This window comes from Xiphias gladius, chromosome 19 (genome assembly GCF_016859285.1).
Source record: "Xiphias gladius isolate SHS-SW01 ecotype Sanya breed wild chromosome 19, ASM1685928v1, whole genome shotgun sequence".
NCBI lineage: Eukaryota > Metazoa > Chordata > Actinopteri > Istiophoriformes > Xiphiidae > Xiphias > Xiphias gladius.
The window spans coordinates 15,461,826-15,674,648 of record NC_053418.1 but is presented as its reverse complement, the minus strand read 5'-3'; the positions used below and the strand labels follow the sequence as shown (position 1 = coordinate 15,674,648).

Genomic DNA, 212,823 nt, shown 5'->3' with positions numbered 1-212,823 from the left:
GTCTGCAGTCTCTGGGTGTGGGCCGGCCCCTCTTCCACTTCTTCTGCCGGTGAATTCTTGGCTGCCGTGCCTCCATTTTTGTTTTATTATCTGAGGACGTATCCTGTTTTGGATGTTACTATAGAGACCAAGAGAAACAAAAGAAAAAAGTCAGAGCTATTTTTCAGATAATTTCCCACACTCCTGGACATACCCAGGTTGGCTACAATTACTCACCATTTATCCCAGACACAAGCATTCTTTTACCATCTACTCGTTATCTTAACTAGGTTCCTGGAGTGAAATAGTATGAACTGTGTAGCCCTTGCCACCGGTATGGAAATAGTGTTGGGTAAGGGAAACACTCGCGATCCGCACTGGCCATGCACCATTTAACATTCAGCTGTGTTCCCATGTCTTTCAATTGGATACAGTGAAAAGTTTACCATTTATGTATCTAAAGTCTCACACTCATTCTCCATGTACCTGAATCATAACCTGCAAACAAAGAGATTGAGATATGAAAGATAATTACTCCAAGGTTACTCAAAACAGCAAAAAAGTAAAGCGATAAGTCCGAGTTTGCCCTGATTGTATTAGTCAAATGTGCTGTGACATCACATGGATGTAATATAAGGCTCCCATTGCTTGTGCATTTGAGGGAGGACTGAACATCACCAAACAACCAACAAAGAGCGCTCTGTCAGTCCTGAGAGAGAGCCATCGACTCGGCTACAACATCTAACTGGTAAGTGTAAGCCGCAACATATGATAAGAGATCAATATCATATCCATCACACTGTAAGAGTAGTGAGCTGTCCTGAGCGGGGCCTGTGACAGGCAGGTTGTGTTGTACCAATTAGAGCTGATAGAAAAGATATTTTCTGGATTTTCCAGAGGCTGAAACTTTGGTTTGTGAGAGGTTCCTGGTTCACTGGTTTGAATTCCTGTATGTCTGAGTATGTTGAGGGAGCAGGGCACATGGTCATCAAGTGATCAGCTTTGGGCATTCAGGGAGGATGAGACAGGATAATGGACCGGCTGTTAACAGGGATGGACTGCCTTAAGGGAAGGGGTTCCCAACACTGACTGATAGAGAAGGTGGAGGATAATCAATGAGTGCAAATTCCACTGAGCTCTGACAGTGGCTTTACCCTGACGAGTTCACAGGATCTGAAGAACTAGTTTTACTGATGTCTTCACACATTATCTCTTTGTGTCTTATGTCTTATTCTATCATGTATTTCTGCTCTCTCTCAATATCCCGGCATGAAAGACAACATGTTTGTATCTCCGCCACACAGCTATGCCACCATTGTATTGTGATAACATTAGCTCCCTTAGCCATGTGTCTGGCCTGTGAGCAGGCCTGTCAGATGATAAGACAACAGCAGTCATATGTTGTCACACAGACAGCGGGATGAGGCCATGGACAGGAAGCAGACTCATGGTCCAGATCATTGTTCATTGTGCTTTGCCATCATCTCTGCTTACTGCTGCAGTTTAGTGGGTGAAATCCTATTAAACAATTAGACAATTAGACAATCTCATGGAAAAGTTTGTTTCTGCCACATGTTTACTTAGGTTTTCCTTTTTTCTCCGCTTTTTCCCTTTTTTTTAACAATAACTTGTAACATCCATCCTCCTCCTGCTGCTGCTACTAATACCTCTGTATTCGCTGACTATTATTCATCCTCATTCACCATAACCATCAAGATAATTGTCATAAGAGCCACGACTGCAGTCAGCAGCACAAGATAATGCTGCTCAGAGAAGCCTTAATGAATACAAAACCAAACTTAGATTCAGGGCTCCCTAGATTCATTTTTTTTTAATCAGTGACTGGAATACTTACATTAATAGAGTTGCATGTCTTCCTCACAAAAAATGTGGGAACATGAAGACTGGACTGACTGGTGCCTAATCAATTAATTGGGTCACATGAAGCCAAAACAGCAAAAAAATCTGAAGTGTGAGAAAACAAGTTGGGTTTTAAGAAAAAGATTTGCTGACAGACTGTCATAAGACTTTGTGAACCGTCAATAATAACAGAGAGGGGTCAAGTTCTCCCCAACTGCTATGATGCTGATTATCCCAAAACACTGATCAGAGATTTTACATATCAACACCGTTCTGTCTTAAATTCAAATAATCAATTCAATTTGCATGAACAATGACAGTGAAAAAATATTACATTACGTAAAGTGTATTAGAAAAATAATGCTGCTGAATCACTTATCAGGCCAAAAAGAAGGATTAAAACTCGCACTTCAGATTTTAGCAATATCCTGTGACTGTAATTTGTCTTAAAGTTGAGCTGGTGTGGACATTACAAGAGCATGAGTAACCCAACAGAGGGTATACTATAGCAGTTAAAGTCGTAAGATACTTCGATTCACCACTTCCAGGAAAATGGCTCCCGTGTGACTACAAATTTTTTGCCCCATGCTACATGGTCTTCTCCTAAGACTAAAACCATTTCTAATGTATAGACTGTGATGTTAATCCCAGGTGTCTGCTCCTTTTTCCTCCTCTTCTGTTTCAGCAGCTTTCAGTTTTCAGTGTATTATTCAAACAGGGAATATTAGTGGGGACGCTCAGAATTACAGAGGCAGAGATCAATCATGGTCTGCAAGCAAAGGAAAATACTTCTGTGCTGGCATTCCTAACACGAGGCATGATTTGGGGGGATTTGGTCTTTTGTTGTGAGGTTAACACCATGCCGTTCTCCGCAGACCAGTATGGGACAGAATCAGGACAAACTGGAAGGGGGACAACAGGCCCTCGGTGAAGGATCGGAGAAGGCGAGGCCGTGCCCTGACTCTGGAGGTGCAGGCAGTCATGCAGGTGATGTAATGGAGGGAGGAAGCTCCTGTGAGGGGGAGGCTGGTAACACCGGGGAAAATTCAGTGGAGCCAGACGCTCAGGATCTGGATGAGAGCCCCGGACAGGAGCCAAGAACACCTTTTAGTGAGAAGTACACAAATCTGTGGGGGAGTCCATTCACTGCAAGGGAGGTGAGACAGGGAGGGGCTGCAGGAAAGGAGGGAGGGGGAGGAGACGGAGGCAGGACCGTTCCAGAGGTTCCACAGGAGACAGACAAGAACAAAAAGAGTAGTGCAAGGACTGAGGAAAGAGTCCCAGCATACAAGCTGTTCAATCAAATCAAGAGAGAGAAAAGGAAGACTGAGGAGGAGCTTCAAACATCCTCAAAGATCAAGATGGAGTATCATGATGAGGGAGGCGTCCCACATGAGGAGAAATCAGATGGAGTTTCACATGAAAAGCATGGCCTTGCTGTTGCCTCAGAGGATGCAAACTCCTCTGACAATACTGAGGAGGGCTCTGAAATGACGAACATCAGCAGATGTGGAGCTCATGCAGGAAGTGAGTTGCTGTCTGTTCAAGATCAGAATGAGACCATGATGGCTGAAGTGGAAGATATTAAGGTCGGTGCAGGAACAGTGAGCTGTTTGAGCGAAAGGAAGGAACCGCCTCCAGCTCAACCCCAACATCCTTTGAAAAACAGTCTGCAGAAAAAGTCTCTATTAGACATGAGTGATACCATTCACTGTAGACCTCCAAAAGAGAGAACGAAGAATAATACAAAAGAGGAAAAACTAACACGTGAAGCGAAGCCAGTCTTGAATGACTACTCTTCAAGAAAACCAAAGGTCATTGACAGTAATGATCAAAGAGAGTCAGTCAGGCCTTATCAACAAATGGAAACAACTGAAAAGATAGACTTAGATTCAGCATCAAATCCTGTCTCACCGATTGAACCCAGCTCTATTTTGGAGAAGCTACTGAAGAGAAACAGAAAAGAGGCAGGTCTTTCTAAAATAAAAGCGGTTGATTTTGACAACAAGGACACCATGGATGTTCCTGTGGAGATGAATCCAAAGAGGATCCTTGACAGTGCAGCAACAGAGATATCCAGTGATAGGATTGATCAGTCAGAATGTGACGTAAGGGAGATTTTACCCTCCTCTGCAGATTCAAAAAAGAAATCACCTAAACCAAACCTTGCAACAAAGGATCACCACATTAAGGTGTACGACGTGAAAAAGACAGACACTGCTTACAGTGTGGCCTCAGATGGACTTTGTTTCCAGCCAGGAGTAACTGGAAATACTATCAGTGAGAGCGCACTCACAAAATCACATTATTCCAAACCTGACTGTCACAGTTCAGAGGGGACCATCGACCCAACAGATACTTCTTCAGATATGGGCCCCTCTAAAAACCTGTCCTCAGACAACTTACAATCAGCTGTTTCACATGACAGAAGGTCATGTGAAGTGATTGGTGTGATTACTAAGGAAACTGCACCTTCCTCAGTGTCTGATTCAAAGTCTCCACCAACAAAAAGTGATGGGCAAATTGCAGAGTTATGCCATCATTTACTTTCTGCTGAGAAGACAAACACCAGTATGGTAAGAACACCACTACAAGTAAAGGGTGACAGTGAGAGCAACACTGATCAGCAGTTGTCTGGCTCTGAGAGGGAATATACTCAGTCTGTGAGGACAAAGAAGGTAAAGAACTCCACTGAGGACACTGTTGCACCAGCTGTTGATGCTCGCTCAGTTATGGTTGCAGGTGGGACAGCTATTTCAGAGGTCACAACCAACATGAAGCAGGATCTCCATATGGCACTTAACACAGAAAATATAATACCAGACCAACTTGATAAAAAGCCCGGCAAAGAGAGAGATGACAGTTTCTTAGAGAGATATAAATCCCAGAGCTCTCCCAAATCTAGGCCTGTCTCAGAACTCATAAAGGAGACAATTCAACTGCATGAAAAGCTGCAACACCAGGATTGGCCAAAGCCAGTTGAAGTCAAGTCTGATGAGCAGGGCCAGTTTGTGAAGGTGGCACAGATGAAGGCGGCTTTCGATGCAGCCCAGAAATCCCCAGACAGGGCAATCGAGAGGAAGCCATCAGTCAGAAAAGGTAAGGACATTTAAATGTATCTAAATGCAATATATATATACTGCTGTATGAAATAAGTAGAAACTGCAGGTGGTGCAGGACACGCTGGAATGAACAGAATTGCAGGTAAATTAATCAGTGAGTCATTTGTGATTGAAAAAACAATCAACCAATTAAGTGTGCTCTCCTGATGCATGGACCCTGAGATGTTGGGCTGCCAGAGCCAGGACAAACACTTGCATCAACGCTAATCTACAAGACCGAAGGAGATTGAAGAAAAATAGATTAAATGATGGGATACAGTTGTTTACTGCTGTCAGAAGTCTGTATCAGTGTGTATTTGTGAAATAACGCCATCTTGTGGTGCTGTAATACAATGGTGGTACATTGTGTTCTTCAGGAGAATTGAAATATATTTTTAATATTGTAAAATGATATCTAGAACAGTAATATTGTAAAAGCATGTTTTATTGTTTCACTGCCTATAAATACACAAACTGTATAGAATAGCTTATAGTCATGGACATTAGAAGCAGCCTGTATAAGAAGTAAAATCTAGGATTTAATTTCTAACAGAACCATTCAGCCTTATACACTTGTGTTTATATCCCTATATCTAATTTACCCCCATCACTCACAACTGCACTCACATACTTAAAGCCCCACTTTAATAATCCAATTATTGTTGCTTCATCCTGATTTATATGTTATATTATGGATCCTTCTGACTCATTAAATGTGCTGTCACGAGTTAGTGAGATGCATTTGTCTATCCCTCAAAGAAGGAACTACATGACTCATATTAATTGATAAAGAAATTGCTAAGTGTTGCTTTTGTAAATTATATGACCTTAATATAATAGTAGCAGATAATAATAGACAGACGGTAAACAGATATTAGGAATTTCACAGAAGATTAAAAAGCCACAATAAAACACAAAATTGAAGGTGATTTTCTGACTGGGAACCTGAAGACAGGAGGAGTGAGTCCTGCTCCCTGGTTATCCAAAAGTCACTCTGATTGGCTATTGGAGCTGTCCATCAGAGGCCGCCGATTCACTCAGGGCTCGCCAAACCAATGGACGGGGCGGGGTTAGTGTTGGAGTGGGGCAAGAGCACAGAGAGCGAGTGGTGTCAGCACAGCGGCGGCTCCGGCACAGGGAGGAATCAATTGGGATACGCGTTGGGCTGTGTTATATCATTCGGCTTTCGGGAATACTTTCATTTTCCTCTCAGAAGGTAGGTTACAGATTTCGTGGATTGTTTAGAGTGTCTGAAGTTGTTTTTCTCCCTTAAATTGGTTGCAGCGGTCTTCGTTTGTCCACCTACAGCAGCACAGACAGGAAAGTGCATGCGCTAGCTAAAATGAATCAGGATATAATGTGAACTGTTTTTTTAAGCTAGCACTAGCCTTCAACGGCGGTTTACTAACTGACAATGCGAGAAAAGTTTCTGACCGATAAGCAAATAAATTCCTGTTTTCAAGCAAGAGTTTTGTTCCTTTTGGTATTCGGTGGGTTTCGTGGACAATTCACGGTATGAAATTTGCTATTGTACGTTGCTGAGCGGGGTGGGGTAGCTCACCATAGTGCGGCAGGAAAACTTATCTCCCATATATCCGAACAGACGGAGGCGCAGGCAGCACAACCGCGCCCTGGCCTCTGGCATCCTGTACAGGCGTTAACGTGGTCTCTTCAAACTGAATAATTAGCTCCATACATTTATTTTTAAATCCAAGAATTAACTCTTCCATTTCCACAGAGAATTATGTATTATTAAATTGCCCCTTTTGATGTAAATTCGGTATCCGCAATATTCATCCAGATGCCAGGCTCAGATTTGACCCACTAACACACTGGTATGGAAGATAAATGGAAAAGGGTCATAGCACAAAAGTGGTCGCTGCCTCCATGCTGGCAACTACAAATGTTGTCCAGTTGCATAGATTACTGTGTCCTTCACCAGCTCTGCTTGTTTGGTTATATGTAACACGTGGGGAATTGCTGGTATGAAATTATGCAGAATCTGTGCATGTACTGCCAAAGCCTTCTCTAGTAATTAGTTATTGTCATTGAGGCCAGACAGAGAAATATCATGTTGCTGCACCTGAGTGTGTTTCTGTTTATAAATGGCGGAGTCCACCAGCACTATGTTGACAGCTGTTTTTAATTACTGTCCATTCCCCCCAAAAAAGGTTTTGGTTTAATTATGTTCAAGTCAAATTAAGAGAGGGTACATTATTTACTAATATGTGCTGCTTTTATTCAAATGCATATAATTGCCTGATCAGTTTGATCCGCCTAAATATTTTATATTTAAAGTTTCCACAACTGGACCATGTGTTGTAATTAATATGGGTTCGCACATTAATGAGTGTGTCACAAGTAGGGCTGCAATAAAGAGGGAATATTATTTTCATTACTGACTGATCTGTTATTTTTTGATTCATTATATAGCTTATTAAAAGTAAAAAACAAAAAAAATTATAATGATGAAGACGATTCCTTCAGATGTCCTTATTTGTCTATCAGTCTACAGCCTTTACATATCAAATACACAATGACATTAAACAAACAAAAGCAGCAAATCTTCAAATTTGGGTGGCCGGAACCAGAGAGGACTTGGTATTTTTGGTCGATAAGATGACTGAAACAATCAGTCAGCTAATTTTCTTCCTCTCAGCTAATCAATGAAGTGACTAATTGTTTCAGCCCTACTCACAAGTATTGTGAATGAGCCTCATCCAAAACTGAAGGTTGTAGGGAGGTCACTGAAGACTTGATGGTGCTCCCCTTCTCACTTTGCAGTCATAAATAGTCTCTGAAGTAGAGCCCTAATGGCTGGGTGATGATCCCAGTAGTCCTCTGTGTGACCCCTCTCTCTGTACTCTACTGCCACCTCATTTGCTTGCTCATGACAATAGGACAGTTAGATTTGTAATCACCATGGTCATTGCGCCAAAAGGGCAGCATGATTTGCATATTTGGCCCCTGTCTTGAACTACGTTACTTAAGTCCCATGTGTAATCAGCTTTGAAGTTGAAGGAATTTCCCTCGCCGAGTCTCGCTGTGGGATGCAGAGTAGTTGAAGGCTGAGAGAGCGACCCCAGGGTTGACAGTCAGCAGTATTACAACTGTGTTTGGACTTGTTAACCATTCAAGACGCATAAACCTCTGCTGGTTGTGTTGCAGTACAAGGTCTTTAGAAGTGTGTAGCCTGCCTTCCTATGGCTGGGTTGAGAGAGGAAGTGGGTCAGGAAGCAGAGGGAAACTAAGCATGAGATGTGAGGGAGTTTTTTGTTCCTATCAGCTGTGGCAAGTCGCTCTTGTGTGGGCTGTGCTGATGTCTTGAGTGCATTTTTAACATTTTGAATTGGTTTCAGGAAGATCACGAAGATTTATATCCATTATCCAGCATATCCGTTACATTTATTTCATCAGTGATGAGTGAGGTCGGGCTAAGTCCAGCTGTTCTCTGCTGGCCATCTAAAATCACTGTTCATTATTGTGCTGAAATTGTTTGGAAGTAGCAGTTCAGGCTTTGGCTTTGTTTTGTGGACTAAGGAATGTGTACATTAGATAGAAAGTAGCTTATTAGTAGTTTGATATCTCTCCACAGTTAGTTCTCATATCACTCTACTGGAATATTCAGCATCCTGTGGAAAGTAGCTAAATATTTAGTCAAAAGCTTGGCCCCTGCATCTCAGTTGGACTCAAAGATTGCATTCTTTGAACATGTCTGACATACCTCAGTTTGTGTCTAGTCCTGTCTGTGCAAGATGTTATCTCCCTGCACTCTTTCAAGAGGACTTTCTGCCAGAAACTTTCAGAATGGAGTACCATAACTTCTATATTTAAATGACCTTTGATTCACATTTTGGGTTTGTTTTACTTCAGATTTATTTTTTTCCACATCTAATGTCCAGTGGGTTTTTTTCTAAGGACAGGTGGGATAAACATTTCATTATCTAACCACCTCATTGGCTTATTAGTGTGTTTGCTCATTTGGACCAGCCTGCAAGATGAAGAGGATCACATGCCTAAATATGTATCGCTATTGGTTTACACAGTGGAAAACAGAGACTGACTCAACCCACTGACTGTACCACTAGACTGATTGCGGTTTTTTATGAAGATACACCAATAAATAAGGGAACAATAAAATTCTAACTAAAAAGTGACCCAGAGAGCAAGACAGACCTCTTCATATAATAAGCAACAATTATGTTAAATACATATGAATATAGTCTCAGCATGTTACTTGATTGAGTTGTCTTTGTTTAATTATCTAAGTTATCTATTGATATTTAGAGATCATTGTGCTAGTTTTGCTTGGAACCTCATTCATAGATGAAGTTCAGATACCCTCTTTGTTTTGTTGAACCTCCTCTTTTAGCTTTGTAATGCTTTTAAGCTTAGCAATTCCAGCAGATGCACGCAGACTTATACTATTTCTTCCCCTGGTCATTCCCACTACAGCTGACAACATCTGTTGAAATAGAGTGTTGGTTTGTGCCTTGCTCACTGGGGGAGGGGGAAGTAGCTGATCAGGAAGAGGAAGGATTGTGCATGGTATTCTCAGGCTGTAATATTTAGGATTTTAGTTTATTTTTTTATTTTTTGTTTTTTTCATTTGTTTGTTTTTAATTACAGAAATAAGCAGATTTGGCCATTTGTCGTCTTTTCTTTAGGTCTGTTTTTTCAATCCTGCAATAGGAAAGGTGCTTAAAAAAACCTAGGCAGATGTTATGTTTGTTTTGCATGACTACATATATAAAAGTAACCCTACACACAAACACTCACAAAAACTAGAGCTTTTCCTGTTGTGAGTAATTTTATAGGATTTTAAAGTGGTCTCTTTTTAAACCTTGACTTTTAAGTAGGATAAGAAGTTTAGGATTTAGCCTTTTAAGTCTCACAGCACAGAAAGTGATAGAGTTGGAAAGGAGGTTAGTGCTCAACTACAGTTCAAGGCATGCTCAGCGTCACACTAAACAGACATTTTCTGACATGTTTATGTTTGCTAAGTGTGAATCTAAGGGGTCTGTTTTTCCTGTTTTGGAATGAGGAAGTTGGCAAAGCCTAATCATTTGACTTTTGTTGTTGAAATCTTTTCGTCTGTAAATGTCTGACACACTACATGCTATTGATACGTGTATATAACCTTTACCTAGCTGGAGGAATTTAATTGGAGCTGGTAATGGTTTTGTCTGCGTTTTACCAAACACGGACTTGGACCTTTAGCCACATTGCTCTTGTGCCTGCAAATCTCATTCCCTCTACAAAGTATAAAAGAATACAATAAAATTCCTTGAAACATTGGTGCATAATGTATGGCGTTCCAGCTGCATTTAAACTGTGCAGACCACAGACTGAATGGTCACTTGGGGTTGGAGAGAGGTGAAAAAACAGAACCTTATCTCATTGTTGCAAAAAGCACAAGAATGTAGCTGGAATCTGATTACAATGGTGGTCCGTGGCCTTGGTTACAGGAAGGGGATTTAGGTGGCGTCTCATGCGGTCTTGATGACAAAAGGCAAAAGGCAGCCAGTGTATGGAGAGCACTGAGGCGACATCACTGGTGTGTGTGTAGTGAGGGCGAGGGGTGACATGGTTAGCAAAGTGTGGGAAAGAAAAATCTGTGACCAATAATGGCTGCTGTGTCTCTGAAGATACAATATGAAACCTTCTGACAATAAAATATCAATAATGTAGAGTGTGTATACATTTATCACATGACATAGCCACCCCCGTATAGTAGACATATTAGCTTACCATTAATTGTAGGGATATATCTTTTATGCATGGCCAGATATGACCTGGTCTGTGGATACCAAGATGACGCTAGTAGCCACGTTGCAGGGAAGTCGGCAATAACAACAAAGATGAAAAGCATCAACAAACAAAGGAACTGCAAAACTAAACATGTAGCAAGATAGGACCTGTTGAGAGACATGGTTGAGCCTTGTTTTATTTGCGGACCGTGTGTATCTGCAGTGGGCTTTATGCATGCCACTGACCTTGGGTTCAGACTACATGCCAATTTCAAGATGAATGGCTCTAGATGAGACAAATGTTGGGTTGTGATGAATTTTATAAATGAGATAACAGACAGATAACACAGGAATACACTTTTGATGCTTATTGTAGTGTTAAGTGTTACTGCACATGCAGCAGCCTCTATGTTTTTGTATTTCCTAGTCCCGAAACAGTCAGTTGATTAATCATTTAGTTAAACAGTTATTCAGAATAACAGTGGTTTTTAGTTGGTTACCAACAGCCTCAAAGTTCTTTCTTGTTTTTTACTTAATTTCTGGCTGCAAGAGTTGATGTCTCTGGCCGCACGTTAAGGCTCTGGGAGGACTAGTGGGCTTTTGCTGCCTAGTCAAGCTCAACCTGTTGTGAGAAACAGCTCTATTTTCTGTCAACATTACAGTCAGTACGCCTTCAGGTTAACAACTTTAGGAAGAACCATTTCAGAAATATAAATACTGAGCACGTTTGATAATAGAAGCTCAAGGAGTAGGAATAGAGATACTTTCAAGCAAATATACAGTAGTAGACACTAGTACAAAGTATGCAGTAGTTATTTAAAATAACTGTGCTGTGCAGACTGTTTAGCCTTTGTCATAATTCTGCTCTAATTCTGCTGCCCCTCCCTCTCCTACATCAGCTCATCCTGATTTGTGGCTGGGATTTTCATGTTATGTCACATCTCACTCACCAAGCACACTACAAACACACCCCAACAACAAGGTGGTGAGAATATACAAAGGCTATCTATTGCGATTGCACTGACAAACATTGTTCACTCTTGTTTTGCATTTCCCATTGTCCAGAATAAGCCATCATCTTATGGTTTCACAGAGCTGTAATAGGCAATGAGTTATAATCCAGGTTAGGCTGGTTACCTGCGACAGCAGGAATCTGATTGTCCAAGTGTTATAGGTAAGCAGTTTTAGTAAATCCCATCTCACAAAGTTTTGTCTTCTCACATCCCTCTAAACAACTTTTTTTTTTTACCATCGCTGTGTCTTTATTATCAGGTAGGACACAATAATATGTAATATTATTGTTCAAGAGCCCTGTCAATGAGAAACCAGTTGGAGTACCAATAGCTTTTGACAGAATGGGGTGGCCCCATGTTTTAATTGGAATGTGTGACCATAATTCAGTGAGGCAGGGATAGGCAGCATTAAATGTCTCCTGTGTGTGAGGACATACCGTAATCTTTCATGTTTATGCACATGCTCTAAAATGTATACAAATTCGCTTTCCAAATGGTGGATGCCCCAGTTTTTAATTACCTCTGATGACTCTGTAACACGAAGTCAGGGGATAAATTTAGATTATCCTGGAAAATGGTCACCTTCAAGCACTTCATTGATCTTAGTGTTCAGTTACTGAGATGCATCTTGGACCAAGTGACAGAAAAGGTGTTTGTTCTTCCAGTAATAAGAAATGATGTAGGAATTACATTCTGGCACAGTGGCAAAACATGAGCCCTCACTAGGCTTTCTTTTTTTTACTTGTTTCCTCTCTGTAGTTCTTTTGCACTCTTATGTCAGAGCAAAACAATGACCCTTTGGTTTAATGGAGGGAAGCAATCTACAATGTAACTCTGAGGTAGAGATGAGAGGGAAACCCTCCATAGTGAGCTCAAACACAAGCATGAGGGGCCAAAATTCTTCTAATATCACCTTAATTTTCATGCTGTTTCGTAAAGGGTAGGATTGTCTATCATTTGATGCTACTAACACATGACAAAACCACTATTTCGTGAGATTACAAGGAGAAGCACAACCACATAATTTGTGTTTGTATTCTTAAAATGTGGTCAGAATAACCAGTGAAAGTGAGGCACATCACTCAGTTTGCTATAGGACCCACGTTTCCTCGACAGAACTGTCAGATGTGAGTGGAGTAGAAGAATACAGAGAAGGATGCTAAAAACTGTGTCACACTGGTCCCACTTCCTGTTGGTCATTTCCTCAGGCTGTGGGGTCCTCGTTCTGTCTCTGCACATCAGGGTCAGCTCTGCTGGCTCAGGAGGCAATAAAGGTACATAGCTTTCTTTTCATCTGATTTGCCGAACAGATACCTGAGGTAATTTTGCTGGAATTAGGGCTGGATCAGTGGAGCTGTAAATCTCAAGAGAGTTTCACAGAGTAGCATAGCATTCCTGCAAGGTGTGTTTCTTAAACGCTGGTTTATGTCTGAGGCTGTCAGACTGGTGCCAATCCTTCACCGCCTCAACACAGCCCCTGTTGACATGGTTACATGCAGATGTAATGATCATCATGACGTTGATATTTGGGAGTGGGGATGGAAAACTGAAAATGAAATAAGTGATTTGCAGCATTTATTACTGAGTCCTCAGTTTAGCTCCTGTACATATTTTGAGGTCTTTTTGTTGTCATATAAATTTGGCTTTTCTAATTTTGAAAGATAAAAATGTTACTTTATCATTCCGTTTTAATTTTAACTTGTTCAATACAGTGTGCTCCACTGGATGAGGGAAAAATTGTGCGGTAATGGTTGTTCTTCATAGATATTGTACCCTTTTGTGATGGGAGTGACTGTGTTTACTATTAGTTCCTGGGATTTCTGTGGTAGCCACAGGAGACTAAAGGAAGTGGGCCATTTGGATAAGGCCTCTGCTAGTTTTGAGCACAATGACCCTACCTTTCTCGTTCCTGTGTGCTCTCCTCCAAGACCTGCCTGTTTCTGCAAAAACTATTACCAAGTTTTTCAACTGCTGAAGTATGTTTAGGATAGTATTGAGGTTTTAGAACCACACAGAACCATGTAGATGCAACATTTTAAAATAGAACTGACAATCCGATACCTGTGCCTGGTCCTAACTTGCTTCAGTATGATCCTTGAAATTAATTTCATGTGGTAAATTATGACAGACTTAATAACTTAATTGAAGCTGTAGTTATGACCATGTACCCAGGCTCGACAAGCATTCACCGTCATTTTCTGCTGCCTACGGGCTCTTTTTAGGCTTACTTGTTTCAGGCTCAGCTCATCAGGTGCGAGTAAGGGATAATGATGTTCTTACATAAGAGTCCTGTTGGATAAGGGAGTTATTGGTTTGGCATTTGCCCATGGCGGGGTTAGGATCTACCTTTCCCTGGGAAGGAGGTGAGATTTGTCTGAAACCACGGAGGAAGTTCTGCATGGGAGGCTCAAAACAAGTCCTGTCATGTGTAGTTCTAAAGTCTGAGGTGATTGAATCCTGAGTTTTAAAAATGATTTCAGGTCTGTGTTGACACTGAAGTTATCAGGATTTAAACTTGAGCCTGATTTGAGTCCTAGTCCAGGACTTGAACAGTACATTAATTGTTTTATGTGCACCTGCAATGCTGCCGACATAAATGTAGTCATTTACATATGGGAAATTCCCAATTTTGTCAAAATTAATGATTGCCGTGCAAAAGTGAACCCATGATGTTAGTTTTTGCTCTTCTGTCCTACCAAATGTATCAATGGGAATGGCTTTTAAATCTAACCACAGAAAGCCTCCAGTGACTAAGAAATGTTGATATGGTCCTGAAAAGGATTGTCAGGATACACTACCACCACACAAAGCTTACTCACCAAGACCCAGAATTGCATAATAAGCTGCAACCCCACCCAGTCTGCTCTGACCTGCAGCGTCTACACTGATACAGCCCAACCTTCTCCGTATAGGTTTCATATCCGGTTTCTGCAATCTAGTTGATCCAAGATGACTTCTGCATGTTCTACAAAAACCAAAGAGAATGAATGATGAGTTAGTCTGGTGAACACTGATTCCACTTTGGTAGTGTCATTTTTCTGAAAATACTTTCAACTTTTGGGGAAACTCGGTGTTAGCGATAATGCATAGGACTAATTGACGTCTCTTTTTTTGGGGGATTACATCATAAGTCACTTTTAGGTATTCTTTTGAGCATACGGGGACAAAGGTAGCCCTGATTTGTTATCTTCAGAGTGGTGCATTGTTACAACAGTAACATATGATATTGAACATTTCCTGCTGTTTGTAGAGCTAAAGGATAGTCTGACTGTGGAGTTTCGTACAAGCCCAGACTGACCTCAAGAATGCAGTGATGTTGTATAGGCTTGTCACACTATTGTGGTGATAAAACAACACATCTTATAAAGCTGTCTTGCATAAAACAATGTACTATTCTGCTGCACATAAACAGAGCCAAGAGCAGCAGGATAGTTACACTGCTCGTTATGTATTAAGAATGCCGAAGGCTCAAGAGCATTTATGTGGGTTAGGGGTGTCATCAGTTTCAAAGGGTTTTATCCCATATTTACTAAATCAAATCATGACAAGAATTCTGAGATCAGGGAGGTTAGCCGAACAGTCCCCATCATGGTACCAGTATTTTGATTTAAAAAAAATTGACCCAAAAATCTTTTTAAGGTGAATTTCCACTGCGAAATTTCTGCCCCTGATTGGAACTAAAAATTTGCCTTATTGTGGAAAAATACAGTAGAGACTGTTTCATCTCAGGTCAGACCTGGAGTGTTAAGCTGTGAAGAAGTTCCTAAGGTGCATTCATTGCTCTCTGATGACCACAGAATTATATAATCATATATAGAAGTTGTTCTTTGACAATGCATTGTTTATAACAATATCAGCAGAATGGGAAAATTGGGGTAATCGAGCAAGCTGCTCAGCACTTCCTGAAATCGCAAGAAGCCAAATTTCTACTCTTCTGAGTGGTGTCTAACAAGGTTATGTGGCAAGCTGGCTGAAGTCCCTATTTGCTCTGTCTCACTAACTGCAGTAGAGTTATACATTTGGCAGGAGAATCAGTAGATTGTTCAAATAGCCTAGGGCCTTTCACCACTGCATTAGTTTATATAGCACACAAGCACACCAGCATCAGCATATTGTTTAGAGGGAAATATCTGCCTTAGGGTAGAGACACCATCACGTCCAACTAGCCTAATGCGTATTGTACACACACAACACCTAATTTAGTATTGCTGGTATTTTATACATATACAGTACATATGTGGGAAAGCTGTCTTGTGTATGTCAGCAGGACAGTCATGTCAGAGGAAAGGCTTAAAAATATTATTTTTATATTTAAATAAAAGAATCATGATAGGTTGACAGAGGAAAAAAAACTGCAAACCTCCTATAAAAGAAGGCACTGGCAGTAGTTTCTGCTCACATCATAACAAAAAGGTTTTTTTTGACAGTTATTTAGTCTCCCACTAGACAGGTAGATGATTTAGATGTCTGTTCACACGTAGCTTCTTTTCCAACCAAGCTATGTGACAAATCTACAGCTCTAAAGGTAGCACGCAAACTTCACCCCTGCAAGACAAAGTTGTCCTTGTTGAGTGTTGCCCCAGACTACCATTACATTACTGTAGGGAAGAACGACTCTTCTTTTCCCATTTTTGACATACTTGAAAAGTAGTTGTAACTGATTTATGTAAGGTTTTCTCAGCTGTGACACAAGACTGATTCTAGGCTGCCAATGACATGCATCTTTGTCAGAGTATCCATTTCTTGTATTCAAAATGAATTTAACTTTTTTAAAACTAGAATATATTCACCAGGATTTCTGGACACTGCTCATAATTGAATGTCAGTCAGCTGCACTTGGTCTACGTCAGCCTTTCCCGGAGTAACCAAATGTAGTTTCCCAGACAAATGCACTCTTGATCTAGATAAGTTTTAGGGAGGATTTACCGAATCTGATGTAACTCCCCCTCAGTTTAAGGAAAACTTAAGTGTCATTAACTGTTTGATATAAGTTTGTTTAATTAGCCCACCAGGTTCGGAGATCTCAAAAATGTAATGACTGACGTGCTTTATAGATGAGTTGAGCTGAGACACTCCCATATCCCTACAGGAAGAACTTCCTGCTTGTGTTGCGATCCTTGTCCTGTCGGAAACGTGCCATACGAGCCTTTCTCACTTGTGCTTATTCTTTCCCTCTCTTTTGCACATACACACACACACACACACAATGGAAAAACATGTCCAAAACATGTCCCACATCCTGTGCTGTGCTTTGGTCATGATGGTGATTCATGCTGGGAAACTGTTACCATGTGCTGTGTCAAAAAATAAAAAAAAAATTGAGGAGGTTCACAAAACCACTAAAGAGCCTTTGTCTTTCTCTAGGTTGTAGGTCAGATTGGACCTTGGATCTGGTCGTTTATCTGAAACCGGCCAGCTTTCCATTATCTTTGGAAGTGGTCTGTTATTGTAAGCAGAGCAGTGGGACTTGTTGCTTTTGAATGGACTTGTTTTCCAAAGCTCTTTTGTCTGCCAGCAGATTCTTGTCTTGGTGAAGATTTTAGTTGAACCAGCTACAAAGTCTGTTTTTTGTTTGTATTGGGTATGTCCTATCTTCCTTTGGAAGTAGCTCTTTCTAAATGTGCCACAGATAAAGCATCTTAGTATTTCAGATGTTTAATATTTGGCACAATGGAAGATGAAAAGTAAAATTTTGTAGTCATTTGAAATATCATCAAGCATGTTTGTTTTGCTGTTATTTATACGGTGTATGTTTATGAAATCTGGAAATTTTAAACTCCCTTTGACTATTACACAATTTTTTTCAGATTTTAAGGATAGTAGTTAATCAATTTGTAACACTTGGAGATCAGTACCTTTTTTTTTTTTTTGGAGGTGTTTACCAAAAATATTGTGTCAAACACAGTAATAAATGTTGCTAGTGGACTCTGGTGTAATGCTGCGTGGAGTTGAGTTTTGTGAATCAAAATGTAGAATGTGAAACAAAATATGGAAAGGTTTGTAGTAGAAAGTAGCAGGTGTTTTCTTAAAGAAACCATGAAGCTGTGCCCTCATAGTCCACTGTAGCATCATCATCTCTCACTTCCGAAATAGTAAATAAATGTTCATTTATATTCACAGGCTACAACATGTGTTTGTAAAACTCTCCATTGAAATTGTCCCCACCACGATGCCCAGAATTCCCAGGGAGACACATGAAGTAGCAAATAATAGTGGTTTGTTACAAAACAACCTTAGAGTCACACATCTGCAAAGGGAATGTGTTATGGAAAAAAGCTCCCACACGATCATAATTTGTTCCAACAGCTTCTCTGTTGTGTGTGGATGCGATGTTTAGTGTTCTCAAGTCTTTCAAGTAGCTCAAAACGTTTGTACATGTGTTGGTTCATTTTGCAGGCTTCTATCCTGTATACCTGTTATCTTGTGACTGTTGGTGATTTTAATCCTAATGTCGGCTCTTTCCACAGATATGAGACGAGTTGTACGGCAGAGCAAATTCCGTCACGTCTTTGGCCAGGCGGTAAAGAATGACCAATGCTACGATGATATCCGGGTTTCAAGGGTCACATGGGACAGCGCTTTCTGTGCAGTCAATCCCAAATTTGTTGCCATAATCATTGAGGCCAGTGGTGGCGGAGCTTTCCTTGTTCTCCCTTTACACAAGGTAGGTTTATGGTGTATCATATAGTAATTAATGCCAAAGTGAATAAACCCTGTATTGTGTAAAGAGCACATCAGTCAGAGCTGGCCTCAGAAAACAACCAGATGGCGATAAAATGGATGTGTAAGCATGTTTGCATTTAATGGTTCTTTGTTATTTCAGTAGTGCACACTGAATACTTAACAGTGCATCGGTTAATCAGTGTTTTTAGGTAGTTCTTAATCACTTGTTCTGTGGTGGAGTAAGCTACTTTGTGTGGTTTACTTTGGTGCACATTATGTTCTTTCATAACACTTTTTTTCGGTCACCAGCTGGGTAAAAAGGTGAACAGCAGACTTCTATGATATTTAAAGTGCATGTTAAGGCCCTTTTTAATTTTAATGACCAGTAGCAGGGCAGATTGCATATTTAAAACCACTACTGGTACAGCCCTAGAATGATGAAATTCTCAGTGAGGAGTCTTTTCTGTCTGAAACTTGTGGTTTTGGATAGAACAGACAGTTATTATTGATCATCTATATTTAATGACTAGATTTTGAGATTACATTCTTCACGTACATAAAAAAAGAATAGAAAACTGACCGTAAGGGTAGCATGCTTTGTCTTCAATCCGAGAAAAATGGTGCATTGAATGGTATAATTTTAACCTTTAAAGGCATTGTGTGCCTTTTTCAGTGCTGTTATGCATGTTATGTTTTTGTCACAGATGATTTTAGGGGATCACTTTACATCAGAATATTTATAGATGGGGTGGGGGGAAATCTTTATATTTTCTACATGTCATTGATGACATAAAGAGAAGGAAAACCACACTATCTTAGGGATCATATATGAATGGACATGAATATAAACGTAAGGCACATAAAAGGTAGAGAGTATCGAACGAAAGATCCCGATTGCTCTTTTTTGGGGGAGAGAGAGTAACCAGCCTATTTCCGATGTTTTGTGTACCAAATCATCATTTGCATTGAAGACTGTATCTCTTACAAGCAGGACTGCTGCTTCTACATGTCAGTGTACTTTGGAATTCATGTTTACCAGCAGGCTGTTTCACACACCCTCATGTATACAACAGAAACTACTGCAAAGCCCTGGAGTGAACAGTCTCCTGATTCTAGCCTCCATATAAGGAAACCCTCCACTTCAACTAGAATTACTCTTTGGTTGGGCAAGACGGCATTTGAAGAGTGTTTGGCTATAAACAAGTTAGCTGGGTGTTTACATCCTTTCTTTTGTTTTAACCCTGCTGTCATAATTGGTCTAATTAAGGTGCAATAGAGGTGAGACTGAATCCAACAGGGGGGTCCGGCATATCCCCCAGAGAGCCCTTGGGTGCGGTTATGGTTGATCGTGGTGTATTGCTGGCTGCTGTTTCTGTTTGACAGCTCCAAGCAATGGCCAAGTGGCAGGTTCTGGCACTGAGTAAGTGACATAAGTACTCCAATACTGTTGACAGTTCTAACCTGGGCCTGTAATTAGTGTAAACCAGTACACAGCCATGTCATCTGAGAAGGCTCTGGCATAGGGGACCGATCCTTAGACCTGTCATCACACAGCTTACACCTCTCAGCACCTCATTCAATACAGAGCTTGTACTGGAGGTGGGCTGCAAGCTCGACTAGTTTAACACTCCTCCTGCCCTCCTCTCTGTGTCTGTGTTTGATTGAGCTGCCCTCTGCATGCCATGTCCCAGTACAGTAATGGTGTGTCTGCTGAACAAAGTCCACTTTCACGACTGAATTAAAAAGTGGTGGGAGACTGAGGTCTTTATGTGCAAACCTCGGGCAATTTCCTCAAGTAAGAGATTTAAAAAAGCTCTCTAGATTTTTAGATCTTCCCACATTCAAGCTGGCAGGCGTGATACAGACTAATCCTTCAGATATAGTGTTTTCCTCATTTCTTCAGGCCATGCAGTAGGAAGCTGGAGCTGAAAGGAAAATACCATGTTATTTAAGAATTCTAGTGTGCTGTATATGTATGTTATGACTTCGGACAGTGTGACCAGTATGTTTTGCCACCAAACCAGTGTTATAGCTTAGCATAAAGAAGCAAGTCAGCTACTGGGACATATGAACAATATTAATTTCAGAACTTAAATTAATGGGCAATCCTTTTTTAACTTGTTTGTGATTTTTTTTTTTTTTTTTTTTCTTTTAACATCTATTTTTGGAATTTATCACCATGCTATTCTCAAATGATTTTTTTTCTAACAAAGCAGGTCCATATGGAAATCTCAGTATAGCCTCAGCTGGCAATGCAGGTCTCAAAAGTGGGGCGAGTCTGTTCTTGCAAACGGAATGACTACACTGCACTGCAGTGGATCTGTATTACAGAGCTGGTCTCAGCACCTGAGATCATTTTTAATAAACGGAATAAAAAAGATTATGATGTTGCCGCTTAATTAGAAATTGATTTAAACTAATTTGTAACTGAATCAGCATGCTTTTCCTTGTGATCTTGTGGCGGCTGTACAAAGTATCTGTTTTACTTCATGAGCTTTTAACAGACTCAGCTCTGCCTTGTGGGAGAAGAAAAAAAAAACTTTCTGCTTGATTGAAGCACAGTTACAAGTTGTATCACTTGGGTCTCATTTCATTTTGTTGCAATGACACACATCCCCTAAACACCCCCACCCTCCAACCCCTTCCCGTCTCTAATGTGAGGGTGCATCTGTACGGCTAACCCATCTGCCTATGCTGTGTTGCTCCCGGTTTCTGTGGGCAGCCAGCTGCTCACAGGGCCTTTGTCCTACGCTTACTCCCTGCACGGCCCTTTGTCATTTCCACACTTCGACTGGGGGGAGGCAGAAGTGTGATGATCCTCCTTCCCCCTTCACAATTAAACCATATGCAACTGTGTACTATCTTTGTTGTAGTCATGCAGTAACGGTAGGAGAATGAATGATTGCAATTATGAGTCAAAAAGCATTGTGCTTCCTTTACTTATATTCAGGAAAATCAACTTTGTCATAACTATATGTGTCTGGAAATGGATGGAAAAGCATCTTCTGGAGTTCAGAGGTTGATGTTTTGGATCTGTGACCTGACCTGAGGTCTGAGCCTCATTTTTGAGCAGTCAACCGATGGAGCTGGCTCTTTGTGTGACTCACTAGGGTGAGGTTAGTGTGGCAGGCCGCCGTGACTCAGCACAGCCATGAGTATTGTTGCTTCCTCCTGTCAGAACACAGGGATTTATAGAGAGGGCATCAGATGTCCAGCTCAACACATGTCATTCCCTTCCCTCATGCTTTCAATCTCGCCCTTTCTCTTTCTTAGCTGGATGCCTGCTAATTTATTCCCTGATTTCCATATGAAGGAAGTTGTGGGAGTGAATGCAGCAGCTAGCAAGTGTTCAGTAAAAAAATCCTTATAATTCCTCTTTGTCTGCTCAACAGAAGAGATGGGAAGCCTCAGTAAACCATTAGTTGTTTTTATTTATATCCCTTAATTATAAATTCCTAATTTGATCTATCAAAGCATGCCATTGTTAAGTTCCTTGCTTTCTATCCCGTTTCAGCCATCAACATCTTTATTTTCCATGTGTGTTAGTCATTTTGTCCTTTGTTAGCATCTTTAATTTCCTCTTTTGGCTATTCCTTTGTAAGTGTGACCTAGACTCCAGCCTTAACACCACATAGTGTATTGCCTAATGTAGAAGGCATGTTCCACATTAGTGCTTCAAACACTGCCTCTGTGCAGAAAGGACGATCAGATGTGGAGTGTGTGTTTGATTTGGGTTCAATCCCTCAATGCACCATTCATCCAGTGCTCAACCTTTGCTGTTAGTAATCCCTGGGTGTGTGCACAGTGACACATTATTTCTGTTCTGTCTCTGATACACCAGTTTGGTGGCTAACTGAGCAGCACTCTGTGTCTTTACACAAAAATACTCTGCGTGTGCATGATTTCTAGGGTCTTTCCCCATACTTTGGTCAGTTTGTGTTCCAAGACCTCTATACTGCTCAGTCGCCTCTGCCTTTGCCGCTTCTGCCGCTTAGTCCTGCTGACTGCAGATTTTACCATATATGGTCATTCACTGCTCCCTGTCTGACAGCCTTCCAAGACCATTTCCTCCCTGCCTTGCTATTGGCTGCTTCATGCAGTGTCAGTACACATGTGAATTCTGGGATAGGCCGAAATATGAAGAGCGGCCAAGATGAGAGAACTAGGTTGAAGTCAGATGTTGTCTCTGTCACAGTCATTCACTGTATCCAAGTGTCATATTTGAATAATTATTTTAATTTAATAATCAGTATGACAGTTAGATTATTAAATAATATTTATGAACTCTTAAGATAGAGCTGTGAGCCCTGATAGCTTTGTTAAAAAAGGCACTTTTTTCCAGCTGTGAACCTAAGAACAAAGATACTTTTTGATTTGTACAATTCTATTTTCAGCCATTTGATGCATTAAATGTTGACTGCAAAAGAGAAATTAATTAACAAACAGACTATGTTTGCACACAAATCACTGTTCTGGCAAACAAAATCGCAAAATAATCTTTTCGGGTGGGCTGCCTTTTGATATGTTCCAAGTTCTTTCTAAAAATATCTCTTCTTTCAGACGCTGTCTGTTTCTCCAGTTGATCATTTTTTCACGCCACAGGTGCTGGACTGTATCACAGCATGCACAGGGGAGACAGTAGGAAGATGTGGAGACACTATGATCAGAGGCCATCCTTCACAGGGATTACAATATCTATTCAGAGCAGTCTCATCAAAGAGATGACAGATGTCAATGACCCTCCTGATTCTTTTTAGACTTCCTTTGATAGTGCATAAAAGTACTTTCTTGAACCTAATTGCTATGACCCTCTGCATACTGGAAATACATTATTCTGCGTTTCTCATCAGTGACCACCAACTAACTAATCATGCCTTTTGACAATTAGGAAACCGATTTTTGTACAGTTACCTGTGGGTACTGATAACAGATGTGGTTCAAAGTTTCAGCTGCCCCAAATACTTCCTAACTGACAACACAGCAACCGGTCTCAAATGTTTGGTGGACTTCGATGCTATTTGGAATTAATCTTATGACCAAAATAGTTTCACTAGCCATCTACAAGAAATTTACTTTACTACAGTGTATCTACAGTATATCTCTGTATAGGTATGGCTACTTAATCTCTTCAGTTATATATAGCTCAGGTTTCCACTCAGTCTGTAGTGTATTGTTCCTGCCCTATCATTCAGAGGTTGTAAATCTTATGAAAAAGTTCCGGGTGTGATGGTACTGCTGCTGCTACTGGCTCAGCTGTTTGTCTCACGCATACAAACGCAGAGACTTGTAAAAGTGGAAATTTCCATGGAGCTCTGAGCAGCACTGGATAGCAGGCATGGAAGACCCTTTAGTGGTGTGCATGTGTGAATCACATGTTGAGCTGCAAGGCAGTGAAGTGTGGAGGCCTCTTATGTGAATGAAAAGAATGTCCTCTCTTGCCTTGAGGGAATGTTGTTCATCCCCTTTTTTTGTTTCAGTGTTGTGCTTTGTATCTATGGCTGTGTGATTCACTCTCATTTTCTGCAGTCTTACTTGTTGCTATGCAACTGGGTATTTTCTACGCGTCAGACATTCCTCTTGAAGGATTCAAATGTCTGTAGTGTAGTTCTGGACACGTTAGGTATTCAGCTGCTGAGTTCAGCCCCTTACTGTTGGTGTGGGTGTCGTCCCCCCCCCCCCATTCTTGATAAAATGATGCTTGCTTCTACATTGCTTGTCTTGCTAAGCATGTTTCCTGTACCTGTAGGCTTGTTGCCTTAGAGATGATTTTCTTGCTTGGCTGGTTTAGTCTGTTATTTTTTTTAGTGGTGTCAGAAAGTGTGATATTACCGACAGTCCTACATAACTGTTCACCTATCTGACTGCTGAGGTGGTCTTGATATAATTTGAAAACCTTATATCTGATTACAAAACTGGAGGAATCTTCTGCAATGGGTTAATCAAAGCGCAAAGTAAAAATTTATTGCAGGGTAAATCTGCTGAATATAATGGTTGTTTTCCTTTTAAACTACTATTTTGTTTTTGTTTGTTTTTTTTGGCTTGACCACAACAGTTGGGCCAGCCCTATAGGCATAAACGTTGCTGATTTACTGAGTGAGTGAGTGAAGTTACACCATTGGTCAGCCGGCCAAGTGTTGGTGTCCCCATTGGTCGTTGCTCTTTCAAAATGAATTGGTGCAAACATTTTCTTTTTCCAGCAGGTTTTTAGCTACTTTCCATTGAAAGTAGTTATTAACGGTGGTTCCACAACAGTTTTCAACTATGTCCTCAATTTGGCACAGCCATATACTAGGTTTTGACCTAGTCTTGTTAGTCAAATAATTTGACAAGAATTGACACCTGGGTTTGAAAAAACTTTAGGAAGAATCATATATATGTTGACATATGTCCAACATTCTGGTTAGTGGACAACCCGCTGTACCTCCTGAGCCACAGCTGCCCCTGTAGGTAGCTCTTTTATAATCATAGTTTTCATACAACATAAGGTTGCTTTTTGTCAGTTTTATCTCGCACTTAATATAAACCACATTTGATTGCATATTGACTCCTTTTACAAGTTAATCCCTGGTCATCATTTTCAGAGTTTGAGTCTGCAACTTTTCCTTTTATATCACTGCTAAAACCACTGAATTACATTGAACTGCATTGCCTATAATAAATATCAAATTAAGTTTTAGTTTTAGTTTGGTTTGACACCTCTCTTGTGCTGTCTCTTTCTTTCTCATTTCACAAATTTCTTTAGTCTGAGTAAGCGGGTACATAAATTTACTTAGAAATTCTGTTTACTGTTACTGAGATTTTAGTCTTAACTGGCTCAACTGTTCATTCCTTTGTGATAAATTACTGTCAGATTTATTACTCCGTATCAGCCACTCCTGAGTGACATCTAATAAGGTTGTGGTCTGTACATGACATTCTGGTAGATGTCTTACTCAATAAGTCAAATTTTAAGACAATTACAGACTTGAAAATTAGCCTGAAGCTCTGCTTTTCCACCACAAGGAAGGGGTGAATGCAACAAGTTGCCACAGGTAAACCTATCTGCACTGATGTACACAGGTAATCCCACTGCAGTGAGCATGTGTTATGAGCTACCTTGTGTGCATATTTGGTTGTTGTTTTCAGTTAAACTGTTAATTGACAGTGCTAGCAATTACAGTGATCTCACTCCATACAAACAGCATTCCTGCCTTGTGTATCATGTTATCAGACCTTTTATACAGGCTTGAGACAAGAACCACTTGTGTTTGCTCTTCAGACCCTGGAATTCCTAATTATGTATATCAGACACAAACACCATTAACACCTCAAAGGGTGCTATATTTGACACCCTAGCGGCCCTCTTGCTCTCATTAGTCATACACACACCAGAGCTCCCCGGGGCCGAGGTGTGGAATGTAAAGAACGTGTCTCTCTGGTCGAACTGTCGTCTCCTCAGCCATGCCCGGGTTGATCAGGAGGTTGAGCTCCACAGCTTAACTCACATGTGTTACCGGGTTTTCGTGGTACATTGCTACAAGTCAATCGTAGCAGCTACGATTTATTCTTAAAGTATAGAGCTCTTCTTTTTTTCAGCTTATTTTGGTGATTAAAAAGTATTGATTGGAAAATTGTGAAATACTGAAGCTAATGTAATATGTCATGTTGGAGTCTTTGTATCATGTCTGGAGTTAACGTGTGAGATGTGCTGAGAAGTGTTAGTCTCTGAATGTTGAGTTCCAACTGCTCTTTGTTCCTGTAGGTGGTCTTAATGTTTGTGGGCTCTGACAATCAGGCTTCTGCAAGTACAGACATAAAATATGAGTATATGCTTATCAGATATATATATATTTTTTTACACACTTCTAATTACATTCAAGAAAAGTCTAAACTCTTCCTTGATAATGAAGCCAAAATGTTCACAGCACTGTCTTATACATAAACTTTTTGTCTTATACATAAACTATAACATCTGCAATTCTTCAGCACAGTTGTGGATGTCAGTTTAAAGCATAAAAGCAGCCATGTGGACATAAAATCAGTGTTTCATCAAGTGTTAATGCATAGTATTACATCCACCCCTATGGATAATGTACCATAATAGTACACAGACACGTTCTGCTCCTAAAGTACTTGGTATCAGAAAAGATAAAAAAGCACAGCACCAGTTGATGTTGAGTAATTGCTTTACATGACAGAACTGATTTAACAATGGTATTACTGAGTGATGCTTGTGTGTTTTTTGTGGATGTGCAAAATGTTGAACTTGACTGTACATGATTCATAATGCCTTGGATCTATTAATCTTGTGAAAATTGTTTGTAGGAATGTAGTCTCTTGGTCGCCTGGACATTCGGCTCTTCAATATGCTCTCGTCCGAACATATTCTTACCGGTTGGACAATCGCTGGTGTTACTTTAATAAGTAGAAAAGCGCTACATCAGTAGCCTTCCAGGATTAATTATTTTTGGCAGAGGGTGGGACAGACTACCTGTGAACAACTTTGAACTTACCCAACCTAATGAAGTCTGCTAGGTCTAACTTATTTACTGTTTACTGAATGTTTAATTGGAGTTGGCTCCAAAATAATTGACACCATGGAAAAGAAGATGAAATTATTATGCACAGATGTCATCTCTGCCTGGTAATGCAAATTATTTGTAGGCTGTGATTTACTAAATGAAATTGGGATTTTAAGAATAGACTCAGCTGCATAGGAGAGGTCACCAGTCTCATTCAGTGGTAATGTTATCTAATACCTGATGGTGGTTCATAGATCCTTATTGACAGCAGTGTCAAAGTCTGCGTTCTTTACACTCTGCTTCAGGGTGGATTTCAGGGTGTGTTCAGCAGTCAGGGTGAGGTTTAGACAAGATCTTGTGATTTTCACATAATACACATACACACACGGAGTTCATTCTCACATACACTGGACTTTGATCACTAAACTTGGAGCTGGAGTATGTGTCACAGCCCAACTCTGTGTCAGTCAGGTGACTGCATGGTTACAGGTCTAATACTTGCATGTAGCTCAGTGTCACCTACTGTGATTTGTATGGATGTACAGCCACTGTAGTCACTTTACTCACATCAGCAGCCCTTCATTTTGTAGCCAGCACTCACTGCCTAAAGTAACATGCAGTTCTTCTTAGTTCACCGCACATCTGTTTTTAAAGAAGCAATTCGGTTTGTCTTGTCGTTAAACTGCTGTTGAATACAACGCTGCAAGTAAATACTAGTATACTCAAGATCTCTGACGTCAGGATTGTTTGAAGTCCACACCAGGTGGAGGTTCTGTAAGTTGCAGTAGGAGAAGACATGATTCAGAATTACCTTTTTTTTTTAAACAAGAAGTAGACAGAAAAAAATGGGTCACCGGGGCCACTAAAGAAACACAAACCATTACATAACCGAAGTTGCCGGTAACAGCCTGTTGTGGGTGGTTGGAAAAAAGCTGGGTAAAAATTTAAAACTCTCCTGGCTAGTCTGAACACACTGTACTAACTGATGTCAAATGCAGTGCTTCTTATTGGTCAGAAAATGCCATTTTGCTTGTGTGAACTCCAGATGTTTTTGGAGTATACGGTAATTGTAAATGCCTTTGAGCATAGTACAGGAGCTTACATAAATTGTTTGGATTAAAATTAGTGACTGCTTCAAGTTATGTTTTCATTAGGGTTTATTTTAGTTTTGGTTGTACCTCTTACTCATTGCTGAATATGCAGTTCTTAGAGTTAGTAGTTCTCGAGCAATTATTGATGCTATTCCCAGTATAATGAAAGAATAGCTGTGGGCAGTGAGTGATTATTTTCTTTTTTTTCTTTTTTTCTTTTTTTTTTTTTTTTTTGCATTAGGGAAGCCATCATACTGTAAATAGGGCTGCAGCAGCACAAGTCTTTCCACACAAAGTGACATCATTTCTTGGGCCCTGCAGTGGTACTTGGACTAGGGTGTGTCTCAGACACCCCCTCCATGACAGCATGGGTTTTGCTAAGTCACCTCACCATCTAGAGAGAGCACCTGTATTTCCTGGCTGATAGAGTTCACAGGTCGAATTAAGCTACAGGCTTGTTTTAGGAGGATACAGGAGGATGCACAGTTAAACTGGAGGTCCTCTGTGTGTATGCATATGTGTTTGTGTGCATTAGAAATTAATTTGTAACCTTGTCTAAGTTGTATAAATAGGTTATGTAAAGGGCACAGTTTTAGTGTTTGATTCAGGGTTAGCATTGGTTTTGCAAACTAATCATCTGTTGGCATGTGTCTACTGTATAATGACGTTGTCGCTGATAACTTTCTTTAATTACTGTGGGTGGTCCAATAGGAGCTAAATGTAATCTCACTTTGCTTCTGTGTAGCACCAATAAAACCCAAGCCTCTTTTTTGGCTGAGTGATGCCGTGACAAACCAAGGGTAATGATTCTCTGGCTTTCGACAGTAAGGTTCGTTTTTATCTGTGCCCGTCATTTATCAGTGAGCCGTGTAAAAAGAAATTTGGAATTTAAAATTTAATTTCAGAATGCATGCTAGGCTTCAGCATCTGTCGGAGTTTTGTAGGACTGGGATTTCCCCTCTAAGCGGAAGATGTTTGACTCCACACAGTTGATCTTATTCGAACAATAAACAAACACCCCAGCTGTGGGTAAATATTGGCAAACATGCATTGTGTGTATGTTAATCATCCCCCCCCCCCAAACACACACACACATACCCAAAAAACTCACCTTCATTATACTATATCTGAGTCTGCCTCCTTTATGATCCTTGCTAACGTTCAAAATGTAGTAGTGCCTCTCAGTCTGCGACATGTAAGTTAATTTTCCCTGTAGCATAAATCAGTTTAAGCGCCTTTTCTTAGATGTAATTTGATTGTGTGTTTGAGCTTCATTTTGCAGGTGGGATTTATGGTTTTTACTGTAATCTTACTGTTTCAAAACATGCTCAGTCATCCAGCATGAACGGTGTTCTCTAAGGAGGACCAGACTAAGACTAATCTCATTACTCTGTGTTGTTTATCTTTGTCTTACAGACGGGACGCATTGACAAATCCTACCCCACAGTGTGTGGTCACACAGGCCCGGTGTTAGACATTGAGTGGTGCCCCCACAATGATCAGGTCATTGCCAGCGGCTCTGAGGACTGCACAGTGATGGTAAGGTTTGCCTGTACACCTGAACTCAGATCTCTTAATTGAGGGAAAACGGCATCACGCATTCTTGGACTAATAAGTGACAAGAGACTACATGCTTTTATTGCGAAAGGCTGGACTGCTGTAACTCAGGGATGGGTGCAGACCTCACCCTCTGGATTAGATTAGGTTCAAATATGTGTTGTAGGAATCAGAGCTGGGGAATGATTTAGCTGTTTATTGAGCTGAGGTCACTGACTCTTTTTGAGCCTGTAGTTGTACTTTCCTCCATATGTCCTTATTTGGCCCGTAATGGCTGAGATTACTGTGCTGCCTGTTTAGGTGGCTACCACTTCCTCACCTGAAAGTCCTGACTTCCTGTTAAACTCACCCTGAATCAATGCTATATTTGTTTCATGTTTACAGAAGTAGAAGTCATGTAAAGGATGCACGAACTATGAATGGTTCTGCTCTTAATAACATTTGATCTCTAAGGGAAAGTTCACAGCCTAGACACAGACTGGTAGAGTTATGCACCCCGATGTGTACATAGCTATACCATTTTTTTTTTTTTTTTTTTTTTAATTTATTTTTACAATAAAAAATGGATTTTAATTGTGACATTACATCACTGATAGGCCATTTAAAACATTCTAACAAACACTTTCCTTTTTACCTGTACATGAAAACATAGTAGCATGCTAAGAAAAAGTGGTTGATTAAATGAAGACATATCCTACAAAGGTACCAATTATAATAGTATTGGCATTATTAGTATGGCATAGTTTGGAAAATGGGTTGTTTTTTAAGAATTGTGATGGGTTGAGCCAAAACTGTTTATCAGTAATATGTGCAAGGTGAGAGTTGATGCCGGACACAGTAATATAAGCAACAATTTTATTATTTTTTTTCCCACCAAAAAAGATGGCATTTTTGCAAATATGAAGGATTTTTCAGAATTCTCTTAAGCAAAGTTAGCACAGTGTCAGCTTTTTGGTGAGATAGATAATCACTTAAACTTCAAGCAATCAGTAATTACCACCCCAAAGTATTATACTGCATTTAAATAACTTTTTAATGAAATCATGAGGGAAAATTATACATATTGTCAGGTTTATAATTATGTCACATGCTGTAACAGTGCAGTGATATATATTTTCGGTCTTATCTGCTAGCCTTATGATCAGACCTTTCCACATAACCCCTACACGTGTCAGAAGGAGACCTCCAAGTTAACTCATTCATTATCAAAAGTTTCGGGTTGTCAGTTATCTGCAGCCAGCATACTTGTTATATTATTGTGAGAAGGACCAGTACTGTATCAGTTGTTCCGATAATAACAATCCTTACGGTGTTCTTTTAAATTTGACTATGTCCCATCTGTCACTGAATCCTGTTGTTGGTCACTGAATTCTTAGATGCTGCTGCCCCCTGCAGGTTTATTTCAGTCATAACAGTTTATTGATGTCTGTTGTGCACTAAGAGTTGATATGTCGGGCTTGACAATGAAACTTTGTTAAACACAAGGGTGAAAATGAAAGGCTCCTTCATTTCTGTCTGTTATTTGTTCCTGACTTCTTTCCTGTTGACGTTCTCCACAGGTGTGGCAGATTCCTGAGAATGGCCTCGTCACTTCCATGTCTGAGCCAGTGGTTGTATTGGAGGGCCATTCCAAGCGTGTTGGCATCATCACATGGCATCCGACAGCACGCAATGTCCTTCTTAGTGCAGGCAAGAACTCTTTCTGTGTCCTTGAACCTGTGAATAAAAAATGCTGCTGAAAACTAGCTGTCCTCAGAGTTAAAATTCAGTTTGAAAACTAATCTTCAAGCTATAACATCATCATCATGGTGTCAAAGACAAAATACTGTGTATGACTTTGATGCACTACTCACCTTTGCTTCACTCTGTTGCCAGGTTGTGACAACCAGGTTATCATCTGGAATGTGGGTACAGGTGAGGCCATGATCACCCTGGAGGACATGCATCCTGATGTAATTTACAACGTGTGTTGGAACCGCAACGGTAGCCTCATCTGCACCGCCTGCAAGGACAAGTCCATCCGTGTCATCGACCCCCGCAAGGAGACAATTGTTGCTGTAGGCAGTTTTCAAAGATTTTCTTTGTCATAACATTTTCTCTTTTATGTTTGTTTGTATCTGTATTATGTGAGAGATAAATACATATCTAGGTGCGGTGAAATGGGGTTGCAAGTAGGGAAGCAGCTTCAGCTGGAACGCTTGGGTTCAGCGCCCTATCGAAAAGTATAGTCTACACTGTGATTTTCAAGAGGACAACAAAACAAGAATAGTCATGTCTAAAGAAATTAACACAGGAATTACAATAAAATACAAATTGGCCAGGAATGTAACATAAGCAATAAGAAACAAAACTACAGTAAAAGTGGACATAATAAACTGCTCAGGAACCTATGACTTTTGGCACTTTTGACCTATACACGATATTTCACAGGAGAAGGAAAAGGCCCATGAGGGCGCTCGACCCATGAGGGCCATTTTCCTGGCTGATGGCAACGTCCTCACTACAGGTTTCAGTCGTATGAGTGAGAGACAGCTAGCTCTCTGGAACATGGTAAACTGCTTCATGAATACTGAATGCACTACATCTGTTAATTGATTATGGGTTCTCTGCAGCTGCCTCAGTCTTTAGATTGTTCATAGCGCAAGTCTTTAATTTACGTACATACGTTAAAATTAACATCATATTCACAACCACTGTTTTTTGAAGGCCATTACCTTTTCCTAAGTCTTAAATTTCTCTATTTTTAGTCTCTTCAAAAGAACTCTGATTTCTGCTTTTTCATCATGCTTTTTTCTCCAGCAAAACATGGAGGAGCCCATGACTGTTAATGAGATGGACACCAGCAACGGAGTGCTCTTGCCGTTCTATGACCCAGACACCAACGTTGTTTACCTCTGTGGGAAGGTAAGTTCCCCTCTAAGCAGTCAATAATTAAATCATGCATTCATATAACAGCACAAAGTTGGATGTCTTATTTCCACAAAACTGAATGCAGAAATAAAACACTTTATTTATTGACAGGGTGACAGCAGCATCCGTTACTTTGAAATCACAGATGAGGCTCCATATGTTCACTTCCTCAACACCTTTGCCACTAAGGAGCCCCAGAGAGGGATGGGCTACATGCCCAAGAGGGGCCTTGATGTAAATAAGTGCGAAATTGCGAGGTAAACTAAGCTAAGATGGATGGCTTATCACAATCTCTGACAGCAGAATTTGTTTTGAGTTCAGATTTTTAGTTAACCACATCTAATATGGAATTCCCAGCTTCACCACTAGGAGGCAGAACATAATCACTTATCTCAATGGGGAGAGTTGTTTATTTTTGTTTAATAATACACTGGCTTGTGGGTAATTAGTTTGAATTTGTGTGCTTCCAGGTTCTATAAACTGCATGAAAGGAAGTGTGAGCCTATTGTGATGACCGTACCTAGAAAGGTGAGTTCTCATCCCAAGTGACCATTTTGTACACAGCTACTACACCACTAATCATCTTCTTGAATCACAGGCAGTGTAGTGAGGCTCTGTCTTATAATTTGCTTATTATAGACTTTTCCTCACAGCTTGTAACTCTTTCCTTCTCCTTCAGTCGGACTTGTTTCAGGATGACTTGTACCCAGACACAGCTGGACCAGACCCTGCCCTGGAGGCTGAGGAGTGGTTTGAGGGTAAGAATGGAGACCCCATACTCATCTCCCTCAAGAACGGCTACGTCCCAGGCAAGAACCGTGAATTCAAAGTGGTCAAAAAGAACATTTTGGACAACAAGCTGACCAAGAACACAGACAACTCAAGCCCTGCCAACAAGTCTGCCTCCCCGACTCCATCGATTGTGAGTATTTGCTTTTTCTAAGCTCTCCAGAGTGTCTGATAAATGTAGCCCAGGACAATTTTCCCAAAGCCCAAGGTGACATATTGATATAGTTTGTTTTCTCTGGCCCAGCGTCCAGAACCAAAGATATTGGTTTTACTATCACATAAGACAAAGTAAAGCAGCAAATCCCTACAATTGAGAAGTTGGAACCTGGAAATGTTTGTTATTGCTTCAAAAAATTACTTCAAAAATATTGATCGAATCATTGCCGTTTAATTTTTTTGTTGATTAATTGTTTCACCTCTAGACTGCATGCTAACAGGAGGTCTAAGTGAACATGTCGTGTTTTCAGCTATCTTTATGATCTACATTGTAGTATTTATTTAGATGAATAATTTTCTAAGAACAAGTTTTGCCTCACGACTCCCCACCAAAAAACCCCTTAGGTGATAAGGATGATGGACATTAAACAGTTTAGTTTCAGACATTATCAGCAATTAGAGTCTGTCCTGACTCCCACCTCCATCATTAATGCCCCTCACTGCTTGCCTCATCTCCTTGTCTCTCTGGAGCTCGTAGTGTCAGGCAGACAAATTGTATGTGCATGTGGAAGAAGCTGCGCAGATTGCTGGCTGTCTTCATGAGGTGGTTTGTAGATGTTGTTCAACCCACTCTCTGACCCACAAACTGAGGGGGCTACTGCTGCTGCTGCTGCGGGCGCCTGCTGCTGGGCATCTTGCCGCACCTCACCCACAACACAGCCACTCGCCTGGGACCCACCCCATGTGTCTTTCTGCAGTTCTGCTCTGTAATCACAGCCCGCTTGGCTCCAGTGCTGGCATAACATGTTAACCCTCAGAGTACCAGGCCCTGCCGCTTGGCAGTTCAAGATTGTAGGGAGTGCTTTTGACATAGGTGGTCACAGCAGGGTGACTGCAGGAGCACTGTAATAGAAATGTGTACAAACATGCCAAAAAGTCTCACTTGTCTCTTGTGTCTCTCACAGAAATCTGAAGCCAAGCTGGAGGAGATCTTGAAAGAAATTAAATCCCTCAAGGACCTGGTCAGCAGTCAGGAGAAGCGAATCATCAACCTTGAAGAGCAAATGTCCAAAATTGCCATTTAAAGACCCTTTACCCAACCCGCTACAATTCAGGACGTACCATTGGCTGGGGGATGGGCGGGACCGGTCACTGCCTATCTCAACGACAGTGTTTCGTCTGAGTCCTGGCCAGCAACGATCCCTAGCAACATTCCAGATGAACTTTTTCTTAGCCAGCCCCCGACCCTCAGTTTAACACAGATGGAATAAGAAGGACGTGTGGCAAATTTAGCAGAAAATACTCTTGCTTTTTGGTGACAAAGGACTCTACTCCTTTTATTCTGTGGCAGTCTTTTTTTTCTTTTCTTTTTTTAAATTTTGTCTACTTGTATAAAAAGGTCTTACATAAATCTTTTTGTTTTAGAATAAAGAACAAGAAATTTCCAATATCAGTGGTTCCCATTTACTATTGTATACCCAAATATTTTTTTAAGTAGGTATCAGTGTTTCATGTTACCTCACCCCAAAATTATAATGTTGCCAAAATTGAAATTTTGTTTACACCTCCTTAACAGTATTTCTTCCTCTCTCTTGTGGGAATCATCAAAATGCCAGCAGGGAAGCTCAGTGCGGTAGACTGGTTATACAAGGAGAAGAATTTCTCAATAATTTACTATGAAATTAAAATGATTTGAATAGTTAGGAAAGGAAGCTTGACAGGCCAATACTCTTTAAGGAGAGAATTTCTGATTTAATAAACATTTAGCTGCCACAGTCTACACCAAGCACTCTGAAAAATCATATCTGACAAATTCTTGCTGCTGTGTTGAAGCTGCACAAATCAAAGCCTGCTTTCTGCTGTTTCTTTTCATACCTTTTGCTTTCCATCATCCTGACTGTGGACAGAATAGTCCATGTAAACATGCATTCCTTTTTATCTTGCTTCATTAACATGCACTGTGTGCTTTTTGGAGGATATTACAAATACATTCCACAAATTTGATTGATTGGCACTTCTTGGTGTGTGTGTGTGTGGGGGGGGTACTCCTATAATGTTCCTCTTTCTGAGAACACACTACCGTGGTGACTCAGCTAAACTGGTGGGTTGTAAATGTGACTTTTTTGTGCTGCCCATGGAAAGACCATCTTTGTGGATTTTCAGTCTCTTTGAAGAAAGACGTGTGTCACTCCTGGCTTTGTCTTTGTGAGAGGTTCAGATACCAACCTCGGTGTTGAGTATTCACAGGTTAGCTCAACACACACAAGTGTAGTCTAGTGTAGTGAGATTATTTTTTGTCACTGTTCCTTTGCATTATATGCCATTTCATATCTGTATTTTCTATACAAACCAAACAGGAATTGATAGGAAATGACACCAAGTAATCACACATCGACTTGACTATTTAAAACCATCTAGTGATAAAACTGGAGATTGCTACAGAAACTTTTCATGATCGACCTCTAAGGCCTAGATTGTGTGTGAATATGTGCCTCATGTCTTTGGCCTTTTTGGTACCTGTCACTATGGATGTTCCTGCTTTGTTTCCTCTGGTGGTGGTGGGGGGGTGTTACAAAATGGACTCACAGTAGATCGTTCGAGACTTGCCTCTAACCTGGATGAATTGAATAGTTGACTGTTAATTTTAGCCTGTTTCTTGTTCCAGCTGTGCTTATATCCCTCTTAGCACTTCCACTTCTTGGTTTTTTTTAATGGTTATTTCTCAGATGCCCCCATTCAGTATAGTTGTTACAAAAATAATGAACAGTTGAATTGTCCAATCTGAGCTGTTTTGCTATGATAAAAGCTCTATTTTCTTGATGTTGTAGATTTGTTTCCCAGTTGGAAGCTGTGATGGGTAATGGTTGAGTCTGTTATTTGCCTTCAATAATTGTTACCACTGTAAAGACCTGAAAGTGCCATAGAGGTGACCATGGAAGTGTTTGTAGGAGACTGTTGTGTGAGTAGATTTGTGTAGTAAATGGAAGAGTTGATAGGTGCCCGGATTTAAAACCACTTTGAGTTGCTACACTTTGTGCAAACACTATGTTCGAAGGACCCTGTTGCTAAAGTACTGTATGCCAGCCACCTTGATGACATCATGAAGTCTTGCCAACCCATCCCACAATACACCAGGCAGCATTACTGGTCGGGGTTTGTCAGAAGCATTGTGCACCTGACATTTTGACACTTTTCACCTCGGTACGGGTATTCTAAACATCGTTTAAAAAAAAAAAAAAAAAAAAATGATGTCAAACCAAGAAGCTGTCGGCTGATCGCACAGCTTTTTCAGATGCAATTTGAGCAGTGAGTCTTAGAATATTAGTGACAGGAAATCTACAGAGTGCTACAGAGATGTGGATCTGACACTAAACATACTGCCCTATCTTGTATATCAGATTGCTACTCTATGGATTCTTTAGAGCACTGTTGGCACGAGAGCTAAGTTTTGAGGAGTAGTAGTGAATAGCGATCCAAAGGGACACTGTAGGTTGGAGAAATGTGCAGTTGAGAGATAGATGTATGTTTGTAATTAAGGTCTAGAAAAATGAGTGAAAGCTTTGTAAATAACATGACCATATTTTCTGTATTTTTTTTTTATTTCATTTTTGTTTTGTGGTTGTGCTGAAGAGGGTATTTGTAAGGGAGGTGGGTTATTAATGTTTCCCCTTGTCTGTGTTCCCTGCACCTTGCCATAATGCATCATGAAACAACAGAACCTCTGTTATATTGGAGGTCATATGAATATCAAGGAAGAAAATCAGGCAAAAACAAACCAGGATAAAACCTCATGTGGAGGTCTGCTCAGCATTTTTGTTCATTATTCTTGCTTCAAGTATCAAACATTGATTATAAGAAAAATTAATAAAGAATTTTTAAAATGGGCTCATTGTGCAGTTTTGAATTTGCAAATGTATTGATTTGTTGGTGTATTTTTTGCATTCAGGCATGACTGTGTTTGGATATGTTGTCTTTACTAAAAAACTCAGTAAAGGACAAGGCTGGCTTTATCCCATATTTTTCTTGTCAACAAACCCCATAAAAGGCCCACACTAACATGTTAGTCAGTCTCTCGATTCTTCAAATCTTTGTCAGTCTGTCTGTGGCCCAGTTGTTCATCGGAAGACAAAAATCTTTAAAAAGGGTTCGCAAAATTTACATTAAAGTGTAATTTTTTAAATGGGCTCAGTAATCTCCCAACACTGGGTACTTGCGGACTATTTTAAACTGCGGATTAATACACATTCTCTTGAGTATTTTACGGCAGCAGAACATTGTATGTGAGATTGATTCAAAATAAAGTACAGTGTCCATTTTCATCATGTGGAAGGAACATGTCAGCCAGTGCATCAGTGAGGTTCATTGTGTCTTTAAAAAATTTAAAAAAAACTTTTTTTTAAATTTTTTTTGACGACTATGGAGCTCTATGGCACAGAGGAATACAATATATCCAGTTTTTGCTTCACAGAAAATATCAATTCATGTTTGGTTTGTGTTTTCATGGGATTTACTGACAATAAGAACCATATTGAATATTGCCATCCTTATCAATATAATGGTCAAATTACAATCTGTATCCCGAAAACTAGATGTGTATTTTTGTTTTACATATTTTAATCTTCTTGTATTGACCAACCCCAACTGTTTACGTATTAATACCCTCCAAAGGCAGATCATTAAAAAGCAAGGTATGAGTAGTCTTGTGTGGATAGATTTGTCTACAGTCTGCGCTGAATCAACGAATCAGGTGTAAATAGATGGCTAGAAACAGATAATGAATGGAAATTATAGTTGCCTAAATCGAAGCTAAAGTTATATAGAAGTGAAATGAATTGTTTTCTGTATTTTCAGTACATTAACATGACCCGTAGTATAAATGGGAACAGAGATGATACTTTGAACGGTATGGTTTTGCCTTTGTTGATTTATTGCATTTGTGTCTGAGCCACCAAAAATAACCTAACGCACTATTTCAGTATGTGCTCCATAGGTTGTGATATTCGATGACAAGTCTCTGTCACAGCATCAGTTAGAAACACTGAAGTATTGTGAGTCACAAAGCTGTTTGATGTGCTGCAATGGCAGATACAACAATGTTTGAAGCATAGAAACAGCACATCGGTATGAAGAATCTCTCCCTCTACAGTTCAGTATTGCCGCCACAACCTGGAAAAACTAGAACATTTTACAAATAAAATGTGTGAAAACATTGATCAAATTCCCTCAAACCTTTTGAAGACATACTTTTAGGTCATCTAGTGTTATAAATTGTCACCTTCTTGACAGCTGACCAGCTATGATATCAACCTATCACACCAACTGTCAGAATAACTGAATAAAATGAGAAAGGAGGCATGGGCAGCCTTAAATAGATCTCCTGCATATTTACAGACGTACCCAGAGATAAGTGCTCCTAAAAGACCATGAAGTTTATATGATCGCCCTGTACATGTGTTTTGGGATGAAAGGGGTGCTTTCTCGCTGCGCTGGTTTTTTATGCCCTGTAGAGACAGGCTGTAATCAACATGGAGTTAATTAGAGAGGACTCAGTGGGAGGCACAGAAGTCTTGGGACTCGCCCCGCCAAGTACAGAAATACCCATTTCCTTAAAACATGGGACCTCTGTACCATCTGCAGGGTCTTCGCGGGTTGTTTTTGCAATTAGTTTTAAAGCCGAAAGCTCAGGTTGAGATGAGCCTGTCACTTTAATGAGTCAAGCTTTGAATGAATCAACACATATTCTGGTACATTACACTTTTATTTGAAATAAAGACCATTTCTAGACACAGAAGATTTTCATGTATCCATGTACTATAAAATGTCATCATGCACAGTGTCTCCTCTGCCTGACTGTTCTCTTCTCCGCTATAATAATTCACTGTAAATGTAAAATAAAAATGTCCACTCCCAGATGGCTGTTCCATAAGTGCAGGAGGATGAAGACGAGGGTGGGTGGTTGAGAAAGAGGGAGGAGATGCTGAAAATAGAGGGCTGGACATCAATTTACAGTAACAAGACTTTTTAGAGCTCAGTAAAAAAAAAAACCCTCAGTATAACATAGCAGGGAGGGCTCTCTTTCACTCTTACTTCCCTCTCGTTACTCTGTCTCCCCCCTTTTTTCCTATCTGTCTACTGCGTTGCATTGTGCTGTCTAGTTGATAAACCAAGGATAACAGATTCTGTAAGTATTTACTAATATTTGTCACGAATTTAAAGTGGATGTTAGCAAGAAAGAACGGAGGAATAGCGTAAGATCTCAGTCATTTCGGGGCAGTCTGTGTATCCAAACTGACAATATGTTGCGCTGAGTGTCAGATTTTATGATCCATTTGGTTCATATTTAAAGATTTTTACCTCTTTTTGTTACCAACATCCAGCGATGGTAGGTAACAAATTACATTTACTCAATTACTGCACTTGGGTACAGTGCAGTTTTGGGGAATTTATATTTCACTTGGTAATTCCAATTTCTTCGATTTTATACTTCTACTCCACCATATTTTAGCTGGAAGTATTGTACTTTTTACACAGTTACATTTATTTAATAGCAAGAGTCAATTTGCAGATAAGGATTTGACATGCAGATGATGTGATCAGTTAATAAAATATGTAAGTAGGTAAAATTTTCCTCACCTACAGAACTGTAATAATAAAATAAAATAAAATAATCAAATCAAACCATATAATTTTTTGCATAATAAGTACTTTTTCTTTTGATACGTTAGTACATTGGGCTGATAATATGTCTACTTTTACTTGTGTAAGATTTTTAATGCTGAACTTTTACTTGATGTACTGTATATTTTACATTGCAGTATTACTCCTTTGACTTAAGTAAAAAATGTGACCACTTATTCCTCCATCGCTAACTTTAGATGTCTTTCTTAATCTATATTATCAATGACATGACTGACTTTTAATCTATACTAATCCTCAGGTCTTTTTTTTTTTTTAACTCTCAGTGCCATGATCTGTAGTTTAGAGTATTGAAAGTGATGAAGTTTTATGTAAGAATCTCTGCCAGTGGCTCCGTATTTGTAAATATGTGTTGTGTGGCCAAGCATTGTTAAAACTTGCTAACTTTCATTTTATTTTAAGTTGAGACCCCGATATTATTAAAAGTACCACATATGTCAGACGGAATTTTGGGTAAACGTTATAAATGATGGCCAATACATCCAAGACATTTCCATTGGAATGATGCAGCCATAAAAACCTTGTGTTTGAATATGTCACTCAGTGTAAGCTTTACTGAACAGGCACACATACTGTATGATACTATTATACAGTGTGGTAAAAGCTTTTTGTAAACTTACCCTCACTCAAGGGCGATTAATTGCATATCTGTGTCTGGATGGCCTTCAGTCGAAGGTAATGTCGACCCTCCTGTAAAATACAGGCAATGTAATTATGGCTTTAATTATGGGGATTCAAGGGGCAGTGCTGTCCTATAGCTGTACATCCAAGGATGACGACCCAGCCTGCCATCTGGGCCAGCAGAGTACACTGCGTAGTTTTGACCACACCACAGAGCAGCAGCAGGTTCACTATGGCATGAGGCTGATTAGAAGCTTATCTTTACAGCTTAGCACTGTGTAATTACACACTGTATTAAGAGTTAAACAGGTTTCAATTGGTGACAGAATGAACTCAGCGCTAAAAGTTTTCTTTGTTAAAGCTTGACTTCACGTTGAGACGGAGAGAAAGATTGTTAGGTTGTACTGTATGTAAATGCAGGTTTCCTTGGAGGCAGAAATATCTTCATCGGGTCTGTGCTGCTGTGGGCTGGTGTACAGCAGCTGCTGCCCAGTGTAAATATAGAGGCCAGAGCCGCAGGTCTCCCACGCCTCTGTGCTCCTTCTGGAATATAGCTTCCTCCTGGCTTTGGTGTGGTGGATGGGTGGCCTCCCTCTTCTTCACAAATTATAAGGCCTCCAGCACCAAACTCACTGTCTCCACCCCAAATAAGTAGTGACTGCTCTGCTGGCTGCTAAAATAGATCTGGTGCAAGACGGAGAACGGCAGAAAACCTAGAAAAACCTGAGTCAAGATGGATACTGACTTACATTTCAGATGGAAACTGCCCTTAAAGCATTGTGTTGTTTTATCAGTATGTGTCTACTGCACGGAGAGACTGCTTGACACTGGTTATTTTAGTGATTCAGCAGGTTGCAAGAAAAATCTGAGGGGCTGCAAGATGAGTAAAAAGATAGGAAATAAGTAAAACATATCTGCAACACAAATTAGGCTTCCTTCTTTTGACTTTTCTCTAATCTTTGCTTATTACAGTCGTGAAATACAGGATAGCTTTACCTCTCCTGGCCTTTAAAAACTGTTCAAATTAAAAAATAGAGGAACAACCTCTTCAGCTGAACTGCTAAAACTCAATTACAGTACGTGACTTGGCCTCAGTTTTAAAGAATTAGTCGGACATTTAGGGAATTATGTTTGTTTGTTTTCTTGGTGAGAGTTAGATGATACCACTCTCAGGCCTGTCCCTTTAGTATGAAACTCGAGCTAGGAGGCAATTAGCTTAGCTTAGCATAAAGACTAGAAGTAGGGGGAAACATCTAGCCTGGCTCTTTCCATTGTTCAAAAATCCACCTGTCAGCACCTCTAAAGCTGGAGTCTTGTCTGTACTTTGAGGTTGTTGCCAAGAAATAGTTACAACATGTACCTTCCCATATAACCATGACTTGTTATGTTTACTTTTTTTTTCATGTGTGGATTAGACAAACAAGACGCAAAGTGTTAATCAGTGAGCTTTAGAGGTGCTGGCAGGCAGATTTAGTTACCTTTGGACAGAACCAGGCTAGCTGTTTCCCTGTTTCCAGTCTTTATGCTAAGCTAAGCTAATTACCTCCGGATTTTATCTTCATAATTACTGCACAGAATTTTTTCATGTAACTTTCCGCATCAAGCCACTGTGTTACTGGATCCCTACAAGATCAGGTTTGAAGTTATTCCTTTTTCCGGTCCTAAATTTAAAAACAGCCTTTTGTTGTTATTGCAGGACTCAGAAGATAAGATGAAGTCTCCTTTGGTTTTTCACGTCACCTGTGTGACCCTGCTCTCACTGTGGTGTAGTGTGTGTCACTCCACTCCTCTGTTCTACAACATATCCATGGACGGCAGTGGTGACGAAGCAGGGCTGGAGCTGCTTTTCCCAACCTCTTTCTCCACTCGAACACCTGTTAACATTACCGCTGCAACTGGAGCTCCCACCCTCACCAACACCATCACCACCACCATGATCCGCCTGAAGGACTTCGTCCTGAGCCGAGTTGTGGACTTCCTGCAGGAGAATTTGCTCATTATCATCGTTGTGACCTCTCTTCTCATCGTGATGGTCTTCATCATCTGCTGTGCCTCTGCCATGAGTCACAAGCGCAAGTTGGAGGCCTACAAGCCCCCTCCTCATCCACCCAGGAAGTATATGGCAGATAAAACTGGTGGACGCAAGAATTCAAGCGAGCTCCAGGACAGGCCGTATGCCGTCGACCACGTCATGAGGGTCCAGACTCAGAGCATGGCCTCCCCGAAGAACCTGCGCATGCCCTCCAAGGCTCTGGTGGGAGAGAGAGGGAGAGACGTCAGGTCGTCACCTCGCCAGGAGGTCAGAAAGGTCAGGGAGGCAGAGGAGGTGGAAAAGCAGAGAGAGGAACCCAAGCACAAGGAGCAGTCGAAGCACAGGGAGGAGGTGAAGCAGAGCTCCAGCCCCAGCACCAGCTCCAGTCAGCCGGTCTGCACATGCCACCTGAAAAAGGCCCACCACTAGGCATTGATCAAGGATTTTGATGGCAAAAGAGGAGAAATGTTTCCACCGTGACATATAACTTAGAAAGAAGAAAAATTGAGAGAGGTTGGCTATTCCACACGCATAGGCAAAATGTGTCAAAAATGTTCTAATTAGAAGGGCTTTTTAACGGAGGGAAATATACTATATTTAAGTGAGGCAAATCATCCACCGTTGAAACATTAAATCAAAATACTTAGAAATATGAAGTACTACATTCAAAAGAAAAAGAAAGCACAACGGAAGATATGTGGCCGCAAAGCAAACACTCAAATGTGTTTGCACAAGTCTACAAATGTCACATCAACAAGTTTCTGATTCATTTTGTGATTAAACGGCCAACAACTGATACCAGGAGATGTGGGCAAAGATTGTTGATTTGGTGAAGCGGTCAGCACCTGGGTTTTATCATTGATTGCAGTACCACCAATTCCAACAGCCTAATATTAAACTGTTGTGCTATTAAGGTTGCATCACTTCATGAAAGAAAAGTTTTCTTATGGATTTTTTTAAGAGGAGAAAGACAGGAAAAAGGTAATATTTTAAAAATAAAAAAGAATGGATTTGAATTTCCCATGTTTGCCACATAGAAATGACAAAAATAGCAAGTATTCATGTGTTTTTAATACAGAGATGTATTACACCATATGCCTGATAAGAGACAGAGGAATCTCCTCAGTATGTCCTGCTGTACGCCACAACATATTTTTAGCAGCTAAGAGCCTTGGCTGAATCAGTCTGTCATTTAGAGAAAAATCTTTGGTGCTGTAAATAAAGCAAAGTGAGACGCCAGTAAACTCGTTGGACTTGAGAAGAAAAAACATTCTCTTTATATTTACATTCATATTTACCTTACTTTTGTTAGTATAATGTTATTTTTTTGTCATATCATATTGTATTTTACTTTAAGAACCTATTTCACAAAGCTTCATACCAAAAGCACGATATATAACTGTGTAGCTGAAGTAAAAACATACATCTATCTACTGTTTGTCTACATATTTATTTGGTTGATAATTTTGATCTGCCTTCAAATGGCATGCACATTAAAAGCAGGCTTTTTTTTTTTTTTGGTATAAAAACTTTGCGAGTAAGGGTTTGAGTTTTCTCAATAAGTAATACTTCTGTATAAGATAAATTATGGTTTTTATTTTTAATGTAATAATTTGGAATGAGTCACAAACTTGAGTACAGGGAGAGATAGTTGGCCTGTTTTGCTGGTGTAAAAGATTTAACTTTGACCCATGGTGGCTGATAAAGTATTTATGTGTGTATGATTTTATTTGATCAAGATTCCAGATTGCACTGGAGAAGATAATTTGAAAAAAACTCCAACTCACTGTCCCATTACTCAAGTAAATGATTCTGATAATTAGTGTGTGATACACATTTTGTATGACTTATGGGCCAGAACTTTGTCATGTTTAAATACTCTTTTCCACTGAACCTCAGATTTGATTTTTGTCCTCAGACGTTTCCAGACAGATGCTTCCTCTGTAAGTGACAGTTTATTGTTTACAAAATGACAATTTTTTGTTTTGCTTATGTTTAATAAAAGTGTTGGTAATGATGTGTCTGTCATTATTGCATTATGTACGGGTGGAAATGGGAAAAGCGGTGCCATGATGAAACACAAATACAGCCCTGAAGAAACCTAAGATTAGAAAAGGCGAGGAAGGTCTGAAAAAAAGAGGATGCTCGCCACATGCACATTATGTTCAACTTGGAAACCTGTAATTTTGAGCTGTATCCACTCAAGAATGTCAGATTTGTGATATCCGCTCTGTGGAAACTCAAACTGTACATTTCAAGCCAAAGATGTGCACACGCAACACAGTATCACCAACTCTTCCGCAGTTTTCTGATTTGCCTTGGTGAGGCAGCTGGCACCATCACACCCAAACTCAAGGACTTCAGAAGGTATTAGAGCCTGGAGACGACGAGAGACCCCTTTTGTCCTTCGCTGGCTACTGTACAAGATTGTTTAAATATTTTAACAGCAGTAAACCAGATACATACAGAGCCCTTTGCTACAAAACAGCTCATGTATTGTCTATACAAATCTTGGAGACACTGATTTGTTCCTGTGAACATCAAACGAAAAGTCAAATAACTTTGCACAAGCAATGATATACTCCCCTCATGTTAACAGTGCAAATATTGATTTATCAGTTATGCATATTCTTTTTCATATCATATCCACCACCTCTATCTTCATATGGCTACACTCAGACCATAACCAAAATTAAAAGCATACTGAAGCAGAAGCAATTTTTCAATAAAAGTGTCAGAAGTGGGCCAACTTGGCATCGATCAAACATCAAAAATGACAGAACAGCAACTAAAAAGCAGGCGTAACCCTGTGGCGGCTGAAACGTGAGCCCTGACAGAGCCTTGCGCTAGGGTCAGATTCCCAGTTCTTTTGTCAATGAAGTGCTAAATAATTCGAGAAAATACTACCCCTTCACTTTCACTCTTCCCATCAGGTGATAGGAAGACACATGGCCGCGGAACAACTCAGCACCGCTCTCTCAAAGGCCACGTTCACCAGCCTCACTTTCTGTTTGACGTTAGGAACTTCAACCTTTGGTAACTTCAGATGAGGGAATATTTGGGACACCTGTGTTGATTCCTTTTTTTCCACAATATATGCTCCTGCATTTTTTGCTGTGTGTATTTTGACCGTCACCACTGTCTGACACTGATAAACAATAAGGCCACTCAATCAATTTGAACGGTGAAGAGGATCCAGAATAGGTAATACAGCACCGTAAGGCTGTCGTTAAACTTTGATGAGCATCCGCCTGGAATTCTCAACAGCTGCAGAGGTTATCTTTAGAGAGACGGTGGTTCATGTAAGGACCATGTGGAAACCTGCCTGCTCATCTCTTCGGAGGAACAGATAATACAGGAATAGAAGAATGGTAAGCACTCAGGCCTTTATTTATTTATTTTTTGGTACCACTTTCTAATAAGTCACCCTTTATAAGTTGTTTATAAGCTATTAATGATGGCTTCATAAATTGTTAATAAATCTATTTAATGATGAGAACAACTTGGGTTTCCAGGTTGTGGGAAAATCTTTCTGGATGGTAAGTCATTAATAGTCAAGCCCCCAAGTCATTAATAAATGCTCAATAATTCCACTTTCTAGTAAGCCAACAACTCAGTTATAAATGTTAACTCTTTGTAAATTGATAAATAAAGGGTAAATAACCATCAGTTCTGCAGCTACAAATTAAGTCAAGTTAGATTAAGTTACATTATGAATGTTAATAAATCATTAAATAATCCGTCAGGTCTGCAGTTGTAAATGTGAGCTTGCTAATAAATGGATTTTGGTCCAGATGTCCTGCAGCTCTCTTTCAAAAAGTCAGAGGTCAAACAGTCCATGTGTAATGTCTCATATCTGATCCAAAAAGCATTAGTAAATTATTTATTAACTAATAATAAAGCCATTAACAACAACTTATAAACCCTTTATAAAGGTTTCCTTACTGTAAAGTGGTACACTTTTTTTAGTTAAAGTAAGTGAGACATCATATTATTCCAATTCAGTTTGAAGAGCCTAATGTGGTCGTCTCTCCTTCGTTATTCCTCGTAGTGAGTCATGCTTTGGTGCAGATGTGGTGTCCTACTGGTTCTCTGCATCTGTCCTCTAGCCAGCCCCGCATTGTCTCGCTGTCCTCCTGGCTGCTGTTGCCCCCGCCCAGGACTTTTGGTTCTGTGCGAGTCCCTGGGTCTCAGGTCACTTCCTCGCTCTGTCCCTCTCAGCACCTCTGCTCTATCTGTAGCCAGAAACCAGCTCTGTAACGTGGACCATCTGCTCCAGCCCTTCTCCAGCCTCCAGGAGCTCAGTCTCAGTCATAACCTGCTGGCCCGCTTTCCTCGTGGCCTGCCACCCAGCCTGGAGTCCCTGCTGCTGCAAGAGAACCGTATCACTTACATCACCACAGGTGCCCTGAGGCAGCTGGGAAACCTCACTCGTCTGGATCTGGAGGACAACCGCATCCGTGCCATCCAGTCTGGGGCACTTCAGGGTCTTAACAAGCTGCAGGTCCTGACACTGAAGGGGAACAACCTTACAAGCCTCCCTCTGGATCTCCCTCCATCACTTACTCATTTGGACCTCTCAGCTAACTGCATCTCTGCCCTGGACCTGCGCTCGCTGTCCGCCCTGGTCAACCTGCAGGTCCTGAAGATCAACAGCAACTGCCTGCGCTCTGTCCCAGACAGAGCCCTCGACAGCCTGCCACGTCTCAGATCCGTGGACCTCACCAACAACCCGTGGCTGTGCGAGTGTGACATTTTGTATCTTTACCGCTGGCTGTTGAGCGGTAGGCTGAAGATGGCCACAGACTTGGTGTGCACCGAGCCTGTCCATCTGGCTCACCGTCTGCTTCTGAACCTCTCTGTCATGGCTATCTGTCCCCGTGTCCTGGAGCCAAACCAGAGAACGCACCAACTGGACCTTGACTCCGCACTGGAGAGAAAGCTGGAAATGCTGACACTGAAGCCAACAGCGCTAAGCTCCTTTGAAAACAAGAGGAATTTGGGAGACATGCCAGAGCAAATATCAAGTGAAACCACTGTTGCACTCCTTTCAGAAGATGTTCCCAAGACTCGTGCATTACTTGAACACTACACTTTAGAGGCCCTCACCTATGAGGAGTGTTTATTCCTAAATAAAACACAATCTGTGAGCCCATCCCATTTAAAAACTACTACTTCCCTTTCTGACGAGCAACAGAAATGCCGATACAACATCACAGGTCAGTACCCTCATAGTAATGCAACCTCTGCTGAAGGGACATGGTCTGTGCTTTCCACAAAAAGAGATGCACCCCGGCCAACTCCCGACCCACGACGATTCACACACCAAGACTCTGCAGTGGTTATCTCTCTGCTCGCTGTGTTGTGTGTATTAGTAGCTCTTCTAATGCTGGCATTGCTGCTTGTATTGAAAGAGGTACTTCGGCGCCAACAGAGGGTGGCTCCGCTTGAAGCCGGATCTAGTGGATGAAATCAGCACAGACACACTGAAAAGTTTTTTAATCATTTAATTCACAATAAGCACATTCTCATACAATAGTCTGTATTATAGTGTCGTATGTGTACTTCAGCTGTTGCCCTGTAGTGTGTTCTCATACCGGATCCTCCACGAGGGAGCAGAGGTTTTATACAAGCCAAATTAAAGTCTAAATGCCAAAAAAATATACAAAACAAAAACCGACCTCAATTTATACTTTCTGATTTATGATGTAACTCTTGTGTTCTGTGTAGAAGAACTCATTTGCTTAAAATTAAGGATCAGAGTTGTCCTTAAATATTCACCATGAACTTTCAACAACCAAAATCAGCAACAATTAATACACATTTCTGATCATCTGATGAAATATATCCATAGACACCATAAACACCTGGCACTTGAACATATGGGTATCCTGGCTTAAATTCAAGAGACTGACCCCACAGCCATGTAGATTTTTAAAAGGCTATAAAACTCCCAAAAAGAGGGGTGCAAGACCTGATGTAGTATTATGGCAACTCATCCTCCACACAGCACTGCACTGTTGCAAGACATTAGCTGGTGCTGAAATATCGATGGGACACCCCATACTGGCCACTTAATAACAACATATTAACTGCTGGCTTTGACACGTTCCTCCTCCTTGTCCTGTTGTTTTAGTCTGTAGTCTGACAGCGCTGCTTTTATGGCATCTTCTGCAAGCACTAAAAGAAATGGAGTGAGGAGGTTTTAAAAACATTAGGAGCATGAATTTAACTGCAGAAAAAGCTTTGGTTTCACTGAAAAGTACGCATAGGGATGTGTGATAAGAATAAAATCTTCTATCGTGGTGTATGTCCTTTTATAATAGAATAACGATATTTATTTTGACATAGTACATTTTCTGAAAAATCAATTATGATATTATCAAGAATCAGTTTTTTGCCAATCTAATTAATTAAATACCTGACTAATCAAAGTATTTCATTTCATTGTTGCACAAATTAGATAAAAATATAGTAATTCTCAATGATTTGTAACATTGCATAATGTACAATTAACACAGAGATGTTACAGGAATAGATACCATTGTGTCATCTGTAAATTTCTGATTGTTACCACATTCATATTGTGTCCGTATAGAAGAGGAATATAAACGGGGGATAAATTATCGCAAAAAACGAAGAAATTAGTGGAAAAGACATAAAAATGCAGATACTTTCATTCAAGACACGAGGGGTTACTGAATATTTTGATGCGTATTAAAACTGGAAGACTTGGACTGGATGTGTCAGGTGGAAAAAGCTCTCCATCATCATCATCATCATCAAAACACTCCTTTTGTGAGGAATGATGTTTCATCCCTACAGTGGAGCTCAAAAATCTATGACAAGGAGCATTAAGGCTGTTATGGAGGCTTGTGATGGCCCAGCGCCTTACTGAGACAATTTAGTTGTGGATTTTCCTTTCATTTGTCACCGATTTCATTGCCTTGAACTTACTAGAGCAATGAAGCTTGACTGGAGGAAGGCAGAGTTCTTTGGCAATATCTGTGTTCTTTATCTTCAGAGCTTCGTCAACCTGCGAGGTGAGAGGAGATTAACCAGATCACCCACAAACTTACCAAAAGAAAAAAGAACAACTTAAAAAGCCTCTCTTTTTCATCCGTGTTGTACCAACTTACCGACTTCCCCTTCACCCACTCTGTTGCTAGAGAACTGGAGGCAATGGCTGATCCACAGCCAAATGTCTTGAATTTTGCATCCACAATCTTGCCATTTTCATCCACCTGGATCTGCAAACAACATAGCGTCAAACACCTCGTAATACTGTGGGAAGCTGAGAGTCATGGCAGCGGTAGCTGGGCTGCGACTCCTGCTCTTGGCTCTCCAACTTACCTGAAGTTTCATGACATCGCCACAGGCAGGTGCTCCCACCAACCCAGTCCCCACATTCTTGGAGTTTTTGTCTAGAGAACCCACATTTCTTGGGTTTTCATAGTGGTCCACCACCTTCAGGAAAGTCACAGACACAGAAAACAATGTGGTACTGCTCTGTTGTTTTAGGTAATGAGCTAAAAAAAGATAGGACGCTGCTGGTAAAGCTAGCTGCACTCACTGACGGACAGGCAACACACATGTGACGCTAGCTAACTGTCAGTGGGTTGGTTACAATTACAGTTTGAAAACATCGTTTTTAGTCGGTTACCTTCTTGTGATATGAACAGAGAACATTCAGCCCCGGTCTCAATAATCTCCTGCTAAATAACAACAGCGAGTTCGCAGAGTTTCGTAAGGTGACTGTCGCCATGTTCAGAGACCGATGTGAACGGAAATCGACGAGTGTGCGCGAGTGAGGAGGACGGGATTTTGTTGACAAACAAGCGAAGAAGAGAGCTTTCACCGACGAAGGAGCCCCTACTAGCGGCTAACAGTAGCCGTTACACGTTAGGGATCCTCGGTGAGTTCAGCGACGGGCTCCACCTCTCACTGTACTGCTGCTGGTTTGTTAGGTTGTTACCAGGCAGACAGCACTTTCCAACATGGCAGCGTCAAGCAACGCAGAGCAAACGCAGTTGCAAGATATGGAGGAGGAAGATGCAGGGATGGAGGAGAGAGAGATGGAATCGGACGAAGAGGAGGCCGAGGAGGGCATGGGAGTAGAAAATTCAGACGACGACGAGGACGATTCGTCTGAAGATGAGAAGGAAAATGAAGCCGAAATCCAGCGTTTGGAGGAGCAGGTAATTAGCCAACAACCAAGCCAAGCTTAGTTAACTAACGTTAGCCGACGAGCTAAGGGGAATGAATGGGCGGTAAACACAGTCAGCTACAACAAGCAGCTTTAAAACTGTTAGCTGCTCTGTCCTGCTCCGGTATAGCAAAAACTAAAAATGCTGCAATGTTAGCTGCTATTATCCAAAACAATTAAATGGGCGCGTTTGATATGACGCCATTCACATAGCTGTCGTGATTAGCTGTCCTGCTAATCTGTGATGCTAATGGCTCGTCTGGTGCCACATGCGTCTTTTCACCATCTCAGTCCAGTGTGACATTACAGCTTCCAAGGTGGTCAAAGTACACAAGTAAATAGAAAGAACACTTTGCCCTAACTTTATCGGCTGTCAGGTTTAAGGTATTAAATCTGTCGTATTGGTAACGACTCGTTAAATACTGTAAAGGCTTTAGTCTGCTTTCGTTCAAACTGTTTCGGAGAAGTGTTGATTCAACCTTATGGTCATTTTGGAGGCTGTAGTTTGTGCTGCTGTTACTTAATATTCAGTCTAGCCTCACTGCTATAAATAAAGGGGACAAAACATTGGAAACACATCTCAGAATAACACAATACAAATCAACCGTACCATAAACTACAGCCTCCAAAATGACCGAAATGAAACAGTTTCAACAAAGAGAGCCTGGAAGTCATGAAGGTAGAATTTAGGGCTGAGACTAACGATTATCTTCAGTATTGATTAATCTGCAGTTATTTTCTTCATTAAGCGATTAACATGTCAGAAAATAGTGAAGAACGCCTGTTAGAATCTCCTCAAGCCGAAGGTGATATCTAACAAAATAGCTTGTTTTGTCCAATAAACCGTAAAGATACCCAAAAATGATTGCTTTCCACAAAAACAGCAAATCCTCAAAATCGAGAGGTTGGAACTAGGGATTTGGTATTTTTACTTATAAAATCACTTGCCTAATCCATTAATCAATGGATTGTTTCAGCTCTAGTAGAATTTATAGCAGGACTCTTGTATTAAACTGCATTCATTTTAACTAGGCATACCTAATAAACTGGCAACTGAATGTATCGGCATCTGTGGTACCCAAGAGCATGAGTTAATTAGGATATTTTTGATTGAGTTATTCAACATCTTACCACCCTTTCATCTTTGTATGATTTTTTTTTCAGCTGTCAATCAATGCTTTCGACTACAACTGCCATGTGGATCTCATCAAACTACTGAAGCAGGAGGGAGAACTTTTCCGACTGCGAAAAGCAAGGCAGAAGATGAGTGAACTTTTCCCTCTCACTGAAGGTTGGTGTATGTCTAATACGCTTTTGGGGTCAGAGGACTCAGTTGACAGCAGCCCTGCATTATTTGTGCAGCTGAAATCTCGTTTTGCTTAATCCTGCAGAGATCTGGCTGGATTGGCTCAAGGATGAGATCCGTCTGACTGAGGAGGAGCCAAACCGGGAGAAAGTATATGAACTTTTTGAGAGAGCTGTAAAAGATTATATCTGTGAGTGCATCGCACCATTGTTACTGCCTTTGATCTGATTTGAGATTCAAATATTACATGATCTTAACATTTAACCCCGTGTCTTCATACCCAGGTCCAGATATGTGGCTTGAATATGCTCAGTATTCAATTGGTGGGATGGGCTCACCAGGTGGGATAGACAAGGTGAGATCTATCTTCGAGAGAGGCGTGACAGCTGTGGGGCTTCACATGACAAAGGGACAGACTGTGTGGGAGGCGTACAGAGAGTTTGAGAACGCCATTCTATCTACAGTACAGGTTTGTGATTCCATCACTAGGCGAGATCTTATTAGTGATCAGACATACTCTGTTTTTGTTGCTGTTTGATTACGTATATATGCCAGAGACAGATTTCTTTTTTATTGATGCAGTCTCAAAAATGGTGTTTAAAAACTCAAGATAGACACTGTTAGATTAAAAACACTTTAATGTTGTAAGATAGTTAAGTATAGTATAGTGGCAGATAATATCAATCTGTCTTTGTCAGGTTATCAAATCATGCTTTTGAATGATAATCCACTCATGTAACTCAGAATTAATAAAAACTACTTTAAATGTTGAATTCCTCTGATGTTAGACTAAATGGGCCTTTGCTAAATTTTGACACAGTTCTCTATGCTGCCTTTCCTCTCAGCCTCCCCCTGGCAGGATTCCCAGCAGTGAGGAGCAGGAGCTGCTGAACACTCAGCTTGAGCGAATCCATACGCTGTTTCGCCGCCAGCTGGCCGTCCCCTTAATGGGTAAGCACGACGACGCCTCTGTCCAGACGGGTTGCTGTAAAATGGGCAGGATTCCTGTTGAGAGGGCTGTGTGTTTTACCACATTTAAAAAGATAACAAAGGATTGTGAGATAAGTTGAAAGTGGCACTGTTGTCATGTGGCTTTGAAATACGTACAGATTTAGAAGGAGAGCACTCCTTTTCAGGCCCTGACCATGCTTCAGTTTGTTTCAGGAGTGGACGAGAGTCAGCCAGATGGTCTTGTATTGTGTTACTTTTTTATTCTGGCCCAGCTGATTGGAGACCAGAAGAATTTCTGTAATGTTTGAAGCCCATTCTTATCTGAAATTCTCACTTGTTGAGTTGTACACCAAAGTATGGGACAGAGATTAAGCAGTGTACTTTAAAATATTTGCGACTTTACACTAACTTGAAATGAATACATTTTGAAAATACTGTATGTCGTGTGTGTTTCTTTTATTGATAATGTTGAGAAAAGGAAAAGTGACTTCAAAATTTGAGATAATTTTGCTCCGTTGCTTTGTAGACATGGAAACTACATATGCAGAATATGAGGAGTGGTCTGAACATGGGGTGCCTGAGACGGTCATACATCAGTACAAAAAGGCTTTGCAGCAGATGGAGAAGTGCAAATCTTTTGAAGAGTCACTGGTAACATACTTGCGTTGATAATTTTTAGTGAAACATTATCTTTCACAGTTATCCTCCTCGAAGACTTTAAATAATGTTTTCCTTTCTGCAGCTGGTAGCAGAACCCCCTAAGCTGGCAGAGTATCAGGCCTACATCGACTTTGAACTTAAGGAGGGTGACCCAGCACGGATTCAAATAACCTATGAGCGGGCTCTGGCAGAGAACTGCCTGGTACCAGACATGTGGGCAAAATACACCACCTATCTTGTGAGTATTGGTCAGCGTTTGGTGTGGTGCTGTCTTTTAACGGGCTCCCAGTCAGACTGTGATGTTTGCTGTGTAGAGTTTGGACTCGTTTCATGCACCATTACCTCCCAGTTTGACTGATCTTATTTGGCGCCTAAACTTGCCAATTCCATCGTCTGCTAGCAAGGGCTAAACAACTATGATCAAAGTATTGCAGCTCGTGTTAAGCTTATCTCAGTAAAATGCAGATAGTGATTTTGCCGACAGCTTCTCCTGAAATGGATTCATGGGTCTTCTAACCGTTATAATGATGCTTTAAACACTAAACTTGGAAAATAACCAGTGACATATTAGGTTGATGATCATTTTACTCATCTGAAAAGGGTAAAACGATTCAATTAAAAAAACAGGCTATTTTTGTTGTTTTGGATTTTTCTTGTGGCCGCAGTGTCATTAGAGTAGCCACTATTTATATGGAGAAAGATTTTTTTTTTTCTTTTTTTTAAATTAGTGGCTAAGGTGTCCAGATCCCTTTTGGGTTAAATGTGATTCTGTACTAGTCATATTTCAATGTTAAGGGTTTGGCTGGTTTCCTCAGTGTTTAGCAGTGTGTAAACTTTTGCGATTGCACAAAGAAGCAGTTTATATCAGTATACTTTTCCGGAGGAAAATGTGGTTTCCGATAAAAGTGGCTCTTGACGTTTTCAGTAATAAATCTTTCAGCTTGTTCAAGATTATTTTAACCGCTTTGTTATTTGTCCTCTCCGGGCTCTTTAGGATCGTCAGCTGAAGATCAAAGACTTGGTTCTTTCTAGTCATGAACGTGCCGTCAGGAACTGCCCCTGGACCATGGGTCTGTGGAAGAGCTACCTGCTAGCCCTGGAGAGGCATGGAGCTGATCATCTGATTGTCTCAGGTAACAACTAGGGTGCAGCATGAAGCTGTTCAGATGATAACCCAGTTGCTGTTTTCAAGTATTTTGTGTGTGTATAATTTAAGTGTTGTCGCTATGTATTAGTGACAAACATTACTGAAATAGAGCCTATATATTTTGTAACACTAGGATATGAAAGATATTAGAGTCGTACCTATTTTGAATATGGGGGAATATCCTATGCCCTTTAGTGGTATGTTGGTTTTTGTTTCGTATTATCAGGCCATTTCGTTTTCTTCCACAGATGTTTTTGAGAAGGCGCTGAATGCAGGTTTCATTCAAGCTACAGATTATGTGGAAATTTGGCAGGCGTACCTTGACTACCTGAGGAGACGTGTGGATTTCAGTAAAGGTGAGATCAGTTGTGTGTCAAAAATAGTTAGAAAAAAATCTACTTCGGATCGTTCTTTTGCTGACAGCGTTGACCTCTTTTTTTGTGCAGACTCAAGTAAAGAGTTAGAGGAGTTACGAGGAACTTTCTCTCGATCTCTAGACTACATGAAACAAGATGTGGAAGAAAGTAAGTGGATTTCACTGAGAATTATTTTTGCGTTGTACTTGGTTTGGCTTTCATATAACTCATTGCGTTGTGGCTCTGTAGGATTCGGTGAAAGTGGAGATCCTTCTTGTGTCATAATGCAGATCTGGGCAAGAATAGAGGTAGGCATTGTTACTATGACGACCATTTTCAGGAGTTGGATTTCTGTTATGTTCAGTTGGGTTTAAAACAGTATTTAATCTGTTTTTGTTTGTTTGTGCTCTTTTGACTTACTTTATTTAGTAATGTCTTATTTTTCTGTGTGTTTACAATTTAGTAAAAAGTCCTGTGTGTACAACTACTCTGACATACTTGGCCTACTAAATTATAATCACTACTTTTCATTACTCATCATTACTTTTTTTTTTTGTCACAGAATGTGACAGTTTAAGTTTATTATACTGTTAAAGTTAATAATTTATGATTTAATCTTTATGTGTGTTTTAAAGTTCTAGAGGGGCAAAAAAACATCATTGTCACGTGTAATATGGCAACAGTCTGCACGAATGAACATTTCATAATTTTCTTTTTTTCTCGCTACCAGGCCCTCCACTGCAAGAACATGCAAAAAGCCAGAGAACTGTGGGACAGTATCATGACAAAAGGGAACGCCAAATATGCCAACATGTGGCTGGAGTACTATAACCTCGAAAGGTCTGTCAACCCATGTCTGAAAGGAGAAAAAGGTTATTTGAAGTGAAGTGCTGATGGCTTGATAACTGATCTGCCAAAATGTATAAATGTTTTTACTTAATCCGTAGGTCTTATGGCGACGCTGTTCACTGTCGGAAAGCTCTTCATAGAGCAGTTCAATGCACCTCAGACTACCCAGAGCATGTGTGTGAAGTCCTGCTCACCTTCGAGAGGGTGGAAGGTGAGCCCCAATATAAAAACCAAACTTAACTTGAAAATAAATGAGCTTTTCATGAATTACAGTGTGTCTTTATATTTTGCGTCCTCGCCTGCAGGTTCTCTAGAGGACTGGGACGTGGCAGTGCAGAAGACAGAGACCCGGCTGAACAGGATTAATGAGCAACGAGCAAAGGTAGGAGCGCATATCAGCTCTGTACTGTGCAGGAGTATCATTTAGCTGCTTTTGGCTAATGTTACTATGCTGTGCCCGTCTGTTAGGTGGCCGAGAAAGAAGCCAACCTGGCTCGCCAGGAGGAGGAGAGAGCTGAGCAGCGGCGGAAAGCCAAGTCAGACAAGAAGGCTCAGAAGAAGGTCCAGAAGGGAGCTCGATTCGGGGAGAAGAGGAAAGCAGAGCAGGATGATTATCAGGACGAATGGAATGAAGACTCAGGCAAGATAAACTACTTGGTTTGAATGATAGAAGTTTTTATTTTTGAGCAATACTAAGTGTGATGTTATTCATTATGTGTCTCCTAATTTTCCTATTTCTCTGTGGCAGAACAAGCCCCTAAAAGGCACAGAGGAAATGCGGACCAAAACACAGAGGAGTACATGGAGACCGAGACAGGACTATTTGGTAGAAATGCTCCCCCCGGCTACAAGCCTGCTCCACCTGGCGCTAAAAAAGCCCAGCAGGGAGCGGCGACTGCTGCCCAGAGGCAGAACGATGACAAGCCAGAGCTTCGAAATGACAACAGCAGTGTGTTTATTAGCAACCTGGCGTACACCCTGGAGGAGCCAGAGGCAAAGCTCAGGACGCTGTTTGAGACCTGCGGTCCCATCAAACAGATTCGCCCGGTCTTCAGCAACAGAGGGAGCTTCAAAGGCTACTGCTATGTACAGTTCGAATCCCTAGTGTCAGTCCCTGAAGCCCTGAAGCTGGACAGACGGGAGGTGGAGGGCAGGCCCATGTTTGTGTCACCTTGTGTGGATAAAAACAAAAACCCTGATTTTAAGGTGAATATGAACACAAGTGGGCATGGTTGTGTTTTTTATTATGGCCAGGGTATCTGCAGGTCTTGAACAGTCTTAAAAATTACTGAATGAGTTTCGTCAAAACAAAAGGTTTTAGAAGGTTAAATAATATAACATTTAATTTATAAATTCTTAAATATTTTCTTATGCCTTGAATTTAATTGAATTAATTATTTTTAATTGGTTAAATCATCAATTTTATGCCACTTATCAGGGTCCAAGTCATACTGCTGGGTGTTTTTAAAAAAAAAATAATTCATAAATCTGGGCCATATTGTCCCTGCTGGGTTTCCATCGTACTTTGTCCAATGTGATTGTGAAACAGGTATTAAATTCAATTCTATTTGGTATTAAAAAAAGGATTTAAAAAGTGTCTTAAATTTAAGTTGGGGAGCCCTGCATAAACCCTAAAATCGTGCAACAGACGTGACATGTTAACATTAATGTCCTTGTAGGTGTTTAAATACAACACATCGATGGAGAAACACAAAATCTTCATCTCTGGGCTGCCCTTCTCGTGCACGAAAGAGCAACTGGAGGAAATCTGCAAAGGTCATGGCACCATCAAAGATGTTCGTCTGGTCACGTATCGCTCAGGAAAACCCAAGGTGAGGCATAAAGAGGAGGACCATGTCCAGATGTTTGCATAAAAGCGGTGTTCTTGATGAAGCTAATGATTACCACCTTTGACCATGCAGATGCTGCGCAAAGTGCTGCTGATGTTAACTAACCCTCTCTTGCTGTGTGTCCCTGCAGGGTCTGGCATATGTTGAGTTTGCAGATGAAACCCAGGCATCTCAGGCAGTTCTGAAAATGGACGGCATGGACGTAGAGGGAAACCAAATCTGTGTTGCTATAAGTAACCCTCCTCGCAGAAACATGATGGATAAACCTGGTTCCAGTCGACCCACATCAGACATGATGCCTCGCCAGGTCTATGGATCGTAAGTTTACGACCACATTTATGAAAGTCTGTCATCCTCGGGTTTGTGACTGTACAGACACAGAGCGTTTTTTTTTTTTTTTTTCCTTTTTCCAGGAGAGGAAGAGGACGCACCCAGCTGTCACTGCTCCCTCGTTCCCTGCACCGACAAAGTGGGCCTGTAAGCAAAGTTGAGAATGGGACCGCAGCTGAGCAAGTGCCAGCAACAGCCAGCGAATCAGCAAGCGCAACTGCAGAGACGAAACCTATGTCAAATTCAGACTTTGCCAGGATGCTTCTGAATAAGTGAGAAGATGAGCGAGAGAAGTACGACCGCCTTCACACTGAAAGCCATCTTGTGTCCTTACAAATTAGTGTTGGTGATTTTTCTGTAATTGTTTACCTGACTTCCCTTTAATCTCAGTCTTGTTCTCATCATCCGTTCTGCGAGATTGCCTTAATCGCCAAGCATACGCCCTCCATCACAAACCCTTTTCAACTAAGACTTTTCACCAGTGTGATGGATTGTTTTTGTTTGGTGTGTGCTTGAAGGTGGCTGGCAGGCTATTTTATAAAAAAAGTGTATCATATTTGTGTGTAAATATACTGTATCTAAAATTGTAAGCCGTATGTTGCAAGGTGTTTTCTTTTGATGTGTAATGTGAAGGGGATCTGACAGAAGCATATGGGAGAGTATTTTTTTAAATATTCAAAACTGCCGAACTTGTGAATGTTGTTTTAAAAAAGGGTATATGCAAAAGTTTGACAGTTCAGGTGTGTATTATATGGTGTGTGTGTGTACATAAGTTGGATGTGCTACAGTGATGAAAAGACATTCTCCAGTGTTTTTAAGGAACCTACGACTTTTGTTGTGTAACTTATTTTGACCTCTGAGGGCACAGCTAACAAGGCTGTCAAAGTTTTTTTTTTTTTTTTTTTTCCCCTGACTATACTACAACTTAAATCATTATTTTTGCATAATACCACCTCTGAGTTACCATCTGCTAGTAATCATCAGCATTATGATGCTATGGAGTACCCTAGAGGGTCCAGCAAATTAGTATAATTTAATTGGCTTTATTTTGGCCTGAGAGTATGTTATTCCAGTATGAGAACTGCCCTCATGGCATGTAACACTGCTACCGCTTGATATCGCGTCACGATACAGAGTATACTGTCTTATGATTTATCTGTTTTCATACATCACTTTCATCACTGATAATGTGGCCTGTCTGTTCAGGGTAAAAACATCCATCATCAAATCACCTCACTTTGTTCTACACATCAGTCTGATTTATGTGCTGTGGAATGAAAGCGATGCGGAGGGAAATGAACCACATTCCCTTCATCTTTTTGAAATTCAAGGACTGCACATGTAAGCAGGGTGTTAATGAAGCTGAGGAAATGTGTCTGATCGACTGCTTTGGTGGCTGGACACATCCCCAACCACTGTGTCTGTGCTTTAGTTTGGCTTCTACAAAGTGTTTCCAGTGGTTTTGATCTTAAACTTCACACACACAATAATCAGCCGAATGGTGTTGAGCTACAAGGATTAGTCGGTTGACAGAAAATTAATTGGCAACTATTTTGATAATGAATCCTTTAAATCAATTTTTAAGGAAAATTTCAAACATATTCAATTTTCAGGGTCTCAAATGTGAGACTCATTTGCGTTTCCTTTTCTTACATTATGATGAATTAAATGATTCAGGATTGAGACTATTAATGTAACAAAAAAAGACATCTGGTGACCTGGGGCTCTAGGAGACTGATAGGCATTTTTCAGAGTTTTCTCAAGTTTTGTAGACCAAACAATTAAGTAATTGAGAAAATAACCATTATTTTCAGCCCTGTAACAGTTCATTGATATAAGAAAAAAAAAAAAACAATTTTAGGTGTTTAAAAGAGTTAGATTATAGCCATAAATGTTAGAAAGTACATGTGGACAGTAGTCGTACAGTTTTATAAATGTGGTCTGCACCTGGTTTTTCTCCATGTGTTCAGTAGAGTTGATTTCACCCTCTGAATGACCTTGGTGTTAGATGAGCCATAGTTTGCTGACAGCTCAGATGCTACAGTCGCATCTTCACATATTTTTTTGGTCTGCAGCTCCTTTCCACACAAGAGAAGAGAATCTATGCAGTTTTTCCATTTCTGTTTTCCTGTGTTAGGAGTCGACCATTTGTCCACTGTTCCACTTGCCTTGTTTGGATAGTAACGACTGTGTATGTAATGTTCAGTATGCTAATTTCAAAAAGGTCACCATAGTTTGTAATAAATATGAATCTAAGTTTTCAAAACAGAAGGAATACAAGCTATATGTATTGCTCTCACCAAAGTGGCCTAATCTTAAAAAAACAAAAACAAAAAAAAACAAACAAAAAAACAAAATATGTTGGTCTCTAGAAGTCACCTTCCACCTTCCTAAAGGAGGTATGTGTGCATTGCTGTTGTTTTGTATAATTTCTATAGTCAATGTTTTGAATTTGGTATAGAGGTGAATAATAAATGGCATTTTTTTTTGTTTTGTTCAATCACTATTTATTTTCCTGCTTGTTTCGTTATCTAGCCTTTTCTACCCTTGTGTTTTTGGTTCCTGTAAAAAAAAAAAAAAAAAAAAGTGATGTCTCTTTTTTCTGGTCTAAAACTTGTTTTAATAAAGTCATGTAAATCATCTTGCATCCCAGTATGACACTTGCAGCTTTGTTCATTCTAAAAGTTTATAACCTAAAGACATAATTAAAATTAATACAACACTTTTATTGTAAAATAAAATAAATAATCAAATACAGGAAAGTGCATTACAGTGTTACGAGACAACTTTATGCCAAAGATGGTGAATGAAATGTTGACAAACTGCACACATCTGCAGTGGAAATCACTGAAGCATCTCAAGTCAAATGACATAAGAAAGCTGTATTTCCTCCTCACACCACATCACATTTATTTTCATTGTGCAGGAAAAAGACTTGTATGTAAGCAAACCTAAACCAAAGCAAAATCAGATTTCAATTCAACACCCTGCAGCAGTTTCTATGAATCCAGCAGGTACAGAACTCAAACCGAGGCCCAGGGACAGTAAGGTAGGATACAGCCCATGGACAAGGCAATTCAACACATTTTCTGATAGGATTGTTATTACAAGAGATTTTAAATGAATCAAAACCTATCTCTCCATGCTAGTGTCTCATGCTTCAGTTGTGGATCGGGATGGTCTGTTTGCAGTCAGGACAGGCCTGGTCCTGGCCAGCTCCCGGCAGCCCCACAGCGTGCTCTGTTGTAGAAATCAACAATGTGTCCAACGTTATCTCTGTACATTTGGCTATAAAGCGAATGAAAGGCCGTACATCACCCTCATTGGCTGTGTCGAGGGCTGCATAATATTCAGCTCTTTGTTCTTTGCGAATTGTGATCGGTGGGTATCGTGCTTGCATGAGCACAAGGTTCATGAGCAGGCGTGATGTGCGTCCGTTGCCGTCTACAAATGGATGCACATACACGAGTTTGTAGTGGGCGAGAGCTGCGTGCTCCACAGGGTGCAGCTGCAGGGCCTCATCAGAGTTGAGCCACTGAACCAGCTCCTGCATGTGTCTCTGCAGGTCCTGGGGGTGGGGTGGGATGTGGTGGCCCACAAAGACCTGGCTGGTGCGCAGCCTCCCTCCTTCCACAGGATCCACATAGCCGAGCACGCGCTGGTGAATCTCCAGGATGTTACTGACAGTGATGGCTCCTGATCTGGACAACAGCGTGGTGTTGATGAACTTCATGGCTGCATCCACACCGATGGCCTCATTCTGCTCCTGCAGGCTCTTCCCAGGGACGGCGTAACGCGTCTCGATGATGTGACGGATTTCAGACAGAGTGAGCGTGCTGCCTTCAATGGCCACTGTGTGGTAGATGTGGTGGTAGTAGGTTTCCTCCATCACTCGGCGGAGTGCAGAGTTGCCCTTAGGAATGGACATCAGCCTGCGCACTTTACTGTCAATGATGCCAAAGTAACGCTGGTCAATCTCTTCCACCAAGGGAAGAGTACGGTCTCGGCTGACCAGAGCCCGCTCATTACATGGAGAGATGGCCAATGCTTTGGTGTAGAGGTGGTCTGCCTGGACGACATCCTTCTCCTCCTCCAGAATAGTCCCAAGCTCCGTCAGGGCATCCACAAAGTCGGGGTTCATACTCAGTGCATGCACCAGCAGCTTGTGAGCCTTCTCCCTCTTCCCCAGTCGCTTCATCTCCAGAGCCTGCTGCAAAGCCGCTTTGGCCTCCAGCTCCATCTCTGCAAACAGAACGTGATAGACACTGTCAACTTCCAGGTGAAACAAAACAGATGTTATAACACAACAGGTCTTTTCAAGAACAGCTGGGCAATATTGAAAGTAAATATTATGATATCCAGAGGACCATATATATATATATATATATAAAAACACACACACACACACACACACACACACACACACACACACACACACACACACACACACACACAAAATCACCTGTTATTTTACACTAAATCACAATGCAAGACAAACTAGAACTGGCCTTTCATCTGGCATTTCAAGAACCAATAATCATTCATAAAAATAATATTTAATTACTAATTACTATGACAGAGGGTAATGCTGCAACTTATTTCTTACTTGCGATTAATTGATAAGTCATTTGTACTGCAAAAGGTCAGAAAATTGTGTGAAAAGAGCCATCACAATTTCCAGGAGCCCAAGGACAGGTCTTCAAATTGCTTGTTGACCACACATCGAGAAATCGCAAAATAGAAAGAAAAGCAGAAAATCCTCATATTCATACATAAACTTATATATAACCTGGAAATTGTGAATGTGGGGATTTTTTCCTTGAATAGTGACTTACATGACTAATTAAATCTTTTTCAAGACGCCATAACATATGGTACTGAATTGAACTGTGAATCTAGTGGATCAGTACACCTGTTCTTGTTTGTACCTTTGCTAGGCTTGGACCTCTGAGGCAGCAGATCAAGGGCGGTGAAGGGGACGGTGAGGCTGGTGGACTGCACAGCTGGAGGCTGCTGAGAGCTTCCCCATAGCTGGCAGCGGAGCTGAGCGATGCCCTTCAGGGCGGCGCAGCACTCGTCCTCCACCCCGACCAGGGGCATCAGGAGGGCCACCAACGAGCCGAGGAGGACACACAGCAGCGGGCCCCAACCTCCGAGGACACGGCCGCTGGTGTAACGCCACACCGTCACAGCAGCCATAATGATCCCGGGTTAAATCGTCCATCCTCTGGTGAGGAGAACCTCCATGTATATCCACACCAGCTAGGAGAACCGGAGTGCGGCTTTCACGACGGAGAGCACGGCCAACATGACTGCGGAGAGGCACCGACACTGCCGAGGAAATTCAGCTGAACTTTTACAGCTCGTGACTTGACTCCCTTTCGCCTGTGTGTGGCTCTAAACAGAAACTAAAGACTAAATTAACGTTTAGTTCATTCAGATAACGACTTGTTCTCGGCGTCAGTTCCGTTGTGTACAAAATATACACATCATCGACTTCCTCGGGCTGAGCGTGTGAACATTCTCGAATATCATTGGTTAGAAGTTTATTAAAGAACGGTGCCGATTGGCTGAAAACGCAGCAATACAACAAATGGTTCGTAACCGTCTCTGATTGGGTGATTACGGGGAGAATTTTCCCAAAGTTTAGCCTTTCAGGAAATACAGGGTTCCACGGCAGCAAAGCACCATAATGTACCCAATGAAAAACATCCAACACATCTAATTTTTACATTCGAAAAGTATGTTTTTTTATGTTTATTTTTTTTCTATTTAAATTGTATTTCCCTGTTTTTAATGCAGTTTAAAGCATTCCCACTGTTTTTATCCACTTGCTGTGCTTATTTCTGTTTATATGTAAGTCGTTTTTTTTTTCTATTTTCAGCTGATATGGTGTCTTTTTTAAAAGATTTTTTTAGTATCTCCACACGCTTGTGTGTTGGTGTTGTTGTAATTTTCATATTTTTTGTATTGTGATCTGTTTCAGTGAAGTAAATTGAAAAAAGAAAGCATGCTCTTTAGCAAACAAATGGTTATGTTTGGTTCAAGGTTATAGTTGGTTGGGCCTGAGGTTGTGTCAATAGTCTGTTGGAAGCCTTCATAATATTTATCACCAGAAGGGAACGAGTTTGTTAGCCCATGCACAATAACAAAAGATACATAAATCAGACAACAATAGTTGTGACCCTAAAGACAAGGCGAAATTTGTGCATAGTTTAATTTGTTATAAAGAGGTGATGAAAATACACTTGGAGCTTCCGTGTTCTGATATTTTGGGGCCAATATTTACTTAAAAGCTACCGTTCTTGTAGGTTAGCCAAGGGTTTAGTCATTTCAATCAGAAAACCTACCAAGCAGACACTCCTTGCATTGGAATTGTTTATCACAGGTAGCTGCTGTCGATCCCATCTCCCATGACCAAAAGTAGGAATTAACTGGCTATAGAAAATAAATATATCAGTCTTGGATTTAGCCTATCACAGTTTTTCCTGTAATTCAGTATTAAAGGAAAGGAGAAAATACATATCAGAATAGTTACTGTGCCTTAATGGCGTTGTCCACCAACACTATTCACTTTCTGGGAGAGGGAAGTTAAAAAAATAAAATGTTTGATCTACTTATACATAATTTGCGCGAAGGAACTGAAAACACAGTTGTTTTGCCATGACACCTTTAATTGCTCAGTATTTTTTTTTTTTTGACTATGCAGACTATTGCTACCACTTGTTCTTCTTCTATAATTTTAATGTGGAAGAAACAGGAGGGGGCAGCATTGTTCTGTTATCCAAATATCACATTCATAGTGCAGCAAATCCTCTGAAGACAGCAGTAGCACTCAAAATCAGTATAATCAAGATTTATTCTAATACCATCCAGTTTTTGAATGCAATAAAGATGAATCTGTATTTGTATGAGTCAAGATTGATATCGGCCTACCCAGCCATTTGTTCTACCTCATTCTAGTAACATTTTGTAATCTTTCAGTTCTATATATGCTTGTCCTTCATGTCCTTGGTATTAAGTTTAGTTAGGCTTTATGGATTTTTCAAAAGCTTTAATAGCTTTAAAGCTTTAATTACTTCAATATGCGTCATCTATGTCTAGTGAAACAGCCTTTATAGAAATTACCACCAGCTGTGAACAGCCTGTGGGGAGGAGGACTGATTCCTGGCTGTGCGCCAAAGCCAACACTATTAGACATTATCAGCTCTAAATAGCCCATATTCACCCACAGACTGAAACTGCAGCAACCCACTATCGCCACAAACAGTGTGGGGAAAGTTATGTGTGAACAACCACGTAGATGATTGGGGGTGTAGTCTGAGATTCGGTAGGTCTGTCTGAAATTTGGGCTTTTGAATTTGTTTAGTCATATTGCACACTGTACTCACAGCGAGACCTGGAGCTGCACACTAACATCATTTACCATCACAGAGTCCCTCTGTGCTCCTCCGATCCACAGCAATTTCACCTTGGATTATAATGGAGCAGCCTGTTTGAGTGTGCTTGAGCTGCACTAACTCTTTATTCCTGTAATTCATGTGCTCTGTCACATACTTCTCAAAGCAAAGAGGGAGCTGTAGCAGTAGTAAGGAAAGAAAGAAAGAAAAAGAAAAAAGAAAGAAAGCTTGGGGGAATATTTAATCAACACGCTGCCAATGATTAACTGTGATGGCTGGAAAGAAGACTGCTGCCTGTGGGACACAGGCTCTGCATTCTGTGTATTCATGGCTCAAATCAGACTCGGTGCTGTATAATGTGCCACTGAACCAAGATATTTTTATTACTACGCTTTGGCTTTTACTTCATGATGCATGAAAGAAGAAAGAAGAAGACAGAGCCTTCACAAGTTTTTATTATTACATAGAGCTTCTTGCTTTTATTTTTCCCTTCGGACAAAAATGAACGTAAGATGATCGTCTTAAGATATCCCATATCCTGTAATGTATATCTTCATCTTTGATGGCTCAATACCCACTCACAGCATCAAATTGTGGATTATTTTTCCACTTAAAATATCAATTAATATGCACCACAAAAATACCATGATATGTGCAACATAATAAATTAGAGGAAAATAAGAGTAAAAGTCATTTGAAGAATAAAGATGACAGAAGCTCCATTGATGATTTTCCATATTTAGATCCTAAAGGAAGAATATATAGCTCTCAATTAGTTGAGACAAACAACAGACATGTGAATGGTGACATCACAAACCAAAAGTGTTCTGTTAAGTTTTTAATTTGTCAGCAGCGAACAGCATGTGGACGTGGACGTGCACTTAAAACAAAACCATACATCCTTATGAATGATGAAAGATTTTTTTTTTTTTTGCCTCATGTTGCTAATTGACATTTGGCTAACTAAGGTTTTCTGTGAAGCTGACTTTGTGATTGTGATTCAGAGCCTTGAAAGTGAAAGCCTTTTTTACTGGTTTACTGCTGTTCAGAAAACAGTATTGAGGAGGAAATTAATTAGAATGTTTTTTTCCTTAAATTGAGGATTAACAGAATAAATACATGCTGAACTACTGAGAGACATCAATTTTGCTCCTTTCTTGGATTCTGTTATCTGTCTGCAATCCAGTTGCTTACACTACAAACAAGTATTAAGGCAGTGCCATCCTGGCCACTTTTCCACGTAAGGCTCAACAAATATCGAGTTTAGATTCAGCTTTAGTTGAAAAGCAAGAACAAATATGGCAGAATGAGTGATCAAGAGAAATGATGGCATGAAATAAATGGCCCTCCGGTCACATTGTGGACTAATTCTATGCCCATCTGGCATATGCTCAGATGAACTAAAACCCCCTCAGCTGTGGAAACAGATAAAACTGCATGAGTCTGCAGTTAAAATTATTGATGATTACTAATTCTATTTTTTTTGGGTTGATGCAAATAAATGCCTCACGTCACATAGGGATTATTATCAGAATGGAACAGTCTCCTGAAAAGTATGCTTTTTTATCTCCTGTATCAGTGTTTTTAAATGACTGTGATGCGTGCAACATGAATAACAAGCTTTCTAATTAACCCATGTGAAAAAAACCCGTTATTTTCGCTGAATATTTTGCAGATTTTGTAAAGTAATAGGTTGCTACATGCAACAGTATGATCCTCACACCAGCTGACATGTTAACTTGAAGCACTCTCCAGAGATGACCTGTCAGAGACTATTAAAATAACACCCTGTCTTTTCACTACTTGCTGGAACTGTGCTTCAAGAGGTAAAAAAATCCATCTGCCCATCTGGAAAAAAAAGCGACCTGTCAGGGCAGGAAATAAATCCCTCTGGCACAGGCGCCCTGCCTCCTCCCCTACCAGCTCTCCTCTCTCCAGCCTCTGTGGAGCCGTCAGTCTGCTTGCCTTTCTGTCTGAGAAGAGGCTTTGTTCTGGGTGACAGAGCTGTGTGTCAGCGATAGAGGATCTCGTTAGACAGTCAGAGAGAGAGGGATGGTGGCTCTCTTTCCACTCTCTGAGTATGGATGGCTCAGAGATTAGGGATGAGGGGGGCCGTAAAATGGATGACAGAGTGAAGGAGAGCTACACTGGGAGCAACAACTGTCCTCAACTGTCAGCATCCAAAATACCTATCTAAATGGATGGTTTGCTCCAAGATGCAAGATCCACACACTCTCTGGCAGACTGACAAATGCTGTTAAAAGACGATTTGGGAGGTCAAGATGTCTTGTTTACTCTGGTGCCAAGACAGAGGGTTGTCTTTGGTTGCCCTCAGCCCGTTCAGGAGCTCCTCCATGAAATCAGAGAGATTAAAACACCTGCAACAATATAACTAGTTTACAAGCTCTAAACTAAAATGTTTAAACAACAACAGTAATCTGATGTTTCCCCTGTCTCCCTCCGATCCAGCAGCCCGGTGAGCCTCACAAAGCAGCTCTTTTTAAAGGAGCTCTGAGTAGGTCAGAGGAAAGTGAAGAGATGCAGCTCACCTGTGGCGGCCTCCCCAGTTGCCAAACAGGTGGCTCGTTACCGGAGCTCTGACCCTGCAGTTTTCACTGTACTGGGAGAGGGGCCACTGTCCATGGTACTGTCACATTGAGATGATAAAGTTTCCTCTGTTGGCTCTTGAGTAAGGCATAAAACAAATGATGGTGATTGATAAAACTCTGCAGTTAACTGGTCTGCTGTTTATTTGGTCGCCCATCCAGATGTTACCTTGGCAACAACCACCATTCTGGTCAATACTGATATACAGTATACACTATAATGAACAAATATTTATACATGCACTGCGTACAGTATAGAAAACAGTTACAGTGTCACTATTACACCCAAAATACATATAACACACCAACAATAAATACAATCAAGGAGAGCAAAATTAAAAACTATCATTTATAAATTAAGTTAAATAATACTAATTTTACAAATTTATTTTTGAAGCTCGTCCTCCAAAATAAATACTTTAGTTAATTCTTAAAACCAGGTACAGACCTTTTACCAGATTTTTACTTTATGGCTCCATACTTAACAACCAACATAGTTACAAATATAAGGGTTATTTTTAATACCTGGATGAAAATCCTTTGCAGTCAATGATCTGTCTGAAGTCTGGAACCCATGGACATCACTAAGAGTTTCCTCCCTCGAGATGCTTTACTGCAGCCGCCTTCAGTTGCTGCTTGTTTTCAGGTCTTTCTGCCCCTATGTCTTCAGTAAGTGAAAAGCCTACTCAACTGGGTTGAGGTCAGCTGACTGACTTGGCCATTGAAGAATAATTCATTTCTTTGCCTCGAGAAGCTCTCGGGTTGCTTTCGCAGTATGTTTTAGGTCATTATCCATCTGTACAGTGAAGCACCGTCCTATCAGTTTTGCAACATTTGGCTGAATCTGAGCAGATAGTACAGCCCTATACACTTCAGAATTCATCTACTACTTCTATCAGCAGTCACATCATCAATAAACAGCAGTGACCCAGTTCCATTGGCAGCCATACATGCCCATGCCATAACACTGCCTCCACCATGTTAGACAGAAGATGAGGTATGCTTTGGATCATGAGCCGTTCGTTTCCTTCTCCATACTCTTCTCTTCCCATGATTCTGATACAAGTTAATCTTGGTTTCATCGCTCGAGAGAATCTTGTTCCAGAGCCGGGCAGGCTTTTTTATTTGTTTTCTGGCAAATTCTAATCTTGCCTTTCTGTTCTTGGGCGTTACCAGTGGTTTGCACCTTGTGGTAAACCCTCTATATTTAGAGTTATGAAGGCGTCTCTTGATTGTAGACTTTGACAATGATACGCCTGCCCGCTCTAGAGTGTTCTTGACCTGGCTAGATGTTGTGAAGGGTTTTTCTTCACCAAGGAAAGAATTCTGCGATCATCCACTTAGTTACTTCTTTTTCTTTTTTGAGAATGTACCATATTGTTGATTTGGCCAATCCTAAAGTTTCTGCAATGTGTCTGATAAGTTTATTTTGTTATTTCAACCTAACGATGGCCTCCTTCATTTCCACCTACACCTCTTTGGACCGTATATTCAGAGTTCCCATGGACAGCTACCAAACGCAAATCAACACTTTGAATCCACTCCAGAGCTTTTGTCTGCTTAATTTGTCTTGAAATAATGAGGGAACAGGTGACACCTGGTCATCAAAATGACTGTCGGTAAATTAACCAATTACTTTTGAGCCTCTGAGAATGAGGGACTATGTATAAAAATGGCTGTAATTCCTGAACGCTTAATGCAATATTTTTGTTAAACCCCTTGAATTAAACCTGAAAGTCTACACTTCAACCAAATCTTGATGGCTTTGTTTCAAATCCACTGTGGCGGTGTACAGGGACAAAATTATGAAAATTTTGTCACTGTCCAAATTCTTATATACCTAACTATATATGTAACTTTGGCAAAAGAAAATAGTTAGTGTATTTAGATGCCTTCTATATTGACCAAATACTTGCTATCACTATTGGAAGGTTAAGTTTCCAACCCTTTGCAAGCTAAATACCTGGACTGTAAAATGGTTGAAAAATGTAGTTTGGTTCAGGCAAAGTTTTTTAGTTACATTGTGATTATTATTGCATGATGTTATTCTGATATCTGAGCTTCTGATGTTCCTCTGTTACTATTCTTGATAATTGGTTCTTTCTGTAACATGGCACCACCTGTGATGTAGTTCAGGCAGTAAATGTGGGTTGGGCTGCTACACTCACACATAAGAGTTCTCTTGTGGCTACAACATATCGTATGTCCTGCACACCCTTTACAGTAAGGTTGTCTATTCAAGCTGTTAGTTCTCCACCCTCGCTTTTTCTCTGGTTCTTTGTGAACTCTGCTGCAAACAATTTAAACACTTGCTGCTGCCACTACTGTTGCTCATCTGGCATTTCCTAAATAAGCTGTCCTACCCACAGTCTGTCATGCCCACGAGCTTCATTAAGACTTTGTGCACGAATGTTCATATTCATGACTGTGAGTTCATTCGTGAACATGAAAGACGGAATTGAAATTATATTTTACAGAGTATATAAAATGCAGCAATACATGAACCAAGGGAATCGTGGATAATTAATTTTAGTGAATGATTATGCAGTTAAAACCTCAACAGTGAGGAAAGCAGCATGGATGCTTTTTGCTCCTGATTTCTTACCTAAAAAGACTTGGTGTGATTTATTCAATCCATGCTTCTATCTCTGTCCTCTTTCTCAATGTCACAGTCCCCTAAAGAGCGTCATTTAACATAGTATCGTTCTTAATGAACGCATGTACAAAGAAGATGATTTGTATTTGTGTATGGGGCAGTACAACAGACAGGCAGCTTTTTTGCATCTGATCTTTGGTCTTGGTGAGAGGCTTAATATGTTCATCACTGTCATATTTGTTTGTCAGCTGTAGCATATAACCTCAGATTATAGACGTTGTCCCTCAGGCTCTGTCTCCTGTGCTTTGTCAGGTCCTGCAGGCCGGTCACCTGCTTGAGAGCCTCAGCAGGGCCAACAGGTGAGTAAATGATCTCGTGGAAAGACAGGGGACAGAAATAATTAGCTCTCCACTGAGAGGCAGCCATTACCAGGGACCTCCTTCAGGCGCCTCTTGCTGTTTCACTTATTATCTCACTTCCACACTGGCCTGTGCCATTCAGAGGAGTGGGTTTGAAAGCCTCCAGTTCTGTGAGATATACCAGTTTCAGCACTAACAGGCACATCTTACAACACACAGCGATGAATCAGCAACTGTGGGTGGCTCATTATTTTCTTCACCCACCAAGAGATGACAGGCTTGTGACTTTCTTTGGTTTCTTTGGTAACGCACAGGGGGAGTACAAAATAAAATTATAGCAGCTCATAATACGATTGAATACAACACAGTACTACTGGTTTGCTCATGCGTCCTCCCCTGAAATTGCTTGCCTTTGCTGATAATTTTCTGGCAAAGGAAAAGCAAATCACACTGTCTGAATATAATTGCTCCCACAGCCTCTGGCTGCATTGCCTTTTAAATGGGCCTGTCAGCAGTCAACCACTAGACACACACATACAATACTGTAAATATAACATAATTTCTGTTTGAAATGAATCCTGACTTTAACTTACAAATCAATGATTAATTGCCATTGTAGTTTTTATAGTGAAGTAGTTTGGGTGTTACCAATGAGTGATACCTTGAACTGAAATCTGAACTATATAATGATGATTTTATCTTATATACAGAATAATCCACAAGTGAATTCACAACACCTGTGTTTCTTGACCACGTGTTGTTTGTATCCAGGCTAGCCATGTGGCTCTAGCCTGGCTAATGGCATCAGTCCGCTTATGTCCAGGCTGAAATATTTCAACAGATTGGCCAGATTGCCATGAAGGTTTGTACAGATATTCATGGTCCCAAGAGGATAAATCCCAATGATTTTGATGGTCCCCTGACTTTTCTTCTAGTGACACCATAGCTCAAATGTTTATTTTGTCCAACTTTAATTTGTACCTGTATGTATGGTTTGTGTCCAGATACCCACAAAACTAATGTCATGCATCGTTGTAGTGCTAATTTGCAAATGTTAGCATGCTAACACGCTGTATGGTGAACATGGTAAACATTATTCCTGCTAAATATAAGCATGTTAGCACTGTTGTAAGCCTGCTGACGTCAGCATGTAGTTCACATCACGACTGTTTAAGTATAGCCTCTCAGAGTTGCTAGCATGGCTGTGGACTTTTGTTGCTGAACTTCAATGTTCCCATTTGAAAGAAAGGTAAGAATACCAAATGAAAAAAAACTTTTATATGAAAATGAACATGCCTCTTCTCATGACAGAATGATCAGTGTTGCTGCAGTATGTGTTTTTGCTCCAGAGGCATGTAACCCAAGCGGCAGCTAATTAATTATTGTGGACCCATATGGTTATCATACAAGGATCCCATCTGGAGGCTGACTTCAATATATTAAACAAAAACAAATAGCTAGCGGCACCTTCCTTTCAACTCTCAGCTTTCACATTTGCTAGTCCTGCATGTCAAGATTTTGGTTTCCAGAGCTTTGCTATCTGCTCTCAAAGTCCTGCACACTTCAGAGGACAGAGAGGCCTCAACCCAGCTACAAACTCTGGAAAGTTTCTCTTCTTATATAAAAATTCTACCAGACTTTTTATTTTAAACACACTAGTGTTTAAGAGTCTTGTTATTACTGTAATTTACAAGATGTCACTGTTTATTATCAACTAGCTAATATACAAATTGAGAACCACAACCTAATGCTGTGACACTGTGATTACAAGCAGAAATCCCATGATTATGAGCCAGGGTCACTTTGAGGATTAGAGTTCTTAATTGACTTTTTCAGTGGCATAGGATCTGTCTGATCACTGTAACAGGATTTAGATTGTTAAAAGCGGAACAGATGATCACATAAAACCACAGATCCAGGTCCATATTGGATTATCATAGCTGCATAATTTATGATATTTCTGTTCCATCCCATTAGATGGAATAGATTCTTAATCTTAAGCTTCTTTTCTAACAAATGCTTAAATGTAGAATATTTATTTTGGGGCACATGATAATCTGCAATAATATCAATAACAGATAAATGTTTAGTAAAGTCAAAGCTTATCTTTTGAATTTACTATGAGTACAACTGCAGTTGAAGAAAATCTTCCATTTGGTGTACCCAATAAGATAAAATATACTAGTATTATGGTGCAAACACATTCATAGGCTAATGTTCCAACAAGAGTAAGATGCCAACTGTGCAACATGAACAGTAGATCTGATATTCATTAGTTGCAAGAGTCATGACAGCTTGGGTTTTTTTTAGGTGCCTGTGCCCATTGTATTCATAGAGTGATGAAACAAGATACAGTACACATTGACTTGGTAACATGATAGAAGATATATAACCTCCCGATACATTTTTCCTTTTTAACGGAACAAAGGCAGTGTTAATAAATTAACAAGCCACTTTTACATTTTTCGTAAGAAAAGAAAGGTTATGTGGCACTGTTATTCATACATTGTTGTCGTGATTAACAATAAAAAACATCTAACAAGAAAGAGAAGGTAAAATGAGGGGGAAAAAAAGGACAAAAGGCAATAACATTTATATCTGCAGTATAAAAGAGTTTTCTTATCGGCAATGTATACAAAGCTGGCTTAGTAGACACATGCAAAATGAATGCAAAGGCATTTTCTGTGTTTTCCACACATAGACTTGTGCGGGCTGCCCAGGTAAATTTGTGACTACAAAAATATAATCCGTGACCCATTTTAGCTCTCTCTCTCTCTCTCTCTCAAAAACACATTGACAATGAACCCATCTTTCATAGTCGGACATTGTCTGGAGCACAAGGAGAAATCCTGCTTGATCGGTGGGCCTGTGCAGAGTCAAAAAATCCATAAAGTTTTTACTGTCCCTGTCTGTCTCTTCACCGGCCGTCTCTGTGTGCCTGTCATTCGGGGTGTGCATGAGAGCGTGCTGTGTACATGTGCCAGGACTGGGCTCACTGGCCAATTACAACACACAATCAACCGTCACCGAATCGACTGAACCCCCCCTATTTTGTTCCAGCCTCAACCTGCCTTTATTTTGCACTCCACTTTCCCTGCTGCTTTTCTCCGGACTTTCAATCTCTGAAGTGTTTTCTCTTCAGCTACTCCTGTGTCACATGACCTCCCCTCCTGCAGTAGAGTTCACAGACAGCTGAGCTCTGTTAGCTTCTTCTAGTATCCACCTCAATTTCTACTTCGTCATGATGACAGAACAGTGGAAAAAACATATTATAATATATCAAATATCAAATATCAATATCAATATCATATCAAATATTCTTACCTTTCTTTCAAACACAAAAATGCTTCTAATTTTAATAGAGAGTTATACTGTATGTATGTGGAGTTTTGTATATCAGCATGTTTAGCAGGTGTAATGTTTACCTTGTTCACCATCTTTGATTAGTGTGCTAGCATGCTAACATTTGCTAATCAGCACTAAACACAAAGTACAGCTGAGGCTGATGGTAAAGCCATTAGTTTTGGTTTTAGGTATTTGATCCTAAACTGGACAAAGTACCAAACAAATTTAAATTTTAGACTGATGATGGTGCTAGATGAAAGGTCAGGGGATCAAAGTTATTGCAATTCATCCTCTGTGGACCATGAACTACTTTTCCAAACTTCATGACAATCCATCCAAAAGTTGTGGATATCTTTCAATAACAACCAAAAATGTCAACCAGCTGGTGGCACTAGAGACAAAGTTAGGAGTTTTACCCAAAGACATAAGTTTCATGGCAGTTCATCCATTAGTTGTTGAGATATTTCAATCTGGGCCAAAGTAGTGCACCGATCAACCAGCAGGGGCAACATTAACCCTAGTGTCACGTTGCTAGCACAGCTAAAAATAATCCTATTTTTCCCACTGCAAACAAAAGCTAATAAGAGTTGCCAAAGCTTTAGAGGCTGACATTTTTCCACTCAACATCCAACTCTTGGCCTATTTCCAAGAAGGATGACTACTGTCAATGATACTCATGTTACATTCGGAGGAAATCAATAATTCTGCGGTCAGTACTAAACCGGGATTTGGTGATGACTTGCCTACTTAACTTGCAGCTGTATTAATGACACTGGGGAGGTTAGTCAGACATGAGCGCAATAATAAATAGAAGCACATAAATCTTGACATTTGTTTGTCGCTGCTCGGTGCAAAGGAGAGGTGGTGAAGAGTTTACTACATCAGGGAAATTCAGATACCGTTAATCACGAACAGATGACTTTTAGAAAATTTTCTGAAAGTCTCTAAACTCTCAATCATTGTCAATCAATTTTGCTGCTATGAGGATGGTAAAACAAACAATATTATTTGAAAAGATTGTTTCAGCCACACGTGTGTTTAATATACATGGAGGAATTTTACACCCAGAATTTAGCCATTACTGTTTTAGCAGATAATTGGGCCTTTTTTATATGAACATGTGTGGAGATTAGTGACTGTGAGAAATCTGTGTATGTGTAATGTTTGACTTTGAAATTTTGAGCTCTAAAGTACCTCATTTTAGTTTTTTGTCATCAATTTTTATTGTTTTTTCTATCCCAAAACAAAATAAAAGATGGGTAAATAACATATCTCCTTTGGTCCGCTACAGTAATTAATATCCATTTCCAATGTTTGTTCACAACTTGTGCAGGTTAGCACACACATAGTACCTACAAATTCCAGGTGAAAAAATACAAAATGAAAAAAAAAAATTCCACAAAGCAAAATTCCTTTAACTTTGCAAGAAAGTGCTACATGCTGTATCTAATTTCATGTTATTTTATTCCTCCCCTAGGAAACAGGACAGTATGCTGCTGCTGCAACCATCACAAAAATGCTGAAAAAAACAAATGTAGTTCTAATAATGACAGGCAGAATTGAGAAGTATGAAGTTACAATATCACTTCCTGAGGTTAATGCATTTGTTCTACAGATCATATCAACCCTTGATTACTATCTGTTTCTGATACCGTAAATTCAAAAACTCGGCCCATTTTAATCTGCGTTGTGGAGGTGGATTTTGGGTAAGAAGATTTATGCTGTTGACTGTTGCATCGCTGCTACACTCTAATCTATACAGTGGGTTTCAAGGAGACAACACTAACGTTGGGATGATGCTCAAGTTACTTTAAAATACCATTCAAATGGCACACTGGCAGGAAGGAGTGGAACCTGATACACTACAGCAGAGGACCCTGCATCAAACTGCAGGGGAGGAGGGGGAGACCATTCCTGGTTGCAGGAATAAATATACTGTAAGTGTTATGTGGCTCGCTGCAGTGTCTGAGAGCTTGAAAAACAGACAGGCTGATAGGTATTCAGAGGTATTTCACACAGGCAAGTTTCAAAAATGAGGACAGGTCTCTGCTGTTATTCTTCTACATGCTGTGACTCTCATGACCAAGTATAAAATCAGCCTATAGATTAGTAATACACTGTGAACTGTATACATTCATGGGTGGAGCAGAGTAAATGGATTAGTATTAGTATTATTGTAAACTATGATCAAGGGGTCACCATGGAAACAGCAGAGTTTAAGTCATGATGTCAGACGTTATAACAATAGTCACTCTGGTAATTTACGGAAACTGGACTTGTATTTTATAAAGAAACACTGGATGAAAATGAACATAATCTGTGAAAGACTGATAGGATTATTGATAAGCGCATTTGTTTTAGTTACATTTCACTGACGAAATTTCCTGCCGTTGGGTTCTGAGTGGCTGACGCTGAGAATAAACTTTTTTCCCATGTCAGCCATAGGCATTTCCTGTCAAAATGACAGTGAGTTATGCAGTTATTGCTCAGTGGAAGCATCTCTGGAAAACCTCACTTGAAAGCCTGAAAACGTAAATTCTCAGTGTCTAAAGATCACGTTCGACCAAAAAATGTTTTTGAAAAATGCACGTATTTCACAAAACACGAGAGGCTATAATTACAGTGACTTATAAAAAATAAAATTATGTTTACATCTGCCTATGAACTTCTATTTTGGCATGCAGCTCGTTAAATTCCTGTATCATAAAATGACAAGTGCAAAATCGTTAGTACCACCGTTATCTTCATGGGAGAGTTGAAAAAATTAAAAAATTATTTTTTTAATTAAAGAGCCAGTAGATGTTGCAAAAAAAGTGACATCACAAGAAAAAGTCAAAATAAAGCATTTCTATAAATGACAAGTCCATTTAAGTTTTTACAGTACTGTAGTTAGAGCTTGAATACATAAATAAATATGTGGTGTATATTGGACTGTATGTGCTGTTAAATACTTGTTACTCTGTTTAACAAAATGCGCTGTAAAAATACACTAAAGATTTGTTATTCAAGGGTTTGCAGCTGTAAAATTTGACTTAAGGTTTTAAGTTAAACTGAAACTGGGCTTTCGGTTTAACAGTATATGTTTGAATTCGCTTAAGATACACATTTGTTAAGCACATCCCCAGACCCTGCAAATGTGCTCATGGAAAGGGGAATTGAAAATAGACAGATTCTGTATTCTGAATCTTCATCTTTGTGTATTTCTCATTTTAAGTTAGAAAAATGTTACAGTACATTATGGCCCAGCAACACTCAATAGTAACAAGGTCATTCTTATTGCAGTACAGTGCTTTTCCCTCTTTACACTAACACTCTGCAGGAGTTATTGTGCAAAATATAAAATTAAAAATAATGTAGTGCTTTATTTTTCCTCATAGGGAAATTTTCTTTTCAGCATCCCTCCCCTATAGAGAGGTCAGAGTGCAGCACAGCTTGAGTTTTAGGACGCTCCATCAGGACACCTGAGGGTGCTTGAACTGAAGTCGTCTGTTGAAGGATAGCCTCCTTACTTTTACTGTGCCACCCCTGCTGAACCGAGAGTGTCACTGTGGTGCATTCATCTTAGATGCACTGGACAAAAGGTTTTCTCTGTGGCTATGTTACAGTGCAGAATGGATGAAGCATAAATGTGAATTTAATGCTAGTAGAGATTGCTCCAAACTCCACTGAACCTTGGGTATTATATTTATTAAACCAACAACATGTGTAGTGCTGAAAATTCATTATAAGACTCCTTAAATCACTTAAATCAACCATATTTGAATTACCTTTTAACTCCTTAAAATTTTTTCCTACATTTTGTGTGGAAGTAGGGAGCAAAATCCCCCATAGTTCTTTATCAAAGTGTGAAGCCTCTTCTGAAATATAAAGGATCCTCAGAGTTTCCTTAGAGAGCTTGGTATGCATTTCAAAGAGAAAGCCTATAACTTGCTATCGTGCATGTGTTTGATTATTTATTACCTCTGTCTTTAATAGGAAATTCAATCTGCAGGGCACCGACAGGTCTGTGTGCCCTCCGTGGTGAAAGTGATTTAGCTGAAATGCATCTAAAATAGGTCAGGTAGGCATGCTGCCTGCAAATAAATATCTCCTCATTTGCCAGAGAGCTGCACACAGATAAGGTTTACATGCATAAGCCCACTTCTCGAACATGCTGGGAAATTTTGAAACAGAGGTTCAAATTTCTCTGTTAATGTGCGTTTTTATGTGTAGAAATTCAGTCTCATGAGCATTGAGGTCACTGAATTTTGAACGTTAAAATACTGAGGGATATGGTTGATTCAAGGGATTTAAGGAATCTTATAAAGAAAAGTGGATGTCAAGTGGATGTCAATCAAGCGCAGTCTTCACAGGCCCACGCAGACGTGAGAAGAGGTCTATCAGCCTAATTAGATAAATTGACATGTAGGGTTTACCATGAGTGTGCAGGACCTTTAAAACAATTCTTTGGGAAACACAGCCAGATATATCTGCATTTACAGACACTGTATCACCGACCTGCATCAGCGTCATAACACAATGTCACAATCAGAGACTAGAGGACTTTTAGTGCTGTAGTACTATTATGAAGCAGACGAGAGCTTGGGGTTTCGTTTCTAGTTAGAATTCATCTGTTTTTGTGCTTTTCTGTCTCCTTTTTAAAAAAAAAAAAAAAAACATAATTAAGGTAGGGATGATGGTGAGGCATCTAGTTTTCAAATATTACATTTTCGTTTAAGTTATACACATTGTATCTCAATCTGGAATTTAATATACTATAAATGCAAGTCCACAAACTGATCCATAATAAGATGTATGTATCACAATTACTGTAAAAACAATCTAAATTATTATTATATACTACTATATTATTTTAGAAATACCTTTCAGGTCTTGTTCAACTTTTTTCAAGGGCTAATGTCTGTTGTCACAAAGACTTTTGTATTGTTGTACCACGAGTGTAGCCTCACATCCACCTCAAAGCATAACTAGTCAGAATGTGTCAAGTGGATGTGAACAGCAAAGTGACAAAAACATATAACAGTCCTGTTTTCAGTTTCACTGCCAACACTAAAATGGATTTTTTTTTCACACCTCAGGGTATGTCTGTCCTTTTTTAAAAATAATTTCATCCATTTTTTATCTTCTAGAAAAGAGAGAGTTTCAGGGAGGATCGGGAATCCGGTGTTGTGTTTAGGATTGATGCTGTTCTCCTCACTCATGATAACCTCTTCAAAACAAAATAGCTTAACTAAGTAACGTCTGTGTTTCTTCTTCCTGCAGCAGTTCTTGCTCCTGCTTCCTCATGGTCAGGAGAAACACAACGATTATGACTCCATGAAGCAGGACAACCATGGGGAACTGATTTAATGTCAGTATTGATGGCAGTGTTGTTCTCTCGCCTGAGTTTACAGCAGCTGTTGCTTTTTCTGCGTGTCATTAGAAACATCTGCATCATAAACTGGGGTCTAATTATCGAATCAGTGTGTGTGCCTTATAGTTTGATGACCACTCTGGCCTATCATGCTGCATGCAATTAAATATTTCCTCATTTGCCAGAGAGCTGCAGACAGTTCAGGTTTACATGCATAAGCCCGTTTCTCGAACATGCTGGGAAACAGAGGTGCAAATTTCTCTGTTAAAGTGCATTTTTATGTGTAGAAATTCAGATGCTGTAGAATCTAATGCAGCATTTCTCCTCTGACAGATTTGAACAGATACATCTGGCCAATAACATGCATCTGGCAGGGAAAAGAGGAACATCAGAGCTATATCACAAAACTCTGACACAGGGGTATATATGCATATGTGGTGATTAACATACTTCTCTTTTTCACAGGCCAGAGGACGATTGTAATGGGCCAAAACTACGTTACAAATATGATTTAAAGCTTAACTTGTAACCAAAAACAGTATGAGAATTGAAGAAAATGATTTTAATAACACAATTGCTGGGACCATGGTCAAGTAGAGAGTATCATTAGAAAGTAAGAGCTTTCTCTCAATGTATTCCAGTTATCATTGTAACTGAAATCATCAGTCTGCTACAAATGATTTGCCACATGGGAGTTACAAACACTGCCTAAAATTATTTAAAACATCGTCCACAAATACAAATAAGATGTCTCAAGAGTCACGTAAAGTCAAAATGCAGAACTGAAAGTATTAATGGCATGAAAGTGTTGGGAAAGCACTCAGTCAGCTGATGTTGGTTTTTGTCTGGTGTCAAATACATCTAGAGCAAACAGCTCAGCTCTGTGCACACTCAGCTCTGGACACCATCAAGCCAACAGCAGCAGAAGAAGTAACCTGCAGGTATTTTTTAATGATCTGAATATTATACAGGAATTCATTTAGATTCCAAAACATTTTATATTAATAAACTTTGTTGAAAAATTATGTTGGTCATTAAAAATGTTTTCCTTTTTTCCCCCCACATGAATCTGTAAGACAGCTCTGCTCCTTAAGGAAGAATGGATTATTCAGATGATTATCAGTATCCAGAGTATAACTACAGTTACGAAGACAATTTCACTTTACCGAACAAGCTGGTTTTTCAGCACAAACCAAAGTGTTTACAGGAAGTCCTGTGTGTGTCTTTGCTGGTGGTCAGTGTGATCATTTTTCTGCTGGGCTTCTGCGGAAATGCATTGGTCATCTGGATTTCTGGTTTCAAGATGAAGAAGACGGTCAACACCACGTGGTACCTGAGCCTTGCGATCTCTGACTTTATCTTCTGCGCGTTCCTCCCTTTCAGCATCACCAACATGGCGATGGAGGAGTGGTTCTTTGGCCGCTTCATGTGCAAGTTCACCTCCTCCGTTATGTTCCTCAACATGTTCAGCAGCATCTTCCTCCTGGTCATCATCAGTGTCGACCGCTGTATCTCCGTGATGTTTCCAGTTTGGGCCCAGAACCAGCGCACTGTCAAGAAGGCTACCATTGTTGTTGTCCTGGCCTGGTTTCTTGCTATCACTCTGAGCATTCCCTCTTTGATCTTTCGGGATGTTGGTAGTCACCTGGGTAGGACTATTTGCTTCAACAATTATACATTAAACCAACACAGTCACAAGATAGTTGCATTGAGCCGCTTCCTTGCAGGGTTTATTGTTCCTTTCATCATCATCATTATTTGCTACTCTGTCATCATCCTCAAACTTCGCACCAGCAGGATGACCAAGTCCTCCAAACCCTTCAAAGTGATGTCTGCATTAGTGGCTGCTTTCTTCGTCTGTTGGCTGCCTTACCACGTGTTTGTCCTACTTGAGATGAACTACCGAAACTATGACCACAGTATTTTAATCATTGGGCTCAAAATAGGTACTTTTATGGCAGCAGCAAACAGCTTCTTCAACCCAGTGCTGTACGTGTTCATGGGCAATGACTTCAAGCAGAAGTTCAAGAGCTCTGTGCTCTCAAAGATGGAGAATGCGATGGGAGAGGAAGGCCGCACCACCAGCCGATACCTTTCCAGGTCCAGCTCTATGGACGGCAGAGCTTCTACACACATCTAGAGGTGAAAAACTGCTTCATTCAGTGCAATCATTTGACAACAAAAATGAAATTAAATAACAGAAGCTATAAAATAGGACTTTGCTTGCGATAACACACTCATGAATCAAATTTTTACTGATTCATTCTGTAAATGAACATTTTTGTTGCACTTCTCTGCTCTTGGCAGGATAGAGACTCCTGCTCCCAAATTGTCCTCACAAACACATAATGTAGTTTAAAAATCTTCAATCTTGAGCCGAAATGTAAACATGTATTTAACTCATGTTGCAATGCAGGGTGGGTGCAATCAGTCTCATTCAGCAGAAGGACTGATTTCAGAACAGTATTTGTGCAAAAATTTTGCAGGCAATTTGATAGCAGCACATAGAGGAATTCTAGTTTTAAATAAAAAGACTATAAAATGTGAGGTATATCTCCTGGAACTAAATACATAATAAACATATTAGCATTATTTTGCTCATTTGACAGAGAATTGTTGTAAAGTCATCATTTACTTCCTTGACCTCTGAACTAAAATGTGAAGCTTAAGGCTAAACTGAAGATAACAGTAAAGCCAAGAACTGATGACTGGTATTTCTTTTTCATGCCGTGAAACCTCAGCTGGTCTTCTGGTTTACTGATGTCACAGTACATTTCTGTGTTGCAGAATATACTGTATGTGAGTTATATTAGACTGACCGAAATACAATGTGCAAATGGTTGGAGGTCTGTTGTTGAAGTATGTGCAGTTAAGATAGCTCTCTTATGAATTAGAAAAGTAGAGAAATAGCTGGACTTCTCTACTGCTAATCATACTATATGTGTATTTTTCTTATTTCATGTATAAGAACTGTACAGTGAATGTGATTTGTGCAATAAATATTTGAAAGTTTTTTTCCTAGTTACTGTTTCAGAAATTAAGTTGTAACTATTACAATCAGCTCTTTGATGTATTCTCTCATCTCTCAACATGTGGGCATTATCTGTATTTTGAAGCTAGTTTTTACAAATAAATTAACTAATCCCTTCTTGTGAAAAGTATTTATTTGTAATTTATCCATAGTCGTGATTGGAAAACTGTGGTAGAGACACTCAGAACTTTAACATTAGTTAAAAGAGTTAAGTCAGATTTCGAAGAATTAGATTTAGATTTTTTTTAAATTTGTAGTTATTTGCAGTCAGAAAGTATCACCAAGCACCAACATTTCATGGACAGCATCAATTATTTAATTTACTATTTCTCACTTGGAGTAATAAACATGCATGTACTGTATACAGTGTGATGATATCACCCCTATCACTGTACACCAGTGGTCAGTAGAGTAGGGTGACGTCTTTACACAACATGTTTTCAGGCTCAATTTTTCTCAATCAGAAATATGAGCTCATCATGCCATCTTTTGAAAAAGTAAAATGGTGCATCATCTCCAGGGCCAAAATTATTCTTCCCCTGGAGGTGTAAACTGCACACAGAGATAAAATGAATTTGTATCTGATGTGAACCGTGAACCTTTGAAAAGAATCTCTGTAAAGTAACTTACTTCCTGCTCAGCAACAATAGAGGAATAAGAATGCCAAGAACTAAGGTGACTGGTGATTTTTTTGATGTTGAAAGAGTGGAGCGCACAGAAAAGATGCAGACTCCAAAGGTTACATGAAACACTAGCGGCGAGTCACAATTAAACTTTGTTCAACTTTAACGTGCATAAACCACTGTTTTTACCGTAACAACTGGGCCATGTGCTAACATGAAAGGGCTCACTCAAAATTAACAACGCACAAGAATAATGATTCGACTCTGTGGTTCCCCTCAGCTCTAAAAAGCGCTTTCAACTCATTGTTTTGGTTTTACAGCACAAAACTTTGTTGTTATGGTTCAGACTCTCAACCATGTGTTGAGCTGCAGGAGGCAGTTGTGTCACCAAATGGCAGACACACAGTTAGAGACTAGCTGTTGAACATAGTAGAGAGGTTAGCAGCTAAAGAGCCAGATGTTGGTAGAGACCAAAACAGAGCTAAAAGGAACACTAGACGTACATTCATCAGGTCGTCAGAAACACATTTCTAACTTCTTAGCTTAACATCTTGTGCCATTATCAGGTTATAATATTAATTTGTCCAATTCTTTGGTTCACAGTCCATAATGACAGTCCCTCTGTTGGCCTCTGCTGCTTTGTTTCTAGTGGTAATTAGCATATGTCAGTATGCTAACATGTTAAACTAAGATGTTGAACATGGTAAACATTATACCTGCCAAACATCATCTTGTTAGCATTGTAACTGTGAAATGTTAGCATGCAGATTTTAGCATTTAGCCCTGACCATCACAGAGCTACTAGCATGGCTGTAGACTTGTGTTCATTTTTATTTCTTGGCCACCCAACCTTCTGTGTTTTTTACAAGAAATCCGAGCCATGCACATTGGACAATAACACAACTGCATGTAGTGGTAAATTACTTTTAATTTAGTGTATTTAAAAATGTTAGGGTATATCATATATTAATTAGAGAATAGTAAGTACTGCTTTTATTCATTCTATGGCTTAATGCGTTTAATGGAGGGGCCTGGGGGTTCCAGATATTCTTTGATCTCCAAAAACACGACACCTTTTTACTAGTCATTTCAGTTCCAACATTTCCTCTGAAAGCATGTGTAAAAAGAGTGGGCCATAGTAACTTATTTAATGTCCTCATTTATTGGGCTTTATCACATTACATTCATTCCATAGAAAATACATTCAAACAAGACACCTATGTTCAGAAAGTGCCTGCTTGTCAATGAAAGAGAGAGCCAATAAAATTTAAAGCATGTGTTAAAATAGAAACAATTTCTCCTGTTTGCTTGTTGCAATACAAATATTTTTGATGTGTCAGCATACACTATAAAAATATATTTATATTATACTGAAAATGGAAGTCAGTTAATGTTTTCTGTCTCTCAGTCACTGGTGTTTTTATGTATGTATATATTCATATATTTATTTATTTATTTGTATGTTTTTAAGCATATGGCATAGCACAATGAGTACCATTATAAGACGTGCTGCTTATAAAATCTGAGCAGAATTTTTCACTCTTTTGTGAAGATTTTTTTCTAATTATGAAGAGTAAAATTATCACCAGCTTTAACTTTCATAGCTCTTCTTACAACAAAGAAATAAAAATAAACAACAGTTTTACCATTCAGTATGATTAGCTAAAAATAAATCTATAACGATCACTACTACTAAAAGTATCCTCTAATCTATAACATGAGTGTAATGCCTAATTCCTCAGTGATCTTTGGGGCAAGTGTTGCACAGCAAAGTGCTTTTTGGATTTCTGCATCGAGTCCAGTGTTAAGAAAACATATTCACAACCAATTTAGTCACGTGTGCACTGCACACCAGAGATAAATAAATGCTGTAGAGATAAATCCTCTTCTCTCCTTGAGTCAGTGCCTTCAAGAGGGATTATTCAACTTCTTGAATATGAGGAGCTGAGAATTGAGTTTCTTTACCTCTAAGACATCAAAAACATGTTTTCTCTTACGTACAGTAAGTTGAATAACTTACAAAAACTCGGAAACACGCAGTATCAGCATCAGGTAGTTAAAGCCTGCATATTACGTTTTTCCCTCTAAAAAAGGGCTCAAAGTTTTTAAGTGTTCAGCGAAGTTCATGTATAAAATAGTAGTATTCTGTAACTGTGATAGCAGCGGAAAATTTTATGTTTTGATTACTGGTAATAGTTATTTCTCTTTTGCACAAAATAAGCTCACTTTGCAGTATTGTATCATAATTTGGGTCAGATGTTTTTTCACTGGCAACGCATCACCCAGCACAGTCAGATCTCTGTAGTCACAGCTATTGTACCTTCTACATGTTAAGGCATGTGCACATGCCTACACAGCACATGTGCATAGAGCAGGAAAATAAGTGCTTTCCATTCTTTTCATTCAGCCAAAGAGAAAAACAAACCCCCCCACTTAAAATGGTCTTCTGGTCTTCTATTAATGCATGAAAAAAAAGAAAAGAAAATAAGAGGGTAAATACACTGATTTCTTCTCACTACAGCTTCAACCTATAAGACTTCACAGAAAAATAATTGAAAAAAGTATTTAAGTCATGTAATCCTACAAAACACGGTGCAGAACTTTTTGACAGAACAGTCCAATTAAGTGAGAAAAAAGAGGAAACATGGGGATCACATACTGTGTATCATCTTGGCATATATTCCTCTGGAACTCCAGACATGTTCCTTTTCTTCAATGCAGCGTCTACCGTTGCGATCAGTTCGTTAATGTTTGCTCGCATTTTGCTCGTATACGGGTCATATTCAAGTTTTCGCAGCCCTGATCGCTTGAAGTTCCCATCTTTCTGGCCCTCAACACAGAGCAGGCGGTCCTCAGAAACCTTCAAACCCAGAAACTGTACCATCCCCTTGAGCTGGGAGAACAGGTCCCTCTTCAGGTCCTCAAAGTGGACCACATGGACGTTCTTCCCATAATTCAACCAGTCCAACGTGTGGGACGCCCACCAAGGGGCATAGTTCTTCACAAACTCGGGCCACTCTGCAGGACAAATGAGAGCACACAAAATAATTTTAACAAGGACTTACAGGTGCCAGTCCTCTCAACAAAGGCCATGATATTTTGTAAATTGAAAAAAGGGAGACAACTACTCAACCACTCAGTTTGTCTGAATAAATCTGAAGGGCCTGTGTGTTACTTTTAAGAATTACACTTGAAAATACTCTAAAGAACCAGTAAAAAGTACATTTATCAATCCACCTACTCCTAAGTAGAATGAAGTGTAGGAGTAACGTTTAAGAACCGTTGTCAAGTGTTCACATGATTGATTGGATGTATGCTCAGAGCAGGGATAGCCAATCCAACACAAGGATTTACTGTCATTTCTGCCTGATTGTTCACTCCTAAAATTCTTTTAGTGGTTATTCTTTTATTTGTGTGAAAACTTTGATATTATCTAGCAATTGATGTGTGAAATTAACAACAACCCAACAGCTACTGGAGCAGCAAAGAAATTTTACTGCTGGCAGAGGAGGTACATCAGGGAAATCATATAACAATGAGAATTTAGAACCCCATGACAAAATCCAGAGAATGAAATTGTGTGGAAAGTGATTGCAAACAAAATGAATGGCAGATCTATTCTTGTTGTCTGCTACTCTAATGAATGAAAAAAGTGGTTTATCATTTGGAGATAACAGCTTACAAAAGAAAGCAGAGGCTATAAGATGAGTGTTTTTAAGTTGCGAGAAATTTGATCAGTAGCTTTAACTTTTAGATTTTCCTTAAAGTCTGAAATTTCATTTTTTTTCAGATTGATAAATACAGGCCCTGATCTCTAAACAAAACAACAAAACAACAAAACGCAATAACTAAATAGGGAAATAAAATAAATAACAAGCTAAAACCACCAATGTGGGAACTGAATGAAGGGGAAGTGAAAGACATGATATTCTTCACTGATGTAATTTAGGTTGAGAGATCCGGTGCAAGTCAGGGCAGGCTACATTAAGTCACTTCTGAAATGTTTGCACATTTAAATGGACATTCTTGGTTGCCAAAAAGACTGCAGAGGTTTACTCATTGATAATCTACTGTCCTACAAAAGCAGCAGCTGGCAGGAGCTGTGCTTCATTAGCATGCATCTTTACTGTTAGGAGAGGTTGTCGTTAAAGTTTAAAGCCTGCTGAGTTTGCAGTGCTGTCTCAGAAACCAATGAGAGAGGCAACTTTAGTACCAGAGTTGACAGAATATTATATACTGCATCTAAAAGCACAACCGGCTATATAGAAACACTGCAGAACTGCATCTCTGGCCACACTGGATCTTTTCCCCTTCTTTATCAGGCTTTCAACAGACATATGAAAAGATACAAAAATAAACTGTAACATGAACATACTGTTCTGCTGATGTTTGACTGAATATCAAATTTAGTTAAGAGACTTATGTTCTTATTATCAGAGGTTTGACTTCAGAAACGCAAATAAAGGGGTTTATGTAAGAGCATTTAACTAAATTCACCAGATAACTCTGGAAAATAGCAGACTGTGCTTGGTTTTGTGACGTGCCCTCCAAAATAAGTTACACTAGTCCCATGATTTCACTTTATGCGGCCACACTGGAAGGCATCAGTGTCTGTAACATCATCGGAGCCCCACAGTGTCCCTCCACAGAGATGAGTGTATCTAATTGTACATGTGGGGCCCTGTACACAATGTCACACTGACTCTCAGACGGGGGCCTCTCTCTGTATTCGAAGTGGCAGCTGTCAAAAAGCTTTTCTCTTTACTGATGTGACTGCATTATTTCCCCAGCCGCACAAGGAATAAACATTCATTGGTAATGGCAGGCCGAATGTGCTGATGTTTCCACAAAGAGAGGCAACCGCTGGGTCAGCAACTCTCCAGCCTTTGGAAATTCAATGAAACCTCACAGCAAGTCAGAGATATGACAGTCTGGTACAAAACCAGTTGCCATGGCTACCAAGGCACACTTAGGTGGTTGGATGTAGTGAGATAGGAAATATAAAGATTTATTGGCATGGGGTATAAAATGTGTCTTTAATTTTATAAACAAAGAGTTACTGGACCCAAAAGGTTAATTTCCTTAATTAAGTCACCAACAATGATTTTTTTAATAACCACTTTTAATCATCAAGTAGGAGCAAGAGGAAATCATCTTGAATTAATTGTGCTGACAAATCATTAAATGCTTCCACATTGGAGGGTGACACACTGTATGTAAGACAAAATGTCCAAATAAGTCACACAACAAATCGATAAAATTGACAAATTAAATCATTAAAATTGTCAAATCACTGCATTCAGCACTTTCTTAATATAATATATTAATTTCAACTACAATATAAATGAAGCAGCTAATTATCTCAGAAACCTTAGGATTATTTTTTTTTACTTCTTGAGCATTATCTTAAAAGGAAGTTACTTGGATACACATCCAGTCACTGTAACATAAAGGATCTATGCACAAAGCTAAAAAATGTTCTTTTCCCACATGCCAACAGCTTTCTTAAGTGCTTTTCCTTCACTCAGATCAATTAAGCCGCCCAGTTGGCGGTGGTTTACTTGTACCTGCAGAATCAGTGGGTAATTATCAGAATATTCTCCTAAAAATAAGTTAAAAGGAAGTAAAGGAAGTAAACAAAGGACCCTACTGTCCTAGTGCTCTTTGTAGGAAAGATGCATGTACATTATTTATCATTAACTATGAAACCTCTATTTACAAAAACCAAATGTGATGTTAATTGGCGTTAGTTTATTAATAATACCACAACAAACATAGCATTTCTACTTTGTTGTTTTTTGTGTATAGTATTAGACTACCATTTGTTTGGAAAGCCTCAACACCAGTTTGATAATAATGTTTATTTGCTAGATTGATGATGGGTGGAGGAATTATTGACCCAATGAAGTTTTAGCTGGTGACACAACTCATGATCCCACCAGATTGACTGCAGCTTTGGTTGGCTGGTTAATAGTTTCATTTTTTATTTCTCCGAACAGATACTTAGATTGTGCCTGCTATCATTTAAATGAATTTGCAATGTCTTCACACTGAAAACTTTGTGCTTAAACACATTGGTTTATACGGTCAAAACCACTTCAGCAACCATGGGTTTGCTTCCTCCATTTCCTTACCATTGTAGGCCACTGTAGATAATTATCCAGTACTTTGAACATGTTTTTAAACATTTGCTATTTTCACATTCTGTGTTTTTTAGTCAAGATTTAAAATTAATCTTATTATTACCTTCCCACTGAAGACGTTGATGGAAAATTTCGTTTTCCATGTAATTTTATTAACTAGAGCTGCAGTTTTTTTTTTCTTTGGTATTGCATAGGTTGTGTTCAAAGGTCCATCTGTGAAATTTCAATGTATTGTTTTGGCTATATGTTCACAGATTCTTGCATTTTGCCATGTAAAAAACAAAACAAAACTGTCTTACCTTACCTATAGTTTTCGTATGAAAGCTTTTAATAGCATGCTTGCACGTCAAAATCTCATCAGTCAGTTTGAAATGAAACGTCCTCAGTGGTTTAGTTTGATCAAGGTCTTTATGTTTGTATACCTCATGATTACAGTGTGTTCTTAAAAACACTGTAAATAAAGTAGTTACTTTCTTTATTTCCTCACCTTTCCCTCTCCAGTGAGCCTGGGAGGCAAATCCAATGTGACCGCCATATTTTCTGTTAAATTCTGCCATGAGGGCTTTGTAGGGGTTTCGGATCATGAGGATGCTGGAGTCAAAGGCTTCGATCTCCTTCCTGCCACTCTCATGTGTCTTAATGCAGATCGTCCTCCCACTCCGCCAGTGGTCCCGCTCCCCTTTAAATCCTGCGAAACAATGATGTCCCACAGTGAATATTCTTAATCCACAGAGGTTTATTCATGAATTAATGCGTTTGTGAATCATGTCAGATAAATATTTAGGGCCTGCCTTTATTGTAAAGAGAGCCATCAAAGTAATAGCTGCCGGTGTAGAAGCCAGTGGCGAGCTCTATGAGGTGGCGAGCCCAGGTGTTGCCGGCTCCAGGGAAACTGGCGAGGGCTACCAGCTGCTTAGCACGACTTGGGAGGAAGTGTCTGTCCATGCAACGGTTATCTGACAAGACACAAAGACCAACGGGCTATATTACTGATTTGTTGTATGTACAGAGTTACAAAAAATTCTGCAATGATAAACGTGGGCCTGATCTTTGCCAGTTTTTCGAAAATGTGGGGTTAAGGATAGTGACTCTGCAAAATACAAATTGCTCAACACAATGAAGATTCAAACAGATAATGAAACTTTCATTTCAGTCATTTTCCTGCTTCTTAACACTATTTTTTCTAATAAAAGGGAATAAGAATCAAGATTTTTTTTTATGTGGAAACATTGGAAATTGGTGGCAAAGACATTTGACATCATTAGAAAAAGAGGAAATGTCAAATATAGAGGTAACGACATGCTATGGTTTTATTTTTTCTTGTGTGTGGGTTAGCTTGACTTATTCCTGTTGCTCAATAATTGCATAATAGTGCCCTCATACTGACATTAAGGTGTTGGTAAAGATGTTTACTCAGTTAAAAAAAAAAAAGATAGATACATTATAGATTTCCAATTTCAAGAATATGCTTTATGTATGAAGATCACTTCCCACTGCAGCTTGTTTTTGTCTTTTTTGTTTCACAGCTTTAAACTTCCCTTTTTGTTTACCGGACTCTGTGGTTCTGCTGAACTCGAGGAAAAACTGCTCACAAAAATACATAAACCAGAAACTGACTAACACTGGCTAATGATATTGAGAAAAATAAAAATCTAATAGCGACATATCAGCTAATATCTGTTTTTTTTTTTTTACTTAACATATACCAAATATTTTTTGGTAAGGATCCCTCAAATTTGGGTATGAAAGAGTTACTGTGATAAAAATACACAGTAATGGTTGAAATTATTGGCACCCATGAATTTTATGTGAAGAATTTAGAATAGCTTCAGAAATAAATGCAAATTGACCAATTTTGTATAATCAGAATATTTTAATAAAATGTTCAAAGTTACTGAATGACAAAAAAAATGCTTTTATATGGTTAAAAATAAAAAAATACAGATATAAAATGTACGCTTCACTTAATTATTGGCACCATTTTGATGAATTTAAATTAGTTCCTCAAACAAAATAAAAAACTAATAAAACTCATCTGTGCTTAGTTTTCAGTGTCCACATGACCTGAATTAACCAATGAATGATGGTTTTACGGCATTAAAAAGGGGCTGACTGTTTCCGGTTTCTTTTTCAAAGTGGCGAAGACAAGAGAGCTGTCTGAGAGCATCAGAAATGTTATTATCAAAAAACATAATAATTCCAAAGGCTACAAGGAAATGATGAAATCAGAGGATTACCAAGGCATTTTAGAGCGAAATGTGTTACCCAGTGCCAGAAAACTAGGTTTCAGGCAAATGTCTTGGATCTTTCAGCAGGACAACGACCCAAGGCAGACATCAGGCAGCACAAAGGACTGATTGAAAAGTAAAAGATGGACTGTTTTAAACTGAACAGCAGTGAGTCTTGACCTAAATCCCATTGAACAGCTTTGGAGAGAGCTGAAATCTGCCGTTGCAAAAAGGTCTCCTGCAAGCTTAAAAGAGCTTGAACACAAAGCAATGGAAGCGTGGCAGAAACTACCAGTAGACAGGTGCAAGAAGCTTCTAGATGGCTACAAGAAACATTTAGAGGTTGCCATTGTTGCCAGAGGTTCTGCAGCCAAATACTAGTGAAGGGTGCCAATAATTGTGTCTGGGGTAGATTTTGTGTTTGTATTATTTCACTATTATTTTTTTCGTTTTTTATTTTGACTTTTTTCAGTAACCTTAGACATTTTATTCAAATATTTAGATTATAAAGAATTGGTCCATTTGCATTTATTTTTGAAGATGTTCTAAATTCTGCCCTTAAAATTCAGGGGCACCAGTAATTTCAGCCTGGACTGAAGCTGAGGAAAAACATTTTTCAGCTTAATAATAAAAACTCAAATCTCAAAGAACAGAACAGTAAATATAAGATGACAGTTTTGAACAGCTATCGCCATTGTAGGGTTTAATTAGTTTAATGAGTTTCTCAGTTGACTATATAACAAAATATATCAATACTTTTGATAATTATAGAACTACATATATGGTGATGGAGGATTTTATACAAAATATATTATGAGAAATAATTAAAGAACATAAAATATGTTAAACTTGAACTAAGAAAAAATCAAGGTGAAATGTAAATCAAAATGTAGCCTATATAACATTATTATATTATTATAATATTTTTATTATTGACATATACCAGTCATGTACACATAGAGAAAAATGGGTTAAAGTCACCTACTTAATAATGTATGACTGTGTTGTTAGTGTGCATGTATATATGTATTTACAACAAAGAGGAAGTGGCTTGAGCTTCCTGACATGCCTCTGGTTCAAATGTGCCTGTGAGTGCGGTGGCCCATGTGAGCTGCCAAACTCTACCTTGAACCTGCGTCTGGTACACCACAAAGTACTCGTGATTCCCGCAGCTCTCGAACTCTTCCCCGTGGCAGCGGTGGAGACACATGTCCTCGTCCTCCAGCTCATGAAGGGAGAAAAGGGATGTCGGGAAGCCGCAGTAACAGCGATCTCCAGCCAGGACGGCCAGCGATTTCTCCTGAAAATTCAGCTGCCATTATTCACTGCAGAAACACTCACATGTACAACAGTACAATGCATGAACACACGTATCCAAAATTCCCTCACCCTCTCTGTGCACATGTCCACACACTTGTCCACAGACATGTTTTGGATGACTGTGCTGAAGGGAAGTGCCAATGTGACATTGTCCGGCCGGTGGAAACACCCCTTGAAAATGGCACTGCCATCTGAAAAAGACAGAACAAACCAAACTGTTATTCACCAAGAGGGAAAAAAAACAAAACAAAACACAATGTACTCTCCAATTTCATAGTTACTGAGCACAGGTTCCATCAGCTTGGCCTCTATCCACTGACCCCTGATGAAGAGATCCCACTGGACTCTCCTCCAGTCTACTGAGGCCCTGACCTGCCAGCAGACTGAACCAATAGCAGCACTCATATATCCCTGCAGTGTGATGATGACCTTTAACCTCGGCTTCTCCCTCTGGTCTGATGGATAGTCCAAAAATCACAACAGCAGAGAAGACCCTCTTTCACTGAAGGTTGTATTGTTTCATACTTTGATTGTTGTTGTTATCTTAGCTGCTTTGTATTTGCTATTACGGCAGGTACATTACAGCGTAATTACAATACTACTGGACAATAATTCGTTCTCAGCCTCCAGGCTTCTTAAAAGCATTAATCAAACAAAACCGACTGGAAAGAGAAAGTGATTTTCCTTCATGGTTGGAAGTGTTTCTCACAGTGCGGCACATCTTTAAGGGGTTGAGAACCTAAAAAAATCTTAACACCTATTTCACATTTATTTCAGGCTGTCAAGATGTCACCTGTGCTGATATACAAATGAGGCTGTCTCGCTGTCAACAGACTGTTATTAATAACAGGGGAAAGAAACCAAACACTTAGAGCTTTTTACTGTGACAGATACCATGATGAAGACAGCTTGCTTGCTCATACATAGCTGAATAAAATATGCAAATGGAGCTGTGTGTCTGCTTTATTCCTTCCTATTTAAGTTCACGCTGTCAATACCAGCACCTCAACAGGACTGTTGTCTGAAAGTATTAACTGTCAACGATGTTTTTGAAACACTCCTTGTAAATTAGCTCTTGCAATGTGTACGTGTCTAATGTTTTATTTATTTTTTGACCTTTTTTTCTGACTAAAAGTTACATTTTCAATGTTGTGTCCATGTTTTTTACTTCCCTGCAGTATATCTTCAATGGATCCACTTTCTGTAACGCTTCTTTGCCCTCACATGCAGCAGAGCTTTTCAAATCAAACTGAAACGCTGTATTTTGTGCGCCACTGACTTGCACATGTGCAGCATCCAAAAATATATCATATATCACTAACGAGTTCTTGAGAAGCAAATAATAAATCGTTGATGCAATCGCACAGCTGAGTGAAATCCGGAGGATTAAACAATCTTCAGGGCTGATAGCAACAGTGAGGCACATGAATAAAAAATGCAGGACAACATCCACGTTGGATTATCATAGCAGTAAACTTAGCAAAACAGTCTCTAAGTGGAAAAAAACCACAAAACAGCCAATTCAACACATTTCCTGCATTTCCTCTTTGATATTCTGAGAAGGGCTCACATGACGGAGATCAGGGTTAGAGGTGAAGACACAAACGTGGAGAGCGGACTCAGCAGTCTGATAGATGGCGAACAAGAAAAAAAGCAGAAATGACAATAATAATAAACAAACAGTACTGAACTGAACTAGGAAAGTAAGACCATTTTAGATTGAAGAGTTGCTTAAATATTCGCCATAGATGTGTAAACTAACTGGATCCTTTCATGTTAACAGATTATTTCTAAGAAGTGGTTGGGAGATGAGAAAAGAGAAGCAGGAAAAGGTGTAACAAGTTACATCACCTCGTGAACGGGAGTTTTTGAAATCTGACAGCAAAAAAAGTACCAAAGGAAACTACGACCTCTTTCAAAAATTTTTAAAAGACAACCTCAACACACAGATCTTTTTCACTTCTGATAATCCGGCCCTCCTTCTTCCTTTCACTTCAGTTTTCCTGCTGGCAGGCAGGGAGTGTTTAGAATGCAGCCCACGGCTGGCTGGGCTACGTAGGTAGCACAGCTCTCCAGGGAAAGAGGTAAACACAACACATCAGCCTGCTCCCAACTGTGGCACTAACCCAAAATAAAACAAATATTTTCCCTCAAAAAAGCCAGGCTAGTTACATTGTTACATCTGAGTCAAAATTGTATCTATGTGTCTCAGTGTTAGTATACTGTTAGTTACCCAGTATTCTCAGGTCTTTCTCAGTACATGGACATAAATTCAAATTTTCCCATTTTTACAATATAACTTACAATTTTTATGAACAAATTTTGTTGAAGTTCGAACAAATTGTTAAAATATTAAAAATGCCCGTCGCATCTCTTCCGTTCACTTGATAGCACTGAGATCTTGTGAGGCTGTTGCTGAGTGTCAGACTCACAGCGGCGCGCTGACTCCTGGCTCAGCTCCAGCCTATAGATGGAGAGTCTGTTGGCTCCTCCACACAGGTTGCTCTTCTCTCCTTTACACTCCATGCTGCATTCGCTCTCTGAAGCGTTGGGCGCCTGGATCTTGTGACCACAGTAGCACTCGGCTCCAAACTCCAGGCCTGCGTACATGTATCCTCTGGAGGAGAGAGAAAGAAAAAAACATTAGCATCAATACTGAAGGAAGACAGGGAGGATCAAGTGATTTTTCCTAGCCTTCATTATGTGTCTTAATCCCTCAAAAGCCAATACAGCTTACCATTCTGAACAACTGGATAAGATGTAATCAATAAAAATAAACAAATGATGCACAGAGGATGCTGAGGCAAAGATGAAAACAAAAGCAAACATTACTCTAAAATAACATCTCTCTCTTTGGTGATTGAAGATGAGAGAAGTTACACATGCTGCAAGGCTCTAAGGCAAAGCCAGTTATAAATGAGTTTGGTACTGAATCCATCACACAAGGCCTCTTCTCTCCTTTCTATTGCTTCATGGAGGACTTTACTCCCAAGATGCCTTTCGGATGCAATTAGAAATCTAACACACCCCTCGCACAGGACAAATCCCCCGGGCTGTCAATCAAACCCAAACCTCTGTGTGCTGCTATGTGCTGTTGCCCTTCATTTGTTTGTCTGTTTTCATTAACCCGCTGCTCTGGCAGAGGAGACTGGCAGGCTCTAAGAGGCAAGAAGCAAGAGGAGGAAGGGGATGAAAACAAGCATCTCTCCCTGCTCCTATTCCTCGCTCTGCAAATCAGTGATGGGTGTAATTCAATGCATTCGATAGAGCTGTCTCTGGTAGTCCTCGGGGAGAAAAAAGAGGTGAGAGGAAGATGACGAGGTCGCAGAGAAAGGGAGTCAGGATATGAGGAAACAGGAGACAAATGGAGGAGAGGAGCAGAGAGATAACGCTTTGAAAACTGGCACATACATAACTGTTTTTTATGTTTTTCAACCCCATACAAATACCAGGAACTGACGAACAATTCAGTTACAAAAGTGATATGAGAGTGTACTATAAGACCAAATGTATGCAGACACTTGAACATTAAACCCTTATGTGACTGTTGAGCATGTCATCTCAAAACCACACATACATAGTAGGCTGATACAACATCCTCTGCTCTTCTGGGAAAGCTTTCCACAAGATTGTTGGAACCTGGCTGCAGGCATTTGGTCCCATCTAGGCACAGGACCACGAGTGATGTCGGGTGATAAGACTTGGCTCGCAGTTGGTGCTCCAAAAGCGAACCCAAAACACCCAAAATGTGTTAGAATCCAGGCTTACCATGCGTCAACTGGTTTATCCGAAATTTAATTGAAAATTTGTTTGTGACTATGCAGCGCTAAACCTAAAAATCGGCTGACATGATACGGGCCTTAAAGTGGGTCCTGTTTTATAATGTAATCTCAAGGCCCTGTCTTGAAGAGATAGTTGGAGAGTGTAAAAATCTAGCTGTAAAACCTTCATTATTTTGGATTTGTGCGTTGCATATTTCCAAATTAATGTGTTTAATTAAATTACAACACAGAAAATCTGCGACCACGTAGTATTTGAGCGTAGAAAAACCATTCACAGTACACAGAGATTAGGAGGAATCTGTGGTTAATAGGGGCCCAGCAGTTTGTCTCTGCCCTGGGGCCCCGTATCAGGTTAATCTGTCCATGGTTGGCTGGGGTTCAGGCAGGGCCTCTGCAGGCCAGTCAGGTTCCTCCCCAACAAGCACAAAAAACTATCTTTTTATGGACCATGGGGGCATTGTCGTGTTGAATCACGAATAGGGCTTTCGCCAAACTGTTGACATAAAGCTGGTAGCACTCTTTTGTCTAAAATGTCATTTTACCCTGTGGCATTAAGATTTGCTGTCATTGGAAATAAGGGGCCTAGCCTAGACTTTGCAAAACAGCCGCAGACCAAAAGTAGACTAAAATACGTGAACGGGGGTGCCAGCATACTTTTGGCCATATAATGTGTTTTAGTTGGACAGAAATCTTATTCTTCAGTGAAGTGTTTTAAACTAGGATAATACAATGTAATTGAAGTAAACTTTTGTCAAATGCTGTTTCCTAGTTCAGAAATGAACTCTGAAACTCAAAGGATTTGAGATGAGATTATTTGCACAACTTCAAGTGTTGTTTTTTATATAGTCTTTTTTTTTATTATCATAATTTTGCACATCAAGATAATGGCTGATGTTAATAACTGTGACAACGCTACTGATAATTAACTGGTGATTAGATCTATAGTATCATTCTGGCTCTATAAAACATCACAAATGAGGAAGTACCTCCCAACAACCATCAAGTTTTTTATTTCCATATCAGCTCTTCTGCAGTTCTACTTCACTTTCAGTCGTAATTTATATCTAAGCCTGTCAGTGAGCGTAAAAAAGAAGAAAGAAAAAGGGATATCTAATGGAGGAGTGTTTTTGTTGTCTGCTGCCATCATACCTTTCTGCACAGTTGTCCTGGCAACGGAATACAGACATTTTTTTGTAGTCAAAAAAGGAAACTCCTCTCAGCGCTCTTTTCTGTGTGTCATCAACATAGCAGCCAATGTACTTTGCTGAAAAAAAGAAAAAATATGTTAGTCATGTACACAACACAAAAAAAAATAAAATAGGATAAAATACATATAAAATACATAAAATACATAGATATATATAGTATATGGATAGGTGTCTAGCATAATAATGCACATAACTCATTATACAAGAGTCAAAATAATTTTTGAAAAAGTTGTCTGATCATAAAAGTCTCTAAAGTGAATATTATCTGCAACGGTATCTTCTTCACAAGGACACACAGTGTAGTAACAGAGCACATGAGGAGTCCTAACTGGGGCAGAATCTTTATTTATTTATAAAGACACACATCTCCTTCTAGTGGCCTGTAACTGTAGTAGCAGTCATCTCTGCATTTGTCAGTTTGTGTGTGGGGGTTGGGCATCAGGGAGCCTCTGCAGAGGGATATAGCAACCCTTCAATGGCTTCTTGCCTCTCATTAAAACATTATTCCTCTGTTTAACCAAGCTGACCAGGCTCTACTGTACCTTTAACAAACAAACCTCCCGCCATCTGTGCTGTGCCATTACCCCTCTGAGCCTCTGTTAATAGCTAAATCGGGGAGGCATAGAGTCCTAGTCCCCTGCATTACTTTAATTGTTACGGTCTAAAGGTCTGCATTTGAACTGCGTGTGGTGGGCTGCAGGCCTCAGCTATAATCTTCATCCAAACTATTGTTGAGCTGGAAAATAATCTGCTTTATGATGAAGGGAAATGCTGGTTTAAATGACGCTGCAGCTCAATTTCCGGCAGTATATATTTGCTTAGCAAGACATGAGGGTAAAGGATGAAACGGCAGACACAACTGATGTGTCCATACAATTATTAGCTTGTCCAGTTTTATTTTCTTAACATTCAACCTTCCAAAATGACCTCATTGTACCTGGTGGATCATAGAAACTAATGTCAACAGTGTTTCAGCAATATTCTTTCTCCTGTCCACCCGTTTTCCCTTCAGTACAGTATGCTTCTGTGCTCCAGCACCACACAGTACAAATCTGTTTATGTGTTGCTGTTTGCATCTTATGCTTCAATATTCCCTCCGAGTGAAATTTGAGCCAGAGAGAATGGGTGCATTTGTGGTGAGAGGAGGGCGGAAAAAAAGTCTCTCAACCGGTGCTGAAGATGAGTGGTGATAGATGCATGAGAGCTAGCGAATGCTTTGAAGCTGGTAATTACTCATTATCACGTTTAGCTGCAGTCCTGTGAGGTTAGCATTTCAGAGAAGGGAAGGGTGGTAGGGGAGGAGGAGGACTGAGCCAGACTGAGAGACCGTCGTTTGATAAGATAACCCAAAGCTCAAATGCACATTGTAAACATGTTTGTCTTCCTGGCCGTGAATAGAAAAAAAAAAAAAAACAGCTCATCTCTGTAGTAGTTAGAAAAACATTGTTCTTTAAAATTTTACACCCTAATGTGCAGCAGGGTACCATACTGTACTGGGACTCCGAGTTTTGTGATAGAATCACTTATTTTCTTTCTCTGTAGGTTCAATTCTCTTCAAACTCAGAGGCTGGAGTCTGTTTCAGAGAAGAGTGAGTTAAAATCAGGCAACCAGCCCCCACATTTCGTCATCGCACAGACGGAGCAGCAGTTACTCGCACTTGGAGCATGTTTCATATTTAGTACAGGCAGTTTAGATTCCCCACCTGCCTGTACTGCACTCTGGAGGGAAACCGGCGACCCACATAATCACAGTGGAGCTATAGTAAAATCATTCAGTGTCTATTTTAAGATGTGATGGATGAATAAACAGAAACTCCCAAACCAGTCGAGGACTATCCGGACCAGATGTTACTGTCGAATGTTTCTTACCGGTGGAATAATAACTAAAAACATTTGCTCAAGCACTGTACTACAGTTTTGAGGTATTTGTCCCTTATTTGAATATTTCCATTTTATGCTACTTTATACTTCTACTACACCGCATGCCAGGGAACAAATACTCCAGGGGACTCCACTACATTTATATGACAGCCATACTTACCAGTTACTTTAAAGATACAAATTTTTCATACAAAACATATGCTTAAGTTTTGCGATATGATGGATTGTTAAACTTCCCAACAGCACATGAAGTAGTTAATTTAGCTCCACATCCACCAGCTACAGCAAGTAAATGCTGCTAAATTGCAGAATCATGAGTGATAATATTAAGTGAGTAATGATGAATGCTGATTTATACGATACATATAAAGTAGTTAAAAACTAGATCCACCTCAACCACCTGAATTATTATTATTATGATGATTAAATGTGAATCCATCAATTTAATCTGTATCTTATTTAAAGCTCTGTAAGGAGCCATTTTGCACCACTGCTAAAGAGAGGGACAGTGGAACTGCTGTGGCAAAATGACTTTGGTTGAACATGGGGTGTCTTCTGAAACACATGTGGGAAACATCCACTGTTGACTTTGTTTTTAATAATTTATACTTTATCCAATAGTGCAGAAAGTGTTTGACAGGGAAAGAAAAGCAGAGAGGCAGAAGAGAGAAGTGAGTCAGGAGACAATTACATCTTCAAATCTTCTTATTTGATCATTATTCATTTGTAAAGGAAAAAGTAGAAACACCGGCTATAGACAGACACTTGTTGTCGTCCTCCCGCTGGTGCTTTCAAAACATTTTGTGATTTGAAAAAGACATCACATGCTAGTGAGGGAGTTTATATGTAAACCTTTTCTGACGGGATTATGTAGTTAAATAGTTTTTGAAAAGACAGATAAAACCGTAAATCCTGCAGTCATGAAGTCTGCAGCTCCAGCCTGGCTGAGCATGTGCCAGGTGGCGCAAAGCGAAGCTACAGCTGAAGCATGAAGGGTGAGATCCTTGAAGGATTCACTCTGAGAAAAGGCAGAGGACTTAATCATAATCATCATCTTACTCTACTCTCGAGGGAGTTCCTGCGTGACCAATTACAAGCAGAAGTTCTCGGTCATTAAAATGGTGCAGTTTGTAATCAGAGACTACTTTGGATCACTTTCATATTAAAATGGCGTGTCAGAGGAACAAAAGCTGCTTGTATGTTTGCCAGAGGATGTGCATGATAAATCAGCCTGGCCTAAAAGGTTTTAAATTCTTATAATTTGTTGAATATTCTAATTGGCACCTATGACGAAAACATTGGGATATTATTATTATTAGCCTATAACAACTGTTATAATAATAATTTACCCAGGAACTCAGTATTACACACTGAGTTCTCGTTAATGTTACAACACTACAATTATTTTTGCAATTGTTGGCATTCTTGTCATTATTCTCTCAGTTTCAACTGAGAGAATAATGTATACCATTGCTGATCTGTGCAAATCTGCAATTTTATTTATTATTACTTGATTTTTTTAAATAGATTTCATGTGTGGGAGAAGCCCACGGCAAATTTAAACCACTGTGGGCATAAAACAAATCTTATCTTTTCTAGTTTCCTAACTCATTTTGAATTTTGAGATGTGTGAGAAGATCTGACAAGGCTCAGATGTTGAATTTGGAAATCTGCAAGACTGAAAACAATACCACTGGAACAGTATAATAGAGCACGTAGTCTCGGTTTAACCCACCTCTTCCATCGTCCACGTCTTTGGCATTGCGTCCTTTAAGTGCACGGTTCCAGTTGCTGGTGTAGTCTCCCCCACGGCCCTCTGTCTCTGGGCCCTCCTGTGCGGTCTTTTTCATCCACGGAGGGCCATACCTCCGGCCAGACCTGCGTGTCTCCTTGAACACTCTACTCATGATGCCATGCCCCCGAGTGTCTGACGATGACGTCCGGCTGCCCGTCTCTGCAGCTGCCACAGAGTCTCGGCCCCCTCGGCCTCCAGGGCCACTGTCGCCGACAAAGCCAGAGTGCAGGAAGACAAGGCTCCCGGCGGTCAGGTAGAGGAGGATGAGGGAAAAGAAACGGACAGGTTTCCTGCGGAAATAGCGCTGTATCTTTAGCAGAGCCTTGGCCATGCTGGCTCCCCCTGCCACTCAGACACACTCTCCCAGTAATGAAAAGTCATAAAGCAGAAGAGTCAAAACCAACTCCCCTTGCTCCCACCAAACAGCCCCACTGGGCAGCAACTAAAATGAAGAAAAAGTTAAGTGTCTTAATCCTGTATGAAGGTCATCCGAACAATAGCATTTTTTTTCTCTAGTATGCCTCTTCAGTCTCATGAAAGATGCTTTAAACCTGTGTACTGTGCAGCTCTGCAGATCATGGCCACGTGAGAGTCTCTCTGCATTCCCACTGACAGTCCAGACGTGAGCGCTGGCTCCACGGCCACGGCATGAAAGCCGAGTGGCTCAGAGTGAAAGATGATCGCACAACATTGCTTTCACTCCACTTATCAGCCCACAGAGATGCCGCACCGGCACCGCTGTGGCACTTTCTCCCACGCTGTGCAGAAGGGAGAGGGTTTTATTTATCAGCTGAGCTGCGATCCTTTCACCTTTGTGCGGCCAGCTATTCACTGAGACGATCCGAGAGAGAGAGGGCGTGACTCACCATCTGCAGTAGAGACATGCACAAAGAAAGGAAGAATAAATGCACACCTGAGTAAGCTTTATCACATGTGGGAAAGAAGAAATTAAGTCATCTCCTGCAAGGAAATACATCTCAGAAACTCACCATTTAAACAATATGACTGTTTTCTATTATAGTATTGTTGTTACACGGAACTTTCTTGTGAAGCACAAGCGAAACCGTCCTCATTTTTTTGTCTTCTTTCAAACTCACATTATTGGGAATACAGATGGATAAGCAAAGAAAAATAAGCAATGAAGTATCTGGAAAACTTATTTCTGTTGTCATGCACTAAACAGTCAGAAATGCTTAACTTCACAAAGCTCAGAGTTCCACATTATATGTAATAAATTAGGTTAAGCTGAGAGGGCGAAAACAGAAACAAAATTTTTCCTTGCAGCATTTTCACTGATGTTTGTGGGAATTAATGTGTGTGAGAGTTGAAGGAAATTAAAAACATTATTCAAGATGATCTAAGGTGATGATAAGCTGCCCATTACATTTTGAGAATATGCTGTAATGGAATGTCTTTTTCTCATCATAATTCAGTTTAATATTTTATTCAGATTACTGCCTTTTTTTGGGATGATTAAATCCTGACTTCCCAAATTGTCAGCAGCCTCTCTCAAAAAAGTCTCTGTTCGGGGACAAGCCCAGGAGGCTACAATTGGAAGGTAACACAACATTCCTCAGGGTCAGGGAGCTTTCAAGAACATTCAAGGGGACACTCGCCCTTGTGGCTTTCTGTCTGCCCCGGGACAGAACCGGGACAGAGTACTTGTCATCTGAAACCTGAATGGCACCGCAGACCCCCCATGGCTTTCCGCCCCTCTACTTTTCCCTCCGGTAGTCTGGGAAGAGTCTGGGACTCTCAAGGAGAAATGGATCACATTCCACAGCATGTGGGCACAAAGACAATCCTCATCCTGTCTGATGTCTCAAAATTTAGTCTCTGTATCCTGTTCAGTGTATTTTAAATATCTGCAGGAGGGTTTTCATTACTGGCGTCTTTGTCTGCAGTTTAGTTATTCAGTGTTTTGTTTATTTTACAATCAAATGTCTTTTTCCAAGTCAAATTAAGTTCCAAAATGACAAAGACTAAATGTTCTGAGGTATAAATGACAGGTGTTGCTGCTGATAAATCAAAGTTAATAAGAAAAAAAAGTAAATCAGATTAGTGAGGTTCACACTCTGAACATAAAATAGTCTCATTTATCCAGGCAACACAGTTTCAAAATATGGAGGAAAACACTGTCCTAGAAATAAATCTGTTACAGTCTCTAATTGCTGGAATAGTGTTAAACCTTATGAATTACCTACCAGAGCCAACAGCCGGTTAGCTTAGTACAAAGACTGGAAACAGGGAAACAGCGAGTCTGGCTCTGTCCAGTTCAAAAATACCTCGGTTATCCTGGTTGCTTAATCCCTACAAAAGCAGAAATGTAAAAATGAATGGACATAAGATTGGTATCGATCTTCTCATCAAACTCTCAGCAAGAAAGCAAATAAGTGTATTTTGTAAAATTTTCCTTTAAACATTTGTATCTGAAATGTGAATGAATCTCTGCTCTTTTCATTCTCATGAAATGCCTCTAATCCACGGGGATTCATAGAAATGCAGTTACGCAGTATAATAATTCCCTATATTTGCTTCTGCAGCACAACAGCTGTATAAACAATATTGAAATGTGACTCCTACACTCTATCTGTAACCATGACAATTTTTCAGCCTTGTGTATTTTGCTCCCTGTCGATTCATATTTCAGTACAAATGAAATACAGTAACTCTCGAACAAGCTAGTCTTTGTTTCAAAATGAATAATTTGTTTTCTTTAGAGAAATATCATATCTAGGTTAGGTTCCCTACAGAGTTACAAGGTCTAAATAGAAAAATAAAACTGAACAGTTCAACATGCCTCTTACTCCTAATACACTGGAAGGAAACAATATCCTGTAAATGTGTAGTGGTCCCCACTATGATTTAGATCCTTGAAGGTCATGAGCAAAGACGCACAGGAGAGCATTGTTTTAGTCTATGTGTGCACAGGTCATATGATGGTAGCCGTGCGGTTCTCCTGTTCTGAAAATGCAGTATATAGGTTTATGAGGGTTAACAGATGGAGACATAAGGTTACAGGACATGTGACACCTACCATTCTGCCTCTCACAAATGCAACAGGGTTAATTACTGGTGTTAATAATTCATATCCCCCCCAGTTACGGAGAAGAAATCGAACTATACTCATGGCTAATTTGCAGGTTCAAATGACAGTAACAAGAGCATGGACGGACTCTTGTCGCAACTGCACGGATCCCTTATGTTGTATGGGTTAAAAAGGAACGACTTTCTTTTTAACACTCTGCACTCATGGTACGTACCCATACGTCGGCTGTGCTGTTAGTTACTGGTTCACATACTGTAAGTTTGTTCTCCAAGGGGCCAACACGGGTGAGTTTCATTAAAGGCAGTGGATAAAAATCCGGAAGGACTCTTGTAAACAGACGGTTGGAGGAAGAGGAGGAAATGCAACGGACAAGAGACCATGGCAGTTACTCAGGTGGAGTGGACATGCACACAACTGACTGACCATTAATTCACAGTCATACTAAATGAGCCAGCAAATATCTTATCAGAGTGGATTTAAGGGAGGAAACGTCAGAGTTAATCTTTGGTGAGCAGGCGGACAGCCAGCTCTGCTTGTGCTGCAGGCAAATAGCTCCACAAGTCAATCCATAAATATTCTTCATATCTGTCATGGGACTCATTGACCAGGGACGGGGTTGAGCACGAATGAGCTGTGGTCAACTCTGTGACACCTCTTCTGGCGTGAGGTTTCAGAGAGGGAAACAACAGTTAAGTGTGGCCATTTAACCGTATGATTATGTATCATTGGTTCAATTTTGAAGGAAAGCCACTGCCAAGAAACAGACAAAACTGACAACGTGGTATGAGATAAAAAAGGAAACTTTATGCAAGATAGAAAAATATAATAGATACATGTTTCTGATATTCATTTTAATCTCCTAAAAAATGTCAACAAGATCTAGAATCTAGAGGGTGGATGTAGAGGTGCTGGATATTTTGGCATGATAGAAGCAGATAAAATGTTCACTTTTGTTACTTGTTTCTGCAGATGTGATCAATTTCCATTCCCCTGTCTTTCTATTGCCAAAAAACTTTCTTTTCACTAGAACGTGGGTGAGGTATTTTAATGGCTAGACCTCCGGATCCCCAGCGCAAATCAGACCAGCTGAAATAAATTAGTTGTGATATCCTCCCATGGTTTTGACTGCTGTGTTTTCACAGTGGTATAAATTAGAAAAATACAGGAAAACAACTGTATCGTGAAATGTCAGCGAGGTTATGTTTGGTCCACAGTAAAAGCAGCACTGATAGTCATTAACAGTGGGCTTCTGGAGGGAAGAAACAAACATTATTGTGATAGAAACAGTCAGCAACAGTGGCAGGAAGGAGAGGTTATCTGGTACACCAGTGCTGTTTGTGGGAAAGGAAACCACTTGAATCATCTCTCTTTGTCCTTGTTTCTACCTCCCTGTTTGTGTTATGTGTACACACCGTCAACCTTTAGTCCCGTCCTGTAAAAGTACCGTACTGCAACATGTAGGATGCCTGTGGTTGTTCAGCAGCAAAAGGGTTAACAGCATTAGCTGCAGCAGCCTTGACCCTCCCCTCACCCTGGGGCCTGTCTTTCCGCTCTCCTGGTGTGTTTTGCCTGCCAGTGCGCATTAGCCATGTTTGTCAAATCAAATCAAACTAAAGATCACATTCCTCCCCAGGTGATAACTCTGCCCATGCTTGCATTCAAGTTTACACAGATTGTTACATGGCCTTGTTGTCTGATGCCTCATTACAGGTCCATCAGAAATTGCAAGACCACCAGAAGGCAGCCAGGCTGTTTTCTAGGCATCTCTGAATGAGGATTTAATGCATAAAATATCTTTAATATGTAAACATAAAAACAATAAAAATTCATTGTACCAACAGATTAAGCAGTGTAGCAGGTTTAACATAAGAAAAAAGGTTTAGAAGACATTTGCAGTCTAGAAAAAGACAGCAGTTCACATGTAACACTGAGAAAGCTCAAATAAACCAGTTAGATGCCAAACTTTTGCTGCTCAGCAGAACAGATTCAAGTGGCTCGCTCAGTGCAGACGCCAACTCTTAGGAGTGCATGACCCCTGAAAACAGGAGTGCGAACATGACTGCCTCCAATAACATCATCAACACACTGCCAAAGCAGTTTTCTTTGCTTCACGTTTGGCAAAAGTTACCACAGTATGCTCCACAGTTCTGGGTTCCCGTTTTCATGTCAGCCATTTTAATTAAATCTGTGTTTGATCTCTGTGTGTGCCAGCATTAGTGATTGGCTCATTGCCCAATAAACTTAATTACTGGTGGCCACTCAAATGGAAGCTCATCAGCAAAGACTTTTGCAAGAATGTCTGAACAGTGACAGATTACATAAAGCTAGGGAAGCAGTTTTAAAACTCCTGATGAGCTTTTTGCTGCAAATTGCTCCTTATTATACTTTCTCCCAACCCAACAAACCATTTATTACAGACAACATCCATCTCTGCCTCAGGGTTGACACTTAAAAGTGCCAATTCACATACCCTGTGATTAAGTTTCTAAAAACTGTTTTCCATTATACGCATTATTGCTTACTGTATTTGTTACTAGATCTTTCTGTCTGTAATATGTCAGGGAGTCTTGAAAATGTGCAACATGTGATAAAAGTAAACAAATATATGCTGTAATGACTGTGGACAAGCTGGAGCTTGGTGGCAAATAATATATCCAGTGCCCTCACTCTTCTTTCATTAACCTCTCATTAATGGCCTGCTGGGAGGTCGATGATACAATGAAAATGTTTAACTTTTCATTTTTGATTTATTGTAGATTACCTGTGTGGTTTCATTTTATGAGATCCCTCAAGTTTGGCCACAAAGCTGTTGATCAAAATTTTGTATAATTTAAATATACATAATACAACTAAACAGTAGCTTTTATCCACATTGGCAAACACAGTTACACTGTGAAGTTCTATTTTAACTGCCTAACTACAAATCCCACCAGTTATGGCAAAATAGCCCTAGTGCCAGCTGTAATTCCAATGTACACAGATATATTTTCCACAACCAAATGATCTGACAGCAGAGGTTTTTTCGTAAATTGTAAAATAAGGCATTTGAAACTCCCAAGCTATCAAAGCACAGCACCACTATGCAGTCAAAACATTGTTGGGTCTACATATTTTTAATTCCTTCAGCAGCTGGGGAGCCTATCATTCTCTAGGATGGGATGGGAATGAGAAAGGATTGGAGAACTTGAATTATATACACTGCAGGAATCCTACGTACAATATCAGTGTCAGCGTATGCGTCGGCTAATAAGTAATTATGAATTGCAGTACAGACACTGCAAAGATATGATCGAGTTCATTTACTAGTACAGTCCGAAATACAGTATTAACACATGTAAAATGTCTCGCTGTAAACTTGGCATACAGAAGAAATAGAAAATGCACCTTAAAAAACGTATTTGCTTTTGCAGTTCAGTTGTATAAAAACGTAGTTTTCCAGGAGACAGGGTTAATGTTGTTGCGGTCATGAAATGATTGTAGTGTTTAGCCGTGTTGGTTACACCCTCCCAAAGCCTGGGGGTAATTACAAATAGCGATGCATTTGCCATTGGAGAGGCTGAACAGACCAATCACAGGCAGAGTTTTAAGCACAAACTATGAAGCTTAAAAATTAAGCCCAGGATGGCAGGGAAAAAGCTCATTGTAATCCTGATAATACTCCATGGTCCATTAAGATCAATGGTGACCTCTTACTCTGAAAGAGAAGAGGTAAATTAAAGGGTCTAAAAATAATGTAATCCTCTTCTTTTAATGGTGCACAGTAGTGTTAAGCCGCAGCATTGTAATGGAGTGACTGATCATGAAGGTTTCCACCAGTATACAGTGATAAGCAACTGAGACAGTCAAAAAGAAAATGGGAGTGAAGGAATAATAGCTCCATTGTGATTGAGGACACAAAGCAGCAGAGTTCAATTAGGCACGAGCAAAAAGACAAAGACTGCATAAATCATTTGCACAAAATCTGGATTAGCACCAATTCTACTACTTGTATAACACAGTATGGAGTTTCTTTGTCAATCTGAAGGACTGGGGAAGAGAATGAAATGGAAAAGAAAGACATTTGACTATTGTTGGGGAGAGAAATGCTGAAGAAAATCTTTAATGCCAACACAGTCCTGGCACTAATGATGAATTACTAGGCTCCAAACAGAGAGAAATATCCCTGATTCCTGTTGTGTAAGTTTCAGACCCACAATCAGGAGCTGCCACTCCCAGATCCCAGTTGGCCCGAAGATGGACATTTAAGAAACAATCACTTGAATCGGTCCTCTCTAGTGGCTACATAAAAGAAGCAATTATTCTGTAGCGGGGAGATGCTGTCAAAGGGAGATCGAAAGATGTCTTACACTATCCAACCTTGACAAAGCTCTTCATTCAGGGCCTTACAGAATATCTGCTGTTCCGTTTTTTTCAAAGAGGAAAGGAACTTTTTCTCCTTCTCCTCTCCTGCCTTCACTAAGCACAGAGGATCCTTCGCTTTAATTAAAAGCGAATTCTCCCAGCTCAATTCTGCTGTGAATCTCAGTCCTCTCTGCTTGAATACACTTTAGAGGGGTTTGCCAAGGGTTTCAGCAAATGTTTAGTTGGTGATGAGGAGGAAGGATGAGGGGACATAAGAAAGCCTTCATATGGAACTTGAGGCAATTTTCAACAGCACATCATTAAGTTAAACTGCACAACACAAGCAGACACATCTTAACAACATGCAGCTAAGAAATACAGTTATTTATTAACTGAGAACAAGGCACTTTCTTTTTCCATGTTGGACAATGAGAAAACCTTCATTTCACCAACGCAGTACACTCAGCAGCACCAAAGAGTGGGTGTTTGGCTCAGATATATTTGGAACCACTTACTATTAAAGATATTTAATATTAATGTGACTCAGTATTTACTATTTGTACACTTGAACCACTCTTATGTAAAACAAGAGGCCAGAAAAAGATTCTGTGATATTCATGTGAGACCTGATTATGTCAGTAAATTTGCGGATGCCAAGTATTAGCTCATGTATCCAAATCTGAAAATGGGAAATTGTGCGCAATGACCATGAAGCATACTTTATCAGTGACCTTCTATATTTTCCAGGTAAAAAAATAGTTTAACATTTTGGTAAATGCACTTATCTGCTTACCAAGACCTCTCAAGCTACCTGATTAACACATACTGTCTCATCTGTTCAATCCATACACAAACAGAAATGTGTGAATGACAATTAGTGGTTTTAAGGTGAGTAAATTGCTTTGTGACGTTACTATTTCCTGTTTCCATCTGTCCAGTGCGAAACTCCCTATAAAACCACAGATTGCTGGTTGGTGTACTTTTGAACTTTGGATGGAGCCAAGCTGGAAGTTTCCCCCTGTCTCATGTATTTTTGCTAAGCTAGGCTAATCATGCCCTGATTCCATCTCAACACTCAAAGCTGCTCTAACCAGTATTTTTGTATTAACAATGGAATAACTGACTATGTGTAATGTTAAAGGGCTAACCTGTAATGACAACCCACAGAGTATTTTCACCTAATGGAGTTCCCATCAGCTCCACAGAGCATTTTAGCATCTTTCTGCTCATTATTTTTATTTTACAATCCACAACTTTACTGTTTGGTTTAGTACCATTTCCAGCAGCGGCCGCTGTTTCCACTGAAAAAGTTCTGATAAACCCATTTAACAGGTGACAGGAAAAACTAGCAATATTGTCTCAGGAATTTGGTGTATACCAAAAACGAAGCTAAAAGAGAGTTAATATTGGCCACATGGCCAGAAAGACGAACTGAATGCATAAATGCGCAACCCTTTGCTAATATGTTCTCATGTTATAAGGTGTATAATAATATGTCAGTGTTTTGTTTGTAGCTTGTTGTGCTGCCCCCAAGTGGCCAAACAAATCAATTAAAGCTGATTTAATGCACAGACATAAGAGTGGTGTCAATCTTTTCATCTCATTCTCAGAAAGATGTAAATAAGCTTACTTCCCAAAATGTTGAACTACTCTTTTAAATCCTGATGCACAGATCAGGAGGCCACGAATATTTTTTATTTTGCACTTAATAGAGTAATATCCTCTCATAATCATGTAGACTCACTGTTTTTGTTTTGGGGAACTTATTCTCCGATAAGATGTTGACACAGCTGTCCCTCAGTATCCCACAGCTTCCTCTGGTCTGTTCGGTAGAGGAAGAACAGAAAAACAGCAAAGTGTTCGACGGTGCAGTGAGAGGGGAGACAGACCCACTACTGTAGGAAATGCATTCAGGCTCCTGTGTCAACGAGTATCCACTCAGCTCAAGTGTCCTCAAGCAAGAAGCTTAATCCTCCAGCGCTATTGTTCTGCAGCTAACCCTTCTGTCTGACCTCCAACAGTGGGAGAGGAAGAAAAGAGCATTTTGTCTTTATTTTAAAACAATATAATGAATTGTGGGTCAGTCTGGAATTACTTTGCGAAAAGAACCAGCCACTATAGTACATGTGTGCTTCAGAAGCACTGAAGACATGGTTGCATTTGAAGTGACCAACACTGACAAAATCTCACTTCCCTCTTGCTAAAATCCCTTCTCCTTTTAGACACCATGGTGTGGTCTCACAGGTGAATCCCATACAGCTGAACCAATGTTCAGTAGAAAAATCATTGCACTTGCCCTTTGCCTTGTCAATGTCCTTATGGTTTAACATTTACGATTTTAACCAATGTATATCTTTTGGGGCTCGGTGAGTCTGCAACAAAGCTGGGAAAAGAGAGTATTAGAAAGTCTACTAAAGATGTTATCTGGAGTAAAGGAGTGACCCTACTCACGGCACAACATGCTGGGATCAGTTCAGACAATACCAGACCCTCAAACTGCAAGCTGTTGTCTCAGCATGAACCACAGTTAACAGTAGGTATTCAGTAAAACAGTCACGTCTTTTGTATATTCCAGAAAAACAGAAAGGTAATCCAATGTATCCAGCTGATATTATCATTGCATGTGATTTTGTGTGGAAAAAAAAATTCCAACAGAATGAAAAGTACAGAGTTGTTGGTTTAGGTTTAAGATGCGTACCATATAAATTCAGCATCCCTTTTCAGTTTCAGCCAAGATAGTAAAAGTACAGAGGTATTGACAGAAAAATGTACTGAAAGTATCATAGGTAAAAGGGCTTATAATGCATTATGTTGTATTATCATATAGATCATATTTTTTAATAATTATTATTTATGCATTAAAGTGTAAGCAGTATTTAAATGTTGCAGCTGGTTAATATGGAGCTAATTTTAACTACTTGACATTCTGTTATATAGTTTAATCTATAAAAATGAATTATATTGCATCTGTTGATACAATATAACTCATTTAATTCATCATACTTGGTTTTTTTTCCCTCACTGACTATAGATTACACTGTATCCAAATGGAATCCATATGACAAAGGGTTAGCTGTCCTCAGAAATCTGAAGTGTACTGGTAGTTTTGGATTGAATGCAGATTTGAATACGGAGTGATCCAACTTCAGACACTTTTACAGTTTTATAAATACTTAGTGCAAATGTGAAGTGCATCTTTGGTCCTTTTTTTTTTTTTTTTTTGGTTGAGATAGAGATGCTGAGAGATGATTGGAGATAATAGTGGAACTACAGCATTTAATAACGAACATTTTCAGCGTATTTCTTCGCCAGAGTGCAATCAAAGTTGACAGCTATGTGAGGAGAAATCAGCCGCAACAACAGCAGGTGTTTTCAATTTTTCCACAGGCCGTGGCCTCAACCAGGATAATACAGCCAAAACATGTGTTCTGAGTCATGACATAAATCTTATTTTTTTTCTACTTGAAAAATATTCTCTTGCTATTAGTATGCAATCTATGTTGCTGTCACCACCTACACATACAACCCACAGTGGAATCTTAAGCATTTGGTGCTCTTGTTTGAGGAGTTTTTCAAAGTCTGTCAGGGAGATTAACGCTGACTGAAGCGAAGGAAGACGGCAAGTACAACAGAAAGAACTTTATCACAAAAGAGCATCTGAATTGCACTAAACAACATCACAGACCTTCTGACTTTATTTTCCTTTAATAATAAGAGAACAAAAGGATCACAGGAGAACAGTCGGCTCGATTGTTACTTGGAGTGTGGATGTACACAAGCTATTTAGCTCTTTTTGATGAGCTGTTCGATGTGCACAATCACGCAGGGCAGCGAGTTGGGCGCAGTGGTCTGGACACATTCATCTGAGGAACATGAAGTGTGTATGTAGCAGGGTGCTCTGTAAGCATGCCTTGCAAAATGTGTAGTGAACCGTGGGCATCATCAGCATCACGCAAATCTGCCTGTAAAGGTCGAGCAGCACCAGAGGCCTGCCAACTTATCCTTTCCAATTAAATATGAACATCATTACAGGCCTTGTTGCTCACACATGCTATTTTTACTCAAATGTTGCTGCTGTTGATAAGTTGTTGATGCCATTTTGTCCTCACTGGTGGTCCCGTCAGCTCGTTATGAAATGACAGGACCATGACTGACAATAAACTAACACATTTAAATCTGCACTGCTCTACTTGTAGCTTAAGATGGATTCTTATCGACCCCTGTAATAATTTATTTATTAAATTCACATGTATTTTAAACTTTAATGTATTAAATGTATGTTTGAGCCAAATCTTGAAGTGGTAAGAGTAGAATATACTAGTACCTCTTTCCTTTGTCTGCATTTTTTTGGGGGTGAGTTACTCATGTATAAGTGTATGTACTGTACTTTATGTATTCGTATATACGGATACCTGTATATTTGGAATATGTAGGTATGTTTGTGTCTATTTCAGGGAATGTAGGGGTATGCAATTTTTTTCCTTATTTTCTTATTTCTTATTTTAATGTTCTTATTTTATAAAAATAATGTATTATCGCATACATTATTTTAAAATTCTCACTTGATTAACTTATAAATTAGTTTATACATTGCCACTACTTCCTTCTTCAAGTTATTTTCTTTGTATAGAAGACAAATAAGAGAGCAGAATGTCAGACAAAGTTCAGGACAAAGACTCCGTCTGTCTGTAAATTTACACTACTCTAAATTTGCTCAAATACTTTCTTTTGTAATACTTTCTACAGTAATCGTATTATTTTCGAGAATCTGACCATACAGCGTTAAAGCTGTTGTCGTCAGTCACAAATTGAACCTAAAAAGGAAATTGAGAAAATGTCACTTCTGCAATAATGGAAAGGTTACACGTCTACGCAGGGGAGCAATGCAGTTAAATGTGCCTACAAGTATGTGTGTGCACGTGTGTGTGTGGTGTTTGTGTGTGCATGTGTGTGTGTGTGTGTGTGTGTATGATTGTGTGTGTAGAAGTAGAAATAGGCAAAGTATCTGGGGATTCAGGCTTTCTGACAGCTGCCTGCTTTGGGCTCACAGGAAGGAGTGAGCCTCAGTGCCGCAGCCTCTCCTAAGATGAATAAAATATGACGAGCGCATATACTAGCGTTTCACTTTTGCTCTGATGCAACCTAGAATAACATCTCCAAAGCAAAAGAAAAAAGAGGAGGACTGTGTGTGCTTGGGTTTTGTGTTTATGACTCTGTGTGTGTATGTGTGTGTGTGTGTGTGTGTGTGTGTGAGAGATGCAGACAAAAATCTCTGAAATAACAGAACAAGATGACTGATGTGCTCAATTATTTTCTTAAAAGAATACATGCACCTCGGTCCAGTATGGATGTGGTTACATTTATTTACATGGTTACTTCACCCAGTTATCCAGAACATATTTTCTCACTTCCCTCACGCATCTTGCCATGCAGATAGTTTTGATTTGATGTTCCTGGGTTTTAAATTTCTGCCCCTGTTCTCGGTAGAAAGAGGCGCCAAAGAAAACTGTTCTCAGTGAGGCCTCTGGATTTTCCTGAGGAACTGGGACATTGTTTATGGAAAGACATGTTACTGCTGAATTTTCCAAACGTTATTTTTCAACACTGTGAGCACAACAAACAAATCAAACAAAGTTTTATTGGGGTGAAAGGCAGAAATCACAGAGGCAGATATCTAAAAATGCCAAAAGAGAAAACTAAGACTATCTGCATGGATAGCCAGCAGTTATTGTAAGTGGAAAACTTATTTAACATAGAATGCACTCACAGAAGGAAACAGAGTTTAGCCCCTCAGCACGAAGTGACTCTAGTAGATTGGCATTAAACATCAGAGCAGTGACTTCAAACTACTGAGTATGTGGAAAGATGGAGAGGAGATGCTTATTTAATTTTAAAAACAGAAATTATTTGATAAAAACATACATCCACATGTAGAAAATGTAGAAAATAAACAAACAGATGCTGATCCTCAGTATATTTATTGTCACAGTAAGCAGTGAATGTACAGTTATGATAGGCAGACTGTACGGGACACAATTCCCACCAACCACAGTCAGTATTCAAACACCTTGACAAACTCCAAATTGAGAGTGTGTGTAAACTATTTAACAAGCCAGCAGAAAAATCTAAATGAACAGCTACAAGTAATGGATAAACGGTTAAAATGCCATGGTACGAACGCAAACTTGACAGAAAAAAATGGAAAAAAAAGAGACCGAGTTTAATCATTAACAATTCCAGGATGTAACAGATCCACAACAGCCTATCTGTGTTTTCTTTGTGGTGAAATATTATTGAACAATTGCATGAAGCCATCCTAATCCATGAAGGGATGCCCGATGGTGCTGCGGTGGAATGAGAGAGAGAAAAAAAAAGGGTTGGGAGCCACTACACTGTGAATACTGAAAGCTGTGCTTGGGCCTCAGTCTAACAGTGCAGCCAGATAGTGTTTAAGTTGTTGCGGTTGACTGAGGAGAGGGCTGAACCGGGAGTCAGCAAAGAGCTGAGTGGGAGCTGGAGCTGAGTCATCCTGCCCCTAAGCAACCTGGGAAAGACATCTGCACAGTCACCAAGAGAGCGGAGTCGATGAGGGCTGACGCGGTGTGGCGATGGGCTCGTGGCTGACCAGGTGTTCTCTATTTACTGTATGTAATAGTTCCTAACATCAGAGCCAACCTGGTCGGCTTTACTGACAGATGGAGGATATTAGCTCGGCGGAGGAGCTCATGTAGTGTATGTGTTCTGCTTACCGCCAGATACAGAAAATAGCTGATAAGGGGATAGACTTAGGCACTCATCCTGCTTGCTGCTGGAAATGAATGGAACAACATGTAAGGCTGGGTGTAAGAATAATAAGCCCTTACTTTAAGTGTGTATAAATAGACGTGGCTTGGTTACTGTTGCACATCTTTCCGATGAAATCCCAGTAGGTGCAATTACTGAGCCTAAAACTATCATGAGAATCTTCTGCCATTTACCCTTTAATGGCATATTCCCAGAAGGAAATAAATATCCATTTAAAAGCTCGAGGATCCTGTTATTCCATGATAATCACAGCGGTAGATGGGTGGTTGGGGGAGGAACAGAGGGATGTACATCTTCATTTGGCCAAGTAGTTCATTTCACAGAAACCTGACAAATTTCTCTTGCAAGTGTGACAGCCCAATTAGGGCCTAGCATGCTGAAAGGAGATCTGAAGCTGCTGCTGACACTGACTGCATGGGCTGACAGACCCAGAGAGAGGGCTCCACTACCTTCTGATTCTTTATCACACCGGGGCCCCTGCTGCTGTACTGCAGTATTGTTAGGAAAGGGTTTATCAAACTCTCCTGACATCCTCTTTAAAGAAGAGGCCTGTCTAATTCTTCACAGTGCAGTTTGGATGTGAATGGATGTGTTTTCATAGATCGACTAACGCTGTTCGAAGTGATGTTCACAACACCACAGGGCTGCTCACTAACAGGGTTGTAATATCTACTTTATTGACCTGATAGTGCTTAAAAAAGAAATCCTTTATATGTTTGCTGTCAATAAATAATGCTTCCCAGCCAAAATCGTTAAAATCACTGGAAACACATTATGACTTGACATCTTTATTCCAACATTATTCAGTTTTCTTTGACCTATTAGAGTATAAATACCTTTAGTGTGGGAACTCATTTAGGAGTATAAATGGACTTCAGTTTAAGGTCAAGAGCATTACCCAAAGATAAAAGCTTCTCAGACTGACACACAGGCAGCACTCAGTTCATTTCCTCCTCCAGTTTCCTAAAAGTGGAGTTGTTAAACTACATTTCTCTGTTTAAAGGCTCGGCTGTTGCCAGGTTAGAGCTCTGTTGGTGAAGCAGGTACAGAAAACCGAGCCCAGCAGTTTTTACGCCAACAAAGGGCTTTTTATGAAGCAGGGACCAAGCTGAAGAAAGGACAAGGGGGTCTGCTAGCCGAGGTGAGCAATTACAGTGGTGATGTGCTAATCTTGGCGATTGGCACCGTCTCAAGGTCAGCCGTGAGCCACGGAGAATGTGGCTCTTATATTCAGTGTTTCCTCCTTATCTTCTGCTCCTCATCATTTTTTCATTTTCCCAGCCGCTTTCCTTCTCCTCTCCTCTCGTCATTCTCTCTCTCACACACTCATACGCTGTCAAGCCTTCTGTCTCCCCTGCGCGGATAGTTTGGGACATTCAAACAGTCGCGAGTCAGTCTCACAGTCAGACTGAGGGGAGCCAGAGTTGATGCCACAACCGGGAACCGGACCTGCAGCTGAATGCTGACTGTGATAATCAATGTTTGGGGACGAAATCATAGAGGGAGAGAGATGTTTTTCTACATGTCGCAGCTTGATTGCAGTAATTAGTGTAATTGTGTTGGGAGAGCGTTGTGCCTTTTGGGTATAAAAACTCAGTTTTTAAGTTTCATTTTACATTCCCGTCACTTACCTAATGACTAAGTAGCAATAGTTTTAGTGTCCATATGTCCAAGGAAAACTCACTTGGGCTAGCCTTGCGTTTGCATCCCAGCATTTGGAGATAGACAAGATGTAAGCACACGACCTTGCGCTCTGACGCCAACAGATACACACACACACACGCACAAACACGCACCATCTCATGCCTCCTATTAGACTGGGTTAGATTAAACAACACCCAGTTGCTCAGCAGGGTGCCTGTTTCTGTCTGAGAGAAAAGTAGAGCAGCAGATCTGAGTTCAAAAACATAATTGGCCATTTACCTTTCCTTCAGTCATTGCTAACTGCATCTACTGTAAGCAGCCTGAAAAGTTTTCTTTACAAACTGCGCATCAGGATGGAAAACAAAGGACAATAAGAAAACTTAACACATGGCATCCAGTTCATACAGCAGATGGACTACCATCTAATATATGTTGTCGGCTGTGTTGTGTCCACTCTGAATCTGAGTTTGAGTCATGTAACATTTTTGAAATAAATGCAAACCTACAGTTACTATCTATGAACAAAAACCGTAAGACTTGAGTTTAAGTTTTGGTTTTGGGCTACCCCAGCTTTGTCTGATGTCTGCCTCCCTGTATTATCTTACCACCTGTCTAGGCAGTGATTATCTGGCATGCGTCTTACGGAAGAGGTCCAGTGTTGAGAATAATCCCCCTTTAAGCTGAAAATCTGGCTGAGATGTGCATGCGGCAAGGCTGACCCACTCCTTGGATCTGTGTAACCATAACACAGTTTTAAAGATGATCCTCTTTCTAAAATCATCTTCTCATTCGAGGAAATGGAAAATGAGTCATTGCAAAATATAATAAATTAAGGAATACCCTTTGTGTTTTGAATTCGCACCAACAAAAACAGAAGTTGATGCCACTGAATGTGAAACTACTACTCCGCTTCTCGGCATCAGACGCTATAAACAGGCTGAAACTTTCCACACGTCTGTGGACAGCAGAGCATTTAATGCCAAGCTATTTTTGTAAGAGCTCTAATGAGGATCTTGACATCCTTTCTTGATGGTGATATATCAGGAAGGAGTACACCATCCAACCTACAAACAGCTCCCACTGCACCACTGTTATCACACTGTAATGGCTTGCACGAGCATGCAAACTGTAACTCCTGTCAGTTCCTTGGGCGATCTTCAAAGCCCCCAGCCATTGGATATGATCCACAGCCCGTCCCTGAGAGATTGCCCAGAGGATGAAGAGATAAGCTCTGGAGGAATTCAAAGCCTTCTCACTCTACTGTCGGCCACCCCATGACTAAACAAAGGACTTCATATCTGAGCCACTTTCAAGTTCTCCTCTGAACCCCCAGCTGAGCTTGCGTGTGAAAAGCGCCTCTGAAATTCAACATCAAATTTACAAAAACACTGCTCTCTCTCATGTTTCAATCTTTATGGTGCAATCATTGAGGCTGATTCTCCGCTTAAGTACCAGGGCGCTCCAGCGGATGCAAAACGCTGTGACTTTGACCATGATTATTCATTAAAAGAACAGCAGCAGCCAGGACAACGTCCACTCATTTTTGAGTGTACAAATATAAACTTCAGTTGTTGGCATATTTCTCTGATGTCTGGTCACTTCTGCCTTTAGGGAGGACTGCGCTCACAGGAGACAGCCACTTTTAGCAACAATAAAATCTATGTTATTTCATTTTTTTATGCCAGTGTCCACCAATTCCTGCCCTGCACAGCTGAAACAGCATCGCTATAATAATGTCATAGAAACTCCTATCACCAGAGGCTTAACTAAGAATCGGGAGGAAGGGGGGCTTTGGTTTTTATTTCACAGTGACGTTAATGGTATTGATCAATTCAGCCTGGTCTAGATTCAGGCGCTATGAACTGCGTTCCGTGTTCCTGCTGCCATAACAAGGGGTCTGTCATGCTCTATGCCTTTTATTTACTGTCATACCAAGTGCTGAAATAGCAGCAGCATGACCAATTACTGCCATTCATCAATTGATTTTAACGGTATTGTGATCAATCTTAACAACCATTATGTTCTTCTTCTACTTCAACACTTCACTATGAACAGCTCAATACAGCGATCTACAGTACACTGAGGTCATCAGAAACAATGAGGGGGAGTGGAGGCTGCTGAATTGACATAATTTCATTAAAATCATTAGACGTTACCTTGTAAAAAATGCAAAATGAAAAATAAATAAAAAATTAACATGATCCCAATTATTGATTCATCTGCCCACTATGTTCCCGATTAACTGTTTGCTTTTGTTAAATGTCAGAAAATAATGAAACATGCCCTTTCTAATTTCTCAAAGACCAAGGTGGCATCTTCAGATGTCTTGTTTTATCTGACCAAAAGTCCAAAACCCAAAGACATTTAGGTTTTACAATTATATAAAACAGAGTAAAGCAACAAATCCTCACATTTGACAATCTGGATATGGGTGTGTTGGCTTAAAAATGACTGAAACAATTAATCGATTGCAAAAATAACTGGCAGAAACAAAAGACAAATACTCTGAGCTCTTGTTCTAAGACCTTAAAAAATAAATGGGCTCAGAGATTTTTATTTCTTTATTGCCTACAGGATAAAATGAGGGAAGGAAGTGCAGGTTAGGTTCTGCCTGTTGTCTGCGTCTGATTTACAGCTCTGGTTAAAAATAAGCAGGAGGGCTCTAATGAAAGTCCAGCGACTTAGAGAGGGCGTTCAGCCTGCGGACCACCAACCATGCACCTGGTTGCAGACATCTTTTCCGCTTACTGACCATGACAGTGAACTGTGCAGAGGAGCAGGGACACCTAAACATCTGTCACACGAACAGCACACAAACATTGTAGGTCAAAATACTACAGAAAAATGTTAGGATGAACCTCTGCATCGGCTTAGCCAACCTGGAGTCAAATAGATAAAATACTAAAATGGAAACAGACTGGGCAGATTAGAGCGCTACCTCTACTTCACTCAGGTATTTTTGTCACCTGAGGGTCAGTCTAATCAAAACATATGGCCTTTCAGTAGACAAAGCCTACAGCAGCTACAGCACATTCTCTAATTTAATAAGTGACAGCTTTTTTTTTTTACTCTATTCCTTTTCAAAGGCCAGTGATCATTTAAAAATAATAAATAGATCAAATAAATCCTTGAAAACTGTTTTCTAGGCTTGTGGGTTTTGGTCTACTTCAGTGATGTAAACAAGCAGTGTTCATGTCAGTGCAGCTGCGTAGCTTAAACTGTGCGACCGTCCCGACTTGTGCAACGCCAACTCACGCATAAGCAACCTCTGTAGAAATTTTACAGGAGCGATCTTAAGCTGCTGCGCTGAAGACAGATTTCCCTCTCGTTTTTCACCACATCGGAGATAATATGCGGGAAGTCCTCGCCTTACCTCAAATTTGAGTAAAGCTACGGCTCAGGCAGACGGTTCCGATGTTGCGGTTCTCGGGACGCAACTCAGCTCCGGATGGTCATCTCGCAGGCGCATGCAGGTTTCATCTCCACGACCGCTCAGCCCGACGCGGGCAGCAGCGTGCTCTCTGAAAAGCCGCTTTTCAGCCGCGCTCAACAGACGCTGGTCTGTCGGTCCCGTTAGCTCGCACAGTCCTTCGGCGCCGTTCAATAACACCGGAGGCTACTGCGCCGCAGATGAACCTCTACTCGCTTCTCGCTCTCAGTCGGAGGAGGAGGGAGCAATGTCGATGGCCCGGCGGGCTCGCCGCTTCGCATCAGACAGTCCCATCTTCGTTTCCCCCCCCCCTTCCCAGTCCTCTGCTCGGGTCAGAGCTCGGGCGTGAAGCGGGCGGGTGGGTCGACCTGTCCGGTCTGTCGCCCGTCCGACGTGAGGGAAGCCTGTTCTGACGCTGCGGAGAGGCAGCGCCGCACCGTGCGCCCTGCGCTCCCACGCGGACCAACAGCACTGCCTGCTGTACTTAAAGAGACACAGCAGGGCGAGCAGAGGCGCAGTGTCCGCCGCACTCCGCGCCGCGCTCCGCTGCTCTCTGGGGCCACAGGGGAGAGGTTTGGCGCAGGTGACTCACTCCCCTGCGCAGAGTGTGTTTTCGTGTGAGGAACTCAGTCGGGACCAAATTCAGGGCCGGGAGTCATTTGCCTGGGTTGTTTGCTGCCGTGCAGTTTTGAAAAATGATATATATACACATATATATTGATCCCTTTAAACTAAACTATAAATCACAAAATGTGTGTAAAGTATGCAGACACTGTTGATTTGAAATGGAAAGTTGAACCATCAAGACTTACAATGCTCTATCCAATTGGCCTACGCACTAGTTTTTATTTATTTATGTTTTATATACCTCGTTTATATTGACCTAATTTGGGTCAGTATAGCACCAATGTGCTAACTTGGCTAACTTTGCCCAGCACCCATGGGTAGAGAAAAAAATCCAAGACAATGACTTGTTTTGACCCAGTCTTAGTTATTTTCTATAGTACCATTTCGCTGCAGTTTTGAATTTCATATGCACGTTATTTTGAAAAACTAAAAATATATATTTGTGACAGGTTTATGGTGAAACCTGAGTTTGTTGTGTTTAAAAGTGGGCCAATATAACCATATTAAGTCTGGGCAAATAGCCCAATAGTAATATGAAAAGAAATACTAATACTAGGTCAAAGCAACCCACTGGGTAAAGTTCATTGGGTCAAGTCTCTCTCTCTTTGTGTTAGTGTGTGTGTTTGTGTGTGTGTGTGTGTGTGTAAATAGTATCCAGGATTGTTCCATCAGAGGATGAATACAAGAGCTTTGAGAAAACAGCACATAAGTAAATACATGGACAAAAACTCACTGTTTTCGGCCTCTCTATGAGTCAAACATTACACATTAATGTACCACTCTCATTTCAATTAACACTGAGAGGTTTTTTTTTTTGTTTTGTTTTTTTTGCCCACTTTGCATGATTTTAATCCTGACTTCCGTTTCCGGTTTCACCCCTCTCAAACCCACCTCATGATGTTTCACCTGCTGTGTGTTTCCCTGATGCACACAGGATTTCTAGCGTCAGATTGGGGTGATCATCCATTCTGTTTAACTGCAAATCTCCTTGTGTGTAAACTCTGCTCTTCAATCAGTTTTATCGTTCTGTCCCTGACAGTCACAGCTGTTAAATCAATGGCTTAAAGCAACTGCATTACACAGGTCTCTAAAGGGCATGTACACAAATAGACATTCATGTGCAAGCAGGGTGCCCTTTAGAGCACAGACGGATAGTATAGAGGGAGTATAGAGTATCCAAACCCCCTGGCCATTGTGTTTCTAAAATATAAGGGGATGTCTAATTAAAACATTAACTGTTAATGAAAGAATACTTTGGGTTTGTCCCACCTGACAAGTTAGTCAAACCCTACTTAGTCTCCTGTAGCTCTGAATAAGCCACTCAGTAAGTTAGTCAGTTACAAGCTTAACTTTGGTCTATCCTTAAGGGATAGTGTGCTGACACGACAGGGATGACTCTGCATATTTCAGCAGCGTCAATTCATGGATTGGTTGCTGTCTGTGCTGTTGCCTGTAGCGCTGTCACCTACAATTACTCTCTTCTACATGGTGACTCAGCGACGGACTCCAACTTAGAGGGGCATTCTTGAAATCACTATTGTGCCACGGTGGTATTACTCATGCTGAATCAGGCAGAAAGGATGGGACAGTGGAAGATTCCTAAAACTCTCAGGCAAGGAGGGCAAATGGATTTTGTGGGTTTGTTTAGATATATTGTACTTCAGGGTGTTGCAGATAGATGCAAAACATCTTTCCTATTTTTATGTCTTTTTCAAGGATATACATGCATGCACTGTTAGAGGTCAGAAATGGGGAATGATCATGTGTTGCAAGAGATAAAACTCCAGGCCAGCCAACACAGCGTCAAACTGTCGTAAATCTGCATCACAAGCCAGCAGTCGCTGCATTGTGCTCATGTTGTGGTGGCTTGTGTGTGACCACCACTGGTTTCTCTCCCCCTCAGATGCAGAAGACAGAAGTAAATAGACGACAGTGGGCTCATTGTTTAAAATCTCTGCTCTCTCAATGGGTTACACTGGCACTGGTATGAAGGAGGATGCAAAGAATGTTCCTCCATTTTCAGATTGTGACCAAATTGTCCTTTTGATGGTCGTGCTTCATGTCAAGAGCTGACGAATTGTGGGCACAGAGTCCAACAGAGTCCAACAAATAACTCATGTGAAATTGTGCTGCTGAATCTCTCCCTGTTTCACTGGAATATTCATTCATACACTGTAGTACAACACCACATATTGCAAGCAAAAAGGACAAAGTCTGTTAAAGATAATTTTATGCATAAAACCTCACATCACCTGTTTATATTCAAAGGGAGGTTTCACCCAAAGGACCAGTCTGTTTTTGTGCTGTAAGCAGAGCCTCATGAGAAATCTGGAGCTACAGCATGGGAAGATCTTAAATATTGTGAGTTTTGTTATGAGAAATAGGGTTACTACTCATTTGTCACATCGTGGCAATGTGACAGGGATAGAAAGAAAGATGTCCAACCCCTTATATGCTGCAAAAAGAATGAAAGCTATTCCCTTTAGGTTAGCTGTCAATGTCACATCACGTGCAAGAAACAGGGACCTCATACTGATGTAAGAAGTCAACATGCGCCTCACTGTCACTGACTATTATTCAAGTTTCTTGTTTCTTAATGGAAACTCTAACATAACGAAAATCGAAAAAACCATTTTCAGGGAGCCATTGTGGCTGTTTTTATGTGCTAAACCCTTATTAATTGTAACATGAATTCCGAAACAGGTAAAATGCACTTGGGAATGTCAGTGTTGCCTCCAGAGCATTGGGAACAAAGTGCTGCAACTTGAGCAATGTTGTTGACAGTAGCAACGCATGTAAACATCTTTTTGGCGATGATGTTTAAATATCCCGTGAATGTAGCGGAGAGGCTGAGGAAGAAGTATGACGTTGTGAGGAAGAGGCAATTATTTCCCACATCTAAACTGTGTTGTCTGATCATAACTACCTGTGAGTAGGTTATCATCTTTTCACTGTCATAATCTACTTTTCTTGAGTAATCAGTTATTTGTTTGGTGTATAAAATGTCAGAAAATATTTTAAAAGATGTGCACTGCAATTGCACATCTTTGAAAATATTGCACATCTTTGTCCATTGGACAATTGCAATTGTCCAATGGACACATCTTTAAATTCCAAATTCCAAGTTTTATCCCACCAAAACCTCAAAGTACCAAATTTTATAGCAATCACAAGAGGAAAAGTCAGAGAATCCCCAAAAGGATTAGGATTAGGATTCATCCTCTGGGGAACATAAATGCAAAACTTAATAAAACAATTAATAGATTATCAAAATAGATGCAGATTGCAGTACTTTTCTGTCAACTAATGGATTAATCAACGAATTCAATCAGGTCTACACCACTGTAAACATAAGCATATTTACAGTATTACAAATGTATTTATTTTGAGTGCTGCATCTAAAAAGTCTTTGGTATGAGGCAAGGCAAAATGCGCTCTCTGTTTATGTGAAAATTCTGCCAGATAAAAAGCCCGCAACTGCACACACTCATTTTCCTGTACATTTGTTCCGTATAATTAGAGAAATTATACATACTAAAGTAACTAATATTGTTGTTTTAGTTTAATGTAGCAGTCTAAAATAATCATCCAGTTAACACTATGTAGGCCCTTATCAATACAGTCAGAGCTAACTGCCACAAACAACAAACCTAATTGATTCAGTCATCCTTTTCTCATTTTCTACTGTGATATTGCTGATTGTGCTAGTTTCTCATATCAGTCAGCTGATAATTATGTGTCATGTTTATAGATCCGCATAGTGATTTATTATCTGCCTGCTAGCCACTTTCCTATGGGACCAATCAGTGATTTTCAGTGGGATTGAGAGTGAAACCTCCCCCGTCTGACACATTTAAGGAGGACTGTGCTTAACTGTGTTTAAGTTTTTCTGCACCGCAGTAATCATTTCTAGCTGATGAGAAATCTTGCAGTTCCTTTCTGGAATAGTTCTCATTGATTTGACACAGGAACAACACGATCAATAAGTGCAGTTGCTGTGCACTCTGTTTGACCTTTAAACCAGTAAACACTCACTTCCCACTCTACAGGCAGCTTTTTTTGCAACTTCCGCAATTACATAAGAATGTTTCATAGCTTTATATTGTGGGTAATTCTTTTGTTTGGGTGTTGGGTAAAGTTCAGTTAAATCTGCTGTGATTCAACAACACCCATGAACATTTTCCTTGTATAACACTGGAAGGATTTTCAGATCTTACTGCTGAAAAACCACCATGCTGTCACACATGCACAGCTCAATCACATAGCACGAACAACTTGAAATCTTACTTTATGAAACTAAAAATGTTTTTTTAAATGTTATTTATTTTTATTCCACTTTCTTCTGACAGTGATAAAGATGTATGGCTGCAACATGCTCCTGTTCCAAAATTTTTTTCCAGATGACCTTATCATTGCACAGCAATTCTGCTCATAAACCGCACGATGAGTGATTGAAGAGCAGTGTTGCTGCTGTTGTTGCTGCAAACAACTGTGCTCTTATGACGGAGAAGATGGTTTCAACGGTTTCACACATAAACATCCTCTGGCTTCCCATCTCCAGCATGTAAATCTCTAGGGTCGGCTGCACCCACAAAAACCTAGATGCAGTTCAAGTCAGTAAATACATGTCATGTAGGCAAGTGAGGAGCTGTTTGCATGACAATTTGATCCATCTGCACTACTAGATCACTGTCTCTCTATATTCTGTGTGTTGATAGTGACAGTCTGGATAAACTGCTGTGACTGCCTGGAAATCGTACATCAAGTATCCGTGACACTGACTTATTTTCTGACAAACTGTGCCCTTCAGAGAAGCCTTGTGGGCCAGGGCTAGACTGATAACCCTTCCTTGGTTCCATAAACACAAACAAAAGTCCTTATGTTTGTTGCATTAAGATTTTATCTTAATCATGACCATGTTTTTGTGAGTGCGTCCTGTTCAGAAGGATGTGCACTGTCCCATCTGAGAAAGATGTCTGTTTTAAACACTAGCCCCCATTTAACATATGCAGCACTGTGAAACCTGATTATGGCTCTTTCAGACAGCACATGGCAGCAGCATGACATATTGGGTTGTAGTATGACGATTGGTGCTGAAATGTCCTCAGGTACAGTTAATGTAGTAGACAAGGGTGTAAAATAAAGCAGGTTGTGGCAGAGAGGTAGGAGCAGGTGGAGCAGGCTGTGAAATCAACCACATTGTAATTGCTATTCAGGAAGCGTCTCAATGTCTTTGCTGCAGCCCAGGGTTGGATTACTGGAGACCTACATCTTTCAGTCACCATAAAAAAATAATGATTCTTTCACTGATTTTCATTTGATCCTTTTGACTCTGCTGTCTGTCGTATCTCATTAGCGACAGTTTGGTCAGTAGTCTCCTTTCCTTGTGTCACACACAGTGCTTTAAATTAAACCCCATCACACTCTTAGGAAAAACACGTTCTTACATGTGTTTTTGATTACCATTGATTCATAAGAGGTGTGAAACGTCTTGCCTGCCAATAAGCCTCTATATTCAGTACAGATGTTTTAAGTAAGGCTCCAATTTCACATTCCTGTACGCTATTAAAGGCAGGGTATGCAGATGTTAAGAACAACAGCCATCCCATCTAAGCTACTTTCACCAGCTAGTAAAATACAATGATACTTCCTTCAGTTCATAGACCAAAACCATAAAAACGGGGAACAACTGCAGACATTTATAAATGACTAGGATATCACACATGCTTTCAAGTAGCTTGGTTGCAGTCCTTCATATCTGCCAAACTGTCTGAAAGCTCCACCTCTTCTCTGGCTGCAGTGTGGATGATGAGTGACAACTCAGACAAGGAATAGTTGTTGTGTATTTGTATGAGAAATGACAGGGGATGTTCAATGTAGTAGATCTCTTTTAAACATTTTACGCTTAGAAAGCTGAGGCATATGTTACTAAGACTACTCAGTAAATGGGTTGAATTTGTTTAGATACCCATGCTTTTAGGAATTCATCTGAGTCTGTTTGTTGTTACTGGATGAATTCCGATGTTAAAATACTTTCTAAATTTCCTTTGGGGATAGCAAGTAAAAATAAGTAACCATCTTCCTGAGTAAAGTTGAGCAATAGTGTCAAATCCACTTAAGTGAACACTATTACAAAACACTGCTTTACATTATATTAACCCTGACTGGGAAAACATAATGAAGTTACCAAAATCTAATTACTTCATGTGTTGTGAAAACTAATTGTGATCATGCTTCCTGATCCAAAACCAATTTGTTGACTTTACACATTTGTTATTCCCAGACACACAGTGCATCAAATTACTTAGCGGAGAAGGATTTTCTTTCTGCGCTCATTGGAGCGTTTGTTTGTTTTTGAACGCCATGTAACGAAAACTCACTCTGGTAATTGGAGGTTGTGTCTCTTCAGGAAATTGCAGGGTGTCAAATTGTTTAGTCAGGCCCAGAACACCAGACCTTTACTGATAATTACAGATCACTGAAAATAATTCAAACACAATCACCCACATACAGGCATGCGCAAACAAACTCAATGCAATACACACAACACATAATGATCTCGGGTGTCCAACTTTCAATTTGTCACCTTAATTTTTAAAAATTGCTTTTACTGACTGGCAAAGTCAGTGTTTTTGTTCTGAGCACTCACATTCCACTTTATGTGTGTGTCTGCTGTTTATTTACACTGACTGAAAAAAAAAAAGGAAAATATAGATTTTATAGGACCTGTCAAATGGCTGCTCAGTTGTGTCGCCATCATCCATTCTGAGCGTACCCAGGAGAGTTGACCCACTTCATGGTGCAATTCGTCTCAGTGACATCCTCCTTCACTTCTGTCTTTTACTGCCACCATTAATATTTTCAGATGACCCCAAAAAGAAAGTTAACTTCTGTTCTTTTTTTTTGTCCATTGTCCATGCTGACACTGTTCTAACATCTGTAAAAATCGATAACAATCAACAGGAAATGTTTGACACAGTTCATGGTTAACACATCACTGACTCTTTCAGATGTCGGACTAACTGCACCACTCAACTTCAAGACTGGGTTGTTATTAATGTTGATGCTCTTAAATTATTTCTTTCCATAGGACTCCATAGTGAGTGTGGTGCTGAGCTTTATGCCGATGTTTATGGACAAATAAGAATCTCTCTGTAGGAAGAACATTACAAATAATAAATACATTGAAAAAATCCAAACATGTTTATTGTTTACGTGTTAGTTTGCATGCTCAGTAGCAATCTAGCTATTCTTACTACCGATAATGCAAGTGAGCTTGCTGTTTAGCTGGGTAACGTATGTTGAGAAAAAAGTAACCCTTGTTTACAGACTTCCATGCGCGGTGGCAAGATGAGCAGCAGGCTAGCTAGCTGCTAGTCTTTGGTCTTTCAAGATAGAAAGTACTGGGGGCATGTGCAAACTCACGCATGAAGAAGGCAAAGCACAACAACCCATTTACTACCTTGTCATCCTGGTCATACAACATCTACAAATATATATATATATATATATATATATATATATTAAAATCAACAGGACACACTTTTAAGTCATCCTAGTGGCTTCAGTAGTTTCTTGCGATGTTCCCCATGGATCAATGCTCAGACCCTAGCTGGTTTTACCTTTTATGTTACCCTGGCTTCAGAGTTGTGTGAAATCTGCAACAATATAAAGCAGGCTTTACTTTTAAAAGCCCAATGCAAACCAGCATCTGCATGGTGCCTTAACAAGTTCTGTGGTGTGTGAGGATCAGCAATCAATTCCAAAAGTGGAGAATACAAGTAGCAGATGACAGTCAGGTTCACACTGAGTGGAGGCAGAGCAACAATGTGGAACAACGTGGTCATTGTTGTAAGATTAGATGTCCTTGCATATCACAAGTCAGGAGAATGATTTATAAAAATTAAAAAATAGATAATCTCAGTTACAAGCATAATGTTGATGACTAATCAAGTCACCCAGTATAGAAATATTCATGAAAAACAGTCATTATGTGAGGGATCCAAATGAGTTGGGTTGGGTAAGCATTTTTCAGTATAGTACCTTCCGATTGAAGCAAAATAAATCACAACAAAGAAGTTACTAATAGTCTTGGGACCAAGGGGATCATATATTGGGAAATTGTAGAAGAAAAAAGTGCAAAATAGATTGAACAAGGATGGTGTTTTACAAAAATCCATTTAAATTGGATAAAGGCACACACAACAGCAAGCCTAAAGGGGTGCAAATGTAGGAAGGCATACAGAAGCTTAATAAACCTCAGGGCCAAATTCAATTCGCTGCCAGCTTTATGAAAGCAGACCAGGCATATTGAAATTTCTGTGCGACCTTATTACATTAGCATTGGAAGAAGCAGTTTATTCCTGCATCCAAAGAGACAAAGAAAAAAGATTTTCTTTATTGTTGTAAAACACAAAAAAAACATCAGACATTTTGGGAGATAAAAGACAGACTTTCGTCATACGCATCCCTATCTACTCCAGCCTCATCCAAAATCGAATGAAATTCTTCACCGGAAGTTCCTTTGAATGAGCAGAAGCTCTGCAGCTTTTTATGCCATTCTCCAGGATGCACAAAGCAAGACATCCTGTCTATACAGAAGCCATTATTTTGTAAGCAGTTCTGAGCTGTGGAGTCCATGCATATTATGTGAGATCTGCACGGACACCACACAACTCCAAACTCGTGTCACATTCAGCCTCGAGCTCAAGCTCAATCGTTGGACTTTATTTTTAAGACATTATTATTATCTATAATGTCTGTATGTGTGTAAAAAAGCGAACCTCACAAACCCAAAATGGATGTTACAAAACATCATCTACCACAGGTCAAATATTATGATTGGAACAACATGTTTCAAAATATTCCTGTCAAATATTTTCATTTCAAATCATGTCTGATAATCATCAGTAATTAGACTGTGAGACTGATGTACAGATTAGGTAGCCCTCAATTCAGGGAAATCTTGATTTACCAGTTCTTTTGCAAGTACAATTTGGTGAAACTGTGAGCAAACCTTTGGAAAGTGAAAGTATATTGCCAGGAAGCAATTTGAAATGCCGTCCTCACTCTTCCTGGAAAACTGACTCTCTATAAGCATCTAACAGCATTTCTTATTTGGGAGAAAGGCCAACTAATGCCGTGAGCTGTGGCCTCATTACCAGCAGGAGGTGAGCTCTATTGAGGGACAAACTTGTTATATATGCACATCCCAAACAGCCTGAATGAAAACTCCAAAAAAATCCTCATTAAACAAAGGCAACTGCAGCAGGGGCACACTGTAGAATCCGGCTTTAAAAGCTCTTATCTGCATATGAATAGTTGGCAAGATATACTCATTAGCATTTTAATGGGTTGAAATTGAAAATATACAAATATGCTTATTCAGGCATACTGGACAAATCCTATATGTATTAAATATAAAGACTGCCTTGTTAAACCCCTAAATAGGCTGAGCATATGAGGTTGAAAATCAGTTTACGTCCACGTCCTCTGCAATGTAAATACAAACCTCTGAACCTTTGTTTTTCATGTTTTTCTATGCTGACTCCGCTGCCTCTCTATATGTTACTACCACCACACTCTTCAGATGTACCAGTTCTGCCTGGAGACTGCACAGCTAATTGCACATCAAAAAAACCACAAAAGAGAGCAACACTATAATGAGCGCTGCAGGTGCAGTCAAATGTCTACAAACTGAAAACCTGTTTCATGTCAGCAACCTCAAGAAAATAGCACAGTAGATGTCTCATCTATGACATAGATTCCCCTTGCTGAAAAAATGGCTAACCACCACTGAGGTCACAGGAAAAAGTTTACAAGAGAAAAAAGATCAACAATTCTATGTATTTTTTCGTGGTGTACACATGACAGCTGCAGTGCAAAATATGTTTTCAAATTTGCTATCTCAATGATTTTTTTAATACTTTTAAAAATAATTTTTATACTTATTTGAACATTTCCTAAATTCATTGACTACGTACATACTGGATTCATAGCCCCTAAATTAATCATGTTTTAAATGATACAGGTACTATAGTGAAAAGCCTAATAATCAAAAAGTAGTAGTAGTAGACTTAACTTTTGGCATTTTGGTCCCAGATGTCCAGAGGAACTATGGCAGTTTATCTGATCTTTCACCCATTATGTTTTCCACCTCACTCCACTCCCAGACTCCGAAAACCGGTCTGCCAGGAAACAATTTCAGGTCAATTACCCCTCTCTTTGCCAGGCAGTTCTCGGATGCCTTCTTCTTACCTGTTTCCTAAGATTCTTTATTAGCAAAATTGACACTATATGATCTCAGATCTCACCGCCCTCCTACGATCCATCAGAGTTAAGCTCCTGCTCCTCAGTTCTCATAAACTTTGAACCAATTTGTCTCTCCTCTTTGACACCTACAATCTCACATACAGTATGAACCCTAGTACATGTCCCTTAGAAATTATTCCCTCGCACCTACTTAGGGAAGTGCTGAACTGTGTTGGGCCTAGTATTTTATCAATAATTAATAACTCCCTGGTCAATGGTTATGTCCCAGCTTGCTTTAAAAATGCAGTCATTCACCCTCTGATCAAAAAACCTACCTTAAATCCGTACGTTTTTTAAAATTTCCGACCAATCTCAAAGCTCTAGTTTTTATCCAAAATTCTTGAAAAAGTAGTCCTCTCTCAACTCAAATTCAGCATACTGGACAACCAGTATGGTTGGTTACCTCACTCACATCCTATCTTGCAGACAAAGATCCTGGATGTCAAGTAACTTTCTGAAGTTGAATGACAATAAAACTGAAGTACTGGTGTTTGGACCTAAAGCATACAGGGACTGTATAAATCAACTATAGTTTCACTATGCAAATGAGGCCAGAAATCTCGGAGCGGTCTCTGAGTCAGATCTGACCTTCTCTAAACATTTTAGCAATATCACAAAGTCAGCTATCTGTCAAATCAGGAACATTGTTAGGATTAACTTGTTTCTTTCATTTAGAGATGCACAAGCTCTCATATATGGTTTTGTCTCTAGCCATCTAGATTACTGTACTGCCCCAAGAATTGATCAACTGTCTCCAGGTTGTAAAAAAACACAGCAGCTGCGGTTCTTACAAGGACCAGAAAATGTGAGCACATTATCCCCATTCTCGCCTCCTAGTGTTGGTTATCAGTAGTGTTCAGAACTGATTTTAAAATTCTACTGCTTGTCTGTAAGTCACTGGTCGGCCTTGCCCCATCCTACACTGTTGACCGTCTGCCCTTTTACATCCCTGCTCGTAGTCTCAGATCTGCTGACCTGCTACTGCTGTCTGTCCCCAGGGTGAGGTTTGAGACAGAGGGTAGCAGGGTATTTGACATAAGAGCTCCACAACTCTGGAGTAGCCTTCAACTGGAAATTAGGCAAGCAAACTCAGTGTCTTCTTTTAAACCTCTTTTAATATTGGGCCAATTTAGAATACATTTTGGTCTTAATAACATTGATAGCTTTTTTCCATTAATGTTTAATCTGTTTTCACTAGAACAACTAGACTTAGTGATTGCCATCTGTCACAGAAATGGTTTGGTTTTCTTTTAATTAATTCTTTAGACATAGTTGGGGTCGTCTGAACAAGCTTATTCTTGACCTCAGTGGGCTCGGAGAAAGTCTATCGCAGCTGCCGTGGCTTCCTCAGATGAAGAACCAAAGGCTGCAGTCGCATCATCACAATAAAGTGGAGTGGTTAGTGATGAGGTAAAACTCCCCCTTGTGGATGTGGCACTTCATATTACTACCAGCACCACACCCATGACCAGTGGCAGTATGTAATCAACCTTGATCTCTGCTTCCTTTACTTAATCTTCTTCACACACAAACACATGCATGCTCTCTCAAATTAAAACAGACAGGATGTTCATGCAAACTGCAAGTAAAAGCACATCATGGCACATGGTTGCCCAACTCTTTTTTTTGGTAATAACCAGGACTTTTACATTTCCAAACAAGATTATCACTGTGGACTTATCACTCAAAATTGCATCAATAGCCCATTACAATTTGTATTTAGTTCATCTTAAATTTTCAATTAGTAAAAAGCATTAACAATGACCTATTATGTCATAAAAGTGCTTCTAGATCATCCCTGTACATTCAAAAACAGCTAATACACTTAATGACAAAGTAGAATAATGCAGTTTAAAACCACAACATATACAGTATGCAACTTTTTAAATAAAAGTTTTGGTTGTCTGATTAAATACATATTATATGAACTTTAAAAAAAAATAATGAAAGGCACTTGAGGCAGGTAACATTAATTACTATGAGACAGATGCTTTTCTTGTGTAATCTTCAAAAATTATTTTCTCAACCTACAGGTTAGTTTCTTGAACAAATATGAAACAAATGCAAAAACTGGAGTGACAGCATGTTTACCTCTAAGTAGGTCATTTAGTAACTTGAATTGTTCCTTACATGAATTTAAAACAATATTTTCATGTTTTGACAGAAGAGGCCATGAACATACTGTGCGATCGGGCACAACTTTTTAGACAGTCTCGCATCAAAGTGTGACCTTGCTATTTACACATACTCTATCTCCTCTGGTCATTGCCAGGTGAGGTAGTTCATCTACAAAATATATTACCCCAAAGCCTCTAGTTTCAACACTGACTGAACCCTTTTCTCCGAGTGCTGGACAGAATTCGTCCTCAGAGACATGAGGTCAATCTTTAAAAAAAGCATTACTTAACACTACTGTACAATTTCAAAGTTAAAGCTTCAGTTACAATGAATTCTACCAAAGTGAACTTTTTGTTTTCTTTCTCTAAGTGTGAGATAAAACAGTCAGTGATTAACTAGAGGTTTTGGGTCAATGGAATATAAAGCAGAGCTGAATGGCGAGTTAACCAGATTACCAGATAAATGTTGTTCTCTTGAAGATTATCTACCCTCATTAGCCAAATTCAGCTTTATGGCAGTAGATTAAAGGCACTACTTATAATCTCTAAAACTCTTGCGAGTTACCTGCTCCAAGATAGTTGAAAAATAATGTCAAATGCATTACTGAAGGACAACATGAGGTCATTCCTCAACTGCAGTGAGCAGACAAAAATCCAAGCACTGATTCACACATTCATGTTTGCGCTCAGTGCACATGGGTATAACATTAACGTGCTGCCCTGATCACATCACTCAATAACTCAAGGGAAGTGAACACAAGTGATGGTCAAATGATTCTTTCTGAAGTTTTGGAACAAATTGTACTGAAAAAATATGTCTGTAATTTGAACAAAAAAATGCATATTTGTCTTTATTTTTGAACACCTCTGCTTTTGTGCGTTCCAGTGTTTTCACTTTAAGTGAATGGTGTTCATGACAGGCTAAAATATTTCTGAACACAAACACTAAAGTGTCATTGTTTGCAGCTCCCTTCTACTCAGACTCAGACACAAACTGTGTCCCAGTTCAGTGGCTAAACATTTCCTGAATCTGCTCTTCCTACCGAAAATTAGACGGTCAGACTCTCAGAGATCAAAACTAATGACGCATTCAGGCAGTTCACGCAACTCGTAAAGTCAAACATTTCCAGGTTTGAAGCCAAGCATCTCCCTCAAAAGGCAAATGATATGTATATACCAGCGACAAACTAAAACAAACTTCATAATGCCTGAGTTTAGATTGGCTTCAGCTCAACACAAGAGGGTAAACTAGCAGTGTTAAAGTGTAATCGCAAATAAATAATATGGTAAATTTTAACCTTTATTTTTCTGTTATGTCTTGGGATTTACAACACGTCCAGGCTGCTATAAGTAACAAGCAGTGGAGAGGTTATGTCTAGCCCTTATCGTTTACATACTGCAGTGGTTTTTATTGGTCTACTCCAGGTGATGATCACTACAACACATAGGAAATGTGATAAGGTAATTTCATGTTTCTCAACATTACAAGTAGAGGACTGCCTGAATGCTACATTAAACAACAGAACAGAACAATGTAATATGGGTTTGAGGGCCACAAAGAGTTTGATCACAAAATGTGGCATTTAAAGGATTTAAACCATAGATGTATGAAGCTAAAAGTTAATAAGCCTCTGATTGCCATAGAAGCAAAATATACTCTTACACTACACAAACTCACTGACATGTAACACAATTTGCAAGAGAAAGCATCACTGTATACACCTAGACTTCATCATTTAAATTTCAATCTTTGGTTGGAAGAAAAACCTGCATAGTCTAGTGGGTGAACATGATCATGATACCCAAGTTAAATTATATTAAATTAACCTTTAGTTGATGGACAAAATCTCAGATTTTCAATATACACTTTGTTCAAGGTGCAAGGGATATTTTCATGCTGTTGAAGTAAACTGCAAAGAACAAGTGGCTTGAGTATTAAAGTACTACAGTGGGCTTAAGACACATTAAAGACTCCGTTCTTTGGTAGAACAAATTGGAAAAAAATATAATTTTATAACCATAACCTAAAGACTCTGTATCTCAAAGCAAATACATCACTAAACAGCAACTTTCATTAAAAATCAAACTGTATCACTGGGTTTGATATGTACAGATGCACAGATGTTGTTTCGGCTTAATCTCCGGTCATGCCACTGAAGTAATCAAAGTTTCAGATGCCGGGTTGTCTAGGTTCTGTTTTTCCTGCCAGGGATCCTCAGCATCCAGGTCTATTGTAGGAGTCATAGCTGTTTTAAGTCTCTGAAGGTTAAAGAGGGCAAAGTTTTGGAGAAGCATCCTTTTAGAAAACTATGTTCAAGCACGTCCGTTCTGCTCAAGCAGTAATACAGAGAGGTAAAGACACAATCAGTAAAAAGAACACCTAGTTTTATCCAACGAGTATAAAGTACAACCTATTTAATTTATTTCTCGTTCAAAAGTCTCAGCCATTAACCCAGCTCTGCCCATAACACTCTACCCTCTCCTGTTAGGAATTTTATCCACAGTAGCAGCGTGTTGGTCTCTTGGTTGGTCGGTCCACCACTTTGGTTCAGACTGAATTACCTCAACAGTTATTGAATCGATTGCCATTCAACTTTGTACAGACATTGTCCCCAGAGGAAGAAGCAAACTGACTTTAGTGATCCCTTAACATTTCACCTGGTGGGATGATGACAACTATCAAATGCACTTCCATTAATTTAGGTGCAGCTATCCATTGTGCCCAGATGATGAATCCTATTGTCTCTGGTGATCCTCTGACTCTACCTCTAGCTCCACCAGCAGGTTTAAGTTTTCACCTATCCAGGAAAATATCTTAACAACCACGAGATTCACTAGCGCAAAATTTTGTAGGTTTCGACAACCATTGGATGGATTGATATGGTACAGATATCAATGTTCCCCTCAGAATGAAGCACTACCATCAAATCCAAATTTCAATTTTTCCGACTGCTGGTTTATAACCAAATACCTGATAGGGTAATGACATTCCTGTCAGCTGCACTTTGTATTTAGTGCCAATTGGCAAATGTTAGCATGCTAATACACTAAACTAACATGGTGAAAATGGTAAACATTATACCGGCTAAACATCATCTTTTTAGCATTGTCTTTGAATGCATTTTTGCATGCTAATGTTAGCAGTCTGAATAATGAGTCTTATTCTCACCTGAAGAAGTGAACCTTTGTTGCTGTAGAGCTCTTGAATAGCACCAAGTGGGATCCACACTATAGAGAACAGTGAAATGCCCCAGCCCACCCATTCAGCCCACATGGGATAAGTGTACTTCCCATAGCGAGCAGGAGTGTACTGGACAATGCTGGACGTCAGTATGCACTATATAGAAAAAAAGGACAGTCTTATACACAACCTTTAGCTTTAATTTGATTACACTAATAATTCCTGATAATTCCTGTGGAGATTGTATTCAGACAGTTAAAACCTCACCAGCACCAACATAGGACTGAGCAGCAGCCAACAGAGACGGAAGTAGATGTTGGGAGCTTTTCCTTGCATCCTTGTGACCATTAAGGAGATTCGTTCGACACCTGACGGAAAAAGACGTGCTGATTTAACACTTAGAATATTCACAAACCCCTAATACAGTTTTCCTTACCTTTTAGAAATCAAATTTTTTTTTTAAATTAACCAGCCACAGCAAGTCATGGGGCTCTAAAGGTCTAAAGCATTTACCATGTAAACGGATATCTGGGTTTGACGTTATGAACTTAATGTGGAACTTACCAAAGATCCAACAGACAGCTACGACTTCAAAGAAAGCCAAGAACACAAGGGAAACCACAGCAGTATAGTGATCCATCAGCTGAAACACATAGATACCTCCCTGTGCAGAAATGAGAATAGACAGAGAGAAAGGAAAAGAATGAAAATGACAAAGCATTTATCACCAGTGATGTAACTGTTGCCACATGTAGTCTACCAAATATCCTCAAACATTTTTCTCTGAGAAGTAAGAGTTTTGCTGTTTCTTACTGTACCTTAGTAATGTCAGGAATCCCCAAGACAAAGCAGGTGATGCACACAACCAGGGTTAGCAGTTCTTCTCTTTTTAGGAAACGCAGAACTTGGGGACCAAACTCATCTTTTATGAACGTCACAGCCACCTCAACTGTTGCAAACTGCAGCACAGACAAACATATCCAGAGTTTATGATATTAATCCCGTTTATGTGTAAAATTGGTTCCCTTTTGACTTGTTCTGACTTTAGGACATCCTTGCTTCTTTGTTTGGGGCTGAGCTGCATCTTACACGCTTCTCTGCGCTTCCATTACAGCGGTCACCCACCCAAACCCCCATATAAACTGTGTCTGCCCCCCGACCGCCTAAATGAATCCACCCCTCCCAGTCATATTAATACTCACTTTCCAAGAGGTGCCGGAAGGAAGTGGAGCTGCAGCCATTTTTAACTCAGGCCTAATAATCTACCCTAAACTTATACTCAATTATAACTCATTCGAAAGCCCGGTTCTTAGTCTTACACATCCATCTGGGAAAACTTTAAAGCCTATTCTATTTGTTATAGCGTACTGCACTCCTGGCCCATACTTTTTATCAAGTTTAGTCCTTAGTACAGATAAAGTAATTATAGTAAGTGATTTCAATATTCATATGGATGCTGATAATGATAGCCTTAGAACTGCGTTTCTCTCATTATTAGATTCAATTGGCTTCGCTCAGGGTGTAAATAAACCTACTCAGTGTTTTACCCTCACCCTCGACCTCGTTCTGACTTATGGCATCGAAATTGAACATTAAATAGTCTTTCCAGAGAAACCTCTTTTATCGGACCATTATTTAATAATAATTTTGAATTTCTGCTACTTGACTACACACTATTAGGCAAAAATGTATTTTCTAGATGTCTATCTGATAGTGCTGTAGCTAAATTTAAGGGACTGATTCCATCAGCACTTAATTCACTGCCATATTACAATATAACAGAGGACTCCTATTCTAACTTTAGTCCCTCCCAAATTGAACATCTTGTTAATAGTGCTGCAGCCTCAATGAGAATGACACTCGACTTTAATGCCCCTCTAAAATAGAAGATAATAAAACATTTAAAACATAAAACATGGTTTAATTCCCAAACCCACATATTAAAGCAAACCATGCGAGCACTTGAAAGGATATGGCATTCTACCAAACTGAAAGAATCCAACTTAGCCTGGCATGATAGTCTTAAAACATATAGGAAGGCCCTCTGTAATGCCAGAGCAGCCTATTACTCATCTCTAATAGAGGAAAATAAAAACAACCCTAGGTTTCTTTTCAGCACTGTAGCCAGGCTGACAGAGAGTCATAGCTACATTGATCCATGTATTCCTATAGCCCTTAGTAGTGACGATTTCATGAGCTTCTTTAATTACAAAATTCTAACTATTAGAGACAAAATTCACCAAGCCCTGCCCTCAACCGGCAACGATTTATCTTCAAACACAGACACTGTAGAAACAGCTGTAAAAACCTGATATATACTTAGACAATTGTTCTCCCATCAACCTTCGCTAACTAACTTCAACAATGTCTTCATCTAAACCATCCATCTGTTAGATCTTAGTGCTGCATTTGATACCAATGACCATCATATCCTATTACAGAGACTGAAACATTTAATTGGCATTAAAAGAACCGCTCTGAGTTGGTTTAAGACCTATTTATCAGATCGATTTCAGTTTGTGCACGTTAACGATAAATCCTCCGTATACTCAAAAGTTAGTCATGGAGTTCCACAGGTTCTGTGCTTGGACCAGTTCTATTCTCCTTATATATGCTACATTTAGGCATTAGGAAACACTCCATAAACTACCATTGTTATGCAATTGTACTTGTCATTGAAGCCAGGTGAAACCAATAAGTTAGCTAAACTTCAAACAGGCGTTAAGGACATAAAGACCTAGATGACTAGCAACTTTCTGTTGTTAAACTCAGACAAAACTGAATTTATTGTGCTTGGCCCCCAACACCTCAGAAGCACATTATCTAATGATATAGTTACTCTAGATGGCATTGCCCTGGCCTCCAGCACCACTGTTAGGAATCTCGGCGTTATCTTTGATCAGGATTATGTCCTTTAACTTTAACATAAAACAAACTTCAAGGACTGCCTTTTTTCACCTATGTAACATTGTAAAAATCAGGCACATGTTCACAGTCCATGCTTTTGTTACTTCAAGGCTGGATTATTGTATTTCTTTATTATCAGGCTGTCCCAACAAATCTTTAAATACTCTCCAGCTGGTCCACAATGCTGCAGCGTGAGTATTGACAGGAACGAGGAAAAGAGATCACATTTCTCCTGTGTTAGCTTCTCTGCATTGGCTCCCTGTAAAATCCAGAATAGAATTTAAAATCGTCCTCCTCACCTACAAAGCCCTTCATGGTCAGGCACCATCATATCTGAAAGAGCTCATAGTACCTTATTACCCCACTAGAACACTGCGCTAACAGAAGGCAGGATTACTTGTTGTTCCTAGAGTCTCCAGAAGTAGAATGGGAGGCAGATCCTTCAGTTATCAGGCTCCTCTACTGTGGAACCATCTTCCAGTTTGGGTCCGGGAGGCAGACACCCTCCCCACGTGTAAGAGTAGGCTTAAAACCTTCCTTTTTTGATAAAGCTTACAGTTAGGGCTCGTTCAGGCTTGGCTTCAACAACCCCCTAGTTATACTGCTATAGGCCTAGACTGCCGGGTGACTTCCCATGATGGACCAAGCTCCTCTCTCCTCCTCTTCCTTTCTATCTGTACGTATTCACATGGCATCAATGCTCGTTACTAACTTGACTTCTTCTCAGTCCCGTAGTTTTGTGCTTTCTCGTCTCTCTGCTCTCTCTTTCTGCAGGTATTTCTGCCCCTGGTGCTGCAGAGTCTGGATCTGTGACTGCAAACCACCTACTCCCCCCATGATCGTCCTCAACACCCACTGCTTCAATTATTATGATTATCACTACTATTATTATATTTAGTTTTATTAGTATTATTATTCAGCCTATTATTATAATTATTAGTTTTATTATTACTCTCATTATTGTTATACATCTTTATGTTATACCTGTACTGTGCTTGGTGGACATTACCTGCTAAACATCAGCACATTAACATGTTACATAAGCAGTTAGCTCAAAGCACTGCTATTCACCCTGACCCAGCTACTTCAGTCATTAGCTCTTGAGACCGTGGAGTTTGAAAAGTCTGAGAAAAACTTAAAAGTCATAATCACAGTAATTCTGATGTATGTTTGTACAATTACGGAAGTTAATGCCTAACAGCACTGTTTCTACTTTAAAGCGGAGAGGAACTTTATTTATTTTGACCACAGAAACCTCCCAAATTGTATCTGAATAATCTTTGACAAATTCTTGGCCAAAAAAAAGGACACAATTAGGTAAACAGTTACAGGCAAGTGGTGAGCAACGTTCGTTGAGTAATAGAACATCCGTTTTGTCCTATTTCACCATGTGTGTACCTTTCTCCTTACAAACTAAAGCCAGAGACAAACAAAATCTCTCTGACGTCAGTTTTACTGATAAACATGTGTCAATGTTTCTTACAAATACAAATTAAAATCTGCAGAAGTCCAAATTTGTTGCTAAAAATACAGATTCGCATGTGCAGAGCTCCAGTGATCTGCTTCATCTTCACAGATGTCCTCCACCTTCAACACACACTTATGTGAGAGGTAGAGATGTTTACCTGGCTGTCCAGGCCCAGGCACAGCAGCATAAAGAAGAATAGAGGGGCCCACAGCTGAAAGACTGGCATGGTGGAGAGGACTTCAGGATACACAACAAACACCAAACCGGGACCTGAAAACATGATGTAGCAAAGGTGTTGTTAGTTCTACAGAATAGGATGCTTATATACATAAATGTAGACAAATTCAGGCTGCTGTGCTTCCATTAATTGATCTGCACTTCAAACCTGTGTTGTCTGGAAAAATGTATATGTTCCCTTAAAGGAATAGTTCAAAACTTTAGATAATATGCTTATTAGCTTTCTGGCCAAGTGTTAAAAGAGAAGATTGATGCCACTCATGTCTGTACAGTAAATATGAAGCAGGTGCCAGCAGCCAGTTAGCTTAGCTTAGCATCAAGCCCGGAAACTGGGGTAAGCAGCTAGTCTGGCTCTGTCCAACGGTAATAAAATCCACCTAACAGCACCTCTAAAGCTCACTAATTAACATGTTCTATCCAATTTGTTTAATCCATTAAAAAAAAATAAAAAAATAGATTGTGCAAAAATGACAATTCATCATTTCACGGGGGTTATGTGCCAGACTATGTCTTGGCCAGGAGCCCTATCCACATATTGCCTGGCAGCTGCCAAGAATTACACTTCAGTTTTCTGTAAACAAATGAGATATTGCATATAAAACAATGTGATGACCATTACCATTTGCTGAGGGAAATAAGAAAACGGAACCTCTAGTATCATCACTTTATGAGATTCCTTTAAATCACCTGTGGGGCAGCCTGCATAGTACATCCAGTTTAACCACAGTTTAATGCAGCCAGACATGAACCAGTTTAGCTGAACCCTATCAAAATATCTAAATCGGTGAAATATTAAGCCTAACATAGCAACAGCCTTGTGTAGTGTGTTTTCGCAACCACTAGTTTTCCCTGTAACTGCTTGGACAGGCTACTGAGATATTGTAAGACAAGTTCATTTAGAACCCGGCAGGATACTATTTCACGGAGGAACCATGTGACCAGGCCAAACAATACTTTGTTAAGCTCTTTGGTCAATAAACAATGAATGGTGCTGTGAGTTACAGCTACTGGAGGAAGATGGAGAACAGGATACTTTTACCTCGTAAATTATTAAGGGAAGTTAATCTACATGTTGTCTTTGCAACACAGTCTCAAAATATTTATCAGAGAACACCCATAAAATCGATTAATTTGTTTGTAGTTGATATGGCATTTAAACATAGTACAGTCTGTGCAGTTGCTGTAGTGTGGTTGCGGGGATCAAAATAACTCATGCTATCTCTTGGATTTACATTTCATTAATTGAAGTCTGGATGAATCATTAACTAACCCACTAAGCAACCTGCATGTAGGAGAACTGGCAACAGATAGTAGTCAAGAGATCGGCAGCCATCAAGACAAGACTGAAGATTAAGAAAATACAGTATGATGAGTGGCCAACCATGTCCATATGGACAAATTAAAGATTACTGTTGAAGAAAATAAAAAAAACAACTATCAGAAAGGGAGGATCAGTTCAGACCATAGGGAAGTCATCATTTGATATTGTGATTAGAGCTGACGGATATACAGAGTTTGATCAACTCATGAGATTCTTGTCTGACCCAGAGGCTGAACACATGTTTCTCCTGTTTTTAATAATGCATTACTGAACTAACAAAGCTCCTTTTCAGATGGTATTTAAGCATTTGGTTACTGAAGCAAAAGTCTGCTCTGTTTTTTTTTGTTTTTTAAATTCTGCTCAAAGAAGTGCTGTTTTTTTCCTAACCTGCAACCCTCACTGCTGACCCAGACATCTGCCATTTTTGGTTAAGTTATTTACATGTCACTACAGTACACACACACACAATAAACTTGTGTTCATGCTAGGTATTTGTGACTATAATTCATAACAGCTACTTAAACAAGTACTGGATGTAGTACTGCTCTTCCATTAAGCTGGATGTTCACAAGAGACAGATTAAGTGCAAATGGTCAAAAGGCATAAGAAGTTGGAATATTCTGATTTTTAGTGACTAGAATAGGTCGAGCTCCAAAAATGGTGGATCCTGCAATTCCAATAATACGTATTGTAATGCAGGTTTTCTGTTAAAAATGTTAGTAGTCCTAATGACATGATCGGGGTTATTTTTTCATATGTTAGAAAGCTCCTCCAGAGCCACAGAAGACATTATACAACTGTTTTTACAGGCTGAGTAGTACTCCTTGTGATGACTAAACTGAATGTGTAGAGTGTTGCTTTAAGAAATTGTAGATTTCCACTGTAAGTGACCTGCATATTCATTCTTGTTTAGATACTTGAAATCAAACAAAGATATGTAATTGTGATGCAATGGTCTTTGCAGGCTTGATGCTTACCATCTGTAGCTATGTTGTCCACTGGGAGGTTATGTATATGAGCCATGTAGCCAATTGCTGAGAAGATTACAAAGCCAGCCAGGATACTAGTGAATGTGTTGGTACATGACACAATCAGGGCATCCCTGGGAAAGAAGGAGGACAAAATAAACAATTTCAAATCCAGTTCCAGTATCCGAGAAACTCTGTGAAAACAAAGTTACTAGAATACAGCCATTAGATCATCAGGAGAGCTGTTTTATTTTTTTCTACTAGGTCACCAAGCACTCGTACTGTCAGAAAAAAAAGCTAACTTCAACAGTTTCTTCATCTAGATCATCAACTTGCCTTTTAGACCTTATTCAAACTGGACTGTTCAAGGATGCTTTACCTTTAATTAACACTTCCAAATTAGATCTGATCAATTTATCTTTATCAACAGGCTACATACCACAGGCTTTTAAGGTTGCAGTAATTAAACCTCTACTTAAAAAGCCTACTTTTTATCCAGATGTTTTAGCCAGCTATAAACCCATATCCAACCTCCCCTTTATTTCTAAAACCCTTGAAAAGGCTGTTGCAAACCAATTATGTGATTATTTGCATAGGAATTGTCTGTTTGAAGATTTTAAATCAGGATTTCGAGTACATCATAGCACAGAAACAGCACTGGTTAAAGTTACCAGTGATCTTCTCATGGCCTCAGACAATGGACCCGTCTCTACACTTGTCCTGCTAGATCTTAGTGGTGCATTTGACACCATCAATGCAAGTATTTACTACAGAGTATGGAAGATGTCGTAGGGATTAAAGGAACCACACTTGGCTGGTTTAAGTCTTTTTAATCAAATAGATTCTGGTTTGTTCATGTTAATAATGACTCTTCCATGCACACAAAAGTTATTCATGGAGTTCCACAGGGTTCTGTGATAGGACCGATACTTTCACCATGTATATGCTTCCTTTAGGCAATATTATCAGGAAGCACCACATAAATTTCCATTGCTATACAGATAGTAATAAGTTAGTCAAACTTCAGGCATGTCTTAAAGACACAAAGCCCTGGACGACCTGTAATTTCTTACTTCTAAATTCAGAAAAATCGAAGTTATTGTACTTGGCCCTAAACTTCTCAGAAAAACATTATCTAATCATATAGTTAATTTGGGTGGCATTACCTTGGCATCCAGTTCTCCTGTGTGGAACCTTTGGGTCATTGTTGACCAGGACATGTTCTTTGCCTCACACTATAAAACAAGTCTCCAGGACAGCCTTCTACCACCTTCACAATATTGTGACAATAAGAAACGTCCTGTCCAAAAAGGATGCTGAAAAACTACTTCATGCATTTGTTACCTCTGAATCGGACTACTGTGATTCCTTATTATCAGGATGCAGCACAAATACTGACAGAAACTAGAAAAGTAGATCATAAAATCCAGAATAGAATTCAAAATCCCTCTCCTTACATACAGCAGCCCTTAATGTCCAAGCTCCATTGTATCTTAAAGAGCTCATAGTACCCTATTACCCCACTACAACACTGCGCTCCCAGAAGGCAGGATTACTTGTGGTTCCTAGAGTTTCCAAGAATAGAATGGCAGGCAGAGCCTTCAGCTGTCACGCTCCTCTTCTGTGGAACCAGCTCCCAGTTTGGGTTCAGGAGGAAGACACTCTCTTTATGTTTAAGAGTCAGCTTGTAATTTTCATTGTTAATAAAGCTTATACTTAGGGCTGGCTCAGGTGAGCCCTGAACCATCCCCCTTAGTTCTGCTGCTATAGGCCGAGGCTGCTGGAGGAGCACCCATTACACACTGAGAACTCTGTCTCTCTCCCCATATGCATTTATATGACACTACTGCTGCAGGATACAAATTTGCCAGACATCATCATCATTATTGATTGAATAATGATTATATGATTATGATTACGATTAATTTGTGCTGCTATAATTGCTCCTGTTATCATTAACAACCCTATTATACCTATAAGTATCACTATTATTATTACTATTATAATAACCAGTTTGATACAACAGTATATACAGCTGTCCCTCATCTCTCTGACTTATCTCTCCCCCTCTCCCTCCCCTTTCTCCTCACTTCTCCATTTCTCTCTTCTCAGCCCAACTGGTTGAGTCCAGTTCTGTCAGAAGATTCATTTCCACTGTCACCACATGCTTGCTCATGGGGGGAACAGCCATATGAAAGGTGCATTTACAACACAGAAAACTGAGAGCACTGCTGTTGAATGGAAGGGTCAATATGACATTTTTTCATGTATTGTATTTGTAATTGAACTCAGTTGTATTTTGGAGGTGACCTAAAATGTATTTTGAGATAACCAAAAGAAAACAAAGTCTTTACCTGAGAATATTGTTATTGAACTTGTTGTAACTAGCCATCGAAATCATGGAGCCAAATGCTATTCCAATGGAGTTAAACACCTGGGCAGCTGCATTAACCCAAACCTATGATGGAGATAAAGGAGAGCATGAAAATGAACTTTAGTATTGTTTCATTTAATATTGTTTTAAAGGCCCCTGGAAAACTTATTTTCTCAAACAGCTTTTTACCCTAAATAATGGGATCCTACATGAACAAAACATTTTCTGCTAAAGTTTGAAGAGTCTTTGTTCATTCACACAACAGATTTCTGTATTTGTGTTTTTATCTGAGCCTTTCTTACGGCTTTGCAAATTTGATACATAATGATCACTGTTACAGAGAAATACCTAAGATCTAAGATCTGAAATAATGCTTTAAATGTATGTGTTCTTTTTCAATGCACAGAATCACTGATGTTTAAAGTTGAACTATTCTACTACTAAGTTGAACTATTCTCACTGCAGTAAGTATTTATTCCTTTGCTATTAAGGGGCCGTGAGAGACCCAGCTGTAACTGGACCAGACTATTCTGGGAGATTGAAGCTCCTGCTCTGGATTTCACTTAATATCTCAGGGAAACTATCGCTCTAGTTTAGCTTTCTGTCCTCAAAATTTGTCTGGCATTTGTCCCTAAAATCTTCAAAGTAAAATTTTCCACTGCTTAACTTGTACTGAGAACCACCTAAGCAGGGTTTATTGAGTTCATTCCTGAAATGACAGCTTCCCCTTTTTTCTCTTGCAGTTCTGGCTTTTGCTGAGTTTGAACTTTGAACGAAATACAAGATAAAAGCCAATTGTTTGAAAACAGAGACTTCAGTCTAAGAAAATTAATAATATTTGCATTAACTTCCCTGCTGTTTCAGATACACAGTCAAGTAAAATATGGGATTGATATCATTTGTCAACAACTAATGTGTAAGATAAAAATGAATTTGATTTGAACATATAAAAATTGGTTTCTACTATCTGGAACCAATGTATAATCAAAGTCCTTAGGATTAGCCTGCTTCTTTCCATTATTTATTCATTAACAGTCTCACCTTCACTTCAAAAAGTTTGCTCCAGACAGGTGTCACAAAGAAGAGGATACCATTTTTGGCTCCAGGAAGCTGCACATTATTGATGAGCAGGGCCAACAGGATGAAGTATGGAAATACAGCGGTGAAATACACAACCTGTGTGACACAAACAATTAAAAGCATAAATTGATCCATGTGTGGAGAGTGCAAATGCCAATAGATTGGCTGAGGAGTGCTGCTTCAAAAATCCAGGTATCAAAAGATGGGTGCTCTTTGAGCTATCATAAAACTAAAAAGGAGAGAGGTTAGACTTGTACTTTGCTTTGTGATCGATATGTTCTAGCCAAAAAACAGCAGGATGATTTGTGTTTTCATTTCAAATAAACATTTCAATGTGGCCCAGACAAGGTCATTTTAACAAGTCAGGTCAAAAATTCCAGATAATGAATTACTGCACAGTATAGCACATGAAACTGTATGAAGAAAGGTGCATGTTGACTGATTTTCCAATTTCAAAGCCCTTCTCTGTTTCATTTGATCATGTCCTGATCCTGAGTTGTCTGAGCAAACATGTTTGTTTTGCATCTAAAGCCTCTCTTGTATGTTTTACACTAAACTATGTGTCTACTCCCTGAGCATGCAACACACACTGGAGAATATAGTGCATAAAAAGTGAATTGTACAAACATTTTAAAGAAATACATATTTTTTTATTTTTGATCTCATTCTGAGAAAAAAATGACTTACCCTGCAGACTATATACTATATTCCTGTTATCCTATAAACCTCCTTGTCTCCTGTCATTAACTGTGACAAAATGTGAAAGGACTTCAAATAATGATTTCAAATAATAAAATCAAAGAATGGGACCAACACACACACACAAAAATTATTATTCTGACCTTGCCAGTTGATTTGACTCCTTTAAATATACATAAATATACAATGACCCAGGCAATAAAGAGATAGCCAAAGAGTTCCCAGTGAAGGCCACCAACTTCTTCAATGCCACTAGTTTTCTGCAGAAGCCTGTGACTGGAAAAATGGAAAAGGAAGAATGAAAATACAAATACAAAGTGATTCCCATTACAGTATCCTTAAAGCCCCTGGAAACTTGGTTTAAAATCTTGAGTATTTCTCAAAAGCCCATGAATAAATGATTTTAGTTTAAAACTGAAGAAGACTTAATTGTTGAGACCTAATTTTTTAATACTCAAAAACTAAGCTAATCTGCTTTATCAGGACCGTGTGGGTGATGTTTGATCAGATTTGATGGACAGTGGCCTCATGAAATAAAAACACCATCCTACAACAATGTTTCAGCAAATTTTGATTCACATGTCGCTAAACCCTGATTTGTGTACAAAAGGATGTGATATCACATTTTTCCAGCTTAACCCCACACAGAGAAAAAAGAAATATAAAAACATACAATAACAAAATCTCTGGGAGAAAATTTCGCATTCATGTAAGACCCACATCATTCCATCAAAAAAAGATGATTACAAACGTAGGTTTTTCAGGGCCTTTAAGAAAAACACCATATGATTTTAGTGAGAGTTGCTTCTGCAGCTAGAGTAGTGCAATAACTAATGTAAATACATAGAAAGAGCATATTTCTGTAGTTAAAATGCAGTGAAGTTTTCTCACTCAAAGAACTGTTGACTGGCAGACTGCAGGTGGGTGTTGTTGCCGGGGAAACCACTGGAACAGTTTCCGATGTTATTCCAAGTGTTGTTGCAGGACTTCCACGGAAGCACTGCTCCGAACGAGTTGAACAAATAGTAAAGTGCCCAGCTCATGAGCACATTGTAGTACGTGGAGAACACAGAGGAGATAACAACTGTGGCCAGACCAACACCTGCAAAGTGACATGCACCGGGGAAAAGGACACAAAGTAAGAGACGACTCTGCAGAAGTCATGCCATCTGTAGGGGAAAAAACTATGCTTTACTTCTCAAAACTATTACAAAATCCCTCTCAAACCCCATATTTTGCAGTGAGGTGTCAATTATAAGACCTCTATGCTCAACATCTTTGGTTATATTATCTATGAAAAAGGCAAAAAGAGATCTGGATAGATGCCTCAGAGGAGGATCATTCCCAAGCAGAGCAGGAGACGGGAGAGAGAGATCCTCCAGCTGATAAAGGAGCGACTCCTTTTACGAAAATCATAAAGGAAAGCCAAGGACCAGGGGGGCTTGAAGAACCTGTGGAACTACATCAATGAAGACTCACACACCTGATGCGAGCTGAAAGGAGAAGAAGACCAAGACACTGCAGACCACTGAGCAAGGGCTGGAGGACTACATCAAAGACCAGGTAAGTGACAGCCAAAAGGTGAGCCCCCTTGGGTCGCCAGGGCATGTACGTTGTTAACCTGAACCCTCCTCGCAGTTTGACACTACTCACCCCAGATGGTCTGAGGTCAAACGGGTGGCAGAGCAAGCGAGAGCTACATCAGCACCCAGACCAAATGGCGTACCCTATAGGGTGTACAAGAGCTGGCCCACACTTGTGGAGATTTTGCTGATTAGTGGTCAGGAGCCCAAGATGTCTTATGTTGAAAATACTTATTGAAGCTTGGCCAAGGAGAATGGAGAAATTGTAAATACAAGTTTATACACATGAGGCCATCTCCATTCTGAAGCTCATTCCCCTGTGCTCAGACTTTTAACCTTTACAGATTATGCTGCAAATACTTTATGCCCAGAAATGGTCAGGCTCAATGCCTCCACAGTGTGTGGAGTTAGTCTATTGACTACTCTGTAAACAGGGAAATATTTTTACCCATGACAGTTCCGACCACGTTGCATGTAGCCTTCAGTATAACATCAGTGCATCCTGGTCTGGCGCCACTGTTATCTGGCTATGCCCATGGATTCTAGCAGTCCCCAATCTATGGCATTTAGGCAGGTAAAAACAGCCATCTCCTTTGACTTTGGCTCCTACAGCAATGCTGCTTCACTTTTATCAGAAGGGCTCTGTTTTCCCCAAATGTCATACAGCTGCTCAACGTCTCAAGGAGAGAAGACAGTGTGCCTTTTAGAAAGATTTGCTTCTGTTTCGCTTGAGACCTCAAGGCCCATGCTTGACCTGCGTAACCCAAAAGAAAATTCCCTAACACCAGTCAGGTCAACAACTCCCAGCCCTACGGAGTTACATGGATGACTTCACCAGCCTCCTTCAGACAGCAGCACCAACCTGTGCAAAACCTTGGAAGGCTTTAAACAGCCTTGACGTAAGCCTGGCATGGATGTCGCCATGACCGGGTCCTGCGTAAGCAGGCCAAAATCCTTGAGGTACGCAGGCTAGAAGCAAATAGGACCAGCCGAATCCAGTTTTTCAGGCAAGAGGGTGTGGCTCAGAGCAACAGCACAAGCGGGCGGAGCCTCTTGGCAACCGAAGGTGAGTGGAACATGACAGTGGAACTTGACCGCCCAGTTGAAGTTCCCACAAGAGATCACCACAAACTTCCTATAGCCAAATATTGGACTCTGGTCCACCTCTACTAGGACAGTCATTATGGCTGAATTGTGTCTTCCATGGAGAGAGGGAATGGATGCTGCCTTCCAGAGAAAGAATGAAAAGATCACAGAGCTATCAGCTGTGTGCTTGCAAACAGGGTGGAGTCCTCCAAGAGATGTAAATTATTTAGTTTTTCAAAACCTGTGGTTTTTAACCGTGTATAAGGTTTCAGGTTCTGTGTGTATGCCTGTGTGCATGTGCGTTTCTAGTTTTTTCACCTGTCTCCTATTCGGGAAATTCAGAGCAATGACTAAGCTCAAGAGCCTGGCCTCTAGGATGCCTGCTCAATGACACTTCAGTAGAGTGGTAAGGTTCAAAACTACATCTTTTTAAATACAGGAAGACTACTTACAAAGTATCTAGGAGAAAATATTTCACAACATTTGCTTCTTCTGTATAAAATATCATTTCTGGGAAACCAGCGCTAATTTTTGTACTATCTGACAAAACAAAAGAACTGCAAACTATTATATTCTCAGAGCAGTAGTTTAAAGAAATATTTCAACATTCTGGGAAATTCGCTTATTTTCTTTCTTGGGAGTTGGATGAGAAGATTGTTACCCCTCTCATGTATGGTAAATAAAGTGTGTAGCTGGAGCTAGCAGCCAGTAATCTTATTTTAAGCAGAAAGACTGCAGATGACCCTATCTAGCCTGCCTCTGTGCAAAGGTAACAAAATTGCGTACCAGCACATCTAAATAAATTAACACATTAAATTAACACATTACATCTTGTTTGTTTAATCTGTATAATACGTGGGAAAAAACTACAAAGTTGCATGGCAACTAGTCCTGGCAAAGAAATAATCTAGCTATAACCCCACGTAACAACTAACTGTCATGTTTACTTCATGTTTTGTATGAAGCCAAACTAGTTGATCATGTAAGCATATAATAAGCATATTTCCAAAAACTGCTTAGTTATTCCTGTTCCTGAACTTTTGCATCAAATTAGTATCTTTGTTACATTTGATGTTTGAGAATGAATGAGATCTGTTTTACCACTAATGGCAACAAAATCTCTGTCTTTGAAGGAAATGTCTCTCCGCTGTTTTTCAGAGGTACATAAAAACTTTGCTTCCTGAAAACATTTTTGGTACTTGTTGTGGAAAGAGGCTGGAATGCCGTGCTCCACTGGACCCAATGTCAGTGTTAAAATTGAAGGAGAGGCAGCTGAAAAACAGCTCTGTGTCAACATAATGAAAGAGGTAAAGGAAGCCCCCTCTGAGCTCTAGGATCAGCTAGAACCACTGGGTATGGTCCACGTTAAGCACTCCTTCCTTTGTTATTGCCTGTTTGCCTCTTTCGCTCTACACATCTAGCTTACATGGCTGGCTGCTCCACTGGTACACCAGACACACTCTAAGTAACTATAGTGATGTGTCATTTCAAACTACCTAAACATTTCAGTCTGCTGGACCCAAAAACGAGGCAGAGCAGACAAAGATGGAAGAAATCAGTTCAAGCCATCCTCTTCTGTCTCCAGTCATGCCTCTCATGTCCACTAGATGCCTTCAGTGGGACAAATTAGACAACCAACAAAGAGTGGCAGAAAATTTAACCAGTAAAGATTTCATATGCTACGATTAATCCTACAGCAGTAAATTAAACATGAGCGTATTCGTTAATTTGTGATAGATATTTGTGGGCATCTAAATCACTGATCACAGGTACATCACAGTAAACTGCACTTGAGTTGCATAGGGAAATCATTCAAAAGAACATACAGAAAAAAACTACCTGCTTTTGGCCCTTGTTTAGCACAGAGCATTAACCAGGAAGAAATGAGCGATAAATCAAGTGAAGGACCCATACGTTTTGACCGGGTAGATAATCTCTGTCTTTAAGGAGATAAGAAAACTATGGAGAAAAATCTTAAATTAGAACAAGACAGACAGCATTTTCAATTCACACCCATAAGTACTGATTGTTGATGGCTGGGCTCTTGTTTGATTTTGACAGTGATCGGTTTGATAAGCTGCCAAATGACTGTCGGTGCTCTCTGAGTCCACACATCCCAGTTCACTCATATGATTGACTTATAATTTTGCAAACACCTCCTTATGTGAGGGATTTTTTTCATGAGCACTTTAAGACTTTAAACAAACAATCCATTACACTGAGCCATGATTTGCCAGATTTTTACAACTTGTTTAAACAACTAATGTAGACTGTAAGAGCACACCTTCAGTCACCCACGTTTGATTTAACTATCATTCAAATATGCAGAATTTTACGAATATTGGTTCATGTTTGAATTATTTGACCATCTTCATTGTGAATTAAAATACATTGAATCCCAGAGAATTTACTATTGAAATAGATAAAGAGGTCAAAAAAGACAATGATTTTAATGATTGTAAATTTTGCTTAACAAGTTCTCATCCATCAACATGTGAAAAAAAAATTCATTTATCAAACAGAAAAAAAACAGATTATATTACAAATTAATTAAAAACATAATGACAGACATTAATAGATCATAAATGTGTAAGATTTTTTTTTAAAAATGTCATTAAAGCAGTAGGTCCTGAGAAACTAGTGAAAAAAGGGTCCGAAATTTCCTATCTAACAATGTAAAAAAAAAAAAAAAATTTAAAGGACTCCTGAAAAAGCTAAAAGCTTGTTCCTTGGCTCCTGGCCTAAGTTTTCCATTATTATATTTGTAGATATCTTGACAGTCAAACAAGCCGCATTCAAGACCCCCTTGGCAGGTGTAAAAAGACATAATAACCTATCAAACATGACACATTCTATCACTTACTGTATGGCAAGTTCACTCAGTGCTAGCCACTGTGTAAAACTACTGACACAGCTCTTCCAAGTGCCTTTTTGTAAATGCAATTGTGCAGGTTTATTACAACCTGAATAAAGATTTGTCTGTCTCTTTCAGTCTGGATTTCAGTCTTTAGGTGAGATGTGAGGAAAAAAATGGAAAGTTTGTGGCCAAGATAACAGAAAAGAAATATGACATCCCTTCACTACATTAACCATTACGTATGTACGGAATACTTCTAATTAGAAGTAGAATTTGCTGTAATTTATGCTGTGCATGGCATAGCAACTTTATGCCCCCTTCCGATTCATGGGTGGAGACAAGCTAGACATTAGCAGAGAGGAGAAGTGACATGTTTGATAAGGCACATGCGTCATACCTGCTTTTCAGTTTCTCTGTCAATTTAGCCATACATCCCCAGACCAATCCTGAAGGGGGGTCTCTGCACCGACTTGAAATACATGACTGGGAAAGATTTCACTGCATTCCTCCTTTATAGAAGGATCTACTGCTGTTTCATTTTTCTTACGTACCTGTGAGTTAGCGAATATGTCATGTTACCTGTTCTTTGTTCTGACAACCACGTGTTAATAGGAACAGCAGCTGCACATGCGTTTTGTTACAACTAACAGGAACTAGTGCTAACTTTAACATCATGTTATATTTACTATATTTAATCAAGCAATCATCACTGCTAGTAAAATTTGTTAGTACACCACTACAGGCTACTATATTGTTTTTTTCTTATTTCTTGTTTTCTATACTGTTCAGCTGTACATGTTGTTTCCCAAATAAATATCATTACCGACTAGCTACTGCATTTACCTGTTCCGCCCATGGAGATAAATAAAGTTGTTTCTAATCTTGTATTTTCACTTTTCACCACAAATGTTAAATACAATCGCATTTAGAAGTGAGCACAGCACACATGCATACATAAATGTCCTGGGCATTTGTATGCAGGCTCAGTTAGTCAAAAAAAACCACTGTCTTTGTTAATGAAGGAAAATCCATCAGATGTTAATTCCCATCACATGAGAGGAGCCTTTGGCCTGGAGAGTCACTCACCTTTAAACAAAGGACAAATTTTGGCGAGAGCATGCACTGGCCCTAAACGAGTGTACTGCCCGATGGCAAACTCCATGAAGAGCAGAGGAATACCACACAGGAGCACCATGGTGAGATAAGGGATCATGAAGGCTCCTGAATCAGAAGAACAGAAAAGAACAGTGCGCAGCTGATACTTTAAGCATCTGCTGAGTATATCAAATACTGTATCTGTAACGCTGCCTCAAGAGATAAATATGATGTGGCAGCTGCTGTGTCATTGTTTAGATAAAGCATGCATACTTACTATATAACAGATTTTTTAAGTTGTTACGGGTGACTTTATAACTGGTTAATAAATTATTAAATAATGCATAACATATTACTAAAACTGTGGTAATGTATTGTTAGAACATAATTTGGGGGTGCCAGGTTTTGAGCCCTCGTGGTAATTATCTTCTGTATACTGAGCTTGCTTTGTCTTTTTAGAAAGACTTGTCCTTTAATCAGGAAAGACACGTCCCATGGGCTGTTTAAAGCTCTATTCAAGAGGAATACTCAGATCTGGGCAACTATGATTTATGAATGACTTTCTTTTATGTAACCATTAACTGCAGGCACGATGGCTTATCAATGTACACCCACACTTTAATAAATAATAAACCAGAACACTTATGTCACTTCAGTGGAAATTAAAGTGATCAAGTCCTGAAACTCTTAACTGCTTAACAAAACTCTATGGTTTCTATGGTGAATCTTGCTGAGCCATTCTTACAAAACAGTAAAATCATGACTAAGAGAGAGAGTTTGCTTTTCCGTATGGTGATTACTAATAATCACATTTATTACTCCCTTTTTTTTTTTTCAAAACTGCTGGTGTAGAACATTTGGATGAGAATATTTTCAGTTTCACAAAAGGTATGAAAGTCTGTCTAATTAACGTATTTCAGCTCCAGGCACCAATCCCTAACCTCTTAACTGTCACTGTGTTTGCCTTTTTTCTCCATAGGCTGAAGAAGACATATTTTATAACATATAACAAATCTCCAGATAAAATATGGCTTTGTCAGGTTTAAACAGTGGATCCGGTTCGTATTTTCCAATTTTTTTCCCCTCCTGTCCAAAGACATGCAGGTGAGCTGGGGGCTACTCTAAAATTAAGAGGAGGTGTGATTGTGAGTGTTCCTTCACACATCTTCCCCAGTATTTGCTGGGATGGGCTCCGGCCGCCCGAAGCAACAAACCAACAAAAGACTCCGGTGAAACCCACACTCCTTGGCGGCCTAGTACTTTCCCTCCCTTTCTCCGAAATACTAATAACTATAATTATAGTTTAAATACTCCTGTCCCACCAGTCCAGGCTGGTTCCAGTGGCTATTCTACCAATTTTGTCGGTTAGATAACAGTACCACCCTTGAGAAGCCATTATGCAAATATGTACAGATGCAAGTTAAAGACGAGCATCTCGGCGTTCTTGACCTCTTGGACAATCTCACCTCCACCGCTACTGTAGCACAGATACGGAAACCTCCAGACATTGCCCAGTCCCACCGCGTACCCCACCGTGGCCAGGATGAACTCCAGCCGCCCACTCCATGTGGGTCTCTGAGCCTCTGCATCCGCAGTCCTCTCGGCGATCACTTTGATTTCCCGCTGTTGCAGAGCATATTCTCTACCATCCGACGGTATCCTTGACTTTTCGGGACCGACCTCCATTGTAGCCTATTAGAGATGAGAGTAAAGTTACGTTTTTTACCATCACAGCCAGGTGTTGTTGTTCGATACTCTATCAGACATCGGAAAAATGACAAATCCGTTAAAACGTAGAACCAGCTACATCGATTATGGATCAGCCCCTGATAAATCGTTATCTCCAGGTCTCTATGATATCATCAGACCGACAATGGAGCTCCTAAACATCTGGTTTTTTAACAATGATTCATGATTTTCAATAAAAAACCAATAATATGCGCCATTAAGACAGTAAGGATGTCATATAACACAATGACCAAGCAAGCACATTCAAAGCCCACCGCGCGTCTTCCTCTTCCAGCCAAGTCGGTCTAGTGTAATGGGACACAAGGTCCTTTTCCATCCAGACTGGTTCAAACAGTGTCAAGCGAGCATGGATGTTTTAGAGGAGCCCTTTTCCAAAATAAAAGCCGAATTGAAATCGTTATTTCGTAGGTAAACAGGTGTGTCAAAAGAAGGCTCTTCCAAAACGTCCGGTGTTTTGCACTGGAGGCAACACATATGTTAATAATGTTAAGTGCCATGAAGTTGCACCTTTCACAGCAGTGAGATAGAGTGACTTCTTGGTGCGCACCATCAACACTGGCACTTCTGTTAAAAACTAGTTTAGGAATATACACTATATCAATTAAGGCAGAACCCTACATTATTTCCTAATCTTGTGGCCCTTTGTCAAATTCTAGTTTAGGAATATGCACCACGAGAAAAAATAGAACTAAAACTTGTGTTTAATCCAAATACCACAAATTAAATGACAGCAAAAACCTGGGGCCTGGGGGTTTTGCACAAGATGTGCACAAGAAGAAAGAAAAATTGAATTGACAGTTAAAATCAACCCAAGAAAAAAACTGGTCACCTAAACACAGCCTGTGTTGAACACTGTGATGTTACATATTACATTATAAAATACCTCTGCATTTCATTTAGCTCTAAGATCAGCCCCTGCTACAGCAAATGGACAATAAGAGGTGTGGCTTTGATCTCCAAATTTCCTACTTAATTTATGACAAATAAATAAACAGCTGAAAGCTAACGTTTGCTGTTAGATGGCCGAATTAGATCAGACTCACTCCACCAAGACCCTATAGCTTTCCTGTGGACGGAGAAGACAAACGCTAGGCACACAGTCATTTGGTTCTTTTATTTTGAAGACAAAATCTGTGAGTTCCAATCGCGTTTTTCTTTATTATTTGAAAGAATGTGTCCAAAAAAAAAAAATCATTGCTGGCGGAACCTGTGCAACGCTTTCACGCAGCATCATAATAGCCTGTGGTGGACGTTTCATTGCGAAATACGGGAACTGCGTGTGACACTGGCATTATAAAGTTTACTGCAGCCCATTACATGCACAGTAAAAATGTTCTCTTTTCCACGCAGATTACAGCTGCGCGTTTTAGTCTAAACGGGGGTGGCTGCTGTTTCCAGACACAGCAAAAAGCAAGCAGTAAAGCCGACAAGGTCACATTTTTGAGGAGCGAAAGGCAGCGAGATGAGAGGAGTGGCTTCACAGCGTACATAACTGCCCGGCCGGGGACACTGGTCCGCTTCCTGTCTGACCAGTCATCGGACTCCGTGGGTATACGTTGGCGTTGCGTCAGACACTTAAAGAGCGGTCGTAGAAGAGACGTTCGCCTTCTAGAATGGTCCAATTCGCAATCAGAATCTTAAACGACTTTGTCGTTGTACACTTTCTCGGTAATACTGCAGACTGGTACTGTCACTGGTGTGTGTTCAGGAATTTTTTCTTTTTTTTTTTTTTTAATAATTAGCCGGAACTAATGGCTGCATTAATACTTAAAAATCGTTTACTAATGCTTTACAGATGCATGTCTAATAACGATAACTTCTGGGTTGCCAGGTTGCGGAAAAATCCTCCTTCGGGATGACACTTTGAAAGCACTGACATTCTTTACGAAGACCCCTCCAAGCCAGAAGGTCTGCAGTTATATATGTAATTCATCAACAAAGGGTGGTAAAGTTTCCCGCTTTCTACTAAGTCATCTTGTGTGCAGTTCTAAATATTAGTCAGGCATTAATAAAGGGTGATGGGTTTCTATTAAAGGGTTCTACCGTAATCCATCAAGTCTGCAGCTGTGTTATGTTAATAAACTGTTCATGAATGGATTTTGATCCAGATGTACTGCAGCCCTTTTCCGGAAGAAAGGTGGTCAAACAATCCATTGGAGACATCTACCCAATGAATTAAAGAGCTAAAAAGACAAACATGTCATGCTGGAGGAGGATTCTCCACAACCTTGCAACCCAAAAGTTGTTATTAATGGTTTATAAGTGATCTATAGTGTTGGTAAATGATTTATTAACCATTAATATAGCCATTAATTAAGGATTATAAACCTTTTTATAAATGGTGCCATATCAGAAAATGTACCAACATTTCTTTTTTGAATGTTAGTTTATTTGCAAATTTCAATAAAAACTAGAAAAATGGGGGGGGGGGTTAAAACATTTGACTAGTAGTATATGGAGACAAAATATGCAGTACAACTGTAGATTTTACTAGAACCTTTTTTTTACATAATTTGTGCTGACATCGAGGGAATTAAAGTTTACCCATTTGTACCTGGTTGAAAAGAAGTTATTCAGTAATAGGGTCAGAAAGCATCACAATGAAAACTGTGTTATGAAGACAGACTCTCTAGCAACAATTTAAACTCTGTCAAACAGAAAACAAACCCAGGCACTAAGGCAAAATACGTCTAAGTTTTAGCTGAGAGAGCTTTTTAAAGTGACTCAACTCTGGTATTGTTTTAGGTCATGTTTAGGGTGGAGTCAAACCTAGGTCCAATGTGGCATTACGACTGTATTTATTTACAGTGTATTTACTGAAATAAATACACTGTAAATAAATACAGTCATAAATACCTTTCAATATCATATATGTACAGCATTATGCTTTGTCCAAAGAGGACACCAACTGTGCTTTATCAGAGGGGTTTCTCACAGACTGTCTCCACAAACAAAGAAGAAAAGATGAATAACCACTTTATCAGGAATAATCTCCTGATTAAAGCTTGACTGTGGACAGTTTACTACTATTTGAGTTTTCTCCATTATTTGAATGTAGTGTTCGAAAAATAATGGGCCATTTACAATTTTTTTTTTTTTTTTTTACAATCATCCAAAAGGTATATTCCAGGTTGCAAAACAGTAAATATATGCGCCAAATTTTCAAAACTCTTCTATAAAATTAAGTAGTGAGGTCTCAAGAGAAAATGCTGTAATTAAAAAAAATCCTTAACTCAAGACAGCAAAGAAAGAAAGAAAGAAAGCTTCTTTTTCGACACAAAGTACATCAAACCACAAGTCCACGTGTTGAGTAAAAATAATATTACATTCTGTAACTTAACGGTATCAAAATGTTTTATGCTGTTCATTTACTTTCCATTAACATCAAGCCAGAGATTTTCACCCACATCACACCTACTGCCATACTGGCTTGACCAGACACCTTGAACAAAAACATTCATTGCCTCTGCAATGATGTCATCACAAGGTGTGATCTAGACATGAGATTTGTGTTTGGAAACTACCACTGCCATGTTGAACATTTTGAAGATTGGTGCGCATGGTGGACTATAGAGATATCTCTGGAAGTGTGATATGTGCAACTGTTGCTCCTTCATTTGCCGAACTTATACTGACACACTTTATCTGTCTAATAGCTGCATATCTTACTGTTTCTGACTCAATTTTTAATATAAAGTTGGCGATACATACTTTAAACACTTTAATACTTTGATCATTGAGTCCAATCAGCATCTCTCTCAGAAATATTCTAATCCGGTGAATGAGATGATACTGGAAACACAGATATCTCTTCATTGGGAATTGAGTACATTGGGAGCAGACGATTCTCTGCTGAAATCTCATTGCCTGCACTTTTGTAAAGTGATCTGCAAACCATGCTTTTTATGTAAGCTATGGGAAAGCCATAACCCTTTTTGTTAATAATTTGGCCACTTTAAGGCCGTCAAATAAACACATTAATAACAAATTCTATCCCCATCAGAACTGTATTCTTTGCAGTTTGAATACAGCTCTCAAAACCTAAGTGTTGGGAAATATACAGATAATATGACAAAACCATTAATTTAATTATTTATTTACTGATTTTTTTTTTTATTTCCTAAATTTTCTAACATTTCAAAACCTCTGTATTTCTGAAATTCAGACTATGGCCCTGTTTACTGTGGCACACTGTTTCTGGGGAAAGGCTTGAATACACAGGAATTTGAATTTTGAGTATTGTGTATTTGAGCAGGTTAAACTCAAACAAATTACATAAAAAACAACAATGGAAATTAATATGCAGGGGAGGGGGGAAAACAAAAGATCTGATTGGTTAAAGACATACACCCAGTTGCCAGTTTATTAGGTACACCTAGCTAAAACTAATGCAGTCTATTACAACAGTCCTGCAATAAATCCTCATTCGTGACAGTTATAGGGTTTAGTGTTTGTTGAAACTGTTTTGAAGAGGTGTTGATTCAACTGTGTGATCATTTTAGTAAGGCTGCAGAGCTGTGGTGCTGTTGAACTGCATTGTGCTATACTGAGAGGTGTTTCTATTATTTTGCCCACCCCATTTATATCAGCTGTGGTAGGCTAAGTAACAGAAACCCCTCTCTGTATAATGCAATATAGTTCAACAGCACCATAAACTGCAGCCTCCAAAATGACCGTAAAGTTGAATCAATACCTCTCTGAAACTGGCCTGGGGACAAAAAAAAATTCACAAAACAGAGATTATAATTATAATAATCATTATAACAAATACTTCTACAAAATAGCATATTGTTAACCTGAGATTTAAATCTTTTTTTATTGGTTTGTATGACTTTAAGGAGGGTAAACTGTCTGTGTGACTAAATGAGAAAAAGGACTTTCATTACTCCTGTAGCTTAGTGAAAATGTGTGACTACTTCAGTGTAATGGCAATGCAGTCGTTCTGGCAGCGGATAGCCAACTTTTACCAACTTCAGTTTTCTCCTGCTTCCAGGTGCTGCAGCTGAGCCCTTCCGCTCTCCGTACAGGAATTTGTAGGCTGCATTACGTCAGTTATCTTGCCAGCGGCGAGAAAGCGCCTCCGTCCCGGAGCAGCAGGGTTACTTATTTTTCTGCGGGGAGTTAAAGGGTTCTGTGTGCGGTTTTTTTTTTTTTTTTTTTTTGGATTGTTTTTTTTTTTTTTTTTTTCCCCCTCTCCCGGTCATACTCAAGAGTTGGGAGTGTGGGAGTCCTGGCTGGGCGACGGGGAGGAATGAAGCGTTGAGGCGGCGCATCACAGCTCTCCTGCTCTCAGTATGAGAAGTTTGTAAACGGCTCCGAAAAAATCGACGACACTCTCGGCAAACTAGATGGAGGAACCAGAAGGTGAGGGATATTTCAGGTTGTGCCTCCATACTGAGGAGAGGACAGGCGACATTGTCGCCGTTTAGCAAGATGTTGTAGTCTCGTTATTTTAAACGGGGAGCTGATAGCATGTTTAAAGTGTCGGTGAAACGTCGAACCTGTTGTTTACTCACCTTCCCGCGGCTACTCAGTTTTCGGCACTTTCACATATGTTAGCCAGGGTTTTAAGCATTCAGTGCTACTTCAGGTTTAAGTGAAGACTTGGTGATTTAAAAAAAAAAAATTAAAAAAATGAAAAAAAATGTATAATTTCTTTAATTCTTTGCAGGTACAGATAAGTGTTACTGTGCGGGCTGTGGAGAAACAATTCAAGACTCGTTTCACATGAAAGTCCTCCAGGATATCTGGCACAACGCCTGCTTTCAGTAAGTGTCCGGTTTATGATTTTAATGACGCCTCTAAGTACCCGCAGTTTTGTTAGTCATTGCCTGATAAGTGAAGGCTTTGTTGTCATAGTAGAAAGAGGGGGAACGGCTTGCATTGACACAGATACTATTGTTTTTTGCTGTTGGTCAACATGCTGATTGTTTCCACTGTTTGGGTATACTTACAAACGGCCTTGTGGATAATCCCAGAAGCTTCTGTCTTGTAGCCTATACATGACCCAACATCTGTTGTTTTGTTTTTGTTTGTTTGTTTTGAGTCTCTCCGCACAAAATGCACAAAGTAGGCTGTCATTCCTTGTACCGACACAACTGACAGGCCTCTCCTCATGGGGACAGGTCTAGCTTTTTGAATATAGATTGGTCGATGAAATGGTCCTACTACCTAGAGGACTTTGACCTTCTGCTTTGAGGCTTAGTGACTGCAATGCTGGACTTAATGCATGCTCTCTGGTTTTCGCAGGTCACTGCCCCATAGTGAGATATCTCCGTGTAGGGCAGTGAACCTGTGGCTGGATGCCAACATGATATAACGCTCATAGGGAATTTCCCTTTGGTTGGCAGTAACATTCACTTGCTGCAATGTGCTATAAGAATGACTCAGATTTTTTTAAAAGCCGATGACACCTCCTGATCAAACTCTCGCTGGTCAAAAATGCCATTTGAAGGATGAACTGGCCGCAGGATCACAGCTGCATTTTCAATGAAAGGAGTATGTGTCCAATAGTCACCGTGCCTAATCAGACACTAATATTATAAAGCAGATGAGTAAGAACTGGGTTCCTGAATCTGTGAATGTAGCTGACTGGAGCACAGTTGTTTTTTTTCGCAGAGGCCACATACTGTAGAGTATATCCAAAAATCCTTTGGTTTTTATGACTGTCTGGCTCTGGCTCAAAAAAGCCTTAAAAATAGAATAAATTTAATGCTGACTATTGCCTGTTTCTGACGACTGAAATAGCTCTCTCGGAGTTTTGAGCCAGTATCCAGCAGTGTCCTTACGTAACCTGGGATTTCACTCTTTCCAGACACTCCAATAACACATGCAGCTCCTTGTATCATCTCAGAGGCAAAGTTCCTGACATAGCTCTGTTACTCACCATTGATCCTCTCCCTCCCTTTGTACTTTTATGCTCCCTCACATTTTTTGGCATCCTCATTCATAGCAGCATCTTCGTCTAAAACATCTTAAGTCACACTCTTTAAAAAGTTCCAGATATTGGATGTTTTGCACGCGTGCAGGACACCGGACTGCAGTATTGTTGTGCATCTAAATGTGCTACAGTTGGTCCCTCTGAGGTTTGACTCCTGGGGCTAAACTTGTCTTTTTTTCTTTTTTTTTATAGGAAGCTTTGAGATATCACTTCCAGTGTAGCAATGTGACACTCTAATCAAACTCACATTTTTTGCATGACAATTATTCAGCTTAAAGAGCTAAATCTATGAGCTCTTCAAAGAAATAGCACAGCAAAAATAAGATGTCCTTATTATTGTGATACCCCCTGTGGTGTGTCTCTTGTCTTTTGTCCACATACTGCCACTCGGCCCTCCATGTACCTCCACCTTGTTTAGCATTCTTACAAGCTGAGGTCACTCTTGTTCCAGTAAACCTGGCAGTATTACTGAGGCCTATAGGTAAGGGCACGTTCAACTCTGCTGTGTTCTGCATTCCTAGACAGCGATTCAGAGGTGTGAGTCCAATGTGTCATACACTGACTGCAGAATCTTGCGCCCACACCCCCCCCTAAACAAAGCTGGATATTTCCTATCCTGTACTTCACTGGAAGTGTATAGAGCTGCAGATATCATTGTCATACTTGGCCACGAAAAGAGTATTGTCTTACATATTTGTTTCCACAATACAGGATGGGGTGATATTTAGTACTCTTGATCTATCCTCATTTCATTTTCTCTGCAGTAAAATATTCAGATATATGGGAATTTTTTTTAACATTCAATCGGAGCGTATCCACAGACACATTTTTTTGGAGACCAATTTCTTATTTTGTTTTCCAGTCTAGTTCAGTGGGGGTACAGCAGCTTAACACAGCAGCCTAAAACATTATGAAACTATTAAATACATTTTGAGAGACTTGATATTGTTCTTTTATTAGTTACTCTACGTTTTGGTGCCACCTCTTACAACCTTTGTATTCCAGACCATAATTGTATGTAGTGCTGAAATAAATAAATCAATTAACTGATTAGTTGATCGACAGAAAAGTAACGATTTTGATAACTGATTAATAATTTCAGTCATTTTTCAAGCAAAAATGTCAAACAATTGTTGGTTCCAGCTTCTCAAATGTGCACATTTGATGTGTTTCTTTGTCATATATTATAATACACTGAATTTAATTTCCAATTATCCTTGAGTTTTGAACTTAAAACTAACGATTTGATGTTAGCTTGGGCTTTGGGAAATTATAAAGGGGCATTTTCACTACTTTCTGACACTTAAAAATCAATTAATCAATCATTCAAGGAAAAAATCAGCAGATCAGTCGATAATGACAATAATTGTTAGTTGTAGTCCTAATTCTATATCTTGACAAAAATCAGCAGAGCTTTTTTATACACATGGATTGAAATCAAAGGTAACTTTGAGTGTGTCATCCGCAACAAATTACATAAACTACAGAGTGTCCCTGTGATATGACCGAAGAAGTAATTGTCATTCTTCAATTCTTGGAAAGAAGTTGTTGAGGTGAACACTGGGGACACAACAGTCAAACACCTTGACATAAGGTCTCACTAAAAGTGAAACACTTTTCCTCTTCAAGGCAACTACTAAAGGTCCCTCTCTTACTATCTCTACTTCATACTGCAGCATAAGAATACACTCCAGCAGGAATGTGGATTTAAGGAAATGAGTAATGTTTACTTTGTAGTGTTCATGCAGGCAGGACCATTGCATTGTTCATTAAAGAACCACCTGAGTTTTGCGTGCCTGCCCCCCATTCACCAGCACACATAGAAGGAAGTCAGGGGTTTTTATAAGCACCCCTACATCACTTTATCTTGATACATTATAGGGACATAATGGACAGTAATTATAGTTTATCAGCTGGTTTTGCCTTGGAATGCTTTTTGTTCTTAACAAGGCAGACAAGGTGGAAGTTTTTGTTTTTCATGCCACACCTGGACAGATACTGAAATTCAATCATATCAGATGAAATACTGCACTTTTCAAAAGTCTTTTATTTTCCTTGTGCCTATGTATCTTTCATCTGATCTGACCAAAGGGGTGCACTGGTATCACCAGAACATACTTACTGATCCTACCAGTACTGTTGTGTATGATGTAGCTTGACTAACACTGGATTTTTGAAGCTGATACCGAAAATAGTATCTGAGAGTTAGAAAATCTAATAATTGTGCTTTTTAACATATATGCATAACATAATTCAGTATTTTTAATCAGAATCCCTTAAATTTGCATATTAAAGAACTGTGACCAATAATTGTACAGAGTGGGATCTCTTACAGTTAAAAAATAAACTTGTCAGTGCTGTCAGGTGGACAAACTGTGTACTGGCAACTGTGTTTCTGAATTACTACAAACTTACTGTATTTTTGGTATTTCAGTATTGCAATTTCTTGTTACTTTTCAGCTAACATATAAGCCAATAATGATATGGTAAGATCCAAGACCAATTTCTTGGTTGCGCTCTACTGTTGTGTAGAATTTCACAAAACTTTACAAATGATTTAAGTACCTAGGGTCCTACTTAAATTGTTTCATAAGCAGAAACTAGAATTTTGTGTAATTCTGCATCCAGACTGTGTGCCTTTAGTGCAGCTGTGGCCACAGCAGCACAGCTACCATTACTCAGGCAAACTTTACCTCTGCAAACTTTCAGCTCTGCTTCCCTCATCATGTCGCAGTGTGATGAATCAGGCTTGACTCACTATTACTTTGACCCCGTGTTCATTGTTAATATTTGTCGCTTTTATCTGAAATGAACAGGCTGTTTGTTTTTTCACAGTATTTGTCATAAGGCCATAGACATGGATGCCATTTGATGTTTAAGACTGGAACATTGCTTCAGACCCAGTGCTTCCCCCACTCTCTACTTTTCTCTCCACAAAAGACACCAACATGTGGTCTTCTCTCTATAAGATGACTCCTTCTGAAGTAATGCCAGAAAACCCTGAAATATTTGGAATCTTTGCCAAAGTCAATAAGCCTGGATCAACTATACAGTACCTGCAGTGCAGAGAGCAATGTGATGCATGAGGCTCAGCTGAAGGCTACTGGCAACACTGCACCAAATGATTAAAAATGCATTTAAAAAAAATCCCATTTCCTCTCTTACTTGTCATTTCATCTCGTATACTTGGAATGGTTGCATAAGACGTAAATGTGATATTTTCAATTTTCTAACAGTCATAAATGTGAGCATTGAGAAAGTATTTTCCCAGAATTAGAAGTAGTTGTTAATCAGGAAGTCGGAATAGTGTCAATTGAAAGTTTATTATTGTAGTCAGTCCTGAAAACAACCTGTGTATTATCATGTAGTTCAAGATAAATTAGTCCTGTGAACTGTTTTGCACTCCTATTCAGTGGCGAAACAGTGTCCAGACACTAGTGATACTTGTCATTTATTGTGATTGCTCAGATGACTTAGAATCCAAGGAGAAAACAAAAAGGCTGTGAGACAGTTGGGATATTTGCAAAGTCTGAATGACAGCAAAACCAAAAAAAAACAGGAGTGCAGACATTTCAGTAACCTAATCTCTGATAGAGCGGTTCATCCTTGATTGTATTCTGGCAGTCGAACCTGCTGCCCCTTTTTTGCATAACCAGTGCAGCTTGTTTGAGGAACACTCATAGCCTGCAGGTGCTTCCCAGGCTGCTGGCAACTTCAGCATTCCTCACTCTGAACATTTTGTCCCGAAGTTGCAGCGATTAATGTCCCCTTAATTTGCCAAGTATCTTCTCAGGTGACAGCTTGGATCAATCAGCTGCTGAGCTAGTATTATTGAAACTGCAATAGAAAGGAATTTGGTATGACAAGTTAATATTTAACTTTTTACAGTGTTATATTTGCAGCATTTCACCTTAATGAGACACACGAGAGAAGTATGGAGGAGAAAGTTGAGGATACTCTGTGCCTCAAGTTCCTAACTTAACACAGGATGTTAGTTATATGGTTTGCACGTTTGACCACAAGGCTAACGGATTCATTTGTTATCATTTACACTGACCTAGATAAGGAAATGCACAATGAGAAGTTTGTCAGGTAACTTCTAGCAAAAAATTCACAATAAACAACCCGATGAGACCCAAGGACTTTGCCCCATAGAGATTTTTTTTGAGCCTGTTATAACAGCCTATAGGTTGTTGTCAAAGTGGAGCTCTAATTTTTCTTAAACAACTGGATCCTATTAAGGTGCTGGAAATTGGCTCAGGATTTGGCTGCCTTATTGGTGGTGTGCAGAGGCTAATAACTAAACCTTCCTTGAGTCCACCATCTTCAAAGACCTGGCAGATTCTCCTTTCTCAGAAGTGGAACCACTCTTTGTGTTGTCTCTTACACTATAACACTACGTAAACAACAGCTCACATGCAAGACCCAGCACATCTCATGAACAAGGCATTTATTGCGCTCTACACCTTGTTAAGCACAGAGAAAAGTACATGTTGTCAACGTTTGGGAACATGCCCCCAGCTATTGCTCCTATATTATCAAACCTTGAATTTAGAAAAATGTTGTTTTCAGCATTATTATTGATGGTTTCTAACTGATCTTTCCTTGTTATTTAACACCATTCACTGGAATGGAATGGAATGGAATGTATGTAATACGAGGAATTAGTTTTGAAAATTTTTTTACAAAAAGCTCACCTAGTTTGGATGACGGTTCAAATTTTTAACTCTTAACAAACTGCAAATGTCCCTCTGGCTTTTTCTGTCTCCTTTTTTCTCTCAGGTTTTACCTAATTCTGTCTTATAGTGTGGAAAATAGTTGTTAATTATTCAAACCAATTAATTGATTTTTTTAAAAATGATTTTTTGGCTTGGGAATTTATCATTACAGTGAAGTAAAATACTAAACATTTCTCGGTTACGGCTTCTCAAATGTGATGATTTACTGCGATTGTTTTGATTTTAAAGACAAATTAAGCTGTGTGAAGGTATTGCTTTTGAGCTATGGCTACTTGTGATGAGCATTTCTAAAATCTTTTATTCTATACACTAAAAGATTCAATTCATTACAATTGATAGATTAATTGATGAGGGAAAAGATATTACTACTCTCTTGCTTTACATGCAAGTGGATCATATTAACCTGTTGGAGACAGAATGGAGAGACAGAGGTGGTATTTGAAAGCAGAAAAGTCAGTGCTGCATGAGAATCTTTCAGGCATCACTCACATACCTTTGAAATGATCAACAGTTGTTTGAAGTAATACACCAGGCTTTTGAGCCTCTAGCATATCACATTGAAGATGATTGCATTAGAGATGAAAAAGCCCCTGCTAAAAGCCCTCAATTCTTCCTTCTTCATGTACTTTGTTGAGTGAAAACGTGACCAGGACTGTTTTTTTTGTTTTGTTTTGTTTTTTTTCCCTCACAGGTGTTCCGTGTGCTGCGACCACCTGACTAACTGGTACTATGAAAAGGATGGCAAGCTGTACTGTCGCAAACACTACTGGGAGAAGTTTGGAGAGCTCTGTCATGGCTGCTCTCTGCTCATGACTGGACCTGCCATGGTACGTCTGCTGCTCTCATTGTTCAACACTTTACACGTCATCAAGAAATTTTTAGGGAGTGTGGGTCTTTTGGGTCCAAAACATTGGACAATTGGATGGATTAACATAAAATCTTATAAAACTAACTCCATCTGAATCAAAACCTAATCAACTTCAGTTGTACTTTAAAATTAAAGGGGAGCTCTACTGATTTTACATTTCAAAGTACTACCCAGCCTATGAACATAGTTGTATATTATCTTAAGTGACCTTTTGGCTTGGAGTCTTCATAGTTATAACAAAAAAGTCTAATTTACAAACTAGGGGCGTGACATGTAAAAGATGTGGGCATTTTCCAGGCAGTGGGGGTTTAACAAAAGGTGTTATCAAGAGTAGGATCCAGGGTTTTTGAAACCGTAAAAGTCTTACTAAAAGTCAGGATGTTGTTGCCTCTGCTGCTTCAATTATGACCATTTGTCTTTCAGAAATCCCCCCACTTGAAAGTGCTGTTTTAAGTTGCTGAAGTACTCCTTTAGAAAAAAAAAAAACAGAGCTGTCTGTGCGATTTCCTTCTATTAAGATGTTTTCTGGTGTATATTGAGCATTACAACTTACCAGACTGTTAGCATGGCTATATTTTCTTAGACTTCTTGTTTTTTTTTTTTTTTCTATTTGCTGTTTTGTGATTCGCAAAGCTTCAGTCTAATACGTCCCCGCAAGGGTCAAGACTATTAGAACACTATTGCTTCATGTGATTGCCAGGCTTTCAGAGTCTGCCTTGCCATGAATCCTATAACAACAACTGCCAACAATTTCCCCCTCCACTTAAATAATACCAGAATACCCACAGAGCGTGTCAGTGCTCTCCGTGTACCCGATTCTCCCTACTGCACCAGATTAATACTAACATGCATTAAAAGGCAGGGGGACTATTTTTGTGGCGATTACAGATGAGTGATACTTTTCATAGGCTGCTGCTGCTGAACATAACGGATTGGACCCTAGACCTCACTTGTGAATTATTTTTCCCCCTTGAGGCCCCTTTCTGTTCCTTCTCTGTACTGAGGTTCTCCACAGCTCACTTCCTCAAGTACAAAGAGGATTTTGTGGGAAGACGCTCGAACATGAGGCGGTTTTCGGAGCCCATCATGTTGAATCCTCTGTGGTTGGGTGGCTCTGTAGATATTACCCACAGTCTACCACTCATATTATCATCTGTACTGATGGGTTTTCAGAGATCAAGTATCTTATTAAAGCAATACTGTGCAACTTTTGAAAGAACAAAAGCTTAATTAAAGCGTAGTAAAACACAACCTTGCTCACTTTAACGCTGTCATGTGATCTGCTACTGCACCTCTGCTTGGTCTGGTATGACTGGTAGCTTCCTGGCTAATGTTAGCAAACCTTAGCTAGATAACTGACATTACTGAGTCAGTTCACTGACTTTATGCCTCCTCCCTGTTTGTGCTAATGTTACGCTATGTTTTAGCTTTGCGTACCTGCCACTTGTGGCCACAGTACAGCAAAAGTTAGAGTCTCTTGCTTTAAAAGAAATAGCTGTTTTTACTTTTTAGCTAACTGCCATAATCTCACCTTTGTCTCGGTCAAGTTCCATGTAACTGAGCAATCTTTGTTTAGCACATAGCAGACTTAACTATTCAGTTTACATTGATTGGCTGTGCCTTCAGACTCACAGAGACTATGAATGAGATTTCTGAAGTTTCTAAACTAACTTCTTCGAAATTGGATTCAGTCAAATGTAGAGGGCAATGCACATTTCAACCATATCTTATAATAGGTAGGTTTAAAATAACTAAGAACTAACAGTAACAGTCAAATCTGGCTCCAGAGAAACATCAAATTTCAGCCAGCTAGCTTTGATTTAGTATCTACAAGTTGAAACATGAAATTGAGGTGGCAGCAGCTCTTGCAGGTCACAACCGGGGTCACTTGTCTAACATCGAGCTAGACTGAAGTTTTTCATTTTGCCACCAAGCAACACACATAATGGACTCTTCTGTTTAATATTGGCGTCCAGCTTTATCAGCCAGTGAATCCAAGTGTTTTTGGCAGAGCTGAATTGGCATTGCAGCCTCTTAGCCAGAAAGAGAATCATTGTGGTCCATCAGCAGAGGAGGGTCATGCAGAACTGCTGCTGCTTGTTAGGCGTTCAAGTCCAGAACAGTATCGTTTTTGTCCTGGTTTTAATTATTTGTTAGTTTATTGATTCATTGAAGAATGGTTGTTCTATTTTAAGACCATTTTTGATGACCATTTGCTTTTGCTGTCCAGTTTTACGTTTTCTGCCTCTCAAAAGTTAGTCCTACATAATTTTTCTTCACTTTGATCTTGTTTTGCCAAGTTTTTACAGCGCTTTCTTGCTGTTAAAGCCTGGGGCAGGTTGTGACTGCATTCGGTGGTGGTTCTTTTCTTGGCTTGAAGGCAGGGAGTTACCGACAGACTCCTGAGATGTCACAATGATTTGGCTGACATCACTTTAATATCACCATAGCAGTGGGGAATCCTTTCCCAGCACTGACTCACTGACTCACAGCTGTGGTAAACGTGGGAAAAAGTTAAAAAATCCAACTTAAAATGCTGATAACTAAACAGTGACTCTATAGCTGTGTCGCAAGTCCATAATATATACTAATTCTACGCAGGTTTTGAGTTTGTTATGTATTCATACCGTAAGAGTGATAAAATTTAGTATACTCAAAACAGTCAGTATTCAGACAAAAGTAAAACCCGTGTTTTATTATTCTCCTACAATGCACAAAGGAAATGGATGAGCTGCTCACAGCTGGAAAAAATTAAAACAAATTATGAATGGTGGTGAAACAACTTCTGGAACAGTGCAGAAAACAAAAAAAAAAACTATTACATTTTTGAAAAGAAAATTCCTTTTGCTTTTTCTATGTGAAGTTAAATGGCAGTTGCATTCTGAGGTTACAGTTTGATTGATGTCCATCACTGCATTTATTGTATCATTTTCTCTTGGTATAAAATGGCAAAGTATGTTGACTTCTTGTATACCAACAGCAAAAATAGTATACTATTATATTAGTATTTAGTATAAACCATATATTGTTAGTATGGCAGTGGGAAACAGCATCAAGAAGTTTTCCTGCCTCACTTTATCGTCACGTCACTCAAGTGCACGTGTAGATTTTCCACTGAGCCACATTTAAAAAGCTTAATTTCTCTAACTTAATTTTCATAACTGAGCCTGAAATCAACATTTTTAATGATCAGGTATGTACACAGTTAGATTACATGCTTGCTGAAGGACAGACACATTATCTCATCTTGCATGAGAGAGACAAGTAAAAAGCCAAATGATATGTGGGTGTGACAAATTGGGGAAAGGGAAATCAGTCAGCAATGTGCAGGCAGCGTTAATGAGAGAGAAAGCACATGACAGATTGTTGAAAACGAGAACGTCAGCGAGACGAGTGGCTCAGACCTGCAGAGGGAGGTGACGTCATAGCAGATTCCAGACAGGCTGAGAGGCAAGCAGGTGTTACGACTGTGTCACAGCTCGCAACGGGAGGAGGGCAGAAAACAACACGCAGCACAGCACAATCATCTCTGACCGGCAAAGCACAACACTGCAGGACGGCAGCCTCACTGTCACCATATTACTTCTTTCTGCTTTGCGCTGTGAAGATTAGCCGGTTTGTTTTTGGTTCCAGGTGGCTGGAGAACACAAGTATCACCCTGAGTGCTTTGTGTGTCTGAGGTGCAAGGTGGTGATTGAGGACAGGGATACCTATGCCTTAGTGGAGCGATCAAAACTCTACTGGTAAGTCATCTGCGCAAGCCTATGCCATCATCACTGATTTTACTCATGTAAAATAAAATGTGATGAAAATATTTCACTTAATACTTTGAGTTTATTTTTTTAAAGATGAATTTGAAGAACAGCAGGCAACAATGTCCTCAATTTAAAATTCACCCTTAAATTTTTTTAGTCATTATTAGTTACTCGTTATTCCAAAAGTCCTTGAATTTTTCTTCTTTGAACAGTAACTTAACAACAAGCAGATGTCCCCACATGTAATGATTCACTCCCTCTTCTGTTGTCTGCAGTGGAAAGTGCTACAAGCAGGTGGTCCTTACACCCATGTTGGAAAAGCGTTCACACGACTCGGTGCTGGACTCCCTGCCCCACACGGTGACCCTAATCTCGATGCCCTCTGCAGCCAACGGCAAGAGGGGCTTCTCCGTCTCAGTGCTGCGGGACGTCAATGGCTCAGCGAGTGTTCAAGTCAAAGAGTAAGTGGCACCTGATGGAGGCTGATCTCTGTACCCGTCTCACTTCCCTGTGGAGGCAGCATGTGTAATATTTTATGTAAGACTGATTATAGGTTTGCTAAATAGCATTGCACCTGTGCGTGTGTGCGTGCGCCACTGCAAGAAAAGGTCATTATGGATAGTTTAAATTGATTGTGTTTTAGTCACTCATATCTTCTCAGTCCTGGTTTACTGGCTGACCAGCAGACAGACACAGTTGTCCTTAATCTACTGACATTAAATCATTACATTCCTCTACAGTCCTAATAATAACATATTAGTGTTGGTACTGTGTTTTTCCAGGGTCAGGGGGATGCTTATTAGTCCAGAGGTGCGAAATGCCATCCACGTTGGAGACAGGATTCTGGAGATCAATGGCCTTCCAGTGGGGACATTGATGGAGGAGGAGGTGGGTTTAAACCTCTCTATACATCTCTGATACTCATGGAGTGATATGTGGTCTGAAATTCTTTAAATGAAGGTAATTATTGTCCTTATTAAGGACAAGTCAATTCCTTGAGTGCAATTTGCGAAGTTATGTTCTTATTGTACAACATGTGATTTTTGGCATTCTTCACATTCCTCCATCATTTATACATACTTCAGTTGGGAGAGGACGGTATGTGGATTGCCTGAACTTAAAGGCTCATTCCCACAGCCTTACCCTCACAGAATTATATGCATTCCAATACATTCATAATTCACTGCTTAGATTTTTGTTTTGCTTTGTTTTTGATCATGTTGTTTCAGACTTCCCACCTCTCCTGTTTTCCTAATAATACTTTTGAATATTACATCCCATCTCAAAGGTTCAGTTCAGCTGCATTATATATGCTGCAATCGAGTCATGATTTGTATTAGTTTGCCCGATAACTCGATCCAATTTTTATGGAATCAAGTCCTGCTAACTGATCAAACTCTTCTACTCTCTGTCTGTCAGAGCTGAATGGACATTTTAATGCCTCTGTGCCAGCGACAGCCATGGCCAGAGGCAATATGGTTTCAGATTGTCCATCCGTCTATCCGTCCCATTCTCGTAAACACGATAACTGAGGAACGCATTGAGGGAATCTCTTCAAATTTGGCACATATGTTCACTTGGACTCAAAGATGAAAGGTCGAAAGTCAAGGTCCCCGTCACCTCACAAATCATGCAAATGTCTTATAGGATAAAATGATGAAGTGATGACAGCTTATACCCCAAAGGCCAAAGGTCAACTTCACTTTGACATCATAATGTGCTGCAAAAACATTTTTCTGGCCATTATTCAATGCCATAACTCGGGAACAGAAGGGGGGATTGTGACCATATTTCATATTTGGTCCGATACTAAATTGGTGACACTAATCTTGGGGGTCCTTCTTGAAACTGTGTTGGTTGTACAGATCCTATGTGCTGCTGGGTTGAAGATGTGTGTGAAGCATCCAATTTTAGAATTTGTAGCTCCTTTACAGCAACATCCATATCAGCCTTGTCTATTATCATGGCTACAACTCTGTGTTTAGTTAGAATTAGCCTTATTGGCCAAGCATGTGAACACACAAGGAATTTGACTCTGTTTTTTTTCAGCAGAACAAGAACAACAAAGCTTAACAAAGTCAAGTCAAATCAATTTTGTTTATATATCCCTGTATCAAAAAAGCAGAAATTTCCTTCGCTGGTAATAATTAAGGGGAATCCTACATGTCAATATATTGGTAACTCACATTTTGCCAAAAATACACTTAATACATTTTATTAAATTCCTTCAAAGTCTTCACTACATATATTATGTTAGTCTGTACAGAAAGGGATGTAAACTGCAACTTGACTGGTTGGCGGAGGCATACAACCGCGAGGCGGTAATTCTAGCTATGCTTTTACCACATAAACTTACAAATATGAAAATAAGATTCAACATCATTTTATAATTATTATATCCACAATCCTTTGGTTGAAATCAAATTGTATTTATTGCAAGAAATCCTGAGAATTCTAGAAAGAGTGTCATATATTCCTGGGAAGTAATAATTTTAAAATCATGGGAAATCCTTCAACCCTAAATCTCGTTGTTTGTTTAGGTGGATGATCTTATCCACCGCACCAGTCACACGCTGCAGTTGCTTATAGAGTATGACCCGGTCAGGCAGCGTTTGGATCGGCTCAGACTGGGATCACCCAGGAACCAGCTGGGAGTCCCGGCCACATCCCGCATGCGTCTGTCCTCACCTTCTGATGCAGTCCTGGAGAGAACAGATGTGGTTGATGACGGCACACTGAAAAGGAGGTCTTTGAGGTTTGTTAGGCACAACTAAGGTGCCAAAATGTTTACAGCATACACATTGTGGTTCTGTAATGTACAAGAGGTGAGTGTATTTAATTTTTAATCAGCCATATTCTCTCTACTCCAGGCGGAGTAACAGCATATGTAAGTCACCCGGGCCAAATTCTCCCAAAGAGTTGCCCTTTATTACACGAGACATTGGGCGCTCTGAATCCTTGAGATCCTCCAGTAGCTGTTCTCATCGCATCTTCCGGCCATGTGACCTCATCCACGGAGAGATCTTAGGAAAAGGTTTCTTCGGACAGGCCATCAAGGTCAGCCTCCAATTTCCATCAGTTCTTCACCATGTATTTTACTCCTACCATTCAGGACTTTTTTGGTTCCTCATGCAGTGGGCTTAAATACATATGTGCTTTTGTCCCACTGACAGGTGACTCACAAAGCCACAGGGGAGGTGATGGTGATGAAGGAGCTGATCCGTTGTGATGAAGAGACCCAGAAAACTTTCCTAAAGGAGGTTGGTAATCTGCAGCAGGAGGCCTGCGCTTCCTCACAGACAAAACAGAGTCCTCTGGCTCTGCATAGAGCTGAGATTTATTATACTCATCACTGAAAGCACGCCACATGTTCCAACAATTACCTCTTTGTACCTTGTTATTTCGAGGTATTTGTCCCAGTCTTGTGGGAAACGTATTTTTTTCTATTGTATTTAATGCTTTTTCTCTCAGATTACATTTCACCTTTAGTAGGGACTGATAAGGGTTAATCTGCTTGCAATCATAATTGTGAACATCTTTCTTTTTGCGACTCAAACCCTATTCTTCAGGTCAAAGTAATGCGAAGCCTTGATCATCCCCATGTTTTGAAGTTCATCGGTGTGCTTTATAAGGACAAGAGGCTCAATTTGATAACTGAGTTTATCGAGGGAGGCACCCTGAAGGATTTCATCAGAGACACGGTGAGTTGAACAGGTTGATTCGCTACTCTCTTCCGCTTCTCTTCCACATTAGAGCACAAAAACACTTAAGTGGCCACAGAAAGAGCTGTTTGCAGCTCAGAGTCATGTGGGAGGTGGCTGACCTGAAGTAAACTCTGCACCGATAGAGGGCTCTCGGCTCTATAGTGGGCTGGCTGGCATGTCAACTGGCCACGACGTAGAAAAGCAAAAGTTGTAGAAAGTGTTCCCAGGTGAGAATTAAAGAACAGAGCTCCCCTCCTCCCACAGCTGACTATTTCTAGGGAGAAGTTCAGCTCAGCACATGGCCCAAGAAGGAGAGGGAAAGTGTTCTTTTGTCTCTAATTATATTTAAAGTATGTGGGGGAGGGTCAGTTAAGAATTTAGTCCATAAAGGTCTAATTTTGTTTACTGTTACTAATGAATACTGTTTTCCTGTCTCTACCTTGTTGCAAAATCATTTTGAACTTACTCCTGTTATGCATTATGGCCCCTGTGGAACGTTCTATTCATTTCTCTAATTTGTTTTTTTTTTTGTTTGCTTTTTTTTTTTCTTTACTTGTGACTAACAGGATCCATTTCAATGGGAGCAAAGAGTGAGCTTTGCGAAGAGCGTCGCTTCTGGCATGGTGAGTTGGCTTCTTCCAAAGACATTACTGTTAGAGAAATCTTTTGCTGCCACTTTCAGCCATCTAAATGTGGGAAAATTTACCTTAGAACTCAGGTCCCCTTGCGGGCAATGGGGCCACCGCAAGGGGACCTGAGATGAGTCTAAGGAATGGCAGATGATTACTGTGATGGTAAATGGAAAATTTTGTCACATTTATTTTTCTCTTATTTATTTTGTAAAATACTAAGTTGTAATATTAATTGTGGATTTTACATCTTCGGGTCACAAAAAAATATTCAAATTAAATTAATCTGAGACGCAAAAATCATTCTTCAACTGAACTGCTCCCAACTCACAACAACTGTTATGGGTGTTTCATAAGTTGACATGGCTTTGTATTAAGGGTTCACAAGCAAACAAGGATGGGAACCGCTGCTTTACAGTATCACAATGCATGTAAAGGCATAGTGAAACATTTGCATTGCAGAGATTTGAGATCTGGATCACGGATTAAAGATGACATCATTCATGGAAAATGTGTGGATAGTGCTGAAAAGTTTTACTAAATCAAAGTTAATTTTTTTCACACGTGCAAGTTTTACCCTCCTTGACTTTTCTCTTTGTTTCAGGCCTACCTTCACTCAATGAGCATCATACACAGAGACCTCAACTCTCACAATTGCCTGGTAAAACTGGTAGGTGACATAGCATCTCACCAGCAATTACTCATCACAAGATTTGTATAATAAGAATAATGGGTGGGAACGATTTGTGGGTTTAATGAACTGAGTAGCGGTTGTTCCATGCCCTGTGGTTTGCCATGATGGTTGTGTCTATAGAAGAAAAGAGTAGTTGTCAAACTTTTTATGTGAAAGATTAATGTGAAAGCAAGACGGTATTGCATCATGTAAGCAGATACTCACAGAGCCTCCAAGAGAATTTACTATATTAATGATTGCATGACCTTGTAGAGAATTTATTCAGCTTCCATGGGTAACTAACAATCCCACTTATTTTAGCCCGATATTTCACTTGGTTGTCAGACCAATTTTAACTCAGTTATATATGTAAAGTATACTTTTTGAACCATTTTTGAACCATTAAAACTTTCATCTTTCAACAGGACAACACTGTGGTCGTTGCTGACTTTGGACTCTCCCGACTCATAGTGGAGGAGAAAGTAAAGCCTCCACCTGAAAAACCTTCCACTAAGAAGAGGGTTTTCAGGCGTATTGACCGAAAGAAGCGGTACACTGTTGTGGGAAACCCTTACTGGATGGCACCAGAGATGCTAAATGGTGAGCTGTTACAAAAAAATGAATTACAAACTGGATTCACAGAGGATAATTCATTCTGTGGGTCAGTGAGTGCATTTACTTTATCTTGTACCTGATGTTATTTCAGGTAAACGCTATGATGAGAAGGTGGACATTTTCTCCTTTGGAATTGTACTTTGTGAGGTAAGAACATGCTGGTTTTACCCAGATTATCTTCACTGATTTTCTGGTTACATAGCTTGTGATTGCAGAGCTTTTTGGCAGGCAATTCTCAAACCGTGGATGAGGGAGCTTCTAGGACACCGAAAATAGTTTTCAGAACAGCCTCTCCTCACAGCTGTACTATCAGATCATGACAACACAAACTTTATAAAATATTAGATTAGCAAGCAAGTTTCAAGGCCCTACAGATCTAAGGTGCAACTATATGCTTTAGAAAATAATAGGACATAAATTAGACTCCACTGTAGCTGAGATGCTGAAAATCTTTAGGGTCTATTCACCCTGATATTTCTTAAGAGTGTGTCTCTATCTATTAACTGATTACTTCCGTCTTATGTTTCAGATCATTGGAAAAGTCTATGCAGACCCCGAGTGCCTCCCCAGGACGCTGGACTTTGGCCTGAATGTTGGCAAGTTTGTGGAGAAGTTCCTCCCTGAAGACACTCCACCAGCTTTCTTTCCACTGGCTGTGGCCTGCTGTGACCTCGCACCAGACAACCGGTGAGCACCTGCTGTTATTGTAATGGTTAATAGCCTACTCTTTGTTTATTATGAAAATTAATTTTTTTGCAGAGTTGGTGACTGGTAGATGACTGCTAATAATAAAAACATGAACAAGGCAAAAATCAAGAGACGTGCATCAGCTGTGTAGCAAACATTTAAAGAAATCTTTGGGAATAATAGGGTTTATCACTCACTCAGGTGGCCAAATGAAAAATGTGTCCACATTCACCTTGAGACACAGAATCCTGCCAGTTATTTGAAGTCAAGAGTCTGTAAAAGCAGTATGGAAAAAACAACTACTTTCAGATGCCTTCTCAACCTGCCTGCATAGGGACATGCCTCTGCTGCCAGATTGCTTCCTCGTGTTTTCTCTCAACCTTGTCAGTCTGGTTTTAACCTCAAACTCCTCTTTGTGCCCTCTTCGCTCTTTCCTCCTCCCTCAGTCCACCTTTCCAGAAGCTGGAGGACTGGTTTGAAGCTCTGTCCCTCAACCAGGAGCTGGGGATCCCCCTGCCAGCCGAACTGGATGAACTGCATCAGAGTCTGAGTCAACTCCACTGGCCTAAAGACGGCTCTCCAGCGCACAGCACAGATCAGCCATCAACCCCAACAGCAGCCTCTCCAGACTCCTCCAGCATGAAAGACAATGGCACCTAGGACATGCACCTCCCTTATTTGACCCCTCTGAGTTGCTGCACTAATACTGTGGATGTGAAAAAGAGGAAAAGTGCATTGAACCCGAGCCATACTAGAACTGGATAACCTGAGGTAGCTGGACCAATCTTCTCCCTGTGTGGGACCTTAACTTTGAGAGTTAGCAAGTGAGTGGAAAGAAGCATTTCAAAAGGACAAGTGTTAGTTACTAATTCTTTTTTTTTTTCTTTTTTTCACATTACTCAACCCCCACTCAACACACAGGGTTGTACTAATGTTTACTGTGTATAAAGACGAAATGCAACTTTTTACAATCCTGTCTCTGACGGAGCACGTGCATCTTTATAAGGTGGAAGACCGCGATGAGTCTTGCTGAGTGACAGCAGCTTTGTTTTTTCTAGCTCTGAAGTTGTTGCTTGCCATGTGTGGAATGCACAGATGAATCCTTGCCCAGAGGAGGACTCACTTCACCGCAGGAGCAAAGAAAACAGAGAGGCTTGACAGTTAAGCTGATTGACATGTCTAAGTAAACAGAGGGCTGGGCTTGAAGAAAATAGGAGTGAATTAAGGCAGCAGTGGAAACAAAACAAACACTGGCCCCAAATAGTTTCATCACTCTGAGATTTGGCACAAGATGGCAAAGCAGTGTGGTTTTTTTTGTTTTTGTTTTTTTGTCTGGGCACCACTGATCTAATTTTTGACGAGATGGTTACAAGTATGTCTCTGTACTTTGTAGTCTAATGATTTTAATTCATTTCTTAGAATGATGAATGAACTCTATTTAGATTTTGACATTTTGACATTTTGTTCAAAGTTTTATCAAACTCCTGATGCCTATTTAAAAAGACACAGGCCAGAAGCTCTTCTGGAAAAGAAGAGCTGTTATTAATAATTGTCAGACATAACCATGCAAGAGTTGACCATAAATAGTTGCCTTGTACAAAAAAACTGGGTTTTTTTTCTTAAGCAATGTATATAGATATGTACATATTAAGCCTCTAATTGGACGTCATTTTTCTAATGGGAACTCTAGATTTGTAGATTTTTAGACATTTCGTTAACGATGGATGGACGTTTTTGCCTTTTTTGCTATCATCATGCAAGGTACTGACGACCAGTTGTAACCACTATTATTTATATCACTTTAGTGTTTCATAAATAAACCTTCAGAAAGTTGCCTTTTTATTTTCATTCTTCAATTTTGCATGTCAGGAAAACCGCTAGTTTCAGATCATCTGTTACAGTTCAGAGCCAAAGTTAAATAATTTGTAGATCTGTGTTAACCTGAAAACACACTCTAGGGCATCGGTCATCAGACATGAAAGGAAGATGAAATCAGTTCACAGCAAAAAATGACATACTAAAATCATCATATTTACAGGGAATTCATTCATTAATGACTCAATTCCAATTTTGACAAATGATTAATAGATGAATACTTGCATTTTCGACTATTGGTTAGCCTAGATGATAAATAGGTGACAAAATATTAAATTGTTTGATAATCATTACTTGAAGCCTTAATTGATTCTCATTGACTGTAATTTATATCTCTACTTTTAGCCCCTTGGAATAAAGCTGTGGATCACCAACAAATGGTAAATATTGTCAATTTAGGTCTTCAGCTTCAAAGTTACTCTCATATCCAATTCAAAATAGAAAGAAAGAAATCAAGTGTGTCACCATCAAAGTCACTGAATAGAATCCAGAGATCTAAACTCTTTTGCAACAGGTTTTTTTTTTTCTTTAGTTAGTTTATGTCTTCAGAAGCCTCTTCAAATCTATTTGTCCCACTCGTTCCTCTTACTGTAATATCTTAACTTGCTATCTCAGGTGACTCCAATGACTAAAGTAATGTGTTTAAGAATTGCCAACAGAGGGAGCTGGTGCAAAAAAAAAAAAAAAAAACCCACTGAACAACCCTTGAATAACAAGAGATTTGTAACAGTCCAAGCATTCCTGCTGTGTAATGTTGTCACTCCACATCTATGATTTTAAATATACAGACCACTTCACACCATAATGTCTTTGTTTGATGTTTTATTTCAGTCTCAGCAGTGAAAATCTGCATTCATACAAATACGAGTACTACAATCGAATGCTGAACAACAGTATTGTGAACACATTGCTTATATGAAGGAGAAAATAATCACAGTCAGCACACAGACACTTAAAATAATGGAGAGGCAGTAACCAAAAATGATCAGTGATGTGAATCCAGCAATAATCACAAAACAAGATCATCAGGAGTGTTGGATTGATAAGCAGACTGGCAATACACTGGGAAGTAACGGTGCATCATGTGCTTCAACAAACTAAAATCGTCTGTGTACAATGATTTCTGTCTTCAGGCAGGTATTTTCCAAATGTCCTCTTCAATAAGTAGATCTACATTTTAAGATGCAAAAAGTGCCCCCTGAATACAAACATACAGCAGGTAAATGCATTCACGTTTTTAAATGAGCAACACCAAACTTTGGACTGTTTCTATTCTACTCCATTCCTGTCTCTACCCTGAAGCATCAAGTGCATAACTCAAATGTCCGAATATAATCTAGGCACCAGGCTTCTTCAGCACTTCCAACACACACATGCACACACACACACACACACACTGTCCTGCTCTGCAAAGACAAGATTTCAGGATTTTTCTTTTTCGGATCCCATCTGTTCTGTGTTGTGGCAGTGCTATTGTGTCCTGAGGACTAACTACTGTCTCTCATGTTTCCTGAGAGCACTCTGTGCATTTCCTGTCACTCCTTAACCTGTGAAAGAAAAAGGGCAAGTCCTCTTTCATGTCTGCCAAAGGCCGCTGTCATGTTTTTGTAACCACACTGCCCTGTCAGTCAAGTACAAAGAGGAAAAAAAAAATAATGCAGGAAAAGATAAACAAATACATTCATAAGTATCATGCTAAGGCAATTTCTGAGTTGGCCTTCCCTTGTCTTTAGTGGGTCTGTTTTACCTCATGTTCCCTCATCCTCAGTCATCCTTCTCATCTCAGAGGAGGATGACTATTTTTGGACGCTCATATCTGTGTCCCCAGTGTGTCTCCAACACAAACCAGTCTTGACACATTTTTTTCTCCACCTCTTCTTCGGCACAGCCAGTGGGTCAATATAAATGGAAATCAACCACACCATGTAACTGCATCTCATGTTGAGAGTACCTTCTCCATATGGGGGGAAAAAAAAAAAAAAAAAAAAAAGTTTATGAACAACACCCCCCAAAACTCCATCTCTTAACAAAGAATTGTTTCATCACACACCATCATAAACATTTACTTGTCAATGTCCATTTGAATACATATTATACTAGATATTCATGAGCTAGCACATGACCTTATTTTCTCAGCCATCAAATGTATCAAATATGAATATTAAAGACCTTGTGATGTAGCTTCATTAACAAAAGATTCACCTTAATGGTTTCTAGTTAAGATTGTGTCCATCGTGTGTCACCTTTTCTTGTTTGTGCCTCAGATGTATAAAACCCAAAGGAAACTGAACACTTAAGACACAGCATTCTGTTCAAGTCTTTGGAGCAAACACTGCTTCCTTTCTCCCTTTTAAAAACAGAGATTACTCAGGCAGGCAGAAAGGAGAAACAAGGAGATGGGAGTGTTTTGGTCCACAAAAGCATATCAAAGTCCTATTTGAGGACTACATGCCTACTCATGCTCCGGGGGTACCGGCTTGCTGGCCCATGAGGGGGTCCCCGCCCTCTACGCCCTCCTGGTCGGGGGTCGTCTCGTGCTCCGCTGTGATTACGATGGTGTTCTCGTCTACCAGCTCACAGCTGGGGTTGGAGAAAGCAGAGAGGGGCAGGGTGATCCTCTGCATCTCGCGCTCATACACTCGCTGGTCATGCTGCTTCTTTAAGTCCCGACCCCTAAACACCAATGCACACCAGAGGATCATTATGCTTTTAGTGGAAAAAAGCTGTGAACAAAACACTGAAATATAATCACATTTTAAGTTAACTCTGTTTTGGTCTCCACCAACTCCTGAAGGAAAATATCTGGCTCTTTAGCCACTAAATTCTCCACCACGTTCACCAGCTAGTGGCTAACTGTGTCTGTCTGTTGTTTGAAGCTGAGCAGGTAGTGCACAGAGGGTTTATCATAGATTTTCCACTCAAAACAGCTGCCTGCTGTGGGTGAAAATGATATTATGAGAGTGGTGAAAATTGACAACCAAAATGACGAGCTGAAAGAAGCTAAAACACTGTAGAGCTGAGGGGAACTGCAGAATTATGTGTTCATCAATACAAGGAACTCCTCACATACAAGTGATCCTATGTTAATAACGTAATATTTGAATTAGCAATCGACACTGATGCCCTAAGTAGTCTTACTGTAGTCTTACTGATGCCTTAAGTAGTCTTGTAGCTGAAAATATGTGCAGCACTGTTTTTGGGGGCCACCCAAGCTAAATATTCATGATAAGGAGCTTCTGATAACATACTGTATGTAGATAACAGAGCTTCTTGTAACAAGTGCTTGGTCTGTAACAAAGTCAAGGGACAGATGGTGAAAGGGAACAAGCTGGCGAGGAGTTTATCTGCTCCAAGGCAACACAGTGATGGGAAGCGCCATGAGGCTGCTTTCTCCTGATCTGGAGCCAAAACAAGCTAACATACTCTTGGACTCAAAACACTTCCTACCTGCTTGCTTCAGTGCAACGCATTCTGCAAATCAAACCCAAACACTATTTGTCACCACAGATTTTTTACACAAGGGTTTGGTTAATTTTAGTTTCAAGTGTATCTGGGGTTTGTCAATTCCCCTGCTTTTTTTTTTCACCTTTTTTGCTTTCTTGCTGAGAAAAAGTTGAGAAGATACCACTCTTATGTCTGTACAGTATGTAGCAAGAGCCAGCAGCTAGTTATCTTAGCTTAGCATAAAGACTGGAAACGGGGAAACAGCTAGCCTGGCTCTGTCCAAAGGTAAAATAACCTGGCTAAAAGCACCTCTTAACCTCACTGATTAATATGTTTTATCCTGTTTGTTTAATCTGTACTCAAATCAAAGTGTAAGAACGACAATATAAAGGTTTTACGTTGGGTGATGTGCCAAATTAATTCTTGGCCAGAACCAGAAACCTCCTGGAGCTCGTTGCCTGGCAAACTACCCAGGAATGCTGTTCCCTCACTTCCAGTCTTTGTGCTAAGCTACCAAATCACATGGAGTGAAAACATTTGCCCATCGTTGCAGGGCCTCTAGCATTTCAGGGTGCTATTTGCTCAGATGGATAGGAGGCCTGCGGGGGGGGGCTCTTCCCAATGGAGGTATAGTATGAAGCTCTGGGTGCATTACCCTCACTGGCCTAGAGAAGTCTAGAGGGCAAATTGTCATTTATATTGTAGGAGGCATACAGTAGTCTACGACCACCCCTGGCCTGTGAAGAGGCAGCTGAATTATGAGGAAATATGGGCATGCATTATCACACCACTGAGGGTGACGTCACTGTATGCTGGGGACAGGTATAATCCCTTTTGACATAATATGCTGCTGCTCCTCATTAATAATCACCTCCTAAAAATAGAAAACAAAGAAAGGGGCACCGCTAATCAGATTTGACAGACAAACACAGGCCGTAAGGGCAATTTGCACTGTGCCCAAGGGAATCAGAGTGCAACTTTTTCACAACACTGGTGCCATCATTTTGCAAGTTACATAACTTCAGCGAATGTGAGAGTTTCTCGATCCCATCCAACACTTCCTCCACGCTCCCTTCCCTTCCGAGGATATAAACTAAGAATGCTTAAAACAGACTCCAGTTACTTCATTTCCTGCCATGTTCCTCCCTCCCCATGTTCTTGTGTGGGTGTCGTGATAAAGGCATTAAAATGGCTGCATTACATCCAAGAGGAACAACAGAGAGCATTGTTGGAGAATGTGAGCAACAGCTAATGCCCTAAAAGCCCTCAAGAGACCATCAACATGCATGTACTTATATGATTTAACTAAACATACTGGCGTTTGTCCTTTGCATCTCAAAGCTATCAACAACGCTACATGTACCAGTGGAAATGGGAACAAAAGACGGCTCTGCGGCATCACATTTTGGCTTTATATCACAGTTTAAGTAGATGTACACAATGTAATAATGACGTCCTGGAAACAGGCGAAATGCCTGATAAATAAATGCTCTACTTAAAATCCCTCTAATACTAAACCAAATTGATGAATGATGATCTTGCAGTGATTTAGAATACTGACCTCTTATAGAAGTAGCCAAATGTGATGCCCACTCCAAGGATGATTATTATGGCCATCATGAGTATGCCAAGGACGTAGCCTGAGCAACAAAAGGAGAACATAGAAAGGTAAAAAATAAACCTACAAATGCATCACAAAGATATTTAGATCATGTAGCAATGCATGACTTATAACTATGATTACTTCAAACTGCAGGTTAGTGTGTACCACCAATACCATATATGTTGCCAGAGTAACAACAACTACAACATACCGAGTGTGCCAAGGTCCTTTTTCTTTTTGGGTCCTGTGCGCACTCGCTGGCTGATTCCCATCACTGGCTGAACAACAGCATCTTCTCCCTGAGAAACTCCTGACTTGGCCAGCTGAAAGCTCTCTGTGGAGGGAGTGGTTCCTGTCGGGTTGAGTGATTCGGCCTCTGCTGACACAGTAGAGGTTTGTTCTAAAGACACGATTAAACGATGCCGGTGTTAGACAACAGCCTCAAATGAATTTTAATTGAAGATGCTGTGAGCTGTGCTACCGTTGATGTACTGTCAATGGAAGCCAGATGATATCAAAGTAAAATATGTACATGAGAGACAAGTATCATTTTTAGCCATATGCACAGCAACTGGAGTCACTTTTTTATTTTTGTTTCTCTAGTCCACCTCATTCATCGTGTGCAGAATACTCCCTCCAGAACAGAACAGAACAGAAAATGCAAAATAATAAGAATATACCGTATAAATGTGTATATCATCATCATTATCAGATAATTGTGGGTTAGGTTACAGAAAAATGAGCTTTATCGCGGCTTTATTTTTACATTTTATATGATTTTTTCATCGATGTGATGAACTGTCTTTATTGGTCAGTTATTAAATTTAAATGAAGCAAGTATAATTAAAAATTATTTCAATATATTTTGCCCATAAACTGTTTATCAACTATTTTTCAAATATCCCGGTATAAATAATAATCACGGTATATATTGATATCACAATAACAAATGTCGTGACAGAGCATTTCATTCATATGTACCTCCTTTTTTATCAAATTACACTGATTTTTACCTCCATGCCAATCAAAGCACATTAAAAAGATATTAAGTATTAACATAAACAGTTTACCCTGCAAACATTATGTATTTATCTTTATTTGCATTGTTTTTTTGTGTTTTATTCATCTTGTTTTATTGTATAGTTCCTGGAGACAGTTCGTCTTGATTTGACTTGACTAGAAGCGCATCATTTGGACGGCGCGGTTTCCAATTACTGTTGATTCAATAACATTACCACTGATGCAATGCCTCCTCGACAACAGGACGAAAGCCCTTACACTGCTCTCATGAAGATTTTGGAACATATATCAGTTAGAGGATGCGGCGAGCGCATGATTTTTGTCATATGTGCCAGACATGAACAGGCTCTATATGCTCGGCCTTGTTTCAGGAGCCAGCGGGGTTCAGCTGCAGATGTTAGCGTCTGCTCTTTAACTCGTACTCCGTTTCTTTCCTACAAGTTGTTGTTTACGAACTCGGCTAGAGTTGAAGGGCATGAAGTCATAAATTCAAGCAGCCAATTAGCCGCTGTCTCCAAGGGAAGTCTGTTCCTCTCTGCCAATGAGCTCAGTTGTGGGGCGAGGTCGACGCCTTTCATGTGACCGCAGGGCTTTTGTTACTGTGTGAGTTGCTTTGGCTTCCGAAGCAAAAAGGAAACAAAGGGCAAAGTATACAAGACTTCTCAGAGTAGCTTAACACTGACCAACTAACCTATTACAGACTAATACTCTTAAATGAGAAAAGTAAATTATCAGTAATCCATCTTTACTGATGACTTCATTTGAGTTAAATAGAACAAATGGAAACTTGTTCTAAGTTTTTTATTGGCCCTTCAAAGTTTAAAACTTGCCTGCATCCTCTCCCATCGAGCTCTGATTTGGTGTTGAGTAATTAGGACACTTGCATAGCTACAAAAACTTCACCTCATTGTTTTTCCCTTGCATAGCCCACTTTTTAGAAATAATGAGAGCTTTACAGGGAAGAAAAAGTAATTGCCTGCAGCATCAAGAGAACACAGTCTGAAAAACCTCACAGAGCTCTCTGAGAGAAAAGCTGCCATTTCAGTGTTGTTTTGTCATTAATTTGGAAAAGGCACATTTATCTTGGCCAGGTAAGACTTTAACAGCTGGGGTTCTGACTGTCTTTCTAGGAATGTCACAAATGTTGATGATTATTGTTAAGTACAATGTTTGCCTACCTTCGCATGTGTCAATTGCACAGAACTGTCTCTGGATTGTCCCATCTGGGCCAGCAATGTAGCACCAAGGCCCCTCAGAGGAGTCTGGGTTTCTGCAGTAATTATGATCTCCAACACCTACAGGAGGAACAAAAAAAAAAACAGCACCTCTGTTACTGATGGCCCATGGATATACAGGCCTGTCTCTGTCTGTCTGCCTGCCTGCCTGTCCCTGCTGCGTGGGTAAACCACTGGATTCATTAATCATTAACACTACTTCATCACACCACAATGAACAGGCCGTTGTGAGCACAAAGACAGGAAACAGCAGCTGCTGTGTAAAAGAAGCCATCTAACTATAAACACACAAATAAGTGTGCTGCTGAAGTGTGTGCTGTACATATCATTCACGTGTTTATTGCTCTGCATGTTTGGAGGACACTGTATCAAAATCTCAAAAAAGGTTAAGAGTTGTTTGTTTCTCCTGTAAGAACATTTTTGTACCTATCAACATCAGATTTTGTGTCGCCTGTTTCCTGTCTTCAGCGGGGGATCAAAAAAAGAGTAAACAGGAGCGAAATCACTATTTCATCCTTCACTTTTTGCACGAAAACACACATCAATTTAAGTCGCTTACCTGTCTGCAAATCAGGATGGATTTTGACATCATAGTCCCTTGAGGAGTTGGTCCAGTTAAGACAGGTCAGACCTGAGGAGGAGCTCTCTTGTTCCCCTCTGTAGTCCACACCACTGGATCTTATGCAGTCTGAGAAATAAAACAAAATAACGTGTGAGCACACCACATAAACATGTGATTGTGCAATCAAGCAGAAGAGGGGGGGAAGGAGATTATTATTATTATAACACGTGTAATTTGAAGTAAATCAGGCTACACTGTGTATAGTTTCTACAAGAAAAGAGAATGAAATGCATAAAACAGCCCATAACTTGTCGTTTTACCTTTCTGATTTCCATTTGGTGCACTGCTCCCCACCATCGCCACGCTCAGGAAAACGACTTGCAAAGGGAGAAGCATTTTGCAGAGCTGACGGGCTGAATTCAGCGACATCATGCTGCGCTCGTCTGCTTTTTCTCAAAAAAAGGAAAAAGACAGAAAAACAAAATGTTTAAAACGGTTGTAGAGCCTGTGCTGGACGTGCATGAGACACACCGCTCCTCTCGCCAGGGTCCAAGCCCTTGTTTTTGTCGGAGGAGCTCAGATTTCTTCGTAAACAGACTTCGGTGGGAGGAGGAGCTGCCATTTGCAGTACAAACCTCAAGGTCCTAAAGCCGCTCCGGGTACACACGCGCGCGCGCACGCACGCACGCACACACACACACACACACACACACACACACACACACACACACACAGACAAGAGCATCCGCTGCAAAACAGCCTGGCAATTTATCATAGCGTGCAGCCTTGTGAGAATAAACACATCGTCAAAACAGTCAGCGTGGAAAGTCACATTTTTGCTTAAGCGGATAAAAGGGTTATGGTTACCTCTCTAATCCATTCGCTAACTTTTTCCTTTTCCTTTTCCCTATCAATCAATAATTTCCACGCTTCTTACATTTTCTGCCCTCGTCTATAAATAGCCGCTCTCCATTTCCATTTCCATTTTTAAAATACACTGGGTCATTCTCTTCCGTTCATAATCCTCATCCAGCTGCGCAGTAATATCTGGCTCTCAGTGCTTGGTGCATCTGTCCCGAACCCCGTCCTCCTGTTTCCCAGGCTTCCTCGCCACCCCACGGGGCCCGTTTTTCCGCCGGTCCTGGTCAGAGGGGGACTCTGCAGAGGCCGATAAGGGACGGCCGCCCGACAGTATGCGGCCCAGCCTGGGCGCAGGGGGCCGCATGCTCCCAGCACCGAGGCCCTGTGTCATTGTTGGCTGACGGGTAAAGAGGGACGGGCCGACGCGTGAATCAGCCAATGTTCACTAAGCCACTTTTCAAATAGATGCTTACCCAGTTTTCGGGCAATTACTAGAGCAAACACGCAGCATCTGTCTGGCACTCAGAATCCCACTCTGCTCGTTCAGGGTAACAGGGGGGCAGGAGCTTCTCCCAGCATTCACTGGGTGAAGTCATAAATCACTAGACCATTAAAGGGTGAAGCCAACTGATACCTTTGAGAACCCATTTCCATCACTTAAAGAAAAAAAGAAATAAATAAATGAAAAGTTAATTGCGATTTAAAAATTTGATTATAAGTCAAGATTATTGAAAAGTCCAAATTTCGAACTTTTCATGTTTTTATAAAACCTCTCCTGGAAGAAATCTTCCTAACTGCCTCCACTTAGCTGATATCAAGTGCCTCAGAGAAGTTGCTGAAGAATCTCATACATGTGACTCGAAGTCAAAATTTTTACTCTTTGCCCCATAATTTTGACTTCCGATGAACATTTTCAATTTTACCATGACTAACGTTTGAAAAATGGACTTCTATATCCTCCTAAACTGAGCTGAAGTGGATCGATTCAGTGAAGTCGTTGAAGAAGAGAGTTGGCTCTAGCTGCTAAAATATGACATACATGAGGCTTAATTTTATATTTTCAATATACTGAAAATCTTGCGAGAAAACTCAAAATATATCATAATAAACTGAAAGCCAAGTCATTACAGGATTCACATTGTAGAAGGCTGATTATGTCCAGTGTCTGCTTGAAGTGAGCAATGTTTGTAGAGACAGTGGTACAGTATACTTTACTGGGAATATCAAGCTTTGCAAAGGCTTCGGAAAATTCTACTGAAAATAGCACCGGTCATATGAAAAACAAACTTTTTTGAAAAATAACAACCTCAATAGTACATTTTATTGTATTCAGCATAAACAATTCTTTTTAAAAATCAAAATGCACATTTAAACTGACAAAAAAAAAACACCAACATTCTTTTGAAATGGATTTAATTCATTAAGATTTTTGTTGCAATTCCATTTATAGAATTTAAAAAAAAAAATGGTTCTTGCTATTTTTTAACCTTAAGAGTTAGGATCCAACAGTTGAAATTGCATGTACACACATGCACACACAACAAATAAATGTGGTTGTTCCTGCATGGCCTTGTTCCCTGTTGCCATAGTTAATCATTTAATTAGCAGGAAGCAGGCTCACTGAGGGGCAACAGACTCAACACTCTCAGTAACAGCAGCAAAGGCCTTTTTTTTTTTTTTTTTTTTTTTTTTTTTAAAAAGACAGGTGGTCATTTTACAGTTTTATACTCAATTCGTCTTCAGGAAAATTTCAAACCCTGCTCACCTTCAAATCACTTCTCCAACTTTGTTTTCAAAGGTTAAGGCAGAAGACATAATATTACACAGACTGTCCAAGTTGAGTCTGATGGATGAATAAAGAGTAAAATATCTTTTCATTAAAATTAAGCCTTTGCTTTCATGCGAGTTGACTGTCAAGAAGCCAAGCCACGTTTTTCTTGTCTTTGTCTTGAAGGAGGCCAAAGTTCAAGCCCCTGTTTGTATTTTAAAGCCTCTGGCTATGCTTTGTCATATATTGCTTATGAAACTAAAACATGTGTTTTCGAATTTTGTCGAATAACAGCCATGCGGTCAACAGCAGATGTTTTTCATCAATTCGTGCATTCTGTAGGTGTTCAGTGTGGCATAATTCAGACTTTGGGAAAATTCTTGATAAGATGACTCAAGGTTTGTCCAAACATGTTGACATACTGTATGTCACAGTTTTGATTGACAATTTACACTATTCAGCAAAACCTTGTTATCACCTCAGTGTTCTGTGTCATGGTCTCCACAAGAACCAACTGTACGTTCCTTTGAGGCACAGAGACGATGTTAATCTCAGAGAGCTCTACACAGCAGGTACTAATTTTGGCGTGGGTCGTAGGGAAATATATTGGACAAGCTTAATGTATGAATCATCAGTGAGCTTGATGTCATAGCTGTTGCGTAATCTAGATGCTCACAAACACAATGCTTCATGATTACACAATGGAAACCTGAGCTGAAGTAAAAGTATCTTATGTGCATATCAAGGTACATGGAACAGCAAAAAGAATAAAGATAAAAACTGTAACTCTGCTGCTTTACAGTCAGATGTTGAGAAATTGGTTGTCTATCCTAAGAATTTAATTGCCTCTAACAATACCATATCTCAAGGAAATAAAAGTTGTGAGGACACAGCAATAAGAACTTCTATGTACATTTAATTCATTGTCTAATATGGCCAACCAGAGCATGTGCAATCTCTCTCATGTCAGTGTTTGTCTAATACTGAAAGCTGCCCCTGTCAAACAAAGCCGGGGGTTGTCTGATGTAAGACTGCACTAGTGTGAGGTCCGTTGCAGAGCAACGGCCAGCTCTCTATCAGATCCAGTCAATCATCTTCAGCCCTCATGTGGTAGTAAAATGGACACTTATCCAGGCGGACGGCCTCTAATGGAGCATTAAAGCATACACTGTATTCCCCTGCTGGGCACCAAGCAGCCAATTTCTAAAGATGCTGTTTCAGTACATCACTGAATCAGGTCTAGCCCTGCTACTGCTGCTGCTGCTGCTGAGACATGGAAAACAACTTACAACAACAGAGGACAGGAGCACTGCTCTGGGAATAAAAATGAGCATATTGCTCGGGGTAATGCTGATTGCAGAGACCTGGGTATATTCTAGTGGCTGTACCTCTGCATAAAAAAAAGCTTTATTCTAGAAAATGAATAAAGCTCCACAAAGTGTACATTATAAACTCCACAAGCACTGTAGCCAAAACACGCCTCCAGAGGTTATGAAGAACAACTGTTTTGCTACACTATCCTCCTCATGTGCACATGGCACATAATGCCCAATGGGTCTCTTCACTGTGTAGGTAATATGATGATGGATCCAACTGGCCTCTTACATAAATCAGTCAACCCGCCAAGTACTAGTGTACTGCAGCATCAGCAGTTGCAATACTCACTCAAGACTAAAGCTGCATATGTTGATCTCATCAGGTAATTTTATCCTGGGCCACATCGGCCAAAAGGCTTTGCTCATTGAGTGTACGAAAAAAGCTCAGTTTTTGTCACAGGGGCAGCTCTCCAGCCACAGCAGCTGTTAAAGCAGAGGGAAAGTGGACACCGTTCTGACTGAGCAGACTACAAACTTCCTGTAAACTCGTGTGCAGGGACGAAGGATCGCAAAGGCGTCGTAAATCGTCAGATGCTTTCAACAGTCGGAGGAGGAAGGCAGCCCTGGTGAACAGGCTACACAGGGTGCTGTGGAAACAGGGGTCCACGAGGAGAGCCAGCCAGGCCGGGGTCAATGTCTCCGCTTGAGAGAGAATGAATAAATCGCATTGTAAGACACAACATTTTGAATATGTCACATATGAATTGATCAAACACATTCTTAGATTCTGACTGAAAAGCTAATGTGCTATGTGGTGGTACCTGGCTGGAGCTCTTTGCAAACTGCAAGGCTGTCTGCCACCTGTGCAGCACTCTGCTCTGCCCATGCACTCAGGCTCGGTACCAGGGCAGAGGATTCAGAGTATTTTTCAGCCAAATGCAGCAGGCAGGGCAGCACATGTGCTGACATCACAGAGGGCTCTGCAAACACATTGGCCTCGTCCTGCTCATATAGACTGGAACACCTGAATAAGAGAGCAATAATAACAGTTAAGCAACACCCAATCAAGGTTGCTGTGTTTGTACCAGTGCACTGACGCAGCGAAGTAACATACCCTGTCTCTGAGGCGTCTCTCAGCGCACATCTGAGGTCAGACTGAGGCAGGTGACACAGCAGCATCTCCAGTGTGCCAGGGGTTTTGAAGCATTCCTCCAGCAGCAGGTCCAGCAAGAGCGGCAGAGCCTGGTTGACCTGCATGAGGTAGACGCTCCTCCGGCTCTCTCCTCTTCTCGCATGGTGCAGCATGGAGGTAAAACAAGCTGCTTTCATCCTCACCTGCTTGCTTTGGTCCTGCAGCAAGTAAAGGCCCGTGTTGATCAACCTAAACCGGACCGATTCAACATTTTGAATTTCTGTTCATCAGAGTGAATCACTTGATACACAACACTATCTGACTTTCGTCATACCTGATCATGATAGCAGGCAGAGTGCTGGGTTTTCTCAGGCTGTGGCTCATTAGTGGAGCTCCAGCCACACACAGAGCTTCAGCACACGCCATCCGGAGCACTTCAGGGGCGTCTGGGGACCGGTGGCATTCCAAGATGCTGCACCAGCGCAGGAACGTGGATATCTTTACACTAATTTGCACAAAGAAGAGAAGAAAGTTAGAGCTGCGGGTAGGAGTGTTCCAGCATGCGACTCTGTAATGAAGTTAAAAAAAAAGACAACAAAACATATAAGAACCTGGAGTCTGACCACTGGGTGAGCAGAAGACTAGCAACACACAGACCCTGGGAGAGAAACTCTGGCCCTCCTCGCTGGTCCTCCAGGTCCCTAAGCAACAAATCCAGACATTCGGGCAGAACTGGCTCCTCCAGTGGAAGCGACTGAGGAAGATGCTGGGGTAAAGTAGAATCACCTCCAGTCATCACCTCTATCAGGGCTGCGAGGTAGGTCCTGCGGTACTCCACACTGTGGCTCAACAATGCCTCCCTCAGGTTTGACTGCAGACACAGAGCACATGGTCAATGTGCTTTTAAATGCCAACCACGTACTGTATACCAAGACTGGATCTCATTAGGCATCATGTAAGAGATGCAGAACTTAAAATCTGTTTCCAACAACACTACTTTGCAGAAATAAACAGCAGTGCAAGAACAACAATCGGACAAATTGGTTTTAGTGGTTTCCATTAGTTAAATTCAAATACCTTTCTCCTAGTTTAAATAATAATATCATAAATGGCTTTGCTAAAAGGTTCTCTCAAAAATTAATTAACTTTATATTTACCAGTATTACAGTAAAAAGAAATTAGATGCATGAAAACAGGGTGCTCTAGATTTAAATAAATGACTAGGCCACATGAACAGTAGTCCCTATCCTTACCCAGTGTCTGTAAATATGCAGCACCACATTTTATCAAGCTTATTTTAAAAAGAATCAGTTAAACACTATGATATACATGGGAAGGCCCAACTGGGTGGTCGAGATAATGTAACATGCTGCAGAAATTTTCTAAATGACCTACCTGAACATCAACACAGCAAATAATAAAAGGACAGTTATCTTCATCTTGACTGCACTTAAGTCTCTTAAATTACAGAACACAATAGCTTACAGACACACCCTTTTTTATATGAGAGGGAAAGAGATCTCTATCCAAATTCCAGCCTCGCATTACATTTAAGCCTATCTTTGCTTCCTCAATTTCCTCACATTGTGCTCTAAGAAGGTCGATATACTGAAAGCTGTTACACGGGTTTTTGGCAAGCTTGTTTTCAGCATGCTGAAGTCTGGGGAACATATCCTGTCTCACCTGCAACACCCTCTGGATCACCTCTTTCAAGCTGGTCTGCTGCGAACCCCGCCCATCCACCACCCACGTAACCAGTGAGAGCTTCAGATCAGGGCTCACTGCAGAGAAGCTGTTCCAGATTTGGCACCCCCACTTCAGATCTGCACAAAGAAAGTGGATGGCTCGTTGATGGAAGGATGACAAACCAACCTGTGGAGGTGACATACATAAAGCGTTAGTAAAAATATCTGCTGGGGCTCGTATGTGCACAGTGAATTGACAAGGTTGTTGCTGGCTGAGCGTCGTACTGACGCTACTGTTTTCATGAACTCCTTGTGGTGTATTGGTAACACATCTGTCATACAACGACAGAAGCACCACGGGTTCAAATCCCTTGGCTAACGTTAATAGGAGCAGTAAAGAGTAGTCACAGTACAGCTACTGTAGCAATATCCATAGCACCATGGATACAACCACAAATGCAGTCATGTCCACAGCCACAGCTTCAACCACCCCAGCCAGGCAGCACAGCTGTAGCTGTGCTCACAACCAGCGGCTTTATACTGTCGGAGCTCGATCTTTCCAAAGGAACCATCAGAAGTAAATGCATCATGTAAAGCGTCACATCATCTCTCCTTTCTCTTGTATCTGTACAGCGTTCTTCTAAACTGACAGTGTATTATAATTAGATTAGAGGAACACACTAGCTGTTCCCGCAGGGAAGTACAGAAATATTGCGAGGGAATGTAAAATGTTATTACAAAGACAATCAGTAGTTAGCAACATTTGAATCATTTTCAAAAGATTTTAAGTCTTTAAGGGCTTTAAGATCTAGAGTATTTCTGTATAAAAGTAAATATTCTGGACTAAATGAGAAACAATTAATGTTAAAGTTCAGGAAAAAACTGACTCTCAGGTTTTATATATTATGAGTTTAATGATCTAAAAATCAGCTAATCTGCTTCATCAGGTTTGTGTTTGTTGCTAAATTTGAATGGTGCTAGTAAATAAGTAAAAATCACTTTTTTTCCCCAACAGGGCCCGGCTCACTTAAAACCCATGAGGAGAGCACAGACAAAACAGCACAGGCAGAAATATTTCATGTGAAATACCCCAAACTGTTCAAACTCTGGCAGAAAATGTTGTGTGAAAATATCATGTGTGAACCAATCGCTTGTGGTGAAAAGCTGATTGAGAAAATACATTTTCAGGGTCTTTAAGAAACATGTGAATGTAAATGTCCCTGTGTCAGTATTGGGCCAGGGACCTTTGCTGCATTCCAACTCTCTCCCTATGTTTCCTGTCTATCTATAAATACCTGTAATATCAACAAAAGGCTAAAAACTCCCCCTAAAAAAAGTCTATCTTTTATATACGTGTGTTACGCACCTGAAGCCCGGTTTGGGGTGTTTGGAGTTCATGCATGAGTGTGTCACTGAGCTTTGACAGGTAGGTCTCACAGCAGAATCTCCTCAGTGAGTCTGCCACTCCGAGGTAGACTGCTCTCACTAGGGGGCAGCGTTGAGCTTTGGTCACTAGCCACAGCGAGGCATCCACCCTGCTCAGCACCTCAGACAGGGCAGCTGAAGGGGCACTGCCAAACAGAGACACAGCAGGATTTCAAAGCCTGACAGTGTCTGACAAACGAACAAACCAGGCATTTTCAAAGCCTGGGAGAGTGTGATGAATGAATAAGCAGCCCTTTTAAGTCTCACCTGTCTGTGAGAGCTCTCTCCAGAAGAGCTTTGATCTGCAGCAGCTGTCCGTGGAGCCGGTTGTGACAGCAGTGCTCCTGTGGACTGGGCAGTTGAGCCGCCAGTTTGACGAGGATGCTCATGTACTCTGAGGGGGGAGTCATGGCAACCAAAGCCCTGGCGGCCATCACTCTCACACTGTAAATAGGACTGGCAGACAGCTGGAGTAAAGGAGGCAGGAAGTCTGACAAAGTTCTGAAAAGAAAGAAAAACCAGAGATTCCTTTCACCAGTGGTCCTCAGTCACACCATTAAGGCAAAAAATTATGTCAATTTTAATTCTACTTAAACACCAAAACAGGTAGTTTCTTTGCTAAGTTCATCCTTCATTGGTAAAGGTAAGCAAATTATTGAATACACTGGACTAACATTTTGGTCGGAATAAATCCTACATACATCTGGTCTGGATGAAACCACTACTATAAAGACTAATCGTAGTTAACCTGACCAAACCATTAGTGATAAGTAAACAGTAATCACTCTGTTGAGTCTTGGACGCCAGGCTGGAGTTGGGCTAACAGAGTGAGGACAGGGTAGAGCGAGGGCTTGAGGTGTAGCTTGGCCTCATTAGGCCGACCCTGGAGGTCCTGTGCTGCCCCTCTCAGCTCGCCTAGGAGGAAGGGCTGGAGCGCAGGGTAGTGGAAGAAGAAGGCTGGGGGGGACATGCCATGCTGGGTAGGGCCACTGTCTTCACTGCTGGGCCGCTGGCCGAGCATTCGCGAGCACAGAGAACCTGGAAACGGGATTTCAAACGACTATAGTATCAGGGGTATTAATGAGAGTTGAACCAAGTCGATGAATCGATTAGTCATAGGACAGAAAATTTCTATTGTTTAGCAGCTGTTTTGGTAATCAATTATTTGTTCCAATCATTCAATCATTAACAAAAATGCCAAAAAAATAAAATAAACAAAATAAAAAAAATCACTGGTTCCAGCTCCTAAAATGTGAGTATTTACCTGAATATCTGAATTAATAATAACTGAATGTTTGGGTTAAGGTCAGTCAGACAAAATAAGCAGTATGAATAAGTTAATTTGGCTTTAGGATATTTGCACAATTTCCTAAAACCAATTGAGACAATTGAAACCGAACAATTAAACAAATAATCAAGAAATCAATGGGGAGATTGATCAATAAGCCCTAGTCCTAATTGAATCCTTCATATCGCAAACACAGACTAAAAGTAATCACTTAATGTGCCTGTCTCCTACTGTAAAGTTGCAGTGCAGCATTCCTCATGGCCCAGCAGGGAGAACTGAGCAGAGTGAGTGACAAGGCGGCTACGGCAGGAGCAAACTGAAGGACGGCTACTCCTAGACCCGAGCCACGCACCAAGGCCTGCAGAGTGTGAACCGCACACACCTGTAAGGGACGGGACAATAATGTGACCACATCTGGCTATCTAGAACAATATCCTCATTCTTGTTGCTGTGCCCACAAAACCTGTGGCAGATCCAGTGTTTGGTCCCAGTTCTCAGGCAGAGGCGTTTTGGCTGTCTCCAGTAAGGTTTGCATACTGTGGGTTAACAGTGGTCTTGTTTTACTGGCCTCCTCTGCTGATACAACACACAGGATGAGCATAGGCAACCCTGCAGCCCGCCGGGTCACAGATGTAGAAAGGGGGCACTGCACAACCTGCAATCCCTATGAGTCAAAGGAGGGAAAAGCTAGCAGTCCAGCATCTACATTTGATGATAAAAAAATTCACACAAACATGTATCGCTACTCACTTGTTTCAGCATTTGGGCGGGGATATCCCTAAGCTCTGGATCACTGCTGCTTAACAGTGAGGCGCAGAACTTGGTGAAGCCTATACAACATCCCTCTACTGCTCCCTGGTGAAGAGAATTTTGTTTTTCAACAAGGTACATGATAGTTGGGAAGATTCAGACTTAATGCCTCTGAATGGATTAATAAAACTTACCCAGTGACGGCATTTGAGAAGGATATTCTTGAATACTTTTGAAGCTCTAATTAGATCCTCTTTTTCTAGAAGGCGCTTGCTGGGTTTGAATCCAGTGAAAATTTTCTCCACCAGAGAACCTAAAAAGATTCCTATTTCCTAATAAGAGAACATAAAATTAAATAGCAAAGTAGCCAATATGCTAAGCTAAGATGTCTGGTTGTTGCCATCTTCCTAAATGTTGAGATATCTTATTATGCATCTAAATGGTGCATCTGGCTCTGTTTTACCTTGAGGGAGACCCAGCAGCAGGTGAGAACGAGGCTGTGCTCTTCGGACAGCAGGACACACTCCTGTCCATCCCCTTGGCCTCCTCCAGTTGTTTGGGTAATCAGTGAGCTGATGGCGTTTCCCATATCACAAAAAGAAGGGGGTGCATCTAAGACAGAGGAGATCGATTTACTGCTTGTGTTTTTCATCCTCAGATCAGTACTGTTTCTGCAGGTTGCTCCATTACCCTTTTCAGTGGCACAAGCATCCCGATCTCCATACAGAACACCCAGCAGCAGCAGAGAGATGTTCTCCAGCAGGCCCAGTACCTCAATGGTCAGACCGTGGTCAAGTGTGTCATGGACACTGCTTTCTGCCTCAAGCAAACATCTCTGAAGGGCACTTACAACACCTGGAACATAATTCATGACAGGACTTAAAGCACTGATAAATGTTTTCTAGGGCTCAACATCATTTTACAAATGTCAGCGTTGCAGATCTCAAGTCTCACCATGTATAGGCTTGGTTCTGGCAGCAAGCATCATGTCAGCCTTGGCTGTCAGATAATGCTCTTCCAGCTCCTTCACCAGGAATCTGACCATGCAGGAGGCCTTGGGGTTACTTCCACTGCTGATAGCAATGGCAGTGTTTAGCCTGCAGTCTTCAGGCTGGTCTCGTGATCTACAGATAGAACAACTGATAACTGCTCATCCTTCACATCTAAAGCAGGCATAATTCTGAACAAGGGTATGTAGGGGGGCAAGGCTTACTTCTGAAGGAGGACCTTCATCACCAGTGCTCCCATCTGAGCCTCCTGCACCCGAGGACTGCACAGAAGTTGTTTGGTTCGCATGAGTAGCACTGCAGCAATATCATCCGGAAAACTGGGTGGGAAAAATCTCAACAATAACCCAGCTGAGAGCTCCCGGATCTGTAAGAGAAAAGAAAAAAATCCATTATCTATTCTGTAAAATAGTCTATCTTCAAACTCAATCTTCGATTTGAACTATGTAAAAAGAAATATGAGGGAAGTTAAGGCAGCTCCACCTCATTTGTAGAATCTTCTAAACAGCTGATAAGGACCAGCTGTTTCGTCCTGCAGAAGAAATCCCACTGTCCTCTTTGTCTGGCACAGTTAATAAGAGACCCAATGTTCGCTGCAAAAATAATTTCCGGAAGCTCATTAAAATTCAAAGCAAAAATAATATAAAACAATACAAAAGAAAAAGATAACATTTGACTGGAGTTACACATAGAAACAATCACTAGTGCCACATAGTAGTGTCTGGAATACATTTGTTTTGCCAACGTTTTCCAATCGCTGGTTTTCCAAACTGACCTGGAGGTTGTCCCTTCTTCTTGTCTGGGCTCCAGGTGTCCGTGCAGGTCTCCAGCACTGCGGACAGCAACAGCAACGCAGTCTTCTTCCTCTGATAACTGTGTCCTGGTGCCAGATAGCTATATGGAAGTTGACCCAACCATTCCACAAAACCTACATGACATATAAAAAAAGGTTCTGATGAACCCAAATAGGCAAAATAATGAAATGATTTACTGCCAAGTGGCGTTACCTGATATCCATATCCTGATTCGTGAGACGTATTAAATAATTCATCATTTTAGTGCAGATTCAGTTTGGGTATGGGTGATTAAGCCTCCTTGGAGATCTGTTAGCTGTTTCATTTTAGCTGTTTCATTTTGCTCATTGTTTTAACAATGTGTGTCCCTGTAATTGAGTCTTTTTCCACAAAATGTTGGGTAACTCCCTGTGGGTCTCTATTTTTGTTCTAATTATTAGTATTTAATTCAGGATTCAAAACTCTGTGACCCACAGATGTACCAGAAAACAGAAACATGAAATGTAGTGGGTATTACTAAGGAGTACTGCAATGTATACCTTCATCTGACACAGTCAGTATAGACACAAAGTTTAAAAGGAAGTAAAAATACAAAGCAATAAACATATATCAGTCTGTACAGTGGCATAGTCTTTTGTTCAGCAGCTTATCTCACCTATTCCCTGCTCCAGTAAATCCTTTGCCCTCTCTGACTGGGTGGTCTCTCCTTCCTTTTTGCCCTTCTGTCCTCTGACATGTGCCAAGCAGCCGTCTCTGATACGTACCAGAAACCTTTTTACTCCAGCCTGAAAATGCTGCCGAAAGGGCGAGGACTCACAGTTTAGGTTCTGAGGAATAAACATCTTCATTGTCGACATCTCCTCTGTAGTTGGAGTGTCTTTGGTCTTTGGGCTGCAGCAGAGGAGGTTGAGTGCAGCAAGACGGACTTTGTCATCCGCAGATCCTAGAGCTAGCTGGAGGGTTTCAAGGGCTGAGCTACCCTGCAGGGCCCAGGGAGAGCCTCCAGTCGTGGCTCGATAGGAGCTCATGATGCAGGCCCAGGCGTGGAGGTGGCCTGGGGCGAATGGGTCGAGAGAGGCAAGCAGGTGATCCACAGCAGATGGGAAGACCTGAAAGGTGCAGGGTAATAAGTGTGTCGAGCTGTTGTTCTGTAGAAGAGTCACATCCGACGTCAGCGCCTTGTGAAGGACGGGCCGCCAACGCTTCGCCCACTCATCGGCCAGATCCAGCTCAGCGCGTGAGTCGAGCTTTTGCGAACCGCCACATAGCTCTCGCCTCTGCTGCTGGATCAGACACTTGTAAAGCTCCGATCCACATGGTGACAGGTGATTGGTTGACAAGCACTTCAGTAGATGACTGGGTAATTCAGCATATTGATCCAGCACCTGATTGATTACAGAGACGTGCATCAAAGTCATCATGACCACTACTGACCACATTATAAACACTATTACCACTGTAGTGACGCTTAATCCTCACCATGTCAGCACCCACATATGGCAGTACGGCACAAAGGCGATGATATTTGGCTTTGGTTTCCCAAGGTAGTTGGATTATTCGCTGAAGTAGTGCAAAATACAGAGTCTTCTTTGTGTCACAAAAATGCTCACAGTCCATCTCATAGAGGTCCAGCAGCAGACAAAAGGCACTGCGCACAAATTCTGACACCCCTTCCACCTGCCAATGCACAGTAAGACACAACATTTCTCACCACACTGTATACGATATCCTGCATTATTTGGCTGTCCATTGAGTTTACAAAGTCAAATAATGCCCTTGTGTGTAAAAGTTTCAGGTTTTTGAATTGCAAAAATATAACGATGTTTATTGGACTCACTGGGCTTTCTGCATTGGTCCAGATAATGTGAATGAGGCGTTGCTGCAGGCTACCGTTGTCAGGCAGAAAGCGGACACCTCTCATTTTCCAGATATCAGCCAAACACTCTTTCACTTTCTTCAGCCATAGTGTTAACACTGCAACAACAATGTCAGGTTTGAATAGATGATTTTGCCAATTTAAGCATGTGAATAAACAACCTGGACATTACTTACCTTCGAAGGCAAAGTAGTGACAATCCAGCTTCTCCTCACACAAAGCGTAGACCAGAGGAAAAAAACCTTTCAGCAGCAAGCACATCTGAAAAGAAGGAAATGATGGATTCCGGTAATGAAAGCTAGCAGAACAACAGTTGAACATGTATTGGATGTGAGCTTTAGGTAGATTTACTTCTGTGGCATCCACATGTGAACTGAGCAAGATGTGAGGTCGACAGCATGTCAGTAGGCCCCTGCTCACAGCCAGCCTCGCCACTCCGTCTTTCCCTGTAGGGGTGCACTGTACCTGGAGAGCACCAACAGTCAGCAGCCAGGGCTCTGAGAAAAGAAAGGATTAACAGCTGGTCTATCACGAACCTCTAGGCATTCACACTCAGTTGTAGCATTTGTAGCGTATATATAGCATTTGTGCTTTTTGTGGATATAATAACACAGAGAAAGAAATTGGATACAAAGACTAAATCTATTTACATTTTAACACATGGGCACATACCTGGGTCAAACTCCAAAAGCTTATGTGCTCGAGCTATTTGTCCAGCAGTGCCGCTGGTTACCTACCTAAGTCAGAGACCTGTAGCAGACTCCAGGCAGCAGCTCCACCAGCTCTGCTGTCTGATGCTGTGTTGATCAGCATGGCCACAGCAGTGCCTGCCAATAGACGAGTGTCCCTGTTGCAGCACTGCAAGACACGACACTGACTGATAAGAAGGTAATAACTCAAGGGACATCCGTCTTCTGAATAAGTGACTACGAACTACTAAGTTAATAAGAAACCTGTCCAAGTATTAAGTCCATAAGAGCCTGCAGGATCTTCTGCACTGCTGGGCCCCCGTGCTCCTTGTCCCAAACTAGAGGAGCCACTTCACAGGACAACAGCTGAAACATTTGCAAGCACACCTGCAGAGGCCACAGTTCTCAGGTCAGTAACAGAAATTGCACAGTAAGTCTGTAATGAACGCAGGGAACGAAGCAGACTGCTCTTCGTGCACCTTGACAGCAATGTAACACAGCGGTCCATCTCTCAGGGATTCTTGTTGCAATACAACAGCGAATAACTCGGACACCTTAGCCAACAAGGCCGGGTATGACTCTCGCCACACCTTACGACCAACAGCGCTGTCTTCCAGGAACATACAGGCTGAAAAACAAGTTGGTCAAAAATTACATGTGAAATTAGCGACATACTGTAATAACACATCGTATTTGGCCGGCACCAACCTCTCTGCAGATCCTCAAAAGAAAATACCTGAAACAAAGACGAGGTAAAATGATCTGCAATGCCTTTGTGGAAATATAAGATAAACACAAGTGAAGTGAGGGCTCCATACCTGGTCAGTGTGGACCATGGAATGCAAACAGTAATGGGTTTCTCTAAAAACCAACTGGTGGTCCACCTTCGCCAAATGCTGCAGCATCTGCCGAGCAAACGGGAAGTTTCAGTGCTGTTCCATTTTGTCATAAGCGTTGCAGAGGGAAGAAAAACCCAGTGTAGGGCTGACCTGGTCCACCTTACGACAGGCTGTGGAGATGTTGACCGTCTGCAGCTGCATGGAGATGAGGAGCCTAACAAGAGTCAGGAGATGGCTCTCCGCTAAACCTCCGAGCTGTGCCTCTGGAATTTGTCTCAGCAGCTGGGCAGCCTCCTCTAAACTGCGCTCCTTACACCTTTTCACACCACTCCTGTTCATGCAAGCACCAATATTCAGTCATTACCACACCTTGTTAAAAAAAAAAAAAAAAAAACCTTGATCAGTACTGATGATTAGAGTGTTTACGGGACAGAAAGAGTTTCACTAATTTCTCAAACGTGCTGAGGTCGGGCACCGACCTGGAGGATTCAGACAGTTTGTCCAAAAAGAGCCCGATTGTCTGGCGGACATTCTCAGGTGCTCGGTCCTCGGGGATCACGCAGTCTTGCAGACTTGTCATCAGATCTTCAAACGACAACATTGTGTTATTAAACCCCGCTGAGCAAACCTCCAACCCGATGTTGTCGGACACACCGGCAACACGCGGCTACGCCTGGTCACGTGATATAACTCCAGTTCAGTGGTCGTCGTAGAATTACATCGAAATGCTGCCGCCTAGCGGCTGGAGTCCGCACCGTTCCCGTTTTTTTTAGATTACGTTTTTCCGCCCGTGTCTGGCCTTACGCGAAAAGTACTGAGCCGACCTTTTTTTTTTTTCTTTTTTTTAATAAAACAGCAACAGCAGTACTTTCATTTAATCGTAAATACAACAGATGACTGTTTATTGTGTGTCGATAACCGATTAATTGCATTTCAAGTTTCATATGCAACACACATTTGCCTAAATGAGGATATTGAAGATATACATAGGCTGCTGTAACTCTTTCAAAGGAAAATGAAATCTGCCTGGCTGTAACCAATGCAACCAGTTTATTAATCTGTTCTATTTTTAAAAGGCCTCAAATACGCAAAAACAAAATCCTTCAAGAAAAAAAGGTCAAGATATACAACTGCCTCTCCATATGACCTCCAAACCTATGCTGGTCCTCAACTGAACAATACTGAAAAAAAAACAGTAGAAATGTTTTGAACCATGTTACATTTCCTGTGGCAAAATTCTTTTAGTCTTCCATTATCTGTAGAAAAAAGCCTGCTGTATCCAACATAAATATTTCATTATTAATAAAGTTTTACACCGTATTTACCCTTCAGAAGAATGATTTATTGGAGAGATTTAGGCCAAACATAAATTACTCTTGTGGTTTCTGTAATTCAGATAAAGAAACACTTTTTCATTTGTTTTTCACTGTGTTTTCTCTTATTTATTTTTGGATAGATATGCAGACATTTATTGTGGGGGGGGGGGGACTAGTGTGCAAATTTATGTATTTGATGTAATGTTGTATCTTGTGGATTGTGGAATGACAGTTAATATATTCTACAAAATTACATTGATGATCATTCTTGGTAAATTTCACATCCACAAATCTAGTTTCCAAACCCTGCTCTCATTGCTTTATAGTTGAACTCAAGCAGTATAGCTCCTTCATTAAAGACGTGAAGTAAACAAACCCTAAGAATTAAAGACGTTCAATATTTTAAATTCATATAATTTAATTTGAAATGAATCATTCGGGAAAAAATGAACCTCAGTGAATGAACTGTAAAGGACTCAATGGACTCTGAATTCTCCTGAACTGTGCAAACTTCACACTTGTCTTCGTATGGCTACGGTAAATGGAGAGTTGAGACATTTAACAAGAGAACGAAAAGAAAAAACACAGAAAAAGCGCATGAACCTTATTGCTGACCCCGGTCTTGGGCTTTTCTACCACCCCAGCACGGATGAGGTCGCTCTTGTTCATTCATGTACAATTTTGTTTCCCCAGAACAAGAACCTTTCTGGGCGCTGATTCGTTTAAGATCTGCGTTGCCAGGACATCACGAGCAGTTTACAAATATGTCGACTTTATAATCTGAAGGGAACCCAGTGGTTAACGTGGTTGAAATGTTATCTCCCTCGTCCATTTCTCGGCAGGTCATATGTGTTTTACTGCTCTTTTCCTTGGCCCACACTCGAAACGTTGTCGGTAAGTCCCTGATATACACGTGTAGTTCATCCAGTTTTACGTTAAAGTAGCTAACGTTACCTTGGCTAGAACAAAGTCGTGCACTCGGTCAGTTGCTAACCTCAAAAGTTGTTTCAGCTGTGTTCATTTTTACGTTTTTTTATGTATCTCATAACGTTATCTAGTGTGGTGGCAATTCTTTCCGTTCCATATATTACGAGGGGTCAACTCTTGTCTTTCCGTAAGTTTAATTCATCATCTGCAGATGGCTTCAGGCATGCGGAGATCGGAGGGTCACAGCAGTGTATGACCATGAGCAAAGAGTACAAAACTTAGTAAGCATTTATCAATTTGAGGGAGTACGGAAGGGGGGGCTCGTTGTGTAACCGTTCGAAGGGATAAGACACACACATAGCAATTGTTCAATCGCGGCTGCAGGCAGGAAGGCCATCGCCTGGCATCGTTTTATCACCGAAGGCCAGCGGAGCAGCGAGCGAGCAGTGCTTTCCATAGATTAATATAACTTCAACATAGAAAGTGAAATGTAAAGTGTGAACTGTATTAGAATTTTTCCATTACAGCAGCAAACAGAAATGTCACCGTTATGTTCGACAGTTTTCCAGCCGTCCTATCTTACTGCAACTGGACCAGCGGCCTCTGCACTTCTGCTCGGAAACACGTCGGACACCTCTCTGAATCTGAGGACAGTATCTCCATCCAACACAACAGGTAACGGCTAAGGATTTGATTTGATTTTATATTGAGATGAGTGGGTTTTGGAAATATTTGGTTGCCAGTAGCTCAAAAAAAGAGAGAGGGAAGACAACCATGTGGCTACATTGCGATTATGCTGTCTGTTGTCAACCTGGACACATTTGGTGGTTGGTGATGGTTTGTTTTCTTTTACAGGAAGCATTGGTCCTCCATCATGTGTGCCTGGGGTAACACAGTGGGTGCTCACAAGGGAGCAGGTGGGAAAGGTAAGAACCCAATCTTGCAGTGAACAGTCATTTTTCATCATATTTACAGATAAAGTTGAGATAATGCTGAAGTAATAGGTAGTTAGACAGGGTTTATAGTAATCAATAGTATATCTCACAATAAATTTAATAGAGCTGGTATCATGATGTGAACAACCTTTTTTCTTAATTCCTCATCTTTGTTTCGTTTGATGCCCCAGAATGCAGTTCGAATTCAGCTGAGACTGGATAAAAATCTGCGTTTGTGTGGTGAAAATGAGACAGACACAGACTGCTGTCGTAAGCCACTGTGTGTCCTGGAGACCCTTCAGGTGTCTGCCTGTGTGGGTGGCACACCTCAGGCATCACTGCTGATCCAGGTCAAGATACATGCCCGGCTGGTTCCGGCTAATACTGGATCTGGTAATTCAAATGCAACTCGTGTGTCATCATAAGGAGCCTTCATGCTGAGGATGTAAGCACTTAGACAGTGCCACATTTCTAATAAATATACATCTCCTATCCATCTCAGATAATAAAACAGCCATTCCAAACCAAGTGCACCAACCACTGGGCTCTTGTCCCTGTGATCTCACATTCAGAGCATGTGATGTACGCTGCTGCTGTGACAAGGTATTTACATCTTGCACATTATGGCATTCTTTCAACAAGAGAAAAGTGCATTTGGGAAAATGTATTTCTCTCTGTATTAATCAAAAATCATTTATTTGTTGTTCATTCCATCAGGACTGCTCCGTTGAAGATTTGAAGCTTTTTGCGTCCCACTGTCTCCCAGGGCCCTTTGGTGGACAGGTCTCTCCTGCTCCAGATTATCAGTGCTCTGTGCAGTCCTCTGAAAACTCCCCAGATTGGTTTCCGTTTTTATGTGTCAGTTCTTCGCCTGAAAACAACCCTTACCTTGGGCTCTTTTACCACGGAGACACAATGTGAGATACGATTGAATACATGCTTTTTATGTTGTTTGTTCTGATTGTGTGACTCATTTATTAATGCTTGTGTCATGTTATCAATTATCTTTTGCTCTTTAACTTGTCAAGCCCGTCTAAGCCTGGCCCAACCTTCCAAAGGCCTGTGTTGTCAGCTCCAGTGCCAGTTAATGTTTATATTCAAGGAAGTCCCATTTTAACATTAAATGACCAGTACTTCACTATTCCCCAGGTTAGTTGTGTGTATGTTGTTTACAGTACAATACAATTTTTTGAGATTATAGATTATTTTGCAATGTACGTGTTACCAAAGCTGTAACAAATAATGCGTTGTATATTTCTGTTCCACAGAAGGTGCTCGGGCAGTGTGTAAACAGTGCTCCTGTAGCATTTTTGAAAAATTTCAAAGTCAAATGTGTAACTCTGCTACGCAACTGTCCAACTGGATCTCCTTTACAGACACTACCAATGGATTTGAGGATGCTAGTGAAGAGTGGTCAAGGGGGTATGTTTTACCTGGCAAACGTACCGTAGCAATACTTTAATATGTTCTGGATGTCTCTGAATCTATATGTTTTTAATTTTTGGTTTATTTCTTCCCTTTGTATTCAATCAAGGTGATGTTATAGTGGATGTAACTGATGAAGTGGCCACTGACTTGAGTCAGTTTATTTCAAGCACAGATGCTGTTGCCTCTTCAGGTATGGAGATTACAACATATCATTACTAAAATAACAAAAACTTAAACTGACAATTAACCATATGTTCATAATGTGTTTATATCTCTCTGGAGATGAGAGGCCGGTATGTAAGAATGTTACCTTAGCGCTGGATTATAAATTCTACTGGAAAGGAAACGGCATCACAAATATCACACTGACGCGCACTGTGGGGACCATCCCTTTAAATGGTAGTGGTAAGTGCCCATAATGCTTGCCCATGATTTGGCTTATCACCAGTCAGTGATGCAAGTTGAGTGATATGTTTGATCTAGTTCGGGCTAATATTTGCTTTCTGTCTCCTGAACAGTGGTGTTAACTACAAGGTATTCCGCTGTGTTTCTAAATGGAGAATTCATGGGTGAGCCCAACTCAGGAAACCCAGGTGAGAGCTAGATAAAATACATCACCCTGAGCATTGTTGTGGAAGTGAACTGTTTTGTCGAAAATAGTTCACAGTGCCTGCTACAGCGGGTAACACTCAGACATTTTAAATGACAGGTTATCAGGTGGGAAGGCCTGTTATTGCTGGAATTGTGGACACTTTGGACAATGATACAGGTTTACAGAGGACATCAATCAATCTTTGGAAACCAGGTAAAACCGATTAAGACATGTAGTTGATTACTCAAGTAGTATAATAGTGTATTATGTATATTTCAATAAAAACAACTTTACTCAAAACAACAGCACAATTTTCTGATCTGGCTTACAGTGAGTGATGGACTGTGTTCCACTAATGAGAAGAAGCCAGTTCTGTTTGGGGAGAATTCAACATCAGGGTGTCTGTTAGCTATCAGCCGACAGAATCTGACTCAGTGTAATCTCCTGAGGTCAGTAGCTCAGCATGCGTTCATGTTTGATCTGTGTCTATGCGTATTTTTTGCTGAAATTATTATTATTTTTTTTCTCTCCTTTAGAGAGACTGTTACTTCTCTCCAGGCTGCTTTGACTTTAGCCACATATGTGGCAAGGAGTGGAAACCCAGATCCTCTAACTGTGAAAGACTGGGTGAACATAAGCTGTAAGTAGAGGGTGCAAAGAAACAATTCATACAAAGTTTTCTTTTTAAACAGTCCACATATGTTTGTGTAATGAGATGATGCATTTGTTAAAAATATTAACTGTATTTTTGTAATACTTTTATTTTAACTTGTAAAGCAAATTAAAGAGTGTTCTGCCAATTTATTATTTCTTTTGGTTCTAACTAAATACAACATATAAATTCCAGTTGTGACACTGAACTCAAGCACAGCCTCGGAAGACACCATAAATTCATGCTATGGGATTCCATCCCACCAGCATATCCATGTTTGGAGTCTTATCACTGACATGGTAGAGGGCATACCTCAAAGGGATATCCACGCTTTGCAAGTCAGGTGAGTATCAGATTGCTCATCCCAATGCACAAAGTAAATTGTATTCTCAGTCATTAATAGGCACCATATGTCCCGATTCCCATTAGATCTACAAAGTATTATAAGTCATTGTGAATCAAGAATCCTGTTTTAGCTACAGCCTGTCCACCTGGGCACTGGATTGTGGAGGAGGAGATGTCTCTCCATGCGTGGACCCCGTGGAAACTCAGCTGTTCCCTATCACCTCTTCTGTCACCTTTACCGACATTCCTATCAACACAGGACCACCAAAAACCAGGTGCTTCCTCAAACAGCAAGACTGCCCTTATAGAGAGTGTTGTTAACTTGAGCCAAATAAATGACTTTATGTATGAGCTGCCTACCTGATTCTAACCTAGAGTGTGATGCTCTGTTTCTCTTTTTCCCTCCAGATTTCAGATCAACTTCACAGAGTATGACTGTAACAGGAATGATGTGTGTTGGTCCGAGCTAGCCTTTCCCATCACCAAGTATTACACAGGTGGGAATTTATCTAATCCAAGGAAATCTGTCCAGTATTTTACTGTTTCTTTTAGGAGATCATTTAGTAAATTGAGAGCTGTCCTCATGCTAAGAAAAAGTTTTAAATTACTGTGAAAAAGAACAGCGCAATTGAAAAGTGAGTACAGTTGATCCCAGAGAAGACCCCTGAATTAAAGAATAAAAAGCCACTCTCATATCCCACAACTATGAAACATTTTTGCAGGAAGCACTGCTTTTGTATGACAATGGATACTGACAGTATTGTTACTGATATACTTTACCTTTATCCTCCCCAGGTGAACCATATTCTCAGTCACTGGCTAAGGGCCTTATCATGGTTTTCCTCTTTATCACTGCCTCGATTCTTGGGACTCCATGGAGACAAATCCGACAGGTGTGGAACAGTGCCACTCTCTAAAACTCTGACACACAGTTGCAGGAATAATGGGAGCGCGAGAGGCTAAACAAGATGATGTATTTAAATGTCACTGAAATTTCATGACCCCTTTTTCCATCAGACATTGTTTAAAATAATATAGTTTTTAAATGTTTGCAGGAATGTAAATAGTTGTTTTGGTGCACCATTTCGTAATAAAAATATTTTTTCTTATTTATTTTAGGCTCAATCCCTCCACATACTTGTGATCACAACATTCTCAATGATAGGTTTTAAAAGTGGGTAGGCCTTTAGGGCAATCGTCTAATCTGATTTCAGTCTCACCTGACAGTGTGTTTCTCAGTGACTGCCTCTGGGCTCAATTCTGGGTCAACATTTATTCAGGTTTTAGATGTTCCACAACAGATTATCGTCAACAAGCACAATAGTGTGTCAGTATTATGCAGATAACATCAAACATAACATAACTGCTTCTGCTCCTTATGATCCTAGACCCCTTTACTGCATCTCTCCTTGCTGTATGGATGACCCAATTTTTCATCCAACTGAAGCAGGTCAATATAGAGGTTCTAGCTATTGTCCCAATGGACAGGAAGTAAAATGTATTTCAGTTGTTTAGTCTCCTTGTTTCCCCTCATTTGCATCTTTTTCTGTTGTCTCAGTGTCTCCTACTTCAAGAAAAAAACAGTTTTCACAACTCGGATCTTCAAATTTACGTCCTGACTCATCTAACAGGTTGATCCAGCTGTGATAATATGGTATAGTAGTTCTGGGATGTGTAAATGTTTGGCCACCCTACCAAGTCAGTACTTACTAACCCTCCCCTTTGGCAGCACAGCTTCCAAATACTTTTTTTCAGCCAGCTAAGAGTCTTTCTGAGACTGTCTGAGAAGAATTTTCACCCTCTTCCTGCAGAATCATTTCAAGTTCTGAGATATTTTTAGACTGTCCGTATTTTATATCTACCAACAGATTTTCAAT

At 40.1% G+C, this 212,823-nt stretch overlaps 13 protein-coding genes across 27 annotated transcripts; 7 read left to right on the top strand and 6 right to left on the bottom strand.

Annotated features, from left to right (window-relative positions):
• Positions 1 to 6,051: 6,051 nt before the first annotated feature.
• On the top strand, positions 6,052 to 36,616 carry coro1ca (coronin, actin binding protein, 1Ca). The gene is made up of 11 exons (XM_040155191.1): positions 6,052 to 6,156; positions 18,171 to 18,367; positions 29,375 to 29,497; positions 31,075 to 31,204; positions 31,391 to 31,572; positions 31,946 to 32,065; positions 32,315 to 32,419; positions 32,537 to 32,682; positions 32,896 to 32,953; positions 33,105 to 33,347; positions 34,336 to 36,616. Exons 2-11 carry the CDS (start codon positions 18,173 to 18,175, stop codon positions 34,453 to 34,455), a joined length of 1,422 nt encoding a protein of 473 aa, XP_040011125.1. The 5' UTR covers positions 6,052 to 6,156; positions 18,171 to 18,172; the 3' UTR covers positions 34,456 to 36,616.
• A 4,176-nt stretch (positions 36,617 to 40,792) lies between these two features.
• On the top strand, positions 40,793 to 43,148 carry tmem119a (transmembrane protein 119a). The gene is made up of 4 exons (XM_040154694.1): positions 40,793 to 40,912; positions 42,384 to 42,809; positions 42,852 to 43,051; positions 43,082 to 43,148. The coding sequence occupies exons 1-4, from the start codon at positions 40,793 to 40,795 to the stop codon at positions 43,146 to 43,148; spliced, it is 813 nt and encodes a 270-aa protein (XP_040010628.1).
• A 3,628-nt stretch (positions 43,149 to 46,776) lies between these two features.
• On the top strand, positions 46,777 to 48,189 carry LOC120804946 (SLIT and NTRK-like protein 3). The gene has a single exon (XM_040154693.1). The coding sequence runs from the start codon at positions 46,777 to 46,779 to the stop codon at positions 48,187 to 48,189; it is 1,413 nt and encodes a 470-aa protein (XP_040010627.1).
• A 23-nt stretch (positions 48,190 to 48,212) lies between these two features.
• On the bottom strand, positions 48,213 to 50,622 carry iscu (iron-sulfur cluster assembly enzyme). The gene is made up of 5 exons (XM_040154890.1): positions 50,383 to 50,622; positions 50,073 to 50,186; positions 49,859 to 49,969; positions 49,677 to 49,755; positions 48,213 to 48,899 (listed from the first exon to the last, which is right to left on the bottom strand). Exons 1-5 carry the CDS (start codon positions 50,482 to 50,484, stop codon positions 48,808 to 48,810), a joined length of 498 nt encoding a protein of 165 aa, XP_040010824.1. The 5' UTR covers positions 50,485 to 50,622; the 3' UTR covers positions 48,213 to 48,807.
• Positions 50,539 to 59,103, top strand: sart3 (spliceosome associated factor 3, U4/U6 recycling protein). The gene is made up of 19 exons (XM_040154887.1): positions 50,539 to 50,917; positions 52,090 to 52,216; positions 52,317 to 52,421; positions 52,516 to 52,700; positions 53,077 to 53,182; positions 53,709 to 53,833; positions 53,925 to 54,080; positions 54,837 to 54,975; positions 55,238 to 55,345; positions 55,436 to 55,513; positions 55,595 to 55,653; positions 56,076 to 56,185; positions 56,293 to 56,405; positions 56,500 to 56,576; positions 56,663 to 56,834; positions 56,943 to 57,400; positions 57,874 to 58,026; positions 58,175 to 58,362; positions 58,458 to 59,103. The coding sequence occupies exons 1-19, from the start codon at positions 50,717 to 50,719 to the stop codon at positions 58,648 to 58,650; spliced, it is 2,853 nt and encodes a 950-aa protein (XP_040010821.1). The 5' UTR covers positions 50,539 to 50,716; the 3' UTR covers positions 58,651 to 59,103.
• Positions 59,104 to 60,951: 1,848 nt separating this feature from the next.
• On the bottom strand, positions 60,952 to 63,578 carry ficd (FIC domain protein adenylyltransferase). The gene is made up of 2 exons (XM_040154889.1): positions 63,303 to 63,578; positions 60,952 to 62,616 (listed from the first exon to the last, which is right to left on the bottom strand). Exons 1-2 carry the CDS (start codon positions 63,571 to 63,573, stop codon positions 61,535 to 61,537), a joined length of 1,353 nt encoding a protein of 450 aa, XP_040010823.1. The 5' UTR covers positions 63,574 to 63,578; the 3' UTR covers positions 60,952 to 61,534.
• A 17,319-nt stretch (positions 63,579 to 80,897) lies between these two features.
• cmklr1 (chemokine-like receptor 1) lies at positions 80,898 to 83,162 on the top strand. 2 transcript variants are annotated; one of them, XM_040154351.1, is made up of 2 exons: positions 80,898 to 80,974; positions 81,110 to 83,162. In XM_040154351.1, exon 2 carries the CDS (start codon positions 81,133 to 81,135, stop codon positions 82,171 to 82,173), a length of 1,041 nt encoding a protein of 346 aa, XP_040010285.1. In that variant the 5' UTR covers positions 80,898 to 80,974; positions 81,110 to 81,132; the 3' UTR covers positions 82,174 to 83,162. The 2 variants fall into 2 exon arrangements, with proteins under 2 accessions (XP_040010285.1, XP_040010286.1); XM_040154352.1 differs by having other exon boundaries at positions 80,924 to 80,974; positions 81,114 to 83,162.
• Positions 83,163 to 84,690: 1,528 nt separating this feature from the next.
• On the bottom strand, positions 84,691 to 121,672 carry wscd2 (WSC domain containing 2). Of its 3 annotated transcripts, none has more exons than XM_040156183.1 (10): positions 121,256 to 121,672; positions 104,249 to 104,354; positions 101,985 to 102,913; positions 98,310 to 98,424; positions 95,811 to 95,995; positions 93,448 to 93,569; positions 93,184 to 93,358; positions 90,622 to 90,786; positions 90,318 to 90,518; positions 84,691 to 86,705 (listed from the first exon to the last, which is right to left on the bottom strand). In XM_040156183.1, the coding sequence occupies exons 3-10, from the start codon at positions 102,373 to 102,375 to the stop codon at positions 86,353 to 86,355; spliced, it is 1,707 nt and encodes a 568-aa protein (XP_040012117.1). In that variant the 5' UTR covers positions 102,376 to 102,913; positions 104,249 to 104,354; positions 121,256 to 121,672; the 3' UTR covers positions 84,691 to 86,352. The 3 variants fall into 3 exon arrangements, with proteins under 3 accessions (XP_040012117.1, XP_040012118.1, XP_040012115.1); XM_040156184.1 differs by lacking the exon at positions 104,249 to 104,354 and having other exon boundaries at positions 84,691 to 86,141; positions 86,347 to 86,705; XM_040156181.1 differs by lacking the exon at positions 104,249 to 104,354.
• Positions 121,673 to 133,000: 11,328 nt separating this feature from the next.
• si:ch211-225b11.1 (uncharacterized protein LOC561694 homolog) lies at positions 133,001 to 162,036 on the bottom strand. Of its 3 annotated transcripts, none has more exons than XM_040155499.1 (14): positions 161,944 to 162,036; positions 156,690 to 156,915; positions 155,215 to 155,349; positions 149,494 to 149,704; positions 148,746 to 148,878; positions 147,865 to 147,999; positions 146,804 to 146,907; positions 144,459 to 144,583; positions 142,081 to 142,193; positions 138,367 to 138,507; positions 138,113 to 138,212; positions 137,816 to 137,916; positions 137,537 to 137,704; positions 133,001 to 136,626 (listed from the first exon to the last, which is right to left on the bottom strand). In XM_040155499.1, the coding sequence occupies exons 2-14, from the start codon at positions 156,907 to 156,909 to the stop codon at positions 136,513 to 136,515; spliced, it is 1,800 nt and encodes a 599-aa protein (XP_040011433.1). In that variant the 5' UTR covers positions 156,910 to 156,915; positions 161,944 to 162,036; the 3' UTR covers positions 133,001 to 136,512. The 3 variants fall into 3 exon arrangements, with proteins under 3 accessions (XP_040011433.1, XP_040011432.1, XP_040011434.1); XM_040155498.1 differs by lacking the exon at positions 161,944 to 162,036 and adding an exon at positions 157,227 to 157,282; XM_040155500.1 differs by lacking the exons at positions 156,690 to 156,915; positions 161,944 to 162,036 and adding an exon at positions 153,111 to 153,230 and having other exon boundaries at positions 133,002 to 136,626; positions 155,215 to 155,299.
• Positions 162,037 to 162,173: 137 nt separating this feature from the next.
• On the top strand, positions 162,174 to 183,589 carry limk2 (LIM domain kinase 2). 2 transcript variants are annotated; one of them, XM_040154662.1, is made up of 16 exons: positions 162,174 to 162,336; positions 162,644 to 162,740; positions 169,343 to 169,478; positions 173,153 to 173,262; positions 173,550 to 173,735; positions 174,057 to 174,162; positions 175,815 to 176,029; positions 176,145 to 176,331; positions 176,448 to 176,534; positions 176,844 to 176,975; positions 177,545 to 177,601; positions 178,212 to 178,277; positions 178,706 to 178,880; positions 178,987 to 179,042; positions 179,425 to 179,582; positions 180,029 to 183,589. In XM_040154662.1, the coding sequence occupies exons 1-16, from the start codon at positions 162,321 to 162,323 to the stop codon at positions 180,240 to 180,242; spliced, it is 1,998 nt and encodes a 665-aa protein (XP_040010596.1). In that variant the 5' UTR covers positions 162,174 to 162,320; the 3' UTR covers positions 180,243 to 183,589. The 2 variants fall into 2 exon arrangements, with proteins under 2 accessions (XP_040010596.1, XP_040010597.1); XM_040154663.1 differs by lacking the exons at positions 162,174 to 162,336; positions 162,644 to 162,740; positions 173,153 to 173,262 and having other exon boundaries at positions 169,387 to 169,478.
• Positions 183,590 to 183,913: 324 nt separating this feature from the next.
• On the bottom strand, positions 183,914 to 190,712 carry pik3ip1 (phosphoinositide-3-kinase interacting protein 1). 3 transcript variants are annotated; one of them, XM_040154665.1, is made up of 7 exons: positions 190,656 to 190,712; positions 189,642 to 189,773; positions 189,319 to 189,447; positions 188,703 to 188,819; positions 186,716 to 186,904; positions 186,463 to 186,541; positions 183,914 to 184,130 (listed from the first exon to the last, which is right to left on the bottom strand). In XM_040154665.1, exons 2-7 carry the CDS (start codon positions 189,751 to 189,753, stop codon positions 183,914 to 183,916), a joined length of 843 nt encoding a protein of 280 aa, XP_040010599.1. In that variant the 5' UTR covers positions 189,754 to 189,773; positions 190,656 to 190,712. The 3 variants fall into 3 exon arrangements, with proteins under 3 accessions (XP_040010599.1, XP_040010598.1, XP_040010600.1); XM_040154664.1 differs by lacking the exon at positions 190,656 to 190,712 and adding an exon at positions 190,189 to 190,494; XM_040154666.1 differs by lacking the exon at positions 190,656 to 190,712 and having other exon boundaries at positions 186,716 to 186,880; positions 189,642 to 189,947.
• Positions 190,713 to 191,578: 866 nt separating this feature from the next.
• si:ch211-225b11.4 (thyroid adenoma-associated protein homolog) lies at positions 191,579 to 205,422 on the bottom strand. Of its 4 annotated transcripts, none has more exons than XM_040155683.1 (31): positions 205,231 to 205,422; positions 204,902 to 205,082; positions 204,731 to 204,817; positions 204,621 to 204,648; positions 204,392 to 204,540; positions 204,177 to 204,299; positions 203,961 to 204,081; positions 203,575 to 203,720; positions 203,400 to 203,484; positions 203,185 to 203,321; positions 202,827 to 203,024; positions 202,003 to 202,732; positions 201,329 to 201,505; positions 201,037 to 201,146; positions 200,760 to 200,920; positions 200,501 to 200,670; positions 200,237 to 200,401; positions 200,010 to 200,158; positions 199,741 to 199,878; positions 199,547 to 199,651; positions 199,260 to 199,460; positions 199,028 to 199,178; positions 198,294 to 198,546; positions 197,776 to 198,009; positions 197,450 to 197,654; positions 196,082 to 196,270; positions 195,010 to 195,269; positions 194,733 to 194,903; positions 194,381 to 194,647; positions 194,088 to 194,290; positions 191,579 to 193,968 (listed from the first exon to the last, which is right to left on the bottom strand). In XM_040155683.1, exons 1-31 carry the CDS (start codon positions 205,350 to 205,352, stop codon positions 193,721 to 193,723), a joined length of 5,664 nt encoding a protein of 1,887 aa, XP_040011617.1. In that variant the 5' UTR covers positions 205,353 to 205,422; the 3' UTR covers positions 191,579 to 193,720. The 4 variants fall into 4 exon arrangements, with proteins under 4 accessions (XP_040011617.1, XP_040011618.1, XP_040011619.1 ...); XM_040155684.1 differs by having other exon boundaries at positions 201,329 to 201,481; XM_040155685.1 differs by having other exon boundaries at positions 204,902 to 205,120; positions 205,231 to 205,345.
• Positions 205,423 to 206,789: 1,367 nt separating this feature from the next.
• Positions 206,790 to 212,059, top strand: tctn2 (tectonic family member 2). Of its 4 annotated transcripts, none has more exons than XM_040154364.1 (18): positions 206,790 to 206,961; positions 207,556 to 207,669; positions 207,850 to 207,920; positions 208,121 to 208,322; positions 208,432 to 208,532; positions 208,647 to 208,846; positions 208,958 to 209,078; positions 209,306 to 209,351; positions 209,464 to 209,547; positions 209,640 to 209,762; positions 209,876 to 209,950; positions 210,067 to 210,162; positions 210,281 to 210,398; positions 210,486 to 210,589; positions 210,797 to 210,944; positions 211,078 to 211,221; positions 211,355 to 211,443; positions 211,742 to 212,059. In XM_040154364.1, exons 1-18 carry the CDS (start codon positions 206,880 to 206,882, stop codon positions 211,861 to 211,863), a joined length of 2,040 nt encoding a protein of 679 aa, XP_040010298.1. In that variant the 5' UTR covers positions 206,790 to 206,879; the 3' UTR covers positions 211,864 to 212,059. The 4 variants fall into 4 exon arrangements, with proteins under 4 accessions (XP_040010298.1, XP_040010296.1, XP_040010295.1 ...); XM_040154362.1 differs by having other exon boundaries at positions 209,198 to 209,351; positions 211,084 to 211,221; XM_040154361.1 differs by having other exon boundaries at positions 209,198 to 209,351.
• Positions 212,060 to 212,823: the final 764 nt, after the last annotated feature.

Bases quoted from the DNA above. Each gene is read 5' to 3' on its own strand.
- coro1ca (XM_040155191.1), top strand. From the start codon at position 18,173: ATGAGACGAGTTGTACGGCAGAGCAAATTCCGTCACGTCTTTGGCCAG. The intron at 29,498-31,074 runs GTAAGGTTTGCC...CGTTCTCCACAG, and splicing joins CTGAGGACTGCACAGTGATG to GTGTGGCAGATTCCTGAGAA. The intron at 31,205-31,390 runs GCAAGAACTCTT...CTCTGTTGCCAG, and splicing joins CAATGTCCTTCTTAGTGCAG to GTTGTGACAACCAGGTTATC.
- tmem119a (XM_040154694.1), top strand. From the start codon at position 40,793: ATGGGGATTCAAGGGGCAGTGCTGTCCTATAGCTGTACATCCAAGGAT. The intron at 40,913-42,383 runs GTTCACTATGGC...TTGTTATTGCAG, and splicing joins ACACCACAGAGCAGCAGCAG to GACTCAGAAGATAAGATGAA. The intron at 42,810-42,851 runs GCAGATAAAACT...AGCGAGCTCCAG, and splicing joins ATCCACCCAGGAAGTATATG to GACAGGCCGTATGCCGTCGA.
- LOC120804946 (XM_040154693.1), top strand. From the start codon at position 46,777: ATGCTTTGGTGCAGATGTGGTGTCCTACTGGTTCTCTGCATCTGTCCT.
- iscu (XM_040154890.1), bottom strand. From the start codon at position 50,484: ATGGCGACAGTCACCTTACGAAACTCTGCGAACTCGCTGTTGTTATTT. The intron at 49,970-50,072 runs GTAAGTTGGAGA...TGTTGTTTGCAG, and splicing joins GCGATGTCATGAAACTTCAG to ATCCAGGTGGATGAAAATGG. The intron at 48,900-49,676 runs GTAAGTTCAAGG...CATTTCTTTTAG, and splicing joins AGTCAAGCTTCATTGCTCTA to TGCTTGCAGAAGATGCCATA.
- sart3 (XM_040154887.1), top strand. From the start codon at position 50,717: ATGGCAGCGTCAAGCAACGCAGAGCAAACGCAGTTGCAAGATATGGAG. The intron at 54,976-55,237 runs GTAACAACTAGG...TTTCTTCCACAG, and splicing joins TGATCATCTGATTGTCTCAG to ATGTTTTTGAGAAGGCGCTG. The intron at 56,577-56,662 runs GTAGGAGCGCAT...CCCGTCTGTTAG, and splicing joins TTAATGAGCAACGAGCAAAG to GTGGCCGAGAAAGAAGCCAA.
- ficd (XM_040154889.1), bottom strand. From the start codon at position 63,573: ATGGCTGCTGTGACGGTGTGGCGTTACACCAGCGGCCGTGTCCTCGGA. The intron at 62,617-63,302 runs GTACAAACAAGA...TTCTGTTTGCAG, and splicing joins GAGGTCCAAGCCTAGCAAAG to AGATGGAGCTGGAGGCCAAA.
- cmklr1 (XM_040154351.1), top strand. From the start codon at position 81,133: ATGGATTATTCAGATGATTATCAGTATCCAGAGTATAACTACAGTTAC.
- wscd2 (XM_040156183.1), bottom strand. From the start codon at position 102,375: ATGGCCAAGGCTCTGCTAAAGATACAGCGCTATTTCCGCAGGAAACCT. The intron at 93,570-95,810 runs GTGAGTCTGACA...TGTCTTTTTCAG, and splicing joins CCAGGAGTCAGCGCGCCGCT to ATGGCAGTGCCATTTTCAAG. The intron at 93,359-93,447 runs GTGAGGGAATTT...CTGAATTTTCAG, and splicing joins TGGACATGTGCACAGAGAGG to GAGAAATCGCTGGCCGTCCT.
- si:ch211-225b11.1 (XM_040155499.1), bottom strand. From the start codon at position 156,909: ATGGAGGTCGGTCCCGAAAAGTCAAGGATACCGTCGGATGGTAGAGAA. The intron at 149,705-155,214 runs GTGAGTGACTCT...GTCACTTTGCAG, and splicing joins AATTTGTCCTTTGTTTAAAG to GTGTTGGTCTGGCCACAGTT. The intron at 146,908-147,864 runs GTGAGACTGTTA...TCTCCATCATAG, and splicing joins GCAAACTTTTTGAAGTGAAG to GTTTGGGTTAATGCAGCTGC.
- limk2 (XM_040154662.1), top strand. The intron at 162,741-169,342 runs GTAAGTGTCCGG...TTTCCCTCACAG, and splicing joins TGGCACAACGCCTGCTTTCA to GTGTTCCGTGTGCTGCGACC. The intron at 176,332-176,447 runs GTCAGCCTCCAA...TCCCACTGACAG, and splicing joins TCTTCGGACAGGCCATCAAG to GTGACTCACAAAGCCACAGG.
- pik3ip1 (XM_040154665.1), bottom strand. From the start codon at position 189,753: ATGATGTCGCTGAATTCAGCCCGTCAGCTCTGCAAAATGCTTCTCCCT. The intron at 186,905-188,702 runs GTAGGCAAACAT...TCGTGTCTTTAG, and splicing joins TGCAATTGACACATGCGAAG to AACAAACCTCTACTGTGTCA. The intron at 186,542-186,715 runs GTATGTTGTAGT...TTTGTTGCTCAG, and splicing joins AAAGGACCTTGGCACACTCG to GCTACGTCCTTGGCATACTC.
- si:ch211-225b11.4 (XM_040155683.1), bottom strand. From the start codon at position 205,352: ATGTTGTCGTTTGAAGATCTGATGACAAGTCTGCAAGACTGCGTGATC. The intron at 205,083-205,230 runs GTCGGTGCCCGA...TTGCATGAACAG, and splicing joins AAACTGTCTGAATCCTCCAG to GAGTGGTGTGAAAAGGTGTA. The intron at 200,921-201,036 runs GTGGAGCTGCCT...TTTCTCTTACAG, and splicing joins TAGAAGATTCTACAAATGAG to ATCCGGGAGCTCTCAGCTGG.
- tctn2 (XM_040154361.1), top strand. From the start codon at position 206,880: ATGTTATCTCCCTCGTCCATTTCTCGGCAGGTCATATGTGTTTTACTG. The intron at 210,399-210,485 runs GTCAGTAGCTCA...TCTCTCCTTTAG, and splicing joins ACTCAGTGTAATCTCCTGAG to AGAGACTGTTACTTCTCTCC. The intron at 210,590-210,796 runs GTAAGTAGAGGG...TATAAATTCCAG, and splicing joins AGACTGGGTGAACATAAGCT to TTGTGACACTGAACTCAAGC.